This window comes from Bos grunniens, chromosome 2 (assembly GCF_055505025.1).
Source record: "Bos grunniens cultivar Pamir isolate PY7600 chromosome 2, Bosgru_T2T1.0, whole genome shotgun sequence".
In the NCBI taxonomy this organism is placed as follows: Eukaryota; Metazoa; Chordata; class Mammalia; order Artiodactyla; family Bovidae; genus Bos; species Bos grunniens.
Window position 1 is genome coordinate 27115864 of NC_141166.1, and position 288358 is coordinate 27404221.

Here is a 288358-nt window from a genome sequence, read left to right on the forward strand (position 1 = left end):
GGCCAAAGTACTGGAGTTTCAGCTTTAACATCATTCCTTCCACAGAAATCCCAGGGCTGATCTCCTTCAGAATGGACTGGTTGGATCTCCTTGCAGTCCAAGGGACTCTCAAGAGTCTTCTCCAACACCACAGTTCAAAAGCATCAATTCTTCAGCACTCAGCCTTCTTCACAGTCCAACTCTCACATCCATACATGACTACTGGAAAAACCATAGCCTTGACTAGATGGACCTTCGTTGGCAAACTAATGTCTCTGCTTTTGAATATGCTATCTAGGTTGGTCATAACTTTCCTGATTGAGTCATTTATTTTTCTGGAATTGAGCTGCAGAAGTGGCTTGTATATTTTTGAAATTAATTCTTTGTCAGTAGCTTAATTTGCTATTATTTTCTCCCATTCTTAAGGGTGTCTTTTCATCTTGCTTATAGTTTCCCTTGTTGTGCAGAAGCTTTTAATTTTAATTAGGTCCCATTTGTTTATTTTTGCTTTTATTTCCAATATTCTGGGAGGTGGGTCATAGAGGATCCTGCTGTGATTTATGTCGTAGAGTGTTTTGCCTATGTTCTCCTCTAGGAATTTTATAGTTTCTGGGTCTTATATTTAGATCTTTAATCCATTTTGAGTTTATTTTTGTGTATGGTGTTAGAAAGTGTTCTAGTTTCATTCTTTTACAAATGGGTGAGCAGTTTTCCCAGCACCAATTGTTAAAGAGATTGTCTTTTCTCCATTGTATATTCTTGCCTCCTTTGTCAAAGATAAGGTGTCCATAGGTGCGTGGTTTTATCTCTGGGCTTTCTATTTTGTTCCATTGATCTATATTTCTGTCTTTGTGCCAGTACCATACTGTCTTGATGACTGTGGCTTTGTAGTAAAGCCTGAAGTCATGCAGGTTGATTCCTCCTGTTCCATTCTTCTTTCTCAAGATTGCTTTGGCTATTTGAGGGTTTTTGTATTTCTATACAAATTGTGAAATTATTTGTTCTAGTTCTGTGAAACATACTGTTGGTAGCTTGATAGGGATTGCATTGAATCTATAGATTGCTTTGGGTAGTATACTCATTTTCACTATATTGATTCTTCTGATCCATGAACACGGTATATTTCTCCATCTATTAGTGTCCTCCTTGATTTCTTTCACCAGTGTTTTATTGTTTTCTATATATAGGTCTTTTGTTTCTTTAGGTAGATATATTCCCAAGTATTTTATTCTTTTCATTGCAATAGTGAATGGAATTGTTTCCTTAATTTCTCTTTTTTTTTCATTATTAGTGTATAGAAATACAAGGGATTTCTGTGTGTTGATTTTATATCCTGAAACTTTACTATATTAATTGATTAGCTCTAGTAATTTTATGGTGGATTCTTTAGGGTTTTCTATGTAGAGAATTGTGTCATCTGCAAACAGTGAGAGTTTTGCTTCTTCTTTTCCAATTTGGATTCCTTTTATTTCTTTTTCTGCTCTGACTGCTGTGGCCAAAACTTCCAAAACTATGTTGACTAGTAGTGGTGAGAGTGGGCACCCTTGTCTTCTTCCTGACTTTAGGGTAAATGCTTTCAATTTTTCACCATTGAGGATAATGTTTGCTGTGGGTTTTTCATATATAGCTTTTATTATGTTGAACTATGTTCCTTCTATTCCTGCTTTCTGGAGGGTTTTTTTTTTTATCATAAATGGATGTTGAATTTTGACAAAGGCTTTCTCTGCATCTATTGAGATAATTATATGGTTTTTATTTTTCAATTTGTTAATGTGATGTATTACATTGATTGATTTGCAGATATTGAAGAATTCTTACATCCCTGGGATAAAGCCCACTTGGTCATGATGTATGATCTTTTAAATATGTTATTGGATTTTGTTTGCTAGAATTTTGTTAAGGATTTTTGCATCTATGTTCATCAGGGATATTGGCCTGTAGTTTTCTCTTTTTGTGGCATCTTTGTCAGGTTATGGTATTAGCATGATGGTGGCCTCATAGAATGAGTTTGGAAGTTTACCTTCCTCCGCAATTTTCTGGAAGAGTTTGAGTAGGATAGATGTTAGCTCTTCTCTAAATTTTTGGTAGAATTCAAGGTGAAGCCATCTGGACCTGGGCTTTTGTTTGCTGGAAGATTCTGATTACAGTTTCAATTTCTGTGCTTGTGATGGGTCTGTTAAGATTTTCTATTTCTTCCTGGTTCAGTTTTGGAAAGTTGTACTTTTCTGAGAATTTGTCCGTTTCTTCCAAGTTGTCCATTTTATTGGCATATAGTTGCTGATAGTAGTCTCTTATGATCCTTTGTATTTCTGTGTTGTCTGCTGTGATCTCTCCATTTTCATTTCTAATTTTGTTGATTTGACTTTTCTCCCTTTGTTTCTTGATGAGTCTGGCTAATGGTTTGTCAATTTTATTTATCTTCTCAAAGAACCAGCTTTTGGTTTTGTTGATTTTTGCTATGGTCTCTTTTGTTTCTTTGCATTTATTTCTGCCCTAATTTTTAAGATTTCTTTCCTTCTACTAACCCTGGGGTTCTTCATTTCTTCCTTTTCTAGTTGCTTTAGGTGTAGAGTTAGGTTATTTATTTGACTTTTTCTTGTTTCAGTACAGGCATACAGGTATGCCGTATTGCTATGAACCTCCCCCTTAGCACTGCTTTTACAGTGTCCCACAGGTTTTGGGGACACCGTAAAAGCACTTCACGACCCAGATAATCATGATGATGTGATCACTGACCTAGAGCCAGACATCCTGGAATGTGAAGTCAAGTGGGCCTTAGAAAGCATCACTATGAACAAAGCTAGTGGCGGTGATGGAATTCCAGTTGAGCTATTTCAAATCCTGAAAGATGATGCTGTGAAAGTGCTGCACTCAATATGCCAGGAAATGTGGAAAACTCAGCAGTGGCCACAGGACTGGAAAAGGTCAGTTTTCATTCCAATCCCAAAGAAAGGCAATGCCAAAGAATGCTCAAACTACTGCACAATTGCACTCATCTCACACGCTAGTAAAGTAATGCTCAAAATTCTCCAAGCCAGGCTTCAGCAATATGTGAACTGTGAACTTCCTAATGTTCAAGCTGGTTTTAGAAAAGGCAGAGGAACCAGAGATCAAATTGCCAACATCCTCTGGATCATGGAAAAAGCAAGAGAGTTCCAGAAAAGCATCTATTTCTGCTTTATTGACTATGCCAAAGCCTTTGACTGTGTGGATCACAATAAACTGTGGAACATTCTTCAAGAGATGGGAATAGCAGACCACCTGATCTGCCTCTTGAGAAATCTGTATGCAGGTCAGGAAGCAACAGTTAGAACTGGACATGGAACAACAGACTGGTTCCAAATAGGAAAAGGAATATGTCAAGGCTGTATATTGTCACCCTGCTTATTTAACTTCTATGCAGAGTACATCATGAGAAACCCTGGACTGGAAGAAGCATAAGCTGGAATCAAGATTGCCGGGAGAAGTCTCAATAACCTCAGATATGCAGATGACACCACCCTTATGGCAGAAAGTGAAGAGGAACTAAAAAGCCTCTTGATGAAAGTGAAAGTGGAGAGTGAAAAAGTTGGCTTAAAGCTCAACATTCAGAAAATGAAGATCATGGCATCCGGTCCCATCACTTCATGGGAAATAGATGGGGAAACAGTGGAAACAGTGTCAGGCTTTATTTTGGGGGGCTCCAAAATCACTGCAGATGGTGACTGCAGCCATGAAATTAAAAGACGCTTACTCCTTGGAAGGAAAGTTATGACCAACCTAGATAGCATATTCAAAAGCAGAGACATTACTTTGCCAACGAAGGTCCATCTAGTCAAGGCTACGGTTTTTCCAGTGGTCATGTATGGATATGAGAGTTGGACTGTGAAGAAAGCTGAGTGCCAAAGAATTGATGCTTTTGAACTGTGGTGTTGGAGAAGACTCTTGAGAGTCCTTTGGACTGCAAGGAGATCCAACCAGTCCATTCTGAAGGAGATCAGCCCCGGGATTTCTGTGGAAGGAATGATGTTAAAGCTGAAACTCCAGTACTTTGGCCACCTCAGGCAAAGAGTTGACTCATTGGAAAAGACTCTGATGCTGGGAGGGATTTGGGGGCAGGAGGAGAAGGGAACGACAGAGGATGAGATGGCTGGATGGCATCACTGACTCGATGGGCATGAGTCTGAGTGAACTCCAGGAGTTGGTGATGGACAGGGAGGCCTGGTGTGCTGCGATTCATGGGGTCGCAAACAGTCGGATATGACTGAGAGACTGAACTGAACTGAACAGGTTTTGGATTATTGTGTTCTCATTTTCATTCGTTTCTATGCATATTTTGATTTCTTTTTTGATTTCTTCTGTGATTTGTTGGTTATTCAACAGCGTGTTGTTCAGCCTCCATATGTTGGAATTCGTAATAGTTTTTCTCCTGTAATTGAGATCTATTCTTACTGCATTGTGGTCAGAAAAGATACTTGAAATGATTTCAATTTTTTTTTTTTTTTTTTTTTGCATTTACCAAGGCTCTATTTATGGCCCAGGATGTGATCTATCCTGGAGAAGGTTACATATGCGCTTGATAAAAAGGTGAAATTCATTGTTTTGGAGTGAAAGGTCCTATAGATATCAATTAGGTCTAACTGTTCTATTGTATCATTTCAAGTTTGTGTTTCCTTGTTAATTTTCTGTTTAGTTGATTTATCCATAGGTGTTAGTGGGGTATTAAAGTCTCCCACTGTTATTGTGTTATTGTTAATTTCCCCTTTCATACTTGTTAGCATTTGTCTTACATATTGTGGTGCTCCTATGTTGGGTGCATATATATTTATAATTGTTATATCTTCTTCTCGGACTGATCCTTTGATCATTATGTAATGTCTTTCTTTGTGTTTTTTCACAGCCTTTGTTTTAAAGTCTATTTTATCTAATATGAGTATTGCTACTCCTGCTTTCTTTTGGTCTCTATTTATGTGGAATATCTTTTTCCAGCCCTTCACTATCAGTCTGTATGTGTCCCTTGTTTTGAGGTGGGTCTCTTGCAGACAACATATATAGGGGTCTTGTTTTTGTATCCATTCAGTCAGTCTTTGTCTTTTGGTTGGGGCCTTCAACCCATTTACATTTAAGGTAATTATTGGTAAGTATGATCCTGTTGCCATTTACTTTATTGTTTTGGGTTCAAGTTTATACACCCTTTTTGTGTTTCCTGTCTAGAGAAGATCCTTTAGCATTTGTTGGAGAGCTGGTTTGGTGGTGCTGAATTCTCTCAGCTTTTGCTTGTCTGTAAAGCTTTTGATTTCTCCTCATATTTGAATGAGATCCTTGCTGGGTACAGTAATCTGGGCTGTAGGTTATTTTCTTTCATCACTTTAAGTATATCCTGCCATTCCCCTCTGGCCTGAAGAGTTTCTACTATCCTTATGGGAATCCCCTAGTGTGTTATTTGTTGTTTTTCCCTTGCTGCTTTTAATATTTGTTCTTTGTGTTTGATCTTTGTTAATTTGATTAATATGTGTTTTGGGGTGTTTTGCCTTGGGTTTTTCCTGTTTGGGACTCTCTGGGTTTCTTGGACTTGGGTGATTATTTCCTTCCCCATTTTAGGGAAGTTTTCAACTATTATCTCCTCAAGTATTTTCTCATGGTCTTTCTTTTTGTCTTCTTCTTCTGGGACTTCTATGATTTGAATGCTGGGACATTTAACATTGTCCCAGAGGTCTCTGAGATTGTCCTCATTTCTTTTAATTCATTTTTCTTTTTTTCTCTCTGATTCATTTATTTCACCATTCTATCTTTTACTCACTAATCCTATCTTCTGCCTCCATTATTCTACTGTTGGTTCTCTCCAGAGTGTTTTTTATCTCATTTATTGCATTATTCATTATATATTGACTCTTTTTTATTTCTTCTAGGTCCTTGTTAAACCTTTCTTGCATCTTCTCAATCCTTGTCTCCAGGCTATTTATCTGTGATTCCATTTTGTTTTCAAGATTTGGGGTCATTTTCACTATCATTATTTGGAATTCTTTATCAGGTAGATTCCCTATCTCTTCCTCTTTTGTTTGGTTTGGTGGGCATTTATCCTGTTCCTTTACCTGCTGAGTATTTCTCTGCCTTTTCATCTTGTTTATATTGCTGTGTTTGGGGTGGCCTTTCTGTATTCTGGCAGTTTGTGGAGTTCTCTTTATTGTGGAGTTTCCTTGCTGTGGGTGGGGTTGGACAGGTGGCTTGTCAAGGTTTCCTGGTTAGGGAAGCTTGTGTCGGTGTTCTGGTGGGTGGAGCTGGATTTCTTCTCTCTGGAGTGCAATAAAGTGTCCAGTAATGGGTTATTAGATGTCAGTGGGTTTGGTGTAACTTTGGGCAGTCTGGATATTGAAACTCAGTGCTGTGTACCTGTGTTGCTAGAGAATTTGTGTGGTATGTCTTGCTCTGGAACTTGTTGGCCCTTGGGTGGTGCTTGGTTTCAGTGTAGGTATGGAGGCGTTTGATGAGCTCCTATCGACTAATGTTCCCTGGAGTCAGCAGTTCTCTGGTGTTCTCAGGATTTGGACTTAAGCCTCCTCCCTCTGGTTTTCATCTTATTCTTACAGTAGCCTCAAGACTTCTCCATCCATACAGCACCGATGATAAAACATTTAGATTAAAGATGAAAAGTTTCTCCACAGTGAGGGACACCCAGAGAGTTTCAAAGAGTTACATGGAGAAGAGAAGAGGGAGGAGGGAGATAGAGGTGACCAAGAGGAGAAGAGGGGGAAATCAAAAGAGGAGAGAGAAAGCTAGCCAGTAATCACTTCCTTATGTGCTCTCCACAGTCTAGACCACTCAGAGATGTTCACGGAGTTACACAGAGGAGAAGAGGGAGGAAGGAGACAGAGGTGGCCAGGAGGATAAAGGGGGGAATCAAAAGGAGAGAGATAGATCCAGCCACTAATCAGTTCCCTAAGTGTTCTCCACAGTCCAGAACACACAAAGAGATTCACAGAGTTCGGTAGAGAAGAGAAGGGAGAGGGAGGAGATAGAGGTGACCTGGTGGAGAAAAAGGAGAGTCCAAAGGGGGAGAGAGCAGTCAAGCCAGGAATCTCACTCCCAAGTAAAAATGGGTACTGAAGATTGGAGTCTTAAAGGTACAAAATTGATAACAAATACCAAAAAGCAAAGATTAAAAATCTAGAGTAGAGGTTGGATTCTCAAAAATATAATATTAAAGAAAAAAACAAAGTCACAAAAATTATAAAATATATATATATGAAGTTTGCTTTAAAAAATGTGGTCTTTTATTTTTGCAAAGTAATAGTAGGTTATACAAATGAAAATTAAAGGAGTAAGAGAGGACTTAAAAATTTTTTTAAAATTTTTTAATTTAAAAAATGATAATAGTAAAAATATATCTAGGACTTTCTCTGGTGGTGTTGTGGACAGCGTGGGGTCAGTTCATTTTCAGATAGTTCCTTGAACTGGCTTATACTTCTCAAGATCTATAGGCCCCTTCCTATGTAGTCAGTGCTAACTACAGGGTTTTAACCAATTGCACCTGTCACTTCCAAGGCTGTTCTCTTTGTTTGTTTTAGCTTCTTCTGTTTGCTGGTCTCTTCAGTGTCTAATTTCCGCCCTGACACAAGGGGGCGGTAGTGGACACTTTTTTAGGCTCACTTGTTCAGTCGTGCTGTGGGGAGGGAGGAACACTGCAAACAAATGACACTGGCGTGTGCTCACAGTGTCTCAGCCTCACTGGGTTTGCCCCTGCTCACAGCGTGTGTGCGTTCCCTGTCTACACTGCTTAGGCTCTAGGTTACTCTGACGGGAACTCTCTGAGGCTGGCCCTGGGTTGTATGTACTTCCCAGGTCTAAGCCGCTCAGGTTCAGGTACTCAGGTACTCCACAAAGGTGCGGATTCGGTTGGGCCTGCGTTTTGTGCCCTTCCCAGGTCCAAGAAGCTCAGGTGACCAGGTGCTTGGCGAGTGTGGTCCCTGCAACTTATCGCCTCCCCCATCCCTGCCACTCGGTTTTCTGGGTGTACAACCGGTGCACCTTCTCAGGTGTGCCGTGTGTCTCTTGTGGGGAGCTGATCTCTGGCTGTGACCCTCCCGGAGGATGTTGACCATCCAGAATCCCAAGAAGTCTTGGTTAGCAACGAAGCCTGCTTGCAGTTTGGAAGAGGATGCCTCTCTGGGGCCGTGATTGCCCGCTTCCAGCTCTGGCTGCCCTCGCCTGCCTGTCTCCAGCGGGGGATGGGCCAGTCCGCAGCCGGCTAGCTCTGCTCAGTCCTTTGTTCTGTGAGCGGGCCTGGCAGTGTCTTAGGTTAGGGCTTTTCCCAGGATAGCTATCCCACAGTCTGGTTTGCTATCTCCAGATAGTTCCCTTGCCCTCAGGGCATTCAGGATTGGTCCTTACTCTAAGCAATGCAGCCCGCGCCTCCCTGCCCAGGCCCCGCTTGCTAGTGGCAGATGTGGGCATCTGCACTGCTTCTCTGCTGGGAGTTACCATTGGGCACGTATTCTGTGGGTTTTAATTATTTATTTATTTTTCCTTTCGGTTATGTTGCCCTCTGAGATTCCAAGGCTCACCACAGACTCGCCAGTGAGAGTGTTTCCTGGTGTTTGGAAACTTCTCTCTTTTTAAAGACCCTTCCCAGGATGGATCTCCATCCCTACCTCTTTTGTCTCTCTTTTTATCTTTTATTTTTTTTCCTACCTCCTTTCGAAGACAATGGGCTGCTTTTCTGGGTGCTTGATGTCCTCTGCCAGCATTCAGAAGTCAGTTTGTGGCATTTACTCAGCATTCAAATGTTCTTTTGATGAATTTGTGGGGAGAAAGTGGTCTCCCCGTCCTATCCCTCTGCCATCTTAAGACTGCCCTCCTGCTTTTTTCTATCCTAAATCCCCCACAGGGTGTGCCCTTGGAGGCGGTTTTGTGGCTGATGACTCAATGGCCAATGACGTTCATTTTTTACTGAATTGGCAGGCAACAGTGTTTTGTTCACAGTATATATCTGACATTTTAGACATCTTTAAAATATTCAGAGATCTTTTGAAATTACAAAATAAATATTTGGAGTACCAGCATTATACAAATGCTTTAGACGATGATGAAGGAAAAGAGATTTAGGTTTCCAAACTTGCATTCTCATTATACACTAAATCATACAGTATGTTTATGATTCTGCTATTTTTCTTACTTGCAGCATTTCACTGCAATTACACATAGTTTTTCAGAAATAAAAATTTTTTTTTAAAAAAGAGGGGGGAGGAATGGCTGTTGCTGTACTTTCTGAAAATTGGTTCTTTAACCAGAAAATTACTTCTCTTTTAAAACAGCTAGAAAAAAGTTCCAGTTTATGCTAACTCAATACTTTTTAAATTTATTTTTAATTGGAGGATATTCCTATATATACTGGGGCTTCCCTGGTGGCTCAGCCAGTAAAGACTCTGCCTGCAATGTGGGAGACCCTATATATTATTATTAGTTTTTAATCATGAAACACTTTTAATTCCAAAGGCTCTTTTAATAATCACAAATCAACATGGTTATTAAACATTACAATATTTAATAGCTAAAATATTTAGTGATTGTAACTTGCAGCTTTACATTGGCATTTTGAGTAAAAATGAGTGAACACCATTTCCAAGGTATTTTATCAAAGGGGGTCCAAGTAAAAAGCATTTTACATTTCTTCCAGGGCATGGCTTTGATGCCTGAAAAATAAAATAGTTTTGATGTTTGACTTATGTTCCCAGTGCAGCCAAAAACAATGCAAACGATCTGCTCTGCATTCTTCTGAAGAGAGGTGAATTGTCTCTGAAAAATGTTTTGTTCTTGGCCTCTAGAGTCGCTGTGGAACTGAACTGGGTGTCTTCTCCTCTCTCCACCTCACTCTCTGCAGCTCCCAGGAGAACAAAAGTTCCCTGATGGTTTCTATTGGGTTCCATCTGGGTCCCCCGACTCCCACGTGTGGGTGCCATGCCTGCTCTGGGCTGAAAAGACAACTTTACATCTTAAACATGTGATCTTTGGCACTTGAGAAGTGTTTGTTAGAGTTGAACACAAATTCAGATACAGCACCAGAGTTTCAGAAAAGTCTTGACCCTTGAATGCAGAGTTCCAATTAATAGCAAGGAGAGATAAGAAAGCCTTCCTCAGCGATCAGTGCAAAAAAATAGAGGAAAACAATAGAATGGGAAAGACTAGAGATCTCTTCAAGAAAATTAGAGATACCAAGGGAACATTTCATGCAAAGATGGGCTCAATAAAGGACAGAAATGGTATGGACTTAATAGAAGCAAAAGATATTAAGAAGAGGTGGCAAGAATACACAACAGAACTATACAAAAAAGATCTTCATGATCCAGATAGTCATGATGGTGTGATCACTCACCTAGAGCCAGACATCCTGGAATGTGAAGTCAAGTGGGCCTTAGGAAGCATCACTATGAACAAAGCTAGTGGAGGTGATGGAATTCCAGTTGAGCTATTTCAAATCCTGAAAGATGATGCTGTGAAAGTGTTGCATTCAATATGTTAGCAAACATGGAAAACTCAGCAGTGGCCACAGGACTAGAAAAGTTCAGTTTTCATTCCAATCCCAAAAAAAGGCAATGCCAAAGAATGCTCAAACTACTGCACAATTGCACTCATCTCACACGCTAGTAAAGTAATGCTCAAAATTCTCCAAGCCAGGCTTCAGCAATGCATGAACTGTGAACTTCCAGAAATTCAGGCTGGTTTTAGAAAAGGCAGAGGAACCAGAGATCAAATTGCCAACATCTGCTGGATCATCGAAAAAGCAAGAGAGTTCCAGAAAAACATCTATTTCTGCTTTATTGACTATGCCAAAGCCTTTGACTGTGTGGATCACAATAAACTGTGGAAAATTATTCAAGAGATGGGAATACCAGACCACCTGACTGCCTCTTGAGAAACCTATATGCAGGTCAGGAAGCAGCAGTTAGAACTAGGCATGGAAAAACAGACTGGTTCCAAACAGGAAAAGGAGTATGTCAAGGCTGTATACTGTCACCCTACTTATTTAACCTATATGCAGAGTACATCATGAGAAATGCTGGGCTGGATGAAACATAAGCTGGAATCAAGATTGCCAGAGAAATATCAATAACCTCAGAAATGCAGATGATACCACCCTCTGGCAAAAAGTGAAGAAGAACTAAAGATCTTTTTGATGAAAGTGAAAGAGGAGAGCGAAAAAGTTGTCTTAAAGCTCAACATTCAAAAAACTAAGATCATGGCATCTGGTCCCATTACTTCATGGGAAATAGATGGGGAAACAGTGGAAACAGTGGCTGACTTTATTTTTCTGGGCTCCAAAATCACTGCAGATGGTGATTGCAGCCATGAAATTAAAAGATGCTTCCTCCTTGGAAGGAAAGTTATGACCAACCTACACAGCGTATTAAAAAGCAGAGACATTATTTTGTCAACAAAGGTCCATCTAGTCAAGGCTATGGTTTTTCCAGTGGTCATGTATGGATGTGAGAGTTGGACTATAAAGAAAGCTGAGCACAGAAGAATTGATGCTTTTGAACTGTGGTGTTGGATAAGACTCTTGAGAGTCCCTTGGACTGCAAGGAGATCCAACCAGTCCATCCTAAAGGAAATCAGTCCTGGGGTGTTCATTGGAAGGACTAATGTTGAAGCTTAAACTCCAATACTTTGGCCACCTGATTCGAAGAGCTGACTCATTTGGAAAGACCCTGATGCTGGGAAAGATTGAAGGCAGGAGGAGAAGGGGATGACAGAGAATGAGATGGTTGGATGGCATCACTGACTCAATGGACATGAGTTTGGGTAAATTCTGGGAGTTAGTGTTGGACAGGGGAGGCCTGGTGTGCTGCAGTTGATGGGGTCGCAAAGAGTCGGACACAACTGAGCTGCTGAACTGAACTTGAAATTCCCATCCTTTCTCTCTCTTTTTTTTTTTAACTTTTTATTTTTATTGGCATATAGCCATTTAATAATGTTGAGATAGTTTCAAGTGGACAGCAAAGGGACTCAGCTATACATATACCTGTATCCATTCTTTCCCCAACTTTCCTCCCATCCAGGTTGTCGCATAACATTGAGTGGAGCTCACTGTACTGTACAGTAGAGCCTTTTTGGGTTCCCATTTTAAGTACAGCAGTGTATACATGTCAATCTCAAACTCCCTGACTGACACTTCTCCCTATCGTTCCCCCGGCAACCATAAGTTCTCCAAATCTATGAGTCTGTTTCTGTTTTGTAAATAATTTCATATGTATCATTTCTATTTAGATTCTGCAGTAAAGGGTGTCATATGGTATTTCTCCTTCTCTGACTTACTTCAGTCAGTATGACAATCTCTGGGTCTATCCATGTTGCTGCAAATGGCATTATTTCATTCTTTTAATGGCTGAGTAATATTCCCCATCCTATCTTTCTTATCTTTTTCTGCCTCAGTGATTCTGAAGGTCTTTTCCTGTGTCTTGGTATCTCACCCTTCTGAACAGTCAAGACCTGAGCTCTGTGGCTCACTTTCCCCCTCGGGTGTCAAGGGCTAACAAGAAATAGTATCAAAGCCTTTACATCTAAAGATGAAATCTCCAACAAAGTTTCCTGGGAGTTTTAGGAAGCCCATCAACTGGTGTTTCAGGTCACTATATTTCAGGTGATAGTGAGGTTGGGAGCATTTTTTCTGATGAAAGTGGATATTTCATTAGAGCTTAGGTTATTTAATATCACCAACTTCTTGACTTGGTGGTAGCATTTTTGATTCCTTACACCTTGCTTCATTTAATTATTTTTGAAATATTACCTCTGAAGACAGCTACAATCCCTAGATTCAAATCCTACTGAATCATGTAGGGATACAAGAGTTAAGGGGCTTCCCTGGTAGCTCAGCTAGTAAAGAATCTAACTGTAATGCAGGAGACCCCACTTCGATTCCTGGGTTAGGAAGATCCTCTGGAGAAGGGATAGGCTACCCACTCCAGTATTCATGGGTTTCTCTGGTGGCTCAGACAGTAAAGAATCTGTCCCGCAATGCAGAAGACCTGGGTTTGATCCCTGAGTTGGGAAAGTCCCCTGGAGGAGGGGATGGCAACCCACTCCAGTATTCAGGAGAATCCCCATGGACAGATGAGCCTTGCAGGCTACAGTCCATGGGGTTTCAAAGAGTTGGACACAACTGAGTGACTAAGCACAGCAGTCAAGTGTGAGCTGTAATATATCAACAGTAAAAGGAAAGGAAACTCTTAGAATTTATTTCCATACCTACTCCAGGAGGTGGTGAAATAAAGCCTCCTCCCCTCATGGAGAGCAAAAGGTAAATCACAGAGCTTGGTTTCCTCGTGGAAGAGAAGGTTCAAGCTGAACAAATGATTGCTCATTTAACAAATATTAATCCTTACTAATGAAATATTATTTGAAAGTAGTAGTAGCTACTGACCACTAGCTGAATACCATACAATCTGCTCTACAAAATTTTTTCAATTTTCAGAAGCATCATGTAACTATCTCAAGTTCACAGATAAGAAAACCATATCTTAGAGGGTAAGTAACTTACCCAGAGACACACAGCTAGTAAAAGAGCTGTTAGAATGCCAAAGTAAGGATTTCAGTCTTGAAAATCCTGGTTCTGGCAATGACAGGAAGTCACTGGAGCACTGTTGGAGGCTCCATTTTATAGTAAATGGACTGAAGTCCAGGGAAGTCCAGCTACACTAGCTAGATACTCTGGCAGAGCATCTGGTAAAAGGCAGAGTGTATTTCTATTCTCATTCTGACCGTTTCTCTAGCCTTCCACGCACTTTCTTTCTTGTTGCTCATTTGTCCAAAGGTCTTGTTACTTGGGTAAAACTGGCCCTCCACTTAGAGATAGAAATTCTAAGAGACCTGGAATTATTTTAAAATGTCTTTACACATTAAAGATACTTTTGAAATTCAGCCTTCATTCATATAAGCATTTTAAATGTACTTTGTAGCTCAAATTTTTATGGTAGGCAATGAAAAATAAAAAGGAAAAATTTTATAAAAAATTCAAATTATTAAATTATTATTTTCATTAAGCTTATAAGACTATATATTTTGACATATTTCTTATTGGATTCAAAGTATTCTCAACTTCTCACAGCAGTTAGGAGGCTAGTTTTACTCGAGGCAAGCCAATTTATATTAAAAGCAGGTGATTTTAGGTGCTTTTGATGTAGTATTCTATTGTATGCTTGTGACTCCATTGAGTGATTGATTTTTATAAGTACTCTCAAGTGTCTGAAAACTCCAAGGTGTTTTCTAATAAAGTAGGGGGTTTGCATAGAAGGTGGATGGACCAATACCATTTGGTCCATTGATGGACTAAGACCACTATCTTTTTTTTTTCTCTGTTGCCCTGTTTTTTTAAAGGAAGAATGGTGTCTATTAGATTAGGACAGTTTTCCTCTAGGTTGTCACAATGGATAGAGTAATTTGGAAGATCTCCTGGAGAAGGGAATGGCTACCCACTTCAGTATTCTTGTCTGGAGAATTCCATGGACAGAGGAGCCTGGTGGGCTACTGTAGTCCATGGGGTTGCAAAGAGTAAGACACAACTGAGTGACTAACATTTCTTTTTCCTTTTTTTTTTTTTAATTGTACTACAACTTTTTAATGGAAAACACTGAATAAACATAAGCGTAGAAAGGATAGTGTAATGACTTCAAGAGTCCCGTTTTTCAGCACTTAAAAACACACCAAAATTTTCCAATACTGTTTTATCTATTTATTCCTTTATACTTTTTCTTTCTTTTCCATTTTTTTTTATTGGAATGTTTCTAGAGAAAGCCAAGCTATCATATACTTTTATCCTAAATACTTCAGTATGCAACAGCTCATTTCTGATCTTCAGCCCAGAACTGTTTTAAAGAGAAAGTTACAGTTCAGTTTTTCCGAGTTAGCATTTCCTGTCTCTTGGGTTTCCAGATTATTGGGCTGCTTTGGGTCTTGAAAAGGGAAATGGGAAGAAAAAAGGGGACTGAAGTCACTGAATGTCCTCTAGCAAATGAAGCCTTGCTTTCAGGCAGCTGTAGCCAGAAAGATTTTAAAATTCAGCGTGCATATAGGGTAGGGGGGAAGGGTTGGTTCAAGTCTTAGAAATGTTACTGTTTTTAAGAAGGCAGGCAGTCAATTTCCCATTTCAACTACCCATACATGCAAAAATCAAATCTTGCAGAGAGGCAACTAGCAACTATTGTTTCAAAAACGTTTTAAAAAGAATTCAGATTGCTCCTTTTATCTTCTGCATCTGTGTATAGAATGACAGGGATCAATATTCATCTCCTTTTCCTAGAAACTCAGGGCACGAAAGAACCTAGAAATGCATTCCTTTAAAGGACTTCGTATAGTTGTTAAATAATTTATACATACACACACACATATGTATATCCCGTGTGCATTTCTTTGCCCCCTTTTACTTGTGTAAAATCTACACAATGTAAAATCTACAATGACTGAAATCCACTTCCTCAGACTGTGACATTTCAGCAGGTCTTTCACGGAGAAATCAGAACGTCTGCAGCCGCACGAGCTGTGTCCCTCCAAGCCACCAGGCTCACACAGCTACTGTCCAGCCCCTCGCCCAGCAGCGCTCAAGTAAAAGTTGCCCATCTTATTATCCCGGGTCTAAATTTGCACAAGTGGAGGAGACACGATGTGCTCCGGAAGCCGATGACCTGAAACCGTGGACAAGATCTCCTCTCTCCTGCACCTTCCCGCTTTATCTAGGATTTTTCAGGGATAGCAGCTATTCAGGTTACCCCTGGGATACTGACTACGAGTTTCTCCATGAAACGCTTTCTGATTTCGTCTTCTGCCATCCGAAGTGCGACAGGATTCCCGGGTCCTCTCCACGGCCTCCCGCCACAGCTCCACAAGTGTGGCCTGGGGGCTCGGGACAGGGAAGGGTGGGTGAAAAGATAGCCAACCGACATACCTACTCTCGGCGGGCTACGTGGTGCTGTCTTTGTCCGCTTGCCCTTCCGGGGGCGGGGGTGGGGGTGGGGGGGGTGCCGCTCATTTCCTTTCATGGCCGGCAGGTGGCGCGGTTGGTTCACGTTCAGCCGCCACCGGAGCCGGGAAAGGAGCTTCCACCTCCCGGCGGTCACAGACCCTCCCGCTGGGACTCAGGCTCGGGAGGAAAACCCGGCCTCACCCCACGGGGAGTCAGAGGAGGGGCAATTTGGGAGGAAGGAAGAGGGGAGACGTTGTCAGGAATCGGGGCGTCTTCCAACGTCCGGAGAGTTGCGTGGGGGGCCGGGCACCAGGCCGCCTGCTGCGTTGCGGTCTCTGGGCAGCTCTCGGTTTGCTGAGCCCGCGGCCGGGGCATCGGGGGACAAATCTGGGCCCAGTGCTGCCGGCTCCCCTAGAAGGGCCACAGGGACACTCGAGCACTCCAGCAGGGGCGGCTGCGCGGATTTCTGCGGGTCCTGTCGCCGACACCGTCTTCCTGGCGGCGGCGAGAAGTGTCCGGACCAGCGCAGGGGAAGCGACCCTGAGCGCAGAGCCGCAGCCGCCGCTCGGGGCAGCTCCTGAGCTCGGGTGGGCGGCCCGTCTGCACTACCTTTGGTCCCCGCACTCCCTCATCAGCCCTTCCCTTCGACCCCCTGCACCCCAGACTTGCTAGGCCTGGCTCCAGGGACTCCACACCGGGAAGCACACAGTCGATTCCCGGCAGTAAAGGCCACCTCCGGGCGTCTTGCCGGTGGGGAGTCCTGTCCCGAGCCGGGGCGGGGGTAGTGGGGAGCCTCTACGGCTGAGTGCGGAGATGGTTCCCCAGGGGACTTCTCCGTTGCTACGAAGTCTTTCGTTCAGCCCCCGGAGACAGGGACAGAGCCTTGCTTCTGGCCGAGCGCTGCACCCGACGTTGGGGACTGATTAGGTCCAGCTTTCCAGGCAACTAGGAGCCTGGGATAAAGGAATAACCCAATCCCAAAACTCCCCAAAGAGCATTTCTTATGGAGATGCGCCCCTAAGGCATGAAACGGGGCAAGGTAGTAGAGCGGCGGTGGTGGCGGCGCACAGGAGTGACTGTGCAGTCCTAGTCGGGGCGCACGGGACGCGAACACTTCAACCCTCAGAAAAGAGCAACAGTAAAGAGGCAGGTCAACTTGATACTTTTTTTTATGGCAATAAAAGAGCGTTTTCCTCCATCTCAAACCGCCCTAGGAGGAACACGGGGTGCCCAACCTTTCTTCGGACCTTCCCTACCCTAACCAATTCAGAGTCTCTCAAAGCTCCGGCCGCTCAGGGGCTGGAACCCTGAGAGGCGACCAGGGGACCCCGCTGCTTCCCTCCAGCGGGGGAGGGACGCGGCAAAACTCTCCCCCTCAACCCGGGGGAGACTGAACGCCCCGCCGAGCCCAGAGGGGGCGGGGCTCCGGGACAGGCTCTGCTCATCAGGGGCGGGGCCATGCAGCGCCGTCTGCGCTATCATTGGCCAAGAACCCCGTACTGGCGGGCGTACGTCACGGGTCGGGCCCACCCCCTTGGCAATGTCTTCAGCCTGCTGCACTCCTAAGTTAAGCATTTATTCCACTGGGATAGAAGCGGCAGGAGCAGCGTTGGCATCGACGAACCATGGCTGGGATTTTTTATTTTGTCCTCTTTTCGTTTCTCTTTGGGATTTGCGACGCTGTCACCGGTTCCAGGGTGTATCCCGCGAATGAAGGTAAGAGCAGGGCGACCTTTCTGAGGTTTGGGACAGAGAAGCGACGATCGGCGGTTGACTGGTCCCCGGGAGTGCGAGGCCGGAGGGTGCGGGGGGATCCCGGAGCGAGCAATGCGCCCTGACTCCGGAGAAGGGAGCTGGAGCGGGGGGGAACCGCGAAGGGACCGCGGGAAGCGGCCGGGAAGCCTGCTGCGGGGCGGTGACCCGTGCGTGTGAAGGGGTTGCCCAAGTTTGTAGCGAAAGGATGAAGTTTATCGGTATCCACAGGCGAGGGCAGCCCGTGGATGCGCCCCGAGGGGACGCACAGGAGACAACGCCAAGATTAAAAAAAAAAAAAAAAAAAAACAAATAAAATTTGTGGACCTATTCCTACTACCACTTCCCAACTCCCCTCAGGTCGAGGGGGAAAGGAAGCCTCGAGCTCCTTGAGGGTATCGTGGTGCTCTCGGGTTCTTGCGAAAGCCTTACGAGCTCTGGTTTCTGCAAAGTTTCCCAAGCCCTGCGCTTCCCGGGACCCGGCTCCCGAGCCTCCGCCGCACAGCGGTCGTGGCGCTGCTCGGCGGGCGCCGGTGACCTGATTTCTAGCACCCGGCGTTAAACACCTTTCTCCCAGTGGGGCCCCGCGCCCTGGGGATGCGATTGTCGGCCTAGGGGGCCCCAAGCTACTTATGTCACCCCCAGACCTGGGGAACCCGCTGGCAAGTTGAATGTACTCGAGTTTTGGCTTTTGGCCCCCAGAACTGTACCCCTGGTTAGTTTGGAGGGAACGTGCGGGACCGACTGGTTCCGTGCGGGTGCTCAGTTTTCTGCGCGTCGGTTTGGACGTGCTGGGAGGACTGTGTGTGTGTGCCTGTGTCGTGGAGGTGGGGGTTGATCATTTAGTTTCCAATGATCTCAGAGAAAGGAGAGTTGCGTGCGCGTGTGTGTTTGCGCGCGGGCGCATATGCGTGGATGTGGGTGCGCGGGTGCTCGCGTGGACGCGGACAATTGTGTGCTTGTGCTCGAGTGCCCCGATTGGGCGCGAGTGTGTTCTGGTGATGCTCGCCCTCGAGCCTGCGCGCATCCGTCTCGTCTACTCCTCCACCTCCCCACCCTCCCCCATCCTCCCATCCGTCCATCCGTCAGTCTGTCTCTCTCCAGGATCCGTCCATCCATTCCCGTACGATCTATCATTTTCCCTATTCCGAAGGAGGGAGCCAAAAACCAACTTAGCTTCAGCTGGGCAGCCGGTACCCAGAGCTCGCCAGACGGAGGCTCCCAGAGATTCACACACCTGCCGGCAGACACGGCTCGGCTTGGGAGGAAAGGGGCGCTCTCTCACCCTTCTGGTCTCCTCCCTCCTTCAGAAGGGCCGTCTCGGTCGCTCCTGCCCCCTCGGTCCCCAGAGTCATTTCTCTGAGCCGAATCCTGGATCCCGCGTTCTCCTGACTACTTCGCACTCTTGTTAGGACGTCCCTCAAGACCTTTCTGCACCAAACGTAGAGATTCCCGCCACCCCCCCCCCCCCGCCCTTGCTTTTTCTTTTGGAAGGAAAACTTGGGAAACCTAGACAAAAAAGGCGCTGATGGAGCTGTAGGCTGCTGTCGAAAGGGGGGGGGGTCACCCCCTCTCCGACCCCTCCTCCCCCTTAAAAATTAATTCATTTTGTTGCTTTTTATTCCCATCACGTTTTCTTTTCTCCCTTTTACCCTCCCTTCTACTCCCTCCCTTTTTTTGTAAATTGGGTCTTATTGTTCCCTTTGTGTCCCTAATCCACCTTACATAAATCCAAATGGATGTAGCGGGCTTTTCTCTAGGGACCGAGAGGAGAGAAAGGAGGGGGGCGCAGCTCCGGGCTGGAGCAAACCAGGGAAAGCTCTACATTTTAAAATAATTAAGAGACCCTAGGAATTCAGACTTCTCAGGAAAATCAGGAGAAAGAGGCTCGATTTAACTACTTTGACGTCGGGGTGAAATGAATGGGGAGGTGGGCAGAATTCAGGAGCCGGGGGGCAAGACAGAGTTGGGGTACGCTGGAGCAAGAATGAAGGGTTCGCATTCCCACCCCTCCCCCAGACCAAAGAGCTATCTTCGCTGATCAAATTAATAACCCAGTGGTTTCTTTGAGATAGGCCTTTCGACCCCAGGCCTGCAGCTCTCGGTGGGAAAGAGAACGTGGAGAGTTCAGGAATTCATGGCGTCCTTTTCAATGCCCTCTGTGCCTAGGACTGTTTCAGCTTGGGCGGGGTGCGACGGCTGTGTAGTCGACCTCCCGGTGGTCCTAAGCTTGGATGCATGCTCGTCATAGGTGTAGCACAAGCACAGTAAATCTTTTCGGCAGCTCTCCTCCATATCTCAAATTTAAACCAGTGATTTCCTCCTGGCCAAAGGAGTAGTCTTCGATTGTCCTCAAAAAGACCTGGGATGTTAAGGGGAGGGAGGAGGGAAGAGGGTTCAGGATGGGGAACACAAGTATACCTGTGGTGGATTCATTTTGATATATAGCAAAACCAATACAATATTGTAAAGTTAAAAAAAAAAGACCTGGGAAAGCGAATACTTAAAGTGTATTTGCATCCTAAGTCCACACGTCTGCCATCCCTCACTTCTGAAACTTTGATATTTGAAAAAACAGTGGATACCACATCCAGAGCCTATTTATTTGGTGGTGGAGCGGGAAAAAAATGGTAAGAGAGAGAGCCTTTTCATGACCCTTTGAGTACTCTCTGATAGAATTCACTTGTGGCTCTGTCACCATGATGATGAGTTATGCGGTCATCTGAAACTTGCAAAAACAAATAACTCTAGTAGATACCAGACAGAGATGAATGCAGATTTTGCTCTGGAGTGTAACTGCCTTACATAGATATATTTATTTTTTGAATTGTACTTGAGATTCTCTATTCATCCTTTTTAGAAAATGAATCAACTGAGTCCCGGGATGGAATTTTAAATGCTAAGCAAGTTAAATAAATAAGAACCTGCAGATTTAAAGAGGGGAGAAGATCAAGTGAGTAATGATTATTTACATAAGTGAGACCAAGTTTAGGTTTTGATCAGAGCTGGATATGCACACCCTCGGCACATATGGAAACGCTCAGGCAAATGGTTTTTTGTAGTATTGGCTTTTTGCAATTGGAAATTAATCTATTTTTCTTTGGTTTTCTTTCTTTTTTTTTTTTTTTTTGCAGTTACCTTATTGGATTCCAGATCTGTTCAGGGAGAACTTGGGTGGATAGCCAGCCCTCTGGAAGGAGGGGTAAGTTTTTCGAATTGCTCTCTGATCCACAGGGTAAAAAGGAGTGATTAGCAACTTTCTGAGAGTCCTAATGGCTTGATTCTTGTTGATTGTGGCCAGGGGGTCAGATTTCCACCGTGGCCTATGAAGTGAATTACGCTTTGTTGGAGAAATCCTATACTCCCTTTGGATAGCTCTGTCATGGCAGAACTGGAATCCAAAAGGGCAGAAAGGGGTTTCAAAACTAGGAGACTGGTGGAGGCATCGCCTTAGATGCCCATTTAAAACTAAAACACGGACAAGAAATATGATCTGGGGACCAAATTAGAATTTATGCCTATTCCTGTGATAGCCGTGAAATCCTGACAGGGTTAATTTTAAAGCAATTGTTCTGTTCCAGATGAGGAAAATGAAAAATAAAGATACCAGAGAGAAAACATTTCCAATTGTACCAGAAGCAGGTTTAGTTCTGTGTGTGAGCAGTGGGGGGCTCTGTAACTTGCTATGAGGACCTTAAATCAGCTGCTGTTCACTTGCACACTGAGAGAAAGCCTTATGAACCTGCGTAGGTGTTGCACCAGGGGCAACGTCTATGCAGAAAGAAAAAAAAAAGCCCCATGATTGTGCATTGTTGGTACTAAATGTGACAGTTATAGTATTTGGAATCTTGGATCTTTGGGGTTCTGGGAGACTGGGTTCTTAAAGTATGAGAGGGTGTATCACTGTTCATTTCTTCTTGAATTTGCCATCACTGCCTATATCAGAAGATTCTGAGAATAGAATTAGGTCGATAGCCACATTCTCCTATCCTTGTCCCCAACACCTTAATAACAGGTCAGAATGAATCAGCTTTGGAAAGAAATCAGTACAACGTGTAACTCTGGCTTCTGCCAAATTGAAATAACTCTCAAATGTTTTAAGAATTAAGCATATCATCCTACCTTTACATGCTTGATAGTCTATGACTCAGTCATTTGATTAAAAGCAGTAAAGATGAGGAATCCTTATCAGGCAAAAATTGTAATGCACAGTGTGGCGCTTCACACCTGGCCATTGAATAAACAATAAAGGGTTGAAAAAAAACAAAGATTCATAGAAACTTTTGGAAGATAGGTGTCACAAATAAGGCAATAAAGCAGACATGAAAAAGAATTTTAGGCTGGTTTTTTCCAAAGCCAGTCTTGTCATCCATTTGAAATAAAATGGAGATTGCCCTGCCTTCCTGTTTTTCAGCCTGAACTTGACTGCAGTTGGTTTGGTCGGTCTCTGCTGAAAAATTCTAGTCTGCCCTCAAAACCATTTTTTTTTTAATGGGAGGGAGAGTGATTGGCAGGTCTCTGGCAGTGTAGACAGGCTGTATTCACCGCTGATTGCAGGCAATTGCCCTCATCCTTTGAATGCGAAGAAAGGTACAGCTTTATCTTGTGAGAGTCAGACTCTTGTTAATCCTATACCCTGGAAAGGTCACTGATTCAAGGAGGCTTTCCCATGCTACACCAGGGGTATTGCTCTGTAGGTTGAAAGTGTTAGAACCGCTGGCAAAACTGAGAATGAAGGTATCCGTACTTGCATTAAAAAATATAATGAGCTTTATTTTTCTTACTGATTGTTTCCAAGTTTAAAGAGAGGACATATCTAGCGTGATTTTGGACCTGACCTGTTACACTCAATGTACACGTGACCTATTTAAAAGCAAGGAGTAGCACATTTTTTGAGTATAGTTCATGGTCTGTCCTGTTTCTGGAAAGCTTTTATTATAATTTAATATGCCACAGACATCTCCTTCCCCACACCCCAGCTCCTGAGAACTGTTGAAAGACCATCTGATCACTTTTTCTAGATACAAAACTTCTTTTGGTTGTCTTGATGTCCCTTAAAAAAAATACTGTGCCTAGCTGAGTATACACAACCCAGAACTTTTTATGGGCAGAATGTGGACTTCTGAATATAGAATGTTCTCTTTCCCTTTCCTGAAATGCCATGTGTATTATTATGAAAGGTAAGAAATGAACTTGTCTGTAAGAAAATTAGTCCTTCTAAAATATATAGTAGCCGTTGAAAAATTATGTGACAAGTTATAAAGTTTAATTAATTTCTAGCTTTTGTAATAAAGAAGACATTTGCAGACTTAGAATGAAGGGATAAATTGGATGTGTACCAAGTAGGAGATGGATTGGCTTTTAAAAGTTCTTTCTTTAGTGTAAAAGCATATTTGAGTGTTTTTTTTTTTTTTTTATTCTGAAATCTCTACTTATCCTTAGAACAGTTCACACCTTGGTTGGAAATTTGAAATTATAATTTTGACCAATAATGCCATACGTTTGTTTGTTGTTATTGTTATCTTTAAAAAGAAACCTTATTTGACAATACCACCAGGTCAAAAATGAGCTATGGTTTCATTTTTTCATTAGAACAGCTAAGCAGAACATGAAAATAATGGGAAGTGATGACTCCTAATGGCAACATTGTAGCAAAAACCTAATTTCTTGGCAGTATTCATTTAAAGGAGAATATTGAGTTTCTGACACTGATTGTAAAATGCAAAACTAAGGGGAGATTTGTCATTGTTCTGGTGAATTGATCAATGTGTTTAGACAATTAAGTTTGGCTGGAAAATCTGAATTAGATCTGAATTATCTGTATGAACAGTGGATATGTCCCTACGTGCTTTCATTTACATTGATAAATGTGTTTTTCCATATATCCTTTGTTCTGAGATGAGAAGCATGCTGAGTAGGTTTTTTTGAAGGTGGGGATCTATTTTTGGATTTACATGAATTTCCCCAAATAAGTAAATTACTGGTGATTTATTGCTTAGTGGATAAAAATAAATTTTAATCACCACAGGGCACTTATCTCTTTCAGTTCCAACTTTCATAATGGTGGCAGATGAAAGGGATGCAGAATTTTATGTATTATGGCCCTTCACATAGTAACATTTCTATCCATTAATAGTTTTCCAATGCACAGATGGGAAACCTGTTAAAAGATACATTATGATTCTATGTACTTCATTGGATTGAATGGAGCTTTAAGTGGAGCTATTATAGAATATGATTTTTTAAAACTATCTTTTTTCTTCTAATTATATTCATGTGTTAGATATTTAAGCTGATTTATACCAGCTCTATATAAAGCCATTACTGTAGATGCTAATGAAGAATTGGAGGCTGCCTACTAGTCTGGTAGGAGCCCCCAAATTATCTTGCTGCTTTTAGGATTGTTTTAAAAGCATAGCAAAAATGAAACTAGAATGCTAGTCACAGTGAATTTTGCTGAACTCAGATTATCCCACTGTGAGAATCTTTATGTTACAAAGTAGATTGAAAGAAAACCCTACCATACTTTAATTTTCTTGGGCTTTCCATCATAAATACCACTTAGTATTTTTTTCTCAATATCCACAGACTATTTAGAAGCAATGCATGTGTACATTCATGTTTACTTAATGTGGCTTTCTTTTAAAAATAAGAACAGTATACAAACTTTTGGACTGAATACATGCTCTTGAAACGTGTCCTACCATTTTAAATGACAGTGTATTTGAGAAATCCAACCATAAAGTTTACTCTCTATCTTTCCAGGATTACCGAAACCGGAATGGTGAGATTTTCTTTACCCCTTTAAAGAGTAATGACAATGCCAAAAAGAAAAGAAAAAACAAAATTGACTGCGATTTTTTTTAGGTATTAGAGAGCAAAGTTCTGACAGGAGCACCACTAATTAACTGATAATTGTCTTCCTTTGGCAAACTCTGCTCTTCCTGCTCTTAATTTGCAGGTCTCTGCTCAGTTGTTGGAACAATACACATCCCTAGTTTTTCATTTATGAGTAAATTTGAACTGTCGCCACTTGAAATTGCAGCTGTTGTAATAGGTGAATTTGAGGTTGTTAGACCACCACCAGGAACTGCCTGAGAACTCAGAAGCAATCAATCTAGTAATACCTCTGGAATTTTAGGCAAAAGAGTGAAACAATGAAAAGAAAATAGCTCCCCAATACAGTACCATCTTGATGAGGAATTAGTGCTGGGTAGTTTTCTTTCTTATTGAAACAAAAATCATCACTGTCCTATGAGGGGAAAACAGAACTGATAAATCACTGTATGATGAAATGTTTGCTATTGATGCATTTCCTTTGGCTCTTTGCAGTGGGAGGAAGTGAGTATTATGGATGAAAAAAATACACCAATCCGAACCTACCAAGTCTGCAACGTGATGGAGCCCAGCCAGAATAACTGGCTGCGAACTGATTGGATCACCCGGGAAGGGGCTCAGAGGGTGTATATCGAGATCAAGTTCACCTTGAGGGACTGCAACAGTCTTCCGGGTGTCATGGGCACTTGCAAGGAGACGTTTAACCTGTACTACTATGAATCAGACAATGACAAAGAGCGTTTTATCCGAGAGAGCCAGTTTGCCAAAATTGACACCATCGCAGCCGACGAGAGCTTCACCCAAGTAGACATTGGCGACCGAATCATGAAGCTCAACACGGAGATCCGGGATGTGGGGCCGTTGAGCAAAAAGGGGTTCTATCTGGCTTTTCAGGATGTGGGGGCCTGCATCGCCTTGGTATCGGTCCGCGTGTTCTACAAGAAGTGTCCGCTCACCGTTCGCAATCTGGCCCAGTTTCCGGACACCGTCACAGGTGCTGATACTTCTTCCCTGGTGGAAGTTCGAGGCTCCTGTGTCAACAACTCTGAAGAGAAGGATGTGCCAAAAATGTACTGCGGGGCAGATGGTGAATGGCTGGTACCCATTGGCAACTGCCTATGCAATGCCGGGCATGAAGAGCGGAATGGAGAATGCCAAGGTAAGGAGAGCCATATTGTACTTTTCATTAGGGCTTAGTGCACGTAATTAAATCAGAGATGAGACTAAATGGAGTAAAGCCAGTAATTAGCAGCCCCTGTGGGATGTGGTGGGACAGAGGGGTCTAATGAGTAAGTGCTACAGCTCCAGGTGGCAAAGCTAAGACGATTCTAATACTGACAAAATAAATGATGCTGCTGTAATCAGCAGAAGGCCAAACACATTTGCTAACAGGCACTTAGATGTGAACCGGCTTGATGTGCCCTCTGAAATGTAAATGAACAAGCTGAAGAAAGGGCGCTGATTGATCCTTGCTTCAAGAGGACCCACACATTTTCGAACCCTGGTTCCCCTGTTGGTAAACATCTCTCCTCCTGTGGATATGTCCGTGAATGATTTCAATGTCAAATTAGGGTTTGTTGTTCCAATTTCCTCCTGCTGATTAAAATCGAACTGTGTGAGGAAAGTCCAGTTTTTCCTGCCTTGTGGAGCAGCGTAGACATGGATCAGCAAAGTGGAGTGACAGGGTTTCACGTGCCTTCTGTTCCATTGAGCTCCCATTGATGGGATCTCCAAGTGAACTGAATCTTGATGAAAGACCTCTTAATTTCCCTGAGGAGGTGATAAAGAGCTAATAAGAGTCTTCTTATTGGATCTGTGGTCAGAGGTAGTAGTAAATTGTGATCCATTTTGATTATTGAGTTTTTGAAGAAATCCAGGTTTGTTTGGGTTTTTTTGGTCATGTTAATGACTATTTATCATATTACTAAGCTGACTTCTTTTCCTCTTATTTAACCCTGTCTGCAATTCCCTCTTCCCTTATTTCCCCTTTTGGAGAGAGTTTGCAGACTTCTTATATTAGCTTTGTTTTTGAGTAAAGGCTGGGAGTATTCCATATTTATATGGATTGCTCATATCACGTGCGAATTAAGGCTTGCAAAAATCAGTTATCTCAAGACTTGTATTTTTGCTTGGTATTTATCTTCAGTGGTTATCAATAGTCTGCTGCCGCCAGTCTTATTACGGTTACTACTAAAGCGTGTAACTCTGGGTCCCATCTCTGGAACAGATCAGATTAATCTTTTCTCAGGGTGATTGTTGAGCTGGAGACTACACTACCACATGGTTCATCTGATTTGGTGATTAAAGAACCCGAAATAACTGACTGCCAAACAATTTGTCTGGCATTTCAACCGTTTTAATGACAGGTGGGATTGACCATAGAGCAGTCCACTTGACCAATTGGAAATCAGCAGTTATAACCTAAAGAAAGTTGCGTTTAGGGTAGTTTGGTGTCATAGAGTTTTAAGAGATCATAAGTGTTCTTCTTGATGTGATATAGTTATTTCTAGAAGTAGCTAACAATGAATGTCTTTTAAATGCATTGAAAATATAAAACAGAATAAAGACTGGCAACCTTTTCTGTTGACTTTGAGTCAAAAGGTAAAGTTGAAAATTTAGATGTTTGAATTTCAAGGTGTTTTTTTTAACAAAGATTAATTTCTTACTTAGCAACTACTGGGTAAGCTGTACCAAATGGAAACCCTGAAGTATATTCCAGTGTTAATGTTAGAAAAATATGAGTGCATTGTTGGCACCTAAATTATAATCATCATAGCGGGAACAGTGAAATGAATAGGGTAATAATACTGCTTCGCATCTTAGAGTAAATTGTTCTTCCTTCTTGATTTTTGTAAGACAAGACTTGCACATCTTAACATGTCAAGATTCTTACATATATGTTTCTTAAAAAACACATTGTCCTCCATTTTTGCTCAGATGTTCATGTTTCTGGCATCAGTACATCTCTCTGTATCTAATGTCATTGATTTCCAATTGTCACACAGCCCAGTAACTCATACATTGCTGCACTGTGAAACTCCTTGACATCTTTACAACCCAAATTAGAAGGAAAAGAGAAAAAGATGGAGGAGGGAGTGAATGTAAAGGCAATTGAACATGGTAGTGGATGGCTTTATGGAAATAATCTTAGGAATACAGTTCATCATCACGTGATTCATAGAAAGTTTGAGGCTGCATGGTTTAGGTTCAGTCCATTTCTGAGCAAACTATTCCTAACACAAGACTAGATATTTAATGGAAGTGGAAGTTTGATTAAGCTGTTGTTGAGAATCTTCATTCTTTGCACTCTCTCGTGCTATCCACGTACTTTCTTTGCTACTTGTAGAAAGATTAAATCTTTCAAGAAGACACTTTTTGCACAAAACCTTGCACTGCTTGTTTTTAAACACTATCAGGTAAGAATCTCTGATGAATTTAGGGAGGAAGAAAAAACTTGAATCCTAAGAATTCTTAAATCCCAAACTTGAGTGAGATTTTTTTTTTAAAGAGATAAGTCAAGTCTGTAAACATCTTAAGAGTAATAAGAAATGGTTGCTTCCATCTGTGCCACCATTTGGCTTCCTAGGTAGCGCTCACTAGCGCTAAAGAACCTGCCTGGCAAGGCAGGATACATAAGAGACGTGGATTCAATGCCTGGGTTGGAAAGTTCCCCTGGAGAAGGAAATGGCAACATACTCCAGTGTTCTTGCCTGGAGAGAGTCCCATGGACAGAGGAACCTAGAGGGCTGAAGTCCATGGGGTTGCAAAGAGATGGACATGAGTGAAGTGACTTTGCACGCATGCACACAGGCATGTGCCATCATTACTGGGGTATCAGGATTATCTAAGTAGAGCAGAAAAACATCCACATAAGGAAATGTGTCTCAGTTTGGTCACTTAGCTGCATGACCTTGAGCATGTTTCTTAAACACTCTGTGCCTTTGTTTGTTAATCTATAAAATGGGTTGATAATAATTGTACTTAGCTTAGAGACTTAGAGGACACAGTGATGTAAAATTGGTAAAAAAAAAAATCACTGTTTAGATTATAAAGCATTAAACTGATGTTAATGCTAGCTTCTTTTATCACTTATCAAGGTCATACCTATTGACTTTTAAGGGTGTTGAGTTGAAATGGTAAAAGGGAAGTCCATCTTCGAGCCACTCTTAGAAGTCAAGGACAAAGATAGGAAGCATTGTGTTTGCCCTAACAAAGAGTAAGGATCATTTGAAAATGATATTTGGAGAGTGTCTTTTTTTCCACCCCCCCCCCCCCCACCTCCCCCTGCTATAGGAAAGAGAACTTTTCCTTTGAGTGAAAGAAAAGTGATTTGGGAGTGGAACAAGAAAGACCAGGGTGTAAAGGGAGCTTAAGAAAGGATATAAAAGAGAATGGGCAAGTCTTCAGAACTCTGGCAGCAGATCCCTCCCCAATTGTCTTTTCAATGAGTCTTCTGTGGCAGGACAAATAGAAGGACAGGTGAAAGGTCACCTACTTCCTCATCCATCTTCCTTGGGGTCTGGGAGGTCAGAGTGAAGATTGATTAAGATCTTAAATGTTTGACAAAAGATCCCTGGGCAAAAATGGCCAGGGTGGGTGGGGGCCTGGGGTATGCTGTTGTTTGAATCTAACCCTGATCATCTGCCAGAATCCTCCAGAGACCTCGAAGACAGAAGGACACTTCCTCTTGGAGTTCTTACCTCCAAGCAGTACATGCAAATGCAGACGGAGGGCGAGGAGCCCCATCAAAAGTGTCAAGAGTGGCAGGGCATGGCGGGCTTGCCCTCTGCAGCAGCTGCAAGTTCACCCTCCCCTAGAATAACATTTTCTGAAATGATTTGGCTCCGTCTCAGCAGGACAAAAAAAGAGTGGAAGCCACTCATTTGTCTCCTGCAGGAGAATGTCTGGCTGGCATTAGCAGTAGTTTGAACTTGCCTAGTGATGGGGTGCAGAGAATAAGAAACTGTTCTAGTTAGTCGGAGAAAGGAGAAAAAATTCCACCTCAGACATGTCTCCCTCTCCCCTAGTACGAACCCTGCCCCTCATGAGGGAATGTTCCAGATGTTTTACAGGATTATTTTTATTACTTCAAAAATATTAAGCTGGAGGAAGAGACAAAAAGATTTTTATTACCTTATTTTTTACTTAATTAAAAAGCTGAAAAATGAAAGGGAAGTCACAGATTTACTCTTTGTGAAATAGTAATAAGCAGCATATTCAGAGAGCATGTATAAAAATAATACTAATAAAAAGAAAACAGTCTTATGGAGTCACTTAAGGACAAATAATCACAACTGTGACAAAATTAAGCTGGGTAGGAATCAACCCTTGCTTAAATATATAATTTTGCTGTAAATTGTTTGGGGTCCTATATACTTAAGGACCTCTATTATGTATTATTATATATATGATGCCTTCATATCAGTAAAAGCTTCTTAAAAGCTCTTTTGAGAAAAAACAAGATGGAAATGCTTTGATGGCTATAAAATAGAAATATTTCATATTCATGCTCTGAAAAAAGAGGTCTGTGTTTAAAAAAATGACTACTTTGTTTTTCTAATATATTACAGAAGAACCTTAGGAGAAAGAAGTACCAGAAAGGATGCATTTAAAATATAGTTCAGAGAGATGCTGTTATATTCTTTCCACTTTTGAAAATTTTCTTCCACTTTGAATCATGTCTTTAAGAATCAATTGGTTAAATCACATGGTTGCTTTTATCTCTGACTTTGAAGCATGGCTGTGATCACTGAAAGACGCAATTCTTTATATCCGAGAAGAGCAGGGTTTAATTATTGTCCTTTTTCTGTTATACTTTTTTATGTTCCCTTCTACATGTGACCAGGCTTCTTTTGTGAGCGAATCAGGCAATGGTCTATTTTGGATTCACTAAAGCATCATGTAGGAATTATCTCAGTTAGGGATTTTTGAATCCGGTATTTAAGATTTGATGACTTATTTTAATCTGACTGAGCTTCCTTGTACTTTTCAAAAATGAATTAAGACATAATTATTCTGTTAAGACTTGAGTCTTTAGGAGAAAGACCGATTAAATGGCTTTTCAGCTACTACTGTGCAAAGCAGAGGTGGTCATGATATATGTTTGACTTTCATTGAATTTTAATACTTAGGTTTTGGGGGGCATTTTTTTTTTGCATTTAATCGATGAATTTAACATTACAAAAGAATTGTATGCTTCAAACTCTTACTCCAGCTTACTTCTGATTTATCAGTCTTTATGATTTAGTAGATAACCCAAATATATCTGTACAGTGTATTTTAAAAAATAACTGAAATGGAGTCATCTTCTTGTCATCTTGTTTTTATGATATTTGACTATTTATCTTGGACATCATTCCATATTAGAGAATATAACTTTTCTCCATCCTTCATAATTGATAATTAATATTCTGTAGTGTGAATATATCATACTTTATTTAATTTTTTCTTTTTTGATGGATAGTTCGGGAATCTTGGTTTTTTTCTAGTAATAGTTTTAAACCAACAGTTTAACTTGTCAATCATACATATACTTAAAAAAAAATTGAATGGTTAACCTTGCTTTGTTATTTTTCTGGCTTTTTCTTGGACAAATAATTTTAATAAACCTTCTTGACCATGAGCATATATATGGAAGGAGTTCAGTCCAGGACAGCCAGACAAGTAACATTGCTGACAATTAAGGAGCATGGTTGTGTCTCATTAAATGTTCATTGACTGAATGAATAAATAAATGCAGAAGGAATTGTGGCCTGTTTCATATTAAACATTTATTTGGTGGAGTAACATTTCATGGAGTCAACATGATATATCAGAATCTTTGCATGTGACATCTATTAATGAACTCCTTGTTTATAATTCCTACCTCAATTGGGTCTTAGCTATTTTCATTATATTTATGAACCATCTCTACACTTGGATGTTCAAAAATCTCTGTAGTCTATGTGCTAACATAAGTATTAGTACAGAATGGCTAAGATCTGCCTTTGGAGTTTGAGACCTGAGTTTAGTTTGTAGGTGTGCTACTTAACTAGGTGGATGATCACTAACTTAACCTCCCTAACTTCAAGTCTATATTTGCAAATTGGTGACAATGGTATGTTATTATGTATGAGACACACATGTAAGGATGAGGGCATGTCAACCCACTCCAGTATCCTTGCCTGGAGAATCCTATGTGTAGAGGAGCCTGGCAGGCTACAGTCCACAGGGTCACAAAAAGACACGACTGAAGTGACTTGTCACACATACACATGTATGTATACAGGTTCTAGCACTGTGCCTAGAATCATTAAGCGCCTAAGAAGTGGAAAATGTTATTGTTATTTTTGTTGTTATTCAATAGAAATATGGTGACATTATAGGCTATTTGGTCATTGTTTGTCCAACAATGGAAACTGGTTTAGGTTTTGAAGCAGTTTTTTGAATGGAGAGCTGAGGGCAATGGTTACAAATCCAAGTGTAGGGGGTGGTATGAAATGACTGGTCTTGTCTCTATTGGTCAGGTCCTCTGTTCCTCAGCTTACTGCAGTGGCCCTCAAAATGTGCTCAGTTGGGTTCCCCCAAGACCCTTTCCTGTGGTCTGCAGGTCAAAAGTTTAATATGCTATTTGCCTTTTCCCTCCCCTTTTCTCATGAATGGAGTTTTCCAGAGGCTACCTGATATATGATATCTCATCAAATTAAACAGAGAAGCAAATCTGAGAATCCAGCCATCCTCTATTAAGCCAGACATTAACAATGTCACTCTTGTCACTAAATCAGTTTTAGAAAATTTTGTTCTTTTTTCATCAAAATATGGTATTTGTGTTGACATGTAATGGGTTTAATTATCAATACTTTTAAATAAATTCATCTGAGTTTCAGTTTCTAATGGTAAGTATTGGTATCTTTAACTCCCGTACACAGAAGCACTTTGGCATCCTCAGTCTTTTTAAACAGTGTGTAAAGGGGTCCTGAGACCCAAAAGTTTGAGAAGTGCTGCACAAAAAGTGTCAACTTTTTCTTTCTCCTGTAGGTGCAGAAAGTGTACCTAGGTTGTCTGCAGACACTTTTAGAATCAGAACAGATCAGGAAGCTCTGGAAACTTTCAGAATCTCGGAGATTTAGGTAGCTTAGAAGGATGACATTTATTCTACCCTTTAGATGTTTCTATAAAATCAGGCAGCAATTTGTAGCTCTTAGTTTTTTAAAAACGGTTTATCTGTGTCCAATAACATGCCTCAGTGCTCTCTTTAGTTTTACTGTGCTTGCGAGAAGGAATGATTAAGGAAAGCCTCAGCTGGCCCATGGGACCCTGAGAGACTGTATCTTTTTCACTGAGGGCATAAAACCTTTCTCCCTTACAGCTGGTACCTCTCGGCCATTTGCGGTGAGGGTGGGAGCAGGTGAGGTCACTGGGTCCCATGATCTGGAGGGTAATTAATAGTCCCATGACTAAATGGACATTTTATGAATATTCAGGGTCTATTTGGGCTTCTGGGGAAACAATCAGGTTGGTGCCGCTGACAACTCCCTTTGGAGACCCAGAGCGATTTCTGGGTGAATGCGGGTCGTCAGCTGTCGGCCTAGGGTTGCTTTTTTGCCGGCAGCAGATCCCTCGTTTGCATATTCTGTATGCGCCCTCATGCAAAACAGCACACCCATTTCCCCCTTTCACAAAGGCTAGAGAGCTTCCTTTGGAAACTCCAGCCAAAATCTCCTTCTGTTTATGCAGAACCCAATGATTTAGACACCATGCAAATTAATTCGGTTTTGATTTGAATGCTTCCAGAGACTGGGGGTGGAAGGCGGAGAGTGGGGTGTTTGCACAGGGCCCCTTTTGTGCACCCCGCCGCCCGCCCTCCCCCCTCCACTGGCCCTCCCCCAGTGTGGCTGGTTGTCATTCCCGGGGCCCCTAGCCCCATGTGAAACAACCCAAGCTCCTGCTGCTCATTTTATTTTGACCTTTGGAAAGGAACCTAGTCTTGGTGAATCCCTTGGCTTGTCTGTTTCCTGACAGTTTCAGCAGGAATCTCCCTGGTTTTTTTTTCTGAGGAGGGAGGAGATAGCACTGTGCAGATTATGCTAGGAATGCTTAGAAGTGGCCCAACAAAGGGCTTTCAAAAATTGTCAAGGAAAAAGATAAAATTCTTGGAGAAAGAATTGTCAGATCTCAGAAAGTTCTGAAAATATAGGCGTTAGGTCACTCGTAGGCTGGAACCTATTCACCCCTTCAACAAATAAATCCTGAAAGTGTAGATTGCACAAATCATTGCTATTTTCATCATGTTAGTGTCATACACCTATGAATGAAGACAACCAATTGCATACCTAAAATCATGATTAAAATCCTTTATATTCACTCCTGTCCCACATGCATTTCTTTCAAAGTTGTATTGACGCTAATTCTGTTCCTTATTCTGTATGTGTATTCGCTTTGGGTTGAATGTTGCCTTTTGAATCCCTGTTTTCCCATCCCACCAGTGTCTCCAAATTTACTTAACCTTTGCTTTGTTCCCTCAGAATGAAAATGCGAGTACAATACATATTTAACCCAACAAACTTCACTCTCATCTTGAAAACAGTACTGTCTTCAGAAGGCCCTGATCCTATGTATTCTATAAACTAAAAGAAGAGGACTTGGCATGAAATGTTTTTGAAGTTCAATTAGTTTTGAGTTCGAACTAATTTCACAGGGCAGCAAACGGGCCGAGCCAGACTTTGCAGTGTAATTAAGTGTAGGCAGGGTCAGCTAAAACAACATCTAAATGTGGAAGAGCTTTGGTTTAGCTCCACATGGCCTGACAAAATTTGATGATGCTGCTGTTCAAAGTCCATTTGGGATGGATTATTAGGATTAAAGAACAGCAGAAGGCTCTGTACTTGGTATGTTCTGTCGTGTCATTAGTGGATGAGAAAATTCAGCTGCTTATCTGGCTCTTGTTTCTAAGGATGGATTTAAACAGACTCACACTTCTCAAAGGTGATCTTACTAACCTCTTCTTAATAAGTTACAGATCTCCAATTGCTCAGAATCCTGAAAATACCATTTGAAGTAAGTTGATTGATAATTATCATTTCCCCCTCCATGTACAGATATTTTCCACAGTGGTACAAAGCTACGGTACAGTTTCTTAATTACCCAGATAATCCTGTTTGCTTGTATTTTTAAACTATGAAGTGCTGGGTAATTATTCAATTCTTAATAGAAGGCAAATGGCAATGTAAACAATAATTAGGATGTTAGACAGAGTAATGCGCTTCAAAGCAAATTGGATTTTTTTCATACTGTTCAGCATGAAGTCCCATAAAGCCAACAATTTAGAAGTAAGGCAAAAAGGTTCCATTTGGTTCATATTTTATGGCGTTATCTCCTCATGGCTTGTTTCTGTGAATAGAAGTTTGCCCCAATAAAGCTGGCTGTGCCCAAGCCAACTGTTTCCCTAACAATCGCTTCCCTGCTGTTTGACATTTGACGGTGTTCTCCCAGGCCTCCAGATTGGTCCTTTGTCTGCTGCAAATCCGAGGGGTCAGGGGTTAACAGAATACTGATTTCCTCCATAATACCATGGCAGGTAAATATGGGCCAACCTCATGATCAGTTAAGACACAGCTCAGTAAGGAATGCTTTTCTCATGGGCTTTTGTCCTTAAGAGCTTCCCTGATTTGAGATGCTGAGTTTCCCAGCTCTTGCCTTCCACAGGGGCTTCTTCATTACCAAAGCTGCCATCTCTCTTTTCTATGGCTTTCTCTGTTAATAACCATTCACAGATAACAATATATCCCCAGAAATACATGACCTGAAAACTGAGCAAATCATCATGTTTGATGAATTAATTTTACAAGCGTTAACCATACTTGCAACCTTATGCACTTAATTATGTCTTGCAGTCTTATCTGTACTGTGTGTTTCATTGATGAAATAATAAACTGATAGCAAAGACGGTAGACAAAGTTCCTTTAATAATGGTGCTCTTACCCACCCTACTTTTTTTTTCCCATCTAGCCATCATGGTGTGTTGCCAGTTAGAGGTATAATTAAACAAACAGTTTTATTCCATTTTCACCATTATGGAGATGTCCAAGCATTCATCAACATCAATGCTATTACCATATTATATCAGTTTAATTATATCAGTGTTTATTCTTCTCCCAAGGAATATTGTAATCTACATAGTAGGTTATATCCTAATTGTTCATGGGGGACACACTGGCTCTAGAAGTTTAAAGTGTCTTTCAAACTTTTAAACTTCTTGTTACCATCAATTAATGAATGAAAAGGGCACTTCTGCATACATCACTCTCCGTTTGCATATATCACTCTCCGCATTTCTGTTTGTCCAACCTCCTTCACATTGTACCGTGAACTTGATGCTTAGATTCATTTGTTTTCAGTTTTAAGTGTTTGAAAAAGACATCTCCACTTTGAAAAACAGTTTCCTTTTGAAGTGTCCAGTTTGGCAATGACTGAAGCAGTCCCCCGGGCCAATTAGCATGTTAAAAGAATGGATCAATACCTTTCTGCCTCCTCCACCCTCCTTGCTCTCTTCCAAGGGGAAAGAGTTTGGAAGAACCCTGGGAGGCTCTTGACAGATGTGCCAGGAGACTTCAAGAGGATTGTCAATTGCCCCAAGTGGGGAACATTGACAATTTGATCTAGTGCCCGTCGGCTTCTCGGCTAGCCATTTGAAAATGGATGCAGGAGGAACTGACAGCGTCAGGAAAGCTCTTGCAGTTCATGTAATTATGGAGAGGATTAGAAGAAAAGTGTTGGGAGAAATAAGAGATCAATACAGGGGCACTAGTTGACTTGAACTCACCTTTAGCTGTTAAACACTACATTTTGTAACATTTAGCCTATGCACATGGAAGACTATAGTTTTTTTTTTTTTTTTTTAGGATTGTGTAAACCCATGCATAAGAAAAAATTAAAAAAACATAAGCAGCCACTGATTTTTGAGAGCAGACTCCTAGGTAATTAACAGTGTAACACTTTCAGTACTTAAGATGCAAAGGTGCTAATTAACTAATGGGAGAAATTGAGATTTCATTACTTGGTTCTCTAACGAGGTGCCAGCAAAGAAATGCAGCTGAAAGTAATATTTGAACATTCAGGTTTCTTTTAAAGCAGTTTCTTTAGGAACTGCTTCTCTGTTTATCCTAGAGTTTTCAATTAGCCTAATACAGGGCTACAGTAAAACATTATAAAAGTGTGGTATTTTTGCACCAGGAAACTCATGTTGATGGAAAAATGAGAACGTTATCATTGCAAGATTAAAAAGAAAAGCTTTAAAAAAGTTTGAAACACACCACCTGAGGGTCTCACATGGTCTTCCTTTAGGACAGTTAGCGTACTAAGCTGCTGCTGCTGCCAAGTCACTTCAGTCGTGTCCGACTCTGTGCGACCCCATAGACAGCAGCCCACCAGGCTCCCCCGTCCCTGGGATTCTCCAGGCAAGAACACTGGAGTGGGTTGCCATTTCCTTCTCCAATACATGAAAGTGAAAAGTGAAAGGCAAGTCGCTCAGTCATGTCCGACTCTCAGCGACCCCATGGACTGCAGCTTACCAGGCTCCTCCATCCATGGGATTTTCCGGGCAAGAGTACTGGAGTGGGGTGCCAGCTAACCAGACCCCATTACATCATTTATCTAACCTTCAGGAAAGATTCTGGAGTCCTTATTTACAGAACGTTGTTCCTGTAACTATTTCAGTAATTCTTAAATGGGTTCTTGATAAGGCAAGAATTTTACACTGATTTCAGCAATTGTACTGAACCATTGTTGGATCTTTCCTTTTCTATTAGAGAAACAAAGTCATTTATTAAAGAGAAGTAATGTCTGACCTTGTGAAAAATCACAATTATTATTGCAACTTCAAAAAACAGATATACTAAAAAAGAACCCTTAGCCCCACAAAAGGATCGTTGACTTCTACTGCAGATAATGATTGAGATATAGAAACTTATTGAGTTTTCCCAGTATTTTCCATTATATCTTCTGGCTGGTTATCACTGATCTACAGGAAAGCTATTGATTTTTGTATGTTTATCTTGCATCCAATCTTTTTATTGAACTGTCTTGTGAATACTAACAGGTTTTCGGTTAATTCTCTAGACTTTTTAGAGAGCCAATATTTTTAGGTACAAGCAATTATATATTTTTCCTTCTTTTTAAAAACTAGACCTCTTATTTATGATTTTTATCTTACAACATTGATCAGAATTTTTAGGCCACAGAAAAATAATAATGTTGATTGTAAGCATCTTTATTTTATACCAGTTTTAGTGGACATAATTTAAGCATGCTATGAGATATTTTAAACATTTCTAAGAGAGAAGGGTGGAGAAGGCAATGGCACCCCACTCCAGTACTCTTGCCTGGAAAATCCCATGGACGGAGGAGCCTGGTGGGCTGCAGTCCATGGGGACGCTAAGAGTCGGACATGACTGAGCGACTTGCCTTTCACTTTTCACTTTCATGCTTTGGAGAAGGAAATGGCAACCCACTCCAGTGTTCTTGCCTGGAGAATCCCAGGGATGGGGGAGCCTGGTGGGCTGCTGTCTATGGGGTCGCACAGAGTCGGACATGACTGAAGTGACTTAGCAGCAGCAGCAGCAAGAGAGAAGGGGTTTTGAATTTTGTTAGATAACTTCAAATATCTCTTTCAGATATGTGATCTTTCTGATATGTGTTTATGGGTGTTTATTCAATATTATGAATATTGAATATATTTGTAGATTAAAAAAAATAATCCATAAACTCTCTTTGCATCTGTGAAAAAAACCCTATCAGGTGGCAGTAAATTTTGGCTAAAAGTTTCTTAGATTCTGTTTGTTAATTGTGGTGATGAAGAGCCAGGGCCTTGGAATAAGAATTTAATTTTAATCTCAGCTTTGTCATTTACAGTGGTGACTACCACCTCTAGGCACTTAACTTTAGTGCTCTGTTATTTTTTCTCCTCTGTTATAGGAGAATAATGACACCTACCCCATAGGTAGGGCTTCCCTGGTAGCTCAGTTGGTAAAGAATCTGACTGCAATGTAGGAGACCCTGGTTTGATTCCTGGGTCGGGAAGGTCCACTGGCGAAAGGATAGACTACCCATTCCAGTATTCTTGGACTTCTCTTGTTGCTCAGCTGGTAAAGAATTGGCCTGCAATATGGGAGACCTGGGTTTGATCTCTGGGTTGGGAAGATCCTCTGGAGAAGGGAAAGGCTACCCACTTCAGTATTCTGGCCTGGAGAATTGGGGTTGCAAAGAGTTGGACATGACTAAGCGACTTTCACTCACCCCGTAGGTATCCTTAGGATTAAATAAGACAATGTAAGTCTTGCTAGGAAGTGACATCTATTCAGTGGTCAGTAAAATAGAGCAAATAGAAATTTGAGTAAATAGATTTGAGAAATTTGAGAGTAAATAGAAATTTGTATTATTTTTATTTTGAATTTTTAACAAATAACCGATTGATATTAGCCTATGTATTCTCTTTTCCTCTTTCTTTCTGACTATATCTCTTTCTCTCTTTCCGCTTATTCTTAGCAGATTTTAGGATTATAATTAATACATAAAGTTAAGATAGTTTTCCATCTTTTATTAGCATTGCAGAAAGTGTGCAGAGACTCTAGCTTTTACTTTGCAAATTTGAAAGGTTTCACCATTAAAACTGGCTCTAGATTAATCACTTAGGATTTAGACACTTCTTTTCTGTATATTTGCTAGACTTCGGTAAAAACAAAAATGCAACAACCACAACAAGGAAATTGACTCTGAGACCTCATTCCATTGCTTTCCCAAGTCACATAAATGACTCTCCAGTCCATAGTGGACATGTTCTCTGAATGTGGGCTGTTCCCGTCTCTGCTGGGTGGAAGGCACAGATGCCATGTTGCTCTCCTCCATAATTACACTATTGAGCTTTCTCATTACTTGTGTATATCTTAAACATAGAAGCTAAAGGCAGTGGGATATTCAGCCTAGAGTCAGTGCACAGGCATGGTTGAGCTAGGCATAAATCGGGATCCTGCTTGTTAATGAGGATCTAGTTGAGACCGTTTTTATTATTAATCTCATTAGGAAAAGCTGGGTTTCACTGCAGCACCTCTGAGTTGTGATGCTTTGCTTTTTTTTTTTTTTTTTAACTGAGGGAGAAAAAATGTGAAATGACAGATTCACTGTTCTAGAAACATCTGGTGTTCTTAGAGCCACGACTTTGACATCATAATGTGTAAATATTTTATATTGGTTTGGAGGATGGGTAAGTTTCATTTTGTTCATTTCAAATTATTCTGTGGGCTACATGGAAACAAAACGAGGACCAGAGGACAGGTACTGCCTCAGTATAAGGAAAGACCCATCTGATATTTTGAACTGGACCGAAGTGGATGTGATGACTTTTGAGAAGATGAGTTCTCTTTTAGAGTGGGTGTTCACACTGGCTGGATGACCCTAGGGCATTTAACTATATATTCTTGCAGTAAGAGATTGGAGATTTTGTGTTTTTGTTTTTTTTTTAATCTTTTGAATTTATTTATTCTTTTTATTTTGTGGTTGCCCTGAGTCTTCTTTACTATGTGCAGGCTTTCTCTAGTTGCAGCAAGCAGGGGCTACTCTTCATTGCTGCGTGTGGGCTTCTCGTTGTGGTGGCTTCTCTAGTTGGGGAGCACAGGCTCTTCACACATGGGGCTCAGTAGTTGGAGTTCGCCGGCTCAGTAAGCAGCTCGCAGGCCCTAGAGCATGGGCTCAGTAGTGGTGTCACATGGGCTTAGTTGCTCTGTGGCACATGGAATCTCTCCAGACCAGGAATTGAACCTGTGTCCCCTGCATTTGCAGGAGGATTCCTTGCCTGCAATATGGGAGGCCTGGGTTCAATCCCTGGGACAGGAAGATCCCTTGGAGAAGGGAATGGCTACCCACTCCAGGATTCTTGCCTGGAGAATTCCATGGACAGAGCAGACTGGTGGGGTAATAGCCCATGAGGTCGCAAAGAGTTGGGCATGACTGAGCAAATCGCACTTTCATTTCTTTTTTTTTTCCCTTCTACTGCGTCACTGGAGAAGTCTGACCCTGTGTTTCTTAAAAGGGGCACCATTGTAATTTTGGGCAGGATGATTCTTCCCTGAGTGCAATATTTATCAAGGCTTGTGAATCCATCCTGTGCATGGTGGATATGCACTTTGCAAGGCATTTGGTGTCCTGAGGAGTCCCTGGGTAGTAGATACCTGTGGCATCCTCTAATCACTGTGACAGGCTAGATCTTCCCTTCACTTGTTCAGTTGCCTCACATATGGATACTGATCTCAATGGCAAACTTCTGGATTAGACAAACTGTAAGATAATTTATAGCTCTTAAGATTCCAAGATAGTAGGATAGTTCTTGTTACAAAGGTTGCATATTTCCTATAGGGTAGGTAGCCCAGGTTTAGGATCCTGTAGTTGTAGGCAATCGGAGAAGGCAATGGCATCCCACTCCAGTACTCTTGCCTGGAAAATCCCATGGATGGAGAGCCTGGTAGGCTGCAGTCCATGGGGTCGCTAAGAGTCAAACACGACTGAGTGACTTCCCTTTCACTTTTCACTTTCATGCATTGGAGAAGGAAATGGCAACCCACTCCAGTGTTCTTGCCTGGAGAATCCCAGGGACGGGGGAGCCTGGTGGGCTGCTGTCTATGGGGTCACACAGAGTCGGACATGACTGAAGTGACTTAGCAGTAGCAGCAGCAGTTGTAGGCAATGGCACCCCACTCCAGTACTCTTGCCTGGAAAATCCCATGGATGGAGGAGCCTGGTAGGCTGCAGTCCATGGGGTTACCAAGAATCGGAGTCGACTGAGTGACTTCACTTTCACTTTTCACTTTCATGCATGTAAATGTACACCATAGCATCACAAAGTTAGATCATCTGTTTCCCCAATAGGCACCAATTATAGGAGGAGATGGGGATGTCTTCTGGAAGAAACTACTCACATTTTATAAAAGCGTCTGTAACGATGACCATCAACCAAGTTCCCTACTAACTTACTTACTTCTAAAACAGCTTTATCAGGCAGGTAGAGTGTTATCATCCCCATTTTACAGTTGGGAAGGCTGAGTCATGGAAGGATGCCCAGGGTTCTGTACTGCTACTCAAAGTGATTTGAAACCAGGTAGACTGGCTCCAGCCTCTAAGTTCCCAACTCTGTGCCATACTTTTCCCGGGTAAGAACTGTTAGAAATCAAGAAACATCCTCCTAAGTTAACTTAACAATATGGAATCTGCTTTGCATTCTTACAAGGTAAGAAGAACATTTTAAATGCCTGAGTTATAAACTTATGTAAACAGTGTCCTGTATTGACTCCAAGATTTGGCAAATATTCCTCTGTCACAATGGGTGGCCTTTGTATTATTTCAGATGGCCTGGCAAAGAGGAAAATGTGACTTTGCAATTGTTAAAGCTGAAGACCTTGTCATAGAATGTATTACTGAGCAAATTATTCTTATTTTGACTCTGAATCACAGCACAGAGGGAGGTTATAAGCATAGACCCAAGTCTATACAAGATAGAACATCATCTCCTCTTAACTGGAGGATAGCTGAACCGAATAACTTTTAATTTCTCAGAGGTGGTACGATAAATCCAAGGGCTATTTACCTGGAAAATCAATCTAAAAAGAGGATGTACTTTTAATAATCTAAATGTTGGATTTGTGCTTTTATGCTGGTTCAGATACCGTATTTATTTGCAAATGTGTGCAGGAAAAAAATGGCAATGGAATCTTTTGTAATGCAATTCATTTCTGCAGTTGGGTGCAAGGAGAAAAAAGGTGGGGTCAGCATTGGAAATGGTGGCAAACGTGGTTCCTTCAGTACCTACACAGCTATTCATCCTCCTTCCCTCGTGTTGCTACCTCGTGGCTTCAGTGAAAATGGCTCACCTTTCAACACCTAACACCAGCTGTATCCTGAATTGTTCTGTTATGCAAGTCTCAAAAATTCTTTTTTTTTTTTTCAGAGGGGGTCCTAAATCATTTAGAACCAGGTTTTCTGTTGCTTGCAACACAATGCTAATTGATAAAGGAGGTCATTAATTTAACATGCAAACCAGTTTTCTATACACAAATGTTTCACATAGGAAATATAGTAGGTGGCTCAGACAGGAAAGAATCTGCCTGCAATGCCAGAGACCCTGGTTTGATCTCTGGGTCAGGAAGACACCCTGGAGAAGGGAATGGCAACCCACTCCAGTATTCTTGCCTAGAAATTCCATGGACAGACCATGGGGTTACAAAGAGTCAAACACAACCGAGCAACTAACACAACACAAAGCTGAGTAGTTGGATTCCCAGGTGGCACAATGGTAAAGAATGTGCCTGCCATTGCAGGAGACACAGGAGACACCAGTTCAATCCCTGAGTCAGGAGGATCCCCTGGAGGAGGAAACGGTAACCCACTCCAGTATTCTTGCCTGGAAAATCCCATAGACAGAGGAGCCTGGTGGGCTACAGTCCATGTGGTCGTAGAGAGTCCAGCATGGCTGAATGACTAAGCACACACACAGGCACACAAGCTGAGTAGTAACTTTTCCAAAAGATTTCTTCCTAGTCTTGTAAATAACAGAAACATATTGGAGGCTATTTTTGCGCTCCCTTCTTAGCCTGATGGCAAGATAGACTAGTTTGGTTTGGTTCTGTTGCTGACAGAAACCCTCTTCCATACTGTGGCTTGGTGAAGTGGGATGTCTTTCTTCTTAGAGCTAAAGAATATTCAAACTGGAAGGAAGTCCTTTATTTAATTCATGCTTTTCATTTTCCAGATGAGGAAACTGAGGCTCAGATTAATAAAGTATATAATAAGTTAATAAAGAGGTACAAACTTCAGTTACAAAATAAATGAGTCACAGAAATGAAATGTACTGGGTGGAGAATATTGTCAAGAATAATGTAATATCTTTGCATGGTGACAGATGGTAACTAGACTTGTCATGGTGATCATTTTGTGATGTATAGAAATATCCTTGTGTTGTACACCAGGATCTAACGTAATGGTTTAAGTCAATTATACTTCAAACAGGGCTTCCCTGGTGGCTCAGACAGTAGAGAATCTGCCCACAATGCGGGAGACCTGGGTTCGATTCCTGGGTTGGGAAGATCCCCTGGAGGAGGGCATGGCAACCCACTTGCCTGGAGAATCCCCATTGACAGAGAAGCCTACAGCCCTTGGGGTTGCAAAGAGTCCGACGCGACTGAGTGACTAACACTTCCACTTTCACTTTCATAGCTGCTGTGTACCGTGGGGCATTCTACTTATTGGAGTACCTAAGTATGGTTTAAAAGCGTGTTGAAAGGAACGGATGAATCACAAAGTTATTGTGATCAGAAAAGAAAAAACATCATGAGAAATTCATGGTTTTTTGTAGAAAAATATGGTAATACCGTAGGCAAGTAAAAAAGACTGGCCAAATCATCTCTAATGTCACCACATAATGAGTCATACTTACTGTTTTGGTTTCTGTGCTTCCAGGTTTTGGTGTGTGCCCAGGCACGCATGCTCAGCGAGTTACCCATCATATGGAATGACGATAAAATACAACTTCATAACATGACTTTTAAGGGCCACAGAGATGTCTGTTACTTGGATAAGGCACACTTTCTTCACCTGTCCTCTATTGAGATGTCTGTTACTTGGATAAGGCACACTTTCTTCACCTGTCCTCTACTGTTGGGATTTTAGGTTGCTTTTGGTGTGGCGTACTAACACTGTGGATATCCTTAAGCAACATCTTCAAATATAGGCTGAATTATTTTCTAATAACTGTTGGTTTGAAAAATGTGCAGTTTTAGAGGCTTTGATATTATTGAAAAAGACACAGTTTTGAGATAACGTGCTTACCTAAGCTTGAAACAATGAGAAACAGCATACCTTCAGTGAGATCATATGATAATTTCCATACAATCCTCATTAATGCAGTGAACTCCAAAGTGGAGGTAGTTTTACTCATTAGCACTTGCATGTGATAAAACTTCTTTTAAGGCTTTTGCCTACAGATGCTTTCTTTTCATCCTAAAAAAAAAGCAATTAACTTTTAAGCTTATTTTAAACAAAGATAGGATTCATTGGCTATCTGTGATAGCTGATTGTAACTACCCTCTAATATGAAGGATGTATGTGTTTGTGTGTGTTCAGTGTGTGTGTGTGTTCAATCACCTCTGACTCTTTCGTGACCTAACAGAGTGTAGCCTACAGACTCCTCTGTCCATGAAATTTTCCAGCAAGAATACTGGAGCCATTTCCTGCTCTAGGGGATCTTCCTACCTAGGGATTGAACTCACATTTCTTGCATCTCCTGCATTGGCAGGTGGATTCTTTACCATTGTGCCACCTGGGAAGCCCAATATAAAGGATCCTCTTTGATATAAATGATTATATAGTATAGTCACCTGAAGTACATTATTGCCTCTAAATCTCCTTTAAATTTTCTCTCCTACTATCTAACGAACATCATTGCTTTGGAAACTCAGAGAATCACTGCCTTTCATAAAGGCATTGTGAAAGTGAGCTTGATGAGGCTGATTGCTTCATATAATTCCTGAGTTACTGTTTTCTTAATAGTTTTACAGTGTGCCTTCAGGGCTTCAGCAACTGGAAAGGAAAATGACGTCATGGACTATGTGTGGGCTTTAAACCCTGTCCACTCTCAGAAATCAGCTTTTCAAATTCCTGAAGGATTGGCTAATTCTCCCTCTTTATGAGTTCAATGCACCGATTCACTGATTGCTGTGTAATCAATTGTTTCTTTGGCCTTAAAATCCATCTTGTCACACTCCAGAGATTTAACACCCTTAAACTGGGCCATCCAAGAGCCTATACGAGCATTCCCTGCACTTATCTCCTAGGACCGACTTGCTCACCATGGGATATTAATTATGCAGTTTAGTTTTAAGATAAACACTGCAAGTTATTTCTCCAGTTGCATGGATGGGATATGGAAAAACATTGCATTCTTTCTTTCCCACCTTCATCAATTCCTTTGGCCTCTATCTTTCTCAGTGAAGCGTTCCTGCACACATTGGCTTTAAACTGGAAGATCCTGTCATTTGGAAATAGTGTCTCCAAGGACAGTGAAACCTTGCATGCATTTCCTCAGACCTATAACATTCATTCTTCTTTCCGCAACTCATCTTTTAGTGATGTGAAAAAATAAAAGCTTGCTAGTTTTGATGGATGTTCCCCTGTTAAATGAATTATCACATTTTATTTATGAAACAAATCCTGGTCATTATAGAGCATCTGGAAAATGAGAGAAGGAAATACACACAGAAAACCAGAAGTCACGTTTGGCATCGCCCCTGTACCCATCCTCTGGCCTCTTGCTGTCCTTGCCTCAGTGCAGAATGATGTTTCTCTGTTTGCCTGGTGGGACTTCCTTTTCCTTTCTCCTGCCAGTGCAAGACAAGAAAGTGCTTCATTAGAATCACCTGCTTCCTGGGTAGGTGATTCGTTTTGCTGTTGTAGGCTGCATTCCTGTCCTGCTTGGCGTGATTATTGGCATCTTCATGTCTGTGGTGTTGCAGCTTCCCACGGACTTTATTGGCCCAGAAACACCAGCTACTCCTTTCTCTTTCCAGCTCGGCATTCCAGTTCCCCAATGGGACCAGCACCTTTGGCTGGAACCCCAAAATCCTCTATGGATGCGCTTGCTGATCCCTTCCCATAGAGAGTTGCGCCCTATTTGTCAATCCCACAGAATCTTGTTTTGAATCATCAGGAACTTGAATGTGGGTTGCCTATCCAACTGCCAGGGTGGTACCTTCTGATTACGCTATCTCTAGCTGCTTCTAGCTGGGAGTTCTGAGAGTTTGATGTTGTCCCCAATCAAGACTTGGTTCTTCATGATATTTTGGACATGAATTTGGTCACTTTCTTTAGATCTAGTCTCCTGGGAGTCATCTCCCTCTGCTGCCTGTGTCAGTGAAGTTTTACATGTCTGAACAGCCAACCCATCAAAGAGAAGCGGCTCTGTGCCATGGAAAATGTTTAAGTAGAAACTAGAGGGAGTCTTTAGTAAGAGAAGCCTCAGCAAGTATCCCACACTGGAGAGAAGGACCGGAATAACTACTCTGATCCCTTATAATTTTAAGATTATTATAATTCAACAGTAATTGCCTCTCCCACTCACAGATTCAGTAAAAATTCTCTTGTTTATTTTTCTGATCCTATGATGAGAGCACAGATTGGTATAGAAGGCTTGCTGAATTCCCTGAATGTAAAATCACATTTTAAAAATGTCATATTCTACAAAAGGAGGGAAAAATAATGTGTTAATCAGAAGTGTGACTATGTGGTAATTTAGATTGTCTTGGCCAAAATATTTAAAATATGTATTGATCCTATTTACTTCTATCAGATATCAAGACAACTAAGGGAGGTTTGATTCACTAGCTATAATTTATCACCAGTTGGATGTATATTCGTTTTGTTTTGCATGTGGAAACTTGAGTCATCTCAAGAGCAGTGGCTGGATATTTTGCTATGAATAGAGAGTATTTATTGAATTTATTAATTAAGAAAAGTATCTCATAAAAATGGACAAGTGCTAATAAATGAAGTGATATTTAGGCATAATGACAAGTCTGTTCCCTCTTCTCTCTGGTCCTCCAGGCCCATCCAGCCTTTATGATGTAGGCTGGATTATAGAATTATAATGGGAAACCCATAGGCTGGGATTATTCGTCTTCCTAACCCTGAGTGTTGATCATGTGACCCTCCCACTCTGAAGTCACCCTTGACTTTTACCTCTGACCCTGCAGGGCAAGGTGGTCCAGAGTCTTTCATGTTTTCTCTCTTTAATGCTTCAGTGCTGTAAGAAGCAACCTCAGGGCTTCTGTCCACAGGATTCCACTGCCCAACAGGCTTCCCTGCCTGTCACTGTTAGACACCTCCTTCAAGGCCCTCTCAAGCAGCACTTTCCCTTTGAACTCTCCTGAGAGTTTTGATTGTGCTTCTTAATGTTGCTTATACTTTCTATTAACATACTCTTACTTTTCACAGCACAGTGTATTAGTCAGTGAGTCAGCTCCCTACTGCTTATTACCTGTTTGACTTTTCAGCAAATCAACTTATTTCTCTGTGCTTGATTTACTTGTATATTAAAGGCAGATAGTAATAGTGCTTCCTCCACAGGTGGTTGTATGGATTAGACATGTAAATACTTGCAAAGCACCTGAACCATATCTGGAACATAGTAACTACTCAGTAAAAATAAGCTCTTACCACTACTACTACTACTACTACTAGTTGTTATGGTCTTGTTTCAAGGCCCAGAGCGTGGTAAGCAGCACTTTAGCTGTATTTCAGACTCCACTTTCCTTTCAGTTTCCCCTTCAGTTTGATGCCTTTGTGCAGTGAACAACCTATGCAACTGTACATGACGGTTCAGTCAGAATCTATGTTCTTCCAGGCCTCAGTGTATTTTCCATTTATCTTTGCATCTCTTCTAGTCCCTAAAATATAGTACCCAGAGTTCTATTCTGTCCCGGTACTCCATATATGATCACTGAGATGAATGAATAAACAATGTAAAAAGAAAAATGTCACTGCAGTTTTGTTTGTTTCTAAGAGGCCTATTGATTTTTAAAGCACGCTCACAGAGTGCATCATGTCTTTTCAGTAAGAAATCACTCTTTGTCACCATCTTGTTACAGTACTAGATATGTCATAAATTTAAAGAGTGTAATTGAGGGTAAATTTTCTGTGGGTTTATTTACTAGATCAAAGAGTGACTTCAACTTTCAGCACTTATTTTATTTGCCAGCATAATCTCAGGGGTTTAGTCAAGTGCCAAGAAAAAAAGTTAATTATCTGAATTATGTGGAATCTAGCAAATCACTTTTTTCTTTTGGGGGAGGGGAGTAAAAAGGGCTTTGAGTCTTTATCTCCCTTCAGCAAATCCAAATGATTATAAAAGTAAGAATAAAATTCTAGTAATTAATCTAATAGCTCTAGGCTGCTAATCATTTTGGAAAAGTTGACATTACCCAGAATATACTGGTTATCCTTATTGCTTGTCATTGATATATAATTCAATTGATTTTCACACTTTTTACATTCCAGAATGAAATACAGCTTTTGTCATGTCACTAGATTGGAATTCTTTGACAATACATTAACATGCCAAAAATAATATTACACACAAGAATAATGTAGAAATAAATTACAGGTAGAGCTGTATCCCTAAGGAGATTTTCATTTGTGTTTTAGAATAGAAGACTTATAACCCTTTTCACACATCTATTTCATTCCAGTATGTTTTAGACTCTTAGTTCAATTCAATAAATTACTCATTTTGTGCTTGCTGTATGCTAGACATTCAGTTTTGCTGAGCAGTGTACTTACACCAAAGTCTGTGTAACTCTCAAGTACAGCATGATTTTATTTCAGAGTGCCCATACAGAGACTTTTATGCAAATAGATCCTTGAAAGTGGTCACCTTGACAGTGTTATAGAATTAATATATTGCTGCTATGACTTGAAAATTTTGGGATTGCCTTTTTAAAAATCCCTGTCTTCTTTTCAGATGTGCTTGGTACTGGATAATTGTGTGCTTTAAGATGGATTTCATTTTTGGAAATCAAATAATTTATAGACAGGGTTGTGGTAGGTGAGGAGATCAATCATTTTGTGTTATATATAGTTGTTAATTCAAGAACAATGAGTGATTGCATTGTAACAAATTCTTTTCATGAGTAATCCTACTGTGAATACAGCTTCAAAAGAAGTGTTTGCAGCCATGGTTAAATTAGTGGAATAAGGGTGCGGTCCAGCATTCTTGGCTTTAGCTGTCAATCATAGTGTAACCTCTATGAGATCAAAGGTGAAGGTGAGGTGAAGTCACTCAGTCGTGTCCGACTCTTTGCGACCCCGTGGACTGTAGCCTACCAGGCTTCTCCGTCCATGGGATTCTCCAGGCAAGAATACTGGAGTGGGTTACCATTTCCTTCTCCAGGGGATCTTCCCAACCCAGGGATCGAACCCTGGTCTCCCGCATTGGAGGCAGATGCTTTAACCTCTGAGCCACCAGGGAGATCAGGTCTAGTTAATTCCTTCTTGAATCCTCAGAATCCTAGAACTGAGCCTGGTATGTACTTGCTGTTGAAATGAATGAGTGAATGAATGGAAACTTGCATGAATGAATGTAAACAGCAGTTCACAAATGCACTCATAGGCCCTTGGGTATATAGCAGTTTATCTTGTTTATTTTATTAATTTATTTTTTAATTTTCTGCCATTGCTTTAAATCATTTGTGTTAAGGTCACCATGCACACTTGTTGAGAATCTGGCTCTATGTTAACCTCTTTTCTTGCAGTATTTCTTTGTAGCTTTACAACCTGGTGAAGGTAGTGGCTGTCATTATTCCTTTTTTCATAGATAAGGAAAGTCAGGCCCAGAGAACAAAGCAACTTGCCCAAAGCCACACAGCTAGTAAATGTGGAGTCTGGACTCAACCTGAGAAGTCTGGCTATTGATTTACACTCTACACCATGATGCTATGCTTTCTTTCAATGTGTCTTTGTTTTTCTGGTTGGATACATGTTCTCACATTATACTTTGAATCGTCCTAAATTGGGATTATAGAAATCCTTTTCAAAAGTTTGATTTGGTCAAATTGAAAGATTTGACCAAATTATATTTTATAATCAGTTCAGTTCAGTCACTCAGTCATGTCCGACTCTTTGTGACCCCATGGACTGCAGCATGCCAGGCTTCCCTGTTCATCAACAATGCCTGGAGCTTACTCAAACGCATGTCCATCAAGTTGGTGATGTGATCCAATCATCTCATCCTCTGTCCTCCCCTTCTCCTCCTGTCTTCAATCTTTCCTAGCATCAGGGTCTTTTCAAATGAGTCAGTTCTTCACATCAGGTGGCCAAGCTATTGGAACTTCCAGGTTCAGCATCAGTCCTTCCAATGAATATTTAGGACTAATTTCCTTTAGAATTGTCTGGTTTGATCTCCTTGCAGTCCAAGGGACTCTCAAGAGTCTTCTCCAACACCACAGTTCAAAAGCATCAATTCTTCAGCACTCAGCTTTCTTTGTGGTCCAGCTCTCACATCCATACATGAAGACTGGAAAAACCGCAGCTTTGACTAGATGGACCTTTGTTGGCAAAGTAATGTCTCTGCTTTTTAGTATCCTGTCTAGGTTGGTCATAGTTTTTCTTCCAAGGAGCAAGCATCTTTTAATTTCATGGCTGCAGTCACCATCTGCAGTGATTTTGGAGCCCAAGGAAATAAAGTCTGTCACTGTTTCCACTGTTTCCCCATCTATTTGTCATGAAGTAATGGGACCTGATGCCATGATCTTAGTTTCTGAATGTCGAATTTTAAGCCAATTTTTTCACTCTCCTCTTTCATTTTCATCAAGAAGCTTTTTAATTCTTTGCTTTCTGCCATAAGGGTGGTGTCATCTGCATATCTGATAGGGATTTTCTAATTTAGGAACTAATGGGGTTTGGGGAAATAAAGGTTGAGGATCTACTGCAGAGCAACTTTATGCAAGGAACATAATGGGTAGCTTTCAGTGAAAGGGTAAACAACCAGTACATTTATTTAAAGTAATTTCTCATCTAAAGCCCAAGCTCCCCAAAAGGTCTATAGTCTTCTTGAGGAGTCCTTTAGGGTGGAAACACTGAGCTTCAAATCTCTGTTTGAAAGTATGCAGTTATCTGATCATGGGCAAGTTTCTTAACTTTCCCACATGTAGAAAATAATTAGCTGGAATAAGTGTCTTACAGGATGCCTTTTAGCTCTTTGTCGTTAAAATGTTTGATAAGATATTAAATGCTGGTTCTATGGAGATCGGGGTAGGGGGGGAGGGAAAGTTGACTGGAATTATCTGGAAAGGTTTTCAGGGAGAAAAGGAACTTGATAAAACTGAGATAATAAAGGTGGTAGGAGAGAAATGAACACTTCTTGAGCTAAGAATAGGGAATTAACTATCATGCCTGGGCCTGAGGACACTAGATTTTTGGAAGACTTTGAAGTGTGGAGGAAGGATTTGGTTTCTTCTCTTGCTCATTCACTATATAGTCCTTGATTGCCTGCTCCCTTCTAGCCATTGAGAACCACTGAGCATAGAAGACTCTAGATATTTCCTTCAGCTAAATGGAATGTTTCGTTGATATGAAGATTTGTGATGTTTACTCAAACCTCTGTTCTACCATTAAGGCATGAAGAAAAAAGATAAAGCCTCCCAGTAAAGTTGACCTGGAGGTTATATTTAAAGGTGGATTTGCTTTATTTAAGCAAAAGGAGAAAATGACAAATCAGTTGTTTGAAAACCAAAAAAAAAAAAAAAGAAAAGAAAAGGTACTGTGGATTTGTCATGATTGTTTTTCTTTCAGCTTTTCAGTCTGTATCCCTTAGGAGATTTTCATGTATCTTAGAATAGAAGACTTATAACCCTTCTCACACATTCGCTTTGAGCACAACAGCTTTCTTCTCTTAAGAGTCATCAACCCCCTTAATCAAGTACATGTCTGTGTCCTTTATTGACATGTGTGGAGGCAGGGGCAAGGGGTGATGACTGCTACTGTCTCCATTTCCTCATTCAAACATTCAGTGAAGGGTCACAAACAGAACGAGAAACCAATAAGGCCTTATGATTTGTTTACATATTTGGAACAAAAAATGCCAGAGTTTAGAGAAGTAGAGCTGCCAGATGATAGGATAAATAATGAATTTACTATGTGCTCAGTCATGTCCGACTTTATGGCCCCCACGTGCTGTAGCCCTCCAGGCTTCTCTGACCAGGATATTCTCCAGGCAAGAATACTGGAGTGGGATGCCATTCCCTTCTCCAGGGGATCTTCCCGACCCAGGGATCGAACCCTTGTCTCTTGCATTGCAGGCAGATTCTTTACCACCGAGCCATCAAGTTTACTATAAGGCATATCCATTGTTAAATGGAACTTCCTCTTAGTTTCCATACCAAGGCCTTTTGCTTGGCTCAAATGAAACGTAGCAGGCAGTATTGACATGACTGCTTTATTTTTACGCTGATCTCCTGGAAGCTCATAAATTGGCTCAAAGTGTTGATTCCTTAAGCAGGAACTGAAGTTAATAACCTGCCCTTAGAATGAGAAGGGATTTGGTTAAAGCATGTGCCTACTTAGGAAATTACAGGTGGCCAACAAGCAGAATTGATTGTGGAATCTCAACTGATCCACTTTTCTGACCTTTTAATAGGATGCATTTAACTATCTTGGTGACAGTCGATGGTTGTTTGAAATTTCCCTTGCAAACACTGTAATACAGTTGGTTTGTCTCAATGGGTTCCTCTCTGAAAGAGCATTGGCTGCACCTTGAAAAAGGAAAAGGGTCAGTGATGGCAGCTAGAGGTTCTTGCTTCTGACACCCTTTCCTTTGATTTGTTTTTTGGCTGTTCCACATGGCTTGTGGAATCTTAGTTCCCCGACCAGTGATTAAACCTGGGCCCGGTGCAGTGGAAGCTTGGAGCCCTAACCACTGCTGCATGCTCAGTTGCTCAGTCATGTTTGACTGTTTGCAACCCCCATGAGTTGTAACCCACCAGGTTCTTCTGTACACGGAATTTCCAATGCAAGAATGCTGGGGTGGGTTGTCATTTCCTTCTCCAGGGGATCTTCCTGACCCAGGGCTCTAACTCATGTCTCCTGCATTGGTAGGTGGATTCTTTATCACTGAGCCACCTGGGAAGCTCCCTAACCACTGGACCACCAGGAAATTCCTCTGACAAATTTTCCTTGGGAAATTCTGCATGCAGTCTCTCTTCATTCATCCGTCCCTTCATTAAGCAAACATTTGTCCTTCAGTCTCTACTTTGCTGACAGGACCATCAGGTCCTGGCCTTTGTTCAAATACAGAATTCTCTTTGGGTTTGAATAGCTGGTGGCTCAGATGGTAAAGAATCTGCCTGCAATGTGGGAGACCTGGGTTTGATCCTCGGGTTGGGAAGATTCCCTGGAGGAGGGAATGACTACCCACTCCAGTATTCTGGCCTGAAGAAATCCATGGACTATATAGTCCATGGGGTCACAGAGAATTGGACATGACTGAGCGACTCTCACACTTTTGAATAGCTGCAGTGTAAAAAGTAAAAATAAAATACACATCTAGATGAAGTGTTTTTGTCTATATCTAGATACATAAAAATTGTTTAGATCAGATATAGGTGTGCTGCAACTAAATGGATATAACTGTGATTGCTTTTTGTTCTTTAAAAAAAGAATAAAAGCTTTTCATATGCATCAGTGAAGGAAAAGGGTATCATTAAAAATGTGCCCTGAGTTGCAAGACAAATGTACTAATTTGTACCAGAAGTGTATTTTTATATTTTTCATTTCTATCATGGTTCAATCTTGAATTAGAACATCTTTTTTTTCTTTTACTTTCATTTGTGATTACTATAAAATTCCTGCCTGAGGACTGCCAAAAATCTTATAAAACGAATACAATGCAAATTTCTTTAAAAGAGAATTCCGAGTCCCAACCATCCTGGCTCTTTAACCTTAAAAAGTACACATGGCATTTGCAAACAGAAACAAGTCTAAAGCTTTGAAGAATGTAAGAAATGATTAGTGTTTCAGAGACATTGAACTGGTTAATCTGTTAATCTATACTAGGGTAATAAATCCCCAGTATGAACACTTTCTAACTAGATTTTGGTGTTGTAGGCTTATGTAATAGAGAGTTGAATGTTAATTTTCTAATTTGGCAGTTTTTGATACTAAGTTTGGTTAGAAGGGGGCTTCCCAGGTGGCTCAGTGGTAGAGTCTGCCTGCCAATGCAGGAAATTCAGAAGCAAGTTTGATCCCTGAGTTGGGAAGATCCCCCGGAGAAGGGAATGGTTACCTACTCCAGTATTCTTGCCTGGGAAAATCCCATGGACAGAGGAGCCTGGCGGGCTGCAGCCCATGGGGGTTGCAAAGAGTCAAGAACGACTGAGCACACACACATGCACATGGTTAGAAGCCCACACTGGACTTTCTAGTAGTTATTTTTTCTTGACCTTGCTTTCTTGAGTTGTCTTGTGTGTGTGTGCTAAGTTGATTCAGTCATGTCCTTGAAGGGACTTAGGGTGTGTTGCCATGCCCTTCTTCAGAGGATCTTCCTGACCTAGGGATTGAAGCTGTGTCTCTTACATTTCCTGAGTTGTCTTGAAGTGAAGTGAAAGTTGTTCAGTCATGTCCAACTCTTTGCTACTCGTGGACTGTAGCCTCTCAGGCTCCTCTGTCCATGGGATTATCATACTACAGTGGGTTGCCATTTCCTTCTCCAGAGGATCTTCCCAACCCAGGGATCGAACCCCAGTCTCCTGCATTGTGGGCAGATTCTTTACTGTCTGAGCCACCAGGGAAACCCTGAGTTGTCTTAGAACATACTTACTTGCTGCAATTGAAGCAGTTGTATCTTAACTCATTTTTTTCTTAACTTGATTGTAGCTGGGTACAACAGGGCTGATCATGTGACTCCAAATTAACGTTTTTAAGTTAGTTCCCAGGCCTTGGAGGTGTCAGTTCTGTCTTCAGACACTTACCACTGGGTTTGAAGGACTTCCAGGGTACCCGGGAATGGAGGCAGGTGCTCAGAGAATCGCATTTACCCATAACACAGCGGAGTAGTGGAATCTGGGCTGAGTGTAGGATGTACTACTTTCTGGACAAAAAAAAAAAAATGTCTTCCTGCTGACTGCAAATGTCCTGCTATAATTCTTCCCTTCCTGGCTCCCCCAGGGCTGCGGAGTACCCAGTGGAGCTGGAAAACAGGCTTTCTCCTGTCCCCCATTCCCAAATCATAAACGTCAAGCCCTCAGCCCACGTGTTTAAGGATGCTGAGCCCAGCAGCTTTTCCTAGCAGCTGTTCTCCTTCTGAGAATGATGCCCAGGGCCCCCCGTGTCCCTCTTCCCCTGCAGGATTCTACTGTGTGAGTCACCTCCTGTCCATGCCAGGCTCAGATCTTCACCCATCCCTAAGTCCTTCCATGCATCTGTGGTTACCTGCTGCTGCGTTGTTTCATTCTAGTACTGGCTTCCAACTGCGCTCAAATGCTTCACTGTGAACTGCCATCTCCTCCCTAATGGATGATGCCAAACACGAAGGCAGTTGAAAGTAACAGTGTGATCAAATCCTTTCTCTTCCTGTTCTGCTGCATGAGTCAGTCTCCTGGCTTTATGTTTACACAGATCCTTAATAACAAATAACAGCTGATGGCGACTTGCTGAGACATGTACAATAAGGAAAGAAATTACGTATTAAAGATTTGGGCCTCGTCCCAATTTTTTTTGAAAGAGAAAAAAAAAAAAAAAAAGCAGGGAGGGAGAGAGAGCCCTGTGCTAATAGCCAGTTTGTGAAACAGTGTTCTTTTTTTCAAACCTAATGAGGTCCGATTCCCACAAGTGTTTTGATTTATTACCTGCTCCTTCTGGCCTGTCTGCTTTGCGTGTTTATTATTTTGACATTCAGTCAATATCACACTTGAAATGCTTTCACTTTCTGAATCTGTTTTTCTCCCTTTTCATGAGTGGGTTTGTGGGAGGTCAGATTGCGCCTGTGAATGTGACACTCAGGTTAAAACGCATTTTCCATTTCTGGTGCTCTGTCTTCAGATTGAGGAAACCATATTTGTGGGTTTGCCCAGTTGTTGGATTGGGGTCTGAAAGCTCCGTGTGTCCCAGCTGGTGACTGAAATTTCTGCCACTGTCAGTGCTGTGAATGTGGAGCCGCTGAGAGTTGGAGAGGTTATGCCCTTTGGCAGCATCTCAAATGTTGCTTTTAAGTCTGGGCTTCCAGACCAGGTACGAGGACCTCTGAGATGCTTTTGAGTCAGATCTGATACCAGGGGATCTCAAAGCATTAGGTCAAAATAATTAGCTCTGCCTAAGGGATAATCAACCCCCTCTCTGCCGAGATCCAAACAGTCTTTAAATTTGTTTTAGAGGATAGGCATTCTCTGTTGGTACAAGTCAGCGTGTTTAGATGTGGAGAGGGTTGGCAGCCCTTAGGGTGGGGGCGGCTGGTTCCCAGAAGTCAGAGCCTCTGGTGGAGAGAGGGAGCTGTCCACGCAGCCTGCCCCACCGTGTGCTCTGGGCATGGTGGGCGCCACCCTCACCCCATCTTCTCCACAGCCCCCACGTGACCCTGCGAGATAAGTCCCTTTCCTTCCTTCCTCAAGAGACATGACATCTCAATGTTTTCATGGCTTAACATTTTAAAAAGTGATTTTTCCTCCAGTGTCAGTATGTGAAATATATTAATTATAGAAAATTTAGAAAGTACAAAGTATCATGATGAAGAAAATTACAGTCCCATCACTCAGTGAGACCCACTCGTACTAGATTGTGTATATTCTTGAAGTATATTTTCTCCCTTTTTGGCGGGGAGGGGTGAGCGTGGAGGAGCATATGGAGATGGTTTTTAATGCTTTCTGCTTTTAATTTATTTGAGACTGCACGAGCTAATTTGATTCTTGATCTGGTTGTTTCAGAGGGGCATATCTGATCCAGGCTAAGATCATGCCTTTAGTTGTATGAGTGAGTAAACACTGTTGGAAATTCTGGGATGTAGCAGTTTGGGGATGACACAGAAGAACATAGAACCAGAAGGCTGGGATGCAGGAAGAAGGGTGTGGAGATGGCCATCAAAGGCACCGAAAGTGGTGAAATGGGAGCAGCAGTGGATTTATTATAGAATCTGGAATCAGCTTCTTGCTCTCTGGGCTGGGTAACCTCCCTAAAGCTCTATTTCCTAATCTGGGAAATGGGAGAACTCCAGCTTTTCTGGGTTGTACCGATGATTCAGTTTATTATATGAGGTACTGTTTGTGCAAGTGATTTGTAAGCAGGCACTGCAAGAATCAGATAATAGTAATAGTATCATAATAAAAAAGGTGTTCAGGCTGGCCCTGGTGATTCAAAGGGAATAAGAATAAAGTGACCAAAGGAGGTGACTGGGAGTTTTAGGCAAGTGAACAGGTAAGAGGTTTAATTGTCGGGTTTGATTTTATTGTTGTTGTTAATGCATATAATGGTTAATGCAGACTTTCTGTGGAGGTGGTTATCTGGCCTGCAAGTAGGTTGATTTTCTTTGCTATTTCATCTGGTCACTCCTCCTTTTCTCGTCTGTGTATTTTTAACTCAATAAGTACATTCTCCTGTAAAGCTAATATGTTTGCTCTTTCACCTAAGAGACCCATATCAGAGTTTTGCTGAGGGATTACAGGCCTCCATATCAGAAATCTCCCTGCATTTACACAGGGGTGAGCTGGACAGGCAGAGCTCTGTGTTTTAAACAACAGATAAGGTTTGTGTTGTGTGTGTGTGGAAGGAGGAGAGAGGGAAGAGGGAGTAATTGGGTGGGGGTAGGGCCTGGGAAAGGTGTCTAAACACCTTTAATATGTGAAAGAATTTCCCTGTCTCTGCTCCTGAGCTTCAGAAATGGAAGGAATATGAAAAGAAGGGGTGTGCAGGGCAGCCTCACAAGCTCCCTGATGGTTCAGATGATAAAGAATCTGCCCACAATACAGGAGACCCGGGTTCGATCCCTGGCTCCAGATGATGCCCTAAAGAGGAAATTCTCCAGTATTCTTACCTGGAGAATTCCATGGACAGGAGCCTGGTAGGCTGCAGTCCATGGAGTCACCACGTGTCAGACATGAAGGATTAATGCTTTCACTTGAGAGCTCTGGAGTCAAATTGCCTCAGTCTATACACGCTGTCCCATCCAGAGCTTAGCTATGTGACAGGCAAGTTACTTCATCTTTATGTGCCTCAGTTTCCTCTTTGGTAAAATGGTGATAACCATACTATCCAACTCCTAGTGCTGTTGTGGGATAAGTATAAGCCGTTGATGTCTATGGCACCGACTCTTGCCAACTTTGCCTTGTCTCCTCTGGAAGGATCTGAGGAATGGGCCCGAGGCAGTATGGGCTGCCAGGGTCTGTGACTCTGAGCACACGCGAGGGGGGCGCAGACCGCTGTGGGCCTCTCTTGTGCGGGGCTGCCCAGCCTGGCGGTACACTTCTAGGCAGGGAGGAGGGCGGAGGGTCAGGGCTACATCTTGAGCAGTGACTCCTCCGAACTGTGGGGCTGGGTCTTGTCCTAAATCTGGACATTATCAAGATCTGTCCAGGGTATCTTTTGAGGAATGCATGTTTGCTAAGTCACTTCAGTCATGTCTGACTCTCTGTGACCCCATGGACTGTAGCCTGCCAGGCTCCTCTGTCCAAGGGATTCTCCAGGCAAGAATACTGGAATGAGTTGCCATGCCCTCCTCCAGGGGATCTTCCGGACCCGGGGATCGAACTCATGTCTCTTGTGTCCTGCATTGGCACACAGGTTCTTTACTGCTAGAGCCAGCTGGATAATACATTCAATCATTTCAGCTGCGTCTTCCTTGCATCATGGTTAAGTATTTCTCCTTTCCTGTTCCCTTTCTCTTCACATTTTTCAAGGAGAGACTGGGCTGGTGGCTCTGCGCATATGGATATTAACCAAAGACAGTTATTGAAGAGTTGAACATGTTTTTAATAAGAATTCTCTGAACCACACCATTCTAAATTTTTTTCCTTATGCTATTCCAAAGTAGATTAGTAGGCTGGGACTTTTAACTTTTAAAAAGTTTTTCCCATTTTAAATGTGTGTGTGTGTGCGTGCGTCTATTGGGTATATGTGTGTATATATGTGATATATGTATGTGTATAAAGTGAGTGTGGGTGGGTGTGGGTGTGGGGAGGTATGTGTGAATTTTTCTTCACTCTGGATCCTATTATTTCCTGAGCACACAGGGGAAAGAGAAGCTTTCGAGACATGCATGGTTCTGGAATTATATTTCCTTGGTTCAAATACTGACACTAAAATTTATTACCCACACTCCAGCACTTGCTTAACTCTGCATGCCTCAGTTTCCATAGTCTAAAATAGAGGTCATACATTTTCTTATTCATCAGGTTGTCTCACGTACTTTGCAAGATTATGCTTGTAAGATTCTGAGCCATGATCATTCAATAAATACTAGTTATAGTTATTTTCAGAATGTGGCAATCCTCAATTTGACTTACGCTTTGGCCATTTTTAACTAACTGGAACCTTTGTTTGAAACTCTATTTTCTCATCTAGAAAATAAAATGGGGAAAATGGTATCTAATTCCGAGTTGTAAAGAGCATTTTGGGGGACGCACACCTAAAAGTACTCCATAGGTTTTTTTCCTTCCTCACTCCTAGCCACTTTCCTTGGCAAGGTTTTTTCAGGAAATGTCCCTCTCAGGAAGACGCACTTCTGTATAGAGGATATAGGCTCCCCGTTTATGTTTCCTGCTGAGGCCCTCTGGGCAGCCTGGTAGCAGTGTGTTTTGAGCGCCCTGCCAAATACTTGGTGGGCAGTTTTCCAGTATTCCTCACGCAATGTTGTCCCAGTTTCACTAAGGAAATGGCAGCTGAGGGTTAAGTCTCACATCTCGTTGTTGAGCATCAGCTCCATCCTTTGAGTCTGTCTGACTTGTGTGCTTAACCCCTGAGTCATCCTACTGCTGCTGAGGAAACTCAGCGGAAGCCAGGAGCATGGGCCTTCCCACCGCTGGAACTAATGGAGCTCAGTAGAGGACACATCCCTCGGTCACCTCCTTATCTTGTTTCACCGCAAGGTAATTTAAGAAGCATATGATAGCTCATTTTACTCCACGGCCCTAATATCCAGGCCACGAGTCAGAAAATTTACCTTTTAACTTAATATATATGTCATTTATGCAGTCTAGCTCATCCACCTCAATGGTAGGTTTCACGCAGCTTAATGAAGGTCCTCTCTGTGTACACGTTATCGGGGATGCACGTCTTGCAGCCGCTTTGCCCTGAGGCCGTTGTGAATGCCACGTTACTTGACAGATGGGTCTAGTTTACATCATCAATTTTTATCACATTCTTTTATGAAATAGAAATTTCTATCATGGGCATGTAATTTGGTGAGTATTGAAAATAGTAAGCTCTTTCAGAAAGCTGTAAAATTATTTATAGACTTATGAAATTTGCCTTGTTTTTCCTCTCTCCTTCGCCATTTATCTCACATGAATCAAACAATAGATAGGGCAGTTTGGGAAATTTAAAGAGTTATAAAATCATAATCATTATTCGAAAAACTTTGTTTTAAATCTCTGAATTGGGGAAATGCATATCTCAAATATGAGCCTGTTTGTAGTAATTCACTGGCAATAGCCATTAAAATGCGATCAAATCAAATCTGGCTTTGAAATGCTAAGAAAGATCTTTTATGTGGCAATGGATTCAGGTTGTGTTTAGTAATCTGAATGGACCCTGAGCTGTTGTAAGTATTGAGAAGTCCAAGTACAAATTTCTTATATGTTGTGTCTTTCTAGTTTAAGTAAAGCCATTAAGATGTATTTAAATTTTATGTAGATGGTTAAGCATTTGGGAAATTCTGAAAGGTCACTCTCTAGGACTGCATCGCCTTACCTTTTCTGATTTGCTTTTCATTTGATATAGGCTTCATTCAGAAGTGACAGTTGTACTTCCCAGCTAACATTCATCCTCATGTAAGACTAGTTGTAAGTCTAACTCAGTGGATCACGATGACGTACAGCTATATTCTCATTCTCATTTTAGCAAAAACACCTGCAAAGAAAGGCAAACACTGGAGAAATGATCATTTAACTTACCACTTACCTTATTGACTACACATGATTACACTTTCTCAAGTTTCACGTTTCTTTCTTTCACCCAGCAGCCTGGCATTAAAGTGCACTCAGGCAGAATCTGGTGAGTTTACTGCTTAAATTCTTGTGGAGTTCTGGTGCTGAGGAGGGAGGGGAGCCCCTGGCAGGAGGCAGCATGTAGGAGTGACGAGAGTCTTGGCTTTGGAGCCATTCTCTCTGCATCTGATCTCCCATCCACCACTTAATAAATATTTTATTGCCTCTCCCAGTCAAGCCTGGTTTGGGCACCTCGTTTTTCTCAATTGAAATAAATCTTTTGGGAGGCCTATTGATGACATTGAGGTTCTCAAGTTCTAGGTGGTGATGCACAGTTTTAAAATAATGTAACAGAATTTTATTTTTACTATCACCTTCAATTTATGGCGGGGGATGTTGGTTTTAAGAAATTCAGCATATAATCGGACTTTCAGGAGATAAAACTGAAAATGGAACATAAGTCAGTGAAGTGTGGTGGACCCTTCTAGAACCATGTGTTGGAGTGGGTGTTTATTGGGAATGTTGATTGGGCTTAAATTCCTGTAATAGGGGGCTTACTTGTTAACAGTTAACCTACTGTCTTAATGTAATTTCTAGATTGGTCATTGCATAAATATTGTTACTAACTCTTTGACTCATTGTATTTTATCAACGGGACCAATCTTAAAATTTAGCTGCTCCCGCATCACTCACCAGAGACTCTGCTCAAAGAATACAGACATGTTGACAATCCAAGTCTCTCCCTATGCCTTTTCCCCCTTAATAATTTCCTTGGCAGTGTGAAATTCTGATCTCCTTCAGCTTTCTTTGTGCACCATCCTGTTTCTTCCACAGTGAGTGTAGCATTTGATTTGTGGCAGTGGACACTGAAATTTTCAGGTGCTTGCACACACAATGGGCGTAACTGGCAACAAGAGCAAATGGTGGGGGTTAAATGTGATCACATATTTAAGTGCCTGGCCTAGTCCCTGGTGGTGGCCAATAAATGCCAGTTCCCTTTCTGTTATCTGTCTTGCCTTTTTAATTCAATATTTTTTCCAATTGTCTTTGAAAGATATTTTCAAGATTCTTTCCTAAACTTCTTCTGAATCCACATCTCCACTCCTGTGATTCTTTTTCTCTTTGCAGATGTTTTCTAAATCTCCACCTCTAGTTGGCTGACCTCCAGACCTGTATTTCCAATTGCTTCCTGAACATCTCAATTCAAACATCTGAGATCCAGTGACCACCTAGTGACCTCATGCCCTTCCTTGCAAAACCAGCTCCTCTTCCTCTAGTCCCTATTTTGGTTATGGTATCTTTTCTCTCAGGTATTTGGTCTAGAAACCTTAGCACCTCTTTCAATTCCGCTTTTCCTATATCCTATAACATCTCATCAGAACTGTTGGTTTGCTCCTGGATAGAGCTTTCTTCTTTTCCTTATTCAAGGACAAGTTTAGAAGTAAAGTTGCCTGCTTGAAGTTTGGCCAAGCAATGGCTACTTGATTGACATTCACAGTAGTACACCACAGAGTCTGTGGAGTTGAGAATAGGCTAGGAATTACTGCAAAATGTGCCTTGTTAATGCTGTATGGATGAGGCCAAACCTTGTTTTATATGGAGTCTCTCACAATCTAGTTTCCAAATACATGCAGGTGCTACTGTAGTTAATAAAATGGAAATGTTTTTTAAAGAGTTATTGAATGTATAGTAGCCTTTTGTCATTGTATATCTTGAAATAATTCCTATTGAAGGTGCAAGTGTTGGGAGGTTTCATCAAATGTTATCATGTCATATTATAAAACATGGATTTCAAGGATTATTGATTTTCACTTGTTCAGGGTCACAAATGCATAGGAAAGAGAAAAGTCAGAGATCATATGAGCTTTCAAAAATTAGATTTTGGGGAAGAGAAATCAGAATTGAAAATCTCAAAACACTTGGCTAGTAAATTTAGAACTCTCACCTGTTTTCACCAAGATAGGTTTTGTGTATGTGTGTGTGTCTAAAGATAAGAATGTCCTCTGGGTTTACCAGTTGCCCCCCTGCAAAATAGGGAACTAAATATATATGTAAATAAAATGAAGATAGAGAGAAGTATAGTGAACATAAGATAAATTTGAGCTCTAATTCCTGAATGTAGAGAAATGCTTGATAGAAGAGGTGTTGACTAATTTTATTTAGGCTTACAAGTGTCCACTGAAGAAAAATGCATGACCTAAATATTTTGAGTTATATTTTATTTGGGGGACTTTACTGAGGACCATAACCCAGGAGACTGCCTCTCAGATAGCTCTAAGGAACTGTTCTGAAGAGGTAAAGGAGGAGCCAGGATTTATAAGAGTTTCTGTTGAAAAGAACAAACAAAAACAACAACAACAACAAAAAACCCCAAAACTATATAGTTGAACAGCAAGAGGTTATTGCTGACCACAAAAAATAGACATCTTAAGTTAACAATTGAGTGCTTGTCTATGTATGGGAAGATGTAAGAGTGTGGGCTCATCAAAACTCTTCCTTAGATATATATCTTAACTGTTTTAGGGTTAGTATCATGTTTTTCAACATCCTGACTTCCCCACAGGGTACACTGTCATCGGTGGCTGATTGCTTGATAGTGGGCAGCATTCCTTGTCTATTGAAATTGTAGACAACACGTTTTTGTTCTGCAGAAGAGAGGTTAAGATTTTCTTATTTGAAAGTGATGGAGATTGTGTAAATCATTCAAGTGAGAACAAATGCTACACAATCTGATATGATTGAAGTGTAGGATATCTGAGGGACAAACGGGGGCTGGATATGAGGTTTTTGAGTATCTCGACTCTTCTGTTGGAATTTGATGGAGTACATAGTGGGACATCTCGAAAGATTTTAAACAGCCATGAGATGATCAGTGTGACATTGTATTTTATTTATTACCCAAAATGGGTATTTAAAAATTAACCTTGAAATCTAGATGATTACCAATGAAAGAAGTGGAAGCATAAGGTAGATAATTAAAAGAAGAGAGAAAAACTGAGAAACTATAGTGGAAGTAAAAAGATGTTGGTTGAGGCGTTAGAAAGAATATGGTTGGAACTCTAGGTTGTGTTGGAGGTAGTCTGCTTTTGTGTACTTGGTCTGGGAGTTTAGAATGCTATCTTTGCCTTGCATTTGAAAGATAAATTTGTTTGTTCTACCACTAGGCCCAGATCTTTTCATATTCTTTTATTCTTAAACCCTGAGAGGCTCCTTTCCTAGGGGGTGGTTAGTTGTGTAAACTTTGAGTGGCAATGCCAGCAGCATTAACACCTTCCAAGACCAGTCTTCTAGGTGGGATGTCTTTATAGCTGGTTCAGAAGAAAGATGTTCCATTGGATTAGCCTGAAGAGCTGAAGAAAAGGAAATGAGTTTTCTCGATGTCCCTTCCTATTGTCCCTCTCTCTTTCCCTCTGATTCTTGCTCTGAATCACCATGTGTTTCCCACCTCACAGTGCATTTGGAGTGAATGTCAGCTCTGCAGTCTGTGACTCAAGGTCCAAACACCCTTTATTAAAAACTACATCATTTAAAGTACATTGAGGAAATTTGAGTTTTCTTTGCGGCCATAAGGACTCTAATACTCTCAGTATTCTTGTATTCTCAAACCATGGATCATGTTTTGTTATATTCTGCCCCCTTTGATGTTTTCTTTTTTTTTTTTAATTTAAAACTACATTTATAGGCACCCTAGCTGTTACACTGCACATGTTTTGTTTAAAACATATGCCTGCTTTGTTAGTAAAGGAAATTTTGCCAAGAGAATTGTGTGTAGGTGGGTGTGACTAACTTAGCCAAGAGACTTATCTCTTCTCCTATCTGCCCGAGGCCCCAAGGCTGCCTTTGATATGACTTATTTCTCCCCTCACCAGCCCTGCCCCTTCCAACATTTATTGTTTTTTTTCTCCCCATATTTTTATATCTAAACATTTTAGCTTTCCAAAATGAAGCAGCTCTCTGGATTCACTTTCTGGTGGGTGATCTGAACCATGGGTTTCCTACTGCTTTGAGTGCCAAGTACTCAAAGGAGAACATTGAAATTTTGCCTCCTCACACCCCTCACCCTTAAAGTTTTATCAGCAAACCTTCTTGCTTGCCTGGGTTGGGATTGTCTTGTTTCCCTTTTGGCAACTTTCAACAGAAGCTGTAATGTTGTTAGGCTATTTGAAGGGAAATCTGAGTCCCAGTGACCAATAAACATAGGAACAGGAAAAGGAGCCCAAAATGATCTTTATAAAGCTTTAGTTCCCTGGTAACTCAGATGGTGGGGAATCTGCTTGCAATGCAGGAGGCCCAGGTTGCATCCCTGGGTCAGGAAGATCCCCTGGAGAAGGGAATGGCAACCCACTCCAGTATTCTTGCCTGGAGAAGTCCACGGACAGGGGAACCTGGCGGGCTGCAGTCCACTAGGTCACAAATTGTCGGACATGATTGAGTGACTAACACACAAACCTTGGTTCACAGAGTCAAGGGTGGTCTGCTCATGTGTTTAGCCTTCTAGGGCTGATCATCAAGGTTTAGATGCTAAAGGCGATTCATCTATTCATTTATCCAGTCTGCCAATATGTCCTGAAGAGCTACCGATATAAGATGCTATATTCGGTGCTAGAGATACCATCGCAAATAGAGCAGGCACATTTACCACTGCTGTTGATCAGAGGATGCATTCTACGGTGGGAGATGGGCAAGGAACCTCTAAACACACAGTTTATTACTGAATGATAGTTGTGCAGAAGGTGGGAGTGAGAAGGCAGTCTGTAAGAGAGAGGCTTTTCTTGTGGCTGGTATCAGCAACCAAGGCATTTCCTTTTTTCCTATAAGCTGGAGATGACTGTTTTGCACTGTGGGCTAAGGACTGGGCTATATGACCACAAGAACTATCAGGAAAAAAGGTACCAGATCTGAAAATTCTACTCTCATCTTTTCAGTTTTCCTGGAAACCAGCTAGCTGTCTGCAGTCTCCCAATTAGGTCAGCATCAGCTCTGTGCAGAAACAGGAAATTAAAGACCTCACTTGGAAACCTACAGAGCCTGCCCACACCAACATCTGCTTAATGTCAACTCAAAACCTAACAGCTCTTCCTTTCCTTCTGCTGCTGTTGACAATGTCTTGTCAGTTGCATTCCTAGTTGCAGTTTGTGTCATGCTCGGGAATCCGGCCCCTAGGCAGGTTGCTTAGAGTAAGTGAGCGTCGTCATGCAGTTGCTATCAAGGTGTGGCGCCTCTAAGTGGTCAGAACCCTGGACCTGATTACCATCCTCAAAGGGACCATTGTGTTAGCAGGCGGTATTGTGTCATCAGCGGTGGGAGCGATGGCCCAGTCTGCTCAGGTGGTTCTAGACATGACTCATGTAGAAGGACAGAGACAAGGGGGAAACCAAGATTTGCTCCTTATGTCACTTGTTTGGTATCTTAAGTTCACACCCAGGAATATTTTGTGACCACAGTGAAGAGCACAGTGAGTCCTTTATGTCCCTCACTTGGAACCTAAGCACTGATCCCAGCTCCTCTGCCCCCAGCCCAGTCCAGGTCACCATCATCTCTTCCTGGTCTCCCTCAACAGCCTCCTTACTGGTGACCCTGCTTCTACTAGTGCTTCCTACCTCCCACCTCCCATGTGTGCATGCTAAATCACTTCAGTCATGTCCAACTCTTTGGACTGTAGCCCGCCAGGCTCCTCTGTCCATGGGATTCTTCAGGCAAGAATACTGGAGTGGGTTGCCATTTCCTCCTCCAGGGTATCTTCCTGACCCAGAGATTGAACCCATGTCTCTTATGTCTCCTGCATTGGCAGGTGGGTTCTTTACCACTGAGCTACTGGGGAAGGCCTAAATAGACCAGCTCTAAGCCCCTTCTCCACCACTACCGCCCATCCTTTTTACTTCACCATTTTGTTCCCCTGTAATTATGTTAATATGTGCACCACTGGAGGGTGTGCTTTTTCATAGTACAGACCCCCCATCCGTCATCCCCTTCCTGTGCCAGGCATATGTAGCTGCTCAACTGTACATGTGGAGTGAATAACCTTGACCCACAAGCTTTCTTTTCTTCATTCTCTTTTCTGATTTAAGTAAGTGGAAAAAAGCACACAGGGATGCTCAGAAATCTCTGCTAGGAGAGGTAAAAGAAAATTCAGTAAACAGTTTAAAGTTATGGGGACTTCCCTGGTGGAGTGGTTGGGACTTCAGCTTCAAATGCAGGGAGTGTGGGTTCAATTCCTGGTCAGGGAGCTAAAATAAAGATCCCACGTGCCTCTAGGCCAAAAAAACCCCAAAAAACCCAAGACATAAAATAGAAACCATATTGTAACAAATTTAGTAAAGACTTTAAAAATGATCCACATCAAAAAAATCTTTTAAAAAAAGAGCTTAAAGTTATGAATTTATGGGGAGAAGTTGTTTAGATAAGCCCATAACACAGCCTCTCACTCATGTTCTCATGGCTGGTAAGTGGCCGAGCTCAGGTACTGAGTTCAGTGGCTGAGCCCTCATCAGGCCTGGAAAGGAAGGTAAATATTCTGAACTCATCTGCTGAACAGCCTTTGAACCAAATTGTAAATTACTTTAATATGTATTCCACAGGGCTTCCCTGGTGGCTCAGATGGTAAAGAATCTGCCTGCAATGCAGGAGATAGGGACTCAATCCCTAGGTTGGGAAGATACCCTGGAGAATGGAGTGTCTACCCACTCCAATATTCTTGCCAGGAGAATCCCGTGGACGGAGGAGACTGGTGCTTGGCAATCAGAATCATTGTGTCTATCAGATCACAGGAGGAGTATAGATGTAGAACTTTCGAAGTTTAAAAAGAGATTTTATAAATTATGTAGTCTGGTGTCCTCAGAGGAAACGGAGGCCCAGAGACCTTCAGTTGGTGAATGCTGGGACTGGAACCCAGGTCTGTCCCCCCACAGCCTGGCCTTTGGACTCACTTCATGCACTTCTACATATGCTAGGAATGAATTCCCAGTCATGTTTCTGACATACCAAGTGTAACCTTGACATAGCCGTGAGGAAAAAAGATTCATTTTGTTCGTGGAGATGATCACCCACCTGCTAAATTTTTTTAATGCTTTCCTTTTTTTCTCTTCTGGGAGGAGGATTTATGACTTCATTTTTTTTTTTTTTTTTTAACGTCTTCAAATCTGGACCTCATTCAGAATGATCCTGCCTCAGGCCTAGGAAAAAGTTTTCTATTCTAATAAATAAAATACAGCTTTTCTGGTCTCCGCTTTCCAGACACAAAACTGATCTACTTTTGACAGCTGTTCCAAGGGACTTTTAATAATTTTCAACTGTTTTGTGATGTACAGAAAGGAAGTGTAATTAGTAAAGAAATTAAACTGTTTCCCAAAATCCAGGTTGGCTGCAGTCTTATAAATATCTATAGAATCCTAACAAAAAGTTTTTTTTCCCATGCTGCTTATAATCATTTTTGAAAGTTACTCCAGAAATTTGTTTTAGATCAATAAGGACTTTTGTCTCTCTGAAATGAATTTAGGTTATGTTGGTAAAATTCAGTTCTTTTGTATTTGTCAATAAACCTGATTTGTTCTATTCCTGGCTTTCAATGGGTTAATTCTCACTGTCACCCCATCTATATGTTACACACAAGAGTTGTCCCACTCTTTCCTCATGACCCAACACTGTGGGAACTTGTCAGCATCATAGTCTTGTTTTTGTTTTTATTAGCATCAGTTTTCATCGTGATTACTTGTGTTTGATATTTGGGATGAGATACAAACAGATTATGACTTCTGTTTCCCCTGGCATTCTTGCTTGTGATTTATAATTTATACCTGGAAGAGATTGGCTAACCTAACTGATAATCCTCCCAACATAAGATAAACACCCACATAAGTCATCTGTGTAAGTCAGATGCACTTGAAAGGGACAAAGAATTCACCTGCAAGCACTTTTGGCGTCTTGCCCTTTCCCATGAATTCAAACTGATGACAGAGAAAGCTGAGTCTGCCAAAACACTTTCAGCCAAAGAAGCTCCCAGAGCCCCTGAGGGTGGGGCCTACCTGACCTCTCATACTGTAAGGAGGACTGGAGACTGGCCCTTACCAGCCCCACCTGCCATACTGTAAGGGCCATATACTGTAAAGGAGGTCTGCTCTTTGTGCTTTAACTAGAGGGGATCTGATGAAAGCAAAGAGATTGTCCCAGTGCTGTGGAGCTCAGATCCGTGAACATGCAGCTTGGCTGCTTTCCTTTTGTCCAAGTGGTCCTGTGGAAAACCCAGAGTTGAGCCCAGGCCAGCTGTTAGGTCTTCATTGCCCAGGTGGGTGCAGGTGGGCTCTCCCTGTTAAGTTACGTATTCCTGCTAGCAATTCAAGCTGATTTCTTGGGACCCTGATCTGTCAACCTGGTGTGTTCAAAAACCATTAGATAAATGATCAAATCCATCCCATCCCCAGCCCTGCAGCTTGCAGGAGTATAACTGAGTCAGTAGGAGAGAGTGAGTTGGTATTAGCACTATCCGATTAGAAAGTATAGTGCTAGCACAATATTTTATCTTATGGGACTCAATTTGCTTTACAATGTTGTTAGTTTCTATTGTTCAGCAAAGTGAACCACCACACGTATATTTATACCCCATCTTCCTTGGATTTCCTTCCCACTGAGGTCACGACGGAGCATTGAGTAGACTCCCCTGTGCTATATAGTCAGTTCTCATTGCTTATGTATTTTATGTGTAGTTAGTGTAGCCAATCCCAGTTTCCCAGTTCATCGTACCCCTCTTTCCCCCTTGGTATCCATATGTTTGTTCTCTATGTCTGGGTCTCTATTTCTGCTCTCCAGATAATTTCATCCATACTATTTTTCTGAATTCTACATGTATATGTTAATCTGCGATATTTGCACTCTTCTGTATGATAGTGAAGTCATGGTTCTTGCTCTGATCTCTCATATTGTTTGTATACCGCACCAAAAACAGACAGTGCACATGCCCCATAAATTTCACTTAGTCTAGACTAGGCCTCTTGCAGGAGTTCCTTGGGATTTTGTTTTTGCTCTCCTCAGATGTGAGCAACGTTGAAATAGTTAAACATCTATAATGTTCAATTCTGGCAGATAGTTAAATAAAATCATTGATCTACTACATGCAATACCAAAAACAAAACAACTGTTTAACCCAATCATATCCATTCTGTATAAATCCCTTTTTAGTCATGAGTACTCAGAATTTTAAAACTCCCTCAAAATATTCAATACAATACAATAATATTCAAGAAGTAAATGTGAAGAGACCCACAATCAAAAACCTCAGCAGAGAATTGTAATGCGTTGGTAATAACTGCAATGGTGAATCTTGTAAAGCTTCTTTTTCTTCCTCTTCTTCTGAGCTCCTCTGGCCACGTCAACATAACAAAAAAGACAAGGGGGCACTAAGCAGTTATTACTGTAGTCATTTCAGCCACATAAATCATGATTTGTGACAATTCAGGCTGGCAAATCGTTTGGATGACAATGACTGGCGACGCTGTTGGAGTTAATCAAATGATTATTTAACATGTGTTTCTCTTGGTCCGGCCTTGGCTTTGGAACATATTTCATTCGTTCCCTTATAACCTTTGCTTCTAAATGGAAAAACAGCAAGTGTAGGATGTACATTGAGTTAATGAGAGAATCCCTAACTGGGCTGTGATCCCCCTAAAAAGAGGGGACTTGTCTAAATCAGTTGAATAAAAACTTAGAGTGCCCACCACCATGATCTGTCTCTGGCTAGCAGTCACTAAGTCTCGTTTTATTTTCTTCTGGGTAGAACCAACTTTGTGACCAAACTCTTTTTCCTTCAGGAACACTCTACTTAAAGGGTCATCCATTCTTATAGATGCCGTCTTTCTACTGAAGTTCCTTCTATAAGCAGATAGTCTTGGGTTAGGTGCATAGGAAAGGCCCCCATAAAGGATGCCCTCTGTCAGAGAGCATCATTGAGACGGGAGTGTGAGCCATGGTCTGCTCCCTTCCTAAAGGCAACAGTTTTCACATTTCCCCTGTTGCACTTAGTATGTGCTCGGCAAATACTTGCTATCAGTGTTACTAATACTCTTATCATAAAGGCTTAACAAAAGTATTATAATAATAATTAATAAATGTTTGTTCGAACATGAATGGTCAAATGAATGAACAGATGTGCATACCTACTAATGGATGACTTTTTTACGTAATGATTCAAGTATTAAATTCAGACGATGTAGTGTGAGGCGTGGAAGAAAACATAGCTGCTTCCTTTATTCAGTGCTCTGACCTTGTATTTGAAATCAGTGGGTGTGTAATGAATGAACCACTAGTCTTTATGTACCCCAAATGTCAAGGGGCAAAGAAGGCAATAGCACAACTCGTTAAAAAGGTGGTCCTTCTTTGAAATGCCAGGGGTAATCAAGTTCAGTGTTATGGTACATGTCATCACTGTGATTAATGTATTATCAGTGGTGAGGATGGAGCATTATATAGTAGCATTTATTGCTGCTCTATAAACCCATATATTTTCAGTAATTTTATATTCAAGTTCAAGGCAGGGATTACATGTTTTTAAAAACACAGGGAATTCCCTGGCATCCAGTGGTTAGGACTAAGCTTTTTCACTGGTAGGGCTCAGGTTCAGTCCCTGTTTGGAGAACTAAGATCCCACAAGCTGCATGCTCAGCAGTAAAGAATCCGCATGCCATTGTAAGAGACTCAGGTTACTATCAGTATTAGTAACATTGTAAGATCCCACAAGCTGCATGCTCAGCAGTAAAGAATCCACATGCCATTGTAAGAGACTCAGGTTACTATCAGTATTAGTAACACTGATAGCAAGGTCAGGACGATCCTTGGAGAAGGAAATGGCAAATTGCTCCAATATTCTTGCCTGGGAAATCCCATGGACAGAAGAGCCTGGTGGGCTATAGTCCATGGCGTTGCAAATAGTTGGGCATGACTTTGTGACTAAACAATGACAACATAATGATAATATTAAAAAGTAAAAACATAATTATACCCTTCCTACATTTAGTTTATCTTCAATATTTGGTTTTCTTGATATTTTTTCTTTATATTATATATGGTTGTAATTTTTTTTACCTTACACTTGTTTCCTTTCTTAAACTTTTGTGCACGTGTGCTCAGCTGTTCAGTCATGTCCGACTCTTCACAAACCCATGGGTTCTAGCCTGCCAGACTCCTCTGTCCGTGGAATTTTCCAGCCAAGAATACTGGAGTGGGTTGCCATTTCCTTCTCCAGGGGATCTTCCCAACCCAGGGATTGAACTCACATCTCCTGCATCTTCTGCATTCGCAGGCAAATTCCTTACCACTGAGCCACCTGGGAAGCCCCAATATAAACTTTTATATATTAGAAAAGTAAGAAATAAGAAAGACTTATCAAAATAAATCTTTTAAGTTCTGCTCAACACACTCATATGTATATCTTCAATAAATTTGGAACAATAAATTGAAAAGAAATCAATCTTTAATCTCAAATTTTACCAAAGAAAGTCACGGTTATTGATATGTGAAATTTAGTTTGAAATAAAAAGAAAATATCCACAAAATTTGTAGACCTCTGGGGATTAGATTGTTTCCTTGAAACAGTCTAATTGTTTTTGAAGGCAATATTGAAATCCATGATTTTTTTTAAACATAGCAAATGTTCAGTGTCTTGAGGGGAAGCATAAGAACAAAGGTTAGAGGTGAGAATAAAGAATCTTTATTTAACAAACTACATATTAAATATGTATGTAGTGATTTGCATAGTTTGCATGCTGCCTTCTATTTTAACATTGTTGTCCCCTATAAAGTTGAAATAACTTATTTGTGTCTAGCAGTTCTCTGCTCTGATTTATTATAAATATGTATTATTAACTCACATCTTAGAAAATTGTAAAGGTCAAACTAAAGTTTCTAACTTCAGTGTGATCAATTCTGGTAGTAACCTCTGGGCTTTAAGATTAGAATAGATTCTAGTCTCTTTCAAGAATACTGAACCCCTTCATTTGTCCTACCAGTAAAGTCACTTACATCTAAATTTGGAAGCCTAACTGCCTTTGTTGGAGCTCTTAACAATTCTCCCCTGAGAGAGAATCCCAAACTGATACCACTGAAGATTAGAGCTAGCAGCCTTTATCTGAGTCAGTTCCTTTACGAGTATTCAGAGGAGGGCTTCTTCTAAGCAGTTTCTGGTAGTGGAATTATGCCTTATGCTGAGTCTACTAATTAATTTTCTTCTCCTCCATGTTTGTCTTCTTTGGAACTTCCACTTTGTCTTCTTTGGAACTTCTGCTGTTCACATTGAATCCCAGCAAATTCTCCGAAGAGAAATAGCTCCTCAAGTAATTAGACTGTCTGTTTTTGAGGCAGGCAGGAAAAATAATAAGTCATTTCTCTATTGCACTCTTTTTTGCTTGTGTTCAATAATTTTTATGGAGTTAATTTAAATTTAGCAGGCTTTATGTGAACTTGCTTCTAGAGGATTTATTGCATCTTATGTGAAAACCGTCTACGACTGACATTTTAGAATTACCTACCTATTTATGGGATTATACTGCATTCTGTTCTCGAAAGAGCAAGTCAATTTTTGGTGTAGATTTTTCTGTAATTTTTTCCCCTCTTTGTCTATTTTTATGAAAGCTAACTCCAAGGTAGGAGTAGAAACAATGGAAGGAAATAGAGGGTAGAAGATAGGACAGAACTGTGATTTGCTGTAGAAGATCGTCTGTCTCATCAACTATTGATAGAAAAAAGAAACCTCAAAACCCAACTCAGTGATTTACTTAATTTTAAAAATGTGTTTACATATTTTTAAAATAAAATGATCTTGTCCAAATAAGCTGCCAGTGCTATGAGCCAGAATTCAAGGTTTTCCATGTCATGTTAACAAGGGAAATAAAACACTGAACATGTTATCTCACAATGGTTTTGAAATTATATCCAGTTCTATTAAAAAAGAGACAAAAACTGGAGTTTGATATATTTATTATACGTTTTAAAATGTATGGATTATCTGCACCTTTTCAGCCTGTTAAACATCCTACTGTAGTATAAGTTACCCTTTTAATGAGCAGTTAATACACACTGGACACTGTGCTTCACTTCATATTTATTATCTCACTTAATCAGCACATCAACTCTCAAATCAGGCTGCATCCCTTTCTTAAACCATTGGTACAAAAGAATAAACTTTTTATTAATTATCTTACCTCCTGGTATGGTAATTTGACTCAGTACTAGATTAAGGACATTTACTTTTAATTGGTTTTCCAGGAAGGTTTTTGAAAGGCAATGTTTGGGGTGACTGCTGCAGGGTGTATGACTTTCTTCTGATTGGTTTGTGGTGAGGTAGTGTTCCAGGAATCATAATTATTAACTTTCTGATTTCAATCAGGCTGGGGTCTCTGGAGTTCCTGTTTTCCATCTGGGTGGGGACCTGCGTTCCTAAAGAACTCAGAGATGTCTATCCGATTGCCCTGTATAGCCCTGGAGGAGGAACCTGGTCTCTGTCTTATCTCTGAACTACTGTTCAAGTAATTTTGCTCAATTGCCTTCCCTTTGCCTCTGCATTCTATCATGTCTCAGATTAGTAGCTGCTTGGAACTCCAGGAGACACTGCAGGATAACAGAGATCTAGGAACCTTGGATTCCAGGCTTGATCCTGGTATGTTGCAAAAGGAGTGGGGTGGTCAAGTCATTCATCTCAAAAATGAATATGTTGCACTAGATTTAATGTTGACAAAGTGTGACCCCCAGATCTGACACCTGTTTTTATGATCTAAGAGCTAAGAATGATTTTTATAGATGGCATTTACAATTGATTTAATAATAAGGAACACTTTCTTTGAACTCCAGTTTGTAAAATATCCCTCCAGTTAGGAACTCCATTCTCATGAGCAAATAGCACTTAATTGTTACTATTATATTTTGAATTCTATCAGTAAAAACTTGTAAAAATTTCTCACAATTTTATCTTGTTATACAAGTACCTTCTTAATATCCTTGGTCTTCCTCTTGGCCCACAAAGCCTAAATTATTTACTATCTAGCTCTTTACATGGAGAAGGCAATGGCACCCCACTCCAGTACTCTTGCCTAGAAAATCCCATGGACGGAGGAGCCTGGTAGGCTTCAGTCCATGGGGTCGCTGAGTCGGACCTGACTAAGCGACTTCACTTTCACTTTTCACTTTCATGCATTGGAGAAGGAAATGGCAACCCACTCCAGTGTTCTTGCCTGGAGAATCCCAGGGATCGGGGAGCCTGGTGGGCTGCCGTCTATGGGGTTGCACAGAGTCGGACATGACTGAAGCGACTTAGCAGCAGCAGCTCTTTACAGGGCTTCCCAGCTGGTTCAGTGGTAAAGAATCTACCTGCCATTGCAGGAGATGCAGGAGACTCAGGTTCGATCCCTAGGTTGGGAAGATCCCCTGGAGGAGGAAATGGCAACCCACTCCAGTATTCTTGCCCAGAGAATGCTATGGGCAGGGCAGCCATGGTTTTGCCAAGAATCGAATGCAACTGAGCGCGCAGGAGAGCTCTTTACAGAGATGTTTGCCTATTCCTGGATTAGATAATCAGGAAATTTTCTTAAAATAGTCAATTTAAACATGTATCAGGAAAACCAGTTGTGGAAGGCAGATGACTGGACAGTGTGGTTTTGCCACTGTTTTGCTATTTCTGAATGAAATAGAGTCGGGTGGTCTGAAAGCATAGCCCCATTTCCCTGTAACAACTGTGCATCTTTACCTATAGCTTTCAAAAGCATGAGAAGAGATTTATATGCCTGATTTATAGATTCAACTACACTGCCTAGGTTAGAAAAGCAACCTTGCCTTGGGCACATTTTTAACCTCTCTGCCTCAGCTTTCCCATCTGTATTGTGGGGGATCTGTTTTTGTTCACAGCTTCCCCAAAGATGGCTGGAGATTGCACAGTTTAGCAAAAATCTGAAAGCAGAAACCCTCTTTCCCACTGCTATCCACTACTAAGTCACTTCAGCTGTGTCCAACTCTTTGTGACCCCAAGGACTATAGCCTTCCAGGCTCCTCTGTCCATGGGATTTTCCAGGCAAGAATACTGGAGTGGGTTGCCATCTCCTTCTCCAGAGGATCTTCCCAACCCAGGGATCGAAGGCATGTCTCTTACGTCTCCTGCAATAGCATTGTCAGGCAGGTTCTTTACCACTAGCACCACCTAGGAACCCCAGAAACCCTCTTTAGAGACCTCATTTTATTTTTGTTTTTATGTTTTTAAACTTTTATTTTTGTATGTATTTTTCTTTTCTTTTGGCTGTGCTGTGTGGCATGCAGAATCTTAGTTCCCTGACCAGGCATTGAGCCCTTTGTCCCCAGCACTGGGAGCACACAGTCTTAACCACTAGACCGCCAAGGAAGTCCCCAGAAACTTTCTATGACAGATTTCTTTACTCTTGAGAAATCCTCTTATGTTCAGTTCAGCTGCTCAGTCATGTCCGACTCTTTGTGACCCCATGAATCACAGAACGCCAGATCTCCCTGTCTATCACCAACTCCCAGAGTTCACTCAGACTCACGTCCATCGAGTCGGTGATGCCATCCAGCCATCTCATCCTCTGTCATCCCTTTCTCCTCCTGCCCGCAATCCCTCCCAGCATGAGAGTCTTTTCCAGTGAGTCAGCTCTTCGCATGAGGTGGCTAAAGTACTGGAGTTTCAGCTTTAGCATCATTCCTTCCAAAGAACGCCCAGGACTGATCTCCTTTAGAATGGACTGGTTGGATCTTCTTGCAGTCCATCATATAATATACAGTTTAACAAGTGAATCAATTAATCTGAAACTAACTTGGTAACAATAGCTTCCCTGGTGGCTCAGACTTGTGGGCTTCCCTGATAGCTCAGAGGGTAAAGAATCTGCCCGAAGTGCAGGAGACTCGGATTCAATCCCTGAGTTGAAAAGGTCCTCTGGAGAAGGGAATGGCTACCCACTCCAGGATTCTTGCCCGGAGAATCCCATGGACAGAGAAGCCTGGTGGGCTATAGTCCATGGGGTCACAAAGATTCGGACACATCTGAGTGACTAACGCTTTCACTTTCAACTTGGTGTAATGGCCATTACTTAACTTTGATACATTTAAAACAAATTCCTAAGCATATTGAAGCTACTGTATACTCAGTACACAAAAGGCAGAACTTCCCGTAGTACAGGTCTGCATGCATGCATGCTCAGTCGGTTCAGTCATAGCCTGCCCTTTCTCCATCGGATCTTCCCGACCCAGGAATCTGTCCGGGGTCTCCTACATTGCAGGCACATTCTTTACCAACTGAGCTATCAGGGACGCCCACGAGTCTGGAAGTGTGTGCCTAATGTCCCACCCACACAATACAGTTAGAGGGACCCATAGGCCTCCCAGAGCGAAATGTTCCCCCAGAATCAGTTTGTATAAACGGCTCAGATTTCCCCAAGGGAGCCACTGTCGGAATTTCAGCTTTGACCTTCTGGAGACTCCAAATTAAAATGCAAATTCGTTACCTAGGAAGGTAATTTTTAACACATTAATGTTTATTTGTTAGTACTTTAGCACAAATTAGGTTTTTTTCAAATTAGGCAGCTGCCTAAGAGCAGTGCTTAAATAGAAGTGAATCAGCCTCCCAGAGGTGGGCTCAGGGTCAGTTTGAATAAAAGTCCTTGGGTGATGGTGTTAAATCCCCCACCACAGTCAGACCCCATCATTTGCAAGAGAGTTGCGCACTCTCACTTGTGTGTGTGCGCACACACACACACACACACACCCACACACCCACAGGAGACTTCATAGTCCAGACTCTAGCATAGCATTGCCCAATAGAAATATAGTGTATGGGGTTTAGTAGCTAAATTCAAAAATGTAAAATTTAAAAGGTTAAATTAAACTTAATGGTATTTTATTTAACTTGGCATATCCAGAATATTGCTTCAATATATAATCAATATAAAAATTATTGTTATTTCTCCTTTTTGAGTACTAAAGCTTTGAAGTGTGTGTGTGTGTGTGTGTGTGTGTGCTGAGTCGTGTCTGACTCTTTGTGACCCCATGAACTGCAGCCCACCAGGCTCCTCTGTCCATGGGATTTCCCAGGCAAGAATACTGGAGTGGGTTGCCATTTCCTTCTCCAGGCAATCTTCCTGACCTGGGGATCAAACCCTCATCTCTTGCTTTTGAAATATTGTGTGTATTTCACACTTATTCGGACCAGGCACATGTCAAGTGCCCCGGGGCCACTTGTGGCCAGTCCTTACCTTATTAAACAGGGCAGCTTTGAAGGATGTGGACCTGGAAAGTGGGTTATAGATATGTGACTGATGAAGGTAGCAACTGGATGGCCTGGGGGTGAACAAATAGAAGATAGGACCACCTCTGTTTCCCCAGCACGCAATTATATCAATGTCACATTTTTGCTTGAAGTCAGTCATAACTTTGTATAACTACATGAAAACTTTTAGAAGAGCCTGATGTTGACCCCACCACTTAACTGTGTGACCCTGGACAAGTTACCCCAAACCGTCAATTGTTTCATTTGCCAAATGGAAAATGAAAAGCTTCAATCTCACAGGATTGTTGTGAAGATTAAATGAAATAATGCATGTAAACATTATAAATGCTCAATGAATGCTTGCTATCTCATCACAATTGATATGATCATTAGCAAGTTTTTATAAAATAGCTTAAAAGATGAACTATAAAGGCAATCAGGTACTATCAATCTTTCTGTATTTCTCTAAAAAAGGAGAAAAATGACTAAATATTTATATGTAATGACTAGTTCCTTAAATTGAGCAGTACACCTCGTGTGTGTGTGTGTGTGTGTGTGTGTGTGTTAGTCCTTTAGTCGTGTCTGACTCTTTGTGACCCCATGGACTGTAGCCTGCCAGGCTCCTCTGTCCATGGAATTCTCCAGGCAAGAATACTGGAGTGGGTAGCCATTCTCTTCTCCAGGGAATCTTCTTGACCCAGGGATCGAACCCGAGTCTCCTGCATTGAAGGCATATTCTTTATCGTCTGAGCCACCAGGGAAGTCCATACCTCATCTGTACACTAAGAAATCCTCCAGATACTACCTTGCCTTAAGAACTATTTTGTTACTGTTTTTAAACAAAAGTAGTTATATGTAAGTGCTGTATTCCACAAGGAAACGTGTACAGAAGATTATCCTGCTAGTGCATGGTATTGAGTGAGGCAATGATAGAAAAGTTTTTGTTTCTCTTCCGCACTCTCATTTATTAGTATCTTCTTTTATTTAAAGGCAGCAGAAAAAAATTATTAAGGCAAAGCTAAAGGAAAAGAAAGTTTTGCATGGCATATATGAACTAATTTCCCCGCAATGGCATATATGAGCTGTCAGGGAAAGCACTCCTTCTCCTGTACCCCATCTAGTGAATCCTCACCAGCAAGAGGGCAGAAGGAAAGCATCTCTTGGGTGTGCTCTCTCCAAACCCACTTACCATGTCACTATCCTTCAAAACTGTAGTGGAATAGTTTGCATCTAAAAGAGAATGATGGAAAAGCATAGCACATGTCAATGCTTGCTATACACGTTTCATGGAGATTTTGTTTAGAATGGAAGATGCAGTGTAGATTTTAAGATGCAAATAAGTGGTGAATAAACATGGGATGTACTTACACATTCATGCACCAAATGCTGCAAGGCTGTGAACCACACAGAGCAAAGAAATGTACTCAGCCATCAATTTAGAAGGTCATTTTGAGTGTAGGCAGTGAAATGGCTATGTGCATGAAAAACTACTACTATATTTTGAGAGATCCTTTCTAAGAATCCTGAAATATTAATAACATGGTCTTAATGTAGTTGAAGACAAAAGAATGTGTTAAGGGTAGCAAGGGTTGCTGAGAGTTGCACAATGACAATTTTGTGTTTTCTACTCTTGCTTATAAAAGCAAGAGGAAAAGAGAGTAAAAATAGTCGGTGTGTTTCAAGAACAGCAGCTTTCAGTATCCCCAGTAGATATAAAATTCAGTATTCCTCAAATGAATTCACAAATACTTACTCTTGGTAACATTAATATACTAGCTTCAAGGAAACCAAAAAGAAGTATAAAATTGAAAACTCATTTCTTCCTTAAATGAGCATGCATATACACAACTAATTTTTGAACTTTAAGAAATTCAGGACATCCTTCAATTTTATTTTTGTCAACTAGAAATTTAATTTTCTAACTGAAGGTATTCTTATCAGAATAGACATTGAGGAAGCAGCATGCCTTTTTTCTTAACAAGTTTTTAAATGTGTTCTGTTTTCACATTGCAGCGAATCAGTCATAGACCAATTTTTTTGTTTTCAATATTCCACTCCCATTTTTAGTTTTTACATTTGCTGCCTGATGAAGGAATGTTCACAAGGATCAGTCAGGAACGTGGAAAGCTTTCCTCCCATATCCAGATGTGAACAAATAAAAGCAATTTATCGCTTTGGCCAGTCCCAGCGCGGAGCGACCAGTTTCTACAAGTTGCCTTTGTGGGCTGTGACTGGCTGAGTGACATGTGACCCAGTGAGTTTGTGTCAAGTTCAAGAACCCATTGTGTTTGAAGTGGGAGGGTCAAGTTGAACCCTCAGTGCTTCTTCCTGCCAAAGCTGGACTTTTTGATTTTAATCGAAAATGCAGGGTCATCTTTAAGCGTGACCAGAAAGCACCTTGCATGTTGAACCTTGTCTAATGATATGATGTGTATAAACTGGAGACACCATAAATCTCAGCCACTGGGGCAACTTGTTTTTCTAAGATGCTCTGGTCCAGTGAAAGACAAAAGCAAATAAGGGAGAGATTGATCTCCGAGCGCTTTTATTGTTGGTGCTATACACATCATAAAGTTTTGGCCCGTTAAAGGAAGTTCCATAAACAACATTAGTTAATAATGGTGAAGTCACTGTGGACCTTTCTGGAGCTTCTGCTCAACTCCCTTTCCGCTTGCCCGTTAGCAGAGCATGATTAAGAAAATACCAACAGGATGTGCTGGAGGGAGGAACAGACTTCAACTGGAAGCCATACGGATGCTTGACGGATGAGTAATGAGATGGGGAATGTGGCCATATCTCTCAGAGAATCACACAGTTCTGTGGATCTCTTTTTATCTTCTGGTTTGAATAAAATCTGCTGACTGCTGGCACGGTTGGTCTCTTGCGGTGGTCACGCTAATGGAAAAGGGCCTTCTCCCAGCTGATATTTTTGATAGTATGAAAACACCCAAAGTATGTGATAAATGGGAAAAAAAAAAAAACCTGAGAGTGAATCATACTGGAAAGATTGTGAGTAACTGTCACATTTTTAATGGTACCTCTGGTCTTATAAAATAACTGTATTTTTAATGGCCTTGTCACTGTGGGTTTAATACGGATGGTGTGGGTCAATTTTTATGTGAGGTTGAGACTGATTTGGGAGGTGATCTTGAAGGGCATAGGGGAGAGAAAAAGGGAGAGCAAGACCCTACTAATTATTTTTTATTGTGAGGTTTCCCAGAATTATTGAGGTTTTCCACATTAGTCAAAGCAGCCCTCAGTGTCAGCATGATGTTTATAAAGATGAAGTCATGGAAAGCGGGTCAGGTGCGTGAGGGACTATATGGTCCATGTTCTCCCCACCAGTCAACTGGGCTGTGTGTGCAGAGGGAGGGAGGTGTTGAAAAATGGAGGAAGGGGAAAACAGGAGGGTTTTATGAAGTTGAAAATAAACACGGAGTATCTGCTGATCTTAAAAAAACTTAACATATTCCAAAATGTTCTGTGGGTAGTTTATATTACTTTCCCCTGAAATCATGATCTACGTCTTACCAGGTCTTTTATGCTTGGTTGCTTATGTTGGTCTTTCACTTTGGCTATAATTAAGAAATAATCACCTACAAATTTTTGGTTGGCACTGAGCTACACTTCCAACTGGTTGGTTCAAGACCGTGCTCTTAGATTCCATAGCATGGGGCCAAAAGTACGGGCTTTGGGGGCCGAACACTTGCAGTCAAAGCTGGTCCCTGACATTTACCAGATGCGTGGTCTGGTGCCGACAATTTACTGCTCAAAGCTGGTATTCCTCATTTCTAAGGTAAGGTTAATAACAGTGCCTGTGGAAATGGAGAGCTGTAAAGATCAAACAATGTTGTGCATATGAGCATGTAGGAAGCACTTGGGTAAACTTTAGGTGTGATTTTATTGATACAACTGGTTTTAAGAAAATTTTTTTCATAGGGCTTTGCCACCTGACCAGTCATGTTAAAGATTATTAAAGAGTGGTTGTTATCAACAAATATTTTGGGTTGTTTTACCTGCATCTCCAGCCAGATGCTCACTTGTTGTTCAGGCACTCAGCTGTATCCGACTCTTTGCGACCCCATGGACTACAGCACCCCAGGCTTCCCTGTCCTTCACCATCTCCTAGAGCTTGCTCAAACTCATGTCCATTGAGTCGGTGAGATTAGCAAAAAATATCTCTTTCTGAATCAAGGAAGTGACATCTTGCTTTGCTTTGTTAACTAGGGGTTTATATTGGTTTGTTTTTTCTGCTTCCCTTTAGCTTGCAAAATCGGATATTACAAGGCCCTCTCCACGGATGCCGCCTGTGCTAAGTGCCCGCCACACAGCTACTCTGTCTGGGAAGGCGCGACGTCATGTACCTGTGACCGAGGCTTCTTCAGAGCAGACAACGATGCTGCCTCCATGCCCTGTACCCGTAAGTTATACACTCATCTCCCATGTCTTAGATGCCAGCAGCTTCCATTACCATCATTGGGGCACTTGTCAGCCCTTCTCCCAGGATAAGGGTGCAGGGGGGCAAATGAAATCAAACGTACGTCTTTTCTCACTCAGAGCAGGAGAAATGCTTAGGAAAAGAATGGCTCATTCTCACTGAGTTTGTTGCCTTCAGAACGCACAGCTGCCGACAGACTAGTTTTTGTAGCAGAGATGGTATGTTCGGGGGTTGTGTGACAGTGTAATTAGAGCTGAGATGGGAATTTATAAACGGTTTTAACATGTCATCACGGACTCTTGGGAAGCTTGGCAGCTGGAGGGGAAAGCGGTAAAGGATGGGATCACGTGTGGGCAGGTGGTTTCAGTTCTGTGTGCTGACCTCATGGCTTGCGATGTCATTTCCCTTCACTACTTTTCTTCTTTCCTCATAGTTCTGTGTTCATAACATTTAGGCCTGGATCCTTGTGAATGCTTGTTGAATGATGGGCACTAAACACACGCTGGGGTAAGGAATGAATGGGGTTGGCACCTTGGGATGCAAGGGAACAGAGAACTCTTTCTCACACTTTATATGGACAGTGGTCCTAAAGGTTACTATTAATTTCATTCACACTCTGGGATTCATAAATCCTGCAACGGCTATGACCTTGACCAGAAGAGGGAATGGTGGACCTGGGTGCCCTTGTGTTCTCGTTGGCCAAGTCTGTGTTTGGAGGGTCAGAATCGAGTGGCCAGGCACAGAGGCTTTGCACAGGTTTTGGCTTTGTTTCCCAGCCCACTGTTTAGTACCCAGGTGACTGTTGGAGCCTTTTAAGTCTCAGTGTCCTCATCTGTCCAATGGACTAATAATAGTACCTCCTTCACGGTTGCTCCTACTCAACACTTCACATTGTTTACATACTGTGTAAAATGCATAAAATCATGCTAGTTGATAGATTTTAGGTTTTACTATCACTAAGACTTGCATTATTTTGTTTCTCAACTACCATATAGTCTACCTTGGGTGGCCTGGAAATAACACCGCAGACAGGAGTATTTTCTGATTTGGAGGTATTTGGGTCAGTGGTGGAGGCATTTTCTTGCCCAGTCAAGGACCACATTTAAAAGGAGCAGGTGGAGAAACTTCAGGGCAGTCCCAAATTTGTGCTGAAATTGTCCTACCCTCAGGAGTTCCTCAGAGAAGGTAATGGCACCCCACTCCAGTACTCTTGCCTGGAAAATCCCATGGGTGGAGGACCCTGGTAGGCTGCAGCCCATGAGTTTGCTATGAGTCAGACATGACTGAGCAACTTCACTCTCACTTTTCACTTCTATGCATTGGAGAAGGAAATGGCAACCCACTCCAGTGTTCTTGCCTGGAAAATCCCAGGGACGGGGAAGCCTGGTGAGAGATCATCTATGGGGTCACACAGAGTCGGACACAACTGAAGCGACTTAGCAGCAGCAGCAGCAGCAGCAGTAGCAACAGCAGCAGGAGTTCCTTTCATAACCAGAGATGATAGTAATTATAATCATGATAACAGCCACCTTTTTATCATCACATCCAGGTAATGTATTAGACACTTTCCATTAACCTTATCATAGGGCTCACAAGATAACAAATATATGAGATAGATATTATCTTCATTTTAGAGAGTAACTGCCAGCCCCAGTGTCCACCCCAGCTGAGTGATGGCTCTGCAAGACCAGAAGACTTTGCAGAGTTTCTATTTATTTGGAGGCACTCTTACCCCTCCCCAGCTCAAGCGCAAACTTCCAGAAGGAAGGTTATTAGGGCTGGCCTTAGGTGTGAGCACAACTGGGCAAAGATTTCCTCATGTTCTTTCTCTGTTCCTTCCGTAGACTACCTGCTTCCCCTGGATGCCAGGGCGATTTGATATGCTCTAGTCCCAGCCTTTTTCTTTTCCAATCTAAATATCCTTCTCTACTGTTCCATTGTGTGAGATTAGCTTAATAATAAACTCTCCTCTGTCTCCAGTTGATTCTCCCATGATTCTCCAGTTGTGATTTTAGGTCACAGTAGCAAACTCAAAGGGACTCTGTGGGACGACAGTGTGCTAATTGCCCTCAATTTGCATCATGCAGCCCAACTCCTACTTTTCAAACAGATAAAGTCTTTCTCTAGGCCAGGGCTTGACTGTGTCGAGAGTTGGACTGTGAAGAAAGCTGAGTGCTGAAGAATTGATGCTTTTGAACTGTGGTGTTGGAGAAGACTCTTGAGAGTCCCTCGGACTGCAAGGAGATCCAACCGTCCATTCTGAAGGAGATCAGCCCTGGGATTTGTTTGGAAGGAATGATACTAAAGCTGAAACGCCAGTACTTTGGCCACCTCATGCGAAGAGTTGACTCATTGGAAAAGACTCTGATGCTGGAAGGGAATGGGGGCAGGAGGAGAAGAGGATGACAGAGGATGAGATGGCTGGATGGCATCACCAACTCCATGGACGTGAGTTTCAGTGAACTCTAGGAGTTGGTGATGGATAGAGAGGCCTTGCGTGCTGCAATTCATGGGGTTGCAAAGAGTCGGACATGACTGAGCGACTGAACTGAACTGAACTGACTATGTCATGAACCTCATAAAAGTCTCCTCTGATGGCAAGACAACCTGGCTTTTTCTCCCAGGTGTTTTTAGTCTTATGATTCTGATCTGTTGTCTAGCATCCTAGGGGACCATGGGCTGATCACTCAATTCCTGCAGCTTGCCATGTGGGAGTTTAGGGAGACCCCAAAAGTTGGTACATGCCTGAGTTACTGGCACATTTGCCATATGTATACAAGTGGTTTCTGAACACTTGAAATTTTATGTTTTTGTAGGAATTAAATTGTCAGCTTTACCTTAACTATGCAAATAAGAAAAGGAAAATATTGATTTTAGCCTGTGGGTAGACCTGAAAGTTTTAACACTAAAGTAACTTCTGCATTTTTCAGAGACTGGTTTCAACAATGAAAGAAAAATGGCTTTTTGGGTCATTGATAAGAGACCCATGAAAGCACCAAAGCAACATGTGATTGTCTGACATTTTCCTAATGGGATCCTTGGGTTTATTTCATCTCTGACTCTGAGTTAAGAGGAAACATGGTACTGATGTTAACACCACACACTTGTGAGGCTATTTAATCTCTTCAAGCCCTAGTTACAGTTCAGTTGAGTCGCTCAGTCATGTCCGACTCTATGAGACCCCATGGACTGTAGCACACCAGGCTTCCCTGTGCATCACCAACTCCTGGAGCCTGCTCAAATTCATGTCCATCGAGTTGGTGATGCCGTCTATCTCATCCTCTGTTGTCCCCTTCTCCTCCCACCTTCAATCTTTCCCAGCATCAGGGTCTTTTCAAATGAGTCAGTTCTTTGCATCAGGTGGCCAAAGTATTGGAGTTTCAGCTTCAGCATCAGTCCTTCCAATGAATATTCAGGACTGATTTCCTTTAGGATGGACTGGTTGGATCTGCTTGCAGTCCAAGGGACTCTCAAGAGTCTTCTCCAACACCACAGTTCAAAAGCATCAATTCTTTGGCGCTCAGCTTTCTTTATGGTGTGACTCTCATATCCATACATGATGTGATGGATCATGGAAAAAGCCATACTGGAAAAGCCGTAGCTTTGACTGTATGGACCTTTGTTGGCAAAGTAATGTCTCTGCTTTTTAATATACTGTCTAGATTGGTCATAACTTTTCTTCCAAGGCACAAGTGTCTTTTAATTTCATGGCTGCAGTCACCATCTGCAGTGATTTTTGGAGCCGAAGAAAATAAAGTCTGTCAATGTTTCCATTGTTTCCCTATCTATTTGCCATGAACTGATGGGACCGGATGCCATGATCTTAGTTTTTTGAATGTTGAGTTTCAAGCCAGCATCAGAGGGCAGACAGAATGAAAGCCCCACTTTACTCATCTGTAAAATGGGATTCTCACTAACTACCTGTGGAATCATTTTAAAAATTAAACAAGAAGATATTTGGAAAAGTCTGGCACAAGATATGGATCTAATAATTGTTTTCTTTTTTTTTATTCCCAGCTGGTCACTCCCTTCTCCAAACTACCTCCACAGCAGATGGCCTATGCATCTCATTGCCCCTCTAAAGAGATTTTCTCACTTGACTACAGTATTAGAGTAGGACTCAGACATTAGTATTTTCAAAAGTTGCCCTCCTTATTCTACTGTACAGACAAGGTTGAGATCACTCCTCTATGAAGTTAAAATTTTAAGTTTTTTTTTTTAATTTGATAAATATTAACTACACAAAAGACTCTTAAGACTCTGAGATACGGCTAATCTGTGAGGTTTGCTAATGGATAGACTAGTGAATTAACCAGCAGAATTAGAATCCATTCTGGCCCGTGGCTCTTCCTCTAGATCTCTCCCATCCTGGTGAATAGTGGACCTGCATTGTCCAACATATTAACCACTAGGCCTATTTTAATTGGCACATTGCAAGGACTCGATAGCTACATGTGGTAAGCATATTGAATGGCACTTCTAGAAAATATTTCTCCCATCACAGAAAGTTCCATGGACAGACAGTATGGTAGCAGATTTTTCAGTAGAGAAAACAGTGGGAGTTTCTCAGAGAACCTTTTGTTCAAATAACCCATGAAATGAAGCCCTTCCCCTTTGCCCCACCCCCAGGTTTATTGGCTTCTCTTGACAAGATGTGGGGATGGAAAGGAACATAAACATCAAGGATCCTTTCAAAGTGATTCCAGCCTCTAATCAGCTCTTCCCAGTTGGTTAAGCCAGGTGACAAACCCAATTCGCTTGCGCTGACAGCCGTGGTAATCAGGGACCTTCTTTGTTCATTATGCTGTCTTTAACCCCAACATTCTTATGCAGCCCTGCGTTTAGTGATCGCTCACTGTGACGGCAGACTAATGAAGAAATAAAACACACTCTCTGAGACTCATTCTTCTAGCCAAAGAGAGAGACTGCTCCACTGGCTTGTAAAATCAGGTTTTTGTTCACTTGGCGAATGATTAGACCAGGTGAATACAAGTCGTATTGGCTGATTTAGAAGGAAACACCTAAGACGTTCTTCATACCATCAGCATTGCTGGAAAACTTCAGAGAATTTAATGGCGAATAAACTTTATCTCTTGGAGGACTTCTTGGCTGGAGCCTCTGGTTAGGTGGACATAAATGGCTATGAGTGAGATAGGCAGGGTTTCAACGGAGGCATCACATAATTCAAGAAAATAATCCATACCCGTTAGAATGGAGAGTTTTAACAATGCTTCTTAAAGGTGAACATGCATAGACATCATGTGAAGTCACCTAAGGATTGGTTGGAGAGGTCAGGCCTGACTTTCTGCATCTCACAAGTCCCCCAGATGCTGCTGTTGTAGTGGACTGTCTTTGTTTTGTTGTTTAGTCACTAAGTCGTGTCTGACTTTTGGTGACCGCCCCCCATAGACCGTAACCTGCCAGGCTTCTCTGTCCATGGAATTCTCCAGGCCAGAAAATGGTTGCCATTTCCTTCTCCAGGGGATCTTCCTGACCCAGGGACAGAACCCAAGTCTCCCGCAAATGACAGACAGATTCTTTACCGTTAAGCCACCCGGGGAGCCTGGACCATCTTCAGGCAGTAGGAATTTAGAGCCTCCCTGCTGGATGACACGTGATGGGAGATGTGCTCTTCAATGCCTGTCACTTACAGGCCATTTCTTCAGTTCAGTGGTAGCCCTAGTGGAGATATTTCAAAGGTTATGAACATTCTCCCTTAATGGAAACTGAGTACTTCCTTTGTCCCTCAGATGAAGAAAATCTCCTGGTTTGGAGTTGCATAATCAAACACAGGCACTGTAGTCTCCACAGGTTACTAGGTTACAGCCAAAGAGTGGAAATGACAGTGTTCTCAGACACATGTGTCAGTTAAAAAGTCGACAGGGTTTTTGGTGACTTTGCCAGCAAGACAGACTTCCATAATACAAGGATGCCATCTAAGCTGATGAAGGGGTTTTGATTTCATGAATCATTTCTTAGAAGAAATTTCAGTATGATTTTTAAAAATTGAAGTATAGTTGATTTACAGTGTTTTAGGTATATAGGAAAGTGACTTGGTTATATATCTATATTTCTTTTCAGATTCCTTTCCATTGTGAGTTTTTACAAGATACTGAATATAGTTCCCAGTGCTACACTATAGGCCCCTCTTGTTTATCTATTTTATGTATAGTCATGTGTATCTGTTAATCCCAAATTCACAATTTATCCTTCCCCCCATCCTTTCCCCTTTGATAACCATAAGTTCGATTTTTATGTCTGTGACTCTATTTCTGTTTTGTAAATAAGTTCATTTGTATCATTTTTTAAGATCCACATATAAATGGTATTGTACATCTGTCTCTTTCTGACTTACTTCACTTAGTATAATAATCTCTAGGTCCGTGTTGCTGCAAGTGGCATTTCATTCTTTTTTATGGCTAATATTCCATTTAAATATGTCTGTGTATATATACCGGAGAAAGCAATGGCACCCTACTCCAGTACTCTTGCCTGGAAAATCCCATGGACAGAGGAGCCTGGTGGGCTACCGTCTATGGGGTCGCATAGAGTCGGGCACGACTGAAGCGACTTAGCAGCAGCAGCAGCAGTGTATATATACACACACATATACACACACATCTTCTTTATCCATTCATCTGTTTTCTTATCTTGGCTGTTGTAAATAGTGCTGCTAGGAACATTGGGGTACATGTATTATAACTTTTCAACTTAAGAGTTTTCATCTTTTCTGGAAATATGCCCAGGAGTGGGATTACTGGATCATGTGATAACTCTATTTTTCGTTTTTTAAGGAACCTCCATACTATTCACCGTAGTGGCTTCACCAATTTACATTCCCACCAACAGTGCAAGAGGATTCCCTTTTCTCCACACCCTCTCCAGCATTTATTATTGTAGATGTTTTAATGATGGCCATTCTGACCAATAAGTGTGATTTCTGTTAATGAGATTAATGTCCTTTAACTTTGCTGATCAGCAGCCCCTCCCTTCCAGATCTCGTTTCCTTTCTCTGTACCTGTCCTTGTAGTCAGGAATGTAGTCTGGTGATCAGCAGTGCTAGGAGACCAGTGCAGGACCTTGATGTCTTAGTTATTCAGTTGCTTGTTCAGTGATTCTAGTGAGTCTCCTTTTCCCTCTTTGGGAGACCAAACCACTATTAGATTTAAGGTAACTTTCTGATTCTTTCTTGTGTTTCAAAAGGTATTGAAAAAACGCCTTATAGCAGAAGCAGATTGGCTTTGTATATCTAGGACAAAATAACTAATTTGTTATTTTGCCTCTTTGACTTCTGAGCACCATTACTGGAGTAGTTTTCCATCCTTTTCAATTGGAAATCAGTTCTTGTGTTGTGGGGTCTTTATTTAACTTGTTTGATGAAACTTATTAGGGCCTCATGACTGGGGGCAAACCCACTCCAGGACTCTTACCTGGAAGATCCCATGGACAGAGGAGCCTGGTAGGCTACAGTCCATGGGGTTGCAAAGAGTCGGACAGACTGAGCGACTTCACTTATTTTAGATTGCCAACGCAAAGGGCCTTCACGAATCTGTCTGTAAGTGAACACCCTTGAATAATTCAATCAGCTATGCCAAACAAACAAAGAGTGATTGATTGATACTTTGATATGGCCTAAAATATTCCAAAATTACAGCTTTTAAGACAATTTGTACTGGAGGAGCTTAGTGCTAATGAGGGCACATTTACCAAGATTTATGAGGAAAGGTCTTGATTTGAGAAAGCTTTCTGTAGGTATACGTTATCAAGAAATTGAAACAGTCCAGCTCCAAACAGTAAAACACCACTTATTCTGTCTTTACATTTGCCTTTTCTAATTGAATTTATTGCACCACTGTATTTCCTCCAGAAAGTGTATTGTTTTAAAATTACCATTTCACTTCTACTAGTCAAAGCCCCTCACTTCTAATGCTTTCTGACAGTTATCAACATAATGAACCATAATGAAATGATGAGCAATCTTCAGTGGAAACCCAGTGTGGATCCCAGTGGTGCTGTGTGACTGTGCTGTTAACATTTGAATGCAAATTAAAATAACATCGTCCTTACTTGTTTCCAAGGTCAAGAGAATAGAGAGACTTTTTTTTTAAGTGCTTTAATTTTGGAAATCTCATATCCATTTTCAAGCAAGCCCTTGAAGGTTCCACTGATGTTCAGTTCAGTTCTCTACCCCCAAAGATTTACACGCTCACATCGGCTAAGGGATGTGTGGAGGGGTGTCTAACACAAAGCTTTGATGTTATAAACCATAGGATAAAAGGTAGCCTTTGGCTTCAAGTAAAGTACATTTTCTCCCACCCCAAAGCATATTTCTTTTTGCTTTAGAACTACAAGTAACTAATAATGTAATGATTGGAGGAAGGACATTTATGTGAAATTGATAAATGAGAATGCAGTTAGTTCTGGTGACAGATCGGTTAGTAGCAGAGTGAGAATAAAGGCCAAATATTCCTAAAGTTGTATCCATGAAAGTGTTTCAGAAGATCCATTGGTTGATCCCTAACCATTTCACATTTTATTATCCCGGTAATCATTTTTTTAGAACATATTTTTATGAAAATTCTTGTATCTAAGATTTGGTTATTTCATGTCATTTATCAAATTTGCAATATTAGAGTGCAGTTTCATGCTACATTTCATTTGTCATAGGACAGAAACGCAAATTGAGACATCAACCCCCCCCCACCCCCCGCCCCTGCCCCACCATTGCCAGGTCATGAGACTTGGTTTTCAAGGCAGAACATATGGTCCACTGCCTGTTAAGCCAGTTGATAGGCCAACAAATGTGTGTCCTCTGGACCATAAAAGCTGGTCAAATCAACCAAAGATATTTTCATGATTCATATGCAACCTTCTATCCATTCCATTTCTAGACTGATTTTTTAGTTACAGCTTTAGTTCAAGGTCTGATATCAGTTAGTGAGTAAACTACATCTTTGTTTCTTCCTTTTGGGTTACCTTGTAGCATTTTGACTGTGAATAGGAAAAATTACCTCTAAAGAAATTAAGTGCATAACTCTTGTCTAAAGACACGGATATGGGGTGGATGGTGGTGGGGAGGAGAAGCACCAGGTGTGCTTAATGGAAAGCACTAGATGGGCTGCAGGCTGATCACTTGCCATTTGGTAAAATTTTAAAAGTTCTAGGTTATTTAAGGAAGATCAGATATCATCTTATTGAATTATCTTTTGAAAATGCTCTTTTAGCTTCCATCTTATCCTCCAACCTACTTCTGGTTTTATACAGGTTATTTATCAGGATTAATAGTACATAGTAGATTCAGCTGGGAAATGCACATGTTTAAGGGACAGGATTGTGAGCCCAAGTGAAAGACTTGACTCAACTGCCAGTATCATTTAGCCAGGTTATTAAAATTTTTCCATCACCATGAATAATTAAGAATGGTTTGTTATCACCCAGGCCCTGTCATTTCTGGGTAGCATTTTTGACACTACTCATAGAAGTCATACCCTGGCTGTGCACAGCATGCTTCTGTGAAACAAGGTCAATTAGGCACTTTCCTGAGATCCCCTAGGGTGAGAAGTGAATACCTTCTCTGCTATCAGCATTTTGATTTTGCCGTCATAGTTGACTCTTGTTCTACAAGCCATGTACAGCTTGGCAGAAGATGGACCGAGGGGAGAGCCCTGTTGCATGGGTAGAATTGCCCCCCACCCTCCTGTGACCTTCCACCTAGGAAAGAGCCTTTAATAAAAACCCCTGCTCTGGACTCGAATGTAGGAACCAGGCAAACAGCACATCTTAGCTAAGACCAGAGCACCTGACAGGAAGTAATGCCAGCAAACGTCAGCCTGAAGGGCAGAACAGCCAGGAGAAATGTGAGAGGTCCCAGCTGGGGCCACAGAGAATGTGTAGATACACTTCATTTTTTTCCTTTGGATTGTGCATATCTCTGGGAAGGGGATCCTTTTAGCCTTTGAATCAGGCTTTCTGATCCTATCATTGCACATTATTGACTGGGTGAATTTGGGTGAGTTTCTTCACTTCTCCTATCTTAGTTTTCGCTCATCAGATTGCTTCGGGTAACACATACTTTTCTACCAGATGTGATTATGGGGAGCAAAGGAGATTAAGGATGAGAAAGAACTTTGTAAGAAATGAATTCACACGCTAGCTAATTCTAAAGCAAAATATTCATGCTTTTTTTTAAAATTACTTTTAATGGGCTTCCTTATTGTGACTTCTTTCTGGATAACTGAGAGTTGACTGCGTAGAGCACTTCAGCCATAAACTAGTCATCTTAGAGAAAATTCAACCACAGTTAATTGGTAAAGAAAAAGCAAATGGTTCCTGGGTATAGAATGGAAAAAAAAATACTAGATATACTGAAAAATAAGTGGTAGCAAAATTTCAGTAAGGAGTGACCTCGACTGGGAACCCAAGGTTTTTTGGGGACAGCAATAAAGGATTGATGTGTTTGCAAGACTCAGATTTTTAATAATGGGCCATTCTGCTTTGGCTCTAGCTGTTGTTAAATGCATGAACTGCTGTGATAAAAGGTTACGCCCTGTGCCTACATTTCAGAAGAGGTGTCCCAGCAGCCGTTTTCATGTAAACTTACCCACAGCAGAAAAGGCTGAGAGAAGGCAATTAGCAGTGACAACATATACAGCTGTCAGGGAGGATGCATGACTTTGTTTGAGTCACAACTTACACACCCCAAGTGTTTATTCTGCCTTATAACCTGTCTTGCAGCTGGAGAGAGATTAACAAAGGCTGATCTGAAGGGTTAGAGGGTTTTACAGCTAAGGCACTGAAGTCTTATTGACCGTCAAAAAGTTGTCCGTGATTAATGAAGCCTTATGGGACTCAAGACCCAAGGCACCTCTTCCTCAGAAGCTCTGTCTTGCAGTGGTTGCCTCGGTGTATCAGAAGGGTGGCAGGAGCGCTTCAAGAAATTGATCACTTACAAATTACATTTCTGTCTGTGCTCTGGGAGAGTGTTTCTTTCCATGTCTAGAATTAATTTCAAGACACAGGCATTGAATTTTCATACTCTTCATGGGGTTCTTCAAGCAAGAATACTGAAGTGGCTTGCCATTCCCTTATCCAGTGGATCATGTTTTGTCAGAACTCTCCACCATAACTTCCACCGTCTTGGGTGGCCTGCATGGCATGGCTCATAGCTTCATTGAATTACACAAAGCTGTGATCCATGTTATCATTTTGGTTATCTTTTTGTGATTGTGGCTGAGCACCGAAGAATTGATGCTTGCTAACTGTGATGTTGGAGAAGACTCTTGAGAGTCCCTTGGATTGCAAGGAGATGAAACCAGTCCATCCTAAAGGAAATCAGTCCTGAATATTCATTGGAAGGACTGATGCTGAAGCTCTAATACTTTGGCCATCTGATGCAAAGAGCTGGCTTATTGGAAAAAACTCTGATGCTGGGCAAGATTGAATGCAGATGAAGAAGGGAGCAACAGAGAATGAGATGGTTAGATGCCACCACTGACTCAAGAGGCATGAGTTTGAGCCAACTTTGGGAAATAGTGAAGACAGGGAGCCCTGGAATGCTGCAGTGCATGGGGTCGCAAAGAGTCGGACACGACTGAGTGACTGAACAACAACAACACTGAATTTTAAAATGGTGATTAAAATCAGTTCAGTATGAAAAGTCTATGATAGATTTGGAAATTGCTTTATACAAGAGCTCCTTTGATGTCCTATCAGCTATCTGCCAGCCCTGGCTGTGGACTTTAAAAAAAACCTTTTAGCACGTGATTGCCTTTTTTTCTTCATCAGCTTTTGTGATGTGATATACCCGAGTGCCATGGTGGTGACACTTCTGAGGAGTGAGCTGCACTGGGCTTAAGGAATCATCATTCATTCATTTATTTGTTCAGCAGATTCTCCATAAGCACCTACTACACCTTTGACTTCTGTCTAAGGGCTGGGGGACTCTCAAAAATCAGAAAAAAAGATTGTTGTTTTCATGGAGCTTCTGTTCTAATGGTGGGAATATAAATGATACACAAGATAATGTAAAATTCTTACAAGAAAGAGGGGGAAAAAAGAGTATATCATAGTGTAAAACAGAGGAAAGGGAAGGATTTTACTTTTCAGGGAGTGGTCAGGACCAAGGAGCTGAGATTTGAGCTGAGACCCAGGGGGCAAGGAAGAAGCCAGGGGACAGAATTCCAGGTACAGCTACCAAGTCTAAAGAATTTGAGTTGCGTGTTTAAAGTTTTGCTAACAATGTGAGTTTTAAAATGACTTATTTTAAACCTTTTGGTCCTGGAGTCTGTTGGCATTTTCATTTCAGTTGTAAGAAACAGAAATTTCAGGTTTTTGTGGCACAGTATGCCATGTGTCCATATAGATTTAAATACTTTGGCAGGACCTACTTTTTTTTTTTTTTTTTTTAAGATTTTTGATGTAGACCATTTTCTCAAGTCTTTATTGAATTTGTTGCAATATTGCTTCTGTTTTTATGTTTTGTTTTGTTTTTTTTTTTGGTTTACGAGGCATGTAGGATCCTAGCTCCCCAACCAGGAATCAAGCCCGCATGCCCTGCATTGGAAGGCAAAGTCTTAACCATTAAACTGCCAGGCCAGAGAGGTCCCTGGCAGAACATACTTTTAAATGCGTTTCTCAAAGCGGGTGCCCATCTTTTGCTGAAATTTCAGTTTTCTGAAGTGAAATTTCAGAACAAAGAAGTGAATTTTACCTTATTTGTGACTTTGGAGTAAGGTATGTAAGGTGCCCAGTGGCAGTTACTCTGGCCTAGGCTTTCCATGGGATGGTTTACACCAAACGCCTAGTTCACACTGGAGGCATTTTTTGGCTTTGGGTTTAGTGTTGGCTGACCTTTTTGAATGATTTTATTAAGGTTCCTATAGACTTCATGTGAATGTCTAAACATCAGGTTGCCCTAAACGGTCTACTTTAAATCCTGGCATAAGCCATCAAGCATATTTTCTAAACTACTCAGGAATTTCACTCAGGAATTTCTAATCCACAAGAGGGAAGAATTATGTTTTGTGGAATTACTAGAATTTTCTTTGATGCTTGGAATATTGCCCTTCTTAAATGTCACATTCGCTTAATTCCTCTAGATAGTGTGAAAACTTGTCTTTTCCCAGAGGAAAGTATGTGGTAGGTTAAGGAAGATCAAAATTTCTTTTATGATGTAACATGATATGATGCAGTAGTCCTTTGCTTCTGCTGTAATTTGGCTATGGTTTCTTGGGAACTTCACGCTGTCAAACTCCTGTCAGCTGAATGCAGGTTGACATCCCACTAGAAAATAATGATTACCCATTGTAGCACCTTCCACCAGTACCTGCTGTGCGATACAGAAAGTATTTCACGCCAGCGAAGCAAATGGATATTCATTAAATTTATCCACAGTGGCAAGAAATACAGGGGCCATTGCTTTTAGAGCAATGAGAAAACCGAAACATAAACCATAATATATACTGCATTTAATTCCTTTGTTAGTCAGAAAATGTAACTTGGACTTTAGAAGCCATAGTTGTTATCTGACCTGTGCGTGCATATGAGCTCGATTGTTCAGTTGTGTCTGATTCTTTGTGACCCCATGGACTATAGCCCACCAGGCTCCTCTGTCCATGGGATTCTACAGGCAGGAATACTGGAGAGAGTTGCCATTTTCTCCTCGACCTCCTCTCCTCCTCCTCTTCTCGACCCAGGCATCAAGCTCAAGTCTCTTATGCCTCCTGCATTGGCAGGCGGGTTCTTTACCACTAGCACCATCTGGGAGGCCTTGCATAAGTGTGTAAATCATGAGTGCAATCTCCTTAGATTAGTTAAGAGTATGCTTGAAGTCCCTAGAATTCTATGCAAAATCATTAGTGATAATCTTTCTAGGAAGAGGATATTTGCTCCCATCAAATTCTCTGTAGCAGGGCTTGGTAAACTGTAGCCTGAAAATCAAATTCAACTGCCCTTGTTTTTGCAAATCAATTTTCTTGGAACACAGTCATACCCATTTTTTAGGTATTGTCTGTGGTTGCTTTCAAGAGCCATGCAGAGTTGAACATTTGCCAGAGAGACTATATAGCCCATAAAGCCTAAAATATTGACTATCTATCTGACCCTTTACAGAGAAGCTTGTTGAACACTATTATCAAGGGTTAGTAAGTTAAGGATTATTGCATTTGAATTTTGCTTCTGTTAGTTCAACTATTAGCCATGTCACTAAATTATTTTTAAAATGTGAAAGGCATTCTAAACATGAGAACTTTGAAATAGCTAAGCATGCCAGACCCATTCTTTGATGAAGAAAGATAGAACCTTAGGCTTGTATATGAATATTAAGCAGGTTTTACAAAAAGAGCCAAAAATGTAAAGGGAGGACATTTATTATCCCTTTAAATATGCTTCAGTACTTGATTGATTTGTATTTAAAATTGTCTTAATTTTGCTTGTAAAAGTAAAATTGAAAGAAAAAAAAACATAATTCTATAAAAGCTAATAAGGAAAAGGCCCATGAAATTAACTTGCTTCAGAGATAAAGTTTGCCACAGTTGCTTGCTTGAAGAAATCATCACCTGAAATCAAGATGGAAAAAGAAAGGTCATAAAAAACAGTGTCAAAGTAACAAAGCTTAGATTGGCAGAGCCCACATTTTAAATTTCCAGTCATACTGGCTGGTTATGGAGCTATAAAAACAAGAAGAGGGCAGGATGCTTACATTGCCATTCTCCTGAGGCTCGCATCCATATTTAACTTTCTGTAGTCTCTTCCTTCCCTCTTTAATTCCATGCCCCTTCCCTCAACTATCCAGGGAGGTATCACAATGAATCAGAATATTTCTTTTTTTCCTTCTTCTAGAGCATGTAAGTAAAACTGGACACAATAAGTATTTCTTGAATAAGTGTGTGGCTCCACAGTCCTTCCCAACAGATGTCACCACCTCTATATGACGCATAGCCCTTCCCACTTGTTCAGAGTGTTTTTAAATTGTAGCAAAGATTATTGAATTAAACTAGCTACATTGAGATGCTCCATTACAGGGCTTAATGGTAATGAATCTGTATGTGAAAAGCTGGCTAATACAGGCTTAGCCCAGAAAAGCCTATATTAATTTACAGGCTTAAAATAACATTGTAGGTGGAGGGACAGAAGATGCATTAGAGGACCTTGTTCCAGCCAGTCATTCATGACTCCTCAAACAGCTATTGAGCTTGCTCTGAACTAGGGATCATAGGAGACACCAGGAAATGATGAAGACATCAATTCTGCTATCATACAAACTGTAAGAGAAACAATTATCAAATATATGTTTGGTTCAGTTCAGTCGCTCAGTCGTGTCCAACTCTTTGCGATTCCATGAACTGCAGCACACCAGGCCTCCCTGTCCATCACCAACTCCTGGAGTCCACCCAAACTCATGTCCGTTGAGTCGGTGATGCCATCCAACCCATCTCATCCTCTGTCATCCCCTTCTCCTCCTGCCCTCAATCTTTCCCAGCATCAGGGAATTTTCCATTGAGTCAGCTCTTCACATCAGGTGGCCAAAGTATTGGAGTTTCAGCTTCAACATCAGTCCTTCCAGTGAACACCCAGGACTGACCTCCTTTAGGATGGACTGGTTTGATCTCCTTGCAGTCCAAGGGACTCTAAAGAGTCTTCTCCAACACCACAGTTCAAAAGCATCAATTCTTCAGCTCTCAGCTTTCTCTATAGTCCAACTCTCACATCCGTACATGATCACTGGAAAAACCATAGCCTTGACTATATGAACCTTTGTTGACAAAGTAATGTCTCTGCTTTTTAATATGCTGTGTAGGTTGGTCATAACTTTTCTTCCAAGGAGTAAGTGTCTTTTAATTTCATGGCTGCAATCACCATCTGCAGTGATTTTGGAGCTCAGAAAAATAAAGTCAGCCACTGTTTCCACTGTTTCCCCATCTATTTGCCATGAAGTGATGGGACCAGATGCCATGATCTTAGTTTTCTGAATGTTGAGTTTTAAGCCAAATTTTTCAGTCTCCTCTTCACTTCCATCAAGAGGCTCTTTAGTTCTTCTTCATTTTCTGCAATAAGGGTGGTGTCATCTGCATTTCTGAAAGTGAAAGGGAAGTTGCTCAGTCATGTATGACTCTTTGCAACCCCGTGGACTATAGCTCACCAGGCTCCTCCATCCATGGGATTCTCCAGGCAAGAATACTGGAGTGAGTTGCCATTTCCTTCTCCAAGGGTTGTTCCCGACCCAGGGATTGAACCCAGGTCTCCCGCATTGCAGGCAGACGCTTTAACCTCTGAGCCACCAGGGAAGCCCTCTGCATTTCTGAGGTTATTGATATTTCTCCCGGCAATCTTGATTCCAGCTTGTGCTTCTTCCAGCCCAGCGTTTCTCATGATGTACTCTGCATAGAAGTTAAATAAGCAGGGTGACAATATACAGCCTTGACATACTCCTTTTCCTATTTGGAACCAGTCTGTTGTTCCATGTCCAGTTCTAACTGTTGCTTCCTGACCTGCATACAGATTTCTCAAGAGGCAGGTCAGGTGGTCTGGTATTCCCATCTCTTTCAGAATTCTCCACAGTTTGTTGTGATCCACACAGTCAAAGGTGTTGGCATAGTCAATAAAGCAGAAATAGATGTTTTTCTGGAACTCGCTTGCTTTTTCCATGATCCAGCGGATGTTGGCAATTTGATCTCTGATTCCTCTGCCTTTTCTAAAACCGCTTGAACAAGACCTTTTTATCCTTTCATGTTCCAAAGAGAACCAGAAATATTGATAGCTGCCCCGAAATAGGAAATAATATAAGCAGGATAACTGCCAGTCCTACATTCAGACCAGTAGTGGGGCAGTTTGGGAAGACATAAAATGCTATAATTCACAATGACCTACAGCTCCCTGATATTGGTGTGTGTTTAGATATGACATCAATATAGAAACTAGAAAATTAAGTAGTATGATTATCTCTCTTAGTTATAAATCTCATATATAATTGGAGACATTAAGAGGTTGGCATATTTCTGATGAGAAAGGCAATCATTCATCAGAAATTCAATTATTCCTAAATATCTAGATATGCTCTTACCAAACCGAACATGTGCCTTCTTGCCTGACCCACAGCAAAGCAAATCTACTGACACAAATTTGTGGTGAAAGAAAGTACAGCATTTATAACCAGGCACCAAGTGAGCAGAATGGAGAGCTAACACTCAAAAACACTGAGGGAAGAGTTTCTCAAGACAGTGTAAGGGAGAGGGTCCTGGGGTATGTGATCAGCTCATGCTCAGGTCTCTGATTGGTTGATGGTGAGGTAACAGGGTAATGTATCCAGAATCTCAGTCATCGATCTTCTGGTTCCAGCTGGTCTGAGGTCTAGTGCGTATGGTCACCATGCAGAAAACTTTTTCTACATGATGAGGGTTTGTATCTGCAGAACTCAAGGATACGGTTTAGGAAAGTATTCCACTTTTGAGGAGGAACACATGAAGAGATGGAATGAAGAGATGGAGCCAAAGCAACCACACACCCAGTTGTGGATGTGACTAGTGATGGAAGTAAAGTCCAATGTTATAAAGAGCAATACTGCATAGGAACCTGGAGTGTTAGGTCCATAAATCAAGGGAGATTGAAGTGGTCAAACAGGAGATGGCAAGAGTGAACATTGACATTTTAGGAATCAGTGAACTAAAATGGACTGGGATAGGTGAATTTAATTCAGATGACCATCATATCTACTATGGGCAAGAATCCCTTAGAAGAAATGGAGTAGCCATTATAGTCAACAAAAGAGTCTGAAATGCAGTACTTGGATGCAATCTGAAAAACAACAGAATTATCTGTTTCCAAGATAAACCATTCAATATCACAGTAGTCCAAGTCTATGCCCCATCCAGTAACACTGAAGAAGCTGAAGTTGAACAGTTCTATGAAGACCTACAAGACCTTTTAGAACTAACACCAAAAAAAATGTCCTTTTCATTATAGGGGACTAGAATGCAAAAGTAGGAAGTCAAGAAACACCTGGAGTAACAGGCAAATTTGGCGTTGGAGTACAAAATGAAGCAGGGCAAAGGCTAATAGAATTCTACCAAGAGAACACACTGGTCATAGCAAACATCCTCTTCCAACAACACAAGAGAAGACTCTATACATGGACATCACCAGATGGTCAACACCGAAATCAGATTGATTATATTCTTTGCAGCCAAATATGGAGAAGCTCTATACAGTCAGCAAAAACAAGACCGGGAACTGACTGTGGCTCAGATTATGAGCTCCTTATTGGCAATTTCAGACTTAAAATGAAGAAAGTAGGGACAGCCACTAGACCATTCATGTATGACCTAAATCAAAATCTGTTATGATTATACAGTAGAAGTGAGAAATAGATTCCAGGGATTAGATCTGATAGAGTGCCTTTAGAACTATGGACTAAGGTTTGTGATATTGTACAGGAGGCAGGGATCAAGACCATCCCCAAGAAAAAGAAATGCAAAAAGACACAATGGTTGTCTGAGAAGGCCTTACAAATAGCTGTGAAAAGAAGAGAAGCAAAAGGCAAAGGAGAAAAGGAAAGATATACCAGTGTGAATGCAAAGTTCCAAAGAATAGCAAAGAGAGATAAGTAAGCCTTCCCCAGTGATCAATCCAAAGACATAGAGGAAATCAATAGAATGGGAAAGACTAGAGATCTCTTCAAGAAAATTAGAGATACCAAGGGAACATTTCATGAAAAGATGGGCACAATAAAGGACAGAAATATTATGGACATAAGAGAAACAGAAGATATTAAGAAGAGGTGGCAAGAATACACAGAAGAACTGTACAAAAAAGATCTTCACAACCCAGATAATCACAGTGGTGTGATCACTCACCCAGAGCCAGACATCCTGGAATGTGAAGTCAAGCGGGCCTTAGGGAGCATCACTATGAACAAAGCTAGTAGAGGTGATGGAATTCCAGTTGAGCTATTTCAGATCCTAAAGGATGATGCTATGAAAGTGCTGCACTCAATATTCCAGCAAATTTGGAAAACTCATCAGTGGCCACAGAACTGGAAAAGGTCAGTTTTCATTCCAATCCCAAAGAAAGGCAATGCCAAAGAATGCTCAAATGACCGCACAATTGCACATATCTCACAAACTAGTGCCCATTATTGGTGGCTTAGATGGTAAAAGCATCTGCATACACTGTGGAAGACCCAGGTTCAATTCCTGGATCGGGAAGATCCCCTGAAGAAGGAAATGGCAACCCACTCCAGTACTCTTGCCTGGAAAATCCCATGCATGGAGGAGCTTGGTAGGCTACAGTCCATGGGGTTGCAAAGAGTTGGACACAACTGAGCGACTTCACTTCCACTTTCACACACTAGCAAAGTAATGCTCAAAATTCTCCCAGCCAGGCTTCAACAGTACCTGATCTGTGAACTTCCAGATGTTCATGCTGGATTTAGAAAAGGCAGAGGAACCAGAGATCAAATTGCCAACATCCATTGGATCATTGAAAAAAGCAAGAGATGTTCCAACAAACATCTATTTCTGCTTTATTGACTATGCCAAAGCCTTTGACTGTGTGGATCACAACAAACTGTGGAAAATTCTTCAAAAGATTTGAATACCAGACCACCTGACCTGACTCGTGAGAAATCTGTGTGGAGGTCAGGAAACAACAATTAGAACTGAACATGGAACAACAGACTGGTTCCAAATAGGAAAAGGACTATGTGAAGGTATATTGTCACCCTGCTTATTTAACTTTTATGCAGAGTACATCATGAGAAACGATGGGCTAGAAGAAGCACAAGCTGGAATCAAGATTGCCAGGAGAAATATCAATAACCTCAGATATGCAGATGACATCACCCTTATGGCAGAAAGTGAAGAAGAACTGAAGAGCCTCTTGATGGAAGTGAAAGAGGAGAGTGAAAAAGTTGGCTTAAAACTCAACATTCAGAAAACTAAGATCATGGCATCTGGTTCCATCACTTCATCACAAATAGATGGGGAAAAAATGACAGACTTTATTTTTTAGGGCTCCAAAATCACTGCAGATGGTGACTGCAGCCATGAAATTAAAAGACACTTGCTTCTTAGAAGGAAAGTTATGACCAACCTAGACAGCATATTAAAAAGCAGAGACATTACTTTGCCAACAAAAGTCCATCCTGTCAAAGCTATGGCTTTTCCATTATGGCTTTTTTCATGAGCCATCACATCATGTGACATGTGAGAGTCGTACCATAAAGAAAGCTGAGTGCCGAAGAAGTGATGCTTTTGAACTGTGGTGTTGGAGAAGACTCTTGAGAGTCCCTTGGACTGCAAGGAGATCAAACCAGTCCATCCTAAAGGAAATCATCCCTGAATATTCATTGGAAGGACTGATGCTGAAGCTGAAACTCCAATACTTTGGCCCTCTGATGCGAAGAACTGACTCATTTGAAAAGATGATGATACAGGGAAAGATTGAAGGTGGGAGGAAAGGGGGATGACAGAAGATGAGATGGTTGAATGGCATCACCGGCTCAGTGGACATGAGTTTGAGTAAACTCTGGAAGTTGGTGATGGACAGGGAGGCCTGGCGTGCTGCAGTCCATGGGGTCGCAAAGACTCAGACACGACTGAGCGACTAAACTGAACTGAGGAGGAACTAAATGTCCTTGACTTTTTTTTATGGCCAAATGATTATTATTTTCTCTTGCTTGACTGTTTTCCTTTGTTTCTGTGCGTTCTCTCTTCTCTGATTAGATTTGCTCTTTGGAACTTGAGGAAGGCCCAGGAGGCTGGCTAAAACTTTCCTATAAACTGCATGCAGGGGCCACAGGGATCGGTCCATAGTTCCTGCTTGGTTTTAGTACTTATAGAAAAAAAAGACAAGATAATGTAAACTTTAACTATGTAAAAATGTAAGTGTTTTCCCTTCTGGATGCCTTGTGTTTATTGAGAGTACTCTTCATGTTGCTAAGGATGCCTATTTTTTACTCTTTAGTCATCTCTATAGATAAATTATTTTAAGATGCTGCTGTTAAGGATGACTGTTTGACCCAGATTGACTTTTGGCTGTATTAAAGTCCATGCTTTTTTCTCATTTTCTTGAGAATAATGTGCCTTCCTTTCTGAGGAAGAGATGATCTTTCCTTATATATGAAAACACACATGATGTATTTCCCATCTTTTAGTTGGCAAGAATTTTCAAAAAAAGAGAAAACACAGATATAATACATCATCATTTTTTTAATTTATAAAATCCTTTTCCAGGTGTCTTTTCCCAAGCTTATGTAGGCCAAGAATCATATTGGGTGCACATTTCTTTTATTTCATTCCCCTCACCTTAAATCTCCAGTTACAGTCCAAGTTTCAAACTGCTACTATGCCACCATGGAGCCACCACTCCTTGTGGCAACAAAACATGAAATAAATGCAGTACAAATTTACCAAACCATTCTTGGAGGCAGCGTTGAACTTCTGAGCTTGCTAACTAGTTCTCTGTCTTCCTTTGAGCACCTTTCCAGGGTAGATTCTTTAAGAATCACTGCCCAAAGGAAGAAGGCTGTTCCGGACTGTATCTTGCTTTCATGCCAGCCCTCCATGTTGAAACCCTGCAGCATCTTTGTTTTTTTTCTTTCACGTGGCAGTGTTATATCTCTGAGTCCTGTGACCATTTAGTTTTCTGCTCCATTTCTTCTCTGTTTAGACACCGCCATGTCCCGTCCTACATACTAATTACTGACTTTTTGCTTCTGCAGTGCTTGATTCATTGTGTCACATTTTCCCATGTGAAAGTGGACTAGGAACCTTGGCAAGGACGTTAATGGATTTAAGAGTCACTCCTGTTTAACCCTGAAAGTCACAGCAAAATACGAACCAGTGGCTTGACCCATTTTAGGAACCAAGCTGTGGTCAACTTTCGCCACAGACTAGCAGATGGCAAGAAACATCTCAGAATTTGAACAAAATTGAAGATACTTGGTCCTTTTTCCTGTCTCTGCCTTTCAAACTTTGGTGGAAGCTCCTAATTTTGTTGTTATTTTATCAACAAATGTGGAAATAACCCCACTGTGTGGGAGTTAGTACTTTGGGATTTTAGTGGAACTCTGTTACTAATTAGATTGCACGAACTTTCAGTATTATCAGCTCCACTTTCTGGCTCTCAATTTCCTCATCTATAAAATGAAACTATTTAGCCAAATGATCTTTAACATCTTATCTGGCCCTAAGTGTCTTTTATTTCAAATAGCTCTAATCATGTTATTAAAAAAAAAAAAACAAAAAACATTAATACTCACTCTCCTAAGGACCAAAGAGATAAATTTAAAATCTAAATGAGAAATAAATCTATGCATTTTTTTCTGAGGACTTCTGTGGGGACAGTCTTGTCCTTTAACACAAATTTTACAGCACTGTTTTTCCTTTAAGGTTCTTAGGATGGGAATCAAGTCTTAACACTAAGAGAGAGAGGTTGTCAGTAATTAGTCTCCAAGGGAAATTGGGAGGTCCTGCCTACCCTGTTACAGTCTTCAGTTAAGTTGTATGAGACGAAAAGGAGATGAATTACCTTTGTTCAATATTACTACCAAAATCCTTTAGCCATTTGTCACTGTGAACTCAGTAATACTGGGTATGACTCCTCCTTCATAAAATTACCTCTTCCAATTCTCTGGCAATGGCTAGTCTGGGACAGTATATTCCATTATGATTGACTAGATAAGGAAGCCTGCCAGTTACTTCCTTTTAACTTTCTTTTCCTGAGTAACAAGGACAGATTTCCCTGAAAGCAATGATTGTAAGTAAATTAGCAGTAGAATAGAAACAATAAGCAAGAAGTCTCAATTTTTCATTGATACTTACTTCAGCTCTTTTCCTTGAAGACCAAAATGGGAAAGAGGGAAGCAAAAAGAGAACTTCCCAGTTGTTGCAGTGAATCAATATTTTTCATTAGAGTGTGGCAGGCATCTTTTAGACCTTTAGAATCAGGTCAGATCAGGAAAATCCCCTCTTTTCTCTCCCATCCTGATTCTTCCCCCTGAAGGCAGCTTGTTTCATAACATCTTGGCCTAGAGACTAATCTACAGTAAGAATCGAGAGGGTTCTGTGCTCTTATTTATTGTTACTATTTTTAAACTAAGTACTATGTTGTTTGCAATCAGTTCTATTTCAAAAGAATCATGACCACCAGATATATTTTGGACACCTTTGATGTCAGTAGAAATGAGAAGGGCCTGGTGTAGCCCTGGTCAGCTGAAGATCAGGCCGTGGAGATTTGGGCACCTTTGCACAATCCTGCCATGGAGTTGAGATTTCTCAACAACTGTACCTTTGACTTCTCTGCAGCCAGGCTAAACCAGTTCCTACTAATTACCCACAAATAGCTTAACTCTCAACTGCCGTGTCGGACGGAAGAGGGATATCTATGCCATTCAGTTAATTTTATTCCATGTTGATAACACACTGTACTTAGGAATCATCATTTGTCTTCAAAAATGGTATATAACTAGTAGTTTACCAGAGTCCCACAACAGCCCTGGGAACTAGAAACACAATTGTGTACACATCTTTCAAATGATAAGAGTAAGGCTAGACAAGTTATGAGAAAAATAGCCAGGTCACTTCATAGAGAAAGCCGTTTGGAGCCTATTTGATATAGAGTTACTTCACATCTCTGGTCAGTGCTGCGTTTGTACAGAAAAGAGAATGACACTCACGCAGACAGCCTTCTGTCATATTGCTCTTTTAAATGATTTTTGCTGGCTTAATTTGCTTTTGGCTTTCTTTGCTAAATGGGCTCATCTTATTTCTTATAGCTGCAGAAAAGAATATAAGTTCTGAGAGATTCCAAAAGGCTCGTTTTAGTTCTTGGTTTGATAGTATGTTTTGTTTTCTTTTTTCCTCCAGGCCCACCATCTGCTCCTCTCAACTTGATTTCAAATGTCAATGAGACTTCTGTGAACCTGGAATGGAGCAGTCCTCAGAACACGGGTGGCCGCCAGGACATTTCCTACAATGTCGTGTGCAAGAAGTGTGGAGCAGGTGACTCCAGCAAGTGCCGACCCTGTGGAAGTGGGGTCCACTACACTCCACAGCAGAACGGCCTGAAGACCACCAAGGTCTCCATCACTGACCTCCTGGCTCATACCAACTACACGTTTGAAATCTGGGCAGTGAATGGTGTGTCCAAGTATAACCCTAGCCCAGACCAATCCGTGTCCGTCACTGTGACCACCAACCAAGCAGGTAGGAGTCACATCCACTTTATTGTAGGATCTAAATGTGTACAGAGAAAGAGCTTATGTTGAGATCTGTGCTTGTTGCTTAAGTTCTGCCCTTGAAGAAGAACTACAGGGATCTAATCGTAAATGTGTGAGTTGTGTTATAATATAAACAATACTTAGAAGGATGTTTATTCATTCAGCAGATTTTTTGGGGGGTACCAACTGTATAGCATGCATTGTACTAGGTGGTGGAGATTACATGAAGTCTAGGACACTGGTTGAAAACAGATGACGGTGAATTGGGTCACTCTATGCTGGACTTCTCATGTAAGGGATGTGTCTTGGCCTTTTTAATCACAAGGTCATGGTTGGATATCAGTGCATTTACAGATTATTTAGGAATACAAAATTGATTTTTAGCAATGCAGAGCACTACACTTGTATTTTTCAACAAAAACATTAGCAGCTGTAGTTTTGATTTTTTTTTTTTTAATATCCACATAGGTCTTTGTTAGAATTACCCTATAAGCCTGTGAACAAGGAATGGTTTAAAGGGGAGCTTGATCTGTGTGGTTGACAAAATTTTCCTTCAAACACATCCTACTTTTGGAGCCACTTTCATAGTTACATTCACACTGGACAGGTGGGAGAGGAGAGTTAATTTGCCTCATTTCCTGCACACTTTCTCTTCTAATGCAGATGACTAGAAAATAGATTCTGTTCCTGGGGTGTTTCTGCTGAGTTCATTTCAGAACTGTTATCCAGTCTTGAATATCAGATTTTCCAAAGTGTGAATGAGAATCTAGATTTCTAGGCTCTGCCCCTGACCCACTTACTCCCATTCTTCTCCTAAAGCAGTCTCCATACTTTCTCATACTAATTTTCCATTCTGGATTTCTACCACATGTTTCACATCGCCAGCTCCCTGTTATTTAATTTTGGGGATTTAAAGGGGTGGAGGAAGAGAGGACCATGGTTTATCCTTTTATGAAGCTATTAAGAACAACACACTTCACTGGGAAAGGATTATAAATTGCTAAGAACCCTATTGCCTCTTGCTGCACTTCTCTCTAAAATGAATGTTTCAGTAAGTGCACTCAATAGTTAAGTAAAATATATCTGTACTAATTGATTCTATAGTGAGAACTATTCCAGTATTCCAATATAAAGCCATTCTTTTCTCACTTTCCCCTGAACTCTCTAGAATAAATAAAAAGTTAAGAATGGGGCGGGAAGCGGGGAGCGGGATTTTGAACTGGCTCTGGAATGGCAGACCTTCCCGGAAGGCAGTTTCAGTTACACAAATGTGACCAGTCTTTTAATATATGTGGTGTGAACAGGTCCTCTGGTTATGTGTTTGCCTTTTATTTCTGCACTTTTAGGATGTGAACACTGTATGGTCACCAGTTTTATTTCTTTACAGTGGGTAGTATGATTTAGGAGGTTTTGATAGCGTCATAAGGACTCTGAACGGCAGCCTTTTGTTAGTTGTCTTTTGGAAGAAGGCAATGGAAACATTGCCCATAGACCCTCAGAAACCTAGGATGTCTAATGTCTGTGTTCCAGGGAGCCTGGAAGGTGGTCTGCGAACCCCTGGAGAATCTGGTTTATAGTTCAATCAGTATGTTCTGCCCCCCTATACCTTTCCGGCTTCCCGCCAGTACATCTCGACTTTGTGTTCTTAACGGGATTAATTCTAGGAAGGAACTTTTTGAAGCCTCAGCTGTACAAGGTGAAATCATTCAGTTTGGTGGAGGGCAGCCTTTGGGAGATGTGCTGAGGACAGGCTTGGCTCCCACAGATTTTGTGGGGAGACTTCTCTGTCTGTGTACCTAAGGATTCAAGCCAAGGGATTACGTCAACCCCTACCAAGCCAGGAGGCACAGAGCACAGAAGGAAGACCAGCCAAAAGTCCTCCAAAAGAAGAAAGTGTGCAGAAATGTTATGTGAGGGAAGGAAACAAAGTCAGAGTTTTATTAAAAATGTAGGTGTAATTCTTTTAGATCTCGGAAAGAGGTGAACAGGGAATTCCTCTGACACAATGAGATTTTCTCTGCCACGGCAAGCAGTCCTGCCAGGAGGTTTGCTGAATAGGACAAAATTCTAGCTCCTTGTTTTAATTTTCGTGACGGGTAATGGTGGGAAGAAGTTCAAAATTAAAAAGAAATTTTTCATTAAGGAGACCTCCTATGTGGCCGGCCAGAGAGCTTCTACTTAGCAGAGAGTTGTCAGTGTGCACGGCATTGCCTCATTATGCTGCCGCTATCTGGCGTTTACTAATTCAGAATCATGGGGATGGTTTATATTTGATTAACAAACCCTTTCTTCATAGTAGTGCAGATTAATAATGTAGGTCAAAAATTCCAGGTGAGTGTAGCAGCCATAAACTCTATCAAAGTTCCCCTATGCATATTTACTTACTCACAATTATATTCTAATTGCTGTCATTCTGATCATTTCATTAAATTAAATTCCTTAGGGACCTCTATAGGCAGTGATGTCTCACTCTATAAGGAATACATAGAATAAATGCATGTTAGCTTTAACCACCTAGAGTCCACCTAGTTTCATGGATTCTGCAATTTTTGTCCTGTTTTCACAGGGTTCTTTCTCTCACTGGTAACATATTTAGAAACAAACATAAAACCTAGAATTCCTGGTTTTATCATCACCATCACTGAGATTGTCACAGTTGAACAGCACTGTGAAGGTCAAATTCACCTAAGCTCGTGTCAGAACCAGTGCTTGAACCCAGGGAGAATCATGCTCCCAAAAGGAAAAAGTTGCTTTCTTTAAAATTAATAGATAACTAGTGGCTTTTGTGAGACCAGATTCTGAGTATCTGAGCGTAGAGATGGCAGTCTAATTGGGCTTTGATCTTGTAGTTGTGAATGTGGTGTAGTTGTGAAAGTAACTGGGATATAGAGTGTGAATGGATCGGTGTTCTCATGTGGTTATTTTAAGGCATCCTAACCCCAGTCTTACAGTTGGTGTCTTAAGGGGCTAATTGCACCTTTTCCCTCACCTCCTGAGTTCAAACCCAATTGAAATAAAAAGCAGGACAAGACAAAGGGAACTCAAAAGTACCAGCTTTATTGCTGACGAGCTGATGAAAGGATGTGAGCTTTATATCTGTGGCCAAAAGGACTGACTCTGGTGACACTTACCCTGTGTCACCCAGGGACAGGGTAGCCCAGCTGGCTGACTGCCGGCTCCCTGCCAGGACAAAGCCTACTCTGCTCAGGTCACCCAAACGGATGCTGTCCCAGGAGGCAGATCAGACAGCAGCAAGGGTTGACCTGAGGACATAAGACTGCTCCCAAATTCTCTTCCTCCGTTACCCCACCCCCTGCCTCATGCCAAGAAGATAAAGGAAGGTTGAGAAGAGGAGCGGGAATGTGGCTGCCGCTGAAGTGGTCCTGTAGGTAAAGATCACACAAGGAAAATGGACATTCTCCCTACACTCCATTGCAGTCCAAAAGGAACAAAATGAGATTTCCCTTGAAAACTCATGTTTTCCTTCCTGCATCTTGCATCCTCTGGTAACTGTTCCGTCTTTTGTTTAGGAAGAGATGGTTTCAATGCTTATGAAAAATGTATAGGCTGACTGCCGGCCGATTTGTTTTCTAGATGACTTTCCTTCAGTTTACTTTTCCTTAAGTGGACCATCTCAGGGAAATGAATACAGAATGTGTCCCCAGGAGAGAGAAATGCTGTATAAATGAAACAAGGTTTTCCTGACCAAGCAACAAAAATGTGGATGTTTTTGCTAAAAATTCCTTGATGGCAGCCAGCAGTAGACCTGAATATTACCACCAAACCAGTTTCCACTCTGCACCCCTTAAACCCCCACCAGTCCCCCGGCTCTGGGGCTGGACTATGCTCTAGGTTGTTTTGTTTAAGTTCTGGTGAAGCTCTGTGGCTCATATTCTCTACTAACCCCACAGTGTATCCAAGACACCTATACTTTTGACTTGTACTTTGCATATGCTGCTATTCTAGACACCTTTTACAAGGAAATAGATCTGACAACCTCTCTAAGGCGTAACTGTCCTGTCCTGGTGACAAAACATCTCTCAACACTGGATTTGGATGAATTCCGATACTCAGTAGATCGCATAATCATTTGAACCTAGCTAATCTCTAAGATCCTTTCTAATTCTAAAATTCTGTGATTCCAAAAATTGTAGCCATAAGCAATGGGCTTGAATAAAGAAAGTTTAGTTTCCCTATGATGTTTCGAAACTGGCTCTTAAGGCCATTCCAAGAGAGGGAAAGCATTCCAAAAGTGCCTCAGCTGAATTGTCAGAATGCATCTCAATCTTGCCTCTCCTCAGTCCTTCCAGGCTGTCTGTGCCGCAGGTATCGGTGTTCCACATCCCTCCCCCAGACATTTGGCAATGTCAGGACACATTTTTCAGTTGTCAAAGCTAGGAGGAGGGAGAGGGCTATTGCACCTACCACATGAAGTCCAGGGATGCTACTAAACATCCTATAATGCAAAGGATACCGCCCTCCCCCCAACAAAGAATTATCTGGTCTGAACAGTCCATGGTGCCAAGACTGAGAAACTCTGGTCTAGTGGTATATTTGAGAAACAGATTTCATGACTACATAGCAAGGTCTACCTTTCAGCATTCCATCGCCGACCTGTCTTTGCTGGGTTCCATCACTCTGTGCTGGGAATGCAGGGCTCTCAGCGCTGTTGTCAGAGGATAGACTGTTATAAAAGGCCCTTCGGGGGCCTCCTGTAGAGAATCCTAGGAGCTTCGCCGTCAGATGAATTGGTGCTGCTTGTCAGACTGGCCTTGTTCTCTAGGATGGACAGTTTTCTTATGAAAACTGTAAGAAAATACCACATCGATGATAAAGTGGCAGGAACCTCATTGTAATGCCAGTACACAGCACGCATATGAGTGCACAGCACAGATAGTCAGCACCCATCTGTTGATTAACACATTTATTTACAGTAAAAACAACCAGTGAACCCTCTTTTGTCAAGTAGTGATAAAGTTAATAAAACCAAAATAATGAGTAGAGAAAAGAAAATAACCAACTACGAGAGGCATAGTGTCTCTTATTACTCAACTGCCCTGTTCCCATTCTATTTCTTGGCCGTCTTTTAATTAGACATATTATGTTATTTGACTGAGATAATGGGGAGCAGTGGGAATTCTCATCCCCACTGGGTATAATTGCTACCTGTCTTACAGATAGTGAGAGGACAGCTTTAAGAAGATGGTGGAAGAAAGGGAAACATCTTAGAGCAATTGTGTGAGGCAGTATGCTCCAGGCGTGGTGGAGTGGAACATGTTTTGTGGGGTCTGAAGCCTAGACAATTTTGGTGTGATTTCAAGGGAAGAATCTATAGAATTGTGCATATCAAATGAAGAAGGGCTTTGGAAAGAGCCCTTGCAAGCCTTCTTACTTTCAGCATGTAAAATCCTGCCTCTTAGACGCATGCAGTTGTCTGGTAAAGGGGCTCTTGTGCAAGTATGCCTAGACATACAAGCAAACAGGAAGAAAGTAGAGATTTCAGAAAGTCCAGTTTTTAGGTAAGGTGATGAAGTGTGTCGTACTGGAGTGGTTCTGGCCTGTTGTTCGGGGTGAGGGACAGTTCTGGTTGGGGCTCATATGTGGTTTAAGATCAAATTAACAAGCAGAAAACACAGTCCTGGTGATTGTGGGAATGGCTGTTGTTGTTCAGTTGCTGAGTCACGTCCGACTCCCACTGCATGAACTGCTACACACAAGGCTTCCCTGTCCTTCATTATCTCCTGGAGTTAGTGCTCTAGAGCAGGGTTTGGCAAACCAGAGCCCAAATCTTGATTCCCCCACTTTGAAACCCCTTGTGAAATTTGGAAACTGTGTAACATTCAAATGTTAGTGTCCATAAAGAAATTTTGTTGAAACAAAGGTCCACTTCCTTGTGTGTGTGCTGCCTAGGGCTGCTTTTCCAGAACCACAACAGAGTGGAGTTCCCTTGGCAGAGATGCCTGTGAACATGTTTGCCATCTAGCTCTTTCCAGAAAAAGTCTGTTGATCCCTGCTCCAGAGGACTAAATCAAGAGGATAGGACATTGCAAGTATACAACTCTGCATTGTAAAGCAAAAGCAGCCACAAACAATATGTAAATGAATGGGTGTGGCTCTGTCCCCCCCAGAACTTAATTTACAATGTCAAGCAGTGGGCCAGAGCCAATCCTTGCATTGGAAAGTAACTGACTTTTAGAGCAAATATTCTATTTTTTACTTTTTTTTTTTTTGGCTGTGCTGGGTTTTCATTGTAGCATATGGGCTTTCTCTAGCTGTGGTGAGCACACTGACTTGCCCCATGGCGTGTGGGATCTTAATTCCCTCACCAGGGGTTGAACCTAGGTTCTCTGCACTGGAAGGCAGATTCTTTTTTTTTTTTTAACTTTTTATTTTGTATTGGGGTATAGCCCACTAACAATGTTGTGACAGTTTCAGGTGAACAGAGAAGGGGTGCAGCCATACAGATACATATACCTGTATCTGCATGTGCATCGGCGCAAGGTCCCTTCAGTCATGTCTGACTGTGCAACCCTATGGACTGTAGCCTGCCAGGCTCCTCTGTCCATGGGACTCTCCAGGCAGGAATACTGGAGTGGGTTGCCATGTCCTCCTGCGTTTCTTTCTTCTAACCTGAGTTGGCAGACAGGTTCTTTACTACTAGCCGCACCTGTGAAGTCCATACATGTATCCATTCTCCCCCAAACTCCACTCCCATCCAGACTGCCACATAACATTGAGCAGAGTTCCATGTGCTGTACAGTAGGACCTTGTAGGTTATCCATTTAAAATATAACGGTATATACATACTCATCCCAAACAAAGGCAGATTCTTAACCACTAGACCACCAGGGAAGTCCCAGGATCCACATTCTTAACCATTATCCACATCATATCATCTTGTTTCATCCTCACATGTTTACGCTGCTGCTAAGTCGCTTCAGTCGTGTCCGACTCTGTGCAGCCCCATAGATGGCAGCCCACCAGGCTCCCCCGTCCCTGGGATTCTCCAGGCAAGAACACTGGAGTGGGTTGCCATTTCCTTCTCCAATGCATGAAAGTGAAAAGTGAAAGTGAAGTCCCTCAGTCGTGTCCTACTCTTAGCGACCCCATGGACTGTAGCCTACCAGGTTCCTCCATTCATGGGATTTTCCAGGCAAGAGTACTGGAGTGGGGTGCCATTGCCATGCCCAGCTTCTAGCAGATATCCAATTAATATTGCCTTAAAAGAAGTTTAAAATCATTATTTGGAAATCTTACTTCAAATCGCTACCCCTCTGCTGTAGTTGAAAAGGACTAGTGAGAGATACTGAAATACTGGTGTCATTTGTCAGAAACTACTCTGGCAAAGGATGAGGTGGATTAACATTTAGGTTCATCTCACATTTGAAACAACTATGATATTTAGCAGGCCAACCTCTTTTCTAGAGGTTTTGACTCTATGAACAAGATTTCACAAAAACAATTAGGATTTCAAACAGGCCTTTGCTTTCTTGTACCACAAATCTTTCCCCACTGACACTCAGGTTTAAATATAGAACGTGGCACATGGTGGATTGTTCAGAGAAGACAGTGTTCCGGTTCTCTTGAAAACATGCATTCTTAGCTCTGTTGTATGGTTCCTAGATGCTAGCAGCATTTTGAAAAAATAATCATCTTTGCTGCTTTTTAAGGTTGCTCCCTCACTGAGATGATGTCTTGTTTGTCTTTGATCTCAAGTCAATGATGTTTTTTCTTTTTCTTACTCCTAAGAAATGTAAAGGAAAAATTGCTTGATGAAACTAGTGAAATCTGTAAGTCAGAAATCTTCCTAAAGGCACATTTCAAAATTTTTCAAACAAATTATAAATCAATTTTATTGAGAACTTTGGCTGAAAAATTGGTTATACATCCTCAGTGGTTGGTATGCAATCCATAGGACCTGTAAGGTGGAAGCTGGTTGGGGAGTCCTTTCTGTACCAGGGTCATTGTAGCCCTAAACAAGCATACAACGGGCTTCAGAGAAGCCTGGCTGTGGTTTTCTCATTAACATTTCTGATCCAACCAAGGGCTTCTGGTTTAGTTCGTAAGGCCTAGGAAATGTACATTTTTAAAACATGCAATACAGTTTTTTTTTTTTTTAAAGGAACAATCTCTTGATTCTAACTTTACATATAAAATAATTTCATGTCTGTGGAATATTGTTGCCACAAGCAAGCTCACTAATTATGATCATAATGAAGAATAAAATAAACTAATAGGGTAGACAACATTACAGCTTCTTGCATATGGCATGAGAGTCCATGAATTTGTATTCAAGGTGGAAGTCACAAGTGCTGGTGAGGAGAAAAAAATAGAAGCCTTCCAAAGGAACCTCCTAAATTATCTAGCTTCAAGGTTGACTGAACAGCACAAACAGTATGTCTATAGAGTTGAGAGGTAATTACTGCATATAAGTAAAAATTGGGTTGCATTTTTAAAGAGATGAATATTTCACTCTAAGAAAATAAAAGTTTTATTTGTACATCCGGAACCGAGAACATTATTTTTCCTGATTTTTTTTTCTCCTTCTGTCCTGTTCATTTGTGAGAACGGAAATCCTTTCCCCAGCATTCACTAAACACTCGACAGTCTTAATGCTGATGGGTTTTTCATTCTTCAGTGCTGTATGCTTGTTGCTTTGGACAGTACCGCCAACTTTTACACCCTATGGAGAAACCGTCAAGAGATTTGGAAATAAGCACCCTACTGAGATGAGAAATACACAGCACAGGGCGAGCAAAGGTTTTGGACGGGCTTCTAAATTATCTAGTTGTGACTCCCACTGGCTGAATGAATGTCTCCTCAGAGGAGCCAGAAGAGACTCTCTAGCGTCCAGCTTGCAATTAAGCATCAATAAAGAGATCCAGAGAAACTTTTATCAAGGCTACCATTAACCCCATACTGATGTCTTTAAAGAGCTTTTTTTTTCTCTTTAAACATCGGGAAAACCAAGAGCTGTGCTGCAGAACTAATCCTGCATGGAGACATCTTAAATCTGCAGGGACTAATTAAAACACCTGTCTCTGTCACCCCACTGTACAGAGCCTTCTCAAACTCAGGGTCCGTGTGCTGTTCCAGGCTGGTATACAGTAAGAGGGCATTTTGTGTGTTGTCTTCAGTTAGACTGATGAGGGTTTTGTTTTTTTCCTTATACTTTAATGTGTCGAGATAGGCAAACCTTACCTAGCTATAAGTCTTAAAAATCCCTCTCTTTCTTCTTTTTAATGGATCTTCTCCCACTGCCTACTTTTCTCACCCCCAACACATACACAGGTGCATATGTGCACGCACACGCATGTGCACACACACCAACAAACATTTGCTTTCCTCCTTAACTTGAGCCTAAAAAACAAAATGTTTCCATGCATGCATGCTAAGTTGATTTCGTCGTGTCTAACTTTCTGTGAACCTATGAACTGTAGCCCGCCAGGTTCCTCCGTCCATGGGCATTCTCCAGGCAAGACTACTGGAGTGGGTTGCCATGCCCTCCTCCAGGGGATCTTCCCGATCCAGGGATCAAATTTGCGTCTCCTACGTCTTCTACATTGGCAGGCAGGTACTTTACTACTAATGCCACCTTGGAAGCCCCAAACATTTCCATAGGTTGCCCCAAAACTGCAGTGACAGGAAAAGAGAGTTGATCCCAGACATCATTTGTCTCATGAAGCCATGGCTTTCATTGGGAAACGTCACTAATGATGTGGTCCCACATGTGGAGGTTAGTACCCGGAGTGCTGGAATCTCTGAACATTCAACAGAATGGCTACCAATATAGATGCATAGCTGAAGAAACAGCTCTGACATTAAATTCCTTCTTTCTCTATTCTGATACATTGGTCTGCCTATGCTCGGGGAGCTCTGTGGTGGCTCTCCTGTGCTTTAGGTGCCTTATGACAAAACGCGGGAACTACTTTCTAAAACAGAATCTATCTAAGATATCTTATAGGGAAAAATGATAGGAATTTACTATCACTCTTGGAATGGCTTCCCAGGTAGCTCAGCTGGTAAAGAATCCACCTGCAGTGCAGGAGACCTGGGTTCAGTCCCTGGGTTTCGAAGATCCCCTGGAGGAAGGCATGGCAACCCACTCCTGTGTTCTTGTCTGGGGAATTGCCATGGACAGAAGAGCCTGGTGGATATGGTCCGTGGGGTTACAAAAAGATGGACACAACAGCAACTAGCTCACACACCTTGGAAGGGAAGGGAAGAGAGGGAACACGAGGAAGGGTGGGCCACTCCATTTTGCCTGGCATCTTCCTACTGACCATCTATGCACATGAATTTCTCAAGCAGTTTGGTCAAAAAGACTCTTTGACGAAGGCTGTGGAGTTGGTGTTTTTAAAAGTTTCTTATCTAGGGACCTTTTGTCCATGTCACGTGCACATGTTGTTCAGTGGCTACGTTGTGTCTGACTCTTTACGACCTCATGGACAGCAGGTCCTCTGTCCTCCGTATCTTCCGGAGTTTGCTCAGACTCATGTCCATTGAGTCGGTGATGCTGTCTAACCATCTCATCCTCTGCCATCCCCTTGTCCTTTTGTCCTCCATCTTTCCCAACATTAGGGTCTTTCCAATGAGTCGGCTCTTCACATCAGGTGGCCAAAGTATTGAAGCTTGAGCTTCAGCATTGGTCCTTCCCATGGATATTCAGGTTGATTTCCTTTAGGAATGACTGGTTTGATCTCCTTTAAGTCCAAGGGACTCTCAAGAATCTCCTCCAGCACCATAATTCAAAAGCATCAATTTTTCTTTACAGTCCAACTCTCAAATCCGAACATGACTACTGAAAAAACCATGGTTTTGACTACATGGACCTTTCTTGGCAAAGTGATGTCTGTGCTTCTTAATACATTGTCTAGTTTGTCATAGCTTTTCTTCCCAGGAACAAACTTCTTTTAATTTCATGGCTGTGGTCACTGTCCACAGTGATTTTTGGAGCCCAAGAAAATAAAATCTGTCACTGCTTCCACTTTTGTGCAGACAAGATTTAAATGTGTAGCTTCCACTTTACAGTGGGTGCTAAATAGGGACCTGTCTCCAACAGGTTCGCTGTATGTAACAGGGTTGGATAACATCCATCCATTAGAACAAACACTGAAAGGGGCAAGCTCACAATGGCTCCCTGGAGAGTTGCTGTTGTCTAGATATCGTACTGTAAGCCATAAATCTGCCTCCTGAACCACCCTCCCCCTTTTTTTAGCATAGTAAGTGTGTATTTTGAGCATAATAGCGTGAAGGTGGATGAGAGCACAGCTTCCTCCATGTCCTTTTATCAAAGCCAGGGCAAACATATAAACAGGCCTGTGATTTTGAATATGCAACGAGCTGAAAGCTTAATCGAATGTTCCTTCCATTAAGATAATCAAAGACTTTATTTTTTTTTATAGGAAGGTTGCAGGTGATCCTAAGGGTTTCTGGTGGAGCCCTTGTCTGCACTGAAACCTGCTGAAACTGATCCTGATTCTAGAGGGCAAGATTTTAGGAAACTTTCTAGAGGGTGCTTTTGGAGACTTGGGAGTTCTTATTGCTAACGGTATCTCATTTCTTCCTATTTAAAGTAGGAATAGGATTGCCGTTACAGTATGTAATCAGGATTTTTATTGTTTTGTTTTTCACTGAAAGCAAAAAGTACAAGTCTAGCAGAATCTTGCCCTATGAACACTGAGTGTCGTTTTGTAACCAGAACAGTGGTCATAGGTTTTAAAACACGTTAGTTGTGCTCGCAGCGCACCTTGTATACATCATTGCTGGTTAGTCGACTCATTAAGGTGTGACTCTAAGAGACTGGTAATATATTTAAGGAATATTGATATAATGTAAAAATGTATTGTTTGGGGAGCTTGATAAATGGGAAGCATCTCACTGTTAACTTTTCAAGGATATAACCTTAACTGTGTGGGTTCTTTGAATGATGGCCTTCACTCTTTCTCGTCTCTCTCTTTCTCTTTTCTTTCTCCCTTCTGATTTTAGAACACACATAAAATAAAATCCATAAAACAACCCCTAGTGTACTGGAGCCCTGTTCCAATATCTTTCTTAGAGACCCTACCATGGGACTATTTCTGGGTGAGATGTTGTTCTAATGAGGTCTTTTCGGTATTTATAGATTGACTCCGGGGTGGAGCTAGTAATATTGAAATTTACACTTTAGCAAGTTGTGTTAGAAAGGCCCCAATGAGATGCTGTGAACCTTGTAGCTGAAAAAAAAAAAAATCAGGTCCTAAAACAGTTATAACTTTCCTAATAACATGCTTTGTTATTCTTTATGACTACAGAAGTCATCTTGGATTCTCAAGCACAAATCCAGTTGGAGACGTCCATTGGCCTTACTAACATTTTAAAGTCTCACATCTCAGTTGTTCTCAGCCTCAGTCTTATAATGCCTATAGGAGTTTAAACTCTGGAACATACAGTTTGGTTTCTGGCTGATACCCCAGAATTAAAAAAAAATAATTTTATGGTTGCCGATTCCCAAGCTTAAAATCCCTATTCATAAATTATGCTCCTTTTCTTAACCTCTATCATAGCTTTGAAAAGAATGGCCAAAAGAGATAGAGTTTCAAATATGAGGACTGCAAGAATATCATATCATGGCTACATTTTTTGAGAGCACAGCATGTGGTGACCATTGGTATATGAAGCATTTTCACATGGTTCTGGCTGTAATCTACCCCAAAGTCTCTGTATCGCTGCTCTCCCCTTACCAGTCACTTCTTTGTGCTTGTCTACTTAGCCATCAAGAAACAGGATGAGAATGATTTCACTATAAATAAAATGTAGGCTTCCTTCAGTTTAGTTCAGTCGCTCAGTCGTGTCCGACTCTTTGTGACCCCATGGGCTGCAGCACCAAGGCCTCCTTGTCCATCACCATTCCCAGAGTTTACTCAAACTCATGTCCATTGAGCTGGTGATGCCATCCAACCATCTCATCCTCTGTTGTCTCCTTCTCCTCCTACCTTCAATCTTTCCCAACATCAGGATCTTTTTAAATGAGTCAGTTCTTCGCATCAGGTGGCCAAATTATTGGAGTTTCAATTTCAGCATCATTCCTTCCAATGAACACCAAGGACTGATCTCCTTTAGGATGGACTGGTTGGATCTCCTTGCAGTCCAAGGGACTCAAGAGTCTTCTCCAACACCACAGTTCAAAAGCATCAATTCTTGAATGCTCAGCTTTCTTCACAGTCCAACTCTCACATCCATATATGACTACTGAAAAAACCATAGCCTTGACTAGACGGATCTTTGTTGGCAAACTAATGTCTCTGCTTTTTAATATGCTGTCTAGGTTGGTCATAACTTTCCTCCCAAGGAGTAAGCATCTTTTGATTTCATGGCTGCAGTCACCATCTGCAGTGAATTTGGAGCCCCCAAAATAAAGTCTGCCACTTTTTCCCCATCTATTTCCCATGAAGTGATGGGACCAGATGCCATGATCTTAGTTTTCTGAATGTTCACTCTCCTCTTTTCACTTTCATCAAGAGGCTCTTTAGTTCTTCTTCACTTTCTGCCATAAGGGTGGTATCATCTGCACATCTGAGGTAATTGATATTTCTCCTGGCAGTCTTGATTCCAGCTTGTGCTTCATCCAGCCCAGTGTTTCTCATGATGTACTCTGAATATGAGTTAAATAAGCAGGGTGACAATATACAGCCTTGACGTACTCCTTTTCCTATTTGGAACCAGTCTATTGTTCCATGCCCAGTTCTAACTGTTGCTTCCTGACCTGCATACAGGTTTCTCAAGAGGCAGGTCAGGTGGTCTGGTATTCCCATCTCTTTCAGAATTCTCCACAGTTTATTGTGATCCACACAAAGGCTTTGGCATAATCAATAAAGCAGAAATAGGTGTTTTTCTGGAACTCTCTTGCTTTTTTGATGATCCAGCAGATGTTGGCAATTTGATCTCTGGTTCTTCTGCTTTTTCTAAAACCAGCTTGAATTTCTGGAAGTTCACAGTTCAAGTATTGCTGAAGCCTGGATTGCAGAATTGCAGAATTTTGAGCATTACTTTACAAGCATGTGAGATGAGTGCAATTGTGCAGTAGTTTGAGCATTCTTTGGCATTGCCTTTCTTTCGGATTGGAATGAAAACTGACCTTTTTCAGTCCTGTGGCCACTGCTGAGTTTTCCAAATTTGCTGGCATATTGAGTGCAGCACTTTCACAGCATCATCTTTTAGGCTTTGAAAGAACTCAACTGGAATTCCATCACCTGTACTAGCTTTGTTCATAGTGATGCTTCCTAAGGCCCACTTAACTTCACATTACAGGATGTCTGGCTGTAGATGAGTGATCACACCGTCATGATTATCTGGGTTGTGAAGATCTTTTTTGTATAGATTTTTTGTGTATTCTTGCCATCTCTTCTTAATATCTTCTGCTTCTGTTAGGTCCATACCATTTCTGTCTTTATTGAGCCCATCTTAGCAGGAAATGTTCCCTTGGTATCTTTAATTTTCTTGAAGAGACCTCTAGTCTTTCCCATTCTGTTGTTTTCCTCTATTTCTTTGCACTGATCGCTGAGAAAGGCTTTATTATCTCTCCTTGCTATTCTTTGGAACTCTGCATTTAAATGAGTATATCTTTCCTTTTCTCCTTTGCTTTTTGCTTTTCTTTTCACAGCTATTTGTAAGGCCTCCTCAGACAGCTATTTTCCTTTTTTGCGTTTCTTTTTCTTGGGGATGGTCTTGTACCCTGTCTCCTGTACAATGTCACAAACCTCTATCCATAGTTCTTCAGGCACTCTGTCTATCAGGTCTAATCCCCAGAATCTATTTCTCACTTCCACTGTATTATCCTAAAGGGTTTGGTTTAGGTCATACATGAATGGTGTAGTGGTTTTCCCTACTTTCTTCAATTTAAGTCTGAATTTGGCAATAAGGAGTTCATGATCTGAGCCACAGTCAGCTCCTGGTCTTGTTTTTGCTGACTGTATAGAGCTTCTTCATCTTTGGCTGCAAAGAATATAATCAATCTGATTTTGGTGATATCCATGTATAGAATCTTCTCTTGTGTTGTTGCAAGAGGGTGTTTGCTATGACCAGTGTGTTCTCTTGGCAGAACTCTATTAGCCTTTGCCCTGCTTCATTCTGTACTCCAAGGCCAAATTTGCCTGTTATTCCAGACGTTTTTTGACTTTACTTTTGTATTCTCGTCCCCTATAATGAAAAGCACATCTTTTTTGGGATGTAAGTTCTAGAAGGTCTTGTAGGTCTTCATAGAACCTTTCAACTTAAGCTTCTTCAGTACTACTGGTTGGGGCATAGACTTGGATTACTGTGATATTGAATGGTTTGCCTTGGAAACCGAGAGAGATCATTCTGTCGTTTTTGAGATTGCATCCGAGTTCTGCATTTTGGACTCTTTTGTTGACTATGATGGCTACTCCATTTCTTCTAAGGGATTCTTGCCCACAGTAGTAGATATAATGGTCATCTGAGTTAAATTCACCCATTCCAGTCCGTTTTAGTTCGCTGATTCTTAAAATGTTCACTCTTGCCATCTCCTGTTTGACAACTTTCAATTTGCCCTGATTCATGGATATAACATTCCAGGTTCCTATGCCATATTGCTCTTTACAGCATCAGACCTTGCTTCTATCACCAGTCACATCCACAACTGGGTGTTGTTTTTGCATTGGCTCTGACTCTTCATTCTTTCTGGAGTAACTTCTTCGCTGATCTCCAGTAGCATATTGGGCACCTACTGATCTGGGGAGTTCATCATTCAGTGTCCTATCTTTTTGCCTTTTTATACTGTTCATTAGAGAAGGCAATGGCAAACCACTCCAGTACTCTTGCCTGGAAAATCCCATGAACGGAGGAGCCTGGGGTCCATGGGGTCGTGAAGAGTCAGACACTACTGAGCGACTTCATTTTCACTTTTCACTTTGATGCATTGGAGAAGGAAATGGCAACCCACTCCAGTGTTCTTGCCTGGAGAATCCCAAGGATGGTGGAGCCTGGTGGGCTGCCATCTTTGGGGTCACACAGAGTCAGACACGATTGAAGCAACTTAGCAGCATCAGCAGCATACTATTCATGGGGTTCTCAAGGCAAGAATACTGGAATGGTTTGCCATTCCCTTCTCCAGTGGACCACATTTTGTCAGAACTCTCCACCATGACCCGTCTGTCTCGGGTGGCCCTACACAGCATGGCTCATAGTTTCATTGAGTTAGACAAGGCTGTGGTCCATGTGATTAGGGTTAGTTTTCTGTGATTGTGGTTTCAGTCTGTCTGTCCTCTGATGCCCTCTCTCAGTGCCTACCATCTTACTGGGATTTCTGTGACCTTGGATGTCGGGTATCTCCTCACAGCCACCTCTCCTGACCTTGGACATGGGGTATCTCCTCTTGGCCACTCGCCTTAGGTAGTACTAAACCCCAATTCCTCAGCATGCTGTGGTTCGTGGATCTTGTTCCCTGAGTTTTGATTCTCTGTGTTCAGAACCTTCCCAGACTTCCATACCACGATCCATATAATGAAACCAGACTGAAAATAAGATGGAAGAGGCTCAGGTCTTCACCTGATTGATCTTCCTTCTGGTTTTCTCTGTCTCTATCTCTTTCCACTTGTAACTGCAGTCTACTGTACAAGTAGAATGGTCCGTGGCCATCACTTCTCAGTATTGAGTTGTTCTTTCAACCAAGCAACATTTGGAGTTAGATTTGCAACCAGAATCATATTGGAATGTTTCCTCTGCCTGTCTCAGCTTGTCACTGATCATCTATAGCCTGTAATTTCATGTTCCACTTTATTCTTTGTCAGATATTTTTCATTTCTATTTCTTTCTCTTTTCTGCCTATGTGTTTCAAAATGCAATAACAGAAAGAAAGATGAGTCATTAAAATGTAGTTTCAAAGATAAAAATAACAATGACTGCTGAAAATGCTTACCATTTATGGAGTTTATATCATCAATTTAGGGCCACCATGACTTTTTCTTTTTTGAACAGCTCATGTGGTCTTTTAAAGTAACTATTAGGAAAAATCGGTATCTTGTTCCAACTGTATATGTGATGGGGAATTGGGAGATGGCTCAGGAGATGACTAATGGGACTCTGGACCTTTCTGTCTTTAGGTCACCTTCCTCTATCTGGACTGTATCATAAGTGGTCCAAGGCCTGATCATCTGGCAGCCATTGAGTGGCTGTGGTAATGGAATTGGTCTCAGTCCAGGTCTTAGTCGACAGGTGTTCACATCCTAAGTGACACTAATTGACTCCCTGTCTTTCGACTGGGAAGACAGTGGACCATCACTGAGACGGCGATGGGGAAGGAGTTATTCATGATATATTCAGGCTCCATTGAAAGCCAAGGACTTCAGTTCCTTGAGCTGGCACCAACCTGGCACCTTGCAAATATTATACTTGTCTCTTTCGAGTTTCATTAACCTCAGGAAAATAAAAAAAAATAGGCATCTAATTTGAAAAGATTTGCAATAACTCAGAATGGTGAACACTGCTTTTTTGAGGTTACATGAGCCTCATGTGTTGATGCTTTTTCTCTTTATTTTGTACTATAGTAATTAGATGCCTTCTATGAAAATTATATGTAAGGACAAAAAAAAGAGAGAAATTGGATTATTAGCTTCTATGATAAAGCAGTCAGGCTCTCTGCTTTTATTTTGCTATTTTTTTCTTTGCTTTGTGGTTGATTACCAGCTTACTTATTCATAACAAATGACATGGATGATGCCCTTTGATGGAGAATTTAATAAGGCTATCTTCAGTGCCCTTGTGAAATGGAAACCAATGTGAAAAAGTAACTTGAGGCTTTTATTAACATAAATTTCAAAGCACAAAATTCAAGGGGCTTCATCCAATCCATACCCTTTTCTGTTGTTCCAGGTATCTGTGTCATAATTTATTTACTCTCACTGGGGCCATGACCTAAGGAGATTATTAGTATCATTAGTATTGTACGTGTAAAGTCACATCAATTCTGTCTGACTCTTTGCAACCCTGTGGACCATAGCTCTCAAATCTCCTCCATCCATTGAATTCTCCAGGCAAGAATACTGGAGTGGGTTGCCATTTTCTTCTCCAGGAGATCTATCCCAACCCAGGGATTGAACCCACCTCTCTTGTCTTGTGCATGGTAGTTCTTTACCACTAGCGCCACCTGGGAAGCCCATCATTAGTATTATTAATACTAGGTTTCCTAGGTTTATCTAAGGGCATTTTGTTGTTGTTGTTTTTAACTACACAGATGATTTGAATGTCCCTGTAGCAAGTGGCAAAGCCACCCTCCTGAATTAGTTATCACACTTAAAAAGTCAAGATGACAACAGCCACAGTGGATCTATTTATTGAAGCAGACAGACTCTTAGCAGAATGATCAATGTCTTACCTTTTTCTGAAAGGCTTTTCAGGCATTCGTGGGAAATCGTCAAGCATCTATCTGATAGAGAGTAATGAACAAGGCTTTTTATTGGTCAGTGTCTGGACTAGGCTTTTAAGCATTTCTGCCTGTAAATGTAGAAACCTGAGTGTGAAAGTAAAAGGCAAGAGCAAAGATTTACTGGGTGCATCTATCATCCTGGCTTTTAGAGTCCTTGTGATTAATACATCTTTAATTGGGGACGCATCTAGATGCCGTGGATGTCAGAAAGCTTGATGTTACAGCATTGTCTCATTGGTTCCTAACACAGCAGGACGATTAGCAGCTGTCTGAGTAACAAAAGAACCTGAAGCCCACAACACAGCTTTTATTTTCCAGATTTGGGATGCCTAAAGCTCTCCAGTGGGGTTGACAGCTAAAGGAACAGAAGCTTTGCTTCACAGCAGATAATACTTTCCTACTGTCTATGCTGTACTTCTGCTCAATAGGAGAACACTTTTCCTTGACACCATCCTTCGGATTCCAGACTAATTTTGGAGGGCATTGTCAGTCATAGAGTGGAATATATTGCCTAGGGTTCTTTGTTTTATCTAAGCAAGAAATCTATAAAATAATTTCAACTAAGAGTTTATAACAAGACACTTTCCAGCATACTGAGACGCAATGAGAAGATTCATCTTCCTAGAGATGTTGAGAGAGAAAAAAAGTATTTATTTAATTTTTTCTGTTGCTTCTAGCTTTACATGGTTCTCTTATCTTAAAATGGTGTCTTGCTCAGAGATTCTTATACATCGCCTTCCAGTGGAAAGACTTGTTTTCCTGTTTGCCTCAAACTGGCATTCTAACTTAATAGGAAATATACACTGAATCCTGCTATGTTTCTGTTGGCAAGTGTTGGACTATCCTTGACAGAACCTGCCAACAAATTTCTTAGTAAGCAAACAGAAAGTAAAACAAGCAGCTCTCAGACCAAACAGAAGACACACGTGCTACATAAGAAACACTTGGATTCCCCCGAAGTCATCTCCAGTTAATTCTGGGGATGTGGCTTTGGTTTCACATTGAGACATCGTTCACTTGTAATTCTACAGCTCATCATATGACTCTCCATGTAGGAATGCTAATTCAAGATAGTTATTTTTAAAAGAAAAATAGGCCTTTAAAGAACACATTTACTTTACTGTGAAAATGTTAGTTTCTCAGTCATGTCCAACTCTTTGCAACCCCACGGATGGTAGCCTGCTAGGCTCCTCTGTCCATGGAATTCTCTAGGCAAGAAAACTGGAGTGAGTAATTCAGTACCTTCTCCAGGAGATCTTCCTGACCCAGGGATCGAACCTGGGTCTCTTGTATTGAAGGCATATTTTTTTTTTTAACCATTTCCCAGCCACCGGGTAGTCCCTTTACTTTAAAGGACAGCTGTTGTTGTATGGCTCAGGTATTCAACATAGTGATTAAAAAGTTATAAAAGCCCTAATTTGCAAAAACTTGAATCTTTTATGGAACTTTTAGTTTTTTTCTTTTTTAACCCCAAAGTATTAACTAAAAATTGTGAATGGATCTCTATTATTAACTTTAATATTCCAACTTGTATACTCTTAGCTAGCACTTTTATTTTTTAACCTTTTTATTGTGAAATATATATGCATATAGAAAAATAGACAAGACAAATGTATCATCAATAAGTTATCACAAAGCAAATATCTATGTGGCCAGTAAGCAGGTCAAAGAATAGAACACCACCAACCTTCTTGAAATCTGCCTGCCTTTTGCTTCTACTTTTTCCCTAACTTCAAATACTATTATTTCATTTTGTAATTAAATTTTCAGTTTCAGCTGATTCTCTTCTTAGCTCTGTAGGTAGTTCTAATATGAGGGGATTAGTCACCCAAAGCTTTATACTTTGTCTATTAACAAACATCATATATCTAATTTATCTCTGGATTTCTAGCATCCAGCAGTGTACATAGATGGCCCGGAACCTAACATATACCAGACCTAAGATTTGCCCTGTTACTGATGCAGCAGATGCTGTGGAAGAAGATGGCATTTAGCCATCAAATCCCTAATTTCTTATCAGTGAAAGGAGGGCAGAGACTAGAACTAGAGGATTTTATAGATCAGTGGGTGAAACTGTGGCTCCTAGAACCTGACTTTTGAATTCACCACATAAGGTATAACTGTAACAAGTTGTTCAAACTCTCTTTACCTTATTTTTCTAATCTGTAAAATGGGAATAATAGTAGTACTTGCCTCAGAGGGTATTTGTGAGATTATATGAATTAATCCATTCAATAGATTTAAAACAATGCTTGACTATTTCTGTGTGTATGTTTTAACAGACATGTGATAGAGAGGATTACAATACTTTTGAATCAGGCAGACTTGGGTTTAAAAATCTCACTTTATAGCTTTGGTTGCATCATTTCATTACTTTGTGCTCCAGGAGTTTCCAAATAGAAAATCAAAGGTGCTGATGATAACCATGGATTTCAGAGAGTTGCAAGGATTAAATGATGTTGAGTATGTCAAAGTGCCTCGCAGAGGAGACCAAAAGCATCTTTTTGCTCGTGTGCCCATTCTTCTCTGTTTAACTCTGATTCACATGGCCCAAATCTTTACTTGTGTGAGCTGTCAACTATGCAATGAAGACTAAAGTTTTTTTCCTAAAAGGAAAACTAAACCAAGCCATTTTGAGAATTCCGCTGTCTTTTCCCATTTCATATTAAAACAAGCTCAGGTGAATCTTTTAGCTTAACATTTCGTGATTCTACAGAATTCAGTCTGTTAGGAGACCTGGGGCTGTGCTTATGTCTTGCATTCCTGCAAAGCTGCAGTCTTTTCCTGGCATTGCTGATGCCATGGCAGCACTCAGCCAGTGTCTCACAAATGAGTGACTCTCCTATCACTGTGAGTGCCCAGGAGCTGGGGTTTCCAAGAGGGAGGCCATCCAGGCAGCTTTCAACTGCAGCTCCATCTTCTGTCGGCCATGATACTCCCATACTTTATTTTAGGTAGTTATTGTATGATGTTATTATAGCTCTCCCTCGACTTATAGTGGGGTTTCTCCCCAGTTAACCCATTGTAAGCTGAAAATACATTGAATACACCTAACATACCAAACATCATAGATCAGCCTTGCTGATCTTAGATGTTCTCAGAACACTTATATTGGGCAAAATCACCTAACACAAAGCCTGTTTTATAATAAAGTGTTGATTGACTCATGTAATTATATTGAATACTGAAAGTGAAAAGCTGAACAGTTCTTCGAGTACATCTACCAGCCCAGGGAAAGAACAAAATCTAGAATTCAAAGTATAGTTTCAACAGAATGCACATCATTTTTACAGCATCATAAAGTCAAAAAATTAGAAATCAAACCAGAACTATCATAAATCTCAGGCCATCTGTATATGAAAATGCCCCCCTTTTTTCCTGAATGGCTCCACTTTAACAGAATGGGCTGTGTCATCCCAGATGTCAGGTAGCAGGTTAACACAATAGAAAATTATTTCCTACTCAGGTCACATGCAGTTGGTGGTGAAGAGGGGGACAGTCGATGGGGAACTTCTGAGATGGACTTGAGCACCAACATGGAGCTGGTAGATGGTGCATCAGAGAGGATGGAGGGTCCCAAGGGGAGTCACCACTTCAACCCACACTCCATTGCCCAGAATTCAGACATATGAACCATCCTACACATGAAGAAGTCTAAGAAATGTAGTCCTTGTCTTAGCAGCTCCATCCCAGACACAGTTATTTATTGAAAGGGAGCTCCCATGTTTGTGCAGTTAGCCAGAGGCCAATCTGAAGACCTTCAGCTTCTGTATTTGTGTGTGTGTGTGTGTGTGTGTGTGTGTGTGTGCATGCACAAGCGCTGTCACTTCAGTCGTGTCCAACTGTCTTCGACTCTTTGGACTGTAGTCCACCAGGCTCTTCTGTCCATGGGATTTCCCAGGCAAGAATGCTAGAGTGGGTTGCCATGCCCCCCTCCAGGGGATCTTCCCAACCCAGGGATCGAACCCTTGACTCTTTTGTCACCTGCATTAGCAGGCAGGTTCTTTACCACCAGCACCACCTGAGAAGTTCCAACTTCTGTGTGCAAACACTTAATGTGAAGCTAAGAATTGTATCACATTCCATTATTTAAAATTTGGGTAATAGCTCTGTATAAAAAAATTTGTCTGAGACAATCTGCTACTCATTTCTGTACAGAAATAAGTAGAATCTGAGTTAAACACTTTGTAAAGTCTTGCTCTTAAATCACTTAGTTAAAGTGCCATTGCTGCTGCTACTGCTAAGTCGCTTCAGACTCTGTGCGACCCCACAGACAGCAGCCCATCAGGCTCCACCGTCCCTCGGATTCTCCAGGCAAGAACACTGGAGTGGGTTGCCATTTCCTTCTCCAACGCACGAAAGTGAAAGGTGAAAGTGAAGTCTCCCAGTCATGTCTGACTCTTAGTGACCCCATGGACTGCAGCCCACCAGGCTCCTCCGTCCATGGGGTTTTCCAGGCAAGAGCACTGGAGTGGGGTGCCATCGCCTTCTCCCAAAGTGCCATTAGTGCTCCCCAAATCAGATCCTGACCATCCCTGGAAGTACGAGTCTGTTATATCCTTAGGTGAATGTTACTGTACTCCACTTTATTTGTTTAAAATAGATTCTGTGTATATTGACCTTGGAAATCATTTTATGTGAAAAAAAGGGCATCCCTCATACATTTTAAGTATAAGCTTAATTAATATTAATATTTCCATATTTAAATATAAATGAACTTCATTTGATTCAGTCTTCTGAAGACTTTAATTGAGAATTTGGCTCCATGTCTCTTGTTGAATAGGAAAATAATTCCGTATCAATTTTGGCATAATCAAGTTTTTCCATACCTTTTGTCTGTCTGTTTTTCAATTCTTGACTATGAGAAAATGCGCTTAGGTGGTTATTAATGATACAGCAGCTGTGAGCTATGGGGTGCAGAACTAACTTCTTACAACATCAGTGATGTTCAAGGGAGGGTGGATAGGAATTCATTCATTAATGATTTTTACCCAAGGATTAGCAGAGGGCTAACTAACCCAGCTGATTGACTGAATGTAGCTCAAACAAGATAGTGTGTCTGGGAAAGCACTCTGTGCACTGTTGAGTGCTGTAAACTACTATAGTATAATATAAAAAAATAAAACTTGCTCAGTGGTGTTTGGTACCGTCGCTATAGTGCAAAACTCAGAGGAGGAATCCTTTCCTTCCTTTAGTGATGTGGAAGACAGCAATTAATATTAGCACCCGAATTCTTAGCATCTCTGTGACGGCAAAGCCCTTAATCACAAGGATATCATTAGTGCTCTGAAGCATTTAATTTTGATGCTTGACAGCATTTTAAAATGCACCAACCTTTGATAAAGAGCAAATCAGAGCTGAGGCGTTAAAATGAGAAAGAGGGAGCAAAAACCACGCTAAGCTCCAAGTAATTCATTTTGAATATGCTATTTGTATTAAGCAGAGATATGTATAAGCTGTGGGTTTATTTTTCTTATCAGGGAAAGACCTCCTTAAGTAAACATCTCCTCTTTAAATTCAGATCCTGGGGAGGGAGACAAAACCCTGCTGAGGTTAAGACGTCATCTCCCTCCAAAACATGGGCTTTGGGAACCACTGTCATCCTTTACTTTAGGCTTCTTAAGGTCCATAAAGGGCTGTTTCCAGTCTTCTTTGTACACAGGCTGGAGACTTTTTGTTGCTTCTGTTTATTTCCTGCCTTCCTCCCTCCTCCCCCGCCCTAATTAGAGCCAGTAGTGAAATGCCGTGTGTCTGTTTCAGCTATTTCCCTACCCAAGGTCCCCTAAACTGTTTTTAATTCAATGCTTGTGATGCGGGGCCCTTGAAAAGAGTTTTCAGCCCACAAGTGAAGGACTGTAGTGACTCCCTCCTCCCTTTCTTTTCCCCATGTCTCTTTTTCTCTTCTCCATCCTATTTGGGTGTCACAAGGACCAAACTGCTGCAGTAAAATGACTTGTAGGTGTTTGATGGCAAGTCATTGAGGAAGTGAATAAAAGAAAATTGCAGCATTCACATCAGTGGGGTGCGGGAAGAACTGCTGAGCTTTGAACCAAAGAAGGTTAAATTTACCATTTTCCTAAAAGAAGCCACCTCTGTTTGACATCAAAGCACCTTCTGTAATTCTTCATTGTTAGAAAGTCGTGATGGAGCCCGGAATCTATGCTGTCTGTTTATCCAAAACACACACAGAGATAAAACCCTCCTGTACCTCCCAGATGCGCTGTGGTCTGCTCTCAAACCAAATGTAATCACAGGTACATAGCCCAGGCGGATTCCATGCCAAAAGCGTTTGCAGTTTCTCAGGGGTATGTGAAATTTTGTTTAAAGGGGAGAGAATTTATCATGGCTTCCTAGAGGAAAGCTCAGACCATTCAAACTCAAGCTTCAGTGAAAGTTTCCTTTGATCCTCTTGTGTTGTTGCTCCAGCTTTAAAAAGTGATGTTTTCCTACCATTTTACTTGTTTCTAGAGGGTGTGTAGAAAGACAGTCTCTTTCACACACGTAATCTTGTTGCTTCCACCCTAACTGCAGAGGGCTCCCTACTCGGTTCCCTTGACTTCATCAAAGATGTCCTTTCCCTGCTGTTTCAAGGATAGATACAGTACTAAGGGCAGCCTCTGGCGGTGACTTTGCTTACACTAGTGTGTCTTGGAAAAGGCCGTGATACTGGAAAAGATTGAAGGCAAAGGGGGAAGGGGACAGCAGAATATGAGATGGTTAGATAGCATCACCAACTCATTGGTCATGAATTTGAGCAAACTCTGGGAGATAGTGAAGGACACAGGAGCCTGGCATGCTGCTGTCCTTGGGATTGTAAACAGTCAGACAGGACTTAGCGACTGAACTACAAACACTGTCTCTTTGGAGATAACTCTGGTCTTGTCAAACTAGAGGGCTGTTGGGGCTCTTTCTGGATTAAGGTTTCTAACTTGAAGGGAATTTAACACCACTCACCTTTGTAGATGAGAAGTCTGCAAAACTATTTACACGTGCCCTCCAGATACAGAGAGAAATATCGAACAGATTGTCAACATCCTCATCCAGGGAAAGAGCAGTTTCTCAAAATGCCGTCTGTAACAGGTGTAGCGCAAACTAGTTTTCATGTTAACTTACTTTTGAATGACATTTTACAGCCTGTATGTTAAAAAAAAGTTCAGCAGCGTTGTAAACCCCTTAGGAAACAGAGGCTCCATTTAAAATTAGAATTGTCATTTGCTTCACTCGTAATTGTCAATATCTTTGTTAACCTAAATAGCAAAACTGAACCCACAAAAGGTCATCTGAAACAGGTGAAGATATTAAGTTGTTTTAAGGATGACTTACTTAGGATACATTATATCTAGAAAATATTTTGCTGGCTACAAAGAGGTGGGTTTTTTTAAGATGTGTTTCAACATTTAGTTCACTTTTATTCCTTTGACAAATTTATTGAGCACCACTGTGTGCCAGATAAGATCTTGAATAGTGGACATATAAAGATAAGCCTTGTGTGTATAGGGCGTACTTTTTAAGAACTGACATGCCTGCATCTGGGAAGAAGGGGTTTTACAAATGGGTGAACAGAGATGAGGAAATATAAGTAACTTGTCCAAGGTGGCAGCTAGTAAATTTCAAACCTGGAATTTTATCCAAAATTCTTTTTCAATTCATTGATTTTTTTTTCCCCCTCACCAAATTAGTAAAATGAAGACTTCATCTGGATCAGGAGGCTTTTTCTTCTTCACCTCATTTCACACGTCCTTAGATGAGCCCGTGCAGAGCCAAGGTGCTGCTGGTTTCCTGAATTCTCCAGTCACGTGTGCAGCTCTGTTGCCCAACAAATCAATCTTGACCACAATTCCCCAGCCTAAATCGAAATCCTCTGTGGTTCTCTGTAATCCACAATGTAGCCCTCCACTTTCTGGCTTCTTATCCCACTTACCGCCTAGCCAAGTGTTTAAAGTTTTTAAACATAAATGCCAGTTTAGGTCTACTTTAAATTAAGTTCCAGAAGCAAAGACTTACAGGACTTGTGTAGAATGACTGCACGAGGATTAAATGGTTGTATCAGCATAATTTGTAAGTAAAAGAAGAAGAAATGGATGCCATGTTTTGGATTCAAAACTACTGAAATCCCCTTGAGAGTACTAGGTAAAGGTGGTCTCAGACACTTTCATCTCAAGACAGGAAAATAGACATTGAAAATTCTGCTTCAAAAATTTAAAAATTAAGGGCTTCATTAAATTAGATCACAAATCTTTCTTCTTGCCTTTGTGATTTTTGCCTCCATCTGTCATCATTCTCTAACTATACTACTGTCAACTGGCGTGACCAGCTCTTCTGGTTGTGTGCTGTGTCAAAATATTAGCCATTAAAGGAAGCCTGCTTATGTCCAGGGGCACAAGAGTTTCCTTAAAGCAAACATCTCTTTTATGAAGGAAGTCTGTGGGTAGAGAAGAATGCCTTTCAGTCTAAGATGTGCCTTTTCTTTTTAATGAGCCTACTTACATCAACCCTCAGCTTCCTCCCAGCTTCTTACTCTCCTGCAGGCGTATGGTGCGTCTGAGGACGTAGTATGATGAGGAAGCCCCCACCTCTTGCTTCTCCCCATTGCCCTGAGGAAACTTGGATACGAACGTTAGCAGGAACTGTTTCTTCAGTTCTAGAAAACGGACTCTCTGGGTTGACAATGAAGAGTGCCTTCTGTGTGTGTATGTGTGCATGTTCATTTGCTCAGTTATGTCCAACTCTTTCTGACTGTAGTCCACCAGGGTCCTCTGTCCATGGGATTTCCCAGGCAACAATACTGGAGTCAATTGCCATTTCCTCCTCCAGGGGATCTTCCTGACCCAGGGATCGAACCTGCGTCTCCTGCATTTGCAGGCATATTCTTTATAGTTGAGCCACTAGGGAAGCCTGTCTTCTCTGTAAGACTATTAAAAATTTTTCCATCATTTTTTTTTTCCGTTAAGAAGCTAAAGGATAAGACAGCAGTTAATTGGATACCAAAGATTGTATTTAATTTAGCTTTGTTTGCCCTTTTCCATCTTGGCTTGTTTCATTGGTGCTCCTTAAGTTTGTGCTTAGTGGATGAGTCAGTATGGAGGAAGAGCCAAGTCTGCCTTCCTTCCTTAGGTTTGGGAATGTAAATTGGCCCACTGGGAGGCAAGCAGGACCTTTTTTCTGCATGGTCTTTTTATGTTGACCAAAATTCACAGTGTGATTGGAAGCCTTCCTTTGAACTAAGGCGTTGATTTGTCAAAGCTACTATTAAACCAGGTATTTGGGGTGAGCGTTCAAGCTATTATTTTATTAGTTTATTATCTCCTCTTCTAATTCTGTTAGCAAAGGGCAGAACTCTGAGGTTTTAGGACTCAGAATCTGAAACACTTCTAAACTGAGTAGAGTTTGGCCGTGTTTACCAGCTTGTGGAAACCCACCAATGGTGGCGTCAGAGATGAGTTTTAGGGAAAACCTAGATGGAATGTTATGTAGTTCTGAGTTTCCCTGTGTGAAAATTTTCAGTTCTCTCTCAGTTCTTCTGATTTCCCCAAGGTCAAAATCCCAAATTGGTGTCAGGATCACCCTGAATGCTTCTCTAACACTGGCTAATCTCTTTTTCTTTGGCAAAGCATAGAGACACAAGAGCATTTAGGCTTTTTTTTTTTTAAACATTGTGTCAGTTACACTATTATTGTATATTGTTATGAATGCATTATTTATATTTCTGTGGTTACCTGCCATTAATTGCAAGTGATAACTGTGGTGAGAAGTTGTCTTTTGAGAGATAAAGTGTGTCATTTTAAGAAAAGTGTTACTTAAATCATAGTCCAAGTTGCAGGGGAAGGGGTTGTGGCAGCAATTACAGGGTGGCGTGAGAAGTCTGGTGCTCGGGAACCACTGGGGGAGGGAAATGATTGAGAAATGCCATTGCCGAATGCCTCCTCCAGGGAAATGAGCTGCAGGCAGGCACACAAGGCATGGTGATGGCTTCCAGATGTAGAGTTGGAGGCTGTACTGGAAGCAGGCTAGGACAGGTGAGGAAAGAACCCTTATGTGGCTTGTAACATGGAGGACATCCAAGTTGCCTCTTCTCTCCAAAGTGGCAGTGTGACAAAGCCAAGTTTTTCCCAAACTGTTGTTCTTCTTGCCGGAGAAGCGCTCTCCCAGTGGGAGGAATGGCTGCTGTATTTACTATTATCATACACTTTCCTGTTTTAGGACTGATTCTCAATCTCATTGGTCATGGGTTGCTTTTGTCACCATGGCCTGATAAAAATGCTCTTCTGAAAAACATTTTTTGGAAAGAATTCAGACTTTACAGCCACACAGCATCATATTCTTTGTCAATTACCACGATTTATTCTTCTTTCCTCTTTAATCTCATCTTCCTCCATTATTACAACAGCTGAGTCAGCAGACACTCTCCTGGTTTACTTTCACATTTGTGCCTATGAATTCTCCAAGTGGAGTTGCATTAGGAATATTCTATTAGTTAACACGATGATATTGTTAACAGCCTGCCTGAGATTTTGTGAGCGCTCCGATGAAGCTCATATTCCCTTTGAATGGGCACAGGAACACTGCCGCTCCAACTCCCGAATTGGAAATCAGGTTCATTTCCCACATACAGTAGTTCAGGGATAACCCAGCCAGAGAGAAACCATCTTAGTTAATCAGTGCACTCGCTCCAAGGGCAGCCAGGCAATTCTTTCCCGAGAAATCTGTCGATTATCAGGCTCTGACCCAGAACATTTCTGAGCATAAGTTCACATTATAACTTTATGATTTTCCTCCCTCCTGCTTTCTTTCTAACAGCCTCACTTTTCTATTTCATTTCCCCATCCTGACTATCGGAGTTGAAAGAGCCCCTTTTTATGGAGTGGATGCTAAAGTGCTCTGTTAGGCAATATATTTATTACCTGGAGTGAAATGGCTTTTCACAGCCAGGCAACCGTCCTAAACTCCTTGCTGCCTCTACATTTAAGAAAATCACTCCTTGCATTGCTCTGGACAATGGCTCTGTGTCAACCAGTAAAGGAAGAGAGAGAGAAAGTGTGTGTGTGTGTGTGTGTGTGTGTGTGTGTCTGTTGGGAGCAGGGAACCTTAATACAGCTAATGAGCACATTTCCGGTTTTCATTTTCTTCAGATGTTTGGTGGTTTCCATATGTCTGCTGCATGCAACTCTGTTCACTCAGTTTGGTATTACTAACCTTGGGTTGCCTTTGATGGAGGACATGTGTGTTCACTGTATCGAAACTTCACTTGCGTTTATGCCTGAGATCCAATCTGGAATAGCTTTGGGAACGGATTGGGGGAGAAGAAGAAATAGGGACGAGTGTGTGTGTGTGTGCGCGCGCGGGTGCACTACCATCTCCAGACACCTCTAAAAGATATGCCAGGCTGTAGATGGCGACTTCCAAGAGGCGCTCTGCTGAATGAGCTTTGGCAGGAAGATTCCCTTGTGTGACATGTGACTGTGGTGGTTCTGGCTGTGTCCCTTGCCACCAGCGAACCTGTCAGATATGGTCAGGTGGGTTTGCAGCCAGCTCCATTCCACTTGCAGATCATTTATTTTACTTTTTCTCTTTTTTTTCCCCTCTGAGTTAGGATTTGGAAGTTGTGTGTATTGGGGAAGGGCAGGAAGATGACCCAGCACAACCCTGTGGCTCCTCAGTGGTTATTTTTGGATGTTTGTTTTCATGTTGTTGGTGGTGTTCAGTCACCAAGTTGTGTCTGATTCTTCGCAACCCCGTGGACTGTAGGATGCCAGGCTTCCCTGTCTCTTACCATCTCCCACAGTCTGTTCAAGTTCATGTGCAGCTTGTTTTCATATATATTCACAATTCAAGAATGAATAAAAAACATACATTTGATTTAGGAAGACCCCTAATCTCTGGTTCTGCAGACCAGCTTTGTTAGATAAGATTGCGCATTTCGTGAATGCTCTCTCTTTTCCCTGGAGACGGCACATTTGCGCCATTGTCAGTCACTGCAGAGCTTGATGACAACTGGCTGGAGATGTGACAACCACAGTGCCGAAGTAAGGGGTTAGTCAGCATGGGCTGATAAATCTCAAAGCTGTTTTTTCTCCCCACTATGATAAAACACCCAGTGGAGGACAGTTTTTTTTTTTTTTTTTTTGTCCTTCTTAGTGGAAAGGTTTTCTACTCAACAGGCAGAAGCAGTATTTCAACTCTTGTAAAATAGTTGGAAAATGCCATCTATGTCCTGAGACTATTGTGGCTTTATTTGTGTTCTTCATTATTTGTATGGTTATGTTCAAACTGGAAACTCTTTACTATAATTAAGTGGTACTTCTGTATTGGAAAGTATGTAAATTATTTGCCTTCGGGCATTCCCTGCAGTACCCTTGGAAGAGTTACACTGTCTCTTGCTTGTATAAAATTAAAGATCAGTAAGACAACACTGGATACTTTGGAGGTGGGATGAGATGCAGTTCCTCCGAGCTTAAGAGGAGATTTTCCAAAAGCTTTTATGGCTTGCAAAAAAACAAGCAGATAAAGTATAGTATCGTGTTAGGTGCTCAGTTGAATCCGACTCTTTGCAGTCCTGTGGATTGTACCCTTGCCACACTCCTCTGTCCATGGAATTCTCCAGGCAAGAATACTGGAGTGGGTAGCTACGAGGGAATCTTCCCGACACAGGATTCAAACCTGGGTCTCCTGCATTGCAGGCAGATTCTTTACCATCTGAGCCACCAAGGAAACAAGCAGGTGGCATTCTTTATTGTTGCTGTTCAGTCGCTCAGTCATGTCCCACTCTTTGTGACTCCATGCACTGTAGCCACCAGCCTCCTTTTTCAGTGGGATTTCCCAGGCAAGAATCCTGGAGTGGGTTGCTATTTCCTTCTCCAGGGGCTCTTCCTGACCCAGGGATCCAACCTACATGTCCAGCCTCGCAGGCAGATTCTTTACTGCTGAGCCACTGGGGAAGCCCCAGCATCCTCTATACTGTAGCCTTTCTGAGGAATGGCTACAGAAGCTGTAGAGGTGACACTGTAGGACTGTGGACTTGTTAGACTTTACTTTAGAGATTGTCTTTCTAAGACAGATCATATGCCCCCCAAATCCTGGAGAGAACCATAAAATGGGATGTGTTTGAACTGGGGATGAGGAAAATAGGGATCTGGAGGAAGGTAAGTCAGTACGTCACAGTTTTCTAAGATAAGATGATATTATTGACTGATGCCACCACTTTTTCCCCACTAATGTAAGATATCGTCTTCTTTTTTTCTGGTCCCAATAGCACCCTCATCCATTGCTTTGGTCCAGGCTAAAGAAGTTACAAGATACAGTGTCGCTCTGGCTTGGCTGGAACCAGATCGGCCCAACGGGGTGATTTTGGAGTATGAAGTCAAGTATTATGAGAAGGTATTACTTGAATGAATAAAGTTCTCTTTTCTCCCTACTACCCCTCCTCCTTTTTACCTTCCTTCCCTCTTCCTTCCTTCCTTCTTCTCTTTTTCTCTATAGCTTTTGGCCAGTTACAAATTCTGGAATACGAGTAAATCACAAAGCCAGATGTATTTGGCTGTCCAGTCAAGTCCAATTGTGAATTTTATGCATTAAGTTGCTAGTCTTAAAAAAAATAGAAAAAATACATTATGTTCTAATATAACTGTATTTTTTCTTTATAGTCATGAAAGTCAAGATAGCTAACAAGGTCTAATCTATAAACCTTCTATCAGGGAGAGTGACTTATAAAAGTTGAAATAATGATCTGTTTAAGTAGATTACTGCTATTCAGAATCAAGGTGTGGATTTTGATGACTTTTAATAGAAAATCGGGGAAAGAAAATTACATTCTGCAGCCTCTTAAAGTTATAGAAAGACATTATTTTTACAAATAACTCACCTCTTTAAGGATAGAATTCTGAAGAGAGCTGTCTGCATTCAAGGTTGTCGAGAAAATGAACAATTGTCTTCTCTTTCCGTTTTAAAGATAATCACTTATTGGTTTCCTTAATAAAAGCAGGAAAAGGACAGGCTTTTTTCCCCCATTGAAACCAGATTATAACATTTTTGACATTTTCTAGATGGAAAATAGAAAACAGAAAAGGGACCTTCTTACAGCTGTTATTTCTGTTAAATTGCTGGGTGTGGAGTGAGTAAAGCCACCAACCATCATCTAATGTTCTTTTAAAAAAAAAGATCTGGATATGGTCAATGTCAATAGCGATCATACCTGAACTTCACATTTCTTTCAACATCTAAGTCACAATAGTACTTCTAACATTGAACCGAATATAGTGTTTAGAGTTCATCAATCTCCATTTACTTTCAGCCTCTGAGTGGACTGGCTCAGCTGCTTTAATATTGTGTCTGGAGTAAGTGGAGGATTTATTTTGCCACCTTCCTTCATCTTATCCTCTTGTAATGTAGGATCAGAATGAACGAAGCTATCGGATCGTCAGGACGGCCGCCAGGAACACAGATATCAAAGGCCTGAACCCTCTGACTTCCTATGTTTTCCATGTCCGAGCCAGGACAGCAGCTGGCTATGGAGATTTCAGCGAGCCCCTGGAAGTTACAACCAACACAGGTAATGGGTTCTGAGATTCTTTGTACAATCCAGGGCAAATCCTATTCTGTTGAAATCTAAGAGACTGTACAAAATTTTTGGTTAGGCAAACATTTTGTTTCAGAGGCTATTGCTTAAAATTAGATAGCCAGTATCTGTAACATAGAACACCTCTTGGTATTTAGAAAAGACTTTTTCATACTAGTATCTGATCTGTTTTTTCACATGATTGAGAAATACCTTATTTTTCTCATGTGCTAAGTCTTCTATAAACTGTGAAAAACAGGATTGCCAAGCTGACTAATTGACAGTTGCATAACTATCCTACATTAAGCTGGGGAGTTTTCTCCCTGGGAAGATTAGAGAAGGCAGCAAGTTTTTGTTGTTGTTCTCTCCTGTTTATTTCTAGAAATCTGTTCAAAACAAGTCAGATCATTTTTTTTACTATTATTTTTTAAGGCCCTCTAGACAACTACATCAATCTTTCAACACTGTGAGTTGTACCAACTGGATGATTGATTCAAAATGTTAATAGAGGGCATACCAATGAATAAGCAATATACATAAGATAACTACCCTTCAAAATTAACAAACCAAAACCGAGCCTAGTAGATAAGAAGCTGCTGGGACAGAATTCTCTACACCAGTTCTAGAAAATGATTTTATTCACATTCAGAAAACTAAGATCATGGCATCTGGTTCCATCACTTCATGGGAAATAGATGGGGAAACAGTGGAAACAGTGTCAGACTTTATTTTTTGGGGCTTCAAAATCACTGTAGATGGTGATTGCAGCCATGAAGCTTACTCCTTGGAAGGAAAGTTATGACCAACCTAGACAGCCTATTCGAAAGCAGAGACATTACTTTGCCAACAAAGGTCCGTCTAGTCAAGGCTATGGTTTTTCCAGTAGTCATGTATGGATGTGAGAGTTGGACTATGAAGAAAGCTGAGCGCCGAAGAATTGATGCTTTTGAACTGTGGTGTTGGAGAAGACTCTTGAGAGTCCCTTGGACTGCAAGGAGATCCAACCAGTCCATTCTAAAGATCAGTCCTGGGTATTCTTTGGAAGGAATGATGCTAAAGCTGAAACTCCAGTACTCTGGCCACCTCATGAGAAGAGTTGAGTCATTGGAAAAGATTCTGATGCTGGGAGGGATTGGGGGCAGGAGGAGAAGGGATAACAAAGGATGAGATGGTTGGACGACATCACTGACTCAATGGACATGGGTTTGGGTGAACTCCGGGAGTTGGTGATGGACAGGGAGGCCTGGCATGCTGCAGTTCATGGGGTCGCAAAGAGTCGGACACGACTGAGCGACTGAACTGAACTGATTAAATAAAATAAGAAAAAAAACCCAGAAAATTCAGAATTAAATCTAAAGAGGTTTAATATCCTTTGAGATTATCCTAGAAGGCTTCAAGGAGGAAGTGGGCAATAATGGGCAGATTTTTAACTAGTTGGGGTGTGTGTAGGGGAAGAGAGGATCATTCAAAAATACTTGTCCTTTTGGAAATTTCCAAGTGTCTTTCTCACTAAGGAATTCATCAGATCCTTGAGTTAGAGTTTAGGCTAAGAGTAGAAAGGAAAAGAAGAAAAGGCAATGAGTGGAAATATTTACCATAGGCTTTCATAAGAGTTTTCTGGTTGAAGTTTTTCATACAATTATAAAAAGAGTATTTTTGTCTCATTAAGGATGTCTTAGAAAGAAAATGCTGTTGCCTGAATACTTCATGAAGAGCAGAGTAGGCCGTGAGTCTTTCAAATGGTTTCAGAGAGTCGAAACTTGTGACAGTCAGAAGTTCTAACTCTTAGGACCTCACCCAAGGTGATGCTTGTGTAACTGTCTTTGCCAGTGCCTTCCAGGATCATCGGAGACGGGGCCAACTCCACTGTCTTGCTGGTCTCCGTCTCGGGCAGCGTGGTCCTGGTGGTTATTCTCATCGCAGCTTTTGTCATCAGCAGGAGGTAAGCACTAAAGCCACTCACTGCCCCCACCCTCTTCCCAGGTTTTCTGAGGGAGCTTTTTGTCTCCTCCACACAAAGCTGAGTCTTTTGATTAGCATCATAAACACAGCATTTGCATTGCCAACTCGCTCCTCTTTGCTTTGATCTCCCTACACCCCTGCTGGAACTGTGGGCTGGATCCTGGTGGCAGCCCTCACTGCAGAGAGTCCTAGAAAGACCCAGCTAACTCCAGGGAACCAAACTGAAAGCAGGCCATTGGGAGCCTTCTAGATTCTCTAGGCTGAAAGGTGTTATATTTATACCTCTCTTAAGCCTGGATTGATGGCCAAAGGCCAAAAAAAAACATAGAAAACTTGGACCTCAACATTGAGTTCTACCATCTGTCACCTGTGTTACTTCACGTCTCTGAGGCTTTGTTTCCTTTTTGTGAAATAGGGTAATAAAATACCTGTCTCTAAGAGCTATTGACAGGAGAGTTTTGATAGGCAAAATAGATAATCCAGCACACAAGTGCTATTTTAGCAAGATACTGGTTCATAATAACAGTAACCAAAGCAAGAAAGCAGATTCTGTGCTCCATCTTCCCTTAGGGAAAGCCAGAGACTTTTCCAGAGAGTACCCTTTGAGCGCTTTGTGAGCATGGCATTGTTCTTGGAAAAGGATCTAAAACAGCAATTACTTACTCTATGAGAGTTTGCAGTCTAACTTGGTACTTGAAAAACAGTCTCAAAAGAGAACTAGAACGAGTTTGACAGCATATTGTTTTTTGACCCAGTTTTTCTTACCTTGTCATCATCTCCACCTACTTTTAACACTGCCTGGAGCCTCCAGAAGAATGGGAGGGGTTTTGGGGGGCAGCTGCCCATCTTCAGTGTGTGTCCACATCTAGACCTTCTTTGTCTCACATGTTGACCTTCTCCAACCTTCACCCTCCCTGTGCCATCAACTGTTTGATAAGGTGGGGCTTTTAAGAGAAAATTTAGAACCCAGGATGTCAAAATGATCATCTTAATTGTAAATCTTTTCATGTTACAGAAGAGGAAACTGATACTCAGAAAACTGTAGTCCTTGTCCAGAATCACCCTGTTGCTTTAGCAGTAAATCTGTTACTGGACCACCACAGCCTTGCTTGGCCTCAGGCCACTGTATGTTGGCACTGTCTCTTTCTGCCTCTTTGGTTGGCCAGCTCATTGATATCAGAACACTGCCTTTGGCTATTTCCACTGGCCTGGGCCAGCCACCATGATTTTCTCTCACTTTATGGTACATTATGATTAGGACGATGACTATACATCTTCGTTTGCCTGGGTGGTTTGAGTTGTCACACGTATTTATTAATATCATGTATCTATTCTCACTCTCCAGAGTGTCCTGGAATATAGAGCTCAATCATCATCACGCTCACATCGTATAGAAAAGCTCCTTATTGAGTGTGGGCACCTGCATTTGTCATGATGTTTGTTCTTTCTGATGCACAGTCTGTTGGAGTACAACACTGAATTTTGTCTTGAAGAAGTTAAATCCACCACATTCAGTCCTCTTGCTGTCGTACACTACACACAGACAGACATCTAGACATGCCCACTGCCCTCTGTGTAATAGTACACCTTAGACTTTGGAAACTTCACCTTGGCCTGAACAGAATCTGAATTCCCAGAGTTCTTTCTTCCCCATGCTTTTGGTTTTGTAAGTCATTCAAGATGGACCTCTTTCTCATCCATTGCCATTTGACTTTGTGCATATACACGTGCTGGGCTCATACACACATGAAAACTACACGCCTTAATCTATGTCCGTCTGACAGCAGGGCTGATAGAGCAGGATGAGAAGTATATTTAAAATACATCAGCATTTGCTTTCGGTATTATATATTTCTGCGTTTGAAATTTTTACAGTGTATATAAAAACTTCTGTCATTGGAAAATAAAGATGTGGAGTGGGTTGCCATTCCCTTCTCCAGGGAATCTTCCTGACCCAGGGATTGAATCTGGGTCTCCAGCATTGCAGGCAGATTCTTTACTGTTTGAGCCACCAGGGAAGCTCTTTTACTTTCATTACATATTTCTATATTTGAAGTTTTCACATTGTATATAAACTACTTGTGTCGTTGGAAAATAAAGACGTTTAAAAGTCTAAAAGAGGAATAAAATCATTCATTACTGCCACCTCAAAAAAATACTTAACTGAAATTCAACTCCCCAGAATGCTCAGAACCATGTGAGATAACACTTGCTTATAGAAAGTAGAAAGGGAACGACAGAGGATGAGATGGTTGGATGGCATCACCAAATCAATGGACATGAGTTTGAACAAATTCCAGGAGATGGTGAAGGCCAGGGAAGCCTAGTGTGCTGCAGTCCATGGGGTGGCAAAGAGTCAGACATGACTGAGCAACTGAACAACAACAGATCTCATCTTGAGTCTTAACCAAAATTTTGGTTGGGAGAATTCTCTAGTTGTAGTCTAGATTTCTTTTAGCATGACTTTCTTTGTTTGTTTTTTTGCATTTTAAGTTGCCCTAAATACAGCAGTCAGACGGGAATAATTAGAAATAGTTCACCTCGTTATAAGTGTGTTTTTTTCCTTATGCTCTTCTTTGACAAAAAAAGAAAAAGGAAAAGCAGATGAAAATGTAATGCAGGAAGACAAGTTTATTAAAATCTGTAGCTATAGAAAATAGCATCACAAGCTTGATGACTTAATTTCCTTTCTGCTTTTATTGAACACTTTATTATTTAAGGCAGGATTGATCGAATTTCCAATTATGAGTCCCCACCTTAGAGAATTGAGCCTGTCAAGTTACCCAGCCATGATTCCTGTACCTTCTTCCCCATTTAAAAAAAATAAGTCACTTCCCAAGGCTGATAAACACTGCTTGGTGATTGGTCCTCAATGGATCACTTTTTAGAAAATGAAATGTCAACCCTTTGGCCTCCTATTGATTCTTCTTTAGTGTCAGACATAAAGCTGCCAGGGAAAGGCTGCCTGGAGCCAGGTAGCTGACAGGCTTTGCAGTGGTGGGTGCACACTCAGCTGATTCTTTTCCGCGTGCAGGCTGTGTGCTCTGTCGTGATGACCGTAGATGTTTGAATGGAATAAGATCAGGTGAGGAGAAAGGAGACAGGTACAGTGCAGACCAAAATCTGGTCCCTGCTTTTAAGTGAGAGTACAAATGAAAGATGGTAAATGGTATGCCTGAAACCCACGCTGCAGTCAGCCATCTGGGAAAGGAACAGATAAAACATCCTTGCCTGGAAAAGGATGGGGCTGCTTCTTGCCTCCTAGAGCCAAGGATGCAAAGTGAAAGTGTCAGTTGATCGGACACTTTGTGATCCCATGGACTGTAACTTGGCAGACTACTCTGTTCATGGAATTCTCCAGCCAAGAACACTGGAGTGGGTGGCCATTCTCTTCTCCAGGGGATCTTCCCAACCCAGGGATCGAAGCTGGGTCTCCTGCATTGTGGACAGATTCTTAACCATCTGAGCCACCAGGGAAGCCCTGGATGGTTGATAGCAATTTGGATGCAAGAGATGTTACCGCTGATACAGTGGCTCCCCATACCCTCGTGTCTCCTATGATGACAGGGGAGGTTAAAGATGTAAATGAGCAGAGACACAGTGACAAAAATTTTAGTCCTTATGATTAGCTCAAAGAAAAATGCTAGTTTGTCATTAAAAAAAAAAAAATGTCTTCAGGCTCATAGCCAGTGTCTTGCTAGTTTTTTTTTTTCTACTATATAACAATTGTTTTTTATTTCACTGTATTTACTTTATACTGAGAAGCCTGAGCTTTAGGCAAATCAGAGTTAATCTCTGATTTCTCCAATGAGAAGATCCAGTTTTTCCGTTTGACCAACTTGGAAATGTAAACATTTGGGGATCTCAGTGAAAATATCAGACTTCAAAGTTTATAAATTTTATTTATTTAAAATGATATACAGAATACATTGACTTAGACCTATTATATGTTTTTACCATCCACATTATGTTGAGGAAATTAACTTACATTTTTTATAAGCATCTTTGATCAGTGTCTTCCTGTGTCACTTATCATATAAGTTATAATTTAAGGATTCTGTCAGCTTTTCAGAGCATGTAATTATATCTACCATCTGGGGTTGTTAGAGGTGCAGCATTTCTTGTATTTATGTGATGTTGTCCCTAGAAATCTTCTCCTAGACCGCATATGTACATTCCATTAGCAACATGGCACCATTTCTTTATACTCCTGTAGGTGTACATTTGTGATTGCCACAGTGTAACTGCTTTATTGCTTTTAAAATTGATTTTTGACTGTTAGCAATGACATCATAAAATACAATCATAAGGTCATAACCTCAGGACTAATGATCCTAGTGACTGACTGTGTTAAATTTCTCTGACAACTCCCCCCACCCTTTTGTGTTAATGACTTCATCAGTTTACCTCCAGAAGTGTCCTGAATAGTCTTAATTTAGGTTGCTTTAGGTTAGTGTGTCTTCCCCAAATAGTATTTTTTGTTTGTTTGTTTAGTATGTATGAGAAACACTTTAAGAAAGGACTGAAATGCAAGATGAGCCCTTCTTTTCTAAAGGACAGTTTGGTGATCAGGCACAAGTATTGCCTGATAACCAGCCATAGGTGGTTTTTATACTGATCTTCTGATCATTGCTAGTGCTGCTGGGTTTCTAGTTATGTTAAGGTTATAAAGTACCCCTCTTACCTGAATTAAAGAAAAAATAGTGAATTGATTTTTTTTTTTTTTGATTGCCCTGGGTCTTCGTTGCTGTGCACAGACTTCTCTAGTTACAGAGAGTGGGGGCCACTCTTTAGTTGCAGTGCTTGGGCTTCTCATTGCCCTGGCTTCTCCTGTTGCAGCACATGGGCTCTAGGCACAAGGCCTTCGGTAGTTGCAGGATGTGGGCTCAGTAGTTGTGGTGCGTGGGCTTAACTGCTCCCAGGCATGTGAGATCTTCCCAGATCAGGGATGGAGTCTGGGTCCCCTGCATTGGCAGGCAGATTCTTATCCTGTGTACCACCAAGGAAGTTCAGTAATGAATTGATGTTAAGAAAAAAATGAAATGGCTGTGGCACAATTTGTAAAGGAGGGACATGGATGGCTCAGGGTACAAAATTGCTGGCATCTTGTATGTTAAGAATTTGAGGCTTGGAGAAGAGGTGAAACAATTAACTACAGAAGGTCACACAGCTAGTTAGTTAGTTGCTTGATCAGAACAGGAGTCCATCTCTCCTGACTTCCAATATTGCGTCTAGACAGATTATGTTAATGTCTTCTGAACTGGAAAATAGACCTACATCAAATGCTAATGTTGACAGTTGTAGCGAACCAGAGCTTCAGGAGTCTCCTCCATGATGTGATGTTGGTACATTTCTGTTCTGTGATTTAATGTGTTTCTAATGCATGCTATTAAGAAGTCAGACTTTGCAAGTTGGTGTTGTATTCTGAAGGTTACAATTTTCCTCTTTGGAGCTGAAACTCTTTTCATAATGCTAAAACAGTTACCATTCAGTCTCTATCTATCTCTCCTGGTGTCCTAATTGGAATATTATGATCACATAAGAATGAATACACTTAAATGTTAGCCTAAATTGGCTCTGATGAAGTCATGTAAATTTCTACAATTAGGGGGCAGATGGTACTGCGGGAACATTTCTAAACAACTTGTGTGCAATCGTTCGGTTCACTTCCACCCATTTCAAAATGTTGCTTGTGAAGAGCATTTAGCCATCATTTGGTGCAGGAACAATGACAGCTTAAGGAAGGGGAAAAAGAAGGATGACTTCGATGAATCTTCGTGGGTGATGCCATTAAACGCTGGAAAGGGTCCTCCTGGAGCCATGCTAGTTATTACATTGCTTTATCTTCTTTAATTTGCACTTTAGCTGAATAAATTACTTACCTTTTGCTAATTAGTTTTGGAACAGTGAACTCCATCAATCAAATCTGTCGACTCGATCAGGGAAGTTAGTATTTTCATAAAAGTGGGGTGTATATTGGGCCCTGCCACACTTCCCTCCACTATTTTGTTGGTTTTATCGGATAGTTGAGGAGCCAGGAGCAACGTGTTGGTTGAGGGGGCAGCACCAGGGGCTCCTGCTGTTCCTGGACACTGTCTGTTAATACCCCAATTCCAGTGGGCTTATTCACAGCTTTCAAAGTTTCACCTGCAGACAAGTCCCTTTAACTTAGTTGAAAGGTTTTATATTTCCTTCTGGAGCATTCACTCATAAACCACTCCCCTCTTTACCAATTTTTTTTTCTTTTTTTTGGTTTGTTTTTTTAATCAGCTTGCCCACATCTCAATAATTAGAAAATCTTCCACAAAGGTTCCCTTCTGTCATTCAGGTGATCTGCCTCAGATGTCAATTTCGCACCCTTTTAGATGGGTGTGGTTTCCTGTGGGCTGGCTGACCCAGTGATAAGCTCCAGTGGGCTTTCTTTCTCTGGACAATAACGGACACATTGTCCTACCCTGAACCAAAGGAGAAAGGGTCATCAGGTGACAAAGGGAGAGCAGGACTCAGGCTTTTTAGTTCTCAAGGTATTATTAAGTAGCTAATAGGCTACAATTAGCCTTTGAACAGTAATCCTTGTGTTTCTTTGTCAGCATTCCTTGTACTCCACTAGAGACTTTTCCAAGTAACACTCCAAGTAAAGTTTCTTTAAAAATACACCTTCTCTTCTAATTTACTTCCTCCTTCTGTGTTTAGAAGTATGAGGAAGGGACTGGCAGGTCAACCTTATAATGAATGATTCTTGCCGTTTTGCGTTGCCTCTGGCTTTGCACAGATTTCATGAATGTGTTGATGGAAATCAGCACTCCTAGGCTTCTTGAGACTTCTTTCTTCTGGTATCTATCAGGGTTTTTGACGAACTCACTGACAGTTTAAAGTTGGGACAAAAGCTTCCTTGCACAATGCATTTTTTTTTCTTTTTCTTTAAAGGAAAGAAATTCAGATCAGTTTCTTTATCTAAAGTGGTTTAAAAGATATACTTGTAATTTTAGATAATGCTTTTAGGAGCTCTGATAAGATACAATCTCCCAGGCTGGCAGGGCCCTATCGCACCCTTGGGACCTAGCCACGCGTTTCCCTGACATAAAATGTTTTCATAGTCCCTGACCTAACACGCTTGTATTTCCTTTAAAAGGAGAGGAAAGGGGGGAGGCTTGGAGGGAACCACATCTTTCATACAAGCGTCTGATTTCAGGTTGTTTAAACCTGTTTAGCTTCTTTGATGAAGCGATGGCTTTTGAGAGCAAGTGGAATCCAATTTAAGTGGGTTTACTGATATGAAATGTGCTATTACGTATAATTAACTCTCACCAGATATCATCATGTAACTTCATCTCCACTATGAGAGGCAGTGAGCTGGATGTGGCAGACACGCTCCTATATTTGCTGGAGAGTCATGGGTGAATGACTTGCCCGTCTGCCTCCATCGTTCACATCTGTACAGTGGGACTGAGTGTGTGTCTATCTGCCGGACTGCTTTCATTGGATTGTTAAGAAGATGCAATGAAATAACAGATGTGAAGGTTCTTTTAAAGGTTAAATGCAAAGTGAAAATGCAAGCTGCTATTTAAGACTGAACAACTTGACTTCAAAGTGAACTCTAGTAACTTCTAGAGGTCTGAGGTCTGTGTCTACTAAGCTGGTCCCTGCTTTGCAAACAGTTAGGGGAGGAGATAATATGTGTAATGAGAGCACTTTGAAAAGTTAAATGCAGTGTAAAAAGGCAAGGTATTATTATTTGCAAGGGAATTATACACACGGAGAAACATCTGTAGGCTCCGAGGGTCTGATTGCAGAGCTGGTTCCTGCATTGCTGACAATTTAGAGAGGAATGTGGATGAGGAGCTGGGATACGTGACTATGATTGGGCTGTTCTCTGGTCTGTGTGGCCCCCTTTCTTCCATGAGCATCCTGCCCTTCTCAGCTTGTTCAAAGTGCAGGGGTTCAGGTTATCGGATTCAGACAGGACCATACTGCTTCGACCCTCCGTGGCCATCAGGGAATCCTTTGTCACCACAGAGCTTCAGTTTCCACATATGTAAGAGTCTTGACTGACCTCATCTTTAAAGTGCTAAGAAAATTACAAGATGATTATAAACTGCAATGTAAACTTGACATTTTTGGCTAAAACATAAATGCACATGTTTTATTCACTAATGTGGTCTCATTTCCCAACTTTAGAGAGCTCTAATATCAACTGAGTTGATTTTCCAGTTTATTTAATGTATATACCTGTAGACACAGGGTATCTAGTGGTGCTAGTGGTAAAGGACCCACTTGTCAATGCAGGAGACCTAAGAGATGCGGTTTCAATCCCTGGGTCGAGAATATCCCTTGGAGGAGGGCATGGCAACCCATTCCAGTATTCTTGCCTGGAAAATCCCATGGACAGAGGAGCCTAACGGGCTACAATCCATAGGGTTGCAAAGAGTTGGACAGGACTAAAAGAACTTAGCATGCACACACGCCTGCACACATGGACACATGTGTACATGTATAATGTATCAAGATTACCGAGTAAAGATTTATATATACTCAAGGTTTCTTTTTCCCAAGATTTTTTATAACCAAGTCAGATATCACTCCTATGGGACATTGAGAGTAGAATGCCAACTGTAGGACCATACACTGTTTTTTAGAAAAAAGAATTAGCTACAAATGGAAACTTATTTTTACTCTTGCAGTATTTTCTACAAACTCTTAAGGAATATAATCCAGTATGAAGCAAATATTTACCTCTTAAATTGTCATTAATAATTTAGGAATTTGTATGCAGCAATTGAAGCCAATAACCACGAAACTATTGTTTTAAGGATATCATATAGCACGATAATGAGATAATGAGGTTTTGTGTGTGTGTGTGTGTGGTAGTGGTTACTGTGGTGAAAGCAAGAGAGCTTACTGTTGCTTATCACATACTGACCGTTATTGCCTTGTGCAGAATTCACCAAGGGAAATTTATTTTTTAACTTTTTATTTTGTTTTGTAGTATAGACGATTAACAACGTTGGGACAGCTTCAGGTGGACAGCAAAGGGACTCAGCCATACATATGTTTCATTCTCCCCCAAACTCCCCTCTTATCCAGGCTGTCACATAATATTGAGCAGAGTTCCCTGTGCTATACAATAGGTCATTGTTAGTTAGCCATTTTCAATGTAGCACTATTTACATGTCGATACCAAACTTAGAGAAACTAAGTGGGGAAATTATGTGTGGGGAAATTAGCCAGTAAATTATAATCTATCTTCAATACAATAAATTTCACCTGAAGATTTAAAATTCTAATTATATTATAAAATATTTGCTTTATCACCTCAGTTTAATACTGTGGTTAAGAGTAGAGACTCTGGACTCTGCTTGTATTCGAAACCATTATTTACTATTAATATCAAGGTGACAAGCTATCCACCGTATTATTTTACCTCCCATAAACCTCAGTTTTCTCATCTGTGAAATGTGTATACTACCTGACTTATGGTAGCAAAGAACTTGTGGTTTACAGCTTCTGAAAAAATATATATTTTTTATCTTTTAATAGACGGAGTAAATACAGTAAAGCAAAACAAGAAGCAGATGAAGAGAAACATTTGAACCAAGGTACAGAAAATTGGGATAAAAGTAATTTTATTTTTAGAGCATTTCTTGTGTTTTCAGTTTAGAAATGTCTAAATAATATTCGTTTGGCTATTAATATTGTATTCTGTTCATGGAATTATCCAAATAATATACTTCAGCATATCTAACTAAAATAGGTGATTGGTGTTTGTTTAAGGTGAGATTAAAGATGGAGATTGGGGAATTTCCTTAAATGCTTTTTTCCCTTATTTTATGCTCCACCCTGAAAAAGTTTTGGTAGCTGGCTCAGTTTTGTAGCTTGGTGGCAAGATTTAACAGGTAACAATTTTTCCGAAGTTAACATTTTGGGAACAAATACAACAAGGAATTGAACACACACGGCAGAATTTGTGCTGTGGAAATCGAGACTGTCAATATTTCTTTAGTGGACTTTAGTTATTTTGATGTTCCAAGTGGCTCCAAAGAGTAAATTCAAAGAATTGAATGACTTGAGGAAGATAGAAGACTGAAGTGGACAGTGGTTAGTGACTCTTCAGGAGTACCATCCAGTAGAACTTGCTGAGGTGATGGTAGGTCTTTATCTGCACCATCCAATTCATTAGCCAGTGACCACACACTGAAAAGCAGCTAGTCATGAATGAGGAAGTGAATTTTAAATTTCATTTAATTTTAAGTAATTTACATTTAAATAGTACCAAGTGGTTAAAAGCTACCCTGTTAGCAGGGGATGGGGCAGGAAGAATAATTTTGAGAAAGATTTTTTTGGCTAGAGCATGCCAAGTGATGAAGGGTCATGGAGTAGCCAGTAATTTTCCCTTTGTTCATCTTGTTCCTTTGCTAAAACCACACTTTCTCATTTGCATGCAGTATATATTTTTAATAACAAAAATGATGTAATTTTTTTTTTTTTGAGATGAGAACAAAACTGACAGTCTTGGGAAATCAAAGGGATCGGGCCAACCCGTATCCTACATCTCTCAGTGCCCCAAAGCTCCAGGAGCTCCAAAAGGGAGAGGCAAGGTGTGAATGCCAGTGGAAAGTTCCCACTAATTTCTAATGCATCTTGTCCAGACATCTCTGGCTGCCTAAGTGCTCACATTCTGAATTTAGCTTACAAGTGACTGTAGGGTGTGGCTGAATTACCCTTCCTGGTATTCAAAGCATTCATGATTCAGCTACAGTATTTTCTTCAGCAGAAGCGTCCAGGTGAAATTCAGTGTCTTTACTTACAGCACCTTCTTTCCAAAACTGAATAAAAGTGGAACTCCAATATAGAGTTTGCATTTTCAAATCAACTAGTAGATTAATTATCCCTCTTGTCCATTTAACCTAGGTTTAGTTTGTTTACTGTTATCAATTGTTGGTGGATATGGGGCAAAACGTGACAGCTTGTAGCACGACCATTTGAAACAGTTTCTGTATCTTCCCTAAGGGAAGAAAGCTGGAGATAGTGGACAGGACTTGAGCGGCTGATTGGGACAATATATATTTTTAAGTCATTTTTGTTGATTTCAATTATTTATTTATTTGTTGGCTGTGCCACATGGCTTGCGGAAATCTTAGTTCTCCAACCAGGGATCAAACCCTCACCGCCTGCGCTGGAAGCATGGAGTCCTAACCACTGGACCACCAGGGAAGTCCCCAGGACAACAATGTTTAGCTAACACATTCCAAATTCCCTTATGGAGACTCTCTTTCCCTCCGTGGGATAGGTGGTTTTTTTAAAAAATTTCATCCTTGAAGTGTGAAGGCGTTCCAGGAACTCTGTAGAGCTACAGCCTCTTACGTAGCAAACAATTCTCGTTTACCTGCTAACAAAACATAGAGCGAGACTTTAAACATTTTCCTATGCTATTTTTCTCATGCTAAGAAAACTGTTCCTGTGCCGAGTATTTTTAGATCCAGAGCACTTCAGTTTGTTAGTGGTTCCTGAAAAGTGTTCCGGCTTCCCAGGTGGCGCTAGTGGTAAAGAACCCACCTGCTAATGCAGAAGATGTAGGAGAGGCAGGTTCGATCCCTGGGTCAGGAAGATCCCCTGGAGGATGGTATGGCAACCCACTCCAGTATTTTTGCTTGGAGAATCCCATGGACAGAGGAGCCTGGTGGGCTACAGTCCGTAGCGTCACAAAGAGTCAGACATGACTAAAGCAACTTAGCATGCACGCAGAGAAGTGTCTTGCCAATCTTTTGCATGTCTGTTACTCAGGTGTTAGAACTTATGTGGATCCCTTTACGTACGAAGATCCCAACCAAGCAGTTAGAGAATTTGCCAAAGAAATCGACGCATCGTGCATTAAGATTGAAAAAGTCATAGGAGTTGGTAAGTCTGTATCTATAAGCCTGTTTTCTTTGTGAATATTAAATATAGATATATGTGGATTATATAAAGGCTTATGAATATACTGTGTGTGCCTATATATGTAAATAGCTGTGTACCTGAAATTTCCTTAATCTACATAAAACACCAGCACAGTGCTAATAAACACTCCACAAATGCTACCTATAGTTCTTTCACTTTTGATGTGTTTCTGGTTCAGAGTCAATTCTTTTTCTCTCTCAAAGGTGAATTTGGTGAAGTATGCAGTGGGCGTCTCAAAGTGCCTGGCAAAAGAGAAATCTATGTGGCTATCAAGACACTGAAAGCTGGATATACAGACAAGCAGAGAAGGGACTTCTTAAGCGAGGCCAGCATCATGGGACAGTTTGATCACCCGAATATCATTCACTTGGAAGGAGTTGTCACCAAATGTACGTGGGTCGCTCCCTTTACAAAGCCAAGTTAGAAGTTACTGGCAAATTAAACACACATTTTCTTTCCAGGGAAATGACAGATGGAACAGACCCACTGATTGCTAATAGGAGGAAATCAGTGCAGGACAAGTCATTAATCTTGTAGTCAGTTCTAAATGGGTCTGTGGTGTAGGCTGATACTCTATTTCCAAAGCAGCTTGTGTGAGATTTTAGCAGAATTAATATTGCAGATTTTTAGTATGCCTCGCCATCTTTCAAATGTTTGCTAGACCAAACTGATTGTCACAGGGTAGGCGCAAGCAGATGGTAAGCAAAATAAATTTTAAGTACTTTTCCTATAAAACACTACAGAACTTCGCCACACCTTGTGCTCGAAGCTTTGGTTCCAGATGCAAGGAGTGCATCCTGGAAATCTGTTATATTGGGGGATTTGCTTGTCTGCTCGGCCTGATTTATGGTAGTTGCAGTTCAGCACCTATTTCCAGTAACACCTGGTTGAACCTTCCTTTTTTTAGTCCATTAGCATTTGCTGAGCCCATGAACCACGCTTCAGTTAAAATACGACACAGCTCAACAGATGCATTTTGCGAGGCAAACCCTGAATACATCTGTAAGGCTGGCTAAGACCCACTTATAAAACACCACATGAACAGGGCAGGTGAAATGGTTCCTATTGAAGGTGGCTATATTCCAGAAGTCTTAGTACCTACTACAGTTACTACAAGTCAAGGATCGTGTAAGCCTGGGGCTATGTCTGCAGGAAGCCAGTGTACCATTTGATTCCAGGTGCCTGGGAAAAGCGTCCTCCATCAACTGGTGCAGAGTGGTGGCTGCAGTGGGTGAAGTGGGGGTGATTTAAGGAGTATAAACACTGGACATTAGGTCTGGGGCAAAGAGGTCAATAACATGCAAGGGTACACAATCTTTAGGCAGGGAAAATAAGGAATTACTAGAAAGTTGTGGAAAATATACATTCATTTAGGGGTCCTCAGACTTAAACATATATCAGATTTCTGGAAAACTCATTGAAACACTTTCCTGGACCTCATCCTCAGAGGTTTGGTTCAGTGGTTAGGGGCCCATGAGCTCACGATCTAAAGAGCTCAAGGTCAACCATGCTGTAGTCCCGGGGACCACATTTTGAGTCTCTTTGGCCTAGTGACCAAAGATTTGCACACCATCTTCTGCTAGTAAATTGTGAGGTGTTGACTGGTTACTCAAGCTCTCTGTTTCCTCATCTGTAAAATAGAGATAAAAATAGAACTTGCCTTACAAGGTTGTTTTGAATGAAATATTTAGGGTGAATGGCATAATGCTTATATAGCAAATTAAAGAAAAAAAAAAAAACTTCAGTGTTAACTGGTATTATTATGTCTTAAGAAGTACATCTTTCCCCCAGCTTTGGAATCCTTTAAAAAGGAACCTTGGTGCTAAGGGTATATAATTTTCCACCTAAGGTGAAGGCTATAATTAGCATAGAATAGCTCTATTTGCTTTTTAAGATTAGTTTTACAGACAGCATTTTTTTTTTTTTTTTTTGTAGCCAGTGGCCTCTGGGCTTGCCCGGAGCCCTTCACTTCTTTAATTAAAAGATAACATTCCCTTTAAATACTTCTGCAGGTCCATTTTCTCACAAGGAGGCTCTGTTCAGCTTGGGGTGTTTTTCCTGGGGCAGACAGTGATTTTTGTAGCACCTCTGCAGAAGAGAGAAAAAACAGGGGATCTTTGTGCTAAAATCCCACCGTGCCTCTCTAAAACCCGTAGCTATTACAGCTGTAACTGTTATAAACGACTGGATTCATTTGCATAATGCAGTTGTCGCTGAATTAAAATGATTTAAAATTTCCACCAGAGGAGCTATCCCCTTCCCCCACCCCTCCCCTCCCACCTCTCCCTTCCCCATGACATCCCTGCCTGTTCTGGTGATGGGTATGCCTCCACCCAGGAGTCCAACTGGGACCCATTTTATAAGCCCCTCTGTGCCGATGCAGACGTTTATCTTGTAGTGCTCATAGATTCTGACAAATGGATACTTTTAATAAACAGGAAAAGGAATGTAGAAAAATTGTGAAGATGATGCCAACTGTCAGATTAGGGAGGTGTAAGGGTGAAAAGGTGAAGTGAGAGTCTGAGTTCCTTGAGTAACTTTGTAAATGGACAGAGACTATAAATTCTCGCCACTACCCCCCTCTCTTTAGAACCTTGTGCTGTCTTCCCCACATTTCCAGAGGGGCCTGGTGAAACGGAAGTAGGTGTTAATGTACCGCCAGGGGAATCACCCTTTCTCATGAGTTGACAAAGTAGCATTTGATTGAGGCAGGTTCATTAAAACTCATTTAGATGAATTTTTTCTGTGTGGTCACGGATATAGAGGGTCAGTGAGCCTAAGGACTCAGGGCTTCCTATTTATATTGACAGAGGATGGCAAGGCAGTCAGGGACCTCTCCCAGCAGCCAAGGGAAAAGAGAATAGAAGTGGTTTTATTCATCCTTTAGTCTACACTGAGATTCCTGCTTCTTCTGTCTGCTTTCCTTCATCCCTTGTAAATAAAACGTCCAAGGTGTTGTTTCCTAATTCAACATGTTTGCCTTGGAAAGATTTCTTCGGCACAATACCCAATGCATAACCAAAAAACAAATTGATAAATGGGACTTCACTGGTATTAAAAACTTCTGCTCTTCTAAAATTTGGCCTTTGAAATGAAGACATATTCCCTTTCCCTATGCCAGTAGAGAGTCTAATTTGATAGGGGTAGGGTGGAAAATGTATCCATTTAGAATAATTCTGGGGACTTTCTGGCAATGACACATCCCAGTCCAGTTTCCATGATTAAGTCATAACCACAAGGACAACAATGAGTATTTTTGATAAGTCAAAAATTAGTTTGATTTATCAAACTAATATTTTATTTTCCTCCCAGGGACTCTCTTTGCTTTACCCCTGCTGCTGCTGCTGCTAAGTCGCTTCAGTCCTGTCTGACTCTGTGCGACCCCATAGACAGCAGCCCACCAGGCTCCCCCGTCCCTGGGATTCTCCAGGCAAGAACACTAGAGTGGGTTGCCATTTCCTTCTCCAATGCATGAAAGTAAAAAGTGAAAGCAAAGTCGCTCAGTTGTGTCTGACTCCTAGCGACACCATGGACTGCAGCCTACCAGGCTCCTCCGTCCATGGGATTTTCCAGGCAAGAGTACTGGAGTGGGTTGCCATTGCCTTCTCCGGCTTTACCCCTAGCCTTAGTAAAATATCAAAGATTTACTTTTGATTCCCTCTTCACTCCCACAAAAGAAAAAGTGAAAGTGAAAGTCACTCAGTCATGTCTGAGTCTTTGCGACCCTACAAATACCTTTAGAAAGAAGGAACTTCAGACCTTGAGTCCATTGCCAGGGATTAAGAAACTAAAGAACCATCCTTATTTCCTAAGATCCTCAGAAAGAAAATGAAAGCGAAATGAAAGTGTGTCCCCACTTCTCCAAACTTAGAATCATTTTGATTTCTTTGCTTACAAAGGGGACTGGGGTGCACAAATGTTCCAGTCCTGAACTAAAATTGCTGCTAAGATGAAACCACTTATTGACCCTTTCCTGTGATGTTGTTGCTGCTGCTGAGGTTGGCATCTTAAAGAAGCAAATAGACTGAGTATATTGATAGATAGGAAAAGGGAAAAGACAGGCTATAGCCCCTGACCCGAGTGAGGTGGGGGAAAAGCTAAGATTGTACATGCTTGAGCTTTAAGATGAGTTCCAGGTAATGAAGTATTCAGCATAGCTACTGCTCCTGGAAACTTGGGTTTCTCTAAATAGGTAAAAAAAAAAAAAAAAAAAAAAACCTTTCTCTGTTCATTGATTCCTTTAGCATTGCACAATTGTCTGTTCTGGGGGCAAAATTAATTAATTATCCTAAAGATTTTTTTTTTTCCTTTAAATGGGTCATTTATCTTCTTCTCCATTTGCTTGAGAGAGCAAATACTCATCACATGCCCCTGGCTTTTGGAGGCCACTTTAGTTAAAGACCTTGTCAACAAGCCACCCAAAGGGTTAACCTTCCAGATGGAATTTAAACCTACTCGTCCTTTTAATATTTCATTCCTAGCTCCCCACAGCTGAGGCATAAGCTTGGCTTGTTTTAATTAAATTAGATCGCACAAGACAGGTGTCTTGGCAGGAAAATTGTGCACAGCCCATTTTTATCTCATTAACTGCAGTGCTCATCAAGGGTTTTGTGTTTTTCTTTCTGGAAACTCTAGGTAAACCAGTAATGATCATAACAGAGTACATGGAGAATGGCTCCTTGGATGCATTCCTCAGGGTATGTAACTACTTTATATTAAACCCAAGAATGTTGGTATTTCGAAAACTCTAACACACTCTGAATGTGTGCTCTGTTTGGTTGTACACAGACCTTTTTTAATGGGGCAGAGGAAGAAGAGGAGAAATAGAGAATGATGTGATTTTTAAAGGCTCTTTAACAGTCCATGTTCAAGGAGGGTAGCATTTGATTTATTTTTGTACTGTGGGGTTGTTGGAGCCATAGATTGATTACAGTTGGATAATTTCCATCTATCACAGGAAGCAAACCCAGCTCCTTGCTCATACTCTACTCATGAATTAGTGACTTTGGTCCAAAAGGCCCGGAAATCGTATTGAATTTCACTGCACACCGGATACAGATATCAAAAAAGATCCAAGTAATAAATGCTTCCTGAAAATTAATTAGGCTTAATGTTAATGAGATTGTACCTCATTCCTTTCCTCTGCAGAAGAATGATGGCAGATTTACGGTCATTCAGCTGGTGGGCATGCTTCGTGGCATTGGGTCTGGGATGAAGTATTTATCTGATATGAGCTATGTCCATCGAGACCTGGCTGCACGGAATATTCTGGTCAATAGCAACTTGGTCTGCAAAGTATCTGATTTTGGCATGTCCCGAGTGCTAGAGGACGATCCAGAAGCAGCATATACCACCAGGGTAAGAAGGGTTTGTGACCTCTGAGCTTTGACTCTAATGAAACTGTTCCTCTCACTTGATGATTAAGCTCTTTATGATATTTGTAAGTTACTTCATCCTTCAGAGCCTCTTCATCGCCATGCATCTGTTTTAAAACCGTGTTTCCAAGAGAAATTTTGAAATACGCTCTAGATGTATGATCACAATTTAGAGCGTCACATTATTGTATTTTTTCACACTTAATCTACTTTGCTTCCTTCCTTTCTTCCAGTTAGTTTGTTTTAGATTTTATACATGGTTCCTTTTCATTATTTAAAAAAAAAATCTTATTTTAAACAAGACAGAACAGTGTTTCTAGTCAGCTGCCTACCGAATCTGAGAATGTATATACAAGATTTATAAAACATTTACGCTACACAAGGTTTCCCAGTATCTAATGGCCTGCATTTTACTACTAGTAGATAAGCCGGGATTAAGGCATGGTGAAGAGTTATCAGCATACAGTTAATGGCTTTGCTATCTTAGCTGGACAATCTGAATATAAGATACTAATGGAATAAACACAGAATCATAAAAGTTATTGGCCATTAGGGCTGACACTGTTAAAATCAACATGAAGCAGACCAGCCATTTTCCTCCTTTAATGCTAACCATTTTGCATCTGTAATAGTAAGCATTAGGGATTTTTTTGGTATAGTTTGGTGGGTGGGTGTGTGTGTGTGTGTGCATGTTTTCTGGTAGTGTTCCATTTCTATGGCTGTAGTTTTGATTCTTACACATACCTTCTCCAAAATTCTAAGTCCATTCATTCAGCAAAGAATATGCTTTTATCAATGCTAAAGACTTTTTATTTCCCCCAGTAGTTGGAGAAGGGAAAGCAGAAAGAAGCTTCTCGAATAATACATTTATATAGCCAAAATATTTAAGGAAGGCAGCACAAGTGTCTCACTGCATGGAACAAGCATAAATGTAATAACAGTGTAAAGTATAGTGAATCAATGAAATTTATGGTACAGTTTATTGCCCTTTTTAGTAGCCCTAATGAAGCAAAGAAGACTTTTAAATGATGTCCTTTTGAACAGTTTAAGGGTCTGAATTAAAGTTGAATTAATTTCCCCAGATGGAACCCTAAGAAATTTGAAACTCCATTAAAAATACCTTGCACATAAGCATAATCAACAAGAGACATTTGAGACCTTTAAACTTTTGGGGGGTAATGTTCAATTGCTTTACCATTTTTGCAGGTGTCTTTTTAGAAAATTAAATAATCAAAATCCCACCCTCCCTCCATTAAAATCAGTAATGGCTCTAGCATCTGGTACTATTTGACTTCCTCTAAGAGCCTGTTCAACATATTATCTTCTAGCTAAGTTAGGCATGTTTCTTATGTTCTGTCAGAGTTGGATGACAGTGGAATATATAGAAATATTCATATTTAACTTCCTTAGTTCATGATTTCTGAAGCAGTACTAAGTATTGGTTTTGTGCTGCTGGGTAAGAGAATCCAACAAGAAGTCAAAATTAGTCTCAGCTGCACGTTCGTTGGTATACACCACAGATAGTGTGTATTTTGTAAAACTTGAAATATCCTTTCTATTACAGTATTGCCTTAAGCAGAGCCCAGATAATATCTAAAAAAACAATTAAGGAGATTAGTTGTTTACTTCCCCATAACTTAAGAAAACATATGAGAACTGTCTCAACCTGGAACATTTTCGTTAGAATAAACAAGTATCTTGTGATTGTTTGGAAAACTACCTCAGGAATGCTGTTGTCCTGCTTGGCACACAGTAATAACATTCAGAAACTGTAACATTCAGAAACTAAAAGGGCACATCAACGTACTTGGGGAATAATCTAGAGCTTGGATGTTCACAGGGTGGCAAGATTCCTATCCGGTGGACTGCACCAGAAGCAATTGCCTATCGTAAATTCACATCTGCAAGTGATGTATGGAGCTACGGGATCGTTATGTGGGAAGTGATGTCCTATGGAGAGAGACCTTACTGGGACATGTCCAATCAAGATGTGAGTCTTTATGTTCTGAAAGATATGTTTTTTGAGATGCAGGAAGTTTCATGTTAATGAGCTTCCTTGGTGGCTCAGAGGGTAAAGTGTCTGCCTGCAATGCAGGAGACCTGGGTTCGATCCCTGGGTCAGGAAGATCCCCTGGAGAAGGAAATGGCAACCCATTCCAGTACTCTTGCCTGGAAAATCCCATGGACAGAGAAGCCTGGTAGACTACAGTCCATAGGATCACAAAGAGTCAGACACGACTGAACGACTTCACTTTCACTTTCATGTTACCATATGATGGAGTAAGTGTTGAGTGTGAACTAATACATTAAATTTCAGGGTCCTAATACAAACGTGTCTAGTAATCTGCTGCTGCTGCTGCTAAGTCGCTTCAGTCGTGTCTGACTCTGTGTGACCCCATAGACGGCAGCCCACCAGGCTCCCCTGTCCCTGGGATTCTCCAGGCAAGAACACTGGAGTGGGTTGCCATTTCCTTCTCCAATGCATGAAAGTGAAAAGTGAAAATGAAGTTGCTCAGTCATGTCCGACTCTTCGCGACCCCATGGACTGCAGCCTACCAGGTTCCTCTGCCCATGGGATTTTCCAGGCAAGGGTACTAGAGTGGGGTGACATTGCCTTCTCCGTCTAGTAATCTAGCTAAAACTTATGGTCATTGATTTCAAGGATCAAAACTTCAAAGCCTAAATAGTATAGTATGGGAGATAGATTGATAAGACAGATAGATGCATAGCTCAACTGATTAGTGATATGAAACAGTATTTTTAGTTGGTTAGCTTTCAAGTTCATACTGAAACAAAATTAAACTTTGAGTGTTAAGAAAATGCAGGGATATATGAAAAACACATTTCACATGCAGTGAAATTGACATGAAAGTTTTATTGGAAGAAAACCAGTGAATATTTTAAAGCTGGCAAAATTGTAATTAGAGCTTGCCCCTTGAGGACTCTAAAATAAAGCTTCACTAAATGACCCTTTGTAAATTATGCACATCCCTTTAAATGTACCATCTGGACTACTTCGTATGGGAGTATCCACAGTGCCTGCAATTTTAGAAAAGCATTCAATAATGACACTAATAAGATTCCAGAGTAATAGAATTTAATTACAAACATCTCCAGTGAGAAAGAAAAAAAAAAACAACAAAAAAAACCTAGACCAGGGGGGTCTTCTTAGGATACTTACTAGCTATTTCTAGGAAAGTATTAGTTCTAAAAGGGTTGGAAATCAGAACAAAATAAAATGGTCATTTTTAAAACTTTCCTAATATTTTTGGGTGAAGTGAAATATTAGCAGCTAGTGTGTTTACGAATGGGTGATACTCAATTCATCAATAAAAACTATTTAAGAAAAAGTTTTTTTTTTTTTCTCTGAAGTGGAATGTTACCTGACCATTTGCCTTGTCTTGAAACAACAGGATGTTGCAAAACCTTGACAATTAAGTGAAAAACCAGGTGTACTCAAGAAATAGGATGCTGGTTGCTTAATCAGTAGAAGAATGTTTAGAGCAATACAGAAGCTACTGTGCTCTATGTCCAGTGGGGCAAAAAGAATTCTCTGACAAGATTAAGAGGAATGGTAGTTTTGACACTGTAGTACCTATAAATTATAAAGGAAGGTTCATAACAAATAGGAAGAAAGACAACAGCTAGCATAACTGATAGATAATTACAGGCTGGAGACAGACTCAGTTCAGTTCAGTTCAGTCACTCAGTCGTGTCTGACTCGTTGAGACCCCGTGGACTGCAGCACGCCAGGCTTCCCTGTCCATCACCACCTGCCAGAGCCTGCTCAAACTCATGTCCATCAAGTCGGTGATACCATCTGACCATCTCATCCTCTGTCATGCCCTTCTCCTCCTGCCTTCAATCTTTCCCAGCATCAGGGTCTTTTCCAGTGAGTCAGTTCTTTGCATCAGGTAGCCAAAGTATTGGAGCTTCAGCTTCAGCATCAGTCCTTCCAAGGAATATTCAGGACTGATTTCCTTTAGGATTGAATGATTTGATCTCCTTGCAGTCCAAGGGACTCTGAAGAGTCTTCTCCAACACCACAGTTCAAAAGCATCAGTTCATGGGCTCTCAGCTTTCTTTATAGTCCCACTCTCACAGAGACAGACTACAAAAGTGAGCAGTGTGTAATCTACTGTTTGATGTGATTATAAAGACACCTTCAACTACCTTTCTTGTAGTAACATTTGGTTTTGAGTAAGAGACATGCAGAGAAACAAAGGCCAACAGCCTAGAAGAAGGAGTTTGCTGTTGTTTAGTCACTAAGTTGTGTCTGACTGTTTTGCAACCCCATGGATCGTAGCCCACCAGGCTCCTCTGTCTATGGGATGTCCCAGGCAAGAATACTAGAGTAGGTTGCAATTTCCTTCTCAAGGGGATCTTCCCAACCCAGGGTACTAACCTGCATCTCCTGCATTGGCAGGTGGATTCTTTGCTACTGAGCCACCAGAGAAGCCCTCAAAGAAGGAATAGTGTCTGTATTATTTAATTATTGTATAGTTTAAGCTTGTGTTTATTTCAGTTGAGAGCAGCAGCCAAGTGCTCATAAAAGCAGAATATCTAAAGATGTCATTTTTCCCACCCTAAATAAATATTTTCAGACTTAGTTTTGACAGTTTCTATATTATATTAAGATGGCATCACTGACTCGATGGACATGAGTCTCAGTGAACTCCAGGAGTTGGTGATGGACAGGGAGGCCTGGCATGCTGCGATTCATGGGCTCGCAAAGAGTCGGACACGACTGAGTGACTGATCTGATCTGATATTATATTAAAACAATTTCATTGTTTTAAACTTTTAGTTGTTTGCCTTTATCCATGTAAAAGCCTCTGAAGCCAATTCACCCCCACAAATATTATTGATCTATTATTCACATGCATTTCTCTCTGTGTTGGAGTCTGTGTAGAACAGCAATCAATAGGAAATGTAACTGAAGAATTACTTTCATGGGAGAATTCATTTGGCATATGGTGAATGGAGTCAAAGTAACTGTTAAAAATATGTTAAATTTATCAAGTTTTTCATCAAGTTTGTTTTAATTGTCTCTCTCCCTCCAGCCCCCAGCCCCAAACACTTAGCAGTAAACTGAGAAAATATGCTTTGTTCACCCACAAGCCATCTTCCAAGCTGGCAGTGGAAAGGGAGCTAGTGAAAGAATACTAAGCAGTCTGAGGGTTTATAACAAATTTTGTTCACCTGGCGTCAGCCCAGTGTTGCTCACATTCCCATCAATTCAATGTAAAATGTTTTCATCAAGTCTAGAGTCAACACCATGCACCTGGAAAGATAAAAGAAAGTCAAAGGATCAAACTGACCTAATATCCTTGCCAGAAATAAATAGAAGCATGCTCAGTAAATTAGCATATAGAAGTCTGCTTTAGAAGGAGTAAATTAAGATGAATACGGTAGGAGGTTGGCAAAAATACATGGGAGAAAAGGATTCAGAGAGCTTAATAAATCACAAGATAATTGTTACACGAAAACAATATCCTGCTTAAAAAGAACCACAGAATACTGCTGTATAGAAACTGGACCCAACTGAATTGATTATTTTCTGTTGAAGGCTGATCACTGAGCAGTAATAGACGCACCACAGGGGAACTCCGTCATGGTCATTGAGGTGGCTGCAGCCAGTGGTGGTTTCACTAGGAACTATCATTTTTTGGGGGTGCGGGCGTGCGGGGAGGGTGGGAGGACTGATTTAAAAACAAACAAAACTTTTAAACATCCTCAAAGAAAAGTACCTCCAGAATCATATAGGATATTCATAAACAAAGCTTATGAGTAGCCAAGAAATTAAGAAGTAATTCCCCTCTTTAACTTGGGCAGGAGGCTTACCATACTGTTACTGGGATTCACACCCTGAAGAACAGGGGTTTAGAGAAAAGTCAATGAGAAAAATATTGTAATATCTGTGAAGACAATTAGAAAAGTCAGAATTAGAAGAAAACCTATGGAATGACTTGTCTTATTTGGCAGGAGGACCACTCTGGATGGCAGTTGTCACCTACCATTATAACTGCCTTCTTTAGATGTGTCAGGGTCCCCTTGAAATATAAATCCCCCAAAGAAGGTTTTTTAAATTATTATTTTTATATTTTTTAATCTGGCTATTAGTACCTTTAGCAGGATCAGCTGAGACCAAGAAAGAGACACAGAATTGACAAATCATGTATTTTGGTCTTCCAAAAGTAAAAATGGTGGGGCATCTGGAGGGGTTGAAGAATGTGCTAATTCAGAGAAATAGTGTCTTCTGAACTGGAAGACAGGCTCTGGTATTGACCCATCAACTGTCTGAGCAAGAGGACACAGACTTGGGACTTCCCTCGTGGTCCAGTGGTTAAGATATGCTTCAAGGGGTGTGGGTTCCATCCCCGGTCAGGGAACTAAGATTCTGCATCTCATGCAGTGTGGCCAAAAGAAATAAAAGAAGACACAGGCTTAAAGTGGCACAAAAGGACTCTCATTTTGGAGGCATCCTAAGGAATCTCTTTAAAGCCCTTACCTAAGCTAGAATCTCTTTTGCTAAGAGCGATTAGCTGATAGAAGAACAGAGAAGGTCATTGCCCTTGGGTCTCTGGGGGCCAGGCCAACACCATGTGGTTGGTCTGATTGGGTTCTAACCACCTTGGAACCCTGAGGCATCTTCACTTTGGAGTTCCTGATGGGCATTGTCTGCCATTTGAGAACCCCTCATAGCAACGGCTGGCTTCCCTGCCCTGCTGCCAGCAATGCTCAGGTCCAGCTCTGGCTTCTGTGAAAGAATTGGAGCCGTTCCCATGCTCAAGCTTGCTGGCAGCTTAATGGACAGGGAACTTGCTGAGCAGGAGGGTAAACCTCTAACAACAGATTGCCTGGCAAACTAACATACCATTCTGTGGGTTTTTTTTTTTTTTTGCTAGGTGATTAAAGCCATCGAGGAAGGCTATCGGCTGCCCCCTCCAATGGACTGTCCCATCGCGCTCCACCAGCTGATGCTAGACTGCTGGCAGAAGGAGAGGAGCGACAGGCCGAAATTTGGGCAGATTGTCAACATGTTGGACAAACTCATCCGCAATCCCAACAGCTTGAAGAGGACAGGGACCGAGAGCTCCAGGTTAGCCCTGCTTCTTAATAGTGATGTGTGAAAGAATACCTCAGCGGTGGCATGCAAGGGTTACTCACTTTAATTGCTGGCTTTTAGTCAGAGGCCACATCACAGGTCTGCAACCTGGGTGGCTTCTTCCTCCTTGAGTGGAGTATTTCAGGTAGTTTTCTGTTTGCCGTTTTGAAGAGCCTTGTACTTGTCAGGCCTCAAAAAAAGTCAGAAAAACAAATGTTTTTAAAAAAACAACAAAGGAAAAGCACAGTGCTTATTTTGTGGGGCTGGAACTGAAAACGTAGAGGGAGGAAATGTACTTTTGGAAGATAGTCAGGCTACTAGATGCTACATTTTGAAAGGGGAAGAAACATAGGAACAAAAAATGATTCCAAAACAGCTCTGAGTTAATAAAATGTGAATTGAGGCAAGAGATTCACCGGTTTTGGTTCTTAAAGTTGCTCTGAGTCTTTCAAGAGGAGAAGGAAACAGGATCAAGTTACAAACATGCAGATGAATATTTGAGAAAAGTTTTTAAAATTAGAATGATTGGCCCACCCATAAAATAGTTACTTCATTGGTAGGGGCTTCCCTGGTGACTCATAGGTGAAGAATCCACCTGCAACGCAGGAGCCACACAAGATGAAAGTTCGATCCCTGCGTCAGGAAGACCCCCTAGAGGAAGGCATGGCAACCCACTCCATTATTCTTGCCTGGAGATTCTCACGGACAGAGGAGCCCGGCAGACTACAGGCCATAGGGTGGCAAAGAGTCAGACATGATTAAAGCGACTTAACACACATATATGCACTTCATTGGAAAGAGCAAAAAAGAAGCATTTCAGTCCAGAGAAAAGATAAAGATACTGCAAGTAACCTAAAATAAAATCTCCCATCATTTCTGGCCTATTTTTGGTTCTTCTCTTCCCCAAGAGGAAGAAAGTAGATGGCGCTAAGACCTCTTTTCCAGGTGTAGCTAGTTTCTTCTGTTCCAAAGTAAACCTCCCCCAACTTTTAGATCTCCAGCTCCCGATCCCATGCGTTTTGTCTGAAGGTCCAAGTCCAGTTCTTTGGTACCTGAGGCTTCTCCTGGTAGCATGCTAACTCTGTATAGTGCTTTGCACCAAAAGGTAGAACAAACTGAGTTACTGGATACACTTTTCTCACTTCTGAATTTTTCTCATTGATAGTACATACAGAGCTTTGATACTTCTTACTGCTTGCTGATAATGGGATGTAGTATAGCGTGGTATGTGATTCAGCACAAAATTAGGCAAATGTCACAGCGTTCCACAAAGAGCACAAAGGCTTCCAGAATAAGCTTGAGAATGACCCTTAGAATTAATTAATACTGAGTAAGCATATTTTCATTCTAAGGTCACTTTAACCTTGTCAGGTACGTAGTGCCTCCACGTTGCTCTTCTACTGCTCTTGGTTAAAGTTAGAAGTAAATGCAAACTATTTTTTTTTTTTGTCCATTAACAAACATTCCTGGTAAACATTCAACACTAATATCTCAAACTCTATGTGGCCATATTTGTTACTGGTTCAAAATTGGGGAAAGAATGAAATCTTGATTATTCTTACCATAAAAATCTGTAGAATATTACCTGGAAAATTTTATTTAATTAATATAGTGGACAAAAAGAAAGGTCATAAACAAGCTATTATTTGGATAGAACTGATTGATAAAACAAGTTTTGTTAATATACTTATATAAAATAGAAGTTATGCAAATCAAAACAACTTAGGTAAAAATTAAAATGAAAAATGGATTGGATTAATTCTACTATGTAGAAAGTTAGGCCATTAAATAGGCTTGATTTTTTTTTTTTTTTTTACAAGAAAAGGATTTTTTTGGTTGAAAATTCAGGATGATAATATAATTCTGATTTAGATGTTCATGTTCAAGGAACATAGTCACAGGATGAAAATCAGATCAAAATGTTAAGAGCAACCGCATTCTGTAATTTCTATAGAAAGGAAGTTTAAGAAAATAGAATTTAATAAGTAAAAAGGTTGCTATGCAGGAAATTATAGTGAAGGTGTATAAAATACCCTATTAATGTTTATCCTATGGTTATTAAGTAGTTTGATGATCAAGATATAATTCACTTAATAAATATTTTCCATGGATAGGTTATTTATTGTTTATCAATCTCATGAAGGAGGACAGATCACTTACCTTGAACTCTAGTTGCTCTTGATGGTGATCTAATGTGAAACACCTGGCCCAAGAAATGCGTCAACTAATAAATAAGTTAATAAGAAGTGCTTAGAATTTGTTGAAATGATTCTTTAGGAGCCCCAGCAAAGGAAGACGAGAAGCACATTCCACAATCCAAACAGTGATCAAAGTGGCCATTCTTCCTGCCAGTCTTGGCACACGTGCTGGTCAGGCTGGGTTGATTAAAGAGGGGATTAACTCCCTGCTGTCCCGTTTGTTTGAATGAACTGAGCCTGCCTGCAAACCTGGCTGGAAACATGCCGGACTTGAACTCTCAGTGTTCTCTCTGCTTCCATCAAGTCTGGCAGGTTGCAAGCTCTCAGTTTTCCTTACTTATCCTTCACTAAGGTTTCCATAGCTGCTGAACTAAAGTCTGTGATATTCTGTCTTGGCAGGGACTGTCTTTCTGCAAAGACTGAGCCAGTTTCAGCAACAAGGGCCGCCCCCACCCCCCACCCCGCCAACCTTTGCCCCAGGCTAGGTTGTTAAAAGACCTGCTCTGATCCTTAATGCATTAAGAGGTCCACATAAAACAAATGCAGGAAATGAAGTTAAAAACAAGTAGGGTGATTGAGACATGCTTTTGCAGCTTTATGAAATTAGGGTTGAAAAATAACATGATGATGTTTGTCGCTGGTGATTCTATCTAAAGTCCTTTCTTGGTACTTTGGTTCCCCTCCCCTGTCTTGGACCATCTGACTTCTGAGTCATGCTATCTCACTGATAATTGTTGTCTGTCTATACTTTCTCGTTCCATTTCCAGACCTAACACTGCCTTGCTGGATCCAAGTTCCCCTGAGTTCTCCGCCGTGGTATCAGTAGGCGATTGGCTCCAAGCCATTAAAATGGACCGGTATAAGGATAACTTCACTGCTGCTGGTTATACCACGCTAGAGGCTGTAGTGCACATGAACCAGGAGTAAGTACTCAGCGATGTAACACAAAGGGTAAATCTAGATTTAATAGTATTTTCCTTTTCTTTTTTTTTGCTTTGAGCTGCATAATCATCCTACTCATTTTTTTTTTAAAAAGAAAACTGGAATGCCTTTCATTTTGATTGATTGAGTATAATTTTGCACAGCCTCTATAAAGCACCTACATTGTTGCATTCAATTACTTAATTAAACATTTTAATACACCTGCCTTGTTGTGCTGTATTAATTGTGGCTGATTCAAATGTGTGTCTGCATGAAGCCCGGAAGAGATTCTCAGCCCTCATCATATTTTCCTCTCCTTCTTTTTTTCTCCCCCTACTTACAGTGACCTGGCCAGGATTGGCATCACAGCTGTCACACACCAGAATAAGGTCTTGAGCAGCGTCCAGGCAATGAGAACCCAAATGCAGCAGATACACGGCAGAATGGTTCCAGTCTGAGCCAGTATTGAATAAACTCAAAACTCTTGAAATTAGTTTACCTCATCCATGCACTTTAATTGAAGAACTGCACTTTTTTTACTTCGTCTTCGCCCTCTGAAATTAAAGGAAAAAAAAAAATCTGCAGCGTTGCTTGGTGTACAGATTGCTGAAACCGTGGGGCTTACAGAAATGACAACTGTCATTTGAATTAGACTTGGAACAAATTGTTTCTCAGAAGTACATCCGTCCATCACTAATCTGTAAAATACATGTACCTATATAAATAGACCACCGCCTCCGCGTTTCAACGCCGTGTTTGCTGCCAGACGCTGAGCTTCTCTGAGACATCTCGATCGTCTCTTCATTTGGAATTACAACCGTAGTATTTTGTTTGTGGCATAAACTACAGTCCATCCTTCTTTCACTGGAATGAATACCGTGCCCAGGACCATTTTTTGAAAGGACCCGGTTGTAACTTTTAAGGCTTGGTTCGTACAATGGATAAAACCTAAGTGAACGTCATGTGATTCATCAGTGTTGCTGCCCTGTGCTCCGGCCACCTGGTGGATTATGACGACATGAGGGGCTGGAGAGAAGAGGAAAGTGGATTTTAAAATAATAATAGTAATAATAAATCCCAACACCATACCCCCTTCCTGGGCAAACCAGGGGCTTTGGGCCCGAGGCTGTGCCATATAAGTCTTATTTGGGAACTCTACAAACTTCTCGTAACTACCTTATGGATAGTGGATTGTGACAATCTTGTGTAGGGAACTTTCATACTTTCCTCCTTTAAAGAAGCAAGCCCAAATCTACAAGGTAAGACAAAAGAACCAGCAATGAGTCTTTCTCTAGTGAAAGTGTTTTTTAACTTTATCTTATTCGAAACACTGAGCAGTAAATATCTGTCATGCCGATCAGGTAGTTTGGGTTGAGATTTCAATGGGAGAGTAGACCCAAAGTAATATGGCTTCTCTCCTGTTCTTCCAGGAAAAATTGAAATAGAAACCATATGAGGTCAGGACAGCATCTAGACCTCCACTTGCTGTGCTTTCTTTCGTACTGTGTGGGTCCTCTTGCCCTTTGGTGCCCTTCATTCCTGCCACAAATGGTTATTGAGCATCTTTTGAGTACTGGGTAATCTCTAACCTTATTGGGCCTGCATGTATTCCATTCTTTGGAGAATTTTTTTCAGTTGAGGAGTTCTGGAAGGTCTTTTCCATTGGTTTCATTTCTTTTTTTTTTTTTTTTTTGAGTATTTGATATGTACCATACCATTTTTAAAATTTAATTTTTTTATTTTAAATTTTAGATTGGAGTATAGTTGATTTACAGTGTTGTATTAGTTTCAGATATACCAAAAAATGATTCAGTTATACATATACATGTGTCCATCTTTTTTCAGATTCTTTTCCATTATGGTTTATCACAGGATGATCAATATAGTTCCCTGTGCTATATAGTAGGTCTTTGTTGGTTATCTATTTTATATATGCATCAGTTCAATTCTATGGGGTCGCACAGAGTTGGACACGACTGAAGCGACTTAGCAGCAGCAGCAGCAGCAGTTCAATCCAGTAGCTCAGTCGTGTCTGACTCTTTGCGACCCCATAAATCGCAGCACACCAGGCCTCTCTGTCCCTCACCAACTCCTGGAGTTCACTCAAACTCATGTCCATCGAGTCGGTGATGCCATCCAGCTGCTGTCTCATCCTCTGTCGTCCCCTTTTCCTCCTGCCCCCAATCCTTCCCAGCATCAGAGTCTTTTCCAATGAGTCAACTCTTCACATGAGGTGGCCAAAGTACTGGAGTTTCAGCTTTAGCATCAGTCCTTCCAAAGAACACCCAAGACTGATCTCCTTTAGAATGGACTAGTTGGATCTCCTTGCAGTCCAAGGGACTGTCAAGAGTCTTCTCCAACACCACAGTTCAAAAGCATCAATTCTTCGGCACTCAGCTTTTCACATCCATACATGATCACTGGAAAAACCATAGCCTTGACTAGATGGGCCTTTGTTGGCAAAGTAATGTCTCTGCTTTTGAATATGCTATCTAGGTTGGTCATAACTTTCCTTCCAAGGAGTATGTGTCTTTTAATTTCATGGCTGCAATCACCAACTACAGTGATTTTGGAGTCCAAAAAAATAAAGTCTGACACTGTTTCCACTGTTTCCCCATCTATTTCCCATGAAGTGATGGGACCAGGTGCCATGATCTTTGTTTTCTGAATGTTGAGCTTTAAGCCAATGTTTTCACTCTCCTCTTTCACTTTCATCAAGAGGCTTTTTAGTTCCTCTCACTTTCTGCCATAAGGGTGGTGTCATCTGGATATCTAAAGTGATTGATATTTCTCCCGGCAATCTTGATTCCAGCTTGTGCTTCTTCCAGCCCAGCATTTCTCAGGATGTACTCTGCATACAAGTTAAATAAGCAGGGTGACAATATACAGCCTTGACATACTTCTTTTCCTATTTAGAACATGCTCAGTTACTCAGTCGTGTCCAACTCTAAGCGACCTTATGGACTACGATCTGCCAGGCTCCTCTGTCCCTGAAATTTTCCAGGCAAGAATACTGGAGTGGGTTGCCATTTCCTCATCCAGGGGATCTTCCTGACCCAGAGATCAAACCTGAGTCTCCTGTGTCTCCTGCATTGGCAGGCGGATTCTTTACCACTAAGCCACCTGGATAGTACTATGTTTATGTTAATACCAAATTCCTAATTTATCCTTTCCTCACGTTTTCCCTTTGGTAACCATTAGCTTGTTTACAAAGTCTATGAGTCTGTTTCTGTTTTGTAAATAAGTTCATTTGCATCATTAATTTTAGATTCTATATATAAGCAATATCATATGATATGTGTTATAGATCCCACATATAAGTGATATCATATGGTATTTTTCTTTCTCTAACTTACTTAGTATGATAATCTCTACGTCCATCTATGTTGCTGCAAATGGCATTATTTCATTCTTTTTATGGCCAAATAGTATTTCATTGTATATGTTTATCCATTCCTCGTCAATGGACCTTTAGGTTGCTTCTACACCTTAGCTATGTGACCAGTGCTGCTATGAACATTGGGGTGCATGTTTCCTTTTGGAGTGTGGTTTTCTCCAATACATGCCCAGCCGTGTTCCTGTCCTGCTCTAGTGCCCCCAATACCAAACGAGATCAGCTGGGAGAGACCTATCTAGATGGCAACAGTGAGACTTGGAAGTCACCTTGACTGACTCATTATTAGAAAGTGACCAACTAAAAAATCAGACTTTTCACCCATCAAGCCCGGTAGCCTTAGGTACTTCTGCTTTAATTCCAGAATTTTCTTCTTAAAACATGTGAATTTAAATGATTATGTTCATTCCTAGAAGCAAATAGCCTAACTTTTTTGACTGGACAGATTTTAACTTTCTAAACTCTTCCCTTTTATCACTTTTAAACAAGAGCTTGGTTGATTTTAATGACCTTTTCCTCCCCTTGGTTTTATCCTGAAAGCTATTTCTTATAGAGCAAGAAATGTTAAATTTGATGCTGTCAAATCATGACAGTTTAGTAAAAACCTTTTTGCAACATTAGTTGTAAAAGCTTTTCTGTTCAGAAGGAATGTGAAATTTGTTTTTTAAACTATTCCAAGAATTTTTGTTTTATCACCACTTCTGCTGAAGTTTAGGAGTTCTGGATATTCATGTTAAGAGTTGACAAATGTGAGGGAGATCACTTGCTTTTTAAAAAAGAAATTATATATTTCTTTCCTTCTGTAAAGCTGTGGGGTATTTTGTTTTCAATTTCCATAGTCCGATTCAAATAAGGTGGCATTATAGTGTTATCCTATGAGTAAAAAGAGAATGTTACCTTGCATACATTGAATAAAGTTTTGCTTTCTTACAATCAACAGCTTAAGACTTGAGCTATTTTTCTAAACATAGTCAAAACAGAATATTTTTATATTTTTTGAACTTTTTCTTTTGTATTGGGGTATAACTAACGATATCGTGATAGTTTCAGGTGGACAGTGAAGGGACTCAGCCAGACATATACATGTATCCATTCTCCCCCAAAACCCCCTCCCATCCAGGCTGCCACATAACATTGAGTAGAGTTCCATGTGCTATACAGTAAGACCTTGTTGGTTATCCATTTTAGATATAGCAGTGTGTACATGACTGTCCCAAACTCCTAACTATCCCTTCCCTGCTGGCAACCAACCCTAAGTTTGTTTTCTTAATCTGTGAGTCTCTTTCAAAGCAGAATATTAGAAAAAAAAAAAAACAGAGTGTGCCAATTCTAAAATATCCTGACACGTTAATGTTACATACTGTGTTGGAGTGGATTTGTTACATCTCAGCAGGTATGTTGGCAATGTTCAGATGGGAATTGAGAGAAAAGTAGAATATGAAATTCATTCAAAGGTTGCCCTCTGAATCTTAATTTTGACTCATTGTCTGAATTGAGTCCAGGCCAATGGAAAGGCCCCAAAATGGCTAAAATAATATCCAGTAACAGTAAAAGTGGAACTCCACTGCTTCCAGGAAGCTACCTACATTGGAAGAGAGACTGAGGACAATAGGAGTTTGTATTATTTCTCAGGGTGTGGAGCCAGATTCTGGCATCCAGACAGCTTAGATTCCAAAGCCAACCGCGATGTTGACACTGGGAAGTTCACCGTGTGTTTCTTTATAACTCCGTTCCTCCACCTGTAAATTAGAGATAATGACACTTCAATAGAAACACCTTTCCCAACACATGGTGTTGTTGTATATATGTCATGCTCAGATGCAGAACACACTGAACATCATAGAAGAAAAGTGTATTCTTCCTCCAACGTGTCCCAAGTGTTATTCACCTGTCTTTCACTTGTGAAGCCAAATGTTTTGTTGCAACAGGCCACAGCAGGGTGAAATGAAGCTCAGTGGTCGGGAACCATCCAGGTGAAGCTTGTTCACTTTCAGTGGGTTTATGAGGGTGTGGGGGTAAGTGCGTATCTATGCAAAAGGTGGAAGATCACTCCTGTATTATTCAGCCTTGAAATGTAGGAAACCGTTATTTTATAATTGGAAAGAGTGAAATGGGCAAGACCCCATTGCAATGAAAAGAACTGGTTGGTAAAGACACTTTGATGTCTTCATGAATGACTCAAAGGAACAATGCTTTTGTTTATTTAGTCACCATGAAAGTCACATCTTTCACTTCTGATCCCACACAGACCACATGCTTTGTCTGGTCTCTGTTCAAGCAATTCTCCACCATAAAGAGGTTGCTTGAATTCAAAGAAGAAAAGGTTTATTTTTCTCCCTCTCATTCTGACATCAGCTAGATATAAGTCTCCACATTCCCACACTTCTCATTTCCAAATCCTGTCCTTTTCATATACACACTGAGTTTCCAGATAGCCTACTTAATATTACAAATATATTTATATCTGGGTATTTAGTGCAGAAGGAAGTTGGCAGACGCAAAGGAGATAAATGTGTTTTTGAGACAACTCTCTCCTCGAAGGGTGGGGTTTCCAGGAGCAAAAGAAAACCACCTTCAAAATGTGTGCATATCCCTATGGAGTTTGTAATTCTCCATTAGAGTCTTTAATGTCAAATTTGAATCCACTTTGTCCTTCATGTAAACAAATACATATCTGTCTGACAGAGTTACTGGCTTCCAGAGAAAAAACAGTACAAAAAATAAATCTGATCCTTTTTCTTTCATTTTTTTTCATAATTGTCAAAAATGAATGATGTTGCTAAGTGGCTTGGCAGTTATGCCCTTACCCACATTTATAATTTTAAGAAGTAATATCTATCTGAAAATTTTATTATTCTTTCTCCAAATAAAGTATTTTCTGCAAGTTTAAATAATGGTCATTTACCACCAAGAAACTCAGTTTTATGTATCTCCCTCCTACAATAAACATGCACATATACAAAACAAGCAGATAAATGGGTTTGATAAAACAAGGGAAATTATGTGTCATGAGATGCATTTTGGTCTTAATTTTGCTGTACACTTGAGGCCAGCAACAGCTTAACATGACCACTGTCTTTATAGTCCAATTAGCAGTCTTGTTGGAAAGTTATCAAAAGAAAAGAAGAGGAATTGTTTCTTTTGGTTTGAGTCAATTCTTTGATGACCGAGAGGACAGTGGTTCCATTGCATTTTGCCAGCCTCATTGGAATCTAGGTTGATAGGGCAGCTGTGGCTTATTAGCTCTTGGTGGGCTTCAGTCTCAAGACCCCCCTCACTGTACCCATGGCCCTGGGTCTCCTCTCTCTACCTGTTATGTGCAGATTGCATGGATTCTTTACTAATCAGATATTTCATTAGAAGTCACTTTCTCTTTGCGAAAAATACCTAATGCTTTTTATTTCATGGTTGGTATTTTTTTTTTCAATCATATTGTTGAATATTGATGGATTGGGATATTTCCAGATGTGTCCCAGAATACACCAGTTTCCTCTTGGGAAAGACTGGGACTTTTTAGAATAATACAATGTGCACTCTTTCACTAACTCTTAAGTCCTTCTTGCACAAATGAACCATAACAGGTCAGAATTTTTATTGCAAAGAAAAACTGTTCCCATAGTAGGTAAAGCCTGGCTGTAGGCTTAGACTGGGTAGGTTCTAATTCCAGCTCCACTATTTCTGAATGTATGAGCACAAGCAAGTTGTTTAGCTTCTCTGTGGTTCCATGTCCACATCCACATAGTAGGAAAATGAATAGTATCTTACTCAGAGTTGTAATGATTAAGATGTTAATAAACTTTTTTTGTTGTTATTTTAGTTATCATTTGTCAGAAGAGAAAAGTAAGAATTTATGATCTTTCTCCTGAACTCCTTACCTAGTCATCTCTGTACCTACATGGGTTGACAACTGGCTGGCAAGATCAGTTGCTGTTTTGTCTGAAGTCTTGTTCTTTTCTCTACAGGGAGTAGATTCTGCTATCTTGGCCTCACAGCCCTTCCTGTTGAAGCCCACAGGAGCAAACAAAACACACCCTCCTCAATTCCTCCCGAACGTGTTTCTTCTGCTTCTACTATGACAGTTCTGGAGCAAAGACACTGATGAAACGATACTCATTGATGAAAAGAATATGTTTCTGACTTTCAAATCCTCTTTCCCGGTGAAAGAAACAGCAAACATTCAAGCTTCAGCATCTGTTCTCCCATTGCACTGAGGAATGTCCTGTCTGGCAGCACCAACTCTGCAGAGCCCGTGTTCCTGAACTCCTTTGGTTTTATTTATATGTATTTCCATATCTCATTCCTGTACGTCCCTGCTGCATTGGTGTGGCAGCAAATGACTGAAGGCTACAGGTTTTACCATGGACACCAGATCAGGTGCCACCACGCAGAACAAAGTCAGTTCCCGTGAGCTGCCTATGATATGCATTGCTGAAGTAACGTTATACCCAGGGTGTGCCATCACAGTGATATAAATATATTTTTTTCCTAGACTAACTATGAGCTGACTATCTCTTTTGATGTGTGTACATAGGTGTGCCTGTGTGTACGCGCGTGTGTGTGTGTATGAGTATATAACCTCATGCTTAGAACTGCCTGTGAATGTTGTGGAATGCTACCCATGGAGGGGTCTGGTTTGCCACCTGTTCTGAGAGCCACATGAGACAATGGGCCTGCAGACCATGCCCGTCCCCTTAGAACGACAGCCAGGAAGAAGTAAATGTCCTGTATCTATACGTGTATTTTGTAGCAGCCACCCTAACCTTAATACGTCATCCTACAGCTTTGGACAGAGGCATTTTCACCTTAGCGGTGGAGTGATTTTAAAATTTAAATCCATGCAGGTGACAACCCAGCATCGAAATCACAAATTCTGATTGAACTCCTCATCTGAATCACCAGTTGCTTGGTGGAGGGAGAGAAGGGGATGGAATTTGTCTGGTACCCCCAAGTGGAATACAAGTAGCCTTTGTTTTCCTGCATAAATGGACTTGTTGAATGCGAACAAATATATGCAATTCATATACTTTTGGAGATGAACGTAGATGTGTGTGTCGGCTTCGAGATGATGTGTCCTGGATTAATATTTTGTCTCCCAGTGTCACAGAAAAATACATGCCAGTGACTCTTGAGGTTAGCATAGTTGGGGTGAAATGGCCTCAAGCAACTTCAGGTTCCCAGTGTACACGGAAAGTTCTGCCGTTGTGAATATGCAGCTAACTTCTCTGGCCCTCAAAGGTGCATCAGCCTCCTGGAATCTGAGGTCCAGTGTGTGAAGATTCAGTTTTGGTCTGATACATATACCAAACTCCAGCCAACATACTGCCATTTTTCATAATCGGAGTGGCTGCCTTGCTTATTCTAAGCTATGGTTGCAGAAACTGTGGCCATTTGTATAAGCTATAACATCAAATCAGGGAAAAATGGGGAAAAAATTCTAAACCCTATGTTGTTGAATAAGTAGAGAAAATCATCAATAAATATTTATTGCATTCTGACAGGGTGTATGGCATTGTATTCTCATAACTATGCCAGAGTGACAAAGTTAATTCACCCCTTTTGGGGGACTTTAATATATTTTTAAAGGGATGTGCCTATGCATTGATGCCTGAAAAAAATATGTATAAAGAAATGAGGTTGAATCTCTGAGCGGGTTTTCTTTCCCCAGAGGTCAGGGCAGGAGACCAACTTCAGGGGCTATATCTGGTCCCAAGAATGAATGCTGCCCTAGTGAACGCAGATGCTAAGTCATGCTCAGATGCTAAATCATTAGGCAGCATTAAGCTGTTCCCCTGCACCAAATTAAATAGCTTCACCATGTGTTTGCTGGCCCCAAATTATTTTTAACAATCTTAGGAATGAAATGCTTTGGTGTGTTTTACAAAGTTATTTTAAAGAAGGGTTATGCTCGCTACATTGCTGGTGTGTGTGTTTTTGAGACCTCTTGTATTCAATCTGTGAAGGATATGTGTATTAATCCATACACACTTATAGCCTCAATATTTGTCTGAAGACACTTAAATTCTGACAAGTAAAGGAAAGTTCTAGAAGCAATATTTTCACTTCTTAAACATTCTCCAAACAACATCAAGCATTGATACACACTGAAGAGTGCATTTATTTTTTTTGTATCACTCCAAGTATGTTGGAATATGCAAGGACTGTGGTTAAAATTAGAATGTATAAGGCATATTATAATTTAGTTCATACTGAAGAAGAAATTAACAGAACAATGCTTGGTTCATACATGTTCCAAAAGTTGAACAATCTCTTGAGTTAGACATAGAGATTTTCTATTTTGTTTTAATTTGTCAAGGTATTTTTCTTCCCTTCATGAACTTTAGGTACACATAACTTATGTCATTTATTTATGGTCTTTTATACCTAGTTTGTAAATTGTAAAATAGCAAACTAAATGCAAAAAGTTTGCATTTGAAAATAATAAAGTAGTTGCTGTATACAAACCTGGAATCTAGTTGTCTCTTTTCAACAGTTTTTACTGCATGCATGATGTTTCTAAATTACTTACTTACTGGTTGTCATTTGGTTAGAACACAAAATCTTCAATTCTAAGCATGCTTATTTAGAAAATAAAACGCATTTTGACATCTAAATGGCCCTTGCCCTTGAGAACAACTTATTAGAAATCTAACTTAGGTTCCGTAAGATCCTGTATCCCATTTAATTAAGACCAAACTTTGGTTGGACTTCAGGCTGCACCTTGTACTCATCATATTAGGGCATGTGTCCTAATTTCCCTGTGGCCTTTTTTTTTTTTTTTTCTTTGTGGAATGGCAATTACAATGCCAAGAGCTTTTATAAAGACTAAATATATTAAAATGTTAGCACAGTGTCTAGCATCTAGCTAGAACTCAACAAACAGTAGCTTTGATGAGGTGGTGCTAGTGATATAAATTGTCTTTAAAATTCCCAGTTCTACACCCTCTCTAATACCATTGCTACTGATCCAAGTGACCAGCTATGCATCCTTCCCACAAGGCTTTAATCCAGAATCCATAGACCCTTGGTGCTTCTCTGATAGCTCTGTTGGTAAAGAATCCACCTGCAGTGCAGTAGACCCCAGTTCAATTCCTGAGTTGGGAAGATCTCCTGGAGAAGGCATAGGCTACCCACTCCAGTATTCTTGGACTTCCCTTGTGGCTCAGCTGGTAAAGAATCCGTCTGCAATGCAGGACACCTGGGTTTGATCCCTGGGTTGCGAAGATCCTCTGGAGAAGGCAAAGTCTAGGTCTACCCACTCTAGTATTCTGGCCTAGAGAATTCCGTGGACTATACAGTCCATGAGGTCGCAGAGTCAGACACAACTGAGCAACATTCGCATAGACCCTTGAGGTTACACCACTGGAGCTCCAAGTTTCCAAAAGTTTTCCTAAAATGTGGCGCAGATTTAATGATTATATGTGTGTTATGATAAGGAGAAAGTTCATAAATTTCATCAAATTGGTGTGGAACATAAGAATATGAAAGGCCACAGTTTTAAGAGTGAATGTTCTCCTCATGATATTATTTCATTCAACAAGCTACCATTGACTAAGCCTCTGTTATCTGAAAATCAGACTCAAAGGCTTATTATAATAAATGAAAATCCTAAGTGAACCTGGCTTCAGAGAGCAGGGGTGTATGTGCCTTTTAGTGTTAACAGTGACATTTTAAAACATGGACTTTGAAATGAAAAGAATCTGGGCTACGTCTGGCTACTTTGTGTTTATTTCTTACTGAAACACCTCTCTAGAATCAGCTGTATTGAAATGTAGAGCAATTGGGAATGTATTTGTGATTGTAACGAGACTAGGCTTGACATTTCCTCCACAACTTGTTTAACAAGATAGAAAAGCAACTGGTAATAGAAGATATGTCTCCTCTATATGGAGACAAGGGCTTCCCTGAGGCTCAGTGGGTAAAGAATCTGCCAGCAATACAGGAGACACAGGAAATGAGAGTTTAGTCTCTAGGTTGAGAAGATTTCCTAGAGGAGGAAAATGGCAACCCACTCTGGTATTCTTGCCTGGAAAATCCCATGGACCAAGGGTCGCAAAGAGTTGGACATGACAGAGCGACTACATACGCATATGGAGATATAGCAATGTAGGTAAATAGACATTTTATGAGAAAAATGGTTCATGAAGTTATGGAGACTGAAAAGTTCCACAATCTGCAAACTGGATATACAGAAAGGCCAGGGGTATAATTCAGCCCAAACTCAAAGGCCTGAGAACCAGTTGAGCCAACGGTGTAAATTTATGTCCAAGGGCACGAGAAAATGAGATGAAATGTCTCGGCTGAAAGAGTGAGGCTGGGAAAAGAGGAAGGTGGGGATTCCTCCATCTATATCCTGACATATTAGATGATACCCACCCATACTGGGGAGGACATACTGAGTCCACTGATTTACAGGCTAATCTCAACTGAAAACACCCTCACAGACACACCCAGAAATGATGTTTAATCTGGGCACCCTGTGGCAGGTCAGTCTGACACATAAACTTAATCATCACATCATCAGTGTTTTCCCTTACGTTTTCTAGAATGAGCTAGTAGAGTGCCACATGTAATCTTAATAATTTCAAGATTAATTTCAGTGTAAGTGTGATGTGGGATTTTACATTATTTGAGGGTAATGCATGCTAACTTCTGACCCCTGTTTTTCGTGCTGGACGCACTTAAGTTTGATTTCCAGCTCACATCACAGCCTGGAGAAGATTCAGAAGACCTTCCTGGCAACTTTCCAAGCAGTGACTCAGGAATCCAAACTGTTCCTCTCCTGTGAGGCTGCCACACATGATGTCCAAGGCCACCACATAAGGGGAAGAGAATGTGGAAGCTGGCGCTGCAGACTATACGGTCAGATTTGGAAAGGGCCTGTATCTCTGCTTCCCTGCTTCACTGACCAGAACCCTATCACATGGACCTAATCTCTTTGGAGGCTGGGCAGTGTGATAGGAAGAGGAACTAAAACCCTTGAGCAGGTAGCCAGGTTCTATCACGAGTACAGGAGCCCCATGCACCTAGTGGGGGTCAGGGAAAACTTCCTGTAAGTCACATGCATCTAAAGGCATTATTTGATCTCCCATAAATGTGCCTGTAGCCATTTCCCAGAGATGCAGACAAGCACAAGCAATGTTCAGACTTGTTACAACATTTGCATCTCATCCTTGTCAACCTACATGCTTTAAGAATTGTATTTTCTTTTCTGCATCACAGATCTCCACTTAGACAACTTTGGCTACCTACAACCTCCTGTTTGTACACAAAAGTGCCTGCCTTTTAGGGTTTAAATTGCCTTAGCCACTCAGTTTCCCTAGGAAGAAAGGGGGGACACAGAATAAACTCTAATCCAAGCAACAATTTTGAGGTGTTATTTTTTTCCTCTAAGTAAAGATACAACTATTGCACAAAACCACCTTATCCCCTTGATGTCTCCCAGATGGACAAGACCTGAAGGCTTGTTCTGAGACTTCTGAAGAATTAGAGCTAAAGTGCAGTCTTAGAGGATTTCAGTCCTTTAAACATTTGTGAACACTTAAACCATGTGCTAGCCATGTACTGAACTCTGTTTATTTATATATAATAGCTTATGACAGATAGAAGCACTCAGGCCCATTTTATGGATGAAAACACTTAAGGCATAAGTTGATTGGACCACTAGTCTGAGGCCACCCCACTAATAAAGGTTGGAATTTAGACAGGTAGTTGAACTCCAGAGATTGCTTGCCGCCTCTATTCCACCACCATACCTTTTGATAAACCCGGGTTGCCCCCTCCTATCTAATTAATCAATTTGTCCAGTGGGTATGTTCCATTTGATGATGCTACACACCATTGTGAGCAGGTATATTAGTTGGTACATTCTTCCCTAAACACCACTTGCCTATTCTGGTGCCAGATGGCTTACTTTTGTCTGATTTGTCATGTTAATTATTTTTGATAAACTCCAGTGAATCAAACTATACCTTAAGAACAGTGTTCACCTTCCATACTGTGTTTTGTGAGAATTAATTTCCAAAGTCAGAAGTGAAAGTGTTAGTCATTAGGTCATGTCCGACTCTGAGACCCCATGGACTATAATATACCAGTGTTCTCTGTCCATGGAATTCTCCAGGGAAGAGTACTAAAATGGGTTGTCATTTCCTACTTCAGGGGATCTTCCCAACCCAGGGATTGAACCCACATCGTCCACATCGCAGGCAGACTCTTTATCATTTGAGCCACCAGGGAAGCCCTTAAGTACAGTGTTCACCATACACATTGTATTTCATGATAATTAATTTCCATTGTTTCCTTTTCACTAAAACCAGAGTGTCATCTACTATTGCTAAGATACCACCTGTGATATATAGTGGGGGAGGAAGTGGTGGTTTTATTTAATTATCATTTTCATGTTCTAAGCATAAAAGCTATGGACAACATTTCTCAAATGCCATTCTTCATTTTGATGATGGCTCTGAAAAAGAGGCTAGTTACTAACTAAATAGGAAAAAAAGAGATGAGTCCAAAGATGAGAGAAAAATTAACCAAAGGAGAGACTGAGCATGATGGAATAAAAAAGTGCACAGATTTTATGTGGACCCTATCTGTGTGACCTTGGACAAATCCCTTAACCCCCTTGAAACTCAGTTTACTCATCTTTAAAATGAGAGCCTTTTTTGTCAGGGTGATCCCTTCTTTGTCAGGGTCTTGTGAGAATTCAGTGTGATCAGTTCTAAACAAAATTCTAGTGGATGTTTACATGAGCCAATTAGACCATGTGAATGAGCCATATTGTCCAAATGTGACACCATAGAGAGTACATAAGTATTTAGATAAATCATTAGGTTGATAAAATGTTGATGAGTATTATTAAATAGACAGTAGGTTGGGGCCAGAAGGGTTCTGTGATCAAATAAGAATGGAAAACAGTAATCCCTTTTGGAGATTCATAAAGCATTTTAACTTAATACATTAAAGACTCTAAGAAGTCCCATGGGAAATAAACCAGTTTTGCCTGTTTAAGCTTTTTCCAAACACATTTGAAAATAAAACTCTCTTGATATCTTCTTGTTGATAAGATGGTTGGATAGCATCACTGATTCAATGGCCATGAACTTGGACATGAATTTGGATGAACTCTGGGAGATGGTGAGGGACAGGGAGGGCTGGCGTGCTGCAGTCCATGGGGTTGCAAGGAGTCTGACATGACTTAGCAATTAAACAACAACAACAGCATCTCCATAGAATGAAAATTATTGGAAACACAATTTAGACATCTATTTACCGGGGATTCGAATGAGAAAACTGGAGAGGACCACAGATGCATCCCACATTGCACGACTCTGAGTTCTTGTAGCTTGACTCCCAGCTCATGGTGCATCTACCTCCACACCCCCTAACACAGAGTCCAGGGACTTACCTGGATTTTCAGCTGTACAGAGATTTGCCTTTTGCTCATTGGTGGTTTAGGGGCTATAGTTCTGGCTGGGGTAGAGCCGGTTCTGGTGTGAGGTAGGAGCATAAGTTGGAGAGACTGTGTTATTGGAAAGTGTGAATGTCGAGCCTTGATTTGGGAACCCATGGAGGAGGTTTTAAGTCATGAAATGGCCATTGTGAGCCAGTCGTGATCTGGGCTAAATCTCTGAATTCTTCTAGACGTAATAAAGAACCAAATGAATTTTGACAATGAAAAAATACCCCCCACACTTAAATCAACAACCTAATTAAGACTTGTAGCTGTGTTGTGGGCTTTAGCCTCAGTGATTTTACCCTTCCCCTTTGGAGGAAGTGCCTTGAGCCATTGACTGCTCCCAGTTGAATGGGTAATAGACCCCTGACATATCTTGTTTCTGGCAAACTCCCTGGATATAATTCTTTGTTTACAACACTGCTGTAGAAAACTTCATGAATGCTAAGAAGAAAATAGAATTAGGACCTAAGGACCCAGTTAAAATCAACTTAGTAGAACATAGACATTGCTTTGTGTGGAGCTGGAAAAGATAGCCATGCTAGAAAGCAACTTTAACATGCACCCAGAGAAACTATATATTATACCCATAATGTGTAAGAGGCAATTATGGCTTAGTAATCTGCAGTGTATCACTACCTAGCAATCAGATTGACATATTCTAATGAGACCCATGTTGTTTGTAATCAGACTGGCATTGCTTATGCAGATCCCTATTCCATAAGATGCACTTTTAAATGGCTCAGATTGCACCAGATGCTATAAGAAATAGCATTCTGTTTTATTCCATTACTAGCATTTTTCCCTCTTCCAATTAGCATAATTTAAAATCAGCCAGAAGCAAATGTGAGGGGCTGGAAAGTTGCAAAGAAGTTCAAGAACAACTGGATAGAAAAAAGGCAAGAACACATACATGCACATGTTTTTCTGTGGATAAGAGAACATTGCAATCAATAGAGTTCTTATTCTCTAAATTGTCCAGAATTTATTTCTATGACTTATTGAAATATTAGAGTCTTTCAGGAAGCTAATTGCCCTATAGGTTCTTCTTGCTTATGCATTATCTTGTGGATGACATAATAGAATCACCCCCTCATTTACTATTCAGTTAAAGTTTAATTGAGTTCATCTTTCTCCACCTCAAAATGGCCAGAAACCTGGAGAATCAAAACAAATCCTCATTTGTAAAATGAGAAGATCCTTGTAAATTGCCTCTTTTATAACTTAGGTCTTGGCTATTTATAAAATATCTGAAGTTAAAACCTGAACTAACATAATAAATACTTTTCCCTGGTGTAATCAGCCATGATGCTAGAAACAATAGTTTTTAAATACGTTTTTAAAATAAAGATCTGATGTTGGAAGACTACATTTCCAATGATATGTCTTCCCAGGATCTTTGCATCACCCTTGCTATACAGTGTAAACTCCCTCGGCTGTTCCTTGGGCTTTTGTTGGTAGTTCAACCAAAATTCATTCTCCCTTGGTTCTCTTCATAATAGCACCTAACACGAGGTCTGTGACCTCTCTTTATGTCATCTGAGTGGGACTGACTCATCCTTGGGCTTCCCAGGTGGTTCAATGGTAAAGAACCTGCCTGCCAATGCAGGAGACATTTGAGACACTAGTTCAATCCCTAAGTTGGGAAGATCTCCTGGAGGAGGAAATGGCAACCCGCTCCAGCATTCTTGCCTGGGAAATCCCACTGACAGAGGAGTTTTGCTGTCTATAGTCCATGTGGTCACAAAGAATAGGACACGACTGAGAAGCTAAGCACGGACCCATGACCTATCCCCAGCTATAGTTACCCTAGAGGATCTGAATCAGCATAAACCCTTAATACAAGGACTGTGTCAGGGGAGGTCCAATCAAAATGAAACTTGAGACTCCTTTTCCATAGCAAGAGAAGCCATCTTTCTGGAACCCTACCCACCCCCACCCCTGCATGAAGAAAAAGTACCATGTTCTCTGGCACTCTGAGATCATGAGAAAAGTCATCCTCAGTATAGTGATACACATAGGTGAAAAGAATCTCAACGAAACCAAGCTGCATCCAGCTCTCCTGGAGCTGGTTCATACCAGCTAGCTCATGAGAGCCAATTGCTAAATTTTCAGAGATCTTGTGAGTTGGTTAACATTATGTTTGTAGCTTAAAACATAAACTGACCACAGTGGAAGTATTCACACCATGGAACTCTGCTAAGTCCCTTCAGTCATGTCCGACTCTGTGCGACCCCATAGACGGCAGCCCACCAGGCTTCCCCGTCCCTGGGATTCTCCAGGCAAGAACACTGGAGTGGGTTGCCATTTCCTCCTCCAATTGCAAACACTAAAAATCAGGGCTACTGATTCTTTTTCTCCTTCCCCCTTTTCTCCTCTTTCCTCTTCTTCCTCCCCCTCCTTACTTCCAGATCCAGTGGTTAAGCATTTACTAGCTTTCCATATGGAGAAGGAAATGGCAACCCACTCCAGTGCTCTTGCCTTGAGAATCCCAGGGACAGGGGAGCCTGGTGGGCTGCCGTCTATGGGGTCACACAGAGTCGGACACGACTGAAGTGACTTAGCAGCAGCAGCAGCAGCTTTCCATAGGCTGTATCTCCAACTGAATCATGCCTGAAAGCTTGGCTTACTCTGGTGCTTTTCAGATCAGAAGTCTAGAGTCTCTCTTTATTGGTAAATCAGTTTGACCCAGATGGTTTTTGGTTACTGCTCACCAAAGGCATATCCACCTGACTTGCAAAGTTCTCCATGACCAACAAGAGCTAACATTTATGAAGACTGTGCTAAGGACCAAGAAGTGTGCTAAGCACAAATTTACTTTAGCTCAAATTAAACATCCATTCCTACAAAATAAAATGGTACTTTTATTACTTCTGATTCAAATGTGAAGAAACTAAGCCTTAAGGTATAAGCACCACTTGTCAAAGTTTCAAAGAGACCTACTTAGAGTTTTCCAAATGCACCAAGCATTTTCACACCTTAGTGCTGCCCCTATGCTGTTTATTCTCTTAATAGACCATGTCCACTAGGTTAATGCCCATCATCGTTCAAGTTCTTAAGTCAGTGCCTCACAGGGGTCTTCTTTATCCTCTTAGTCTAAGCTACATGACACCCCACATCACCTTGAGCCTATCTTGCTGGCAATGTTTTTAACAACGCCAAGTACTTAATTGATTTCCCTCTTGGTTCCCCTACTAGACTCAACGATGAACAGAATCTTAGAAATCTTTTCTTTTTACTGTCTATATCTTCGTGCCTGCTAACATGGCTGTCCACGAGGTAGCTGGTTAACTAATGCTGGGTGAATGACTTGAGGGAATGAAACAATGAATCCATGTCTTGTGTTTTGCTGCACTGAAATTCAAGGAAAGAAGAAATCTTCTGTCATTACCCTGAATACATACTCTTATGCTAAATATGAGAATCATCAGAAAGCTATCAAAACTCTTTGTCTTTTTTCATTTTTCTCATGTTCAGTATCACCATGTTTCATCATCAGGCATTGTCTGTCAAGGTATTGGGCAGATAGAAGAATGTGTTGAGAAGATTAGAAAGATAATTGGCTTTTGTGTCAAATAGACTTGACATCAATTCTAGCCCCATCATTTACTACCTGGGTCATCTTAGGCAACTTGTATGCTTTCCTCATATGTAAAATGGGACTGATGTCCAACATTTAAGGTTCCTATATGACAGTAAATAGTTGTAATGGCCAGATGCATGGTAATAGGCAACTTAAGAAATAGCAACTCTATCTTATTGTCCCATGACTTTAGTAATGTAATGCATATATTTCCTCCCTGCCCCCAAGACTATCACCTAAGATTAGGTGTCTGAGCTCTGTTTACTTAGTCTGGATATTGCAAACTAACTACTGCATCCTATTTTTTTGTTGTTCGCTCATTAAGTAGTGTCTGACTATTTGCAACCCCATGGACTTCAGCACACCAGGATTCCCTGTCCTTCACTATCTCCCAAGAGTAGTTTATTCAAACTCATGTCCTTTGAGTGGTGATGCTATCAACCATCTCATCCTCTGCTGCCACCTTCTCCTCCTGCCCTTGATCTTTCCCAGCATTAGAGTCTTTTCCAATGAGTTGGCTCTTCTCATCAGATGGTCAAAATATTGGAGCTTCCGCATTAATCCTTTTGACAAATATTCAGGGTTGATTTCCTTTAGGCTTGACTGGTTTGATCTCATTGCTGTACAAGGGACTCTCAAGAGTCTTCTCCAGCATCACATTTCGAAAGCATCAATTCTTCAGCATTCAACCTTCTTTATGGTCCAACTCTCACATCCATACATGACCTGGAAAAACCATAGCTTTGACTACAAGGATCTTTGTTGGCAAAATGTCTCTTTTTTAATATGCCGGGTCTTGGTTTGCTATTACTTTCCTCCCAAGGAGCAAGCATCTTTGAATTTCATGGCTGCAGTCACCATCCACAATAATTTTGGAGCCCAAGAAAATAAAATCTGTCACTGTTTCCACTTTTCCTATGAATACTAATTATAATCATAAATAACAATAGCCACAAATATTACTATATCCCAAGGGGCACTAGAGTCTTTTAAAGCTGAAAGTCTATTACTTACAGGTTTGTAAGAAGTTTCTTATTTTAGGGTAATGCTATTATTTATCTCTAAATCCATTTCTTCTTCTTCATTTTTTTCCTTTTCATTAGATCCTGTGTGTGGCTGCATTTCACTGTGCCTTGCTCACAAGAGATTAGAATGTGAGACCAGACCATGGCATGAGTGAGGTATACTTTGTCATGTTTTTGTATTTCATTTTGGAAAAAACACTTTGACAATGTTTTTAAAAATGCTGGGCATGTCTTAGTAACTGTTGTCCTACATGTGTTGTTATTTAAGGCTAAATATACAAGGCTTTGGGAAATATCCCCTTGACTCCAGGGCATGTCACAACTGAGACGTCAGGCCAGACCTTACATGTTAGGTGGTCATTTTGCCTTGAACAAAGGGTTAAGTGCTGTCAGTTATCCTGTAAGGAGGAAGTTCTAGGTCTGGATATGAACTGGCCTTGGACTGGTGAGGAAGACATTTTTCTTTTATGAGTCCCCAGGTGGGAAAGTGAAGGTGGTCCCGGACTCTAGGCATGGGAGTGTTTGGAGCATTTCCAGTGGGGAGAATTAGTGAGCCCTTGTTCAAGAAGGCAAGTTGAGGGATAGAATGGGTGTTGACCTAAGAAGCAGAGCTAAGGAAGATTTGGGGCATGTGAGATGCTAGCAGTTGTGTTATTTCCTCTAAACCTAAACCTCAGTTAAACTGGGAGTAAATCACATCGTCCCTAATCATTTCCCAATTGTAATGCGGGAAGTTGGGGTGAGCAGTAAGCTCATGATAAAACCAAGGGAATGGCAGTGGGGACCTATAGTCAAAAATAGTTGCCCAGGAAATTCCTCTGAAGTCCAGTGGTTAGGATTCCATGCTTCCACTGCAGGGGACACGGGTTCGATCCTGGTCAGAGAACTAAGATCCAGCATGCCAAGTGGTGTGACCACAAAAAAAAAAAAATAGCTGCCCAGAAGAGGAGTGCTATTGTGGGGACTGTCAGAGCATAGGAGCAGATATAGGTGAGGAAGCTAACAGATTTACTCTGGAGCACGTGGGAGACAAGATGCTGAGAAACACCCAGAAAACTTTGAGGAGGTTATCTGCCAGGAGTTAGTTCAGATACTAACAGTCTGACATGAAAAGAAAATGCAACATCATTTTGTAGCCACAGGCAGGTGAGGCTGATGTCTTATGAGTCATACATAAATTTCTTATTTAATTTCTACAACAATCAGGTTACAAGTAGTATTATTTCTATCAATATCTTACAGCTAGATAGCTATAATACTGATAATTAAATTCAAATTTTAGCTATTTATGAAGTGGCCACACTGAGATTTTCACTGTATCCATCTGCCACTGAAAATGGTGCTCTCCCTGTAAGATCATCATGCCTCTTGAAGGAGTGAAATAGAAGTGAAATGTGATTCACTGGTTAATTTCCTGTGGCATTTCTACAAAGAAAACCCATGAAAGTATTGTTTTCCATTTGTTTCAGCCATTCTTTCGGTATAAATTATCTCTCATTATTATCTATCTGAATGCCTTGATGGAGGAGTGGGATGTAGAGGAAGTTTGTATTTTCATAAGAACCAGTAATGTTTCACTTCTTCAGTAAGACTTTTAATTCTCTGGTTGATGGCCTGAAATTGATTTTCCACCAGCTGTTGACCAGTGTGATAGAAAATCTACTTAGTGTAATAGGTACTCTTTCCTTGAGCTGTTGAAAAAGAATATTGTACAGTTTCGGTACTTGATCTAGCCCCAGTTCTGCCACAAAGAGCTTTATGAGTGCAAGTATGTCACTCATGACTCCTTATTCTAAAACCAGGATTTGTGCTTCTGAATCCCTTTCTGCTCTAAAATTCAATGTATAATTTAACTTTCTGGGTTCCTACGTATGCATTTCTGAATTCCAGAATGTTTATACATCGACAGAAAAGAAAGGCAGCGTTGATATTTAGCAGATACACACTGGTATTACTGTAGCAGTTGTATATTTAAGTACTTTCATGCTAGTTGGCACATAGCTTCTGTTCTGAGGCACCCTGAATGGCTCACATTACCCCAGCTGTACATGTTATCCCCTTATGCAGTCCTACAATCACTGAGTCAAGGTATTTCATGGAAGTTTATTTTTTGAAAGGTTTAGAAATACTTTTGCATGTATAAAGTAACAATAACTCTGAATAGAGTATGTGGACATAAATTTTAAAAAGACACCGAAGATAGAGAAAAGCAATGGCTCTCACTAAACACCAATAAGAATGACATGAAAACTTAACACCATATTAGACATGCATAGTCTCCTGTGTAATTTTGTCTTTTCTTTTTTTTTGCCAAACTCCTTTTTCTTTCTTCTTTTTACATCATCCGAAAGTTAAAGAAATTAATATTTTCAGACTTTTTCTGAATCTTTTTGCTAGACTTGTCAACAGCACAGAGTTTTGAATAGGAAGATACCTTTCATTTAAAAAATTAGACTTTCAGTACTTTGAGACTGAAAACACATAGATGAAAACATTTCTTGTGCTATTAAATGACCTCAAAGTGCTTCTTTTATTCATTCCTTTATTCAAAAAATGAACAGAATGATCTATGGTGTTTTGGATGGTAAAAAGAATGAGACACTCACAATGCAAGGTCTTTTACTGACCTGTAGTCACTGTTCCTTGCAAAAGGTAATCTAATAATCCTCTATTCTATTTAAGGACTATAGGAGCTTGTACATTTCTAGACATTTTAAATGATTTGCTCAATGACCCTTCATGCCCTTCTGATCCAAGCATTGTTATTACTCTTGCTTGATGGGAATTTAGGTGGACTGAAGTTGAGTGAGATCTTGGATGCTAATATATGCCCTGCTGATGTGTGGTTTTCTTTTAGTTATAAGTCGGCCAATACATTGTCCAAGAACGTCCCCCCAAAATACAAGTGTGTGGCTCTGAGTTTTTTTTATTTGATTGATGTGAGTAACTTTCAGAAAACTCTCCGAAATTCTCTGAGGATCTATTGCTGTTCTTGACAGAGTTTTGTAGTTGATTGCTTTGAAGCCTACTTATCTTCCTTAGCTGATTGAAGATGTTGCTGATGTGCTTTTTTAATTAGTTTGTGAAGTGGGTGGAGTTGGAGCAAAGTCAATTTCATCTTGCTAAAATCCAATCAATGCTAGTTGACTGAATGACTTTAGTTTATTTAGCTGATTGACCCTGGACTTCTTCAGAAGTTGTTTTCTCTTATTTTCAATTTTGATGATTAAAAAAATGATTTAATTACAGAAGTCACCTTTATGTTGCTAATATGTTGGCATGAAATTTACTCTACTTTTCCACCTTTTGTATAACACATAAGGCACAGGAATATCCTTTGCTAAATTCAATATTTGCTGTTCAAAACTACAAATGAGACAACACATCTTTCTCATTTGGCTTTTAATTTCTCTTACTGTGCAGACAAGTATTTATAGAAAGAAAAGATTGCCCAAACCTTTGCAAAAATATTTACAGCGAAATAACTTTTGTTGCAATTTTCATTAAGGTTTTTACAATGCAGTGTTTTGCAAATCCTTTCACTGGTTAAACTTTTCTTATTGAAGTAATGAATAGAAAAATGGTGACTCCCATTTATTTGGAGAAGAATTATTGTGACTGCCTGCCTGGGCATCAAGCTGAAATGCTTACAAAACCATTTCACATCTCAAACAACAACCAACCAAATTTTATTTCTGTCAAAATAATAGAAACAAATGGTTCCAAAGCAGAAATGCTGCTAGTAAACATTTTCATCAGAATCAAGCACTGTGACTATTAAAATTCATCCAAATTAAATGTTTATTTCTGAAACAAATGCCTTCTTTGTAAAATATTTGCCAGCAAAGACCCAACTAACCCTGTAGGGAGCGTTCACTTATGTGGAAGACCTATGATTCATGAAAGCTTAATCAGAGAAAACTCCAGTAAATGTTTCTTTCAAAAGAAATCTTAAGCCTGAATTTTTAAGGTGATAGTGAAAACTCATTCAAAAGTTTTATTTTAAAAATGCCATTTTTAAGAAATTCTACAAGCTGACTTGTGAAGAATGTGGACAGGTCACTGTTAATTAAATGTACAAAGAAATCCAAGCTGATTTCAAACTGGATTCAGGTCCTTGTTTCATTTTGATTGGTTTGGTCCTGGGGTGTCTGAATGAAACAGAGGAAGAGGAAAAAAAATGGAATGGATGGATTGGTGTCTATGACGCCAGCTCACCCTCAAGGACTGATTTTGAGATCACAGCAGATGATGAAAGCTGGCCCTTAACTCATAATCTGCTTATAAGTTATCTTAAAATGCTAAGCACATTTCAGACTTCTATGTATGCTTTATAAACTAATATCTCAATGGTAGAAATAAGTTACATGGTTGAATTCAAGAGCAAAGTGTATAACAGTCCATTCACCCACCATGAGGTCAAAGCAAACCACATGTTTAAAACCATGTAAATAGATGGGGACATATTCTCCTGTCATGAGGGAGTGGGGTAAGTGAATAAATGTTTCCTGAACAATATTATAATGTACCACAAGAGGTAAAGCCAGAAAGTAAGGATATGTGATCATGAAATAGTCATGAGTGTTGGTCCAAACAGTGCCATGGTCCATAGCGCAGCTTTGGCATCCAGGGCTTAGAGTTGCCACCAGTGGAGAATTGATGAACATGGTGGAACAGTATTTCTCCAGGGGCTTCTTGGCTATAGTCAGTGGCCAGGTGCCTTGCTAAGACATTAAAGCAGTGAAGCAAGAAGTGTGTTTCTTGCTGAGTTCACACCAGATGCTACTACCCCTGGAGAACCTAAGAAATACCTGGGAGAGTGGCTTTCAATAGGGCTCAACTTCCAAACAAGCAGGGGAACTATACAGATTAATCTGTATTTATTTCCTTTGAAGATCATTGTTTCATAAACGAAGTAGGAGATTCACTCCACTTACTAGATAATTACAAAACAAAGCCCCAATGAGTCTTATATCCATATTGTGAAGATAAGAGGACATATTTTGCTCATGACCACATTTATGTATAGGATGGCCTATACAACTCATTTTTAGACAATGAAATGGATGTGTCTAGTGGAGTTTTATGGCAGTCTGGGGAGGCCTTACAAATAGCTGTGAAAAGAAGAGAAGCGAAAAGCAAAGGAGAAAAGGAAAGATATAAACATCTGAATGCAGAGTTCCAAAGAATAGCAAGGAGAGATAAGAAAGCCTTCTTCAGCCATCAATGCAAAGAAATAGAGGAAAACAACAGAATGGGAAAGACTAGGGATCTCTTCAAGAAAATCAGAGATACCAAAGGAACATTTCATGCAAAGATGAGCTCGATAAAGGACAGAAATGGTATGGACCTAACAGAAGCAGAAAATATTAAGAAGAGATGGCAAGAATACACAGAAGAACTGTACAGAAAAGAGCTTCACGACCCAGATAATCACGATGGTGTGATCACTCACCTAGAGCCAGACATCCTGGAATGTGAAGTCCAGTGGGCCTTAGAAAGCATCACTATGAACAAAGCTAGTGGAGGTGACGGAATTCCAGTTGAGCTACTCCAAATCCTGAAAGATGATGCTGTGAAAGTGCTGCACTCAATATGCCAGCAAATTTGGAAAACTCAGCAGTGGCCACAGGACTGGAAAAGGTTAGTTTTCATTCCAATCCCAAAGAAAGGCAATGCCAAAGAATGCTCAAACTACCGCACAATTGCACTCATCTCACATGCTAGTAAAGTAATGCTCAAAATTCTCCAAGCCAGGCTTCAGCAATATGTGAACCATGAACTTCCTGATGTTCAAGCTGGTTTTAGAAAAGGCAGAGGAACCAGAGATCAAATTGCCAACATCCGCTGGATCATGGAAAAAGCAAGAAAGTTCCAGAAAAACATCTATTTCTGCTTTATTGACTATGCCAAAGCCTTTGACTGTGTGGATCACAGTAAACTGTGGAAAATTCTTCAAGACATGGGAATACCAGACCACCTGATCTGCCTCTTGAGAAATTTGTATGCAGGTCAGGAAGCAACAGTTAGAACTGGACATGGAACAACAGACTGGTTCCAAATAGGAAAAGGAGTTCGTCAAGGCTGTATATTGTCACCCTGTTTATTTAACTTATATGCAGAGTACATCATGAGAAACGCTGGACTGGAAGAAACACAAGCTGGAATCAAGATTGCCGGGAGAAATATCAATAACCTCAGATATGCAGATGACACCACCCTTATGGCAGAAAGTGAAGAGGAACTCAAAAGCCTCTTGATGAAGGTGAAAGTGGAGAGTGAAAAAGTTGGCTTAAAGCTCAACATTCAGAAAATGAAGATCATGGCATCCAGTCCCACCACATCATGGGAAATAGATGGGGAAACAGTGGAAACAGTGTCAGACTTTATTTTTCTGGGCTCCAAAATCACTACAGATGGTGACTGCAGCCATGAAATTAAAAGACGCTTACTCCTTGGAAGGAAAGTTATGACCAACCTAGATAGCATATTCAAAAGCAGAGACATTACTTTGCCAACAAAGGTCCGTCTAGTCAAGGCTATGGTTTTTCCTGTGGTCATGTATGGATGTGAGAATTGGACTGTGAAGAAGGCTGAGCATCAAAGAATTGATGCTTTTGAACTGTCGTGTTGGAGAAGACTCTTGAGAGTCCCTTGGACTGCAAGGAGACCCAACCAGTCCATTCTGAAGGAGATCAGCCCTGGGATTTCTTTGGAGGGAATGATGCTAAAGCTGAAACTCCAGTACTTTGGCCACCTCATGCGAAGAGTTGACTCATTGGAAAAGACTCTGATGCTGGGAGGGATTGGGGGCAGGAGGAGAAGGGGACGACAGAGGATGAGATGGCTGAATGGCATCACTGACTCGATGGATGTGAGTCTGAGTGAACTCTGGGAGTTGGTGATGGACAGGGAGGCCTGGCGTGCTGCGATTCATGGGGGTGGCAAATAGTCGGACACAACTGAGCGACTGATCTGATCTGATCTGAGTGGAGTTTTTATGAAACAATTAAAAACAAGGAAGCAATTTGAAGGTATACCATGTGGTTTTGCCATTTAACCTTAAAAGAGAAAAAAACTTCTATTTGTGGAAGTAGTTCATGGTCCTACATGCTCACCTGTCTGCCATCGTTTTCCTACTGCTGCTGCTGCGATATTGTCACATCGCGGTGACTACAAGAATGAGCATGGGGGTTGCGGGCAGCAGATGGCTAATTTCTTACCAAGCCTATTTCTTCTTCTTGACTCTACAGTTATATTACATTTTAAAGTTCCCTGAGGGTAGTTGTGGCCATTTAACCGAGTTCTGGGCTTCACAAGTAGCACTAGTGGTAAAGAAACCACTTGCCGATGAAGGAGATGTAAGAGATGCTGGTTCAGTCCCTAGGTAGGGAAGACTCCCCTGGAGAAGGGCATGGCAGCCCACTCCAGTATTGCCTGGAGAGTCCCATGGATAGAGGAGCCTGGCGGGCTACAGTCCCTAGGGACACAATGAGTCAGACACGACTGAAGCGACTGAGCACAGCAGGCAAGGCTGAGTTCTAGCCAGTGGAATGTGAACAGAAATGATAAAATGTCACTCCTAACACTGACCCATAAAAAAACTCCCATTCTGGTTCTCCATCTTCTTTTCCTTTTCAGGATTTGATGCAGACACAAATACCAGTTGTGAAATCCATATACTGAAGATACTAAACCCATCAGATGGAAGGATATTGAATCTTTGAGCTACCACTTGGTACCCACTCATCAGGACTTTATTTGAGCCTGTGACCATAGGTAATTTCTTTGTTTTCCACATACATCAATTTCCTCACTGTCTACCCAAGAGGAAAATAGAAATGATTACATACACTCATGTTGGAGTGGTTTAATTTCACATATCTTTTTCTTTCATTTACCCATTTAACAGGGGCTGTATTACTCGCTGTTGGGCTCTACACTTGAAATGGTTACAAAGGCAGAGGGGTCCCAGCATGAACTGAAGCTGTGTGAGTGGTGTGTGGGAGAGCTGGTGAGGCAGGCTCCTCAGGACTGTTTGCACCAAAGCCCAGAAACCCTGGGAACAGGAATGGAAAGGGTGAGCAGCAGGACACGCTTGACCAGGAAATAAGGGTTTGATCTCTGTCTCCAGCTTAGACTTTGTTGCTTCTAGTTTGGATTTTAGTAACATCATATATTTTGTACAACATATTTCAGCAATATACATATATTCAATAATGTGATTTCTGTATGTATAGTCTATAATATAGATTTCTGGTTTTCAGTAATATCTGAAAGATCATTCTTTGTAAGATATCAGGGTCCAGGGAATACTACTTTTCACAGCATTCCTAATATATTTGACACCTGTAGTAGATCACTAATACTTCCTAACTCAGTAAAATTGTTTTCAGTAATAATTTATGATTTTTGGATTTTAATTTAGAATTTCATACAATAATCATTCTTGATCTGCCTTCATTCATTAGCAAAACAATTAAAAATATTCAATGTAATGATATTACTAAAATTAAAATTCAGAATGATATTGAGTACATAAACTAAAATTTGCATCTACCAAGCAAAATCCACAATTTGTGCTTTATCCTATTTTTAAATTTCAAACACAAAAAGTTCCAGTGGTCATCTATAATGAAAAATTGAAGTAATTAAAATTCTATGTGTTCAATCATCTTGTTGTCATTATTTTGAACCTATCATTTAATGCAGGAATATGTAGCAATCAGGGAATTGAAGACACAAACTACAGTCTTAGTGAGCTGGACTTATTCCAAACACTTCCAAACTCTTCAAATGAAATTACACGCTGAATCTGTGTGTTTGGAGATTGAAAACTAGGAGTTCTCTGAATTAACTTTTGCGTAGCTACCATATTTATTAAAGGATAAGTAACAGAAGTTGCTAGTTTGGAGCTTATATTATTATTATTGCTAATGTTATTGTTAAAACTCTACAAAGACTGCAGCAGTTGCGCAGAACTTAGCTCAACTGAAGATGCTTTTCAGGAAGCAGTAGTTCAGCACTGTTGAAATTGCCAGTGCATAGTGATAGACTACGGCAGATTGAGTAGTTCCCTGGTGGTCTACTGGTAGGAGTCAGGGCTTTCACTGCCGGTGGCCTGGGTTCAACCATGGGTTCAATCCCTGGTCAGGGAACTGAGATCCCACAAGCTGTGCACTGTGGCTAAAAAGAAAAAAGTTTAAAAAGCAGATTGATTTCTAAATGGTTTTATTATTTTTAATGTCTGCAGACAATGCCCCCTGGTATTGCCTTTGCCTAATCTGAATCAATTCCATTTTTCTGCTGTTCCTACTCCACTGTGGTCATGGGAAATCCTATAACGAAGCAAATCCAGACAGCAGAGATTCTTTCCTCTTGTTTATAGATTCAGTTTTGTTACTTAGAGTGTTCCCAAGGAAACTGGCGGGTGATGACTGGGGTGGACAAGGGGAAGTGACACCCAGTGGAAGAGGCAGGTGAGTTCACAGAACTCAGCAGGGCCATGTGCCTGCCAGTTTCCCAGAAATGCTTTGCTGGTAGAGGGGTGGCTTTGCAGAGGTAGGGCCTTGGACCAACCAGTTAGGGCAAGACCCAGTACTTGTGGATCTACTCCAAAGTGGGTAAGACAGAAAGAAGGTCTATTCTCAGAGAACGCACAGCCTAAGTAGAGCAAATGTCACATTAGTAAACATCATAATACAGAGGAATTTAATACAGTGTATGATAAGTAGAATGCTAGGCAAATGTGTATGGAAGGTTCGGGAAAGTTTCCTGGGAGAAATGACACCTGAACTGACTCTTAAGAGTGGGAGTCAGTGACCTGCTGAATTTGTGCTGTTGTGGCTTCAGATGTGGGTCTTGGGTTGATAAGATATTTGGAGATGAGGGGGCTCCCAAAGATCCTTTTAAATGAAAGAATATCATAATAACCCAGATTTACTGAGCATTCACAATGTGCCAAGTAGATTGCCCAGTGATTTATGCTCATCATCTCCTTTTATTCTCAATGCATTCCCTGGGATATGTGCCATTATCATCCTCGTTTTACCAAGGGGGAAAACTGAGGCTTTGAGCAACTAAGCAGTTTGCCAAAGGTTGTAAACTGCTGAGTGACAAAGAGTGGATTTGAATACAGTCTGACTTCACAGTCTAGGATTTAATTTTGCAATCAGCTCTCAAAAACAAACACAGGAAGGAACCTGGATCACTGTTCACTTGAAGCCCTTGGCTCCCCAGGCCCCATACACTGTGTATAACACTGACATTGATCTAGTGGGACAGCCCCGTCAGGTTTTCAACTGAGCTAGGGTTGATGAATGTGACCATTTGATGGGTAAGATCCAGGCTTTGTGTTCAAATTTCATCTCTGTTTCCTCTTGACCATATGACCTTAGCTAAGTCATTTTACCCTTTCCGAACTCAACTTCCTCATCTATAACATGGGACTACTAAGACCTAGGTCTCAGAATTGCTCCGAAGGTTAACTGCAAGTAGGAGAACTAGATCTTGACACATAGTAGGTACTTTTCCCATGTTACTCTGACATACGGCAGAATTAACTCAACAGGGCATATCACAACTGGTTTCTGGAGAAAATGTAGCTTGCATTCAATTTCATAATTCCACCGTGACATATTTTGAATCCTAAGTAAAAGACCCCAGGATCACTTTTTATTTTAAACAACAAACACCTGTCATTGCTCAAATTAGAAACACTTGCTGAGCCATGCTACAAAATATTTATAAATTCTCAAATGTGTTTTAATTGCTGCTAAGTAAAATGAATTCGGCTGTAGTTTTTTCACTTCATGAAAAATGTGCCTTCATTCCTTTTCCCCAGTCCTAAATAGAGAGGTTAAATATTGGATTTGTGCAGCCAACTGTATGCTACAGTAATTCCCCTACATACCAGCCTTCAAGTTGCGAACTTCCAAAATGCAAATTTGTGTTCCCATATCCAATTACGTAAGTTAGCTCGTATGTCTGGTGTGCACTGTCACGTGTGTGCACCCACAGGCGGTTGTGCTTCTGTATACAGTACAGTTCTGTATAGAGTTCAGTAATACAGTATCTTTATTTCAAACCCAGGATATTCAGAAGCAGGTGTAAAAGCAGCAGTGATGCTGATACTTTTTAAGGTACTGTACAGTAAAATTAAAATTTTTCTTTATTTTTTGTGTTTTTTTAATGTATTGTTTGTGTGAAAAGTATTATAGACCTATTACATACAGTATAATACTATACAGCTGACTGTATTAATTGGGTACCTGGGCTAACTTTGTTGGACTTATGAACAAATTGGACTTACAAAGGCACTCTTTGAACAGAACTCGTTTATATGTAGAGGACTTACTGTATTTGTGATAAAGGAAAGTTTGGGGCTTGGAAGCAAAGGGAGTTGAAAGTGTCAGAGACAGATGGCTTCATGTGAAACAGCCCTTAACATTTCAGACAAAAATGAGGCAAAGCCAGTACATCTCTATTTCACCTTGTAACTTCTACCCATGGTGGGGAATCCATCACCTAATTTGTATAATGTGTTTTTTACTTTTACTTAAATAACCAGTCTGAAAATATCTATGCCTTTACTCATAATTTCTGTTTTTTCCTAGAGTCCAGGGGAATAATAATAGCAGTTTTATCTAAAAGAATAAATAATGCGGTTCTACTTTCACTGGTGATGGCTTTTCAGAAATTGTATTCCTAACCCAGATTGTTCATAGACTTTTCAACATTAAGATGTTGAGTGTTATTTCCATTTAATTTAACATAATTTCTGGCAGGAGAGTGATAAACCGAGAGTACTCAGGTCAAATTCCCCCTACACATATGTTTCATTTGGTGTTGAAACTTTTGAGTAAGTATTTTTTTTTCAATTGGTAGATTTCATTCAAAGCATGTGAAAAAACTGAAATATTTTGCATAAAATCTGGATTTCTCTCTCTTTTAACAAAAATGGAATATTAAGCAAATCAGAGCCATTATACCCTATGGCAGTGGTTCTCAAAGTACAGTGGCTACATCAGCTTAACCCAGAAGTGCAAATTGACAGCCCTCACAGACCTACTAGGTGAGGAGCTCTGGGGTTCGGCCCAGCAACCTGTCTCTTAATCACCCTCCAGGTTACCCTGCTGCAGACCAGGTGTGAGACCCTCTGCCCTATGGCAGCAGTCCACGGAGTTCCTTGGAAGCAGATATTTTCTTGCTGGTCTTTGATGTTCCAGCTGGCTGTGGACCCTGTTGTAGAACGGATGAGTGTGCCTGTCTGACCTTCTTAGGAACAGTTTCCCCAGCCCCTGGGGTCAGTCAGCTTCATGGGTGTATGATCTGTGCAGTCACAGGGCCCCACTCTCAGAGTCCTGAGTTTGCTTTAATGCTCTGCTGTTCTGTCTTGACATCCTTAATCCTTCTATCTTTGATTCTGTGTGTTTTACATGAACTGTGATGGGACAATGGAACATGGGCAGAGAAGATACTCTAGTTGGCAGTATGTTTGGGCTCAGGTGGTTGGACGCAGAGGGGTGATGCACAGCTTACATGCTGTGCAATTGACCTTGGTGCCCAGTGGCCACGTGCATGCCCAGAGCAGTCTAGGGTACTGTGGATCCTCAAAGGAGTGATGAGATTAACAGCCTTTTGGCTACATACAACGGGGACAGGAACTACTGGTGCTCAAGCTGTAAATTTTGTCCGTAAATTAGTACAGAGCAGTAGTGTATCCATGGACATTGCAACAAAACATACTATGAGTTATTCGAATTCTTCAAAAATGTTAGAATCTCTGTGGTTGAAAACTTCTGCACCATTGCAAAACCAAAATTCAGAAACTTAGAAATTAAATTAAAAAATTATCACATTGGATAGAAAAGAGTGCTGTTTTCATATGAAGCTTTAAATGAATCATCTGTTAACAAGAAAACAATTTTATGATGAATATTTTGCTGTAAGTAACAATACAGTGGTATAATGCATAAAATAGGCTTTTCAATTATATACACACCATGAAGCCATTTGTAGTTTCTAATATGACCTCTGGGGCTTCCCAGGTGGCTCAGTGGGTAAAGCATCTACCTGCAATGCAGGAGAAGCAGGCGGCTGTGTTTGATCCCTGGGTCAGGAAGATCCCCTGGAGGAGGGCTTGGCGACCCACTCCAGTATTCTTGCCTGAAGAATCCCATGGACAGAGGAGTCTTGTGGGCTACAGTCTATAGGGTCACAAAGAGTCGGACACAACTGAAGGAACCGAGAATGCCCGCATGCATATGAGCTCTGCAAGTTACGTAAAATGTCAGAGCAAACATTAATATGCCATTGTGTAAATTTACACTTAAAATTAAATTCAGGCAAATGGGAAGTGGATTCAGGCAAATCCACAGAATGGATATGTATGAAGAGTTAAATCTTTTTAGAAACTTTGTTTCTCAAGAATCATCAATCTAGATATTTTAAAATTTTGTCTTTCAAAATACCTTGTCAAAAATTTATCCCAATATTGTGAAGCATATAAAGTACTCTTAACAGCTGTAATAATAGTTGTATCAGCATAAAGTCCTTTTCAACGTCAAAAATTATTTTTAAAATCTGCTATATTTTATTTGCCAAAAATGATTGCTTTCAATTTTATTGATTGAGAATAAAGTTGCTAAAAGTATAAATTTGATCTAATAAATAAATAGGCAAAAAAGAGCCAGAAAAATTTCATGATCCATCAAGATACCATATAGTATTGGCTTTATTAGTATTACTGTTTATTATATAAAAATATGACACCAAAACTTATTTATTTGAAAAATTTTATGTATGTATTTAGATGCTATTTATTTTGGTTGCGCTGGGTCTTTGTTGCTTTGAGCGGGCTTTCTCTAGTTGCAGCGAACAGGGGTTGCTCTTTGTTGTGCTGCACGGGCTTCATACTATGGTGGCTTTTCCGTTTGCGGAGCTTGGGCTGCAAACGCGCGTGCTCAGGAGTTTCAGCGTGTGTTCTCTAGGGTGTGCAGCTTTCAGTACTTGTGGCACACAAGCTCAGTAGCTGCAGCACCTGGGCTCCAGAGTTGCATCTCGTGGGTTTTAGAGTGTGGGCTCAGTAGTTGTTGTACAGGCTTAGTTGTTCTGCAGCACATGGAATCTTCCCAGACCAGGGAATCAAACCCAAATCCTCTGCATCCGCAGGGGTACCACCAGGGAACTCCCCCCATTTATTTTTTTTTTTTTTTACAATTTACAAGTTTATGTTATTTCTTATGTATTACTGCTATCCCTATTACATTTCATAGTAATAAAATATTTTTAAAGATAGAAGTGTTTATTTTATTTTCTTAAACAGAATTTCCCCCTGCTTTTTGAACAAGAAGTCCTGAATTTTGATTTTACAGTTTCCGTAACTAAGTAGCTGTTCTTACCTGGGCATCTGAGGTCACCACCCTTAGGAGTAAACATAATACATATGAATGACAACAAAGTCAGAATGAAGTGAAAGTGAAAGTTGCTCAGTTTTGTCTGACTCTTTGCGACCCCCATGGACTATAGAGTCCATGGAATTCTCCAGGCCAGAATACTGGAGTAGGTAGCCTTTCCCTTCTCCAGGGGGTCTTCCCAACCCAGGGATCGAATCCAGGTCTCCCTCATTGTAGGCAGATTCTTTACCTGAGCCACAAGGGAAGCCCAACAATACTGGAGTGGGTTGCCTATCCCTTCTCCAGGGGATATTCCCAACCCAGGAATGGAACCAGGGTCTCCTCCATTGCAGGTGTATTCTTTACCAGGTAAGCTATCAGAGAAGCCCAAAGTCAGAAGACCCACTTTGAAAATGCACTGTAAGACACTCTGTTAGGTATTCTGAGTTTTCAATATTCCAAAGTGAAACAGTGTTGAGATTGTTATAGAGTGAGAAAGACCGAATAAACGTGAAGAATAGTAATATAAAACACTGACTCCATCATGGATGGAGAAAAAATTAAAAAGGAAATTTGGGGGACATTGGGAAATTTGAATGGGACTAGATATTAGATGATGTCCCTGAATCAATATTTAACTTATTGTGATAACAGTAGTGTGGTTATGTGGGAAAATGTTCTTCTCTTAGGAAAAAATGAAATTTTGAGGGTTAAGAGTGGTTCTTAAATGGTTAAACACGAGGGAGAGTGGGAAGGAGGTTGCAGGAACAAGGGAATATGGTTACATGTTAATGGTTGATGAATCTAGTTGAAATGTGTGCCGTGTTGATTGTATTATTTTATTTGAAGGTTGAATTTTCCAGGTTAAAAAATGGTGGAGGAAATAAGCATATGACAAAGTATAAGGGGGCTTTCTGGGAAGTTGGTAATGCTGTTTATTTAATTAGACATGGGTGGTTGTTGCAAGAATGCCTTCAGTTTCTAATAATCCACCTAGCTATTTATTTATGGTTTGTCCACTTTTTTATGTATATGCTATTTTTCAATTAAAATGTTTTAAAATGATACTTTATAACTAAGCAAGCAATACCCAAATGTGACGTATTGTTCTATTGCTGAGTGAACATATGTCAGCGCTTTGGGAGTGTGAGAGTTTTGCCAGTTAATCAGATGACCACTTTCTTTTGTTTGTTTTGCACATCAGATTCCAAATTTCACATTCAAAATTTAAATCAACAGTTTAGTATGGAAGAGGAACAAAAGGAATATGAGGAAATGTAACTAGAAACAACTTTCGTAAGAGTGAATCCAGGTCTTAAGCAGCTCGAAGCTGATGATTCTGAGGACCCTCCTTAAGAAAAAACAAAATTCAGCCTGAAAGTAAATATTGCTTAGAAAGTGTTTAGGAAGTGAGAAACTTGGCTATCTTTGTCTTGAAGTGAAATCTGTCTCTGGTGTTTATTTTTCATTAAATTAGGACAAAGGAAAAACTTTGATTATTCCTGTTTTGATTCTTCTTATTTCAATCATTAGTACATTTACTATATTCTTCTTACTTTTCCTGGGCACCTCTAATAACAGCTCTATTTTTTTTTTTCTTTTTTCATGACTAAGGGAGCAAAACTTCTCTGTTTGCTCTAAGCAATGACTGGAAGAGAAGCGTTCAATTTATATACTGGTAAGATGGAAACAAGGATTAGAATAGCATCTCTGACTTTCTCCTGTCTAAAATGACATAAAACAATACACATGCCACTAGCATCACCAAACTTGGAGCCTAGCATATGTGCCAGGTACCATGTAACAGCTCACAAGTGACCAACTCTGTTTTGATTTAATCCTCCCAATGGCCTTCTGATATGAGACTTATTACTTCCATTAGGTGACTGCACACATTTTCCCCAAGTTCAACCAGAGGGTAGTGACTGAGTCAGAATTTAAATTGGGAGTTTTTATGCTCCCCAAGCCTGTGCTCTAACCATTACACTCTGTGGTCCTAGCCAACTGAAATCACTTATGCCAGTCTCAGGGACATACAAGCGATTGCTCTCTTGAGTTTGGGGATCTGATGTCTGCTTTTCATGCTTCTAATGAAAGAGGTGAAACACAGAATAGTTGAATTTTAAAGTAGAGACTGTCTCGAACAAGCTCACTGTGGTTACCTGGCTTAAGCTCTTTCTTCTAATGAGATCAGATCTCCCTACTCAGCTCATGTGAGCTTTTCAGAATGCCAAAAGGAGAAACAAGAAAATGGTGTTTTTCATGAATAGAAAAATGCATCTGGCTGATGTACTTCTGTTTTTTTTCACCTTCATTTTCATACTTAAATCACTAAATTAATGCAATTTCCTGGTTCCTTTTCCTAATTAAATTATTTTCTCTTATACCCAGCCAACCAAGCTTACCAAGAGAGTTTAGATACATTATCATTTTGGTTTTTTGAAACAAATCATTTTGCTCCATTTTAGAATAGTTTAATGAAACTCACACTGCAAAGGCAATCAGCTTCTCTCTCTCCCCTCGCTCTTCCTTTCTCTTTGAGGAACTGACAAACATAAATAAATAAACCTCAAGATTTCACTTATACGTGAACAAAGCCAGGTTAAGATTTTTTTTTTTTCCTGTAAAAAAATCATATGGAAAAGGTATGCAATCTTCCTGTTTTGTATAAGTTCCAAATCAGCATCAATTAGCCTGTCTTGATTTGGTATCAAACCCCAGAAACGTGACTGGAAAAATTTAAATAGATTTCAGGACTAGCTAAAAAGGGACAGTTGGTGGTGGATAAAAAACAGTTAATCTTTTGAAGGCAGCATCTGAGAGCATTTGCTAAGATCAGGCGACCCTCGCACAGCCAGCAACCTCGGGTCTCATTAGACCTTTCTTTCTGGCATGAAAGGCCTCTGCCTTCATTTTGTGACACTGTCCATGGACCAGTTTTCTGCAATACACAAAACAGATATGTTTTTCTTCTAGGTCTGGCAAACAAGTCTTGTCTTTCATTATAAAGACAAGTTTATTGATGTTGAGACAAGCAGAGTTCCTACTTCCAATTGTGTTTGAATTCCTGAGCCGTGGCTGAACCTCTCTGGAAAGCAGCATGGAATCACTATCAGCTGCTAGTTCAGACCTGATTGTTTGGAGTTCAAACTTCTTTCTAATATCTCAAGACATAGAGCAAGTAATAAGTCCATCAGTGTTTGATAAAATGGCTTTTACTTAAGAGTAATGGGTGGAGTAGCTGAAAATATTTTCAACTATTGTCTGAAACTGAAATGGCAGATATTGTTATCAATTTAAGCCATCTTCATAGTGTTAGAAATACATTTAGTATTTATTCTCTCTCCTGATTTCTCCTTTTAGAAGGACTCCAACCCCATTATTGTTGGGAGTAGACACAAATCTTTTTGGACTGCCATCCTGAGTCATATTTATGACAGGACTAAAATTTCTTGAGGATCATCTTTACATGTTCCTCTTGGAAGACACCTTAACTAAACTACACTTGGGAAATTGGTCAAGACCCTCCCCTGTACAGTGAGCAGCCAAGATGCCTCATAGGCCCTCAAAAGCTTTTTGGAGAGGGGTAAGATCTGTTTGTTTTCCTAAGATAAGAATCTCTTCAGGATCAGTCTTAGAGTTTTCTTTCCTAATAGGATGCCAAGGTAGGAATGAAGGCCCAACTCATAGAGGGAACATGCCTCAACATAATAAAGGCCGTACATGACAAACCTACAGCTAACACCATTCTCAATGGTGCAAAACTGAAAGCATTTACTCTAAGATCAGGAACAAGGCAAGCATGTCCGCTCTCACCGCTTTTATTCAATGTAGTTTTGGAAGTCCTAGCCATAGCAATCAGAGAAGAAAAAGAGGTAAAGGGAATCCAAATTGGAAAAGAAGAAGTTAAACTGTTCCTATTTGCAGATCACATGATACTATACATAGAAGATCTTAATGATGCTACCAGAAAACTACTAGAGCTTATCACTGAGTCTGATAGAGTTGCAGGTGACAAAATTAATACACAAAAATTAGGGTCCAGCTATTTAGGCAGTCATTTGTTGCAGCTAATACTAAAAGAACTCTGTAAAACATGGTACTGTCTTTCTTTACCACTATTACATCCATGAAATGATTGTAAATAACATTAACAGATAACATTTAATACAAAATTTAGTAGAAACCATGGACTTGACATGAGTCTCTAAATTCTCTCTAACCAAATTCAGTCATTTTTTGGCAAATATTTGTTTAGTGTGCCAATGTGAAGAAAACCGCCTTAAAATTTGCCTGAACCTTGCTCTGATGACCAATTTACCTCATCAGAGGCAACAGTGAACAGTGATTGATGCTAAACACTGAATACAAGAAGCAGATGTTAGAAGCAGAGATGACTGAGGCTTACAAATAAACAGTGACTAATTAACCCTACATGATTTAGACGAGGCCACCTGGCTATTGTAGAGATTATGAAATGGAGGCAGCCGGGAAGTATAAGGATGAACTCAAGAACCTCAAAGAGCAAAGTGTGAGATGTCATTTAGGGATCCCTCTCTGGTTGACAAACTACACTTGGAAATTACACAGGGACACCAGGAGCACAAGGGAAAACATGGCGCCATGAAGCTGTGCTTCTGTCTTGACTTGTTTGTTAAACATGCATATAATTGCATGGTGATTGGTGACAGCAAAAATAAATTTATCTTTGGAGTCTTAGGCTACTGCTGATGAAAGGAGCTTGGAGGATTACCTGGCATAGTTGTCTCACTTCCACATTTATAGAAGTAGCAACTGGGATTCAAGATGTCCTCTGTATAAGATCATGTCTCAGATGAGTAGCGGACTCTGTTAGAACCTGTATTTCTCTCATTCTTCTTTTAGAATCTGATCATCCAGATATAATCAAAACTTGGCACAAATGAAAATGGTAAATGTCCATATGCAAAGCCTCAGACAAAGCCTGTAAATATTTGTGAAATTACACTTACTCTGGCTTTTCCCAGGGTTACATTTGATAATCTTTTTGATGGATTATATGCAGATGTGTGATTATATAGATAGATGGGAAAAGGAAAAGAGAAAAATGCACAGGGTGGGTATAGTTTTTTGTAACTCTTCTGAAATGTCAAACTCAGATTGTGACAATAGAAGCAGAATAAGAAATGCTAAGATTTTCCAAAAAGGAACTTTAAAAAAAATTTTTTTCGTAGCCATAACTCTGAAAATGATATAATTGATCCTGTAGAAGCTTTTAAAAATGTAGTCAATTAAAAACATACTCCCTACTAAGTAGGAAAACTAGATATCATTACCAGTGGGGGTTGGTCAGGTCAATCTGGTACTGGTTAGGTTATCTCGTATGGAAGCCCTGGATGTGATATCCTTTTCAGATGGAGAGATGAACTGCAGATGGATATAATGTATTCCTTACCATAGTACCTCACTCACTCATCTTAGACTATTATATATATGCATATGTATATATATATAAAGTAGCTAAGTCTGCCATCCTTACCTCCAAACTGATGAGATTAGTTTTCATTCAGATTTTTTTTTTTTAAAGATCATGCCAACACACTTCTTATCAGATGCATTAATTTGGGTCTCTTTGTTTCTAATCAGTTATATGGGCAGATTCATTCAGAAAATGTAGAATGATTGAGTTACAGATTGATGAAATGACTGAAGGTAAAGTGGTTCTGCCAAGAAGTGCTTAGAAAGTGGTATTAACCTTATCTGACTTCCTGGTAGTTATTTAGTAAATGTTAGTCAAAAGCATACAATTAAACAGAGTCTAGAGAAGATAAGGTAATTCAAGGATTTATCCCCTTCTGTATTGCCTCTAGCTACTTAGATAGAGGTAGAAAATAAGAGTGAATAAAAAACTGACAATGGGAGCCAATCAGAAGAATTTCTGATGAAAAATTTCCCTCTGAACTCCAAATAAAGGCAAGGTTGATTGTGTATCATCAAACTCACCACCCAGAGAGTTTTATACACATACCATGCAGTGCTTCATCTTAAGATGTCATGAAAATTGTGTCTCCACAAGCCAAGAGTTTTATAGCCATTTAAGATTTCAACAGCTAGTTGGTTAGCGTTTTTCTTTTTCAAAAACCTTTTCTCTCTAACTACTCATCTTTATTTGTTCTTCTAGTGAGGAAGAAAATGGAGCAGAAAAAAAAAAGTTACATCAAATAAAATGGTGAGATCCAATTCAATTTAGGAAGTACACTTTAAGTAACTACTACCTACAAGGCCTGTGCTAAATCCTTGAATTTTGAGTCTAGCCATTTTTACAGACTTTATGTTGTTCTTAGGTCCTGACCCTGGGAATGTTCAGATTCTAGCAGCTCCCTCTCTTCAAATATGTCAAGAATAAGTAGTCTTAAGAAGGGTCCTTAGTCTATTCTAAGGGTTTTGTTGTTGTTGTTGTTGTTGGGGGGAGGGGTGGAGCTATTGTAATATATTTAGTGAAGAGTGGTTTAGGAGCTCTGCTGACACATGTCACATTGAACTTGAATTTCCATTTATAATTCCATTATAAATTTCCATTTATAATGGAAAATTAAGTGCAAAATAAAAAATTTACACTGAAATTATTCTTGATAAAAATTTGTTAAGCCTCTGCTCTTCACTGTCTAAATGTTATCTGTATGTATGTTGTCTACATGAGATACTCATTCCAAACATTGTGCAGGAGAGAAAGTTTAGTCATCATGGAAACAGGGGCTTTCCAGGTGGCTCAATGGCAAAGAATCTGCCTGCCAGTGCAGGAGATACAAGAGACTTGGGTTCAATCCTTTGGTCAGAAAGATCCCAAGAGACAAAAATGGCAACCCACTCCAGTATTCTTGCCTGGAAAACTCCATGGACAGAGGAGCCTGGTGGGCTACCGTCCATGGGGTTGTAAAGAGTTGGACACAACTGAGCATGCAAACTCACTCTCTCACATGGAACCATTAGTAATTGAAGAGTGAAGAAACAAGGTGCTGATTGAAGTAGGGCTCATATGAATGTAAAGACAAAATAGAGAGGGATTAGAGACTGACTTCCCAAGTGGCTTTAGGGCTAAAGAACCTGCCTGCCAATCCAGGAGACGTAAGAGACTCAAGTTCAATCCCTGGGTCAGGAAGATTCCCTGGAGTAGGAAATGGCAACCTACTCCAGTATTTTTGCCTAGAAAATCCCATGGACAGAGGAGCCTGGTGGGTACCACCCACAGGATTGCAAAGAGCCAGACGTGACTGAAGCAACTTAACACACTTGCGATTGGCCAGACAAGAGACAAAGCAGAATCTGAATCACAATTTTAGGTCCAGAGTATTTCAAGAGTCTCTCATTAAGTTTCCCCTCTTTCCTCTTACCTTCTCCGAGTTATCCTAAGCTTTCAAGTTATCCCTCTTTAAAACTATTTTCTTTAAGTTATATGTTACTTACAATCTTAAAACTTCCAATGAGTAAAATACAAACACATTTCTTACAACACCCCATGGGTATTCTCATAACATTGATTTTCCCATCCTCACCGTCATACTTCTGCAAAACCCTTCTTTTTCCCATTACTCTAGGTCCATTTTTAGGCTCCCCCAAGGCTACCTACTTTAAAAGAATGAATATTGAAGGAAATGGATCCAAACCCAGATTTTTGTCATTTCCTGGTCACTCGGCATCATCTCTCTCTTCAGTCTTCTCTCCACCAACTCTGTCTTGGCAGTTTTCAGAATGAATCCTTGCACTTAAGTCTCCAATTACACCCTCTCATTATTACCATTGTTAATTACCCCCACAGACTCTTTACCCAAATATTAGATATGCAGAGACAAGTTTGTCCTTCTGGTATTTAGCTACTTGCATAACCCTATTATTATACGATTGTCAACATACAGGGAGATGCATTGTATTTGTTAGAAATCTGCGTTAGATGTCAAGCCTTGATTTAATTTGTAGGTGCCTTACCTTTCTGGAACAATGCTGTTCTGCCCTTAAAATACACCACACACACACCTGAATCAACATGGCTGATTCCTGGCAAATAGGAGTGTTGCTCCAAAGTGGGTGATTCACCCTCTGTTAACTTACTAGCACGACCTAATCAAATGAGTTTGTTCCTTGTAAAATAGGAATTGCTTCTACAATCAGGTTGGAGCACCAAGAATAGAAAGAAAAGAAAAAATGTTGAAGGATTAAGTGTGATCTTCCTTAGGGCATAGATTCTGTAGAACTCAGAACAGAATAGGGAGTTAGAAGATGCAGTTTTTTTTTTTTTTTGAAGATGCAGTTTTTAGTGAGGGTATAAAATAGAAGCCTAGAAAGAGAAAATCAATTTTTTTGAAAGAAAGATAATGAGCCACTACTACACACCGATTCGAACGACTGAAAACAATTGCCTATAGTAGCAAATGCTGGTGAGGCTGTGGAGCAACTGGAATGCTCATATATGGCTGTTGGGGATGTGAAATACTATGACCATTTTAGAAACAGTTTTTCAGTTGAAGACACACTTCTCATATAACTCAGAATACCATTCTTAGGAATTTACCCAAGTGAAATGCAAACTTAATATTCATATAGAATCCTGTACACAAAAGTTTACAACAGTTCTATGCCTCATCACCAAATGATGGACAAATTCCAACTATCTTGCAGTGCATGAGTAAACAATCTATGATACATCAATATAATGGGAAACTACTCAGCAATAAAAAGGAATGGACTACTGACACATAGAACAGCTTGGCTGGATCTCAAAGTCACTATATTGGGTGAAATAAGACAGCAGTTTCAAAAGACTATATACTGCATGATTCTTTTTACATGAGTCTCAAAAGGTTAAAAGTGTAGTGACAGAGAACAGATCAGAGGTTGCCAAGGAGTAGAGGTGGAGGAAGGGCTGATAATAAAGAAACAGCATGTGGGAATTTTTGGGTGTGCAAGAGCTGTTTTTTATCCTGATTATTGTCATGTTTTAAATGGGATGTTTAAATGTCATGTTTTTAAAGGAATCTATGTATGTGTTAAAATTCATAGAACTGTGCATCTGAAAAAGACAATTTTACTGTATATTAATTATAAATTCAATTTTAATAAAGAGGTAGGAAGATAGACAGAAAAGAATATCAAGCATTCTTTCTTTAAAATTTAAGAACAATTTTTACAAAAGAATGTGGTGCCAAAGGGATTTTTTTCTATTGCACAAAGAAGTCAAAGAAACTACTGAATTCTTAGCAGACAAGCTGCTAGGAATTCATCATTTTATTTTTCAACTTGGAATTAAACTACTTTTCTGATCTACAAGGTGGAGAATTGCAAGAGGAATTTATGTTTATATTATGATAGAAACCACAGAACAGCCACATCTCCCTCCCCATTTGCGTATTCACTACTTTAAGGAGAGCCTTGACTCAAATGTAGACCTTTAAAAAAATATAACCTGAAGAAAGTTGAAAGTTTAAATCAACATATTATCTTTGGAAATGACATTTGCTAATGAAAAACCATTGGCTTCTTTAACAGACAAGTTTCTCTTCCGACCTTTTCCTGGATTTGAGAGTGCTTACCATGGAAAGAGACCAGAGCAAAGTAAGAGGGTTCCTCTTTTTTTTTTTTGGCTTCATTCTTTGGCTTTTTCTGTTTATACCTATCATTCCCAAGAACTTATGGGCTTAATCAGCAGTCAAGAGACACAGCTTTGTTGCTTACTGGGCTTGTTGTGACTTTGTGTAGACTTCCCTGTAGCTCAAACGGTAAAGAGTCTGCCTGCCATGCAGGAGCCAGGTTCGATTCCTGGGTTGGGAAGTTCCTCTGGAGAAGGATTTGGCAATCCACTTCAGTATTCTTGCCTAGAGAATTCCATGGACAGAGAAGCCTGGTGGGCTACAGTTCGTGGGGTCACAAACAGCTGGACACGACTGAGTGACTAACATACACACACATTTCAAATATTCATCAATTCATATAACAAGGTAATTCCTTTATGATTTTTGTACAGCATCATCCTTTTCACTGTGTGCATGGCTGTGGTTTTATTATTAGGCTATAAATTTATCAGATCCTTATTGTAAGTTCTCAATACCAAGAGTTTACCATGGTGTATGTTTCTTCTTTGTGATTTTTTTTTTTTTCTCAACATGGGGGAGTGTTTGATTACTAAACTAACTTAATTTGTTGTTCATTTAACAATCAGATGCTTTTGAACAGAACTTGGCATTTCACAGTTCTAATAATGGCTGTACTTCTGTCTTCTGAAATCTATTGTCTTTACGCAAGTCTAAAGTTGTTATAAAACACAACACAGCAAAGCAAAACAGAAGTATCTGTGGCAGAATATGAGGGCTAGAACAGGAGTCAGCAAACTGACTTGGCCGACTGCCTGTTTTTGCAAATAAAGTTTTATTGGAACACAGTCACACCCATTTATTTGTATATTACCATTGTTTATTTCATGGTCCAATGGTAGATCTGGGTAGTCGTGAGAGAGACTGTATAACACACAAAGCCTCAAATATTTACTTACTGGCTCTTTACAGAAAAAGTGTACTGAGTCCCAGACAAGACATTTATCTTAACCAGTTGTTCATTTTTGTTATGACAAATTTTATCTTAATGATTTAAAAAGCTCAAATTACAAATAAATGAAATCTCCGTTCACTCATTTTGAAAACACCTTGGGAGGACATTAAATGGAATTTGAAATTAAACATTGGACTGATGCACTGAGATACTACTTATCAAAGCCTGAATGTGTTAGGGCTAGAGCTGAAATCCACATGCAGTGTTCACAAACATGAAACATCAAAGCTCTCTGCTACCCCTAGCCCTGCTAAAAAAAAGTAGAAAAAGCATAACCAGAAGAATGGGCATTTGAGTAATGACCCTGTGCTATGTAACACTTAACCTGGAAGACATACATATTTTTTTCACCCTAAATCGTAGCATATCTTTTAAAAATAACAACCCTTCCATTTCTGAAGCATAAATTGGAGACTATTAATGAAAGGAATTTTGGGCAACCAGTAACACTGAAGAAGCTGAAGTTGAAAGGGTATATGAAGACCTACAAGACCTTTTAGAACTAACACCCCCAAAAAGATGTCCTTTTCATTATAGGGGACTGGAATGCAAAAGTAGGAAGTCAAGAAACACCTGGAGTAACAGGCAAATTTTGCTTTGGAATATATAATGAAGCATGGCAAAGACTAATAGAGTTTTGCCAAGAGAACGCACTGGTCATAGCAAACACCCTCTTCCAACAACACAAGAGAAGACTCTACACGTGGACCTCACCAGATGGTCAACACCAAAATCAGATTGATTATATTCTTTGCAGCCAAAGATGGAGAAGCTCTATACAGTCAGCAAAAACAAGACCAGGAGCTGACTGTGGTTCAGATCATAAACTCCTTATTGCCAAATTCAGACTTAAGTTGAAGAAAGTGGGGAAAACCACTAGACCATTCAGGTATGACTTAAATCAAATCCCTTATGATTATACAGTGAAAGTGAGAAATAAATTTAAGGGGCTAGATCTGATAGACAGAGTGCCTGATGAACTATGGACTGAGGTTCGTGACATTGTACAGGAGACAGGGATCAAGACCATCCCCATGGAGAAGAAATACAAAAAAGCAATATGGCTGTCTGGAGAGGCCTTACAAATAGCTGTGAAAAGAAGAGAAGTGAAAAGCAAAGGAGAAAAGGAAAGATATAAGCATCTGAATACAGAGTTCCAAAGAATAGCAAGGAGAGATAAGAAAGCCTTCCTCAGCAATCAATGCAAAGAAATAGAGGAAAACAACAGAATGGGAGAGACTAGAGATGTCTTCAAGAAAATTAGAGATACCAAGGGAACATTTCATGCAAAGATGAGCTCAATAAAGGACAGAAATGGTATGGACCTAACAGAAGCAGCAGATATTAAGAAGAGGTGCCAAGAACACACATAAGAACTGCACAAAAAAGAGCATCATGACCCAGATAATCACGATGGTGTGATCACTCACTGAGAGCCAGACATCCTGGAATGTGAAGTCAAGTGGGCCTTAGAAAGCATCACTATGAACAAAGCTAGTGGAGGTGACAGAATTCCAGTTGGGCTATTTCAAATCCTAAACCATGATGTTGTGAAAGTGCTGCACTCAATATGCCAGCAAATTTGGAAAACTCAGCAGTGGCCACAGGACTGGAAAAGGTCAGTTTTCATTCCAATCCCAAAGAAAGGCAATGCCAAAGAATGCTCAAACTACCACACAATTGCACTCATCTCACATGCTAGTAAAGTAATGCTCAAAATTCTGCAAGCCAGGCTTCAGCAGTATGTGAACCATGAACTTTCAGATGTTCAAGCTGGTTTTAGAAAAGGCGGAAGAACCAGAGATCAAATTGCCAACATCCGCTGGATCATGGAAAAAGCAAGAGAGTTCCAGAAAAACATCTATTTATGCTTTATTGACTATGCCAAAGCCTTTGACTGTGTGGACCACAATAAACTGTGGAAAATTCTGAAAGAGAAGAGAATACCAGACCACCTGATCTGCCTCTTGAGAAACCTATGCAGGTCAGAAAGCAACAGTTAGAACTGGACATGGAACAACAGACTGGTTCCAAATAGGAAAAGGAGTATGTCAAGGCTGTATATTGTCACCCTGCTTATTTAACTTCTATGCAGAGTACATCATGAGAAACTGTGGGCTGCAAGAAGCACAAGCTGGAATCATGATTGCTGGGAGAAATATCAATAACCTCAGATATGCAGACGTCACCACTCTTATGGCAGAAAGTGAAGAGGAACTCAAAAGTCTGCTGATGAAAGTGAAAGAGGAGAGTGAAAACATTGGCTTAAAGCTCAGCATTCAGAAAACTAAGATCATGGCATCTGGTAGATGGGGAAATGGTAGATGGATGACCCACCCCTGCTGTTTATACACGACTGAAACGACTTAGCAGCAGTAGCAGCAGCAGCTGCTTATACATCCTCCTCCATAACTATGATGCATGCACTACTGGGTAACTTTCCAGGCTGGCTCCAGGACTACCTGCACACCCTACTGCTGCTAAGTCGCTTCAGTCGAGTCCAACTCTGTGCGACCCCATAGACGGCAGCCCACCAGGCTGCCCTGTCCCTGAGATTCTCCAGGCAAGAACACTGGAGTGGGTTGCCATTTCCTTCTCCAATGCATGAAAGTGAAAAGTGAAAGTGAAGTCGCTCAGTCGTGTCCGACTCTCAGCGACTGCATGGACTGCAGCCTACCAGGCTCCTCCATCCATGGGATTTTCCAGGCAAGAGTACTGGAGTGGGGTGCCATTGCCTTCTCTGGCACACCCTACTAGGGCCATCCATTTTCTCTCTTCTGTGACCCTTAGGCCTAATGTTATCTGGCTGATGTATGCACTTGTGGTGAGGTTACCTCCAGTACTTTTCTTGTCTTTCCTGTAATCTAGCCTCAGTTAGGCTTATTCTAAGAATCAGGAATGCATGTTTGACTCTCTAATAAGAACAGAATGCAGTCTTGGTTTCCCCCAGGGGAACGCCTTTGCTTTGTTGTTGTTCAGTTACCCAGTCTTGTCGGACTCTCTGCGACCTTTGTATCTTTGTTATTTAGAGGCAAGCAGATTCTTGGGGGAGGGATCCAACCAATTCTACTTTTATCAAAATGCAAGTCTTAAACTCCAGTGGATTCTTTAGGGTAGGAGCTGTTATTGAGTTCTTTGACCACCATGTTTGAACACCGTAGCTTCTCCATTCAAGCATGAGTGAAGTAAAAATACTGTTGAACTCTAGGCGGTGGTGGTGGTTTAGTTGCTAAATCATGTCCAGCTCTTGCAACCCCATGGACTGTAGCTTGCCCACCTCTTCTGTCCATGGGATTTTGCAGGCCAGAATATTGGAGTGGGTTGCCATTTCCTACTCCAGGGGATCTTCCTGACACAGGGATCAAACCCAGATCTCTTGCACTGCAGACAGTCCCCTGCATTGCAGTCAGATTCTTTACTACTGAGCCACCAGGGAAGCATGTTTGAGCCCCATAGAGTCTCCATTCAAGCATGAGTGAAATAAAAATGCTGTCGAACTCTAAGTAGTAGAGGCAAAAAATTACATAAGTTCATTTTTGACTTTACAATTATAAAAATCTAGAGTTAAATTTGGTCTCAGAACCATCTGTACTGGAATCATCTGAGCATTCTAAAAATACTGCTTACTATCATGTTCCCTAACAATCCAGGGTGGGACCTAAGAACTTGTTAGTGAGAAATTATAGCAGTAAACAGCAAGAGTACATTGTAGATATATCTCTGTATTATTAGCCACTCTTTATACACTGCATGTTTGCTAGAAAACTGCATATAATTAATTCTATAACATATACCTGATTCTTTTCAATCAATCCTTTAATTTACTATAAATCTATGTCCACAGGGGATCAGTTCATAGCTAAATTTGACCATCTTGGAACATTGCTTTTAGCAATATTCCCACCAAAAGGAGTATCTTAAATTGAAACTTGATACAGGTGTATATCAGTTCAGCTCAGTTTAGTTGCTCAGTCATGTCTGCCTCTTTGTGACAAGCTTCCCTGTCCTTCACCAGCTCCCAGAGCCTACTCAAACTCATGTCCATCACATTGGTGATGACATCCAACCATCTTATCCTTTGTTGCCCCCTTCTCTTCCTGCCTCCAATCTTTCCCAGCATCAGGGTCTTTTCCAATGAGTCAGTTCTTTGCATCAAGTGGCCAAAGTACTGGAGTTTCAGCTTCAGCATTAGTCCTTCCAATGAATATTCAGGACTGATTTCCTTTAGGATTGACTAGTTGGATCTGCTTGAAGTCCAAGCAACTCTTAAGAGTCTTCTATCAACAAACATCTAAATGTTTTAAAAACACCCACCTGAAAGAACATTCTTCAGATTTCAATTATCCAGTTGGTTTATGCCAGAGATCCGCTGGAGAAGTAAACAGCTACCCACTCCAGTATGCTTGGCTAGAGAATTTCATGGACAGATGAGCCTGGCAGGTGACAATCCATGGGGTTGCAAAGAGCTGGACATGACTGAATGACTTTCACTTCAGTTCAGGATAGAGATACTGAGTAGGAGGTTCACAGACACACAGAAAATGGGACGAAGAGTAGTCATTTTCCAATAAACCTTTATGTACTTAAAAGTAGTGGGCATGTGGGGTTGGTCTGAAAGCTGAGATACAGACGGTTACAAACCCCACGCAATGCTGTAGTCTTTTTCTTTTCTCTGATGATTTTGTGGTCCGATGTTGTATTGTAACCCAAAGGAATTGAGAGTGAAAAAATAAAAAAGAACGTTGGAAGTGATCTACTTGTCAAAAGAAAAGCACAGATTTAAGATACAGCAACCATAAACTCTGAATCAGGGTCCTGGGAAGTTCATCTCCTTCATTGTGATATCATATATCATGAAAATCTCTCCATATATTTGGGGTACCTGGTGTTAAGAAGTTGGAAGAAAAAGCCTAAAACTTATCTCACCTCCTGCAGTTTTCACTGGATTGTTGTTTTGGTAGGCAGAGAATTGGACACCAGTGTACTAAAAAATGTAAATTTTTACTTATAAATATAACAATAAATATAATAAATATTTAAACGTGTAACATTTATTTCATGTTTTGATCACCTACCAAAGAACTGCTTTAAGGCAATCTGTCTGCTATATTGTGTTATAGTATCTCATTTTTTTTAAATTGAAGTATGATGCTTAGTAGCTCAGTTATATCTGACTGTCTATGCTTAGAAGCTCAGTTGTATCTGACTTTCTGTGACCCCATGGACTGTAGCCTGCCAGGCTCCTCTGTCCATGAAATTCTCCAGATAAGAATACTGGAGTGGGTAGTCATTCTCTTCTCCAAAGGACTCTCCTGACCCAGGAATGGAACCCAGGGTCTCCTGAACTGCAGGCAGATTCTTTACTATCTGCGCCACCAGGGAAGCCCAACTGAAGTATAGTTGATGTAAAATATTGTATTTTATTCTTTTTTTTTTTTAATGCTTTTCTTTCTCCCTCTATAGCATCACCTTTTCTCTTCTTCTTCTTCTTCTTTTTTCTGGCTCCTTCCATCTGCCTCTCCTTTTTCCTCATTTGTCACTCTTGTATAGATTTGTGCCTGAAACTAGGTCATGAAACTGTCAAGACGTCAGCTTCAAATTTAGTTTTCAATTCCCTGTCTTTAAACCACTTTATACTTTGGGAATGATTTGCTTTTCTTTGTGGTTAGATGGAGCAATTTGAATACCCTTTCTATTGCACATGAGTTTTCCTTTATATATACCTGCTTAGATGGCTTCTTATAAGTTATTATGCATTGGTATTCACACATTACCGCATCTGGGTTGTCTTAAAAACCTTCAGGTCTTGACAAATTAAGGAAAAAAAAAGAGAAAAGTACTTTACAAAAGGAACATGAAGTTAATTTTTGTCACCACATTTACAAAACAGTTCCACTAACTGAATACAACCTACTGCTTACAAATGCAATTATGGTTATGCCTCATTGAGGGAGAAGATTTTTAAATATTAAAAATAAAGCAAGCCACAGAAAACTCAAGTATCCTCCCCTAGGAACAAATACTAAAATCTGGTGTTCATTAAAATACTTGAATGTTAATGGAAGAAAAAAATGTCAACCTTATGTCTCCATTTCTTTGGACCAAGACAGTGTGGTTTCTCGGTTTTCTCAAGGCCTGGCCAGCTTAGGCTATGGTGAGACTCTTTGGAGACAGGAAATGTGAGGTTGGATGTAGCAGAGCACCAATCTGTGAAATGGTCTGGGGCTTCCTTGCTCTGTGTGTCTCCTTGACCTTCCCTGTGGCGAGTATAGAAAGGCACAAGGAGCCCATTGCCCTTCTTGGGTCTCTCTCTGTTGCCAGAGATCTCACGGCCATTGAAGTGGGAAAAAAGGTCTACAAAAAAAGCCAAAATATGACAAGAACAAATGTGGAGATTTGAGGATATATAGGTTGACAAGGAAGACATCGCAAAAATCAGTAGCATAATAAAGAAAGTGGCCTTCCCTTCCTCTCCCCCAAACTGTCCTCACCCCACCCTGCCCCCTCCCCTACCCCCAACATACTCACTTTCTTGTCCTCTCCTCCAGCTAGACCCTTAGCCAAAACAGAACAGTCCACAGGCATCTGCCTGGATTTCTTCACTTTAATTGGCATTCCACCACTAAGAGCCATTTTTGTTATAGGGTTCCCTCCTCTTTTACATCTTAATTTTATTTTCAATGCAAATAGCTCCTGGAAGATCAAAAACCTGTCAGCTATTAATACTTCAGAATAAATTAATTGAATCACATTGCCTTCTGTATGATTCCTATATAAAGGCAGTTGCGCTAAAGAACTAAGACCCCTGTAGGGTAGGGAGGGAATTTGTCAGAGAGAACTCTGGCTGGAGGGAGGGTAGAAGAGGTCTCTGTAGGTAACAGAATCTGAGTTCTGGGTACCTAGAGATGTCTGGAGCAGAGAAAAAAGGTGGGTAGGATGCTGTCAAGGTCAATACTGGATTATTTGAAATGTTTGCCCCTGGCCATGAAAGAGAGGAAAAGCTCCCAGCCTGATGGCCCCAGGAAAAGAGCTAGAAGAGTTTTGTGAAACACAGTCAACAGCAAAATGTCTGACTTGCCAATTTTGTGAAAGGCAGTAATAACTTCATTCTGTGTTCACTGATATATTTGTTGCTAGTTCTCTATCCTTCCAAACTGATATATGCGTGTGCCAAATTCTAGCATATATTATGTGCTAAAGAAAGGCTAGTCATCCTTAGTAGTGAAGTTTTTAAAATCATAAATGATCTCTTTTTAATGTGTTTAAAATTTGACTTAATTTTTTAGTACATAACACATAAGGAGAACATACAAGCTCAAGAACTAATTGGGAAATAAAATATACACATAAATAAAATAGTTATTTTATTATTAAAGAAATGTGAGTTTGCTCAGTCATGTCTGACTCTTTGCTACCCCATGGACTCTAACCCACCAGGTTCCTCTGTCCATGGCATTTTCCAGGCAAGAATACTGGAGTGGGTTGCCGACCCAAGGATGGAACCCACATCTCTTGTGTCTCCTACATTGTAGGCAGATTCTTTGAAAAAGTGAAGTCGCTTAGTCGTGTCCGACTCTTTGCGACCCCATACACTGTAGCCTACCAGGCTCCTCTGTCCATGGGATTTTCCAAGCAATAGTACTGGAGTGGATTGCCATTCCCTTCTCCAGGGGATCTTCGCAACCCAGGGTTCGAACCTGGATCTCCCACATTGTAGACAGATGCTTTAGCGTCTCAGCCACCAGGGAAGTATAGAAATAGCTGTAAAAAAAAATATAGTGGTTAATACAAAAAAATTTTCCAAAAAGGGAATCATCCTACCTACAATGATGTTTTATATTCTTTTTTTCCCACAAAATATTTAGTAGGGTAAATGGTAAATAGAGGCACATGTTATTTTTAAAATCGGAAACGCATTTTATTATGTAAAGTGACTATTTAACAAATCAATGTTTTATGTACTCTTGAAGAAACACAAGCTGGAATCAAGATTGCCGGGAGAAATATCAATAACCTCAGATATGCAGATGACACCACCGTTATGGCAAAAAGTGAAGAGGAACTCCAAAGCCTCTTGATGAAAGTGAAAGTGAAGAGTGAAAAAGTTGGCTTAAAGCTCAACACTCAGAAAATGAAGATCATGGCATCCGGTCTCATCACTTCATAGGAAATAGATGGGGAAACGGTGGAAACAGTGTCAGACTTTATTTTTTTGGGCTCCAAAATCACTGCAGAAGGTGACTGCAGCCACGAAATTAAAAAACACTTACTCCTTGAAAGAAAAGTTATGACCAACCTAGATAGTGTATTCAAAAGCAGAGACATTACTTTGCCAACAAAGGCCGTCTAGTCAAGGGTATGGTTTTTCCTGTGGTCATGTATGGATGTGAGAGTTGGACTGTGAAGAAGGCTGAGTGCTGAAGAATTGATGCTTTTGAACTGTGGTGTTGCAGAAGACTCTTGAGAGTCCCTTGGACTGCAAGGAGATCCAACCAGTCCATTCTAAAGGAGATCAGCCCTGATATTTGAAAGGAATGATGCTAAAGCTGAAACTCCAGTACTTTGGCCACCTCATGCGAAGAGTTGACTCATTGGAAAAGACTCTGATGCTGGGAGGGATTGGGGGCAGGAGGAGAAGGGGACGCCAGAGGATGAGATGGCTGGATGGCATCACTGACTCGATGGACGTGAGTCTAAGTGAACTCCGGGAGTTGGTGACGGACAGGGAGGCCTGGTGTGCTGCGATTCATGGGGTCACAAAGAGTCAGACACGACTGAGCGACTGAACTGAACTGAAGTGTTCTAGTTTTTTAAAATATTATAAACAATGTTGAACTAAACTTCTATGTTTTTATTCTAAAACCTTCATAATGAGCTAAACATTGTATGAAAGGCAGAAGAAAAAGCCTAAATTTCTCTATTAAAAAAAAAAAAAAAAACTTCTGAAAAAACAGTAGAAACAAACTCAGTTTTAAAAGGATTTTAAAAGACAAATGACAAACTGAGATTTGCAACATAAGTAATAAAAGTATATATCCTCAATATAAAAAGCATATTCATGAATCAAATATATGACTCTCCTAAAAGAAATATGGGAGAAGACCTTACAAAGGCAGGTATTTTAAAAAATCAAGCTGCTAATAATGAGATGCCTTCTTTTTGCCAAAGAGCAAACATTATTTTTAAAATGATTCTTAGGGTCAGTGAGGGAGTGGGGAAATAAATGTTTTTACATTTTGCCTTTTCTCTCTCTACATGTTTTCCATATAGTTACATTTATTCTTGTCCTTACATATCATATATATTCAAACCACTCCTAATTATGTCCATCAAGTCGCTGGGCTTCACAGCCATACACAGATATGCCCACTTGAGTTATCTTCTTCATTATCTGACAAATATCTGAAAATTTACATATCCAAACAGCACTTTTAATTTTCTTCCCAAACCTGGCCCTCTCCCAGTCATCCAGGGGTCCTAGTCTCAGAGTAGAATTATTCTTCATACTTTTCTGTCTCTCCACATTCAGTATCACCAAGTCATGTCTGCTCATCTCCAAATACGTTACCAATCAGCCACTTCTTTGCAATTCTATCAAGATGGCCCCAGTCCAGGCCACCTTCCACTCTTTCCTGAATTACAGCAGGAGCTTCTTAATTGCTCCCTTACATTCTTTTTCTGCTTGCCTACTGATTTTCCACTGGGCAATCAAAATGATACTTTCAAGTGTAATTAGATCATGTTTCTTTCAGGCATGAAACTCTTCAGTGGCTTTTCATTACTCTTCCATTAAATTCAGACATTTGGAATCTGGAAGAGCACATAGTAGGCACACAGAAATATTTATTTGAACGAATGGAACCCAAGGCCCTCAATGGCTATTATCCACTGCTGGAGCCTTACTTGAGGTAGTTTTTTGCCCTCTGTCCCTTTCCTCTTCTTCCCTCTTCTTCCACTTCCCCTCAGGGTCCCAAAATGTGCCAAGTTCTTGCCTGTGTCAGGAGCTTTGCAGCCACACCTCCCCAGTCCCTGGAAGGCCCTTGCCCCGCTCTCAGGGGCTGCCTCTTCCTTGTCATTCAGGACATAGAAGAGAGGTGTTACCTCCTCTGCAAGGCCTTCTCTAAACATCTCGCCTAAGGTAGATTCACTCTGTGATCTGATTCTATCTCATGCTCCACAAAACTTAGCCTGTATTTATTGGCTAATTATGAAATAATTTGATCATGAGGTCTCTAGGGCAGTGATATTAGCTCTATTTGGTTCCAATTATATTCTTTTTCTTGTTTAAACTGAGATTAAGTTGTTGTAAGACAGCACATTGCTGTTTTAGTTTCATGAGTACAGCAGTGTGATTCAGTTATGTATATGTGTGTGTGTGCATGCTCAGTCTCTAAGTCATGTCCAACTTTTTGTGACCCTATGGGCTGTAGCTTGCCAGGCTCCTCTGTCCATGAATTTAGGGAGTTAGAAGATGTGGTTTTTGGTAGTGTAAAATAGAACCCTAGAAAGAGAAAATTAAATTTTTTGAAAGAAAGATAATGAGCTACTACTACATACCAATTCTAATGACTAAAAATAAATACCTAAATAGCAGATGCAGTGAGGCTGTGGAGCAACTGGAATGCTCATACATGGATAGCTGTTGGGAATGCGAAATAGTATGACCATTTTGAAAATAGTTTTTCAGTTGAACATACACTTCTCATATAACTCAGAATCCATCCCATTCTTAGGAATATACCCAAGTGAAATGAAAACTTAATATTCATATAGAATCCTCTACATGCTGTGAAAGATTGAGGGCAGGAAGAGAAGGGGATGACAGAGGATGAGATGGTTGGTTGGCATCACCGACTCAATGGACATGCGTTTGGGTGGACTCTGGGAGTTGGTGATGGACAGGGAGGCCTGGCGTGCTCCGGTTCATGGGGTTGCAAAGAGTCGGACACGACTGAGCACCTGAACTGAACTGAGCTGAACATGAATGTTTACAGTTTTATGCCTCATCACCAAATGATGGACAAATTCCAACTATCTTGCAGTGCATGAGTAAACAATCTATTGTATATCAATATCTTGGGCAACTACTCAGCAATAAAACAGAATGGACTACTGACACATAGAACACCTTGGCTGGATCTCAAAGTCACTATACTGAGTGAAATAAGACAGCAGTTTCAAAAGACTATATACTGCATAATTCTTTTCATATGAAAGTCTCAAAAGGTTAAAAGTGTAGTGACAGAGAACACATCAGAGGTTTCCAGGGAGTAGAGGTGGAGGAAGAGTTGATTATAGAGAAACAGCATGTGGGAATTTTTGGGTGTGCAAGAGCTGTTTTGTATCCTGATTGTTGTCACATTTACATAAATCTACACGTGTGTTAAAATTCACAGAACTGCGCAACTGAAAAAGACAATTTTATTGCATATTAATTATAAATTCAATTTTAATAAAGAGGTAGGAAGATAGAAAAGAATGTCAAATATTCTTTCTTTAAAATTTAAGAACAATTTTTACAAAAGAAATCAGTGCCAAAGGGATTTCTTTCTATTGCACAAAGAAGCCAAAAAAAGTACTGAATTCCTACCAGACAAGCTGTTAGGAATTTTCCAGGCAAGTATACCGGAGTGGGTTTCCATTTCCTACTCCAGGGGATCTTCCCAGTCCAGGGATTGAACCAGTGTCTCCTGTATCTCCTGTATTGGCAGGCGGATTCTTTACCACTGAGCCATGTGGGAAGTTCAGGATATATATATGCGTGTATTTATGTATATATTTTGGATCCTTTTTCATTATGGTTTACCACAGGATAATGAATATAGTTCTTTGCGCTACATAGTAGGAACTTGTTGTTTATCTATTTTGTATGTAGTGAAGTGAAGTTGCTCAGTCGTGTCTGACTCTTTGCAACCCCATGGGCCTCTCACGCTCCGTTTGTATATAGTAGTATCTGCTAATCCAAAACCCTAATTCATCCCTTCCTCCCAACACCCTTTTTCTTTGGTAACCAGAAGTTTGTTTTCTGTGTCTGTGAGTCTATTTCTGCTTTATAAATAAGTTCATTCGTATCAGTTTTTTTTAGATTCCACATACAAGTGATACCGTGTGATATTTGTCTTTCTCTGTCTGACTTATTTCACTTAGTGTGATAATTTCTAAGTCCTTCCATGTTGCTGCAAATGACATTACTTCCTTCTCTTTTTTGGCTGAGTAATATTCCATGTGTGTATATATGTATGTGTATATAATGGAATACTACTCAGCCATAAAAAGGAATGAAATACCACAACTTTCTTCATCCATGCTTACATGGCTTGGCTATTATTTATAATGCTGCTAGAAACACCGGGGTGCATTTATCTTTTCAACTTAAGGTTTTTATCTTTTCCAAATATATGTCCAGGAATGAGATGGTTGGATCATACGGTAGCTCTATTTCTATGTTTTGCAGGAATTTTTGTACAGTTCTCCATAGTGGATGCACTAGCTCACATTCCGCCAACAGTGTAGGAGTGTTCCCTTTTCTCTGCATGCTCTCTAGCACTTACTGTTTATAGAATACTTTATGATGGCCATTCTGACCAGTGTGAGGTGATATTCCATTGTAGTTTTGGTTTGCCTTTCTCTCGTAATTAGTGATATTGAATATTTTTCATATTCTTGTTCCAATTGTATTTTTCATGCTTCCTATAGTAGTGCAAATTGTAAGCCAAGAAAGAAAAAGGGACAAAATCATAGAAGTTAATACATTAGCACATTTTGAAAATTATTTTCTGTGCTGGCACTCTTACTTTGAAAGAAATAATTACATAAATACAGGTAAATCATACATGGTACAACCCTTCCTGATTCTCTGTGAGTTGCAATGATATTTATAAGCCTATATTCTCTCCTTGAATCGTCCTAGTCACCCCACATAGAAGTCTACTTCTTATTTCAGATGTGAGAAAACTGTGTGGGTCTTGTGAGTGCTAAGTTGCTTCAGTTGTGTCCGACTCTTTGAGACCCCATAGACTGTAGCCCACCAGGCTCCTCTGTCCATGGGATTTCTCAGGCAAGAATACTGGAGTGGGTTGCCATGCCCCGCTATAGGGGATCCTCTCAACCCAGGTATGGAACCCACATCTCTTACATCTCCTGCTTTGGCATGTGGGTTCTTTACCACTAACACCACCTGGGAAGTCCAGGGTGGAGCTTAAAGAGGTTAAATAAGTACCATAGTCTGGACTCAAATGCAGGTCCATCTTATTCAATAATCGTCTTTCTGTCTCTAGTTAGGAGAGCCTTTGGCATCATGCCATTTGCAAAGGAGCTTCCACTCCTATAAGGCTAATCTTGACCTGAGATTCTGCCTAATTGGAGCGAGAACTTCTACTCTTTTTCCAGACTCCAGAGTTGGATGAGGAAATAGGCACAGAGACACTCCTCATGGAGAGAAGAGCTAAAATGAAGTTACTCTCATGTTCTCTCCTGATAGTGTCCATAACTAGAGTGACCTTCCATCCTCGTTGGCTAGAGCCGTCTCCGTTCTCTCTGGTTGTATCATCATTCATAGTGACTATCCCTGAGTAGACTCTGCATCACTTGGTGACTCTGTTCTCCAACTGTCCTGGGTGACTAGTAGCTGGTCTTCTAGCCTCCACTCTCCACTTTGCTTCTCATTTATTTTCAGTGACTTGCTTTCTGTGCTCTAATGCATCGGCTTTCCCAGATGATGGGCAGGTTCCCAAATCATCTGCCTGAAAATCCACTCTTGAGTGAGGTCAGAGGCCAGCCCCTTTCAGAGAGAATTGTGAAGTGTTGGGACCTGGGGCTCAGTACCTGCTGTTCTGCCTCCTCAACATGCAGCTGACACTGTGCCTGTGCACTCACAGAGAAGAGGGCTCAATACAGTTTCCAGCAGCCACTCCAAACCGGATCATCTTTCATCTGGGTTTTCCCATAGATGAATAGCCTTAAAGATGCTTCTGGAACTTCAGGGAGTACAAATGCACTCCCTAACTCCCTTGTCCATGGGGACTGCTTGGTGTCTTCAATGGGGAAGATTTATTCACTCTGTCAAGCTCTCAAAGAGAGGGCAGGAATTCTTGCGCTACATCTCAGTTCCTTGTATTTTCTAGTTCAACCCCCTGCTCTGTATGTGGTTTTGAAATGATAATGAGCCACTGGTTTTCTTCCCTGGTTCATAGATTCTTGTTTCTCACAGGATGAATAGTGTGTCTCCTGATTCATCATCTTAGGAAGATGAATGCCACGTGTCCCAACAATATAACAGCATCTTTCCTGCCTTCTTGCTCCCACATAGCCATCAGCGGATAGATGGCGGGCAGCTTGGATTTATTTTTCACTGCATTCAATCAGGCACATAACACCATGGCGAGAATGTCAGTTTATTGCAGCTCAAGGTGAATTTCTTTCTTCTCAAGGTAATGACACAAAAGTTCCCCTGGGGGCAGCTCCTCAGAGGCTGGCTTGATTGTATTTTTCCATAAATGAGTTTTCAGGGGAACATCAGGCTCTGTCTTGATAGAGCTGGCTGGATTGGTGATGGGATTGGATATTGTCGCCCCATGCTCTCTTCCAGGGCAAGGCTGGATTGATTGCATTATTTAGTGTAAGCAAAACCCAAAAAAGCAAAGCACTTGACTTTCAGACTTTTCCTTCAAAGGGGGAGAGTTGATGGCATTTCATTTAAAAAGGAGGGGAGTGACAACTGAATATCCAGGCAATGGTCTGTTCTCTGTTCTAGATGGATTTCATTCTTATTTTCCATTTGATTTCATTCATTCATGAAGCTGAGCACATGCCCTTGACAGGATGGCTCTCCTCTCTGGGTGGGAGGCTGGTGACATTTACAAGAAGGAGGAGTAAGAGGCTAAGGCAGCAGTGGTTTTTAACTAGCACTCAGTGGAACTGGAGATTTTCTGGGGGATCAGCAGAGGAGTCTGGAAAACAATTTCAGAATGTCTGATATTTTACTTGCCTAGCAGCGTCAGCCCTTTTTTTTTTTCTTTATGATAAAACATACTAGAAGAAAGATCTCCTAAATGTTAGGTTACCTAAAGTATATAGGGCCTGCAGAATCTCATAATAAAAAAATATATAAATTGAAAAGAAGTCTTCCCAATATGGACACATGGTATTTTATCTGGAAACAATATTTAGAGATATTCATAGGAAAAACAAACAAACAAAAAACACTGATGTCTAAAGTAACTCTTGTAAATATATTTGAACTAGTAACCAAAAGGTCTCACCCCAAGAGTAAGGCTTTGACATCTGTATCAGGAAAAATCCAGTTCTTCCCTACTATTTAGGGAAAAAGCCAGGTTTTTCTTCCTGTGTTTTTCTTTCCTGCTTATAAGAACCCTTTAGTTCTAACACTTGTGGTCACTGGATGTGTGCAGGCTTTCCCCTGCCAACAAGACCGTGTCCTGCAGCTTAGTTCAGTTCTAACACCATCTATCTGGATCGGATCCCACAGGTTAAGGGCTCAGTCCTAGAAAACTGCCCCCAACTTCAGATCCCAATCATAAACAGTAGGCCTCCAGGTTACCCACAGCTGTTGTCCACTGGCTACAAATCAGTTTCCCAGTGCCCTTTGCTCAGGTTTGATTAATTTACTAGAGAGGCTCCTAGGTCTCAGGGAAACGTATTTATGTTTGCCCAGTTATTAAAGGATATGATTAAAGGATATGATTCCCAGGTGGCTGTAGTGGTAAAGAACTCGCCTGCCAGTGCAGGAGATGTAAGAGACACAGGTTCAATCCTGGGTCAGGAAAATACCCTGGAGTAGGAAATGGCAACTCACTCCAGTATTCTTGCCTGGAGAATCCCACAGACAGAGGAGCCTGGTGGGTTATAGTCCATGGGGTTGCAAAGAGTCAGACATGACTGAAGTGATATAGTGCACGCACATCCACACACACCCACACACATGATTAAGGATGCAGATAAACAGCCAGATGAACCATCTGGGAGGGTTCTGGGCACAGGAGCTTCTGTCCCCGTGAAGTTGGAGTTCATCACCCTCCCAGTACGTGGATCTTTTCACCAACCAGGAAGCTCCTAAAACCCATAGTATTGAGAATTTTATGGAGGCTTCATCAAGTAGGTAAGATGGACCATTAAATTCATTTTCAACCCTTCTCCCTTCTCAGAGGAATGAGGATCAGGGCTGAAAATCCCAAGCTTCTAATCATGATTTCTTTCCAATGACCAACCCTTCTCTAGGATCCCACTAAGTGTCAAGTCATTAGGACAAAAGACACTCTAATCACTCAGGAAATTATAAGGGGACCCTGTGTTAGTGAAGGAGGAAACAGACAGAACAGGCTCCATCTTGAAAGCAGGACTCCATCTTGGGCCAGACTGTGGACTTTGAGCTATATGCCCAGTATCTATGGAAACTACATACCAACTGGAAAACCAGACCCCCCCCCACCCCACCCCCATGGAAGAGCCCCAGGGCTCATACCTAGACTCTCCGTTGCCTAAAAGAATACCCTAATTATCTGTGTAACTGAATAGAATCGTAAATTCTATTATGCTTATTGGGGTGTGACCACAAGCCTGTTGATAATTGTCCACTGTTAACTACATAGGCTTAAGGCATACCAATCACTGGTTAACTTTGTATCTTTCTTTTCCTTTGTTCAGACTAGTTTCAGAGAATTTGGGGAGGTGGGTTTGAGCATGTACACTTAGGGTAAATAACATTTTCACAAAAACTGGGGTCCTTGCCTAAGAAGAGACTCTGTCTTGGGCCCGCTGGTGTAATAAACTGCACTCCACCATCTGCATTGTCCTGAGTGAGTTTGTTTTTTGGAACATGTGGCTACAACATTAGGATCAGAGACTCGGATCAGAGACCAATATGTCTTTCCTATTATATCACAGCCTAGATGACCCCTCTCCCTGACTCCCTCACCTAAGAAAACTTTTGTGGGAGAGAGCTTACTTGCTTGATGGTCCTATAGTATTACTGAACAGTGGTAGGTGAGGCTGATGGTGATGGGGCAGGATGAGGCTGGAGAGTGAACAGTACAGGACCAGTCATTCTACTGGTCATTCTACCAGTCATTTCTCTCTCTGCTCCATTTCCATCCCCATCATCAACGTCAAGTTACTGAGATACCTCTAGGGATCAGGCAGAGCCTGGGCACAAGGAGGGTCCATGAAACACCACTCCTGGCCACGCTGCCCTGCTCTTCACTAAGGAGAAGCTCCCCATGGACAAGGAAAAGGTCCTGAGTGTTGCAATCCAGTTCCCATAAAAATACCTCAGAAGCAGATCTCTCCAAACTTCTTTTGCAGCTCCTTCCTTTAGACACAATGGTGGCTTTTTCTTGGCTGAAATTCTAAGAAATCTCCAAAATGAATGAGAAAACGCTTTAAATCACCTTGCAATTCACAGCTTATTTCTTCTGGTTCTATAAGTTTATTGTATTATTTTTAGAATGTTTACTTAAGTGTGCAGAGCTGGCGGTGTAGGATCTCAGAATCTTTTCTTAGAACACAGCTATGTCTTCTATCACCAGGGGACCACTGGCAGGAGGCTAAAAATAGTCCACGGAGCGCTTCCCTCCACCAGAAGGATTGTTTATTTGCCAGAAGAGAGAAAACAGAAACTCACTCTTCACCCTCTCCCTGAATTCCTTCTGAAAGCAAGCGAATGTTTCACTCCAGAAATGAAAGTTCTTTGCCTTAAAATGAGGGCTAGTGAGGAGTTGGCACCTTCTGTCTCTGAGAAGTTGAAGATGAACGAGTGTTCTGATCTTGTGACACACTTGCTCTAGAACTTCAGCAGCTTGCCTTTGCTTGTAGGTTGGGGGCTGGATATCCTACAGTTAGTATTTGAGTCTCTTTTTAATCAGCCCCCCATCACCCTGCATTAACCCGAGCTTTCAGCTTCAGACTCATGTATTTAATATCCCCCTGTACCCCTGGTGTTTGCCTGGTCCTTTGATCAAACTACTCTCTCTACTAAAGGTCTGACTCTTAAAAGTCAATCTGGTTCTTGTCTTTCCAGGAAGGGCACCAAACTTCAATCTTGGAGAAGCCCCCTCACTGACTGCACAAGTTATGGAAAGCTTTCTGGACTCCTGCAGGACTCAGAGTCCATGTCAGTCAGCTGTTTTTGACACTTAGCAAATGAGAGTCTTATACAGGTATTTATCTTTCAATGTGTGCCAGTTTTATTTTCTCAGCATCTTGAGAACCTCTGGGAATAGTGACAGTAGGTTTTAGTGTCTATGTCCAATACAGCAATTGACAAACAGTAGGTGCTTAGTTAATGTTTGATTTAGGGATTCTTGTTCTATTTCCACAGAGTTGAATGCTCTTATACTCCAAACCAGGGGCAGAGTTCCCCAGGGTTTTTACAAAGTGGTGTTTGATAAAGACTCCTTTCCCTAAAATGCTTGCAAGGGGGACGTGGTGGGTGTTATGGGGAGGAAGGTCCCCTCTGTGGTTTAAAAGAAAAAAGAAACTGCTTTGTACAATGTCCTAATTGAGTCACAAGACCCTTGAACAAATGAAAGGTGCTGATAAATACTGCAATAAACAAATCTCTTTTATTTTGTTGAATCTATCACTTCCCAAATTAATTTGACCATGGAACTCTTTTTATTCTTTTTTTTTTTTTTCTGAGAAGTAATGACATGGAGCATTCAGAAACACTGGATGTCTTAGCTCAAGGTGCTCTAACAAAATACTGTAAACTAGCTGACTTTAAACAACAGAAATTTATTTCTCACAGTTCAGGAGGCTGGAAGTCTGAGATCAAGCTTCCAGCATGGTTGGGTTCACAGAAAGAGCCTTCTTATTGGCTTGTAAGTGGCTGACTTCTCACTATGTCCTCACCTGGCGGAGAAAGAGGAGAGCTCTGGTCTCTCTTCCTCTCCTTTTAAGACCAGTAATTTCACCCTCATGACTTCATTTAGATCTAATTGCCTCCCAAAGGCCCCCTCCTTCAAATACTATCATTAGGGGGTAAAGTTTCAGCATATGAACTAAGGGGAAGGAGGGGGCAGCAAACTTTTGGTCCAGAACACAGAGCTTCTGTTGAACACAGTTTGAACAGAAGTAGCATCTTTCTTTCTGGCTTCCCACCTACCCTACCTCTAAGCCACACTTTCAATGAGATGTTCTAACCTGTGACTATCTCTTGGGTAATTGGGCTTCAACATACCATGCAGAGTTGATTATTTTGCCCAATTTGCATTAGAACAAACTCCTCCCATTTCTGATGTTCTGTTTTGCATTCTTTTAGGTAAGTCCAAATGAGGATGATCGGGAGATTAATCAATATTTCTGGGAATGAACTACTAGGCTTAACACACTAGACGAATTCTTCTGCCTCTGCTTTAGCCAGCTAGGTGAACACTGTAGAGATTTTCTGGTCTAATCAGATTTATAAAAAGTACACGAATTAACTAAGAAATTCAAAAGTGAGTGATGCACCCACAAGTTGGGGTAAAGTTGGAATTAATACAAGTCTTCTGGCTGCCAGGTAAGTGAACTTCACAACTTAGATTTCTCAATCAGGTGGCATCTCCTAAGACTTGAATTTTCCTTGAGCTTGTGAAATCAGCTGAGATCAACTCAAACAAAAAAGTTTGCTTCTCATTTCTTGACTTTTTTCAGTTATGTATAACCAGACCTTTCCATTCTTTCTTGCAGGGAATACTTTTTCTTCACCTCTCCAGTCCGGCCAGCCCCATCTGGGTATTTTCAAGTCAATGTCCTTTGAAAAACGTGGCACTTGAGACAAAAGCCAGCTCTCCAGATGTGACCTGACTTGACAAAGTGCAGTAGGGCTCTCCCCCCTTAATCCCGCCCCACTTCTTCTCTTGCTGCAAAAGGGTGTTAGCACTCTCAGTGGTCCCAGATTCTTTTGATCATGCCTTTGCCTGCCTCCAGACCTACTTGCCATCTCTAAGCCCTTCCACTATTTAGTTTCTCTCTAGTTTCATTCATGTCTTCTTTTGTTACACTGTTGGCTTTTGTCCTTCTATCAGACAAACCTGCCTGGCTTTCAGGTAAGTGGAAGTTTCCATACACCTCTGACTTTATCAATCATGTGACCAACACTTGCTTCTGCTTCACTTTTTAAAAACTTGCTGACCTCTGGCAGTCGTTACTTCCCTCAAACCATCATTTTCTCTTTCTATATACTACAGGAGGACTCGTTCCTTTTTCAGGTCTTATTTCAAGTCCACGTTCTCTGAAAACCCTCTAGACCATGCTTTCCTAGCTCCTGTGTGTGCGTGTGCGTGCTCAGTCACTCAGTCATGTCTGAGTCTTTGTGACCCCCTGGACTGTAGCCTGCCAGGCTCCTCTGTCCATGGGACCTTCCAGGCAGGAATACTGGAGTGCCTTGCTATTTCCTTCTCCAGGGGATCTTCCCAATGCAGGGATCGAACCTGCGTCTCCTATGTCTCCTGCTTTAGCAAGTAGGTGGATTCTTTACCACTTTACTGAGCCTCCTGGGAAGCACTCCTTTTCAAAGGTATGTCCTCCTCTCTGTTTTCCTCTATAAATGTTCAGCATTAGGGTAACACCCTTCGTATGCCTTGTAATGTTTGGTGTCGGTTTCTAACACTTGTGTCTGTAAGTCATCTTTCTCTCTTGTAGCATCAATGATTGCAATGGTGTGCATTTGTGCATCGATTGATTTGTCACAAAGCACTTACACATACACCGGATCATCTGACTCACCTCCGTCCTGTACAGGGAAGCAAATATTATCACCCTTTTTATTTTCAGATGAGGACAATGAGCCTCAGCCAGGTGACATAGCTTGCTCAAGGGCTAATAAATAGATCTCTGATTCAGAGATAACTCCCCCACTGGACTGAAGTAAAGAGTGTCTGAGTAGACGGTGAGATCAGAGGATGCCCAGCCTTTCGTGATGACCTTGATTTTGAAGTTTTCAGACAGAGGCAGCACTCTTCTCCCCCCTCTGCCCTGGTCTGGTGGATCTACTCATCCTGGGAAGTACTGGGATCTCAGTTGTTTTTTTGGTTCTCATCACCTCTCCTTCATTTTGCTCCTTTTTCTCTATTTTTAAATTCCATGTTCTTTACTAGACAGTTCAGTTCAGTTCAGTTGCTCAGTGGTGTCTGACTCTTTGCAACCCCATGAATTGTAGCACACCAGGCCTCCCTGTCCATCACCAACTCCCGGAGTTCACTCAAACTCCTGTCCATCAAGTCGGTGATGCCATCCAGCCATCTCATCCTCTGTCGTCCCCTTCACCTCCTGCCTCCAATCCCTCCCAGCATCAGAGTCTTTTCCAATGAGTCAACTCTTTGCATGAGGTGGCCAAAGTACTGGAGTTTCAGCTTTAGCATCATTCCTTCCAAAGAACACCCAGGGCTGATCTCCTTCAGAATGGACTGGTTGAAAAATACCATGTTCTTTACTAGGCAAGTAGGTTAGTATTACACATAAGAATCAACATTTTAAAAATCCCTTGTGAGACATTCATTGAAAATGAAAACAATCTTCTGTTGCACAGGTTCTAGCATTTTCTACCCCTGAACAGAACAGGTTAAGGATAAGCTGATATTTTCTAGGAGGGAGGCAAAATAATGTGAGCATAAGGTGAATAACTAGTTGATAATATATGGAAAAAAATAACCACGAGGCAACACCATTTTGCCTCTCTACTCGATTGCAGTAGACAGGAGAATCAACTTCAACAAAACTTTTTGAGTTCTTCCTATAGGTTGGTGGCATTCTAGGAACTTCGGACTAAGGAGTAAACAGTATAGACAAAATTACTGATCTCACAGAGCTCACATTCTGTAAGTGTGAAGACAGTACAAATAAATGATATATTTCAGATAGTGGTAAATACTGGCAGAAAATCACATAGTACAATGTGATGGAACACACAGCTTAAGCGTGGGGCACTGCAGAGTGGTCACAAAGGTCTCCCTAAGGCTGCGGCATCTAAGTTGAGATTTGTGTAGTAAAACCTAGGCAGCTCAGTAAAGATTGGGGTCTGACTGTTTTTGGAAGAAAGACAAAAAGACTACAAGGGAGGAAGGAACTGTGTTTGAGCTTAGAAAGAAGGCTGACAAGGCTAGCATGTCACGAGTCAGGGGAACAAGGAAAGGAAACTGCAAGTTTACATAGAAGCCATGTAGATCAAGGGAGCCATTGGAGGATTTAATGGAGAGAGATGATGTCATCTGATCTACATTTTAGAAAGGTCACATTAGCTACTTTGTGTACAGAGGGGATTATTGGGAGGCAAGAATGGAAGCAGTGAGGTTATTACATCAATATTAATCCTAGTGAAAGAGGATGGTAGGTTTCACCAGATACTGAGGATGATACAAATACAGAGAAATTTATGATATATGTTTCAAATGAAAATGATTCAATAGGCTCATGGATCTGGCATGGAGGTGAGAAAAAATGAAATCGAGGCTGACATCTTTATTTCGATACTAAGTAGAAATATTGGCGAGTGCTGTGGAGAGTAGCTAGACAGAATTTGAGGTGAGCCTCAGTATAACTGCTGCATCATTTATCGCCCAGGGCACTCCCATTGACAAGCTTCATGGATCCGAATGTCTCAGACATTTTAAATAAATACTTTCTATTCTTTACTTATAATAAAGATTATGTTATTTCATTGCAAATTTGTCAGGAACAATCCAGAGGAACAGTCTTGGTTTAAAAGCATAAAAAACCCTCTAAATGATAGAACTAAAGAGTATTCAGTGTACACAATGAGTCATATACAAGGAGCTGAAATATACAATGAGTTGTGTCTCAACTAGTGGGGCTCACCCAGTGATGGGATATGCAGTTGTCACCCTTGGTGGGGACCTTAGGCTTCTTGGCATTTAAGCAGAAGCGAGGTCCATTTCTCACATGGCTGGGGAGGAAGCTGATCTGATGGCAGGAATGGTTAGAAGATAATCAAGTGTTTGAAAGTATGACCCAGAATATTGAAAAAGATACCTCGATTTTCTTCGAATTTCACTGAGTGTTTCAGAATCTTGTTTTGACATGACTTTCTCAAAGTTTTTTTGTGATGACTTTAGCCACTGTTATGATGCTTTAAGAAGTGTAGATAAGGCATTTCTTCTAGAAAATATACTAAGAAGGAGGTGTCCTCTAGCCTAGCTGCATGTATCAGTCAGGATCTGTGACAAAAATGTACAGCTCATTGCACTGGAATTTTTGAAGACTTGTAATAAAAGGACTGGGCTTCACTGGTGACTCAGATGGTAAGGAATCCACCTGCACTGCAGGAGACTTGGGTTTGATCCCTAGGTCGGGAAGGTCCCCTGGAGGAGGGAATGGCAACCCATTCCAGTATTCTTGCCTGGAGAGTCCCATGGATAGAGGACCCTAGCGGGCTATGGTCCACAGGGTTGCAAAGAGTAGGACACAGCTGAGCAACTAACATTCACAATAAAAGGACTATTGATAAAGACCCAACCTATGATGCTGAAATGCCCCAAGACTTGCAGTGGAATTACACTCTTAATTGTCTGCAGGAGCAAGGTATGACAGAAGAGCTACCAAAACTGAAAGGAACCAGAAATGTGAAAAAAGTTCCCTACGAAGAAGTTATAGAGGTCACAGCCACCTCCACAGTGAACCCTAGTAGGGAGGGAGCAGACAAGGAAGAAATATTCCAATCTTGCTTTTCCTGTTCTTTGATCCACAGGGTCTCTCATTGGCTGGTCCTCAAATAGGAGCCAGAGGCTCAAGGATCCTGGCCTTATCCTCCTGGTGCCCGACGCAAGACAGAGAAGAGTAGAGAATGGATTTTGGGGTGAAATTAATGTTTGTCCCTCCAAGGTCACTTTTGCGTCTGTGAATTCAGGTTTATATTCATTCTTCTGTTAGTTTTATTTGCCCCCTTTCACATGCTGAGCACATACGTAGTAATAACAGCTGTAATCACTGTTGAGATAGACAGCAGTTGGCTATTGATTTTGAGAGAACAGCAGGTAGCCAATGGCCATGGATGTGCAAAACTTTGTTTCTAAATGCACAGACTGAAAGAAAACGTGAAAAAAAGCAGATTCAATTTCAAACCACATTGTCATAGTAATTTCATCTGAGTCAGTGAGAACCTGACATGTGAATATGACAAGGAGGGTGTGGGGCCCACGACCCATGGCTATTTCTCATGCCTCTTCTACTTCTTTGACGTTCGAGAAATGCTTTAGGCATCGGATCAGCAAGAATTTGGTGCCAGCCAGGAACTAGAATGAATGGAACGTGGCCCAGCTAAAGAATTAAGAATTCCACTCCACAGCGCTTCATCTTCATCCCTGCTTAGCTCCTAGATGCAGCCTAAATCCTCCCAGCTTCTTCCCTCTTATCTAACTGCACTGTGGTTATTAAGCAAGTTGTGGATCTATTCCACATCCTCTTCAATGTCAGTACTTTGAAAACTACACAATATGAGCCTTAATGAAGATGGCATGCCTCAGAATGACTTAGAACTGAAAATATGACTACATCAGAAGTCTTTAGAAGGCAAGATTTTAATGGCTGAATAATATGCTGGAACAGAGGAGTGATTTCTTCTCGAATGCTAGGATGAATTATTTATGCTTTGACAATATTATGTGTCTCTAAAGCAGCTTTTAGTTATTCGCCACTTCTGGCTACAGCTGATCCTGCTGCCCATTCTTGTAATTACATTAACCTCTTGACTTTACATGACAAGCTTTTCCTGTGTGCTGCGATCAATAGCCTATAACTACACCTCTTTAATAAGGCCATAGTTATACTTTGGTTCAGATATAATTAACTTTTGTCCCCCTTTTCTTTTTGGTGGGGTATGGAATAAAACGTCTTACTTTAACATCTGAAACAAAGAAAATCATTTTGATGGAAAAAACTCATAAAAATATGCAGATCCTATGGGAAGGGGTGATTCCAATGATAAATTGGCAAATTGAAGATCTATTTCAGCAAGCAAAAGGGGTTAGAAATCTGGGGAGAAGCCATGGATTTCAAAGCCTTAAATTTGTGCGGTGGCTTTTACATCTCTGTTTTGATAAACTTTTTACTTTCAGTAGGATTAAAGGCACTGTGGACCACCTACTTTCCTACTCAAGCTATATCAATTAATTATAGTGTGTGTATGTAAATAGAGAAAGCATAATGTTAAATGTTGAAACACCTTTGAGGTCAGCTAGCTAAATCTTTCTCTTTGACAAAGAAAAATTGAGAGAAGTAGATATAGCAGGTGTGTGTTAAAGCCTGCCAGCTCAGGAAAGCAGATTTTGTGTGTTCAGTCGCATTGCTACCTTTAAATCAGCCTTTATGGGAATATTTACACCATGGAAGTTGGCAAACATTATGAACTAGTGCTTTTCCCTAAAGAAGCTAGTTAAGAAGCTGCATATCTATATCTATGCCTATGTGTGTGCATGCTAAGTCACTTTGGTCATGTCCAACTCTTTGTGACCCCATGGACTGTAGCCCGCCAGGCTCTTCTGTCCATGGGATTCTCTAGGCAAGAATATTGGAGTGGGTTGCCATGCCCTCCTCCAGATCTTCTTGACCCAGGAATTGAACCCAGGTCTCTTATATCTCCTACATTGTCAGGCAGGTTCTTTACTTCTAGATGGACCTGGGATCTAGAATCTCTATCTCTCTCTCTGTCTATCTCTCACACACATATATGTGATGATGTGTTATGTCGGTATTCCATCTATACTTCTCATAGCAAACAATCTCATAAAACTTTCCCAGATATTTTTGTGATTACACTTTAACTTTTGTCTATTTGTTTGTTTATTGCTTATATTAACACACACACATACAAATATACACACCCAAGTTAAGAATCCACACAGACTTGAAGGGAGTTGTACTTTAGATCATACGGCAGTTTGCCCAAAAGAATTTTGAGCCTCTAGGTCACTTTGAGAAACTCAAAGGAAAGCTCATGAAAATCAAGTCTACAAAGGTAAGCATGATGTCAAAGCTGCAACAGACACATTTGGAACACTAAGGGTTTTGGATGTGAACTGAACATAAACCAACATAAATATATGCCAATGAGGAGCACGGAGAGATGGATTGGAAGTTTGAGATTAGCAGATACTAACTACTATGTACAAGATGGATCCCTGGTGGCTCAGAAAAGAATCCACCAACAATGCAAGGACCTGGGTTTGATCCCTGGGTCAGGAAGATCCCCTGGAGAAGGGAATGGCTGCCTACTCAAGTATTCTTGCCTAGAGAATCCCATGGACAGAGAAGCCTGGAAGGCTACAGTGCTTGGAGCTGCAAGGAGTCAGACATGACTGAGCGACTAACACTTTCACTTTCAGGTAAACAACAAGGTCCTACTGTAGAGCACAGGGAACTATATTCAATATCCTGTGATAAACCATAGTGGAAAAGAACATGAAAACATATATATATGTACATATGTAATATATATAACTGAATCACTTTGCTGGGATTAGTAGAAACTAACACAACATTGTAAATGAACTATACTTAAGTAAAATACATTTTTTAAAAAAGAACCATCATAATTAGTTCTAGATCACCAAATGAGAAAACTGAAGGTCGTAAGAAGTCCATCAGTTATCCAAGGCCACAGAGAGGAATGAGAACGTCTACCCTAACTCCACGTCTCTGAGCCCAAAGCTTCCCCCATCACTTTACACTGTCTTGAAATCCTATCTGAAAATCCTGATCCTCACACTAACTTGGAGACTGGCAAACCACAGAGGAGGAGGTGGCAGAGGAGCAGAGGTGAGGGAGAGGTAGCTGAGCCTTGGCGTCTCCCATGTCTTCCTCCCTTTTATCCAAAAGTATAGTACATTCTATGTTAACCTCAGCACATGCTGAAAGTTTCCCACTTCTTAAAATTTCCTCATTAGGGAAAAAAGCCCCGTAGTGCTGTGCTGTGCTTGAGTTGTGTCCGCCTCTTCACGATCCTAGGGACTGTAGCTGGCCCCATATTAGTAATTCCCAATTTTAAGTATGTGTAAGAATCATTTAAGGAGGTTTGATTCAATGGTTCGAGGACTGGGGCACAGATATTTGAATATTTAATGAACACTCCAGTACATGTTGATGTATGTACTCCCACTCCCCACTGAGACAGAAGCAGCTCCAGTCCTAGGACATTATAAATTTTCTCTCATAGTTTCTCTTAGTAGTAGCTACACTCTACTTCCCTTCTGCTATTTCTGCACCCACTCGAGATATTGCTTTTTTTTTTCACGCTAAATTTGCTGATCATGTAATATGTGTGGCATCAAGAATCTATATTATGTAGATCACTTTCCTGCAATATAGCAAGTCTGACACTGTCATAAAAGAAAATTAGAGTCATCTGACAGGGTTGAAGCAGCCACCAGCTATTTCTTAAGGTGATTTTAAAACCAGCTGCATTATCTATAGGGAACAGTGGATGGGTCCTAAATTATTACTATCGGTAATGGTGAATTTTATTTTATTATTTCTAAGATATATGGCTCTGATAATATAGTGCGGAAGATAGTAACAGACTTTGCGCCTTTACAGCATCAAAGAATTGGAGAGAGAATTAATTCAGTTCACATCTACAACCTTTAATGTTTCAAACATGTCTGGATGTGGCCGTGACCATCATGCCCATCTTTGTAGAGTTGATTCTCATGAGCTTTCTTTTGAGTTTTTCAAGTGATCTGTAGGCCGGAACGTCTTTTGAGAAATCTGCAATCTAAAGTAGAGCTGTCTGCAGGTCTGAGAGTGTGTGTATTCATCTCATAGATTTGTTCTGAGAACTAAGGAAGATCTACAGAATATAAAAAGTTAACCTCAGGTAGTTGGGTACAGGGACATGTCAAGTTTCCCATGGCTTAATTCTGGGACTGCTTCACTTGCTCTGAAATGAGTATATAAGGAATCTTTGTGTTGTGGTCAAGAGTTTAAAGGTCTGAGTGAAAGATATGAGCTGTAGATAAAGTGTGAATAAAGGTAAAGTGAAGCATGAAGGAAGAATAAGTGATGTAGTTTTAAGTACACATGTTATTATAGGTGGCAGTTTTGGAACACTTACTATGGTAAGAACTTTATATAAATAATCCCATTTGCTTCAGAAAAATCCCATTGAGTATGTACTATTATAATTGCTACTTCCAGATGAAGAAACTGAATGAATGATGTTTGCCCAAAGCCATAGAGTTTGTGGGCTTCCCAGGTGGCACTAGTGGTCAAGAACCCACCTGCCAATGCAGGAGATGTAAGGGATGCGGGTTAGATCCCTGGGTCAGGGAGAGTGTGAGTAACGTAAATTCTTCTCTTGCTTCCTGGAATAGCCAGAAACCATAACATAGCGAGGGTAGTTTGTTAATACTCAGTAAGTCCAAATAAACACAATTTCCTTTTCATTAAGAGCTTATAAGAACTAGATTGGATTAATAATAATGATTACATAATCTGCTTTTGGAAGGAGTTTTTAAAGTGCTAGACATTTTATTGGTTAGAATTGTTGTAATACAATCTGCTCAGAAGATGAGAAGGGGGATGTGCTAGAGCACTTTCTTAAGACTTTCAGATTAATAAAAGCTTCTTTTGGTTTAGTTCAGCAGGGAATAGCCAGTTTTTGTGAGGACATAGTATCTAATAAAGTAGTAAAAGTTTACACTTGGCATTAAAGTCTAGGGATGGTTCTTCTTTTTTTTCTTTTTACTGGTGGTCCGTAGGAGCCAGAAGAACAAGTCTTCAGATCCAGCAGGATGGAGCACACATATTGCAAAAGAATTTTTACCTTTCCAATGGATCTAAATCACACAGAAACAAAATCGGAGCCCTTTCATGTGGATGCAACTTGAGGGTCTGATATCAGTCTACAAAATAGCACTTCGCCAAAAGGATTCAGATTCTTTCAGATCCAATACAAACTCTCCTGAAACATCTGGATCCATTTCCAAATGACATACTCGCGGGTTAATGAAATTGCCAGATGTGACTACTTGCCAAAATATTGAGATGCTTTTGTTAGTGAGTCTCCACTTTAGGGGAGCACATGATAGAGGTAGAATCATCATTCTGATCTTATCCTTCTAAACAAATTGACATTTTCAAGTTTTGCAGGCAGATTGCACTATTTGAACAATATATACCAAAAGGGGTTCTCTGTTTCCTAGGTAAGGTAGAGAAAACCCTGATTTTAAAGTATCTTTTGAACCTTCACAATTTGTTTTTTTTCTGCTCTACAGAAGTTATTTATGCCTTCCTGTCCCATCACATGCTCCAAACCTACCTCTTGATCATTAATGTATGAATCAAAAGAAAAAAATCTGCCGGAGATGTCTAAATTCAGATATATCTAGTTTTAATCTTGTTTTCTACCTTAGTTTCAATTGTGAACATTGTGAAACAATTTCTCTCTGCTAGAGAGAGGCAAATATTTCCTTCCTGAAGGGTGAATCACTCAGAAAATAAGAAATTCTACCCTGTTGCTCTTTTTTAATGTTTAATTCCTTCCTTAATGAGAATATCTGACCCCTATAACCCCTCTTCCCATTCTAAAAGTACACCCTCAAACCCAAATAAATAACTTCAACCATCAAAGAGCTCAGAAACAAAATGCTTTTTGAAAAACAATGGTGACCATGCCTTGAGACTTACTTACTGTACCAAATAACTTTAACACAATCCCTCTAAAACCAAGCAAGTTGTCAAGACAGTGATGCAGGCAGATTAGCACAGACTTTAAAAGCAGCTTCCTTAAAGGATCCCTGAATGGACCCAGAGAAGGCTAAACAATAGATGAAATTTCAAGAAACCAGGGAATTCCTTATTTTGACCTCTACTTAGAATAAAAAGAAACAAATTAAGAAACAAAAGAATGGGAGAAACAGAAAATGACAAATGACATGAAGATGAGGCGATGGTAATACATTCTTGCCTGCTGCAAGAAAGAGGTTTGTCTATCCCGGAAACCAGAGCAGACTGCTTTCCTGGGGTGGGAGGAGTGGCCTGTCTTTGTCACACTGGGGAGATTTCTTCATGTCTTTGAAGCAGAAATATGTTAACTGTATCTTGCTTGTAAGATGAGCTCCTTCAGTTTCAGGGGTAGTAGTCTCTCCTTTTAGGATGGAGGTGATACCAGCATAGAAAATGATACCCAAATTAAACTAGGAAAGGCCTGTTATTCAGTAAAGAGAAACTGGAAGGCTGGGTTCTAGCCAAAGGTTGGCAATTGACTTAAGGACTTAAGGGCCAAGGTAATTTGTGGTTTGCCGTACAATGCAGCTTTACAAAGATTTAGCCTTGTCTAAGGGCCAGAGAATCAAGAAACCTGTGTTCCATACCCCAAGGGTGCTATTTCCCCAACTGCAAATTGTTATGTTTGGATCTAGGTGTCTTACGTTTGTTTCTCTTACTCTATTTCATTCCATTTTCTTTGAACTTTTTGGACAGGTGGTATTTCCAATTTTTTCTTTCTCTTTTGTAGCATTGCATGCATTTCCCTCTTTTGTGGTGGTGTTGCATTGTGTGTTAGTTCGGGTCGAAGGTTGACTAGATGTGTATCTTTTAAATGAAATCTCTAGTGGCAGGGATCACCTTTTATGTTCTGTTCTGCAGTTTCCAACATTTAAAAGGCTGAGAAGTATAGGGACTTTTCCTGTTCTTAGTTGGATACTGTAAACCTCTACAGGACAGATTTTCCAGAGTGGAAAAAAAAAAACAACAACAAAAACCCTTGATATGATTCATCACTTACCCTAATACTAATATCTAGCTTGCTGTACTCAATCATTAATTCAAGCTTAAACTGAACATCCAAGTATTTCTTTAACACTCAGCCTGATATTCAAATAGTGAGACAAGACACCTTCTTCTGTTGCTCTTTTTAAATCTAAGGTAGTTGGAGGTTTTCAGATAAAAAAGAATTCCAGAATAAGTACATTGCATTTTTTTCTTCTTTACCTCAGATCAGAAAAATTCATTCTTCTAATGATTTTTTCTGCACTTCTCTCATTTTGCCTGGACATCTCTTACAGACTTTGAAAACTGAAGTTTGGTATTTTCATATTTTTAAAATGCTAAATGTTCCATAGAGGACTTCACATAAAGAACAAGTCATCTTTCTTTAGAAACATGGATAATCATTTTCTTTTCAGACAGCTGTCTCAAAAGACTTTGCTATTACATACCTTGCAAGTTGAAGAAATAACATTTCTACGAAAATAAATGACCAAAGCCACTTCAGAAAGCAGCAAACTTCAAACAACTTAGTAATTTGTAGACCCCTCTGACATCCCAAGTGCATAATGGATTCACAAAGACATTGAAGACTAAGTAAATTAACTATGAAGTCACAGCTCTATTTAAACATTTCCCTCTAAAATCTTTATTTTTTTTGGAAAATATATTTGCTGATAAATATTCCCCAAGAAACCACTGTGGTTTTCATCTCTGTCCCTGGTAGTCCATCTATCCCAAAGATGCAGTTGATAAAATACACAGGCTTATGGCCAAATTTAGCCCTTGTGGGTCATAGAGTCCTATTAAAAAAATAACTCAGATAATCTGGGAGTTACCTTGAAATAACATCCTGGAAAGGGTATTTTCTGCTTAGGTTATAGGCATTGGGAAAAAAATCGTGGTGTGTCCAAACGTGAACGATTTGATGCGTCTATTCCGTTGATGGGACCACTTTATTGAGTACTGTCACCTACATTGGATTTATGGGCTCTAGCAGAGAGCTGGGGACTGTAAATTCTGAGGCCTGCTTATTAGAACCCAGGAGCATTTGACAATGCACATAATTAATGATCATTTGCTAAGAGTATTTTGGGAGATTTTATTCAAACAAAGTAAAAAAGAAATACATTAAATATTAGTCCTCTTATATATTATAGGACATTACATCCATTTGTGTGCCCATAAATCATTTAGCTATGAATACTTAAGAAGAGCAAGAAAGTGATACCAGTGTACTCTCTGAGATAATATTGTCTTAGTATTTGATTACAGGCACAGTGTCCTTAATGGACAGATTCTTGCTCCATATCCAATGTCCAGTTGGAGCTGGGGTACTAAGAAACGGTAACAGGAGGATTTTAGAGCAGGATCAACCAAAGTTCAGGGATGTGAACTTGTTGATGAAATAAAACTTTTACTACCCTTGTTAGAAGACTCTCTCTGTCTCTCTTGTTGTATTGCCTTCCAGTGATCAGTTTTGTTGCTCCAGTGTGGGTGTTTTGTGTATGTGAGTGTGTGTGTGTGCTTTTGGGGAAGGAAGATATTAAAAATATTTGACCTGGTTTCACCATCTTTTTATTGGGTCAAATAAAGATAGAAGGGCAATGGTTGCTTCTGCAAGAACTGGAGGAATAAACCTGCCTTTTAAAACAAATAGATTTATTCTTTCTGAACAGCTACAAAAAAGTCATTTCAATGTGAGTTAAACCAGAGCTGAATCTCTGTCTCCATACACAAGGTAAAGTACACAGCTTAAGAAGAAGAAGAAGAAAAAGGAGGAGAAAGAGGAAAGGAGGAGGAGAAGGGGAAAACAGAAGTCAGTTCAGTTAGTCAGTCAGTTCAGTAGCTCAGTCATGTGTCCAACTATTTGCAACCCCATGAATCGCAGCGCGCCAGGCCTCCCTGTCCATCACCAACTCCCGGAGTTCACTCAGACTCACGTCCATCGAGTCAGTGATGCCATCCAGCCATCTCATCCTCTGTCGTCCCCTTCTCCTCCTGCCCCCAATCCCTCCCAGCATCAGAGTCTTTTCCAGTGAGTCAACTCTTCACATGAGGTGGCCAAAGTACTGGAGTTTCAGCTTTAGCATCATTCCTTCCAAAGAGCACCCAGGGCTGATCTCCTTTAGAATGGACTGGTTGGATCTCCTTGCAGTCCAAGGAACTCTCAAGAGTCTTCTCCAACACCACAGTTCAAAATCATCAATTCTTCGGCGCTCAGCTTTCTTCACAGTCCAACTCTCACATCCATACATGACCACTGGAAAAACCATAGCCTCAACTAGACGGACTTTTGTTGGCAAAGTAATGTCTCTGCTTTTGAATATGCTATCTAGATTGGTCATAACTTTTCTTCCAAGGAGTAAGCGTCTTTTAATTTCATTACTGCAGTCACCATCTGCAGTGACTTTGGAGCCCCCCAAAATAAAGTCTGACACTGTTTCCACTGTTTCCCCATCTATCGAAACAGAAGTATTATAAGTATTATCTGTGAAATTCTGACACCCAGTGCAGGGTTTGTGGAGGGATGCACAGTCAAGGGGCTTGTTTTAAGTGCTGACTGCCATGGACATATCATGTGATTGGAGACAAATCACTTCAACTTTCTGGCCTCAGTGTGCAGTTCTACAAAAAATGAAGGAAAATTAATCATTAAGATCACTCAGGACTTCCTAATTGCAAATATTTATGACTCCAAATTGAAATTTTCAGGAAACACATGATCACATAAAAATCGTGGACTTTTTCTTTTTTTTTGTCCAAATGATCCATAATTGTTTTATGTCTCTGGTTCAGTACACTCAGGCATGCTTTGTCTGGCTCCTACTGTATATCATTCCTAGGTGCTAAGTCCAAGCACTTACTGTCTTCCTGGAAAGGAAAAAAGGTCTGAAAGAAAATTATTTGAGGTCACACAAGCAAACTTTAAGAGAGCTTTGAAAAAAATCTTTTAAAAATTTGAGCTAAATGCCAATTTTTAAAATTTGGCAGAAGGAAAAAAAAAGACTTCAAGTACTTGCGGAGATAAGTTGGTACACATAACTTGATGAGCAAATTGACTTTTTTTGAGAGATTGTTGTTGATATTTCTTGTTACTCTTTGGTTGCCAAAAGTAGGAAATTTGCAACTCAGGACTACAACTCAAATTGAATTGTATTCACAAGCTTTAAATTTTATGGTGATTTAGACATAATTGTCCAAATGAAAGTTAGGAGAATAAAGCTATACCATTTAAGAACTTTAAATGAAGTAGCAAATAAGTCACTTTGTCTAGTTTCATACCAGTTATTTGAACAGGATCTATACATATGAATATTTTTGTCAGTGTTTACTACGGCTCTTCCTAGAACAGTCTTTAGCCTCTCAGCATGGTCTTAACAAGTGAGTTAAGGGGTTGGCCAACTGAAGCATTTTTCATTCTTACTTTTGAAATTCAATTTATTTTTGGTATAGAAAAATTATTTTACTTTTTTCTGGCTGCCTAGAATGTCTACACTAAATAAAATGTGGAAGAAGATGAGAAATGTGTTTCAGATCAGCACTTTACTCATGATTGTGAGATCTTGAATCCACTGTAACTTATTAAATTAAAATTGTCACTATTAGATTTAGATAAAAAGACTCACTTCCTTAGAAAATGGCACCCTTGAAATAGATGTTCTCCCATCATGTCTTGTTCACATTTGGCCAAGTTGAAGAAAAAAATGGCCAATGACACACTGTTTTGATTTGCAAGGGATGCTTTGTGGGTGGAGGAGGGGCAATGGGCACTAACCCTTATTAGAAGTTGGCAGATGAACCAACAGCTGAGCTTTTTCTTCTCTAGGGCAGTATTAAAGTTTTAGTTTCCAACTGTGTCTGCATGAAAGCCAAAGGAAAAAAGGCACAATATATTTTAAATAATGCAGCCCAAGAAGCCATTTGGAGCAGCTAGAGATTTACAAAAGAAGACAGAAAGAAAATTTCTCTACTGGTGCAATTGGAAAAAAGCTATAGTCCATTTGGTTACTCTGTTTCCATCTCTTAGATACCAAAGAGGCATTAAGAGGAGGCAATTTGAGGTGTAGACCAGAGGGGAAAATGTTAATATCTGTCTAATCACAGGTGAGTATATGGCCATTTGCTATATTAATCTCTATGTCTTTCTGAATGTTTGAGGATTTTTATAGTTAAAAAAAAAGCAAGTATGAATTTGGAACCAAGCCTCATGTTTCAAATTCCTATTACCTTCCTCTTTAGCTGTGGTAGCTTTGTGGTGGTGTTCAGTCACTCAGTTATGTCTGACTCTTTGCAATGGAGCATGCCAGGCTTTGGAGCAGTTATTTAATTTCTCAGAGCCTCAGCTCCCTCATTAACATAATATGAATAATAATACTCATCAGAGGGGTTGATCTGAGAATCCTAAACAATGCCAACTAAACAATGCCTGACCAGAGGCTGGTTTCTCATTTGGTAGCAATTGACACTCAATTCTAAATAAAAACTCAGCTGAGAAAAGTAGTCTCTAAGGAACTTTTCTTGGAAGTGATGCTCTGTATCTTTATACATGTTCTTCTAGATCTTTATAGTTATTTCTGGATTAAGTCAGATCACCAGAGATCTGTGTCTCTGCACCGTAACATTTATATGGTGGGCTGTTAAGATGTTTATTCTCCACTGTCCTTGTGAAAGATGCCATGGGCTTTCACTGAGTAATGCTGTTCAAATAGTCCTATAAAACTTCTGTGTGCTCCCTTCAAGCTTGTTGTGGGGATGTGGTTCACTGCATGACACTGAACTCTTCAGTGACCCCCAAGTGAGACATTCCTGTCTGATCTCAATAATCACGAATAATTGTTTCTTCTGAGTTACTTGTTTTCCTCTCAAAATATTGTGAATTGTTAAAGTGATTGGGTTTATCTTTGGGGCTGGTAGCTAGGAACCTTCAAGTCAAGTTAATGACTTACCTAGAGCAGCTGGGTAGATTCTTATGCTATGGCTTTGTATTCACCTTCTTTCAAAGCCCGTGTTACTCCTGTACTCTTGTTTTCCTTTTTTCCACTTATTTTAAATTTATGATATGTATTTCAGATGTTCTTATAAGTCATCTTAAGTTCTTTGGCAGGAGCAAATAACTAGGTGGTATATAAATAAATCAACAAATAATATATAGCAATCATTATTATTGATAATAATAGAAATTGCAACTAAATAGAAAGGAAAATGAAGGCAACAAATGTTTCTGAAAAAGATGACAGGTGTCACAGCAAGGCTGAATATTCTTAAATATTCTTAAGTAACAGCATCTTATATACTGGGTTCATTGAGAAAAATAGTTAATTTTAAAACTATTTATGAAGTTCATGATATATGCCAGGTGCCATTATAAGCTGCCATGAGAAGACCAAGGTGACAATTTCAGAATACCCTGTAGGACAGGAAGTTGATTTTAGAAACTGGAATTTGGGTGTAAGCATAACAGAGGACCATTAGTGTGGAAAATGGTAGAAAAGAAGAGTTGGGTTATATTGATTTGGAAGGAAAGGGAACAATGAAAACACAAAATGAAGAGCAGACACAAATTATGTTGTTATATGGAGAGAAAAAGGCTGGGCTACATCATGATGCCTAAGAAGAGACCTTGTCTGAAGTGTGGCTGCAGGAGCTTGGCTAAGGATGGTGGTCTCTGTGAAACAGTTTGGAGGGGGGCTATAGCTGGGAAGCTAGTTTAAGACCCAAATGTGGCTAAGATTGGAAATTCTTGGACCTCAAACTTTAATCTCTCATGGACACATAGAAGATGGGAGCCATTTCCCATCAGAGATAAGGTACAGCACCCAGGGGACCGTGGTATCTTGACTGTTCCTCATTGTTTCTTAATATTTCCATGAGAACTGGGAGATTATTATAAAGGCCTTGCCTTAACTTTTGCCATGCAAATTCTGAGCTAGTTTATGTTATTCCTTAGTCTGAAGTTCATGTCTCAAATATCCCCTTCAGTTCAGTTCAGTTCAGTTCAGTCATTCAGTCGTGTCTGACTCTTTGCGACCCCATGAATCGCAGCACGCCAGGCCTCCCTGTCCATGACCATCTCCTGGAGTTCACTCAAATTCATGTCCATCGAGTCGGTGATGCCATCCAGCCATCTCATCCTCTGTTGTCCCCTTCTCCTCCTGCCCTCAATCCCTCCCAGCATCAGAGTCTTTTCCAGTGAGTCAACTCTTCACATGAGGTGGCCAAAGTACTGGAGTTTCAGCTTTAGCACCATTCCTTCCAAAGAGCACCCAGGGCTGATCTCCTTTAGAATGGACTGGTTGGATCTCCTTGCAGTCCAAGGGACTCTCAAGAGTCTTCTCCAACACCACAGTTCAAAAGCGTCAATTCTTCGGCGCTCAGCTTTCTTCACAGTCCAACTCTCACATCCATACATGACCACAGGAAAAACCATAGCTTTGACTAGATGGACCTTTGTTGGCAAAGTAATGTCTCTGCTTTTCAATATGCTATCTAGGTTGGTCATAAGTTTCCTTCCAGGGAGTAAGCGTCTTTTAATTTCATGGCTGCAGTCACCATCTGCCGTGACTTTGGAGCCCCAAAAAATAAAGTCTGACACTGTTTCCCCATCTATTTCCCATGAAGTGATGGGACCAGATGCCATGACCTTCATTTTCTGAGTGTTAAGCCAACTTTTTCACTCTACTCTTTCACTTTCATCAAGAGGCTTTTTAGTTCCTCTTCACTTTCTGCCATAAGGAAGGTGTCATCTACATATCTGAGGTTATTGATATTTCTCCCGGCAATCTTGATTCCAGCTTGTGCTTCTTCCAGCCCAGCATTTCTCATGATGTACTCTGCAAAGAAGTTAAATAAGCAGGGTGACAATATACAGCCTTGATGAACTCCTTTTCCTATTTGGAACCAGTCTGTTGTTCCATGTCCAGTTCTAACTGTTACCTCCTGACCTGCATATAGGTTTCTCAAAAGGCAGGTCAGGTGGTTTGGTATTCCCATCTCTTGAAGAATTTTCCAAAGTTTATTGTGATCCACACAGTCAAAGGCTTTGGCATAGTCAATAAAGCAGAAATAGATGTTTTTCTGGAACTCTCTTGCTTTTTTGATGATCCAGCAGATGTTGGCAATTTGATCTCTGGTTCCTCTGCCTTTTCTAAAACCAGCTTGAACATCTGGAAGTTCGTGGTTCACGTATTGCTGAAACCTGGCTTGGAGAATTTTGAGCATTACTTTGTTAGTGTGTGAGATGAGTGGAATTGTGCGGTAGTTTGAGCATTCTTTGGCATTGCCTTTCTTTGGGATTGGAATGAAGACTGAGACCTAAATCAAATCCATTATGATTATACAGTGGAAGTCAGAAACAGATTTAAGGGACTAGATCTGACAGATAGAGTGCCTGATGAACTATCGACTGAGATTCGTGACATTGTACAGGAGACAGGGATCAAGATCATCTCCATGGAAAAGAAATGCAAAAAAGCAAAATGGCTGTCTGGGGAGGCCTTACAAATAGCTGTGAAAAGAAGAGAAGCAAAAAGCAGAGGAGAAAAGGAAAGATATAAACATCTGAATGCAGAGTTCCAACAAATAGCAAGAAGAGATAAGAAAGCCTTCCTCAGTGATCAATGCAAAGAAATAGAGGAAAACAATGGAATGGGAAAGACTAGAGATCTCTTCAAGAAAATTAGAGATACCAAGGGAACATTTCATGCAAAGATGGACTCGATAAAGGACAGAAATGGTATGGACCTAACAGAAGCAGAAGATATTAAGAAGAGGTGACAAGAATACACAGAAGAACTGTACAAAAAAGATCTTCACGACCAAGATAATCACGATGGTGTGATCACTCATACCTAGAGCCAGACACCTTGGAATGTGAAGTCAAGTGGGCCTTAGAAAGCATCACTACGAACAAAGCTAGTGGAGGTGATGGAATTCCAGTTGATCTATTTCAAATCCTGAAAGATGATGCTGTGAAAGTGTTTCACTCAATATGCCAGCAAATTTGGAAATATCCCCTTAACACCATCTTATTTCAGAGTTAAGGAGAGTTCTAAGTATTTTTAAAAGTTTTTTTTTTTTTTTTTTAAGATTCATTTTTATTTATAATCTTGGTTGATCCCTGACAGCCCTTCAGATGATCTGGGCTAATTTGGGGATATATTGGGCCTCAGGAAGAAGTCACAGGCAAAAGCGGAGGAAAGCCCTTGTGTTTTATACTGTTTTATATACATTACACTTTCTATATATCTTTTACTTTTTACATATCTTTCAGTATTATAAACAGTATGATCTTCTCTACTGGCTCAAGGTATAAATATCATCCCCTCTATATGTTTTTAAATTACTTGCTTCTTTGCTTACCTGAACTATTCACCTGGAATATAGTACTTTCTTTATGAAGCCTACCACCTCAAACTTTTCCAAGAGCACTGGGGCCTATTTAGTTGAAAGGGATTTCATGCTTTGTGCAGTGTTGAAGAGAGTAGGAGGTTGAGAAGGAGGAGGAAAAAGAAGAGAGCATAAGAACGGAATCTGTTGTTTCTTGGAACACCAAGAGTGTTTCTTTTAAAGACTGGTCATAAGCATCCATAGATGAGGCTTCCCGGCTGCTATATCTCACTCTATCCTTTCCAAGGCCACAGCAGTGATCCACTTTGTGTACACGTTTGGAGCTCCCTAGCTCATATTTCACTGCTCAGCTCTTGTGCCCCAAAGGCTACCAATGTGCCAGCCTAACATTCTCTCTTTCCTGACCCTAGCTCTTGAGTGCTACCCTGGTCCATTCTGACATGACTCTTCTATGTTGCATCTCTGTGAATAAGGATTGCAAGTCTTGGATTATCCTTTTCCAAAGACCTGGGACTCTTTATTCAGATTGATCTGCTTCTCCATAATGACTGACTTTTCATGGCAGAGGTCTCAAGAAAAGGTAGTCTTGACTGAGCCATGCAAGATTTTGTTAGACGTTTTGTCCTAGACAAAAAGAATCTATTCATCCTACTTTCATATAACTACAAATCAGACTTTTAGGAGACTCTTTTTTGAATAAAGGTCTTCTCCAAAGTGAGTGGCCACCATACCTGGATACAAGAGAAGCTGGCATAATTGTCCAACATCTTTTTATTTTCCTTTTTTCTTATTTTGGCTGTGCTGGCTTTTCGTCATGACACACAGTTTTTCTCTAGTTGTGGCACATGGGCTTAGTTGCCCACGGCATGTGGGCCCTTAGTTGCCCAGTCAAGGATCAAACCCACATCCCTGGCCTTGGAAGGTGGATTCTTAGCCACTGGACCACCAGGGAATACTCTCCAACATCTTTCTCACTTGGTAGCCCCATCCTGTTATACACATTGAAGCAGCTGGTGCTATTTATGTCCATCTCAAAGATATAGAAACTGAGACTCAGGAAGCTTAATGATGCTCAAGATCACACACTGATACACTTGATACCTCAACATAGTGTTGTTAGCTAAAGGGCAGGGACCTCAGCAGGGCAGGGAATTGTAAATCTTATTAACAGTAGTATTGAGTAACAGAGAATGTATGCTGGTTAGATAGTTTTGTATTAATGGAATTTTTAATGAATATGCATATGGATGTGCTTCTATAGAAATGTGGTTTTACAGTAGTAGAATATAAAAAGAGGATGGAAGATTTATTCTGGAAACATTATCTAAACAAGAGCTTGCCCTTTATAGCAAAAGAATGAGAATTTATAACAACAAAGCAGTGGACTTTTCTAGAGTCTTTGAAAGTCGGCATTCACAGACAGAAAGATTAAGAGGGAAAGAATCTCAGAGACTCTCTGGATTGTGAAACCTTGAGTTTATGTGACATGAACTATAGAAGATGTTTAAAGTGATAAGAGAATGCCACAAACACAGAAGGCAAACCCTCCCTGGAGAGTGCCATCAACTGCTAGAATTAGACTTCTTCCCAACACCTCTCAAACTGATGGGTTTTTACTCAGATTTTATAGCAGAATTAGTTTTTATCCATGAACTAACGAAACCAAAAGCCTTATACTACATGAGTGAGGAAGAATTCTGCAGGCATTTTTTTTGTCACCTGCTGAGACTGAGTGTGGGAAGGCAAGGCTTGGTTACACTGAAACAAATCAAGGCTGCCCACAACAGCAACCTAATAGAATATGATGGAGTGGGACAAGAGGGTGAAGATAGAGGCAGGAAAGATGACAAAGTAGTCTATGTATCCTTCTATTAAGTTCAAAATTAACCACATATAAAATTCAAAAGAGCAAGGTCTATAGCCAAGTGAATCAGTTAAACTGTTCAAGAAGAAAAAGAAAGCAAGGACAGAAGTTCCGCCTGGAATGGGATGACCAGAGAAGTAACAAGAAACTGATGGATTTGAAGGCTGAGTTAAGAACTCAACAAATACTCAGCATATTGTTCTTATCAGCTGCTTCGTGATACTCTTGGAGCTGGGAACATGATCTTAAAGGGACAAAACCACGGACACAGTATGACTATACCCAGGTTGAATTCCTTTATTCTGAACCTTTTATCCTCCTGGACACCAGAGAACCTTCATCAACTCTCCAAGCATCAGAACTGCCGAAAATTTAAGAACAGATTAGAAAGAGCTTGACTCAAGTACCCAGATGAATCATCAAAGAGAATTCAACATCAGCTTATCCTCAGAGGCATTTCAAAAAGTTGCTGAGACAAATGCCAGATGGTGCACTACATTATGGAAGGAAATTATTCAGTCAACAAATATTTAATAAGTACTTAGAATGTGTCAGGCACTGTGCTCAATGTTTTGTATGATACAAGATAAGACAGATAAAATTCTTAACTAATAGTTTATAGTCTAGAGAAGTTCATATATTAAATGAATAAAACTATTGTTATAATAAATGTTATGAAAGAAAAGATGAGAATATTCTGAATTTGTTTGGGGATGATGCTATAAGCGGTGATTTTTACAGGTTAAGACTTGAAGCTGGAAGAGAGATAAAAGAAGTTAGCCAAATCCAGGAAGGATATTTGAAGTAGAGAAAACAAATCAGGCAAAGACACTGGTCCAGGAAAGTGTTTGGTGTATCTGAGGAACTTCAATAAATCCTCTTTGACTAGAGGTCAGGAAGAATAGCATGAGATGAAGCTCTTGGAAGTCTGAAGCCAGATCATGTGGTGTTTTGGGGGCCATTTCTAATGGTTTTAAGAAGTGGAGTGAAGTTGATTTTACTTGTGTTTTATAAAGATCATTGTTTGCTGAATGGGAAAAAACAAGACCAGAAGCCATCAGACCAACTAAGAGACCATGATGATGAATAAGTTGATGGCTTGGATTATGCTGAAAGCAGCAAAAATGGAAAGACTTGAATTGAAATACATCATGAAGTTAAAATTGACATACTCTTTTCACATTGCTAAATTTAGATGCTAGGAAGGAAAGGAAGAGATGAAATAAAGGAGACTGAGGAATACCAACCAGAGAGATGAAAGGAAGAGCAATAGTGATTGATGTCACAGACATCATGAGAAAAATGCTTCAAAACCCAGGAATGATCAGAAATTTAAAAGATGAGATTTAAAAACGTCAATTGGGAGTTTGGGATTGACAGTTAAACACTATTTAAAATGGAGGAGGGGATGGCAACCAGCTTCAGTATTCTTGCCTGGAGAATCCCATCAACAAGAGAGCCTGGTGGGGTACAGTCCATGGGGTCCCAAAGAGTCAGACACAAATGAAGCAACTTAGCAGGCCCACACATATTTAAAGAGATAACCAACAGGACCTAATGTATAGCACAGAGAATTCTGCTCATTTTTTTGTAATGACTCGAGAAATCTGTATGCAGGCCAGGAAGCAACAGTTAGAACTGGACATGGAACAACAGACTGGTTCCAAATAGGAAAAGGACTACGTCAAGGCTGTATACTGTCAGCCTGCTTATTTAACTTATATACAGAGTACATCATGAGAAACGCTGGACTGGAAGAAACACAAGCTGGAATCAAGATTGCAGGGAGAAATATCAATAACCTCAGATATGCAGATGACACCTTCCTTATGGCAGAAAGCGAAGAGGAACTCAAAAGCCTCTTGATGAAAGTAAAAGTGGAGAGTGAAAAAGTGAGCTTAAAGCTCAACATTCAGAAAACGAAGACCATGGCATCTGGTCCCATCACTTCATGGGAAATAGATGGGGAAACATTGGAAACAGTGTCAGACTTTATTTTTTTGGGCTCCAAAATCACTGCAGATGGTGACTGCAGCCATGAAATTAAAAGACACTTACTCCTTGGAAGGAAACTTATGACCAACCTAGATAGCATATTGAAAAGCAGAGACATTACTTTGCCAACAAAGGTCCGTCTAGTCAAGGCTATGGTTTTTCCTGTGGTCATGTATGGATGTGAGAGTTGGACTGTGAAGAAGGCTGAGCGCCGAAGAATTGATGCTTTTGAACTGTGGTTTTGGAGAAGACTCTTGAGAGTCCCTTGAACTGCAAGGAGATCCAACCAGTCCATTCTGAAGGAGATCAGCCCTGGGATTCCTTTGGAAGGAATGATGCTAAAGCTGAAACTCCAGTACTTTGGCCACTTCATGCGAAGAGTTGACTCATTGGAAAAGACCCTGATGTTGGGAGGGATTGGGGGCAGGAGGAGAAGGGGATGACAGAGGATGAGATGGCTGGATGGTGTCACTGACTCGATGGATGTGAGTCTGAGTGAACTCCGGGAGTTGGTGATGGACTGGGAGGCCTGGTGTGCTGCGATTCATGGGGTCACAAAGAGTCGGACACAACTGAGCGACTGAACTGAACTGAACTGAAATAGGAAAAGAATTTGAAAAAGAAGAGATATATGTATACGTATAACTGAATCATATTGTTATACACCTGAAACTAACACAACATTGTAAATCAACAATAATCCAATGCAAAGTAAAAATGAAAAAAAAAATTTATTAGTTCAGTAGCTCAGTTGTGTCCAACTCTTTGTCACTCCATGAACCGCAGCATGCCAGGCCTCCCTGCCCATCACCAACTCCCAGAGTTTACTCAACTCATGTCCATCGAGTCAGTGATGCCATCCAACCATCTCATCTTCTGTCATCCCCTTCTCCTCCTGCCCTCAATCTTTCCCAGCATGACTCTTTTCCAAAGAGTCAGCTTTTTGAATCAGGTGGCCAAAGTATTGGAGTTTCAGCTTCAACATTAGTCCTTCCAATGAACACCCAGGACTGATCTCCTTTAAGATGGACTGGTTGAATCTCCTTGCAGTCCAAGAGACTCTCAAGGGTCTTCTCCAACACCACAGTTCAAAAGCATCAATTCTTCAGCGTTCAGCTTTCTTTATATTCCAACCCTCACACCCATACATGACTACTGGAAAAACAGTAGTCTTGACTAGATGGATCTTTGTTGGCAAAGTAATGTCTCTGCTTTTTAATATGCTGTCTAGGTTGGTCATAACTTTCCTTCTAAGGGGTAAGCATCTTTTAATTTCATGGCAGCAATCACCATCTGCAGTGATTTTGGAGCCCAGAATAACAAAGTCAGCGACTGTTTCCAATTTTTCCCCATCTGTTTGCCATGAAGTGATGGGACCAGATGCCATGACCTTCATTTTCTGAACATTGAGCTTTAAGCCAACTTTTTCACTCTCCTCTTTCACTTTCATCAAGAGGCTCTTTAGTTCTTCTTCACTTTCTGTCATAAGGGTGGTGTCATCTGCATATCTGAGGTTATTGATATTTCTCCCAGCAATCTTGATTCCAGCTTGTGCTTCCTCCTATGGAGAATGTCAAATTAGAGGTCATCCATGAATTTAGCAAAAGCAGGTTTGTGGAAAATTAGTAACCGAGGATAACGTTCTCACCAAAGTGACTGAAATGGCACGAAAGGATAAGAGGTAAAATCACAGCTTCTGAGAGGTTTGACTTCTTTTTATAGATGAGTGTTCCTCATTTGATGTCTAGAGAGCTAAAATGATTCGCTCCATATCTCCACATTAAGCAGAAGGGGATCAAACTGAACAAATTTCAACCTCAGATTCTCTAACCCATTGAAAAGGGCTAGCCTTTGAGTGGCCTTCCCTGGTAGCTCACCTGGTAAAGAAGCCACCTGCAATGCAGGAGACCCCAGTTTGATTCCTGGGTCAGGGAGATCCCCTGGAGAAGGGATAGGCTACCCACTCCAGTATTCTCTGGTAGCTCAGATGTTAAAGAATTTGCTTGCAATGCGGAGACCTGGTTTCAATCTCTGGGTTGGGAAGATCCCCTGGAGGAGGGCATGGCAACCCACTCCAGTATTCTTGACTGGAGAATCCCAACCACACAGTATTACTCTGTCCAGTACAGTAGTTACTGACTATATAGGGCTATTTACATGAAATTTAAAATTCAATTGCTCAATTGTACTAGCTATATTTTGTGTTCAGTCATTACACATTTCTGCATTTTGAAAAACACAGATGTAGAGTATTAACATAAGTAAAGAAAGTTTGATTGAATAGCTTAGATATAATTTATCATTCAAATTTGGGCAATTTTGAAAGTGAATGGGGACATTTATTCATAGTCATGCCAGAACAATAGGCTCAAGTCATGATTCTCTTGGGAAAACCAGGACATAGGAACACTTCAGCTTCATTGAATGTATTGAGAACTTTACTTCTAATCTTTATCTCTTCATTGGCAAGAAAATGTTCTTAACATCTCCAGGCCTATATGTAGCTGTGGTAGATAGCCTCTCACATGGCCTGCAGTAAATCCTTTCTCTTTAGCATTCATAGCCCTTTGAGTGTGGGCTGGTCCTGTTGACGCTAACAAATAAAATATGGCAAAAGTGATGGGGTGTCATTTCCTAGATCAAGTTACAAAAAGATCATGGCTTTCATCTTCAGCACTCTCTCTTGTGTTCTTGCTCTCTTGTGTTCAGCTGAAGGAAGACAGCTGCCGCACTATGGTATGACAGTGGAGAGGCTTATATGGAAAGGAACTGAAAGAGGTGGGTCTCTGGCCAACAGCCAACAAGAAACTGATGCCCTCAGTCCAACAGCTAGCAAAGAACTAAGAATTGCCAACACCAGGTGAGTGAGCTTGGAAGCAGATTCTCCTCAAATCAAACTTTAGATAAGACTGCAATCGCTCTAGAGACCTTGAGTTAGAAGCACCCAGCTAGGGTGCATGGGACGGGGAATGTGATAAATGTTTTCTCTTTCATAGTACTAAGTTTTGAGGTAATTGGTTACACTGCAGAAGAGAACTAACATACCTGGGGTACTCAAGGTGTCATTTTAACAAATGGGTGGGTGGGTGTTGATAATTGGGCATTTGATATACAAGCATCTCCCTCAAACTCAATCCCTCTTTTTCTTCTTTTTTATTTTTCTTCTACAGTTTGGAAAGGGCAGAATGTAGCTTGATTGCATCACGATAAGCCTTCAATTTAGGCTAAGTGAAAAAAGTGAATACAAAATAATATAAGACAGGCAAGATTTTCCTCCTTCAACGCATATGCAGTTGATGGCCAATCTTTGGGGAGAATAGCACTTAAACATGAACAACAAAACAGGTCAGAGAATTCTGTGGAAAGGTATTTAAAAAATAGTGCCATTTGCAGCAACATGGCACTATTAGATGGAAAAGAGATTATCAAACTAAATGAAGTAAGCCCAGCAGAGAAAGGCAAATGCCATAAGATATCACTGGCATGTAGAATCTGAAAGAAAAAGATACAAATGAACTTATTTACAAAACAGAAATAGAAAACAAACTCATGGCTGTCAAAGGGGAAGGAGTAGGAGGAATATATTAGGAGGATGGGATTAACATACATACACATTTTAAATATACATATTTTATATATAAAATAATAACCAATAAGGTCTTACTCTATAGCACAGGGAACTATACTCAGTATTTTGTAACAACCTATAAGGGGAACTGGTTCCAAATTGGGGAAGTAGTACATCAAGGCTGTATACTGTCACCCTGCTTATTTAACTTATATGCAGAGTACATCATGAGAAACGCTGGGCTGGATGAAGCATGAGCTGGAATCAAGATTGCTGGGAGAAATATCAATAACCTCAGATATGCAGATGACACCACACTTATGGCAGAAAGTGAAGAGGAACTCAAAAGCCTCTTAATGAAAGTGAAAGAGGAGAGTGACAAAGTTGGCTTAAAGCTCAACATTCAGAAAACTAAGATCATGACATCTGGTCCCATCACTTCATGGCAAACATAGTAAAACAATGGAAACAGTCAGACTTCATTTGTTTGGGCTCCAAAATCATTGCAGATGGTGACTGCAGCCATGAAATTAAAAGATGCTTACTCCTTGGAAGGAAAGTTATGACCCACCTAGACAGCATATTCAAAAGCAGAGATATTACTTTTTCAACAAAGGTCTGTCTAGTCAAAGCTATGGCTTTTCCAGTTGTCATGTATGGATGTGAGAGCTGGACTATAAAGACAGCTGAGCTCTGAAGAACTGATGTTTTTGAACTGTGGTGTTGAAGAAGACTCTTGAGAGTTCCTTGGACTGCAAGGAGATCCAACCAGTCCATCTTAAAGGAAATCAGTCCTGAGTATTCATTGGAAGGACTAATGCTGAAGGTGAAACTGCAGTACTCTGGCCACTTGATGTAAAGAACTGACTTATTTGAAAAGAGCCTGATGCTGGGAAAGATTGAAAGTGGGAGGATAAGGGGATGACAGAGGATGAGATGGTTGTATGGCATCACCAACTCGATGGACATGAGTTTGAGTAAACTCTGGGAGTTGGTGATGGACAGTGAGGCCTGATGTTCTACAGTCCATGGGGTCACAAAGAGTCCAACAAGACTGAGAGACTGAACTAAACTGAACTGATAAGGGGAAAGAATCTGAAAAAAATAGATGCACACATATGTATCAGATCAGATCAGATCAGTTGCTCAGTCGTGTCCGACTCTTCGCTACCCCATGAATCGCAGCATGCCAGGCCTCCCTGTCCATCACCAACTCCCGGAGTTCACTCAGACTCACGTCCATCGAGTCAGTGATGCCATCCAGCCATCTCATCCTCTGTCGTCCCCTTCTCCTCTTGCCCCCAATCCCTCCCAGCATCAGAGTCTTTTCCAATGAGTCAACTCTTCGCATGAGGTGGCCAAAGTACTGGAGTTTCAGCTTTAGCATCATTCCTTCCAAAGAAATCCCAGGGCTGATCTCCTTCAGAATGGACTGGTTGGATCTCCTTGCAGTCCAAGGGACTCTCAAGAATCTTCGCCAACACCAAAGCCCAAAAGCATCAATTCTTCGGCACTCAGCCTTCTTCACAGTCCAACTCTCACATCCATACATGACCACAGGAAAAACCATAGCCTTGACTAGATGGACCTTTGTTGGCAAAGTAATGTCTCTGCTTTTCAATATGCTATCTAGATTGGTCATAACTTTCCTTCCAAGGAGTAAGCGGCTTTTAATTTCATGGCTGCAGTCACCATCTGTCGTGATTTTGGAGCCCCCAAAAATAAAGTCTGACACTGTTTCCACTGTTTCCCATCTATTTCCCATGAAGTGGTGGGACCGGATGCCATGATCTTCATTTTCTGAATGTTGAGCTTTAAGCTCACTTTTTCACTCTCCACTTTCACTTTCATCAAGAGGCTTTTGAGTTCCTCTTCACTTTCTGCCATAAGGGTGGTGTCATCTGCATATATGAGGTTATTGATATTTCTCCTGGCAATCTTGATTCCAGCTTGTGTTTCTTCCAGTCCAGCGTTTCTCATGATGTGCTCTGCATATAAGTTAAATAAGCAGGATGACAATATACAGCCTTGATGTACTCCTTTTCCTATTTGGAACCAGTCTGTTTTTCCATGTACAGTTCTAACTGTTGCTTCCTGACCTGCATACAAATTTCTCAAGAGGCAGATCAGGTGGTCTGGTATTCCCATCTCTTGAAGAATGTTCCACAGTTTATTCTGATCCACACAGTCAAAGGCTTTGGCATATTCAATAAAGCAGAAATAGATGCTTTACTGGAACTCTCTTGCTTTTTCTATGATCCAGTGGATGTTGGCAATTTAATCTCTGGTTCTTCTGCATTTTCTAAAACCAGCTTGAACATCAGGAAGTTCATGGTTCACATATTGCTGAAGCCTGGCTTGGAGAATTTTGAGCATTACTTTACTAGCATGTGAGATGAGTGCAAATGTGCGGTAGTTTGAGCATTCTTTGGCATTGCCTTTCTTTGGGATTGGAATGAAAACTGACCTTTTCCAGTCCTGTGGCCACTGCTGAGTTTTCCAAATGTGCTGGCATATTGAGTGCAGCACTTTCACAGCATCATCTATCGGGATTTGGAATAGCTCAACTGGAATTCCATCACCTCCAGTAGCTTTGTTTGTAGTGATGCTTTCTAAGGCCCACTTGACTTCACATTCCAGGATGTCTGGCTCTAGGTCAGTGATCACACCATCGTGATTATCTGGGTCGTGAAGCTCTTTTCTGTACAGTTCTTCTGTGTATTCTTGCCATCTCTTCTTAATATCTTCTGCTTCTGTTAGGTCCATACCATTTCTGTCCTTTATCGAGCCCATCTTTGCATGAAATGTCCCCTTGGTATCTCTGATTTTCTTGAAGAGATCCCTAGTCTTTCCCATTCTGTCGTTTTCCTCTATACACACATACATATGCTGCTGCTGCCGCTGCTAAGTCGCTTCAGTCATGTCCGACTCTGTACAACCCCATAGACGACAGCCCATGAGGCTCCTCTGTTCCTGGGATTCCCCAGGCAAGAATACTGGAGTGAGTTGCCATTTCCTTCTCCAACACACACACACACATACATATCTATGTCTATATATGAGTATCTGTGAGTATCCAGGAGTCTCCAGTGGAGGCCTGGGGCAATGGTGGCATGCTGCAGGGTTGGGGGCACTGACTGCTGCAGTGCTAACATGGGACTTCTTGAATGAGGTTGCCTTATCATCATTACCTCCACCATAGCTTGGCCTCAGGTCAAACAACAGGAAGGGAACACAGTCCTGCCCATCAACAGAAATTGGATTAACTCAGATGACCATTATATTTACTACAGTGGACAAGAATGCCTTAGAAGAGGAGGAGTAGCCATCATAATCAACAGAAGAGTCCGAAATGCAGTACTTGGATGCAGTCTCAAAAATAACAGAATGATCTCTCTTTGTTTCCAAGGCAAACCATTCAGTATCACAGTAATCCAAGTCTATGCCCCAACCAGTAATGCTGAAGAAGCTGAAGTTGAACTGTTCTATGAAGACTTATAAGACATTTTAGAACTAACACCCAAAAAAGATGTCCTTTTCATTATAGGGGACTGGTGTGCAAACGTAGGAAGTCTAGAGATACCTGGAGTTACAGGCAAATTTGACTTTGGACACAGAATGAAGCAGGTCAAAGGCTAACAGTTTTACCAAGAGAATGCACTGGTCATAGCAAACACCCTCTTCCAAAAACACTCTACACATGGACATCACCAGATGGTCAACACTGAAATCAGATTGATTATATTCTTTGCAGCTAAAGATGGAGAAACTCTATACAGACAACAAAAACAAGACCAGGAGCTGACTGTGACTCAGATCATGAACTCCTTATTGTCAAATTCAGACTGAAATTGAAGACAATTGGGAAAACCACTAGACCGTTCAGGTATGACCTAAATCAAATCTTTTACAATTATACAGTGGAAGTGACAAATAGATTCAAGGGATTAGATCTGATAGAGTTCCTGAAGAACTATGGATGGAAATACGTGACTTTGTACAGGAGGCAGTTATCAAGATCATCCCCGAGAAAAAGAAATGCAAAAAGGCACAATGGTTGTCTAGGGAGGCCTTACAAATAGCTGTGAAAAGAAGAGAAGCTAAAGACAAATGAGAAAAGGAAAAATAAACCCATTTGAATGCAGAACTCCAAAGAATAGCAAGGAGAGATAAGAAAGCCTTCTTCAGTGATCAATGCAAAGAAATAGAGGAAAACAATAGAATGGGAAAGACTAGACATCTCTTCAAGAAAATTAGAGATACCAAGGGAACATTTCATGCAAAGATGGCCTTGATAAAGGACAGAAATAGTATGGATTTAACAGAAGCAGAAGATTCTAAGAAAAGGTGGCAAGAATACACAGAAGAACTATAGAAAAAAGACCTTCATGACCCAGATAACCACGATGATGTGATCACTCACCCAGAGCCAGACATCCTTGAATGGGAAGTCAAGCAAGCCTTAGAGAGCATCACTACAAACAAAGCTAGTGAAAGTATGGTATTGCAGTTGGACTATTTCAAATCCTAAAAGATGATGCTGTGGAAGTGCTGCACTCAATATGCCAGCAAATTTGGAAAACTCAGCACTGGCCCCAGGACTGCAACAGGTAAGTTTTCATTCCAATCCCAAGAAAGGCAATGCCAAAGAATGCTCAAACTACCACACAATTGCACTCATCTCACACGTTAGTAAAGTAATGCTCAAAATCCTCCAAGCCAGCCTTCAGCATTACGTGAACATGAACTTCCAGATGTTCAAGCTGGATTTAGAAAAGCCAGAGGAATCAGAGATCAAATTACCAACATCCATTGTATCATTGAAAAAGCAAGAGATTTCCAGAAAAACATCTATTTCTGCTTTATAGGCTATATCAAAGCCTTTGACTGTGTGGATCACAACAAACTGTGGAAAATTCTGAAAGAGATTGGTATATCAGGCCACCTTACCTGCCTCCTGAGAAATCTATAGGTGGGCCAAGAAGCAACAGTTAGAACTGGACATGGAACAACAGACTGGTTCCAAATTGGGAAAGGAGTACATCAAGGCTGTATATTGTCACCCTGCTTATTTAACTTATATGTGGAGTACATCCTGTGGAATGCTGGAATGGATGAAGCATGAACTGGAATCAAGATTTCTGGGAGAAATATCAATAACCTCAGATATGCAGATGCCACGTCTCTTCTGGCAGAAAGTGAAGAGGAACAAAAAAGCCTCTTGATGAAAGCAAAAGTGGAGAGTGAAAAAGTTGGCTTAAAACTCAACTTTCAGAAAACTAAGATCATGACATCTGGTCCCACCACTTCATGGCAAATAGATGAGGGAACAATGGAAACAGTGATAGACTTTATTCTTTTGTGCTCCAAAATCACTGCAGATGGTGACTGCAGCCATGAACTTAAAACATGTTTGCTCCTTGGAAGAAAAGCTATGACCAACCTAGACAGCATATTTAAAAGCAGAGATATTACTTTTTCAACAAAGGTCCGTCTATTCAAAGCTATGGTTTTTCTAGTAATCATGTATGGGTGTGAGAGTTGGACTCTAAAGAAAGCTGAGCACCAAAGAAATATTGTTTTTGAACTGTGTTGGTGGAGGAGTCTTGAGAGTCCCTTGGACTGCAAGGAGATCCAACCAGTCCATCCTAAAGGTCCTGAGTATTCTTTGAAAGGACTGATGCTGAAGCTGAAACCGCAATACTCTGGCCACCTGATGTGAAGACTGACTTATTTGAAAAGAGCCTGGTGCTGGGCAAGATTGAAGGCGGGAGGAGAAGGGGTTGACAGAGGATGAGATGGTTGGATGGTATTACCGACTGGATGAAAATGAGATTGAATAAGCTCTGGGATTTGGTGAAGGACAGGGAAGCTTGCGTGCTGCAGTCCACAGGGTTGCAAAGAGTAAGACATGAGTGAGAGATGAACTGAACTGATATATATATATATAAAACTGGATCACTATGCTGTATACCTGAAACTAACACAGCATTGTAAATCAACCATATTTCAATAAAATATAGTAATACAAGGAGATTCTTTACCATCTAAGTCACCAGGGAAGCTCTCAGTAATAGATATACAACATAAAAAAGCAACCCATTTTCTTGGATTCTGTGTTTTCTCCTTTCTGTGACATCTATATTGCTCTTGTTTCACTTGTCATTATTCCATGCCTTTTGGAGGCCATGAACAAATTGAATTGTGAATATAGGGCTTTTATTCCAGGATCCTTAGGGCTCATTAAATGAGATTGTTAGTGAGCATGGCCACCTGTCTGAGTCTCAGAGGCTCCATCATCAATATTAATGCAGTAAACCTTGATGGAGCTCTGGTCTCATCTAAGAGCATCTCTGACAACTGTCATGTATACATTTGCTCTGTGACCATGAGAGTAATTCTGCACTGTCTTTTAAATGTTCCTTTGCTATTGTAGCAAATGCCCAGAAAGTCTTAATTAAATCCATTAGAATAGAAGTTGCATAATTTCATTAATCCAAGGGGTGGCACTGGCAAAATTACTCCACATAACCATTTTTTAAAGGTAAAGTGATGTAAATAGTATGAAAATAAATTCTCAAGTGAAATGTTCTGAAATTTGGAATTAGTACTCAGAAAATAAGTCTCCTCAAGGATCCCATGCCCATTCAATGTGACTATCATGGGGACTGAGGATAAAGGTAGACCTTTAGTACCAAGAGACTAAACATAAGTAGACTTTCCAAGAGAGGAAAATAAAATGCACCAAGAGAAGGAAAAACGTTTATGATGCTACTTAGAAAAACAATCAGCAGTCATCTGATGCAGTCAGGACAATAAACACCTAGTCTAACAGCTATGGCCTGAATCACTGTGAAAATTAACCACCTACTTCTAACACTTCAGGGGCAGCACTATTACCATGGGTGGCATCATAAAAATAACATTTCAAATAGAGGCTCACAAAGTACTGTTTACTAAGGACCCTTTGGCATCTAAATTAAAGTCCCTGAGAGGCTTCCATATTCTCCTTTTACAATACTCTTTTTCTTATGGATGAGGAAGCTCAGAGACTTAGAAGAGTCCTGGGGAGGGAGACATGGAAAATCTCCAGGGATCCTAGAGCTATTTGGGGGTAAATAAAAGGTAATGAGATGGTTGGATGGCATCACCCACTCAATGGACATGAGTTTGAGCAAACTCTAGGAGATGGTGAAGGACAGTGAAGCCTGGCATGTTGCAGTCCAGGCATGGGGTTGCAAAGAGTCAGATGTGACTGAACAATAATTTTTTTAAAAAACTGGGCAATCTGAGACATGCCTTTGCAAAACAGGCAAAGAAAATTTATACAAAGTGTAGCAATATGACTCAAAAATAGTTTGATGGTTATGGTCAATATATTAATTCAATATGAGAGATGTTACCAAGAATGTCATGGGACCAGAGGACATATCAATACTAATTTCAGGTATAAAATCAAAAGACAGGAAATTCCTTCTAGAGGTGAAAGATGGGGAACTCCATGGATTTCTTTGCCTCGCAAATTGCTCTGTACATTTAAAACGTTTTTGCCAGCACACACTGAAACATCCCTGTTCCCTCTTACTTTAGCTTTTCCTGTGCTCACGCTCAGTTGTTTCTGATTCTTGAGATCCCATAACTCTGGTCTTCCAGGTCCCTCTGTCCATGGGATTCTCCAGGCGGAATAGTGGAGTGGGTTGCCATTCCCTTCTCCAGGGAATCTTCTCAACCCAGGGACTGAACTTGCATCTCCCACATCTCCTGCATTGAAGGTGGTTTCTTTACCTGCCGAGCCATCACAGAAGCCCCAGCTTATCCTGTATTACTTGGCTAAACTTCTCTTTTTCTCCTCTCTTATTCAAATTGTACTCTCCCTTTAACTATCTTTTAAAGAAACAACATTTTCTGTGAATTCTAACCTCCCTCTTTCCTGCTTATGCTAGACTAATGATTACTGAGTCCTTGAGGTCAAACCACCTTGTTGGGTAGTGTGCACAAATGTGTAACTAACATTATTGGTATGAGTGTATATATGTCTGCATTTGTTGATTGCTCTTCAACCAAATTGTAAGCTGCCAAGAGGATAGGAAGTATGCTTTCCACTTCTCTGTGCCTGACTTCTACTCTATCAGCTTATCCAAATGCTACAAAGACACTTGTAATCCTGACCAGGATGGTTTATCCATTGATGAAGCACCTTGGGGCAAAAGGAATTCATTTTGAGAGAATCTCAGTCATATAAGAGTTTGAGATGAATGTAATTTATAGTTGTGGTTTAAGCTCTAAGACCCAGTAAAGGCAACCCTATTCTGAACTGCCAGTTGAGAATACTTAGCATATCAAGTTGCCATTAAGAGCATGAAGTAGTTATGGGTGGAAATTATGATGATTAATAGCTTATAGCCATTGGATGCAATCCTGCAAAAAGATAAACGTACCTTTAATAAACATAGAGTGCTTACTATCTGTTGGGTTCTATCACATTTCACTCCCAGAGACCTGCCAGAGTATTACTAGCCCTAATTCACAAATATAGGAGATGGGCTCAGAGCAGTGATGGGAGACAGAGTTCAGAGTAGGTGACAGAACATAGATCAGAAAGCAGTACCCATCTTCAGCTCCATCAGATCACAATTCCCTCCTGGGTATTAATTTTTCCAAGAGCAATAATTTTTCATGGTCAGGTTGAAATACTGAAAAGAGATATAAATTGAACTCTTAGGAGACTCTTTCCCATATCACACTGGTCACTCGTAATACTGGTGGAAAAATCTGATAATAAACTGATATATTAAAAAAAAAAAGAAGGAAAAACAGAGACTTAGGAATTAAAGAAAGCACTATTCATTTCCCAGTGTTGTTACTCAATCAAGTACATACAATGAACTTTACAATGAATAGAACCATTTGGAAGAGTCTTTCAAGGTTAGTTGGATATTTGTCTTTTTTTTTTTTTTAAACCTGCTTTGCAGAAGAATCCCTTTCTGGATTTGGTGATTCTCTGTTACACAACTCTGGGTGGGAGGCTGTGTCACCATTTTACTATAAAATCAATCCAATTTCTCTCCATCCCATGAAGGCCAAATGGAAGGAAGGGCAGGCGACCTAGGTTCAGCCAGTCTAATCGGCTCATCCAAAACTTTGAATGTCAAGTGGGTGATCTTGCTTGGAGAGAGCATAGCCCAGCAGAGTGGTGGGCACCTTGGGGTCTGCATTTAGTGGTGGCAGAGTTGTGCAGCAGCGGTGGTGACAAGGTTCTTCCCAGATTGTTTCTTACCTCCAGCCTCTCTCACCTCCTTTCTGTTCCCTGGTCCTGACCTTTTACCTTCTCCTTTTAATTTGTTTAGCTTTTACCCTTCCAAATCCCAAGAGCTTAAATGAACTCAAGTGGCTCTCTGTGCTTACAACCAAGAGCATATTTATGTGATGGTCCCATAAGAAAAAATATACCATACAAAACAAAGTATTAATGGGCATGTTAAGTTAATCTTTATATCTCTAATTTTTACCAGGGAGATGTGGATAGTTTTCAAAACACAGTGACTCACAGCCCAAACACATTCCTTTAGGTGCTCAGGGTTAATGTCAAAATAGATGAAATATTTGATGTCAGCACTAACATTTAGCCTGGAGATATTGGTAGCTTTGCAGGGTGTGGCATAACAATGCAAGGTGCACAAAATTGAGAGTATGAAGAGCACAAGCTTTGAAGTCATTTCTGTCAGCCCTAACAGCTGTGCAATCCCTACAATTACCCGGCTTCTCTTAAGTTTTAGTATCCTTGTGTGGTCACAGGGTATGCGTGTTTATACCTCTTCTTGTTGTAATAAGAGTTCATGAGTCTAAAGCACCTGACCGATATTAAATTAACTTTGGCCAAGCCTTTTCCTTTTCGGTTACAACTTCTGCTAATTTCCTTATGCCATGGAAACCATTGTCCATACGGAAGGGATAATAAAAAAAAATAGATGACTCAAAGAGTTGTGTGTCAAAAGACCAGGGCGAAAATTATATATAAATATGTATGTCTGCGTGTGGCTACTGATTCATATTAGGTGTACATATATGTGTCTGTATGTGGCTACTGGGAGGCACAGAGCTAATATTGGTAATATTGACTATTTAAGAGTAATTCTAGAAGTCCATGACATAAAATATTTTATAGTTTTGAGAAGATGTATGAAAGTTTGAATTGTATTCTGCAAAGTTGGAGAAAAGGAGGAAACCACTTTGAGAAAACCCAGCTGACTTTTCAGCATCAGAATTTTAGCTCATCTTTGTTGTTTCCTACTTGCCAACAAAGGTCCGTATAGTCAAAGCTGTGGTTTTTCCAGTAGTCATGTATATGTGTGAGAATTGGACCATAAAGTAGGCTGAGCACTGAAGAATTGCTGCTTTTTTCTTGTGGTGCTGCAGAAGATTCTTGAGAGTCCCTTGGACTTGAAGGAGCTCAAACCAGTCAATTCTAAAGGAAATCAGTCCTGAATATTCATTGGAAGGACTGATGCTGAAGCTGAAGCGCCAATACTTTGGCCTCTTAATGAGAAGAGCTGACTCATTAGAAAGACCCTGATGCTGGGGAAGATTGAGGGCAAAAGGAGAAGGGGGCGGCAGAGGATGGTTAGGTAGCATCACTGACTCAATGGACGTCAATCTGAGCAAACTCTGGGAGAGAGTGGAGGACAGAGGAGCCTGGTGTGCTGCAGTCCATGCCGTCGGAGAGTTGGACACGTCTTAGCAACTGAACAACAGCTAACTTTATAATGTTGCACTCATAAGGTGATTGAATTACGGGTTGTTTTGTGGAAAGGACTTCCAAAAGAGGAAGAAGTACAGGTAATGCAAGATAAGAAAGAGTGAAGAGGAGCAAAAATAAGTGATCTGCTTTTTCTAAAAGAATTGATATCTGAAAGAGCTAACTCTGACCTCAGCACTGGCTTAGACTGAGGTCGGTGAATTCCCATGTCTAGTCTCCATTGGTAGAAGGCATATACCTCAATGCAAACATTTTAACACACGCTTCAGCCAACTCAGCCTTGTTCCTCAGGTTAGAGAATATTAAAAGGCGAAGAGGTGATTTGGCATTTTTATTCACATTTCATTGCTGTTTACATTGGGAATCATTTGCTATACAGTACTTGGAAATTTGTCAGTAAAAGTTCATGAACAGCAGATATTTTTCTCTCTGTGGGTATAATTTAAAACCATGCTACAGGGTCAGGATTTTATGAGGGAAAAAGAAGTCTAACTATAGAATAATGAACTGGTTATCTCCCAAAGAATTTCAAGAACAGTGTTTTCAGTGAGAATCATCAAATTGGAGAGCCACAGAGGACTCCAACCTGTCTCTCTAGTTATATTAGGTGATAACTTAAAATTGACATTCCCAATTGTGATTATAATTCCATGGATCCTTATACACATAAAATTTAGAAAGTTAGCTATTAACAGATCCACAAATCCCAACACAAATCATGAGTTGAGAGCAGGGAGTTTGGGACAGTGGGGCGAGTGGCAGAAGGCTTATTCAGCTGATCACTGGAGGAAATTCTTAGATTTGGAATATATGGTTTTTTGGTACCAAGAGAGTTAAGGTAATGTGTTTCCTATCTATGCCTCTTCACTGTAAAAGGCTCAGGTCTCTGGAGTATTTGACAGAAAAATAAAACAAAAAGAATTCTGAAGGCTAAATAGAAAATATCTCTAACTCTTACCTTAGTGAAATTTCAGTTCAAATTGATGGGGACCACTTGAAAGTACAACTTCAGTCCTTCATGTAGGATTTTGGGTAACACTGTGCTTTAGAGAACATGCTACCATTATGCTGTCTCTTTTGATGGATGAAAAACATTTCCTCCATAGTCTCCACAATTAACATTATATTGCTTTATTTCCTCTCTCTGAAGGACATGTTATTTTTAAAGGTTATTTATTGTTCAAGAAGGTTTTCTCTGTGATTCCTTCCTCTGATGAGGTTATTCGGAATATCATCCAGCAGACATGCAGTAAAGCTCAGTAGCAGAGAAAATAACAGTGTCGTTAACCTCCTTAACACTGGAGATAAATTAACACTCATGAGAGAGGTACCAGGGTAGCAATTGACTTGACAGAGTGAAATTCACCAGCCTAAGGAGATGGGAGCTGGTGTCACTCTGCTGTGCTCCACGGTGCTGTGTGAGTGCAGTGGCTAGCCAGCTTCTTACTTCTGCCTTCTTGATGTTCAGGTCGGCACACTGCACTGAATTAAAGTCCAGCTGATTGCGGTCTCCTCTTACCCTCTGCTGCTGGCCTTTGCTGATGGAAACCAGTGCAGCCGTTATTAAGTCTCCACGGATCAAATAACTTTTCTCATCTCATTTCATGACAGGATATCATGATAGCTTCATGGTAGATATACATACCAGCACAAGAGTGAGCTCTGCCTCACTGGAAAACAGTTTGTCAAGACATTTAAATGATGTGCTGAGAAGGGAAATAGGCCAGTGTGGATGTCTTAAGGGAATCAAAATAGGGAGAGAGAAAAAAAAAAAAAAAAAAGCAACAATCTAAAGAAAGAAATAAGAATGAAAATGATGTTGGTTATTTAGGGGTCCCTCAGGTCACCTTTGACCAGCTGTGGAAATGCGTTTTAAGTTTTCATTTGTTAATTGAACACTAAATGAATATGGCGATAATTAATATTTTTACTGCCTATTAATTAGGAAATTGTATCCTGTGTGAGCTACCTAGAAAGATGATCTATGAGGCATGACTAAGTTGGAGCACCACTGTGAATCGATTGTGGCCTCACACGCGGAGATGTAAATGTGTTCGCATTTTGCTTCATTATTAGAGGTGCTTTTAATAAATTGACGGTTCTTTCAGTTGTCTGTTTGTGCCTCTGATCGATTGCAGGTACGCACGGGGTGGGGTGGGGGGACCTCTCTGCTGCTAATGTGGCCGGCGGGTTGAGATGGTGACAGTGTGCAGCCCATGGCTCACAGACGGCTGCTTCTGAAGAGCCTTTGTCTGTGGCATGTGGAGCTGTTCAGGTTTGTGCCTTCATCCTGTTGCCAAAACATCTGGTTCAGTTTTGGGGAAATATTTGTAGTTATTTTTCCATCCGGATTTAATTACTGCCACTGGGACATTAATGGGTGCCCTGCTGGCCTAATAGATTTTATCTGTGTGCCCTCATGTCTACGGAGTGTAACTGACAAATCAGAGCTCTGTTTTCTGCCCTGCCACAACCTGAAGAATTGAGGATTGATGGAATTCAAAGGATGAACTGATACCTGATTGGTGAGATGCAAAGGAGATTACTTTTGCTGCCTTAGTTTATCATTCCTTGAGAAAGTTATCTCCTATATTACAAAATTAATCCCCTAAATAAGACAGATATATTAATGTAAACAATAGGAGAGTATATTTCAATGTTAAAACTACTATAATCTTTAGGTTATTAAATGGCAAATTTACTTTTTAGAAAAATCTTTCAAACAATAGGTGATATAGAAAATAAGATGAATCAGGTGTTATTTCTGATTATTTTATTTACTCCTGTATTTTCTATACAACAGGCAGTGTACTTAATGCTTTATATGTCTAATCTTATTTTAATCAGTCCAATAATGTGAGGCAGATATTATAGGTAGATATTATGATTGCTCATGTTGTGGACAAGGACATTGAGGCTCAGTGAGATTGTATAACTTAACTAAGGTCATACATTGAATAAATGGTACGTGGAATTAAGATTTGACAAAAGTATGTTTGACTTTGAGTTCATTTATCTATAATGCTACTGATATATCTTTATGTGTGTGTGTGTATGTGTATACATGGGCACACATCCCACACATGCTCAGTCATGCCTGACTCTTCAGAGATCTCAGGGGCTGTAGCCTGCCAGGTTCCTCTGTCCATAGGATTTTCCAGGCAAGAATACTGGAGTATTTCATTCTCCAGGGGATCTTCCCAACCCAGGGACTGAACCCATGTTTCCTGAGTCTCTTGTATTGTCAGGCAGATTCTTTACCACTGAGTCACCAGGAAAGCCCACACTTGTGGAACAAAATTTCCACTATTATTAAGGTCTCCCTCTCTTATTGGCAAATGGCAACCCACTCCAATATTTTTGCTTGGGAAATCCCACAAAGGGAGGAGCCTCATGGGCTACCATCCATAGGGTCGGAAAGAGTTGGGTACGACTCATCAACTCAGCAACAACTATTATTAGCATTAGTATGGTACATTTGTTATACACTGATGAATCAATGTGTGTGTGTACTCCTCAGCTCAGTCTTGTCTTTGCAACCTATGGATTGCAGTCCACCAGGCTCCTCTGCCCATGGAATTTCTTAAGCAAGAATACTGGAGTGGGTTGCCATTTCCTTCTCCAGGGGAATCTTCCCAACCCAGGGATTGAACCTGGTCTCCTGTGTCTTCTGCATTGGCAGACAGATTCTTTACCACTGTGCCTCCTGGAAAGCTCCAAAATACCTTTTCCATTCCTTAGTTTTAATCCAAAGAGTCTATACTTTAAAATTGTGGTGTGGGGGAGACTCTTAAGAGTCCCTTGGACTGCAAGGAGATTAAATGAGTCAATTCTAAAGAAAATCAATCCTGAATATTTGCTGGAAGGACTGATATTGAAGCTCCAATTCTTTGGCCACCTGATGCGAAGAGCCAACTCATTGGAAAAGACCCTGATACTGGGAAAGATTAAAGGCAAAAGGAGCAGATGGTGGCAGAGGATGATATGGTTAAATACATCACGGACTCAAAGGACATGAATTTGAGCAAACTCCAGGAAATAGGGGAAGACAGGTAAGCCTGGCATCCTGCAGTCCATGGGGACATGACTTAGCAGCTAAACAGCAGTTCCTTCATCAAGTATCTGTTAAATACTTTCTAAGTTCCAGGAAGCCTCAGTACTTGGTGCTGGGGGCACAGAAGGGGAACATGTTGGGGTTCTCATTGCTGCCAGAGTGCTTGCTTTTGCCAGCAGACTGCATCACCTAAAGGCTTGACTAGTTTGGAACAATCCTGAAACTGGTCATGCTCTCTACCAAATTAAAGCTTTGTTGTTGAAAAGGGCCATCATGCCATTTGAACTATGGCCATTAATGTTATTGAAATGAATGAAACAGATCTTTTAAAAAATGCAAGCAAATAGCTATCACCACCTAATATTTAATAGCAAGGTAGCATGTTAAAGTGGCTGGGATCACCAATTCTGAAATCAATAGAACTTGCATTTGAGTCTCTGCTAACACTCATTATCAGAAAATTGTTTAAGCTTTTGGAGTCACACTTTCTTATCTGTAAAATGGAGACACTGCTGTCTTTTTCGTTGGGTTTCTTTGACCACTAGATGAAATAATATAATTTGGCATAATACTTAGCATACAGCTATATATTTCAACCTGTAAACTGACTCATCAGGAAGCATATAAAAGCCTCAGGGTTGAGACAGCCTAGCTCAGCATCTCACAGTATCTCAGTATGACTTCCTGCTGGTTTGAGTTCTGTCTTCTTCTTTCTCTATTTCTGTTTATTTTTGGATTCATCTCAAGCTGTGGGTGTATCTCTATTTCTGTTTTTTTGCTTGTCTTGTGGATATTGCTGCTGATTTCTTTACTCACTGATTTCTTTACCCACTTCTTTCTTTGACAGTATGTTACCATTTGGGATCCCCAACAGAGATCTTTTACTTGTTTTAATCTTGACCACATCTTGTCCCCATGATAGCTGTGGCCTGGTTCTGCCCATACCCTAAAATAACAAGTTGTAGGTTATGTCTTATTGGAACTGAGGCATGTTTGGAAGTTGTCAAGTTGGCATTTTAATGTATTACCAACAAACATGTTAGTCAGGAGAATGTTAATTTTTAAAGCAAGCGTGTAAATATCTTGTTGGAAAAATGTTTCTAGTACATAGTACCAATATAAAATATCACACACAGAAATTCAGGGATTATAGCTAGGGGATTCCCACAGAATTGAGAAAAAGGTTTGCACAATGGAAAGATTCCAGATATTGGAATTCAATAGGTAAGAGTTTGAAACTTGATTCTCAGGATAATTTACTATGTGTGTGTGCTAAGTTGCTTCAGTCATGTCCGACTCTGTGACCCATTGGACAGTAGCCCACGGGCTCCTCTGTTCATGGGATTTCCCAGGCAAGAATACTGGAGTGGGTTGCCATTCTCTTTTCCAGGAGATCCTCTTGACCGAAGGATCCAACCTGCATCTCCTGCATCTCTTGCATTAGCAGGTGGATTCTTTACTGCAGAGCTGTCCAGAAAGCCCGGTGAACCAATATTGATACATATTAACCAAGATCCATAGTTTACATTGAACCTTCCCTGGTGGCTCATTGGTAAAGTATCTGCTTGCTAATGCAGGAGACGCAAGAGACACTGGTTGGATCCCTGAGTCTGGAAGATCCCCTGGAGAAGAAAATGGCTACTCACTCCAGTATTTTTGCCTGGGAAATCCCATAGACAAGAGGAGCCTGGGTGGGCTACAGCCCTTGGGGTCACAAAGAGTCAGACACCTCTTAGGGACTAAGCATCAACAACTACAACAATAGTTTACATTAGGGTTCAATCTTTGTGTTGTATAGTTCTAAGAATTTTGACAAATGTATAACATCATTTTTCACGTTGGATGTAAATATACTTACCATTACAGTATCATACAGAATAGTTGTATTACTCTAAAAATTTATTTATTCCACTTATTCAATCTTCTGTCCCTCCCGTAAACCTCTGGAAACCACTGATCTTTCACTGAGCTGTAAAACCTTTTCCAGATGATCAGATAGTTAGAATCATATGGTGTTATACACATCCTTTTCAGATTGGCTTCTTTAACTTAAAATATGCATTTCAGATTTCTTCGTGTTTTTGTATGGCTTGATAGCTCATTTCTTTTTAATACTGAGTAATATTCTGTTGTATTGATGTACCAGAGTTTATCCATTTACTTATTGAAGTGCATCTTAATAGTTTCCAATTTCTGGTGATTACGAATATTCATATGTGAGTTTTACTATAAAGAAAGCTGAGAGCCGAAGAATTGATGCTTTTGAACTGTGGTGTTGGAGAAGACTCTTGAGAGTTCCTTGCCTGCAAGGAGATCAAATCAGTCCATCCTAAAGGAAATCAGTCCTGAATATTCATTGGAAGGACTGATGCTGAAGCTTAAATTTCAATACATTGGCCACCTGATGCAAAGAACTGACTCAATGGAAAAGACTCAGATGCTGGGAAAGATTGAAGGCAGGAGGAGAAGGGGGCAAAAGAGGATGAGATGGTTGGATGGCATCACCAACTTGATGGACATGAGTTTGAGTAATCTCCAGGAGTTGGTGATGGACAGGGAAGCCTGGCGTGCTGCAGTCCATGGGGTGGCAAAGAGTCGGACATGACTGAGTAACTGAACTGAACTAGTGTGTGAGCTTTTTGGTAAATGTGTTTTCAACTCCTTTCAATAAAAATGTAGGCGTGCTATTACTGGATTGTGTGGTAAGATTATGGTTAGCTTTGAAAGAGATTGTGAAATTTTCTCCCCAAATGGAGGTACCATTTTGCATTTCCACCAACAGGGAATGCGATGACTATGACATCTTAGTCAGCATTTAGTGTTGCCAGTGTTTTGGATTTTCGTCATCCTAATAGTTATGTAGGTTGCATCTAATTGTTGTTCTAGTTTGCAATTCCTTAATGACATATGACATTATGCGTATTTTTCCTATGTTTATTTGTCATCTGTCTACCTTCTTCCATGAGGTGTCTGTTTAGACATTTTGCTCATTTTTAAATTAGGTTGTTTATTTTCTTATTGTTGGGTTTTAAGTTCTCTGTGTATGGAGCAATTCTTTATCAGATGTGTTTTTTCAAATAGTCTCTCCCTGTTCATAATTCTTTTCATTCTTTTAACAGTGTCTTGTTCAGAGCAGTCATTTTAAAATTTAATGAAGTCTAACATCAATTTTTTCTTTCCTGGCACATGCTTTTGGTATTGTATCCAAAGATTCATCATTGAATCCAGGGTCACCTAGATTCACTCCTCTTCTGCCTTCTACATGTTTTATAGATTTGTGTTTTGCATTTAAGTCTATAAACTATTTTGAGTTAATTTCTGTTTACTTCTAAATTTTAAAGGAATTTCACCCCTGAAGAGCTTGAGGATCATTGAGATAAAGGAACTTTAGAATAGCTGTCCCAAACACTGGAACATACGTAACATATAACCCTAGTCTATTCTATGGCCTGTGAAGAATGGGTGCCTCAACTGATACCCAAACCTATGATCACCAATAGTATCATGCAACAATGTCCATAATCATCAGTAATACCAGAAAATAATGTCAGGTTTTCAAGTGGTTCCTGTGAACTATTCTGGGCAGTCAGAAATATTGAGAGATTATTAGAATCCCATACTTCTGCAGCTGCTCAGTGATTTTAAAGGATAAGAATCTTGATGTGATTCCCTTCATATCCTTTCTGTCTACCCTGATAGAGAGCTCTACATCATTTTAGACAACACAGCCCCAAGGCTGATGGGAATTCTGGAGATGCCCAGCTGACTGTGGTAGCATAGAGTGCATGGTAGCATATTTTTAGGATTCAGAAAATATAGAAAAATCAAAATTACTTTTGTTTGTTTGGTAATCTTGGTGAACTTTCCAAACAATGCTTCTTAATCCGAAATGTACTGTTGAGTCACTTGGGGATTTTGGTACAATGTGGATTCTGATTTGGTAAATCCAGGTTAGAGAGCCTAAAGTTCTGTGTTTCTCATCAGGGCTAATTTGTCCACTAGAGACATTCTTAGTGACTCAAGACAATGTTTTGATTTTTCTGAAAATCTGAAGAGAACATTAAACTTTTAGGTTGAAGAAGATGTTTTCATACATAATATTAATATGTCTGTCTTTATATTAGCAGAGTCATAGAAATATAGTTTTCAGTTTTCTTTATGGAGGAAGAGGTCCATGAAGATAAAAGTACTTATGGCTCAGTGAAGTCATAACAAAACCCTATGTTTAACTAGCTCCTAGATGATAGATATGCAACTGGTCCAGGGACCACACTTTGAGCAATGCAGTTCTCTTATAAGGGATGAGGAGAGAAACATCTGAAACATCATCTCTAGATTAATTATTAAGTAGAGCCTACATATGCATGGAAGGGGCTTCCCTGATGGCTCAAACAGTAAAGGGTCTGCCTGCAATACAGGAGACCCAGGATTGATCCCTGAGTTGGGAAGATCCTCTGGAGAAGGAAATGGCTACCCATGATAGTATTCATGCCTAGAGAATTCCACAGACAGAGGAACCTGGCAGGCTACAGTCCATGGGGTCCCAAAGAGGTGGACACAACTGAGCAACTAGCACTTTCACTTTTCATGCATGTAAGACCCTCTCATCTGAACATTTCAGAGAGTGCATTTTTTGCCAGTATTCATGGCATTGACTTTTTTGGAAGCTATATTTTCTCTTTTGGTTAGCCTCCCCACAATACTGGGCCCGGGATATGTAACCAACTAAATTGGCTGCTCTTGTTGACTTTCTAGGTTTTCTAAGTTTTCTTTCAACTGCTATTTTAAGCATTCTCTGTGTTACTGGGAGATATATTCAAAGCAGTTTTGAAGTATTACAGCTGTTTACTCAGGGTTTCTCCTTTCTCCAATGAGGGAGCAAAGCCATCTCACTCTCTTGTTCCTGGTAACCCTTTCCTTGTCTTAAACAAATATTTATTAAGAATTTATTCTGTGCCTTCACATGGTCCCTGCCTTCAAATTACTCCCTCATATTTAGTTCACTTGGTAAAGAATCTGCTTGCAATGCACGAGACCTTAGTTCATTCTTGGGTCAGGAAGATCCCCTGGAAAAGGGATAGGCTATCCACACCAGTATTCTTGGGCTTTTCTTGTGACTCCACTGGTAAAGAATCTGCCTGCAATGCAGGAGACCTGGGTTTGATCACTGGGTTGGGAAGATCCTTTGGAGAAGGGAACAGCTACCCACTCCAGTATTCTGGCCTGGAGAATTCCATGGACTATATAAATACATTCATGGGGTCGCAAAGAGTTGGACATGACTGAGCGACTTTCACTCACTCAACTTTCTTTCACTCAAGCCCTAGAAACTTCTAAATTGAGGACAAACAAAATAAAAAAACAAATACCAACTACCTGACCAATAAAGCAAATAAAAGTCCTACCTAGAGGAAAGCTTTCACTTGGATTATGTTGTCATTCTCTATGATAATGGTTTTCAAAATGCAGGCACCAGACCAGAAACATCAGCCATGTGTGAGTGTTAATCGCTTCAGGCAGCCCAACTTTTTGCAACCCTATGGACTGTAGCCCGCCAGGCTCCTGTCCATGGGATTCTTCAGGCAAGAATGCTGGAGTGAGTTGTCATGCCCTCCTCCAGGGGATTTTCCCCACCCAGAAATCAAACCCACATCTCCTTTGACTCCTGCATTATACATAGATTCTTTATCGCTGGGCCACTGGGGAAGCCCAGAAACATCAGAATCACCTAGGAAATCACTAGAGAAAAACTCTAGGACCTCATCCCAGACCTACCTTTAATCAGAAACTCAGAGGATGGAGCACCAACATGAGTTTTACCAAGCACCAGAGACAATGACAATGTCTTGAGACATTGTCTTGCAAGACAATGCTTGAGAACCACAGCTCAAAAGCATTGGTCCTTCATCAGGCTGTAGAATAGAATTGCCTGATAAGCTTTAAAAAATACAGATGCCTGGGTCCTTGCCTTGACATTCTGATTCAATTCATTTGTAGTGGGGCTTGAGCCTGTGTTTTTTAAAAAGCTTCTCAAATGAATCTAATGTGTAGCCAGGGATAAGAACCACTGTGCCATCTGTTTCTTCAAATGGAATTCTTCTCTGGCAGGTGTATGAATGTGTACTTGTGTAGGGGTGTATGTGTGCAAGTAACTGTGTAAGTGTGTCTAAGTCCTTATTCTTTGCCTAAATAAGTCTTGCTCTTAGAAAGCTGTCACAGAGATTGTTCTAGAATAATCCAGACAGTCAATAAACTATGGCCATAGGCCAAATCCAGTACAGATTGTTTTTTGTATGGGCTCTGAGCTAAGAATTTTTTTTTTTTCATCTTTAAAAGGCTGTTCAGAAAAAAGAAAAGAAAAAAATTGCACCATAGACCATATATGATCTGCTAAACATAAATATTTGCTATTTGGCCCTTCACTGGGTATTTGGCTGACCCAGCTAGGAGATGCAGCAGGCACATCTATACAAGAGTTTATAAACTGGTTTTGAAAGCAAGGGCAACACACAGAACAGCTACAGTATAAGACTATCTGAGCCTCAAATTATGCAAACATTGGTTATAACGCTAAAGAAAATTAAAAAATCATAAGGGAGTTGGAAGTCATCTAAACTTTAAAGCATTTGGTGGGTAGAAGAAGGAGCAAAGCCATTTCACATAGGGCCTTTGGGTAAGGAGTCATTCAACACTTCAGGAAACTCAAGTTTGAACACTACCTTCTAACGCAGAACACAGCGTTCATAGCATCACTGGACTCTACCTGGTATACTCTTCATATGGAACATTCTCTGTCTTCCAATGAATTGCAGGGTTTGGAGCCAGGTTTATACTTTTTAAAAAAGATGCATCAGGAACATTTTCTTAAGTAGCTCCAGCTAAAGGTTGCCATTTGCATTCTACCTCCACGAGGATTAAATCACAAGCTGTTACAATTGCTGACCCTCAACACTCCCTGAAAGGATTTCAGGGTGCAGATTAGGAATGAGACATTCTGTGCTCTGGGAAAAACTGGCAGAATAGGCCTTCAAATAGTTAGATATTTTCAGGAGAAGATTTTATGATTTCAATTCTTATAGCTCCTCATATCTAGAAAAGCACTAAAATTTTTCATGGTGATATCTGTTCCTCATGACTAAGAGTAGCCTTCACAAGACTAGACGCAACCTTCTACCAAAATGTGTGCTTGATTGGATTTCTCCCCCTTCAGCAATGTCATGTTTATGTTGACTTTCTACCGCCTCCTCAGTGCAGTTTTTCAGAGTGATCTGAAATGTTATCTCCCGGGATACAGTCCTCATTCTCACCCGAATAAAACATAGCTCATAACTCTCACATTGTTCATTTTTTTCAATTCAGCAGTAGGTTGTCAGGAAGTCTATCCTAAAGTATGTTTCCTGGTCGGTGGCTTCCTGGGAAAGTCCCTTTCTAAGGCAGACATTTGTCCTCACCTCGCAACCCCCGTCTTCATTCCATCTCATTTCACTCTGGGCAGTACTGAGAACCTCCTTAACACAACTTGCTTGTGTTATTATTGTCTGGATCTCCCTGCTGCATGTAAGACCTTGTTAGAATCTTGTCTATCTTATGCAGTCCTGTGTCATCAGCACAGTAGTACAAGGCTTGATATAGAATAGGCATTGTGCAAATTGTTTCTAGAATGATACTACATAACTGCTATTTCTTAAAAAAAAAAAGCAATGAAAATAAACAAAAGGTGTCTAAGTTGAATACATTTGAGGGCTAAATCACCTAGAAAAACAGTTTTCTTAATTATCAGATCAGATCAGATCAGTCGCTCAGTTGTGTCCGACTCTTTGTGACCCCATGAATCGCAGCACTCCAGGCCTCCCTGTCCATCACCAACTCCCGGAGTTCACTCAGACTCACGTCCATCGAGTCAGTGATGCCATCCAGCCATCTCATCCTCTGTCGTCCCCTTCTCCTCCTGCCCCCAATCCCTCCCAGCATCAGAGTCTTTTCCAATGAGTCAACTCTTTGCGTGAGGTGGCCAAAGTACTGGAGTTTCAGCTTTAGCATCATTCCTTCCAAAGAAATCCCAGGGCTGATCTCCTTCAGAATGGACTGGTTGGATCTCCTTGCAGTCCAAGGGACTCTCAAGAGTCTTCTCCAACACCACAGTTCAAAAGCATCAATTCTTCGGCGCTCAGCTTTCTTCACAGTCCAACTCTCACATCCATACATGACCACAGGAAAAACCACAGGAATTATTAAAACCTTTGGTACATTAAAGTTCTACCTTGATAGGAAAAACATTACATGTATTATAATGTCAAGATCCAAAATGTTTATAACTGCTTGTATTAGATGCAGATGAAAGTGAAAGTGATAGGCTCTCAGTCGTGTCTGACTGTGTGATCCCATGGACTATAGCCTGCCAGGCTCCTCTGTCCATGGAATTCTCCAAGCAAGAATACTGGAATGGGTTACCATTTCCTTCTCCAAGAAGATCTTTCCAAGCCAGGAATTGAACACATGTCTCCTGCATTGTAGGCAGATCCTTTACCATTTGAGCCACCAGGGAAGCAGATACTATAGGGCAAAATTAAAAATGAAAGCTTGTGAGAAAATAGGACTGGCAAATTTCCCATCAACACAGGCAGCTGTGTATTTTGGGGACTTTACTTGGTAATCTCTTCACTCATATCCTTATAGTTTATACCACTGATTGTGCATAATATAATCATGGAGATTTGTTACGACTATGGTCACCTGAATATTTTTATATTGTTTAAAATGAGGAGTCAAACAGTCTTCTAAGAATAATTATTATCCCTGGTTAAAAGGCCTTCCCAAGTAAAGCCTAGTTTTTAGAGCCAAACAGAGGACGAGCCCCAAAGTTATCCTTCGTTGTTGTTCTTTAGTCACTAAGTCATGTCCAACTCTTTGTGACCCCTTGGACACCAGGCTCCTCTGTCTTCCACTGTCTCCTAGAGTTTGCTCAAATTCATGTCCTTTGAGTTGGTGATGCTGTCTAACCATGTCATCATCTGCCACCCCCTTCTCCTTTTGCCTTAAATCTATCCCAGCATCAAGATCTTTTCCAGTGAGTTGGCTCTTTACATCCAAATGATCCTGATATATACATATACATATATATTTACATTTACAATAAGTCTTATGTGGTAGTTTGAGGTATTTTAATGTCTTGCTGTCTATTCTTTTGGTAAATGAGAGGTGTCTAATGTCATTTCATTTGGGCAAAGCTATTCATCCCAGATAATCCTAAAGTTACTCAGACAAACACCATCATCCTTACTTTCTAAATTACTTGGGATTCTCTGATAAAAATCAGTCTAGGTTTTAAATCCATCCATTCATTCAACAAAAAATTAGGCTGTTCTCTGAGTTCCAGGTGCTGTGTCAGGCTCTCTGACCAATAGGAGACACATGAGAAATGGTTCTGGTTCCCTTAATTCCTATAATCTAGCAGATGAGGTGGCCATATCCCAAGTTTACAAAGGAATCATGAAGCCAGAGACTCGAAACTGGGAAACAAGAAAAATAATAAAGAGTCTACCTGCCAATGCCAAAGACACAAGAGATGCATGTTAATAACAAATATTTATTACTCAAAAATTAGGAGAAGTACAAGACTTTTAATTTTAGTCTACTAATCTATTAGTCCTACTAACAGATTTGTTTCTACAAATCTGGACTATATCCAGAAGTTTTATTAGCAAGTCTGATGAGAGGGCACTCTTAATTTGTCCCCAGAAATGGAAAATAATGTTGTAGGCCTCACATTTTCTAGAAAGTAGGTGCAGAAAAACTGAACTTGCCCTGTATGACAGTTTGGCAGCAATCATTCTATGAGGATTTCAGTCTTCTTTCAGCTGCGATAATTGGCAATTGCTGAACAATTGAGGAGTCACATGACTGATGAAATGACCAAAATAACTATTGATTGCTCATGTTTTATTCTTGTTATGTCAGCTATCAAAACAGAACAATCGAATCTATTCTATAGTTGGCAGCTATGACTATGGCCATTGTGCATTTGATTGAGAAACGTTAAGCACAGTCTAAGAGTTGAGCTCGGTGGATCTAGTCCATTAATGATATATTGGAATAGAATAACACAGCTTAGATTAAGGTATCTGAACATTTTAATTTTCAAATATCTTTCAGTTCCCAATGGGAATGTCAAGTGGGTTGCCTTTGTCTTTTCTTTGCTCATTTATTTTTCTCCCCAGTTTCCATGATTTTCTATAACTGAAATCTTTGTAAAGGAAGCTTGAATGTCAAGAAGCACAATAGCTTTTCCTCCCAATATAATTTCCCCTATCACTTGTTCTATAGTTCTATAAACTTGTTGTAATTGAATTTAGAAAAAAATACTGGAGAACATGAATACCCTGGAAATAGGACTCCTAATGGCACAGAATTCTTCCTAGGAAACTGTCTCTTTGTACTTGATTTCCCTACTCAGTGTCCCTTACTAGAGTACCTTGGAAATACTGAATCCTTAAGTGAGCCAATGGAGAAGGCAATGGCACCCCACTCCAGTACTCTTGCCTGGAAAATCCCATGGATGGAGGACCCTGGTAGGCTGCAGTCCATGGGGTCGCTAAGAGTCGGACATGACTTCCTTTTTACTTTTCATTTTCATGCATTGGAGAAGGAAATGGCAACCCACTCCAGTGTTCTTGCCTGGAGAGTCCCAGGGACGGGGAAGCCTGGTGGGCTGCTGTCTCTGGGGTCGCACAGAGTCGGACACGACTTAAGTGACTTAGCAGCAGCAGCAGCAGCAGTAAGTGAGCCAAAAGTTGATCTTAGTCAATGGTTTCATCACACCAAGCAAGAGAAGGGATTCACCACCTGAAAATAATTTTAACAGGATGCAAATGGAACACTGTTTTTCTTTACCTAAAGTGGGAGTCACATCACCATCCTGTTCTTTGTTTGCTTCGGGGGAGTTAATGTTTTACAGAAGTTCTAGGGATGGATTGATTTGCTTAGGTGTTGCTTTTGCTTTGATGTGCAATAGACAGATGCTTGATGTTGAGGAAGACAAGGCTGCATCGTTTGTCTCCCAGGGAGCCTCAGGACTCATTTCACAAGTCATTCATTAGAAAACCAAGCCTGTCTCAAAAAAGGCCAACAGCAGTACTCCAGAGCCCTCCACTGCAGAGGAGAGCAACCCTGTATCCCTGGGGGCAGATAAAACTCAACCTCTGAACCTGAAAGAAGGCTTTTGTGCTCCGAGGGAGCAGATTTATGACAGTTGGTGAACCAAAGGAGCCGTGGGCATTTGAAGGAACAAGGTTAAGCGAACATTGTCTTTTTGTTGGTGGGGATGTATTTGTTCTTTTTGTTCTTCCCTTTTTGAAGTATTTCTAAAGGGAAGAAAGTCCCCAGCTCAATCACATTTGAAAAATAACATACAGCATATTCTAAAAAGCACATTGAAAATCTCACATTCATCAGGTAGGAGTTACAAGGCTGTACTTGAGAAAGGAACTATACTAGTTCAGCAGGGGCTGGTCTTAGCCTGAGCCATGGTCAGTAGTTGAGGATCCGTGCTCATCCTTTGAAGGCTCTGGAAGTCTTCTGTAGCTGAGATCACAGCTTGATCTTAGCCAACTTTAAGCCTCCCCACGGAGAGAGAAAGTAGCCTATTTCCCTCTCAGTCAAGAAGGTGCCCAGAGATTTGCAGTTATCTGAACCCTACGATCATTATCTAGAATCATCAGGGCTACAAAAACCCATTAATAGAAACAACAGTCCTGCTGGGGTGTCAGGTCAGATGAGCAATGTCTGGTATATGCCATTATTCAAAAAAATATCTGGTAAAGGACAGTTATGCACTTTACAGGTCAAATCTATTGACAAGAAATTCAGAGCATCTAAAAAACAATAGTAACACAAGAGAATGATAAAACTGAAGTTTATCTGAAAAGCTGCACAGTCAGTATACTTAATCTTCATTTTGGGGCTTCCCTGGTGGTTCAGATCATAAAAATATGCCTGTAATGCAGAACACCCGGGGGCAGTTCCTGGATTGGGAAGGTCCCCTGGAGAAGGGAATGGCTGCCCACTCCAGTATTCTTGCTTGGAGAATCACACTGGCAGAGGAACCCGGAGGACTACAGTCCATGGATCACAAAGAGTCAGACATGACTGAGCAACTAACACTTTCACTTTTTACTTTTTCCTTTTCATTTTGAGTACCTAGATTTCTGATTTCCTGTGTGGAGTGTGGGCTTCTTAACCCTAATTTTGCCTACTTTGAACCTTGACTTTACTCTCCTACCTCTTCTAATAGCTGCCCCATTATTGAAACTCTGTTCTTATCTCAGTTATTCCTGGTAACTTACATTTTACTGCCATCCATTATGAGTCTGTTATGATGAATAAGATGGACTTTTAGAATGATAAATATAAAAGTTCAAAATCCACGTTATCTTGGCTTCCTTTTCTTCTTGTAAGAGTAGTGAAAAGCCTGTCAAAAATTCAGGAATGGAAGTGTATGAATTACATGCAAAAATTAATACATAGGGTGGAAATTTTATTTTAGAGAAAGTCTAAAGGAGTCAAGCCTGGGGTTACAGTTTTTATTACAATTAGAACAAAACTCATGTATAGTTAAAATAAGCAGGTGCTTGCATGAAGTAATGTGAAGAGTGCCAGGATTTTAAGTCCATAGAACATTTTTACCACCCAGAGAGGGTTGCCCTGGTAACTACTTGTTCTGAGCTGATCAATGTCCTGGAGAGTCCTGATTCCTAGAGGCAATTGAGTGGGACTGGGTAGATGAAGTATCAAGAAATTCTGGAGTCCATGTTTTGGGTTAAAATTCGGGTGTCCAGTGGTACTTCCAAGAGTAGATAATTAACCACTTACAGAGTGGAGTCATCCAGATCCATCAAGTTTAATATCAAAATGAGAGTCCCTTCCCCCTCCCACCACCCCCAGAAGACTGTATTTCATAGTTAAAGCCATCCAAGCCAGAGAACCTAAAATGTGAGGTCAGGAACTATGTAGAAAAGTTCAGAACAAAGGATTTACAGAAAACGATGATAGCATCAAAAACAGCTTCGTCTGGATTAGATATTGCTCT

At 40.6% G+C, this 288358-nt stretch overlaps 1 protein-coding gene across 3 annotated transcripts; it reads left to right on the top strand.

The window, feature by feature from the left end:
* The first annotated feature begins 17456 nt into the window (after positions 1-17456).
* EPHA4 (EPH receptor A4) lies at positions 17457-179404 on the top strand. Of its 3 annotated transcripts, none has more exons than XM_086366384.1 (18): positions 17457-17623; positions 20794-20861; positions 24992-25655; positions 82692-82847; positions 106727-107065; positions 138750-138874; positions 139886-140045; positions 141882-141993; positions 151551-151609; positions 153795-153908; positions 154151-154336; positions 158583-158644; positions 159096-159305; positions 161163-161312; positions 166231-166424; positions 169396-169579; positions 169893-170808; positions 176906-179404. In XM_086366384.1, the coding sequence occupies exons 1-16, from the start codon at positions 17533-17535 to the stop codon at positions 169553-169555; spliced, it is 2850 nt and encodes a 949-aa protein (XP_086222510.1). In that variant the 5' UTR covers positions 17457-17532; the 3' UTR covers positions 169556-169579; positions 169893-170808; positions 176906-179404. The 3 variants fall into 3 exon arrangements, with proteins under 3 accessions (XP_086222510.1, XP_086222500.1, XP_086222520.1); XM_086366374.1 differs by having other exon boundaries at positions 169396-169551; XM_086366394.1 differs by lacking the exon at positions 20794-20861 and having other exon boundaries at positions 17504-17623; positions 169396-169551.
* Positions 179405-288358: the final 108954 nt, after the last annotated feature.

Bases quoted from the DNA above. Each gene is read 5' to 3' on its own strand.
- EPHA4 (XM_086366374.1), top strand. From the start codon at position 17,533: ATGGCTGGGATTTTTTATTTTGTCCTCTTTTCGTTTCTCTTTGGGATT. The intron at 154,337-158,582 runs GTACGTGGGTCG...TGGAAACTCTAG, and splicing joins GGAAGGAGTTGTCACCAAAT to GTAAACCAGTAATGATCATA. The intron at 169,552-169,892 runs GTAAGTACTCAG...CCCTACTTACAG, and splicing joins GTAGTGCACATGAACCAGGA to TGACCTGGCCAGGATTGGCA.